The sequence below is a fragment of the Eleutherodactylus coqui genome, chromosome 1 (assembly GCF_035609145.1).
Source record: "Eleutherodactylus coqui strain aEleCoq1 chromosome 1, aEleCoq1.hap1, whole genome shotgun sequence".
Taxonomy (NCBI): domain Eukaryota; kingdom Metazoa; phylum Chordata; class Amphibia; order Anura; family Eleutherodactylidae; genus Eleutherodactylus; species Eleutherodactylus coqui.
The window spans coordinates 357045093-357333450 of NC_089837.1; the positions used below are offsets into that span (position 1 = coordinate 357045093).

The 288358-nt window shown below is 44.0% G+C and overlaps 4 protein-coding genes and 1 long non-coding RNA gene across 13 annotated transcripts; all 5 read right to left on the reverse strand.

Annotated features, from left to right (window-relative positions):
- Positions 1–4661: 4661 nt before the first annotated feature.
- On the reverse strand, positions 4662–54821 carry CCDC138 (coiled-coil domain containing 138). 3 transcript variants are annotated; one of them, XM_066577396.1, is made up of 15 exons: positions 54675–54821; positions 50257–50316; positions 45064–45198; positions 42945–43027; positions 42669–42856; positions 40224–40382; positions 34010–34129; positions 31866–31943; positions 31679–31786; positions 29039–29179; positions 23131–23247; positions 22809–22986; positions 20710–20886; positions 7350–7488; positions 4662–5169 (listed from the first exon to the last, which is right to left on the reverse strand). In XM_066577396.1, the coding sequence occupies exons 3-15, from the start codon at positions 45177–45179 to the stop codon at positions 4998–5000; spliced, it is 1776 nt and encodes a 591-aa protein (XP_066433493.1). In that variant the 5' UTR covers positions 45180–45198; positions 50257–50316; positions 54675–54821; the 3' UTR covers positions 4662–4997. The 3 variants fall into 3 exon arrangements, with proteins under 3 accessions (XP_066433493.1, XP_066433482.1, XP_066433499.1); XM_066577385.1 differs by having other exon boundaries at positions 54656–54821; XM_066577402.1 differs by lacking the exon at positions 54675–54821 and adding an exon at positions 54081–54634.
- On the reverse strand, positions 15915–20268 carry LOC136577481 (uncharacterized). 2 transcript variants are annotated; one of them, XR_010786494.1, is made up of 4 exons: positions 19811–20268; positions 18360–18771; positions 17321–18262; positions 15915–16966 (listed from the first exon to the last, which is right to left on the reverse strand). It is a non-coding gene; the product is annotated as an uncharacterized lncRNA (long non-coding RNA). The 2 variants fall into 2 exon arrangements; XR_010786491.1 differs by having other exon boundaries at positions 15915–18262.
- A 3628-nt stretch (positions 54822–58449) lies between the features above and the next one.
- Positions 58450–125073, reverse strand: LOC136577508 (E3 SUMO-protein ligase RanBP2-like). 2 transcript variants are annotated; one of them, XM_066577420.1, is made up of 28 exons: positions 124919–125073; positions 121427–121494; positions 120382–120493; positions 120117–120269; positions 118074–118301; positions 116055–116194; positions 113120–113312; positions 112957–113038; positions 112382–112591; positions 110273–110454; positions 104162–104331; positions 103954–104077; positions 102840–103001; positions 102385–102522; positions 99972–100118; positions 99516–99689; positions 98962–99045; positions 96422–96557; positions 93729–93823; positions 87018–91548; positions 76817–76987; positions 74989–75075; positions 74401–74525; positions 67801–67948; positions 66769–66861; positions 63460–63605; positions 60048–60321; positions 58450–58847 (listed from the first exon to the last, which is right to left on the reverse strand). In XM_066577420.1, the coding sequence occupies exons 1-28, from the start codon at positions 124988–124990 to the stop codon at positions 58738–58740; spliced, it is 8355 nt and encodes a 2784-aa protein (XP_066433517.1). In that variant the 5' UTR covers positions 124991–125073; the 3' UTR covers positions 58450–58737. The 2 variants fall into 2 exon arrangements, with proteins under 2 accessions (XP_066433517.1, XP_066433509.1); XM_066577412.1 differs by having other exon boundaries at positions 74323–74525.
- Positions 125074–132682: 7609 nt separating this feature from the next.
- Positions 132683–198210, reverse strand: LIMS1 (LIM zinc finger domain containing 1). Of its 5 annotated transcripts, none has more exons than XM_066577495.1 (11): positions 198068–198210; positions 156712–156871; positions 148977–149043; positions 147043–147163; positions 144588–144737; positions 144175–144325; positions 142658–142750; positions 139346–139394; positions 137993–138068; positions 137202–137372; positions 134783–134872 (listed from the first exon to the last, which is right to left on the reverse strand). In XM_066577495.1, exons 1-10 carry the CDS (start codon positions 198094–198096, stop codon positions 137231–137233), a joined length of 1038 nt encoding a protein of 345 aa, XP_066433592.1. In that variant the 5' UTR covers positions 198097–198210; the 3' UTR covers positions 134783–134872; positions 137202–137230. The 5 variants fall into 5 exon arrangements, with proteins under 5 accessions (XP_066433585.1, XP_066433572.1, XP_066433592.1 ...); XM_066577483.1 differs by lacking the exon at positions 198068–198210 and adding an exon at positions 169428–169597; XM_066577467.1 differs by lacking the exon at positions 198068–198210 and adding an exon at positions 158644–158964.
- Positions 198211–211768: 13558 nt separating this feature from the next.
- Positions 211769–281631, reverse strand: GCC2 (GRIP and coiled-coil domain containing 2). The gene is made up of 23 exons (XM_066577505.1): positions 281581–281631; positions 273737–273793; positions 273327–273411; positions 269326–269393; positions 265018–265122; positions 259547–262219; positions 257637–257703; positions 257178–257278; positions 255442–255540; positions 254776–254895; positions 249766–249930; positions 247578–247682; positions 243855–244017; positions 242835–242935; positions 242674–242751; positions 235928–236065; positions 232509–232630; positions 230054–230230; positions 227027–227244; positions 223510–223704; positions 217917–218062; positions 216880–217081; positions 211769–216220 (listed from the first exon to the last, which is right to left on the reverse strand). Exons 1-23 carry the CDS (start codon positions 281584–281586, stop codon positions 216150–216152), a joined length of 5262 nt encoding a protein of 1753 aa, XP_066433602.1. The 5' UTR covers positions 281587–281631; the 3' UTR covers positions 211769–216149.
- Positions 281632–288358: the final 6727 nt, after the last annotated feature.

Sequence of the window (288358 nt, forward strand, 5' to 3'; positions counted from 1 at the left end):
CAGAATGCTAAGCCATTTCATCCAAGATTTTGAGACTCGGCTGCAGATGTGAACAGACCCCAATTAGATAGGGATCATGTGGTTTTGCTAATAATTCTTTTGACACTCAGGACAGCATTTATTTATTGGGCAGAGAACAAAACAGTTTGGAAATATTCCCTTTTTCAGGTTGAATGGTGAATCCTTGTGATAGAAAGAATGCTTTAAAATTGGACCAGATGTGTTCTCACATTATCAATAAAACCAGGAACCTTCCTATTTTTAATATAACCAGCCTTTCAGTACAAAAGATAATAAAAGTAGATTCTGCATGCATCTGCTACATTTAAGGTAACATACAGTATTAAGTATCGTCTTCTCTTTGTGATGTTTAGCTGTGGTTTTCTTTCATCTTTATGTTCAATCAAGTCATCGCATGATACAAGCAGCGAGGACAAAAGCTGGCAACACGATGCTACTCACATTACCCAAGTAATATATTAGGAGGTAGAACATCTACTCAATCTATCTGGAAAATGTAAACTTCTTTCTCCCACACTCTTTGTGGCATTTTTTCTTGCTTGTAAAAAAAACACGCCATGAATGCCAAGTCATGCCAGGATCACTAACAAACAAAAAACAAGCTGTTTGTAGTGTGCTTCATATTTTCCTATTACAGGGGTTGTCACGGTGACCTGACTTTTTCTGACAGCCGCTGTTAAAACAAACACCAGGACCACAGCAAGGCTGAAGAGCCGGATCCTGGCGGTGGAGGAGAGTTAAGTTATGCTCTGTTTGTTATTCTAATATCAAAGGTTCTATTAAGGCTTGTTAACATGAGCATGGTTTTAGCGCAGTATAGGTGCACAAAACAAATCGTGCCTATACTGCATTAAAAATTGCGTGAATGGGCAGCTGCTGCAGGAGGAGAATGAGAAGAGGCACCACAGGGCTTCGGGGTTTCCCCATAGCAGGGAGAGAGCGGGGTTATGGGAATTAACCCATAGCCCCGCTCTGTTTCTCATTGCTAGGAGTTAATCCCCCATAGTCCAACTCTCTCTCCCTGCTATAGGGAATTAACCCATAGCCCCGCTCTCTCTCCCTGCTATGGGGGATTAACCCATAGTCCGCTCTCTCTCCCTGCTATGGGGGATTAACCGATAGCCCTGCTCTCTCCCTCCCTGCTCTGGGGATCCCCAAGGGATATCCCCATAGTGCAGAGAGAATGGGCGGGGCTATAGGGCTTCTCACAGGGATCATTGGTCCTCAAAATCGCTCACTTCACGTGCCTCTAATGTGTGAAAACAGCGTTCGTGTGAACGAGGCCTAAAGGGGAGTTGTCATGTAACAAGACAACCCCTTTAACTTACAGCCAACCTCTAGCCACAGTGTTTTTGCCAGAAAAAAATGTATAAAAATGCCAGTAACCATGTTCTGTGTGAAGCCACTCTAAAGCATCTTGAAATTCAGTCATAGAAGAGATCATAGGGGACCATTTTCAGAGGATGTAACACAGAAAAATATGTCTTAAAATTATGACATTTCTTGTATTATCTAAATTTACTGGAATAAGAGGGATATCCCCTAGAGATCTAACTTACATTATGAATTAAAGAGGCTTTCCGAGATTTAAAAATGTTGCATATAGTCTTAAAAACTGATGAATTATAAAACTGTACGATATACTTATGCTACCAATTCAAATCACCTCCACTGCTTTTAAATCAATAATAAGGTCAGGGAGGGAGTGGAGAGATACAGAAGCAGAGACTAAGCTTGGGCCCACAGCCGGAATCCGCTGTGGGTCTCCCGCATGCGAATCCCAACTTGCTTATGTAAGCCTGGCCGGTGACCCTGTGAATGGCACTAACCTGTTTTGCGCATGGCCGCGGAGGCCTACAGGTGGTCATGCCCAGTACGGGTTTTTTCTTTTGTTTGTACTTCCCGCACTGTCGCTTAGCAATACCATTCATCTCAAATGACGCCGCGTGTACGGAATCCGCAGTAAACTAAAGCATGCTGCGATTTTTCTTCCACTGGCGAAATTAACAATTCGTATCTGCGAGTGTGAAAGAACAATCAAAAGTACATGTCTTTCAATGCCCGCGTTTTACCATGGATCGTCCACGGAATCTGCAATTCAAGTCCGCTTGTGTGAGCCCAGCCTTACACAGACCTGCTGCTACTGATAACTGGCAACTGTTACAGCCACTGAAATCACACCTATACTACTCAACAGTGCTTTATATTGTCATCCATGAAGTCTTTAACTATGAGAGCGTGCTACAGAAAGCTAGAGAGGAAGAGATCCTGTTCTATGTGTGCAGTGTCTAGAGACAGCATTGCAGCTAGGTTCAACCCACCAGCTCAAGGAAAAGTGAGAATTAGAAACAGAAGCTGCAGAGGGGGAAACTAATAAAAAATAATGTAACAGCCAGCTATAGTGTTATTCCTCATGTATACTCACAGATGGGAGCTTATTCTGAAAAGTTATTTGAAATGACACGAGGGCTTTAAATATATGACAGTTTTAAATGCGCCTGCAGAATCATATAGTTAGATGTAGAGGAGACAAACCTTGTTGTAGCTTCTGTGCCTGCGGATCTAGTAAGTACACAAGGCTTCTATGACTGAACTCAATATTTGTAAGTTCTTAACAATGATCAAAGACACTAAAATAAGCAACCACGATTAATCTTTACACCAAAATGTTCTGAAATGGCTCACTTTTGCCCAGACCCAAGTTTCTGTAACTTGTATACGTTTCGGAACACATTAAATAAATGTGAAGAGGTTTAAATATGAATTCAATAGATTTCTCAATGAGATTAACTCTATAACACAAAGGGGGGGATTTATCATTGGGAATAAAGATGCCAGAAAACGTGTATCAAAATTTTTTCTTTCTCCAGTGTACAATGCAAGAAATGTATCAAATGTTGCAGAATGCTGATAAATTTGTGGAGTCACTTTGCACCCCACCCACCTACTGGAGATCCCAATGTTTTAATGTCACAATTCCTATATCGGTCTGAAAACCTCATTGCGCTCAAACCTTGCACCCTTTTCTAGACACATTTCAAAAGTGGAGTGAGAAGCGTAAGATCTGTTCCTTTTGGTGCAAATCAGTATCTGTCTAAATTTACTATATTTGTTGTGGGACTTGCGTGACATTTTTTGACTTTTTTTTTTTACAACAAAAATCTGGAAGCATGGGAGTTAATAAATCTCTACCAATGTTTTTATCTTTTTAACTGACATAAAAGAAAGATGATGCACATTGCTTTATGTTTTTCAACAGTTTTTCTAAAAAAATCATAACTGCATTAAACCTGCAATGTGTAAACCCAACCCTGGAGTTTATATGGTAAAGGGACTAATTGATACATATAGCTGCTCATCCCAAGGGCTTCTGTCATTTATCCAATATGTCATTTATTCATATACCGTCACTTTGTTTGGAAATTCCAAAGCTAGGAAACTGTGCCCCCTAGTGGTTTGAATACTTAGAACTGTATTTATATCAGATGCATTTGATTTTCAAATTATTTGATATGAGATTAAATGATTGAGCCACAAACTAATTTGTGAATGATCCATTGGACATTCCATGACTCCCAGCTCACACCAAGCTTCATCCATCAAGCCTTTTCTAGGGCACTGAACTATATTCCAGTTATTTCCTATTGGGAGATGTCTCTAAAAATTGCCCATACAGGCTATATTTCTCCCATACAGAATGTTTATATGGGAAACATCCCAACCTCAGCTTGCTCCAGATATGGGGAGGGAACATCCGACATGTAGCACTGTCTGTGGAATGGCTTGGTGGTTCAGTCATTTTTAAATCGGATACTAGTCATCACACACATATACACACTACTCCGCGCATACCTCTAGCCCCGGGTTGGGTCTTTTTGGCCACCTGACAGAAACCAATATCCCTAAGCCCAGCCACACAATAAACTGATATTCTGCATTTCCATCATGACGTTTCCCGCAAAACCATCCTGCAAACTTAGATGGGCCTGGACATTCCAATTTTTGGAAAAATTAAAGGGGTTTTCTAGGACTCCAATATTAATGACCTATATAAAACAATGGCAGGACACGGTTTATGGCAGAGGACAAAATCAGACTGATGAATAATCAGAAATAAGACTTGCCGTTGCCACCTTATAAGTGCCCACATGATTTTAATTAGCTTATGAGTAGTGAATAAAAGGCCAAATTTTATTCCCTGTTCCTTGTTCACAATGGCAAAGACAAACTGTCTGAGCAAACCAGCAATGCTATTATCACCAAGTGCAAGCAGTGTAAAGGGTACAAGAATATCTCCAAAGACCTTGGCATCTACTTGGCCACCTCTACAGGAAATGTCTAGCTGGCAGTGGCTTTGTAAAGCTGTTTGCCTGGGGTTCAGGACCTGAAGTTATTAGCTGGATTTGCTCAAATCTTAAAAGGGGTTGTCTGTGTTGAGACAACCCCTTTAATGACAGTGATTCTTCATTGAATGTGGTATTGAATCTACTTGTAATGAACTATGGATGATGCTGAAAAGCTTTTCGTTATTTTTTTTTACATTCTACTCAACCATGATGGCATCCTTTTCTATAACAGACAGCTGAGTCTCTCTGGACAAAAGATCTCATAGGCAAGAAAACGGAAAAACAGGCACATCAACCGATTCAAAATAGTTTATTTTTAAATAGCAATATAAAACCATAAACATGAATAGCAGTACCACTGTACACAACATCGCATACAATACAAAAGGATTACACTGCAATAACTGAACAAAATATGTAACGCTATCGTAAGCTATAACAAACTAAAAACATGCCTAAGTACACAACACTACAGCAAGGGTGACAAAGTACTGCTGTATACAATAAACATTACTGTAAATATACTGCACATAATGTACACTGCAAGCACAGTTATTGACAATATTATGATATGCATCTTCTTCCCGGAAAGGTTCTGCTGAAGGGCAAAAATTTGTACTTCAGCATTGTTCAATGATCAACGCTGGCTGTGGGTGATAGAGCTTTTGTCTTTGCACAACCCAAGTGGAAGAGGATGGAGTTTAAGTTAATGACAAAGAAAGCGTGATCAGGATTCGAAGTCCTTTGCAACTCTTGGATCATCTGAGGAATGCTGAAAATTTCAAACAGCTTCTTATTACTCCTGGGAAAGTAAAGGAAAAAAACAGAGGTGTAACTTGAAGCTTCTGGGCCCCAATGCAAAACCCAAAACAGGGCCCCCAACTATAATGCTTTATTTCATAGTGCTGGGCTCCCAACATGGAGAGGAGAGGCCTTATGGGCCCCCCTAAGGCTCCTGGGCCCGGGTACAACTGCATCCCCTATAGTTACACCCCTCGCATATGTACATGTGTATTCTGGACCCTGCAGTAGTAGGTCTTGCGTGATCTAAACACGTGGAAGATCAATAAATCAGACTGAGCATTATTATATGCTTCCATCACAAGGTCAGTAGACTTGAATCGAGAGGAACACAAAAAGCCACAGGACGTTGAAAAAAAAGAATCTAACGTTTTGAGGATGACTAGGAGAATGTGGTATCAAATCTAGTGTAAGGAGTGCCGCAACCCATAGAAAACAATCAGGTTCCTTCTCATCTTTCAGAGGCCCATTGGGAAATAAAGAAAAGTATCCCTACTGGTTACTATGGCAACTCCCCTTTCCTTTGCATTACTTTTCATAACTCTCTGTCCATGACCTCTAATTACTCCCCGTACAGTCACATTTCACCTAAAATGTTATTCTTTTAAAGGAACCAAAAACAGTCTCTCTCTCAAGTTACATTTGTTCTGAGTTTAAAGGGTAAATGCACTTTTACCCACAATATTTATGACCCCAGTGCATTAGTTCAAGACGAGGCTGTTTTACCCTGATAATGAAAAGACATGTTTTACATTTTTTTTAACTTACCGTATATACTTGAGTATTAGCTGACCCAAGTATAAGCCGAGTCAATAAGTTTCCCCACAAAAAAACGTATTGACTCGAGTATAAGCCGAGCTATACTTAAGTATATACTAGGTGGAAAAAAACCCCGCAATACTCACCTCTCAGCCAGCGTCTGTATCAGCGGCGCAATGCTCTCCCCGGCGGTGCAGCAAGCTGCTTAGTGTTTTCCCCGCTTTCATCTCCCTGGCTTGGTTTTAAAATCCCCCGCTGTCAGCACTGTGTGAGGAAGCGCTGTGTTTGGATCGAGCGCTGGCCAATCACAGCCGGCGCTCGATAAACCAAATAACAGCCATTCGGTGATGTCATTCATCTGTGATTGGTTTATCGAGCGCCGGCTATGATTGGCTGGCGCTCAATCCAATAACAGCGCTTCCTTACACAGCGCTGACGGCGGGGGATTTCAAAAGCAAGCAATGGAGAGGACAGCGGGGAGAAGAGTGAAGCAGCTTGCCGCACCACCAGGGAGAGCATCGCGTCAGGGACACAGACGCCGTTTGAGAGGTGAGTAGTGCAGTTTTGTTTTTTTTTAACCTCACTCGAGTATAAGTGTGCTTTTTCAGCACATTTTTTTGTGCTGAAATACTCGGCTTATACTCGAGTATATATGGTACATATGGGATTGAAAGCTACGTATTTGTTATTCAAATAACTTTTGGGTCCTTTTATCCTGCGATACATGGGGCTTTATTTTTATTCACATTTTTGTCTAAAGGTGTTGGTTGCTTTATGTATAATCCGAACAAATGTGTGGTAACCATGATTACAGTCAACTTACTAACATATACCTTTTTTCAACTTCAGCGACGCTTTCTCTATCTGTGAAGCTGCTTCGCTGAGATAGTTCAACTTTCCACCCATAAAATGGTTGTAGATGAAGAGGCCTGCGATTAGATACATCAGTCAGTCTCCTCCATTGAATCCCACTGCGCACAGAAAACTAGCACATATACAGTGTGTTTCAATTGCGGAGGTTGACTGACGTGTCTCTTTACTTGACTTCTCCCACCAGCGGCCATTGTATGAATGAGATCAGTATGTGGTTGAGGCAGAAGGTGGTACTATCGAGTGGGCGTTTAAAGACATAGTCCCATCTTCTGTTATGGCATGCACCATATCATCATCAGTAGGGGTACAACCCACCCACTGGGCAGAGACTCTCAAGGACAGAGGTCTCTTCAGGATTTCTCTTGCAGAGCTGCGCTCCTGGCCACTCATTGTGCAGGCAACTGCAACACAGCTCCATTCAAGTCAAGTGCAGTGAACCTCTTAACTACTGCTGCAACCTCTTCATTCTCAGGATTGGTACAATAGGCCATCACTTTCTGTGCTGGAAAAAGCCAACAGTAATTAGACAGGCCATTTATGAAGACTTACCTGACTTTGGAAAGCTTCTGCAAAACAATGCTTAATTTTTCAAGAACTTGTACGTCAACTTTCGAATCTTTAAGCAACGCAGCAGAAGTACAAAAAAAAGATTCAGTACTACACGATTCCAGAAATGGCTGCAAAAATCCTGCAATATACAAAGAAAATCCAAAATAATGTACAATTGTAAAGAATGAGAGTGACGTACATGTATCAATAAAAGTGTCTGTTACAGTAAATACACAGATGATCAAATGCATTGGGACAAACCCTACAAACATCACTGATCAGCAGCTCATCTACCCAGTTTATACGGGGAGAGGTGTAGCCAATCACCGATTATTTTTATGGATGCATGAATAACACGAGCAGCCGACAAACACAAATTTTTATGTTCTTTGGCTGATCACTGGCATATTTAAATGGCCCAATGATCTGGCAGGCAAACATTTGTGTCCGACAACTGGGTCTGAAAAGTCCTTAAAAGGGGTTGCCGGAGTTAATTTAAAAGAAAAAATTTGTGCTTCCTATGTCTAAAAATTGTAAGTGATGATCCTCTACTCATCTCTCCCAGCTCCCCGCAGCTCCAGTGCAGAACTGGGAGAGGTAAATATAGGATCTTATTATTTTTATACAAAGGGAGCACAGATTAAAAAAAAAAAAAAAACTAACTTGGACGACCCCTTCAAGTTAAAGCTACATTATTGACCTAGGCCATAACTCAATGTGACTTTCTGGATATAGTAAATCTGTCACTAAATACTGTACATCACTGTCATTAACCTTCACGCTTTTCCAGAAATCATTTAATAAGTGTGCATTCTATAAATGTGTCTAAATCCTGACCAAGTGGTCATTTTTTAGCAACTGAAGCTTATGGGACACAAGCCTCTAAGTTTGGGTGCAAATCATTAATAAATAGGATGCACAACAAACTGGAGTAAAATGTGCTAAAACACACAATAACATTGATAAGCACCGGCCAATGCCAGTAATGGCCAGATGACAGCTGCTCAACTGGATCAGCAATTACACCCATGCCTTCCTTGTTAGTTCTATGAAAAGAATGAACAGCTACTGGAAATTTCTAGTATTGTTTGTCCTGGGTAAAGGAACAAAGGTATACCTAGATAAATCCAACATGACCTACCCAGCCCCAGGGAAAAAACATCAATATGGTTCACCAACACCTACAGACAATAGATGTCGGCTATATCCCAACGAAAACACGGGATAAACTGACAAAAATAACAATAAGCAGCTTAAAGGGATATTCTCATCTTATAACGTGATGACATATCACTAGGATACACCATCACTCTATCCAACCTCTCAGACCCCCATTGATCTTGAGACTGAAGGGACTTTCACTGCCTTACCTGCACAGTGGTACCCCAGCTGCTTGGCTAGGAGTCTCCCTTTGAGTGAAGCTGTGCTGCCCTTCCTAGCGGGTGGAGTGCCGCTGCTATGCAAGGAAAAACTGTGGAGGGGCCACAGTGATGAATCAGCCCTGTGGTCACTTCATTCTCAGGTTTGGACGGACCCCTACGACTTAAAAAGCTATAGCAAATTCTAGCGATATGCCATCACTTTACGAGATAGGAATACCCCTTTAAATGAAGGGAACTGTAGAAGACTGGCAATGCTGTCACACAGTACACTTTAAAGGGCACTAGTAAAAACTGTGCTGCCTGCAAGACACTCAGATTTATGTTAGTCTCCAAAGCAGACATTGTAAAATGGGATTCTGACTGGGTCAGATAATACATCATGTCATTTTGTAAGAGGAAACATTTGTTCCTTGGTCCACCAAGGAAGTGAATTGTCCAGATGTGCGGACAGATCAGGAACAACTGTAGCTGTAAGACGCCAGAGAACAGTGCTGGGAAATGACACAATGACAAGGTAAAAGAAAAGCAGAAGACCCCATACAGTCACTGTCCACGTTTAGGCTCTTTCTATGCCAACAGCCACCAATGAGGTGATCTGTAAAGAAGTCCCATTATGCATAGTGTCCATACGTTTCTTATATATCCATTGCTGTTTCTATTCCACTGGCAGCAGATCACACAAATGACAGGGAAAACTTTAAAAAGTTTTGGAACAAAAAACTAATATGCAATTACAAAAGTCAAGCTGAGCTCAGTTTTCCAGTAATCTTCAGCATAACCATTCATTTTAAGCTGATGAAAGCTATCAAGTAGGAGAGGGGGTATCGAGCATGCTGGCATTACAGCAGACGTCTGCTTCATACACTTCAAAGGAATCTGATGTTTGTCCTTAAACTAGTGAGGATTTCTCTACAACATCAGGACTCGCCGAACACAGCATTTACTGTTCAACTATTTCCATGGACCCAGGAACTGCATTATTTGTTCTTGTATTTTAATATTCTACACAATTGTCGAAAGCTGTTAATTACGGTGAGATAAAGAGATAAACCCATTATGGTATATAAGGGGGTACTGCTAAACGAAATCAGCTTATAGGGAACTAATTCAAGGGTAGATTAATTTGTGTGTTTTTCAATACCAAGGTAAATGTACTACATAGGCTTATAAGCAATGTTAGTCTGGGTGTGTTTTAACACTTATTTGGAGTTTAACCATTTATATATTAGGCTGAGAATGTAAAATACTTCATATCTAGGGATAACAGGATATTAGTTTCTTACAGTAAAATCTATTTCTCATTAAAGGGGTTGTCTCGCGAAAGCAAGTGGGGTTCAGCACTTCTGTATGGCCATATTAATGCACTTTGTAATATACATCGTGCATTAAATATGAGCCATACAGAAGTTATTCACTTACCTGCTCCGTTGCTGGCGTCCCCGTCTCCATGGCTCCGTCTAATTTCGGTGTCTTCTTGCTTTTTTAGACGCGCTTGCGCAGATGGGTCTTCTCCCTTCGGCTCGGCACCATCGGCGTTTTGGCTCCGCCCCTTGTATGCGTCATCGCGTAGCTCCGCCCCCGTCACACGTGCCGACGAGACTGGAATCGGCACACATCATGGGGCGGAGCTACGCGATGACGCGTACAAGGGGCGGAGCCAAAACGCCGATGGTGCCGAGCCGAAGGGAGAAGACCCATCTGCGCAAGCGCGTCTAAAAAAGCAAGAAGACACCGAAATTAGACGGAGCCATGGAGACGGGGACGCCAGCAACGGAGCAGGTAAGTGAATAACTTCTGTATGGCTCATATTTAATGCACGATGCATATTACAAAGTGCATTAATATGGCAATACAGAAGTGCTTACCCCCACTTGCTTTCGCGAGACAACCCCTTTAAGTTCATTGGGGAACATTGCAAGACCTTGGGACAGCTGCTGCCACTAGGAGGCGACTCTAAGCACAAAAAGAGTTAGTCCATGCCACCCGCCAGGGACATAACTATAGGGGATGCGGTTGCACCCAGGCCCAGGAGCCTTAGAGGGGCCCATAAGGCCTCTCTTCTCCATACAGTGAGCCCATAACTAGGGATAAAACATTATATTTTGGGGCCCCGTTACAAATTTTGCATTGGGGCCTAGAAGTTTCAAGTTACGCCTCTGCCACCAGCTATACCCTTCCTGCAGGCACTGAGCTAAATCAGTTTATATACAAGTAGTAGGAGAGAACAAATTAACACATGTAAATCAATGCAGACCATAAAAGGAAACATAGTACCAGGTAAGGCAAGACTGAGGATCCTTCTGGAGCAAAGTACCAGGACAAGTGGGTGGGTGCGGTCCTCCAATGAACGTGACAAGAAATGTATTTTACAGTAAGTAACAAAAATCCTATTTTCTCGTCCGTGTCACTAGGGGACACAGCAAAACCTTTGGACAGTCTCGAGCAGTACCCAAGGGGTGGGAAAACAAATATTAGTGTGATCAGTTTATGTAAGCAAGCCACTGGTCTACCAGAGGGACATATTCTGAAAGACTTGATGAAGACTGGAAGGGGCCATATGGCTAGGAAGGCAGAAGATTTTGCTGAATTGACAAGAAAGTGTCTGCCAATGTAGTGGGATAGTATCGACAAAGAAGGGTGATGCCCTTGCATAGGCCTGCTCTGCTGAAATCACATATGGACAGTGTACGAGATGAGAAGAAGATTAATCTAGTTTAGGGTGGAAGAGAGGAAAGGACAAGTTAACTTGTGTTGGCATATCCTTGAAAATGATCCAGGACTAACTGAGGTCCCAAGAAAGTCAGACTAGCAAGTAGTAGGTACAGTATGAGCCATGCTTCGCTCAGGATAGTAAAGAAGGTGAAGAGTGGTAATGGCAAGAAGGGCCAAAGAAAGAGGGGCTACCTAGCTAAAGGCATCCAGGGCTCTGATATGTGTGCCAAAGGAGCACAGAGGAGGGAAAAATAGAAGTATGGGGGATGAGGGCGATGGTGCCACTTTCACCTAAGCTTGTTTACTCACCTCATCTTCATCCTCTTCGCTACGGCTCTCCTGATGTACCAGCAGGGTCACCTCTTCAGTGATTACGATCACGTAATAGTGAGAGAATGCTGGAAGCAGACGGGAGCCTCAAGGTGACCCCATGGCAGGTGGGAAATAGTTATTGCTGCTCTGTTACACTTTTTGTTCTTGCAGGGGGCTGTAACAGTGTGTCCCATGTATATATGGTAGTGAATGTGATATAATAGAAAAACAATCCATAATACAACCCCCTACCTTTTAATGGTTCATTGTCCAGCACGGAAGCCCTGGTCCCCAGCACTTCAATACTCTCAGTTGCTGTAGCGATCATGTGCTGTCCATTGTACATCTGACCACTCAGTCACTGGCTTTAGTGGTGATACTGCCACGAATGTTATGTGACTACTAAGGTCAGTAACTGGCTGAGTGAACAATGAACAGCACATGACCAGTGAAGCTTCTTTCGGGATTGGACTGGCAAGGACTAAGGCTCCTGCACCGGACCATGAAGGGGATGGGGGTCCATTTAAGGAGGTTAGTATTGATTATTTTTCTATTATATTATAAGTTTATTGTATACATTGGTTATATATTCTATTTGCCACTCTGTGTATATAGGGGTGATTAGATGAGCAAGTCCTCATCAGTTCACTCCTTTTCTGAGAAAACCCCCGTATGTGACAATCAGAGAGCAAATATGCTTTCCGATTGATGGTGGTGATAATATGAATAAAATGCATGTCACCACTCTCCTGGGACAGAAAGATATACCGGAAGAAGATTACAGATCTTCTTTGCTGGGGGCTCATCCCCCTCCCTCTCTCCTTTGCATACACATTGAAAAACAACAGGTGTAAAATTCATTATTCCTGCCCCCATTTCAAATGGCTATTCTGTAAGATCTACCAACATGCTTTTTGTGTCATTTTAAACCCATGAATCTTAGCCCTGATAGAAGCAGAGCCACAGCTGTTTAAAGTAGAACAAGTTCGGTTATCCTAAATTGCAACATACTTTTCCTGCAGAATGAACAGGGCTTGTACAAAACTGCTGGGGGAAGAGAAGGACTTAAAATGCGTTTACTGAGACTAGAAGTGTATGCTCCTTCTGAAACCAGCGCCAGTCCATTATCTGTAGACATAGTTGCAGCTTAGACCCATTTCCTTGAATAAGGCTGAGCCACAATGCCATCCTGAAGGGAATGGTACAGAGACTTTTTTCAGTTTTATCTGATCTCTTTAAAGGGAATGTTTGTTTTTCCAAGTGAAAGCAGAAAGTGACACATTTTCCATTTTCTAATCTGTTTATATCTTTTGATTGTAGATTTTTCATTCTATTCTCTTTACCTTACCATGGTATGCTTCACAGCAGAAATCATGGGCCAGTCACACGATGGACAGGAGCTGATCCACTTACTTCTAGATAAGCTCTGCGACCTGTCCAGTGGTGAATGAATAATGCTCCTTTTATATGGTGCAAGAAATTGTTCGAGCAAGCAATGAGTTGTTTGCTTTGAAACGATGACTGTTTAGACATGTAGATCATCATTTAAATTTCTGGTAATTTTGCTTGTTTAGTTGATCATTGGTCTGTTCGGAGTGGTGTTTATACTGAATGATGAATAGTTCAGGTTGGTGTGGAAATGTATGCACTGAGGTATTGGTGAGCTGGAAATACGTGCATTGGCTGTTGGAAGAACAAAAGGCTGTTTAACATGCCCACAAAGCGCTCTGCTATTGGTTATTTTAAGTGTCAGTGCCAATCTTGAGAACTTTGGGATATTTGTGCTTTTGTTTTTTTGTTTGTTCCCCCTTTTCTGTGACAGTTTAGCTTTTTTGGTTTTCCCATGGGAAGTGCAATTGGGTGCGCTTTGCCCCATTTTATTGTAGACCATGCTGGCTTTGAATACAGCCATGTCTGATTGTTTGCTACAGTGTTTGGTGAATGGAAATATGGGGCTGCTAACTGTAGATACGCCTATGCCCCAATGGTGTAGCTTTTCTGTTCTGTTATGCAGTAGGTGCCCATCTCTTGCTTTTGCAGATGCGCTCTTTTTGGTTTTTTTCGCAAGCGTGTTCCTTTTCCAGCTCCTTCCCATGTGTGCCTACTGTCTACTTCCGTGTTTTGACAGGCGGAGGCTACAGATCTCATTTTGGAGTTGTGCCCTCTCGTTTGCGACCGGAAGTTGCCTCCATGTTCGCGTGCCACAAACACCTGTTCGCCATCCCATTAGAATATTTATAGTGGAAGCATTGTCTAACAGATAGGGTTCCTGTTCCCACACAGGCTGCATGTTATCAGTAAGTACAACGGATGGGAATAGTTATGGTGGCCTCGATTTTTTTTTACCCCCATTTGTTTCTGGTTATTTGACTTGGGGAGCTGTGTCATTGCTGCAATATGTTCTTTAACCCTTTGTGGTAATTATCTCGTTAGGGGAATAATCCTTTGGAATTTAGTCTGGATTTGCCATTCGGTCTTTACTGGATATTTTGACTGGTATTTAAGAGTAATATGAAAGCCCGTTTTTAGTGCATAAATGGGATTCATTGGCATTGAGGTAGAAGCCCTATTTATGTGCTTTCTTTGAAATATGGTTTAAAATATTTTGCTTATTTTTTAGGATTTCTAGGGGCTTACATTTATTCCCCTTTTATGCTATTGCTTGTCCAGGTATTAATAGGGTTCCCTGTTATGCAGCTCTACCTGTAACTTAGTGGGTATCCATTCATTTTTTTCTTTTCTTACCCTCCCTTCGCTTTTCTTATTTATTTTGATTATGTTACCTCTTTTGATCTCTATTGGCCTGATTATGTGTTTTCTGTATCCCACACTTCTTCAACCTCGGCTTATCTTTTCAGGTGGCCTTTGATGCTTTTGTATGCTTTGATGTGCACTCGATTATTCTTTGGTTGTTATGGTCAACATACTGGGATGATATTTTTAATGCTTATATATATTTTCATTCCCGTATAACTCGGCATGTCATATGGTATCATGGCAGAATATAAGCAAAAGCTATGGGAAGGGATTTTATCCGTTATAGTCTGTTTTCTGCCCTGTCCCAATGGTGGGCTCCTGAGTAATATTTTGTATTGTTTATATTTTAATCACGTATATGAATATATTGTGTATACATTGCTTACTGATATTTTTCCTTTATTATAGCTTGATAAAGGACGCTGTTTGAAACGTCGCTGCACTTTTTTTTTTTTAAGAAGCTATGTATCGGATTATATATGGAACCTTTTATATAGTGGATTGAAATAAATTTATTTTTTACGTGCATCTTAAGTCCAGAGGTTTGTGGTGCGATTGTGTTTTGAGACATTGGGCCTACTACATGAAGAGACACATGCGTCTTCATGAATCAGGCGCATCCCAGCACTCCATGCACCTATATTTTAGTAGAATCTTGATGGCCCTCTAATGCATATTATGAATTTCTGATGGTACATGTTGGCAAAAACGGATGAGTATCAAATTTATGGAACGTTTGCAAATGGGCAGACTAGGTCTACTTAGCAATACCAAGACAAAATCAAATTGGTATTTTGTGTCTGTCGAAGATTATGCCCTTCCACTGCACAAACATTTACTAAAACCTTTTGCTCAATGGCTATTCGATCCAGAAAGGAGAATATTTAATTATCAGCTGTCAAGGGCTAGACGTGGTAAAAAATGCTTTTGGCATCATGGCCAACTGATTCAGCATTTTTTACACCACTATCAATCTCCTTCCAGAAAAAAATGGACAAAGTAGTGCTGGCCTGCTGCGTCTTGCACAACTACTTCCTCAGTGCTTGATGATGAAAATGTGGACAGTTTTCAAATGAATTATGGAGAGTGGCGTTGAGGTGTAAAAGGGATCGTACCTCTCGAGCCCCTTCAGGTTTTCTGTGTCTGTGATTAAGCCAATCGCTGTCGTAAACAATATAGAGCATATATTAATGGCATTGGTGCAGTGTCATGGCAGGCAGGAATGATGTCTTACGTGTGGTCCCCTTTAAACCTTTATGTACAATGCTTATATTCTGCATGCTCAGAAACCCCCACAATAAGCCAAGTATTTGAGATAAATATAGTCTGTTTTTAATTTTTTACTGAAAAAAATCTAAAGCAACTTTGAAAAACTATAAAAGTAAAACAGTTTTTAGTGGGATGCCAGGAGACAGTCATTTATGGTCCAACTATTGGGTCTGCAGGATTATGACATCCTAGACGAGTCCTATGAACATCCTAATTCTTGGAAGGAAGCAATCTTCAGCCAAGTTATGCGGTAACTGGAAAGGATGTTTGGCACTGCCTGCTGCAAGGACACACTGCAAAAGAAGTGGAGTAACTGGAAGCTCAAGGACGCGGATCCTCCTCTGCCAGGCGCTGTAGCTCAGCCGGCTCCTGTTGGAAGTCCCTCAGCAGCCTCTGTATACTGCACAAAAGTGTGAAGCACTGTATGGCCTCCAACAGTAAGGCCCTCCTGGCAGGGACAGGTTCATGAACCACTGTGGGAGGAATAATGAGAAGTAGCAGTGAAAAGCAGCCTTCTCACTGCTTCTTCTGTGTACACTAAATAGGTGTCTTTATTTTGTTAATAGTATAAAAATGTATACTTTGACATATACATAGGATTTATTTTTACAAAATTAAAAAAAACGTAATGTTTGGTGTACACACTGACTAAGGCCGGCTTCACATGGGCGTATTTTGCACGCGCGATATGCAGAATATAGAACCCATAGATTTCAATGGGTTCATTCACATTTCTGCATTTTACACGCACATTTCAGTTTGCACACCAAAGGTCCCCATAGAAGACAGCGTGGGCTATGCAAATGCATGTGCAATACACAAGGAGATGCATGAAACACTACGTAATTGCACTGGAAAAGAACCCATCTGTCACTAAATTAGCCATTTCAATCGGTGCGTCTTTGTTTTCCGTTCGCAAATGATCATGTCTTGAGGAGGCAAAAAGTACAGCTCCGATCAAAACTGGCCATGTAGTTCTTGTTGTGACAGCGTTGCCAGAAAAAGCAGGTCAGCAGGCTATGACAGAACAGCGATCGTATGCTGGGCAACAACTTGTTCTGCTGCTCTTATACCTACTGGGGATTTCCTCCATGAGTGGCTCTGGCGGAGGGGCATGAGGTTGTGGTGTTCTCCCCTCTCTGCTTTCCGCCCTTTGCCTGTGGAGTTCCGTCTGCTGCCAAAAAACTAAAAGGAAAAGAACGTTAGGAATAAAAACACCCAAAAAAGGGTGCACAAATTGCTCCAAATTGAGCAAATCAATATCAGTGGGACCAATGCACCCCCCTCTGTTGCAGGCTTAGAATGAACATTCACCGACAGCACGCTTGCGAAAACTAAAATCCCTTCACCACCATGCGGAACCTAAAATGTAACAAATCTGACAAAAGAGCAGCTGCACCCCTCATCCCGCTATACAGTACAATATCGCTCCCTCTGCAAAATACCCCCCATAAAAGCTCTGGAAGCTAACTGGCAAACTACATCTACAATTACAAAAGGCTCCACTATTGCAAGAAACATAAAACCACCATTCCATACCCCCACGTTTAGGTCTGACTTCATGGCGAATAGTACACAGTCACTCAGGTTCCTTTAGTTTCAAGTCGCTTCACTTCTGTCGAAGCTGGTCCTTGCTGAGGGCGGTGCCAAATTTGCGTTCCATGGCCTCCTTCCTTTAATTAGGGTGGTCATAGGACCTGCGCTTCATACCATAACCATGCTGGTTCACTAGCTGGATGAGCAGTGCAGTCTCCTGGAGGTGAAGCTGTGCGCTTTATGGACGCTATTTTTTTAAACTGATATGAAAACACGCAAAACCGCGAGCAAACTCTATAGTGTACATAACAGCGTGTGGCATGCAATGTGCGTCCCCAGACATGCATTACGTTAGATGCAATGCATGTCTGTGGGGAAGTTAGCTTCTGCTACCAAAACTTTCCTTTACAGGCAAACTGGCCAGTATTACTGCCATCTGAAGGCAGCTCAAGGCTCTGTTCATGGCTTGGCATTGCAAAAGGATGTGGACTATAATAAAAGCTCACAATACCTGAGTGTAGCGAATTACAATTAAGGGTTTTTCTCTTACTAATAACATTTATCCCCAATCCAGAGCATGGAGGACAAAAGTCCCATAAAATAAAAGGGGGTTCCCTTATATCAACATCAATCCCAAATCCACAGGATAGAGGCTAAAGATCTACTCCCAGGAGCTCCTACAGATCCCAGTCACCCTCTAGTGAGCGCAGCTCCACTGGTAGGATTTCAAGGTGGTTTTTGATGCAATGTTCTGTCCGATGTATATTTTGTAGAACTGTTTGGCAGCTTGCAGTAACTCATTTTGTCTCTGGCTTGCTTCCCCAGCTCTTTTGCAGGGTCAGGGTGAGGGAATAGAAGGTTGTAACATGGAGGAAGGAATTGGTGTAGCAGTTTATGGGCGTTCTATTTACAAGTGTAGATGTCTTCTCTCTCCATCGCTATACTCTGTAGAATATAATAGAAAAGAAATTAGTTTGGAAAATAAATTATCTATGGAAATAGTAATAGTTGCTTACTGAGGTGTAGATAGTCATGTACTTACGCTGTCCAAGGGTTGCCGGCTTGTTTGTGCTCGGTGCAGTCACTACTGGGTTCCGGTGTGACATCTGCAGACTGTGAAGAACGTGAGACCTCCTGGTCCTGGTGTAAGCCAGGAGGTCCTAGTACCACAGTCTTGGTGTGTAGATGTCATTCACACCAGCTCCAGACCTTTTGCTGCTCTTCACCTTACTGAATTATTTTTTGCATACGGTCCATAGGTTTTTAATTTTTGCCTTGACAAATCTTAAATCAATTTTCTGTGAAGGAAAATGCTTCTGTGCCACCTCTATTAACCTCTGATACACCTCATCTTCTTCAAGTGATTGCTGTACTCTATGCTGGTTACTTTCTTCAAGCAGGGGAAAGATCGGTAGATTTGTAGGAACTCTCCATCATGGCGCTCCATGACTCCTCTATGGAAACGAAAGCAACAAGATTTAACACTCGTGAAACAGCAATGTAGTAATGTATCACAGAGATCTATAAGATATTAGTATGAAATCCTATCCCTGAACACACATACAGACCCCAATTCCCCTTAAAAGGAGTTGTACCAAGATTTCCACAGAATAGATCCTGCGTACCTGTGTACTCGTCACTCTTTTCCGTCAGTCCCATTTGAAATGAATGAATTGCTGACCGCACATGCTCGACCAGTGCTCCATTCATTCGGACGTTACTGTGGAGGGAGGATCAACCCCTGCAATGACAGGCAGAGAGAGACACAGGACCCCCATTCTTGAGATCTGGTACAACCCCTTTAATGTAATCCGAATTCCTAAATATATTCAGACCCCTTATATTACCCCTTTCCAATCCACTGTCTGACGTCTAAAGACATTCTGATTGAAGGCTGTATAGCTCCAATGTCGGAAGACGTCCAGCAGGATGTTCTTACTGTATATTACTGGCCGATCTGTTGTCAGAGGCCTCTCCAGGATGTCCCATACCGCAGTACTGGCTCTAGCTAGCAGACGGCGCCATTGTATAATGGCAGAAAGAGAAAGCCCCCTAGAAAACCCCCAAAAATTGGATTTCAAATGGTTAATATCACTTTCCTGATCAGACTAGCTAAATAAATTCAGACCTCACTGCCCTATTATTTTTATCAGACCCCAGACCAGACTCTTAAATAGAAGACCCCATATACAAAGCCTATTATTCTAGCTACCAGCTCTTGCTCGGCTCTGGCCATATTTTCCGTGGGCCTTGATGCCATTGATATTATTGAATGACAGCATAAAGAGCCTGTGATGCAGTGCCCTGAGCTGAGTAACTGAACCTGAGCCTGGAGGTAGGGTGAAAGTATACTTAGTTCAATTAATCCCGTAGATAATGCCCGATTTCTTGAAAACAATAATACACAGGGTGACTGGGTAAAGGAGGTTAAGTTGGAATCAAGTAAACAGAACCAAGGGGTTTTGACATGAACGTATAAGAGAGCAAGCTCACCTTTCCATTAGAAGAGTTCGTTCCTGTGGATAGTCCCTCAAAAAAATTGGCAGGGCTTCCAGGCAGCCAAGCAAAATGTTTCTCGCTGTGGCAAACAGAAATCTCGAAGTATCCCTCGAAGTAGTGATCAGACGGCAGCACCACTTGGCTCTCTTCAGGCGATTGTAACAGCGAATGATTCCTCGCGGCTTTTACGTAGTTCCTGTGTCATAACGTAATTCCCATCATCCGATGCTTTCCCAGCCAATAGTAGAGCACTTTGTGGGCGGGTTAATACCCTCTTTGTTCTTCCAACAGCTAATTGCACAGCATTTTGTGGTGTATAAAACTAACTCCTGCCAAACAGTCACCCGTCCCATCAACTTAGGAATGACTGAACAATAGCTTTTTACACAGAACGATAGTCAAACGGGGCGAACGATGATTTTTATGCCTGCAGGAATGGAACGATAAGCGAACAAATTCTCACTCATCATTTGGCTGTTAACCAGGTTTACACTGTGTGATTATCTTTCGTTTTTGAATGTTTTTTTCTTTTCTTTTAAATGATAATAACCGTGTGCATAAAGGCGCTATAATGAATGGTGGATCCTGTGTTCTCTATATACAGATGTTAACTTTCATTGTAATCCTGTCTGTGATGAGAGGATTACTGAAAAGTTCTCCCTAAAGAACAGGAAGTGTCACTCTATCCTCAGGCTTATAGTCAGTGTGAAAAGTGCAAGATTTTAGGACTTTTAAAAATGTTATCTTGTGATATCAAGAATTTTCAAAAAGTAACGTAAAAACAAATGACCAAAAATTCTTAGAAAAATATGTGTAACAAAAAACTTGATTTATACAATAGGTAACTCTCTAATGACTCTTTCCCTTTAACGATCATTAAAATATTAACTTACTTGTCTCCATTGAGAGTTGAAGTAGAATATCAAGAATGATGGAAATAAGTCCCCTGTTTGAGACGTGTAAAAGATCTACAACAATGGGCACTGCTTGATACTCCAAGAACATAAATCTTCCTTCATCAATTTTCAAGTCCATACAAAGGGAATCCAATGCCTGAGCAAGGTAGTCCACTAGAAATAGAAATGTGACAAGTAATGTAGATTAAACATATGTAAATAAGAGAGACTCTGACACAACTCACATTGGACAGCACACGGATACCAGTCCGTGTGCTATTCGATATACATGGACACAGCACATTGACATGCAATGGCATGCCCCATTTCTCATTGGTGAAACGAAAAAGGTTTAGTACCGTGTTAGCCATCAGACAAAATGTGATTGTTGTCAGTAAGAGTAACCACGTAATTTTGTGGATATACCACCTTTTAATGGCTAACAAAAATACATGATGTTATAGAGAGCTTTCAAACCTACTCAGGGTTCTTTCTCAGGCTTGAATGAAATAGATATGAAGAGGCATATATATACATATAAAAAGGCACAGACATGGTGTGATTAATTTGCATTGAAAACAATACCAGAACAGGATGAGTAGAGGAGTAAATACTTAATTAGTCCACTGATCTACTTCATTTAAGCCTGAGGAAGAACCCTGAGTAAGTTCAAAAGCTTGCTATAACATCATGTATTTTTGTTAGCCATTAAGAGGTACCATATCTACAAGATTACTTGGTTTCTCTTGCTGAGAACATTATTCACTGAAAAGAAAGCCAATAAAACACCTGATAGACTGCAGGCCAGGCTCAATCGCTGTAGACCCTAGTAGAATGCAGAGAGCTATACTATGATATGGAGGAGCTACTTGTTCAATGCAGAGTAATACTGCAGCCACTCACTCAACCAAACCCAGATTGGGGAGGAGTGACTGCAAACAAACATTGTCTGCACATGTGAACGGATACCAAAGATTACTATTGGCTTCCCTTTCAGTGAATAATGTCTTTGTTTTTTCTCTCACCTGAGTGATTTTATTGTATCTAACAGTGAGATAGTGTAGGTCCTGACAGATGCGTGGTGGCCTTACCATTGGCCGGTCAGCCCATGTGTCTTGACCAAAATGCAGTACTAACAACCGCATTTATCAGTATTTTTTGCGTGCAGTTTGATATACATTTGGGGGAGCCCAAGAGGTCAGCCAGTGTAACCCACTGTGGAGATACAGGGCGATCCACTGCTTTGCCAGTATGGGTCACACTCCTATATAGTGTGGCGCACCTATCTGTGGCTAGCATCTTTCGCATGCGTTCACATGTGCAGACTATGTTTGTTTGCAGTCACTCCTCCCCCAATTTGGGCTGGGTTGAGTGAATGGCTGCACTATTCTGAACAAGTAGCACCTCCATATCATAGTATGGCTCTCTGCATTCTACTAGGGTCTACGGCGATTGAGCCTGGCCTGCAGTCTATCAGGTGTTGTACTATTGGCTTCCTTTTCAGTGAATAATATCCTTGTTTTTCTCTCACCTCAGTGACTTTCTTGCTCTTACTGAGATAAATCTCATTGGTTAAATGGACAGTAATAGAATATGCATGAGTTTTTTCATTCAGACCATGGCCTATAAGCTAGAATGGAGCCGTGTGCTGTCTGTGGAATGACACGGACAGCACACGGTCCCAAAATGTGTTAGTGAGCACGTAGCCTAAGGCTTGCACAGTAAGAAAGCTAGTAAAGTAGATCTGTGTAGAGTAGGGCTTCTCAAATCATTTTATAATGAAACCTCACCAGCAAGAACATGGTAACTGGGCCTCACCGGCACACCAAAATGACAAATATTGCTCAATTTCTGTTTCATTTTTTTTCCCTAAAGTCAATATATCATTAAAAAATACAAAATAAGTTATGTGAGAAATGGGATTCTCCTGCAGTCAGGGAAAGGTCTGAACAGCAAGAATCAGTCATACCAAAACTGTCTCTACAACAACTGGGGCGTCTCGTACTTTAAGAAGTGGTTGTATAGGGCATAAACATCCAATTAGTCCTTTGTGTAGATACTTAAGAAAATTCTGACTCAAGTGCAATGGACCTTACCTTGTGTAACAGTTTTGAGTACGACTAGTGTGGATATAAATCGCAGTGGAAAATTGTTGCTTTTAAAGAAGGCTACAGGTCGTGGCTTATCCCCCATCATACTTTCGTCCTCAGCATGATAAACTACTCCTTTAAATGTCTCCTCACCAAGACGCCTTATGGTTGAGGTCAAAGTAGACTGTGGTTAGAAAAAATAGTAATAAATCAATTGCAATTGATTTCTGCAGTGGTTAAAGAATTTTAAAGTTCTACGGCTCAGTATATAAATCAATCACATCAAAAAGCCATTATGAATAGGGCTTACAAACTATAAATTCCTAACCTGTGTTCGGTTTTCAAGTTGCCTCAACGTCCAATATAAAAACCGCATGAAAGAAAAATGTAGCCTAGTATTGACCAGCGGCATCCACTGAAATTGCTCAACAAGAATAGGCAGAACCTGCAAAAAATGCAAGGCACATATTATAAAGGCTGTACCAAACACTTTTCCAGCATTACTAAAAATGATGGCATATCGCTAATATAGGCCATCACTTACTGAGAAGTTGTGATCCAGCGCAAGGACCCTCCCCAATCCCCAGATTAAAGAAGCACAGCACTTGTTAAAATCACTGCTGTCCCTTCAAGGTGCTACTTGAGGCTACTCACTTAAAAGTATGGCTTTGTTGCTGTTTGATGCACAGCAGGTGTGCAGTAACACTACTATGAGGGAAGCCAAAGGGATTCCAGTATTGCTATCATGATCAGCAGGGGTCCCTGAAGTGAGTTTCCCATTGATAAATATGTATGGGCATATCCTAGTAAAATGCCATAACATTATAAGATGGGAAAACGCGTTAACAGTCAGATTTCAAACAAAATGAAGTCCAGGTTTGCCTGCACCTACAATAACGAGCCTAGTGTGGTGGTCTATGACAGAGTTTGACAATTTCAGTCCTTAAAGGGGTTTTTCCACAACCACTCTGCCCTTCCTTGCTGCTGCTGATCAAAACATGTGACTGCTGCAGCCAATCATTGGCCACAGCAGTGACCTTCTGTAGCCAGTGATTGGCTGCAGCATTCATATGTCCTGGTCAACAGCAACCAGGAAGAACACGGCTTGCGAAGCAATTTTATGTCATAGGAAAACCCCTTTAAGTACACAACTCAGAAACACTGTTCTAGGAAACTTTCTGGAAATCTAAAGTAATTCTTGGCAGATGTTTCACAGTAAAGAGTCGTTATAGATGTCCTCAAGCCTACAGAACTAAACTAATATGAACTTTCAGATCACTGGAGAATTTCTTTCCCTAACTGATGGATCTACAGCCATTAAAATTAATGGGTAAAACACAAAACTTTCTAATATACGGAAACTCTTTCAATGCTTAAAAAAAAAAAAAAAAAAAATTTTATAACCCTTTATAACTTTTTTAAAATACAGGTTCCACTTTTTCCCAGCTACTGGTCTTAGGCAGCTCTTTGCTGTTCCCATCATGTGTGCCAAGATAACACATCCAAGTGGTTGTGTTGAGCACATCTCAAAAAGGTTCAGAGTTGACCTGATAAGTTAAAGGAGATGTCTCGAGGAAGCAGTGAATTTTTTTTTTTGCCCAGTCCCCCTAATTAAGCATACATTACTAAGCCCCCCTGTAAATGACTTTTCTAGCTGGTTTGTACTTACCGTTCCAGCGTTTCAGCAACCTATAAAAGTTTCCCCAAGATGGCCGCCGGCTCTTTTCCCGTCGCTTGCTGTAGCCCGACGTGCGCGCTCCCGAGACGCTGCCAGCTGTGTCTCCATGACAACACGACGCCCCGCAGCCGCCGACCGGACCCCTGGAGTGAACACGGCCGACCAGTCACCCACCGCCAGGCAGCAGGTAACCGGCGCAGCCCCCGGCCCCCCCACGCTAGACCCGGCTCCCCCGCGCTACCGCCCCGGCTCCCCAGCGCTAGACCCTGACAGACGAAGGCCCCCTCGGCCCAGCGCTACAGCCCCGGCTCCCCAGCGCTAGACCCTGACAGACGAAGGCCCCCCTCGGCCCAGCGCTAGGCTCCGGAGCCCAGCGCTAGGCTCCGGAGCCCAGCGCTAGGTTCCGGAGCCCAGGTGAAGGCCCCGGAGCCCAGCGCTAGGTTCCGGAGCCCAGCGCTAGGCTCCGGAGCCCAGCGCTGGGCTCCGGAACCTAGCGCTGGGCTCCGGAACCTAGCGCTGGGCTCCGGAACCTAGCGCTGTGGCCCGGGACCTTCGCCTGTTAGTGAAGATCACCCCCCGACCCATCACTTACCTGGGCGGCTTCTCGGGGCTGCTGGGCTGGGCTGGGCTTCTCCGCTGGGCAGCTCCAGTTTCTGCACCTTCCTCTAACAGAGGATGGTACAGAATGGCCGCTCCAGCGCGCTCCCGAGCAGTGACAGCTCGTCTGCGCATGCGCAGAAGAGCTGTAGCGGGGAGCACACTGAAGCGGCTCGTGCTGAAAGGAGAAGACCGGACTGCGCAAGCGCGTCTAAAAAAGCAAGCTGCCAGCGAATTTAGACGGAACCATGGAGACGAGGACGCTAGCAACGGAGCAGGTAAGTGAATAACTTCTGTATGGCTCATATTTAATGCACGATGTACATTACAAAGTGCATTAATATGGCCATACAGAAGTGTATACCCCCACTTGCTTTCGCGAGACCTCCCCTTTAACCCTTTCAGAACCATAAATGAATCAATCGAATTTGTGGGCATTTGAAAACTATAGGACAAATATGTCCTTTGATTCTCAATGGGTTAAGGTCCCTTAAGGAGTGCTGATCAATAAAGCAGGACAAACTGCACTCGCTCCTGCCGTTCACAGGCGGCAGAGGATCTACGATGGAGACAAACCAGCGTTCATATCATTCGTTTGTCTCTATACCAAAAGCATTAGTTGGCAGCCCATCTCCTTGTTTATATGGAGGCATGTGCGGTTACCTGGCAAGCAATGTTATGCTTGCATAAAAAAACGTGCGTTTGTTCATCAGCTGATATTGTGCACCGTTACATTGGAGTAAGATTGGGGAAACAAGCATTCGGACGAACGTTCATACCCAATCATTGGTCGTATAAGAGATCGCTTACGTCACAAGTTTATTGCCAGTTTGTTGTTTTCAGTTTGGAGTCTGAAGTAATTGAATTTCTAAATCCCTTAATACTTTACTCATTAGCCTCTGGTTTGGTAGGGAAAATCCACCACTACTGACTAACTTTAACCCAATGGAAATTATATCTCCAGTGTTAGAACTTTGCTTGTACCTGTGTATGGGAAAGGTGGTATTTAGGTATAGCGAGTTCTGGGTGAGCTGCAATAAATCTAAAATTTTTGGCTTTGGGTAGGGATGTTTAAGGGTTAAGTCACCTTTAACGCTAAATTTTAAATTCTAATTTTTATGAATTTTAAATTCATGTATAAAACTGCTAAATACAGTGCAATACATGTATTGCACTGATCTATTGTTACAGCATGTATTATAGTTAGAGATGAGCGAGCACCAAAATGCTCGGGTGCTCGTTACTCGAGTCGAACTTTCAGTGATGCTCGAGAGTTCGTTTCAAGTAACGAACCCCATTGAAGTCAATGGGCGACTCGAGCATTTTTGTATATCGCCGATGCTCGCTAAGGTTTTCATTTGTGAAAACCTGGGAAATTCAAGAAAGTGATGGGAACGACACAGAAACGGATAGGGCAGGCGAGGGGCTACATGTTGGGCTGCATCTCAAGTTCCCAGGTCCAACTATTAAGCCACAATAGTGGCAAGAGTGAGACCCCCCCCCCCCCCTCCGCACTGTCAGCATAAAGATCGTTCTCCTCTGCCACAGCTGTAACAGCTGTGGCAGAGAAGAACGATGTTAGCCCATTGAATTCAATGGAGCCGGCAATACAGCTGGCTCCATTGAAAGCAATGGGCTGCCGGCGATCGCGGGATGAATTGTCGGGAAGGGCTTAAATATATAAGCCCTTCCCGGCAATTCATCCAGAAATGTGTAAAAATAAAAAAAATATATATATACACTCACCTGGTCCCGGCAGACGGAGTTCAGCGCGGCCAGCGGCAGTCCTCCTGAACTGCTCTGAACAGCTGTGAGTAGTATTCAGCAGCCGGGGATTTAAAATCCCCGCCTGCTGAATGAGCTGCCTCTAATTGGTCACAGCCTGACCAATCAGAGGCAGATTCCACTCACACACCCATTCATGAATTTATGAATGGGTGAGTGACTGCTGCCTCTCATCTGATTGGTCCCGCTGAGCCAATCAGAGGCAGCAGTCACACACCCATTCATAAATTCATGAATGGGTGTGTGAGTGGAATCTGCCTCTGATTGGTCAGGCTGTGACCAATTAGAGGCAGCTCATTCAGCAGGCGGGGATTTTAAATCCCCGGCTGCTGAATACTACTCACAGCTGTTCAGGAGGACTGCCGCTGGCCGCGCTGAACTCTGTCTGCCGGGACCAGGTGAGTGTGTGTGTGTGTGTGTGTGTGTGTGTGTGTGTGTGTGTGTGTGTGTGTATGTATATATATATTTTTTTTTATTTTTATTTTTTTACACATTTCTGGATGAATTGCAGGGAAGGGCTTATATAATTTAACCCCTTCCCGACAATTCATCCCGCGATCGCCGGCAGCCCATTGCTTTTAATGGAGCCGGCTGTATTGCCGACTCCATTGAATTCAATGGGCTAAGATCATTCTGCCGGGACAAGGTGAGTGTGTGTGTGTGTGTGTGTGTGTGTGTGTGTGTGTGTGTGTGTGTGTGTGTGTGTGTGTGTGTATATATATATAATTTCTTTTTTACACATTTCTGGATGAATTGCAGGGAAGGGCTTATATATTTAAGCCCTTCCCGACAATTCATCCCGCGCTCGCCGGCAGGCCATTGCTTTCAATGGAGCCAGCTGTATTGCCGGCTCCATTGAATTCAATGGTCAGTGCTCGTTTAATCGAGACGAGTACCGCGTGGTGCTCGTCTTGAGTAACGAGCATCTCGAGCACCCTAATACTCGAACGAGCATCAAGCTCAGACGAGTATGCTCGCTCATCTCTAATTATAGTATAATGCAGCATGCACAATTCTGTAGGTTAGAGAGCTGAAGTCTCATATCCAACTAGGATCATGAGATGCAGTACTACGGACCACTACAGTAGACTAAAACAAAAAACCAAGGCTATAATACACAATTAATAACTTCTTACGTCACACATTATAGCTTGTTCTTGGCCAAGAGGGTCATGTAGGTGATGATGCAGAAGTCTAGATGGGCTGATAGGACAGGGTAAGTAGAATGTGTTGTGTCCCAGTGTATTTACCGTGCTTACTTCTACAGCCACATACTATCCAAAAGTTTTGTAAGACGAAAGAAACAGAGATGTTTTTACCAAGTGGAATCTAGGAAAGGTAACCTTATATTTCCTGATACCTAAAACACTAGAAACTGACCATGTGCCTATTTATGCTGCATTTTTGCAAATAAAAATTGGTAACCACAAAACACGCTCACAAAAGAAATAGCTGAAGAGCTAGCTGGTTTTATACAGTCAATGGGCCTCATGTAGCAACCAATCATAGCAACCAATCACAGCTCAACTTTCAATTTACAACAGCAGTTTCAGAACTGAAAGCTGCACTGTGATTAGTTGCAATGGGTGACAAAGAATTTTTGCAGTTTAGCTAATGGAATAAACAGAAACTGCATAGACCTACTTCTGATTGTATTCACGGAGCAGTAGGATGGGAGCATTTTTACCACTTGGATTGCAAATCTAAATGATACTTCAGATAGGCACTTGCATGCATGATTGTATGACCTCAGTACACTTATGACTTGCTCTGTATTTAACAAAGCCACACATTTCCATAAGATGGCAAGATAAAGTAAATGTTAAATTGGGCAAAGTGAATGTTATAAATGTTCAGGGAAATGTGCAAGCTTTAGGCCGCCAACACACAGCAGAGCTGGATTCTACATGCAGGAGCCCGCAGTGGAATCCAAACCTGACCGTGGCCGGCGACCCTGCGTACCTGTATTCTTTCTTCTTTTTCTGTACTGCGGATGCCATGCTCAGTACAGATTTTTTTTTCAAATGTTTATTTTTCCTGCGCCGCCGCTAGGTGATGACACGGAATTGACTTCAATGTAAGCCATCCATGCAGATGGTGTGGAACTCAATTACTTAGCTGGTGCTTTATTGAAGTTCTGACAGAGAAACCATAGAGAATATTGGAACGCACATACCTTGGCACACTTTTCCTGAAAACAGTTTGAGGGTAATTTATCTGTGGATAATGATTTTTCTCGACCTCCATTACCTTCTGATGCAGAAAGCCAATCCATAAGAATGGTTAAAAGCTTGTATACTTGTTTATCATTAGGAACCTATGAGACAGCCAAAATATTATGGCTCGCATCTGCATTCTTTGCACATCAAAAGAGTAAATTAGGCAAATTTATACAGATGACCTTTGTAGCTTTTGCATACAAAGTTAGGAAGAGTTGAAACATGTTCAAATACACCGATTTCAATGTGCAATGTTGCCAAAAGAGCTTTGTGCTGCACAAAGCACGTCATCATAACACATTATCAGCTCTCGGTAAAAAAAGAACAAACATTCTTCATGAAACATTTAGAATGTAGGTATGAAAATAAGGCAACTCAGGGTTTTAAACAGGGTTCAAATTTGGTAAGATGTACAAAGACCCGTCAGCAGTTTTCACATGTCTATTTTATTAAGTACTTACATTTCCCACAAAATGAAGGTTCTAGAACACCTTTTCTCAGAATTCCGCACTGGGAAATTTTTCTGATAATCTCCCCCAAAAATATAAATACTTTGACAACTTGGTGTTCCCATTCTTTTTATTAATAGGATGTGTCCCTCCGCATTGATTCAAAAGTGTAATAGTATGTAAACACAGTCCAATGTCAAAGGGACTGGCCACACACACACTTGTCAATTCATTAAAATATTACCAGGAGGAATTATAGAGTTGAGAGAAAAGAAGATGCTCCAGAAGTGTAGTTTCAGGTAAATACAAGAATTTCCTAAAACAGGTTATCTTTAAATTGCGGTAGTCATGGTGTACAAAAAAGTATTCTAACCTAAAAGTGGCTTTAGTAACCGATACGTTTTTTTATTTTCAATCCTTCGCTAAAAAAAAGAAAGGTGAAAAGCAATTGACTGCTTTGGGAACCTTGAAACTTTTTTGTTAGAATACTTTTAATGCAGTAGGACCGGGGCATTGCAAAGAGCCACTCCAATGAAAAGACATTTTTCCACCCGTCTCCCCCATCTGATTGTCTGTCACACTCTGGAGGTCTCCTCTACGTATAGCAGTCACTTCTATGCAGTGCAGCTCCCTGTCTGATGCTTATCACGCACCATCTTGATGGTGAAAATTTCACTTTCACATCAATCCAATCGCATTAGCGAGTGGGCTATTCCATTTCTGCCTGCAGGGTGGACAGTTTCGGGCTCTTTTCGCTGATTATTAAAATCAAGTGAGCTTGATTTTAGCCATCAGTTTTATCAGTTGTTCTCCATGGGGGGGTGGGGGGGGTGGGGGAGAACAAAGCATCTGAGCACAGATAATAGCCTCGGGCTATTAGCATGCGCTCAGTGAAGGCTTCATTAACATACATAATTGGCATTTAAGTAGCTGAGAAGCTACTTGAATACCAATTATTTTTTAAGCAAAATAATTGCTCAAAGCTGTCGCTCAAACTGTCCTTTGAGTGGTTATCTGGTCAGGCATGCTCAGTGCCTTCAAATTCTGTAATGATGACACAGTTTGTACATTCATGAAAGTGTTAGGGCAAAAATAACATGTTCACTTTATTCCGTGGATCTGCACAATTTCAGTGATAGCAAAATTAAAGGTTTTTTTGTTGTACTACTTTTTTTCTCTGAAAAAAAGAAATTCTTCTCCATCGTTGCATTCGGACCCCCACAACTTGTTTTTATTTTTCTGTGAATTAGGTTTTATAGAGGCTTTTTACGAAACTAATTCTAGTTTATATCGGTACCATTTTTTTACTTTTTGATGATTTTTTTTTATAGAAAAAATTTTCTTGGTGATTGGGTGACCAAAAATTGTGGTGCTGTGTATTTTTTTTTATGTCATGTGCAGTGCGGGACATGTATGTATGCTTCGATTTTTTTATGCTTATACTAGGAAAAGGATTTTTTTTCTTACTTTAAATATTTTTATGATACTTGAACTTTATTAAACTTCTTTTCATCTGTTGTTTTCATCTTTAGCCCTGGTAGGAGACTTGAACTCACGATTGTTAGACTTCAGTATTGCAGTATATTGTAGTTGAACAGGCCCCATGCTGCCATGATGTACGAACTGCCACATGCGATCTTGACATAGATGAGCCATTTGGGTGACAGAGGGAGCTCCCTTTCTCCGGTGGGCCATTTAAATGCCGTTCTTAGAACGGACAATGGCATGTAAAAGGCTGACTGTTCCGGACGTGTATCAACTGTCAAAGTATGATGTGGGCTTAGTTCCCGTGCATATCTGTTGTACATGGGATGTTGCCATGGGGGTTAAAAGTACAGAGTTGTAAACCCGGTAAACAATTAGGGGGATGAAGTGCTTGTTTGAGCTCCAGAAACCCATCGGTCCACTGATCAGCAAGAATGCTCAAAGTTAGACCCCCACTGAGTTTCTAGTTCTGCAGAACTCATTTAACATTTACCCCTTTTTTGTCTTTAAGGCCTTGCTATAATTGATGAACAAGGTCACAATAATCTACCACAAATACACAACAATGTAGGTTTCAAGAACAAACTATACTGTAACTCTTCAAAGAATACAGAGCTATAACCAATAAGCGATAGCAGCCAACTACATGCTTGCTGATCCTACCTTAGGTTTTACAAGGGTCGGTTTCTTCTCAACATTTTGAGGTTTTGGAATATGTACAGTCTGAGAAATATCTCTGCTTTTCTGAACTGTAAGGAAGGAGTGTTTCCTCTAGAAAACAAATGTGCAATCCTTGTTAGCAAATTTCCTTAAATCAGCAATAATAACACTAGGAAAAACAAACACTCACTTGTAGGTTTTCTAGACGAGACTGAACTTTCTTAGCTTGACTTTCCAGTTTCTTATTCTGCTCACTCACTTCATTCAGCTAAAAGAAACAATTAGAAACAAGAATCTACTTAAAAGTAAGAGACATACAGATGGGTCTTTCTTTAACTTGACTTTTAATGATATAGTGGTCATTTATTTACACTTTAAATTCTTTTTACAATGAGTTTCGTTGTGTTAAGATAAGAGAACAATAGCTTCTTAATGTAGCCCATTAGATAATATAACTTTCTGTGCAGTGATATCAAAGTCAAGGCAAAATGTGTAGCATCTGTATTTACTAGGCCTTTGAACTGCATCAGTATGAGACCACAATACCACGCTATTATTATGCAAGTAAAAACATTTAATGATAAGATATGCAATCAATTAGATGGAACCTTAAAAGGCTCTTTTACACGCAATGATTATCGCTCAAAATGTGTTCAAATGAGTGAAAGTGAGCAATAATCGTTACGTGTAGATGTGAAGCCATCGTTTACTATTCGTTCACTTGTTGTTTATCGCAGAGTTTCAGCCTGCATAAAAATAGTTGCTAGTTTGTTCTCTTGTCGTTAGGTTTAAACGGCATTCATTCAGTCTATGAAACAACATGAGGGGAGGGGTGATTGTTTGCCAGCTAATTACCAACTAATTACTAACTGTCAGGACAATGGCTTTTCTTCTCTCTAATTAAAAACCTCCCGCCTAGAGATTATTTGCATATGCACATGCCCACCTGAGCAAACATATACAGTGTTTACATAGCTAATGAGGAAAATGGCGAAGACTTCAAATGATTATCATTACGTGTAAGCATTCAGCATTTGAAAGCAAAAGAGTCGTAAAGTTGTTCATTGAAACGACAATCGTTGCGTGTAAATAGGACTTTAGACTGCTATTACGCAAATGCCATTAATGCTCGAGTAATAGCGCTAATTACCAAGCTACACCTGTGCCTACAGATGCAGCCCGACAACTGTCAGGAAAACACAGCAGCTGCAGTAATTGTGAAGTAGCTGCATGACATAATAAATGCCCAAATAAACTCTCATGCGACCAGATTTGAGGATATCTAATAAGCCCAGAGAGGGGTTGTTAGTGGTGATCAAAGATTCAGAGATGCAGGGCTTTCCTGGTACCCAGTCTTTGCTCTGACTCCTCACCGGTGACAGAATATTACAATCAAATTAAGAAAAGAACGGTCACTTGTCGGCGCTGCTCAGATGGAAGACATATATCCAGATCCAATAATCCATAATCATATATGGCAGAGACCTTTCTTGATTACTTATGTGTTATGAACTTGAAATTACATCTTCTTCAGGCAACTCAATTAATTAGATTGGGGAAGCCACCTAATCCAAGTCAAGGAAAAATGTCCAAACCTCAGCACCACTAATCAAAAATATGTCAGCCTTACAGACAGAAAGAAGCCAATCACTGCACATAAAAGGTCATGAACACAGGCAAAAAGATTACATTGGAATCCCTTATGGCAAATATATGCGTTCTCCGGGACTTAAACACTGATGGCCTATCCTCAGCATTATGTTATCTGATAGGTGGAGCAAAACCCAAGGAGATGCTCCGATAAACTAAATGAAGAACAGGCTGATCTTGGTACGTAATATACCTCTGCGGCCGTGCCTAATTATGCGCCTCACTTCTAGACATGTCAATAGGATTGGATTGCTGTTACAGGCACAGCCACCCATAAACATGCATGCCATGCCTGTGTAACAATCAAGGGGACCTGTCATTGGGATGACCTGCAAGGGATAGTGGACGACCACTGAACACTGATGGCCTAGCATGATAAATGAGGTATACTTTTTGGTCTTCATTTGGTTAATGGGGGATGATAGATATATTTGGTGTATGTACCAGGAACTTTCCAGGCACATCCGCCGAACGTAAGGGGAAAGTGTTATGTAAACATAGCCTTACTGAGACCAGATGCACAAAACAACATTGTGCATGGCAGTCAAATGAAGCCATGTGTATAATTTAACTTAAATAAATGTTCGCATGCAACAGAAATTCAAATCAAGTAATTGTATGGTAATACGGACTCTCATATGAAGTCATATATACTAAGTGTAAAATGAGGACGATCAGACTCGCCTGCTTTTTTAAGGTGTCATTCATTTCCTTTAAGGTATCGAAAGACGACTTCAATCTTTTGTTCTCCTTGATCTTCTCTTTCAGGGCATCTGATATCTGTTTTACCTCTACAACATGCTGCTGCAAAGAAAACAATACATTGTGTCAAACCCAGTATGAGTTACATCAAAGTCATGTGCGCTTAGCAGAAGGATCAGCATAAAAGGACCACACATTTTATTGTGATAGAGCAAAAAGTTGTTTGCCTATCCATTTAATGGTGAACCAATACCAGATTACAATATGAAACACGAATGAAAGAGGGCTGAAGGATATCAAAGAAAAACAATGACTAATATACTACAGAAATGACTAATATCAAAATTATGGCTCAAACAGCTTGCAAGTTTTATGAGTACCATATGAATGTCACATACAACTATTTACCATTTCATATTGGAGAAGGGGATTCTATTTCTTTAGACTCCCTCCATACCCATTCTGCTTCTACAATGACTCTTTCCTTAATGTTGCAGTATCCTGGGATCCTCACAATACGAGTTTGTAATGTTTCACCAGCTAAAGGCCCATTTACACGCAATAATTATAGCTAGAGATGAGCAAGCATACTCGGTTCGGGTGTTTTTGCACTCGAGCCCCGCTTTTTCCAAGTAACTGACTACTCGGACGAAAAGATTCGGGGGACGTCGGGGGTGAGCGGGGGGTTGCAGAGGGGAGGGGGGGGGGGGGGGGGGAGAGAGCTCCCCCCTGTTCCCCACTGCTACCCCCCGCTCCACCACGCCACCCCCCGCATCTTTTCGTCCGAGTAGTCAGTTACTCGGAAAAAGCGGTGCTCGAGTGCAAAAACACCCGAACCGAGAACGCTCGCTCATTTCTAATTATAGCTCAAAATTAGTTCAAATGAACAAAGTTGAGCGATAATCACACGGGCATTGGGCACTTTGCGCTTGAACAATGATTTTAAGGTGAACCTAAAATCCATTGTTTAGCTACTGGAGATAAAGCAGTTTGATTTATCTGTCAGTAGACCGCAGGCTGTTATCTGTGCGGAGAATCAACAGTTAACATTATATTCTGCCATCACCCACGATAAGAACAATGCAGCTGTGAGCACAGCTGGGCATGTGATTAATCACATGCCGGGCTCTGCAAAAAGCTCCTGGAGACCCATTTACATGCAAATGAAGATGATACAGTGTTGATGGCCATCAGTAGCCATCAACACTTTATGCAAAAAGATCTCTAAAACTTTCAATCGTTTGAAAGATTATCTTTGTGTGTAAATGGGCCTTAAAAAAGGTTTTTGTTTACAAGTTGTGTTCACATAAAGGAAACAAAAAGTAAAATGTATAATTTACGCTAAGTTTTTTAATTTAAACTGATTGGTTACAAAGTTCACATGAACAATGGCAGATGGGACATAAGGAAGAAGTAGAGCAGTTGGTATAGTAACAAATGCTGCTTTTATTTTCCAGAGGAGTTCAGAAAAATGAGAGTTAAAATCTGGTTGGTTATTATGACCAACTGCTCCATCTTTGTTTGTAATAGATTTGTTCGATTTGCCATCTATACGGCACAGTGATACTGTGTTTCCCTGATAGTAGGACCTACTCCAATTTTCGAGGGAGGCTTGAAATATAAGCCACCCCCACCCCACCCCGAAAATAAGCCCAAGCTAGGCTACATGTATTAAAAAGCAAAAACACAATACTCACCTACTGCCAGCGTTCCGGTCCTCGCGCTGGTCTCCGTTTCTGCTGCAGGCTATCGCGTCCTCTTTTAAGCCAACAGGGCAGTTCTTCCTGGAAGCTGGGCTGGAATACCCCGCCTCCAGGAAGCTAATGCTCTGATTGGCTGACGTAGCGCTAGATTAACCAATTATAAACATTCAATGATTGGTGGCATCTCCCTGCTCTTGGCTATTCATACTAGCCGGCAGCAGGGAATTTTAAAATCTCCCTGGCCTCTTGGCACTCTGGATGTGCGCCTGGCATAATGATGTCCGATGTGCACGCAAAGATGCCGACGTCAGGTCCTGCAGGACCAGAACGCCGGAGGACATCACGTAGGACGAGGGTAAGTATTCTTAGCTCCCCATACGGATCCAATCTTGGATCCTGGGCTTGAGAAAGGCTTCAGGCGAAGCCGAAACGTCGCCAGTCTCTTTTTAATATGGAGGAATAAAAAGTTTTTCTACTTATTGTTATACATCAGATGCTGCGTGGCTTCACTTTATATATTGGTCTATTTGTTGGGTCTTGATCCGGACCTCGCTGGGCTATTGCACCATTCACTTCTTACTGAAGTCCAACTTAGGTTGGTGAATCCTGCATAGAGTGCTGTGTTATACGTTTATTCCAATCTGTAAGGGGAGCTGAAACTTTTACTTTTTTTTTAACTTACCATTGAGATTAATACGATGACCAGTATCTGGGGGATACTGGAGATCGTAAGACTGGGAGGGGGGGGTCCCGCGGATGACTGCTCCAGGATTTTGGCAAACTCCGGTAACCGACAGCATGGAGCTGTTACATCCACAGCCTGCAGGATTTTAATTCCCAGAGGAAGCATGTTTTTACGTAATCGGGGATTAAAGCCCAGCAGGCTAGCACGTAAAAAGGCAATGGGGCGGTTACTAAGGGTTTAACTAGAACAAAAGCTCATACTGCTGTGTGTTTGCTTCTGGTTTAAAGAAACAGAACCAAAACGGAAGGGTTACTTTCTGTTTTGTTTTTTTTAACACTGTGGTCAATGGGTGGTGGAAACGAACAGAAAGGTGTCCATCTGTTTCCTATTTTCTTTCAGAGGATGCACAGAGGCTAAATAGCTGAATTATAAAAAACTGATTTAAGTTAAAAAAGGAAATCAAATAGAACGAACTGTAGGCAATCTGTTTTATGGTGGATTCATTAAAAATAAAAATCTTTTCTATTCATTTCCGTTTGATTTCCATTTTGTATTCAAGTGATTTTTTTAAAGAAACAGGATCTGTTCAAAGTGCAAAGGAAAACGCTGATATGATCTTGTGCTTAGTGTAAACTAATAGTTTAACTAAAGTGAATCTGCCAAAAACACAGGGTGACAATAACCAATGCCAAACATAGTTCCATAGCTGATCTAGATGTCCTGTACTGCACATATCCCAAGTCTGATGGACCAATGTGGAACTGCTTAAGAGATCCGTACCACCTCATTTATTTTCTAAATAGTTTCAATATGTTTCAACTGGAAAATGACAAACCTTTTTATTTTGGGACATATGGTGTTAGAATGCTGTTTGATGTGCACTGTAGAAGATGTGTTAGTATAGTTGTTAGTCACACTATGAAAACTGTGCCATGTTCAAAGAAATGTAGGAGAAAATTATGAAAATCTATGAACACATAAAAAGAAAGCTAGAAATATGAGAAACATAAGAAGTACGTTTAGACTACCTAACAACGAGGACAAAATGCTTTGATTAATGATTAAGGGCTTATAAGGTTGTCTGTGCATGCGTGTGTGGACAGCCATGTATAGTATAGGTTTCTTTAATAACTATGTATAAAGCATTGTACATTTTAAGAGTCATTGAAAGTATGCCTTGACAAGCTATCTAGCCTATTCGGTAGTAGCTCTGCACACTCAAAAAGGGGAGAATATTGGCCGCAGCGATCCTGGAATCGGGGAACAACTGCTATAGGTAGGGTGCTGGGTTTAGTCAGGTGACAGGCCAGAGTGTCAACTGCCAGAGAAGAGGGCCATTTTTTTCCCCAGAGAGGTCTAAGAATGATTGGATACACAATTCTAGGCGGTTTCACCTTGCAAACATCCAAACGGAAAGTTTCACTCTTTAGAGGGAAGGTCTTCCAATTCAGAGACACAGAAGAAGAAATTGGGTGAGCATCAAGAACAGCGGAAGGAAAAACCCTTTTTGTGAAACAGGCAATACAGCATCGCATGTCGTGCAATGTGTTGTTCCCATTGAAATCAATGGGAAACACTTGCCGATCCTCTGCCGCGCACCGGAGGATCCCAATTTCCCATAAGTGATGTGAGACGTTTTTGCATGAAAAAACACCTCTCATCCGCAGATGAAGTGCACATAGACAAGTGCGATATCAGACCAGGTTTCTCGGCCTGATATCATGCTCGCAAATGTGAACGTAGCCTTAAAGTGTAGAGTCTCCTTAACAGCTATAATCAGGGTGTCTAACATACTGGAAAGCTTAGATAACTGCTTCTCATCCAGGGCTGAGTTTGAGTCATATACCTTAGCTTTACAGTAATACTCTCCTTTGGAATAAAGATCGTAGCGCATCTTTGAGGAAAGCGGTGACATGGATAATGCTGGAGAATCTGGAGGTGGTGGGACCTTGTAGACCTGGCACATTAAAGGGGTCTACGATGCAGCAGGTCTGTGGAAGATAGCTGCTCATAGTCAGAGGGACCATGTGGAGTGCCTAATGACAACTGATGTAGCAGGTCTACAATGGATATGGGTGCTGTGGTTAGGTTTGATACAGCCAATGACAGAGTGTGGCCACTCTGATTTGGTATTCAGTGGGGGCTGAGCAGTGGACATAAGAGATGGTTCACTGACGTACTGTCTGGGTGCCAAACAGATGGAGCAAAAAGGTTTAAGCAGACGACAATGAAATGTATAATTACAGCGGGAGCAGGCAACATGGGTAGCTAGTCTTTGACTGGGTTCTAACTTGGTGGCCACACACAGTTATGCTTTTGCATGGAGAGGGTAGGGGGGCTTGGTGAGCTACTACATAATGAGTTAAATATGGAGGCTAAGAGGACGCAGGAGAGGGGCAATGGAGGGAAAGAAATGCTAATAGAGAGCATAGATGTATAACGAAGAGGAAAAAAAGTTTTTTTAGGAGCAGAATTGCATGCGGTTGTCAGCACTGGAGCTGCTAGGGAAGAAAAGGGGGAGGAGACAAGAAGTCTCTGTGTGTTTAATGAGACCCCGGAAATGGCGCTGTAGAGGGCTCGCAAAATTGTGGTGCAGAGCTGGTGCCAAGTCTTGTCCTCCCAAATTTATTGGGCTGACTCGGAATGCTACTAAATGGATTTCAGCAGCTGGAATACATTTAGGGTTGAAGGAAAGACATGGCCGAAAAAGCACAAGAGGCCAAAAAGAGAACTGATGAGACCCCATTCTTGAATGTGGTAAAGAAGCTCTGAAGTGGAATAGCGGCAGATGGAAGCCATGATTTTGCACCGCCCAAAGAAAGGGAGGAGATTAGTCCTTGAGCTGCAGCTGGTAGAAAGAGCAATATAGGAGGAAGGGGCCTCTTGACAGAGTCAGGAGGAAATGTAACCACTCCCTTCCTTTTCTTCTTTTAAAGTCCTGGGGTATGGTGGGCTAACATCCATCTGGCTTCTAGGAGTCAAGCAGTGTCACCCCTTTGGCTTGCCTCGTCGTGGTGAGGAAGGTAATGCAGGGTGGGAGTTTGCTGTTGCAGTGGATAACCCTATAATTGATGGGTCACAGGGAAGTCATGGGGCCGCTGTGCCTCATTTTATTCTGGAGGCAGGAGAGAAAAAGTTTAAGCCACAGGGTTCTCCTTCCGCATTGTGTGTTATTAGGGAGATCTCATTAACCCTGTATTCCCAACCTTAAAGGGTAAGAAAGTGTAAAGTAAAGAAAAATGAAAGCTGGACATGCCAAAGCAGCTAGGTTTGCCTCCTGCAGACACTGAGCTAAGACTTAAAGCCCATTTACACCAGCCGATGATCACTAAAAAAATTGCTAATCAGCGATCGTTTTAACGATAATCGGTAAGTCTAAATGTGCGCCCATCGTGCACTTTTCAGGCACTGCTAGCTGATCGTTAAATTCAGTCTAACCTAAAAATCGTCATTCAGCCTTATCAGCAGTTCTCCATGGGGAGTGCTGATACCATTGTTTCCCGTGGAGAACAAAGGATCTGAGCACAGATAATAGTCCCTCAGGCTATTAACTACATTCAGGGAAGACTTTATTTGCACACTTAATTGCTCTCAAGTAGCTGAGTAGCTACTTAATAGTTTATGCAAAATGATCGGTCAAAGCTGTCACTCAGACTGTCGTTTGAGTGATCTTTGAGCGATCATCTGCTGGTGTAAATGGGCCTTAAATTAGGTCAATGCTTGTAGCTGGTAGGAGAAGCTAGCATTGCATCTATACCCAACACTATCTTCTGTGTCCCCAATGACATAGACAAGTCAAGTAAACTACCTCTTTCATTATTCGAAATTTTGCATGCACAACCTCTTCCACATCTTTTAGCTTGCTCAGTGTGGCCTGCTGTTTTAGAAGCATCTCCTCCTTTTCTAGTAAGCTTTGCTCTCGTCTTTTCAACTGCAGGGAATATTCTTGCTGTGACATTCTCTCTTGCTATACAGAACACAAACAGGCATTTTACAATCAGCAAACATTTAACAATGCTACAAAAGTGATTTGAACAGTAATTAAAATGATCAACACTACTATATAGTCATTGGACAGTAATAGGCAGCTCCCATCAGGACAAACACTGTCCATATCCCTATTAGAGCATAGTGATTATATTTGGGAAGGGGCGGCTGTCGCACAGGAATGAGCAGGCTGCTACTTATGGCCCATTTACACTGGACAATTACACTGTGCAACAATTTCTTTTAAACTTTTCATAACAGAAAGTAATTGAGATGTTTCTGTAAAATTAAATCATGCCGATTCCACTGGTGACATTGAACACTAGCAGCACGTCTCACTTTCAAGTTACAAATTATTTCCCTTGTTTACGATAACAGTTTGGACGTGCCGTAATATTACTATTCTGTTTTTGGTGGAAATGACGCCTGGATCTTGACTTCCTCCTATAAGAAACATTACTTTCCCTCTGTAAGAACCTGCAAAAGTCGCCCATCATATTCGGATTGTACTTTCCTTTGTAATGGTCTTCAATGACTGAGACGTCTTGTGTGCGTAATTCAAAATAAATAGCACCCACTGATTTCAGTGGTTTTGTTCACGAGTGTATTTTTTTGCACAATGTGCAATCACGTGAAAAACATGACCTTGTTGGGGCGTATTACACACTGCAATAAGCCATTGAAGTGAATGGGCGGGCACAAATACGCAGAAAACCTGTTTATTTGTATACCGGTTCAATGAGCCTGTCCACGTTCTTTTCTGCATGCGTAAATATGCAGTGTATTTGTGCACTTAAAAACACGCCAGATTGAGTGATAAACATGGGCGTAAGAGATTTATGGTCGTGCAAATACATATCGCATTTGTACAACTGAAATGCGCTTACATTCATGGGAGTGAGCCACAATAGCGACCCTTATGGTAGCCTCAGTAGTAATAGTGACCCTCACAGAAGCCCCAGTAGTAATACTGACCCCCACAGTGGCCATAGCAGTAATTGACCTCTATAGTGGCCCCAGTAGTAACAGTGTCCCCTATAGTGGCCCTAGTAGTAACAGTGACCACCATAGTAGTCCTGGGGATGCTGCCCAGCCAGAGGCCAATAGCAACCCTCCCATTGGATCAGAAAGAGGTAATCTGGCGTCATGAGGCACAGGTTTTATTGCAGAAGGTATATATGGATACATAATTCTATTTTTCTGTTTACTGGAAAAACCTTTGGTATTTGTCATGCAGAAATAACAGCCAGTATGGTGGCTCTTTGTTCTTGCCATCCCATTGGAATGGTGAATGGCATTGTACTCTTGCCTTTCAGCCACTGTGTGAGATGAGTGTTACATGACACACAGATGATGTGCGGAGCCACTTCTTTTCTTGGTCACCAAGTTTTATTCCGAATTACTTGTGATAGTCCCACTTTACCAAGGATTTTATTTTCCTCCGCTGTGCCTTTGTTGTGAACTGTCCGCAGACATAGCAGAAATTGTCTGGGTTGTTCAGACATCCGCACCGCTCAGCTATATTGTAAAATTTTGAAAAATAGTCCCAGTCTAACCAATGACCTGTAAAAACACAGTTCATTAATTACAACTTACTGGTGGATGATCCGCAGTGTTTCCACCATGTGGAAACATGCCCTATATGTTACATAAACCTACCCTTATAGTTTTCAGTCAGCATGTGGTGTGCAACAGTGATTGCAAAATAGTTGCACAATCACTTGTGTTCTTTTTATTAAGCAAGTTTAATGGCGATCCTACTGGATTAATTGTATAGGCATATTTCAAAAAGATAAAGTACAACGCCGATTGGATTACATAATATCCCATAACTGGGAAACCTTACATGACAGAAAGAAATGGATCTCATATTTGATTTCAGCGCACTAAAGTTACTACAAGCCGCCTATCTGCTAGAAAAATTGTGTTGCACAGTGTTATCGTTCAGAATTATCCAAATTCCAGCGACTGAATAAGAATTGATCAGTCGTTCAGTTTCTGCATGCAGAAAACAGAATGACGCAGCGTTCAGTGTAAATAGCAGTCATTCACTTCTGAACAACTGTCTGTTTAAAGTGAGTGGAGGTGGGCGAAGGCAGAATGCTCCCCGGCCCGCCAAGCCTCCATGCTGGCAGCGCTTTCAGCAATGCCAGCGATACTCATATAATGAGAGATACAGAACTGTGTTAAAGCATCATATGTGGCATTGTTAGTTTAATGTATTTACTATAGTCCCAATTTTTAGTCATCTTTCAAGATTTCCTACCTGCAGATTTTGATAGATTTCTGATAGCTCTTCATATATATCATGGATCTCAGATGGCAAAATGTTTGGGCTCTTTAATGCAGTGTTTTGTGGCTTCCTCATATTGTGTTTAGATCTAGCAGACCCACTCATTAGAAATGACGGTTCAGTACATGTGTTGGCTATCAAGTGAGACGGCAAAGTAACATCTAGAAGAAAAGAAATCACAGCGTCTACGATAACTGGCATAATAGATATAGGCAATGCTGTCAAATGTGTATTACTAGTCCTTATTACCTGTATCTGTATAGAAGTGGCTATCAGATTCCTGGACTGGGCGCACGTCATCATCAATGTGTTCATCTGTGATCTCTAGTTGGCTTAAATCATAAAGATTATTAAGAACTGAAATATGCCTATTACATCGTCTTCATTCTATATGACCAGTCTGTAAAACACTGTCACAAGCATATGCTTATGTGCCTTTATCCACAATTTCTGTGGAGTGATATAAATACAGATCAACATATAAGCAAATACAATAGCATGCAGGGTTTCCAAGTAAAGGGGCTGCGCATGCTCGCCATTATATATTAATGCCCCCCATAGTATAGGGCTGCTCCAACACTAAGTATTAACACAAAAACACAAGGAATATGAAACGAAAAAAATCAATTTATTAAAGACATATATAACACATAACAAACCACAAGGAGATTATATTAAAACCATGGATCCAATGGGTCAAAAATGGAAGTGCATAGCAGGTCTCGGTATTAATCTACATGACTCAGTACAGGTCCCAGAGAGTCTGATTAGTTAAAGGGGTTGTCCCGCGGCAGCAAGTGGGGTTATACATTTCTGTATGGCCATATTAATGCACTTTGTAATATACATCGTGCATTAAATATGAGCCATACAGAAGTTATACACTTACCCCCTCTGGTGCTGGCGTCCTCGCCTCCATGGCGCCGACTAACGCTGTCTTCTCCTTCCATTAGACGCGCTTGCGCTGTGCGGTCTTCTGCTTTGTTCAATGGAGCCGCTCCGGCGTGCTCGCGCCGCACATGTCTTCTGCGCATGCGCAGACCAGCTCTCCGGCGCGAGCACGCCGGAGAAGCCCCATTCAACAGAGCGGAAGACCGCACGGCGCCATGGAGGCGAGGACGCTAGCACCGGAGGGGGTAAGTGTATAATTTCTGTATGGCTCATATTTAATGCACGATGTATATTACAAAGTGCATTAATATGGCCATACAGAAGTGCTTAACCCCACTTGCTGCCGCGAGACAACCCCTTTAACCACATGCATATATTCAAAGAATAAAGTGTTTGTAAACAATAATAGAGACAACTACATTAAACTAAACAGTATCTAAGTCATAATAGTACCCACCAATAAATACAATTAAAACAGAATAAAAAATGTTAAAAAAATAATATAAAAAGAAAATACCCCCCATGTAAAATGTGCACTTCTTTAAACACTCCAGCACAAATAACGGAATTCTGTCTGCACAAACAGGGGAGGAGCTGCTTACGGTTATTGCTTTTATTACTGAAGTCAATATATAAGATCACATGCAGTAAACTGGTGCGGCAGGCTGACAAAATTGTATCATTTCATTTCAGATCAGAAATTTTTAATCTTTAAAACGGGTAGCCCCATTTCAGCAGAATATATGACATGCCAACATGATGATTGTTTGGGTCTAACCAACAGGACTTCCACCGATCCTGAGACATCACCCGCAATGTGTCCTGAAGTTTTGAGAGCAGTGGCAGCACAAGCACCTCTGCTCCATTCATTTCAATGGGACTGCCTGAGATAGCCGAGTTCAAGTGCTTAACTTTATCTGGCAGGCCTACTTAGGCTCCCTGTCCACGGCAGTTTATTTGCCGGTACCAGTCCACAAGCGGAGAATCATTGCGATTCTCTGCTTGCGGTGGGCAATTCGCAGCATGCTGCGAATTGCCGCGATTCTCCACAGTCAGCCTGTCTATTTATTAGATAGGGCTGACCGGCGGAGATTCGCAGTGGCTCCTGCTCCCGGGCAGCGGCTCCCACAGTGGAGCTTCGCCATGGGATACCGCATTGCCCGTGGACAGCCGGCCTTAGGTGAATGGAGTGGTGTCAAAAACTTCAGGACACACTGGGGGCAATGTCTTGAGAGCTGTGGGGGTCACAGTGCCTGGATTCCCACTGATCATCAAGTTATCCTCGGTCCTGTAGATAAAGGAAAACTTGTTGAGATGGAAATTCCCCTTTGATGGATTAGAAAGGAGGACTGAATGACAGGAGTCAAAGCCTTGTATTCAGTGAGAAAACAGCACTTGAATTACACAGGAGAGAAGCAAAAGTTGTTACCATAAAAAATACGGTAGGACGTAAATGTACATGATTTATAGGGTGTACCTAGTAGAATCCCGAATCCTCCTTAGTAAATCCCGGAGTGCTTTATTATAATGCCTCTTCTCAAGGAGGGTTACAGAAGGTAATGCTGGTTGCAAAGACATCCTGCAGTCTGCCATCTAATCATCCAGATAACCTCTAAAAAAAAGTAAGCATATTTAAAGAAGATGCCAGGCAAAGTTGACCTCCATAAACTTCTGCCTTCCATTGTCACGCCCTGGGTGTGCATTCTCCACATGCTGAGCCTATTGTTATCAGCATGTGGGGAATACACAACCGTACTGCAACACATCTAATCATATCAGCAATACACAAAAAGCCCCATTTGCACGCAAAGATAATATTTCAAACGATTGAAAGATCAAACGTTTAAGTGATCATTTTGCATCAAGTGTTAATGGACAGTAATGTCCATTAACACTTTATTACCTTCCTTTTGCATGTAAAAGGGCATCAAGGAGCTATATGCAGGGCCCAGCATGTGGGCTGGGCTCTGCACACAGCAGCATTGTTTTCTTCTGGGCTACAGGCAGAATGCAATGTAATCTCTGACTTCCATGGAGAACACAGCATGCGGTCTATTGAGAGATACTTTATCTCTCTGTGGCTGAATAAAAGATTTTAAGCTCACCTTAAAATCATCGTTCAGACGAAAAGCCAGTGATATACAATAAGAATGCCCTGCCGGACGTCTTTCGACATCGGAGCTATACAGCCTTCAATCAGAATATCTTCAGACGTTAGACAGTGGATTGCAAAGGGTTAAGGACCAAGCATTTTTCTGTATTGCATTGCAAGTACCATAACTCGTTGCAATAGCCAAATGAGGGCGGGTTGCATACTTTAATGGTACCACTTTGTGGTACATACAATGTGTTGTAGAAACTTTTATTACATTATTAGCTTTTTTTTTCTTTTTTGGGTTGGGGGGGGGGGGGGGGGGGTTGGCATAGTGGAGAAACAACCAGAAATTCCAACATTGTTTTTGGATTTTCTTTTTACAGAGCTCACTGGTAAAAATAACACAATGACTTTCTTATCTGCATCAGCACGATTCCTGCAATACCAAGCTTATATAGATTTTATCTTTTTTTTACTACTTTAGTGCAGTAAAAACACGTTTTTAAAGAACAATTGGATCTGCATCGTCCCATTCTAAGACCCAACGCAGCTATGTGAGGTCTTGTTTTTTGCAGGATGAGTTGTAGTTTTTACTGGCACCAGTTTGATGTACATCTGACTGTTTTTTATTACATTTTTTTGGGAGGCGAACAAAAGAAAAATAGCTATTCCGGCATTACTTTTTTAAGGTTACTTTTATACCGCTCACCATGCGAAATAAATAAAATATTTGCATTGTCTCGGTCTTTGCGAACCTAGTAATATCTTTTTTTTAATTATTGTTTTTTAACCATTTAAAACAGGTTTCTGTGTGGAACAGTGTGTATTTTTAACTGGATTTTTTTTTTAAATTAAACTGTACTGAACATTTTTTATGCTATTTTTTTAGTTCATGAAGGGAACTTGAAGATGTGATCGGTCAATTCTTAAGATAGTACACTGCATTACATCCTACTAAGCCTATGACAGCAGCCTATTCGAGTCTGTGGGAGACCAGTCCTAACAGCCTGAGTTACATGGCAGACATGGAGGCCTTTGTTGGGCTTACAGCTGCCATAGGAACCTAATGGTACCTTGTGATTGCACTGCAGGGTTCTAATGAGTGACAGAAAGAGCCCCTTCCCCCAGTAATCTGCTTACATACTACAGTTGCTGTTGGTTGTGGCATGTATGGGGTCGAACTGCCAGGATCTGAGGTTTCTCCATTCCTGGCTGTTACAGCAGGAGCCTGGCTATCATTAGTCAGCTTAGCCACCACCTTAAGGCCCTTTTACATGCAACAATGTATCGCTCAAAATTCGTTTAAACTGTCAAATTTGAGCAATAATTATTACATGTAAACGCGGGTAGTTGTGCACTTTTCTTTTAATGATGGATTTCAGTCCACACAAAATCCATCTTTGGAGCCGCTGATAGACTGAGCTAATTCCTTTATTTAAATGCATTTCCCTCCATCTTTCAAAAGACGCCAGGATGGATCTATTTACCTTGCATACAGAATGAGTTAACTGATTATGCAAGGCAAACAGATGCCAGGAGAGAACAATAGAATCCTGCTGGAAAGATAATCCCTCGAACTAAACACAGCCCTGCACTGCAACTGAGTTAATAACTAGCCTAGAGGATAACAATAGAATGTGCAGACCAGATGTTTGCTCAGGTGGGCGAAGTGTTTATGCAATAACAATCACACGGCCAGCTGAGCAAACAACTCTTGAAGGAAAACACTTAGCTAATGAAGGAAATTCAGTGATAATCTGTGCATGTAATTTTATGCAAAACCATCGCTAAGGCCTCATGTCCACGGGCAAAAGAAGAATTAAAATCCGCAGCGGATTTTAACTCTTCTCCTGCCCGCGGATCCGTATCCCATAGGGATGCATTGACCACCCGCAGGTAGATAAATACCCGCGAATGGTCAATAAAAGTGATTTTTAAAAAAATGGAGCATGAAAAAATCTGGACCATGCTCCATTTTCGTGCGGGTCTCCCGCGAGGACGGCTCCCGCAGGCTTCTATTGAAGCCTATGGAAGCCGTCCGGATCCGCGGGAGACCTAAAATAAGAATATACTCACCTGCTCCGGATCTTCCCTTCGCCGCGGCTTCATCTTCTCTCTGTCGCGGCTGGATCTTTTTTCTTCGGGCCTGCGCATGCGCGCAACCAACGTGCCATGCACATCCGCCGGGCCGAAGTAAGAAGATCCGGCCGCGACGGAGAGAAGATCCGGAGCGTGCGAGAGGTAAGTTTATTCTTATTTTAAGCGCTCATGTCCGCGGGGCAGGAGGGACCCGCTACGGATTCTCCATGGAGAATCCGTAGCGGGCCTGATTTTCCCCGTGGACATGAGGCCTAAATCTTTCGTCAGTTTGAGTGATTATCTTTGCGTGTAAAAGGGCCTTTAAAAAAATGTATCTGGAGGTTTAAAGCCCATTAGTGATCACAATAAGAAGGCATATTGGTGGTCACTAAAGGGTTAATATGTCCAAGAAGTTATATCCATAGATGACAGTTTACAATGCATTTTCTAAACAAATTCTGTAGATAAGATTCCTAAAGTAACTGAGATACTTCCTTGTTTGCTTTCCCCCCTGACAGGTATTCCCCCCACCCTCCCTCCCATTTTCCTATATATTTGTTATATGGTTATAAAGTATTATATAACGGTTATCTAATCCCATGTGACTTAAAGGGATTTTCCAGGCACAAATACTATTGATGACCTATTCTCAGGATAGGTCATCAATTGTTGATAGACAGGGGTAAGCTGCTCGGGAACCCGACCAATGAGGTGAGTAGACGCATGCTGTCAGTGTCGCAATACACAGGGGTCGGAGCAGAAGCTGATACTCTGACCCCTGTATAGGGATTGTCGCTTGTAACTGCAGGCGCAGTTCTCATTGAAATCAAAGACCAACTATTGTCTATTCCCGAGGATAGAGAATCAATAGTATTTGTGTCTGGAAAACCCTTTTAATGGAACAGCTGTATATGCTTAAGTGTATAGGTGATGATCAATTCGTGTTTCACTTCTATGAATATTTTGATTGTACAAAGTCTAACCATCATGTTTATGGAGACAATCCAATCATAGATGTGCATAGTGGCTCAGTCTTAACCTTTTCTTATATAATGTTCTTTCTATTAGTGCTGTGGATTTTAAAATCCATGCCTAAATTCTGACAGCATCCTGAACATAGCTTATTGTAAGAAGCGCCCATGAATATAAACTAATCATTGCTACCGTGTTTCCCCAAAAATAAGACACTGTCTTATATGAATTTTTGCCTCAAAAGAGCCACAGTGTCTTATTTTCGGGGGGTGTCTTATACTTACCCAGCCACCAGTGTCTGTGTCCCTCGCCGTTGCAGTCTTCAGTGCTGACAGGATTCTCTTATCCTGGTAACGGGGCTTTGAATACCCCACCTCCGGTAAGGGCTGTGATTGATTCATCAAGCACCATCTCTGATTGGCTAGCGCTCGATCCAATCACAGCGCTTACCTCGATCCAATCACAGCGCTAACGGGAGGCGGGGTATTCAAAACCCAGTTATCAGGAGAAAAGAATCCTGTCAGAGCTGAGAACTGCAGCCTGCAGCAGTGTAGAGACCAGCGCGAGGGACACAGACGCTGGCGGTTAGGCAAGTATAAGCAATGAGGTAAAAAAAGAAATACTTACCTAGCCGCCGGAGTCTGTGTTCCTCGTGCTGGTCTCTGGCGCTGCGTCAGGTTGCAGTCCTCCGCACTGACAGGATTCTCTTCTGGTGATGAGGCTTTGAATACTCCGCCTCCGGTAAGAGAGCGCTGTGATTGGATCGAGCACCAGCCAATCAGAGCTGGCGCTTGATGAACCAATCACAGCCAATCGGTAAGGTCATTCACTGAATGGTCGAGCGGCGGCTTTAATTGGCTGGCTTCTTTTATTCATTACAACACTCTTTTTCCGGAACCCGTTCCTGTGTTTTGGACATCTCCTGAAGCTCTACACCCACTTAGACACAACGATTATCGCTCAAAAGCCATCATTTGAGCAATAATCGTTGAATGTAAATGTGCCCATCTTTCCCTTTTCTGCCGAATGATGAATTTCAGTTCAGCATGAAATCCATCATTCAGCAGAACAGCTAATAAGACGGACGCTTAAGGCCCACTTAGACAACGATTATTGCTCAAAAGATGTCTTTTGAGTGATAATCGTTGTGTCATTTACAGTGCAAGGTGATCACTCAAACGTTGAGCGATCACCTTGCGCTCCGAGCGGAGGATGCAGAAGACAAGGGTGGCCCCGCTTGTCTTCTACATCCAGCTGTTCTCTGCTCAGAGCGCCCGGCTGTTATACATATTTGATACTGTGCTGCATAAAAGGTTGGTATATAAAATGAGAATGCTTGGTCTAGGTGAGAATGTGTGTAAGTGGATAAGTAATTGGTCAGTGATAGGAAGCAGATAAGCTAATTACCTTCTCCCATGTCACCACTAAATATGCGCTAGAATTTCTTCATACCAGATCATTATTGGTGCTCTACAATCACTGAGAGAATATAAGAACCAGAAATTACGGCATGACTAGACTCACCTTATATATCCAGGGGATGTTCTAGAGGATCCAGAAATGGTCTTGTTCTAAGGAAAAAAACTGCAAAAACAAAAGAAAAACAATCAATATAAAATTAATAAAATGTTAAAAAATAGGCGGGATGGGCAAGATTGGTTGTTTCCACTTACTGACTGCCAGGGGAACATCAGGCAATTTCCTACAACCTTGCATGATATTAAAGGGATTCGCCGCTTATGTTTATCTTAATTAATGCGTGGGAAACAGCAACATACAAAACTTGCTAATAGAAACTTAGAATAATAGAATGGTAGAGTTGGAAGGGACCTCAAGGGTCATCGGGTCCAACCGCCTGCTCAGTGCAGGATTCACTAAATCATCCCAGACAGATGTCTGTCCAGTCTTTGTTTGAACACTTCCATTGAAGGAGAACTCACCACCTCCTGTGGTAACCTGTCCCACTCATTGATCAGCCTCAGTGTCAGAAAGTTTTTTTGCTAATATCTAATTTGCATCTCCTCCCTTTCAGTTTCATCCCATTGCTTCTAGTCTTTCCTTGTGCAAATGAGAATAGGGCTGATCCCTCTGCACTGTGACAGCCCTTCAGATATTTGTAGACCACTATTAAGTCTCCTCTCAGCCTTCTTTTTTGCAAGCTAAACATTCCCAGATCCTTTAACCGTTCCTCATAGGACATGATTTGCAGACCGCTCACCATCTTGGCAATGCTTCTCTGAACTTGCTCCAGTTTGTCTATGTCTTTCTTAAAGTGGGGTGCCCACAACTGGACACAATATTCCAGATGATGTCTGACTAAGGAAGAGTAGAGGAGGATAATTACCTCACGTGATCTAGAGTCTATGCTTCTCTTAATACATCCCAGAATTGTGTTTGCCTTTTTGGCTGCTGCATCACATTGTTAACTCATGTTCAGTCTATGATCTATTAGTATACCCAAGTCTTTTTCACATGTGCTGCTGCTTAGCCCGATTCCTCCCATTCTGTATGTACTTTTTCATTTTTCTTGCCCAGATGTAGGACTTTGCATTTCTCCTTGTTAAATACCATTCTGTTACTCGCTGCCCACTGTTCAAGCTTTTCTAGATCTTTTTGAATACTCTCTCTTCCCTAGGGTTAGCTAACCCTTGTAGCTTTGTGTTGTCAGCAATTTTGATCAGAAACTTGTGTATTTTTGCAGCAAAACAACGCACCCTTCTGCATATTTTTTGCGCACATAATGACGAAGTGTATTTATGGGCAAAAAACCCGCAGAAAGGGATGGAAAACACACGGTGATGCAATTTGCGGTCGCGTACATAAAGCTGTGTGACAATGGCCACTGATGGGTTGCAAGGGACATTAGTGCATGCGGTTGGTTTTTCAATGGAGGAGGCTGATGCATCCTGGTTATAAGGCCCTCCATCAGCAGTCAATTTTGCATCGGCCGCAGCGCTACGTAGTATGTGGAAATAGCTTTACTGACAAGGGAGTGTGACTTCACATTCATATTAGTAAGCGACATATATTGCTGTGTCCAACACATTAGCGAGAGGGGTTGCACTCATGAGCTATCCACAGAAGTGCTGTACTCCGTTATCTCTAAACGTCCCATAGAGATGAATGGGGTGATAGTTTACATGCATAAAAGCCACGCCATTCATACTTAGTACCAGTGATCATGGGGGTCCCAGAGATCGGACCCCCAGCTATCACTTATCTTGTACAAAACTTGATAGATATGAGCCAATGTCCTAATACCTGTATGCTGTCTCCAAGATGGAGCTGTACTTTATTGTTACCTGTTCTACTTAAATACAAGACCTGATGACCCGATGACCCTGGAGGTCCCTTCCAATTCTACCAGTCTATAAGGTTATAAGAAAGTTAACTATTGATGCTCTAAGTAATATTTCAAATCAGAGAAAAGATTCAAGCATCATAATTGTCAGCAGAAGGGCAGCTGCACACGAGCGTGATTGGCTGCGCATCGCCTGCATGTGACAGTCGCGGGGCTCGCAATGAAATTGTGTACCTGCTGCAGGCTACTGATCGCCATACACTATCTTGGCGTATATGCACCATGATAGACCATGCTGCCATCTTTATTGCCTGCCTATTTCACGCAATGTGTGTGATTGGCAGCATGGGAATCTATGGCAGATTGGTACAGCGTATTCCGCACGCAAAACCCGCACATGGTATACGCTGTAACAACACGTTCGTGTGAAGCAGCCCAAAGAAATAGATGTGTTAGCTTTTATTTTAGATTTAAGGTGGCCATAAAAATGAGATCAAAGTTAACAGAGCCCAATGATTTCCACAGGACCAGTACTGTATACGGGGTGGGGGTGCTGAGTCTACCCCACAGCAGATATGGGGTGGGGTAGCAGGAGCGAGTCAACATGCCGATTCTTTGTTCCCGCTGGAGATAAGCTTCTGTTATAGGGGTCAGGCAGAGGCTTATTCCCTCCTCCCCGTTGTAAACACGTGCGCGGCCTTGGGGATTACCAGGAATAAGCCGTACGGGAAGCTTTACTCATCCTTTAAAAGTTTAAACATCTCTAAATTCTGGATCTGCGAGCAAAGTATATGGGACCTGCTTACATTAATGCCATCACACATGTGCCTGGGCAACTTTAAACAGAGGGTGTAAGATGGGGTGCAAGAGGTAAAGTGAGGTACAGTTAGGCAATTAGGCTGTGAATCCCTCCCCCATATCACGCTCCCCACCATGTGAAATCCCCATGGATACAAGGCGTTTTTATGTGAAAACAGCCTTGCATCATTTCGGAGATGCAGGGAATCCCAGCAGCAGCTGTCACAGCCGTGTCACAGGATCGTGGAGTTTTTGCATTGGTTTCAATGGGGCTGGCACTGCTGCTGCCGGCCCACGGAAAACGATGGGGCTGCGATGCGAGATCACAAGATAGAACATGCTGCAATTTGTTTCCGGCATTGCAGAAAAACAAGAATGGGGTTCATATTTGTGTGAGATTTGTGAAGGCGTTGTTCCAGCAATCACATGGATTACCTATCCACAGGTCATGTGATGAGCAATGATCACCAAACAGGTGCACCAGGGTCTCCGTTCCTCCTGGTCTACACGGGCTTAAGGGTAAACCGCTGTGGGTAGAACCGTAGTGTTTCACACGTATGCTCTGCCGGCAGAGACGGTGTATGGTTGCATATCACACACTCACGGACATGCCAAGTGGGACTTGTTTTTTTTTTAAATTTAACCCTTTGCAATCCAATTTTGGATTCAGGGTTTCCTAGGGGATTTTCTCTTTCTGCCATTATACAATGGCGCCATCTGCTGGCTACAGTCAGTACTGCGGTATGGGACATGCTGGACATGCCAGTAATCTACAGTAAGAATACCCTGCCGGACGTCTTCCGACATCGGAGCTGTACAGCCTTCATTCAGAATGTCTTTAGACGTGGATTGGAAAGGGTTAAATCCCCTCTGTTCACATGGGGCGGAATTGCCATGGAATTTCCGTGCAGACTTTCTGCACGGAAATTCCGCCAGCAATCTTAAACCCGAGATTAAACAGCAAAGTGGAGATTTGCATATGAAAACGCCACCCTAGGGACAATGTATAATACGCAGCCTATACAAGTATAAGGGCTCGCGCTGTGTGACATATAGAGCATGCTGCGATCTATTTCTTGTGTGCATCTACATGCCGGTGTGCATGGATCAATGACAGTCCACTGATGTGCATTGACTTCATTCACGTTGTATTACCCATGGGATATATATGTAATACCTGGTCACAATATGCCTGTGTGAACGCACCCTTAGGGCCAGGGAGCAGCGGTGTCCGCGCTTACCCACTTACCTTTCATCTGTACTGCGGACGGTTCCCACGGCGAGCCGTTGACATGTACAAATCGCGGCATGTTCTATTTCTGTGCGGGTCTCACAGAGCGGACGCGGAAGAAGGTGAGCCGCACTGCTCACTGCGGGGGCACAGGTTGGATCCGACCCGGCCGTCTGCAGGTGGCCAAACATGGAGCATGCTGCGATTTTTCCTCCACGATTGGATTCTGCATGTGTGCAGGAAGAATCAGTTTCCCGTGGCCTGCTATGGGCGCTCCGTGCTGCGGGCACTCGCCACGGATTCCGTAGCAAATCTCCCTCCGTGGGCAGGAGGCCGCTGTGGCCTGCTGCAGAGATGCCAACACCTCCTATCTGTTAGCAGAAGCCTGCCGGGAGGGGGCACCGCGGCCCTGGGAATGGAGGGGTTTTCACTAGAGAGGGGGAGGCTGCTGCACCCGGCGGCACGACAGCCCTCCTCAGTATACAATGACTGCATCCATATGAAGCGGCTGTCACCACGCACTGCACACGACAGGAGGCGGCCGCCACTACGACCGCACACCCTCCGCCGCCTCCCCCAGTACGTTACATTACCGGCTTGCGTCCCGCTCACCAGCTCCGGTACATCACCGTACACCTTGACGTCATCAGCACGAACACGTCACCGGGACAGGAAGTGTTACGTCGCCTCCGCCCCCAACGCCCAGTATCCATGGTAACTAACTGGCCAGTACTGCGGCGCTGCACGAGCGCCTCACTGCGCGGGTAAAAGGGGTGCGGCGCAGCAGGAATAGCGGGGCGGGAGGCGGCCGCGTTTACATGAAACCCTCCTAGTAAAACCCTGCACCATAATGTGTCCGTCCAGAGAACTGGCGACGAGACTGCCGGGGTGACGTGCGGCGTGCGCCATGCTCTCCCATACACCACCACACAACATGGTGGCGGCACAGCATTATAGGAGGCGGTAGGGGGCGCTGCAAGCAGACTGTCGTACAACCAGTGGGAGGTAGAAGCTCCCCACTTCTCACACCTGCTATATTCTAGCTTCTGGTGGGCTGTGGCGCTTCTTACAGTCTCCCTGCAGGTGGAGGTTGTGGGCCGGCACCTGGAGGCACTGCTTCAGTCTTTGGCTAACTTCACACGGGCGAGCCCGATATCGGACTGTGAATTACGGACCAATATCGCGCTTGCCGACGTGGTTTTGCCGCGGACGTGAGGGGCTTTTGTAACAAACCCGCCTTGCATCGCTCCAGTGAAGCAGCGAGCAGCCGCCGCAGCGGATTGCGGCTTTTCTCCCTTTGTTTTCAATAGGGGAACATGGCATCGTACCGCTGCTGCCACCGGGCCCAACTGAGAACAATGGGAGATGCCATGTGAGAGCACACCGCCATTTCTGTATGACCCCCTATTCACAAGAACGGGGTTCATATTCGTGAGTTATGCTTTATTCGTGTGAAGCCGGCCTTTAGGACTCGCTCAGGCGCCATTACGGAACTCGCACCACCCCAAGGTTCTGTAGGGATGGAGGTTTGGATCCGTTAAACCCCGGAAGGTGCAGGTGTTCGGCCATAATACAGATACTGAACCGTGGCCTTAGCCTTACCCCCCTTTCACAGGGCAACAGCGATATCAGCGCTACAATATCGCAGCGGTGTTCCCACAATTTTATAGCGTCCATGATGCGTTTTTCTTGTGAAAAAACGTGCATCGCTTCACTGCTGCTGATTTTATTGCGAGAAGGTTAACCCTAAAATAAGCCCTAGCTGCAATCCTTAAGGGGGTGGGGTGGTGGTGGTAGGGAATACTTGCCTAAAAGGCTCGGTCCGGGTCCTTGTTCGCCCACAGAAGACCGCTTCCCGTTGTTGGGATTCAAACCCCACCTCCAGGAAGCGACAGGTCTTGCTTGGTTCATTCAGCGCAACTGAGCAGATCAATGCAGCACTCTGACCAGTGCAAGAGCTGCGATTGGTTCTTCAAACTTTGCTCAGCCAATCACACTGTAGAAGCGGGATCTATGAATTGTCTGAGCCACAGCATTGATTGACCAATTCATAAATCCCACCTGCACAACGTGTTCGGTCTTTCAGGATAGGTCAGCAGTAGTACTTACCTGTAACACCCCTTAAGGTATAGCTCTAGTTCTAACAGCGCTTGTACTTTGTAGAGAATGTGCAGCAACAGCAACTATACACGCTGCATAGACTTCTCCCCTCCTACCACCTCTGTGGCTGCAGCTGGCTGCTTGTTGACCCCTGCCTACTTAAGTTCGGCCCACTTGCTGCTGATTTATGTCCACATGGGGCCACTTTGGGTTCCCAATCCGTGCCCGGTTGTGGAATCAGTATGAAGCACAGCGATTGTATGTAGCAGTTAGCGTTTAAGGCTTATTCATACAGGCTACAAAATCACGCAGAAGCTAGCTGTGCAAAAAACAAAAGCCCCACAGCTAGCGCTGCAGAAAGTTGCATGAATAGACAATTTCCCACTATCAAGTCCAGAGCTTAATTAGCAGTGAAATTGCTCATTATCACGATTGGGGGCTGCGTGTTGCAGAAAAAAAAAAAAGTCCTGCTGCTTACGGAGGAGAGTGCGCAATGAAGGAAAGCTCCTTCATCTCGGGGCTGGAGGGATCTTCATTTCCCTTTGCTGGCTGCATCACATTGTCTCCCTTAGGAGTCTATGGAAGAGTCTGAGATTTTCTGCCCAAAGATAGGGTTAGACCTATTTTTTCAAGAAAGAGGAATTTCAGCCACTGATGTTTTATCTTTTCTTGCCATTTTTTGACACGGCTACAAAGCGTTCATCTGAAGGTTTCCATAGGAAACCATTGGTTCTATTAGTTACGTCTTTTTGACGCATGTAACTTAGCTGCAGAAAATAGTCTGTGTGAGAGAGACCGTATGCTGCCACACCTGACTGCGGAGATGCAGCCAAGGGGATTATGGGAAATGTAGTCAGTACACAAGAAGTCTCAAGGAGGATGTAAAGTGGATGCCTCAGAAGAGCAGAAAATCAAGAGGAAGAGTAATAGATGATTTACTACAGTAGTCTTTTGCGATGATTTGTGACCATTTTGAAGTTTGGAGCCTAGAAAACTCCAGTAAACATCTATGACGTAGATGTATATCGAAAGGTTGCTGAGTTGGTATGGAGAGGGCTTGGCAGCTGAACCCACCACACACCTAATGGGTGCAGCTGTAATATGGAGTTAGATGGCTTTATTGAGGTACTCCAGAATAGCATCTCTTAAAAACCACTCACACATTTTACCTACAATAGGAGGCTTACCAGCCTATAGTCTCTAGGTTCACAGACTCTTAAATATTGGCACCATGTGTCAATCCCATGAAACAGAACTATCACTATAGAGTTCTTAAAAGGGGTTTCTCAAGAGTTTTCAGTGGGTTTACTCAGGCTAACAGTAATAGATGAAGTTTGCAATATAGATTGTGTTACAAATGAGCCCGCATGTAGTTGGTGGCTACAGTGGGTTCCTGTCTTCACCTCTGAGCTCAGACATAATGGCCATACAATGCACTGCTAAGCAGAAGAAGTACATTAGGTGAGAACCTCCCATGGTAGTAAGGAGAACAAGGGGGGAGCGAGGGGGCTGCTGGGGAAAGAAAGCCACCAGGCAGGGCTTTACCCAGTCAGATGCAGGTCCCACGAGCTGCACTTCCAGCTGGCATGAGGGAGAACACTCTGCATCACAATCCTACCAAGCTGCACAAGTATAAGATTAGTCTAGACTGCAGGGAGGTGGTGGGCAGGAAGAGGGCTCACATGCATATGGAGCTCAGCCCTTCACCTAGCGGTGGGGATAGAGAGGGGAGCTCCTGCTGCTGAGGCTGCTTGGTGCAAGCTTGTGGAGGGGTTGGTGGTGGAAACCACAAGATACAATGGGGAGAGCCCCAATGACCCTGTTGGGCCTGATTTACAGTGCTTCTGTAGGAATCCATTGGGATTAGAGAACATACGGAATACTCCTGTACCTACATCTGGAGGTAGGATAGGCAACACAGGCTAAAGCTGCTCTGTTCTCCCCATTTATGTGAGGTGGGGTGGAGGGGATCTGATACCAACCCTATATTCCTGACCTAAAAGGGAGAATGGACCCCCTGCATCTGGGTTCTTGCTTTTATTATCTTAGTTTATGTCCTATGGACACACTAAGCTTTAACCGGTTAGCTTGGTGCCTGGAGGTGAAGTATAGCTGGTAGGAGGAGCTTACACACTTTGTTTAGTCTTTGCTACGTCCCCCAATGACAGATGAGAAATATTCTAGTCAGTGGTATGACATAATGTAGTAAGCCAACATTTTGATGTCATTGTTGCACATTCACCAATGTAACACACAGCATGAACATTCAGTTAAGAGGAGAACAAGATTTCACTCTGAACTTTATTTACAATACTAACATTTAAAAAATAGGATTGTGTTCTTACAAGTGCACGGAGAAGGTCTTTACACAGATGGAAATCTAGTTATGGTTGCTTATCTTTATTCTGTTAACACACAGAATTAGTGTGCATTTCTGAAGCAGCACAACTTTGATTGCTCTTTAACAGAAATTCAGAGAAGTGACTAACAAGGGCCGAGTCACCGAATCCGAAAATGGATGAACTTGAGAATTCTTTACCAGCGGCATTGCATCAGTGTTTGCCGACAATTCCCATTACGATGTCTCTAGATTACTCTGGCATTCCTCAAATATTTTTTGGAAAGAGTCAGCCAACTCCTGGGTTTTAAATCTGGCTGCAAGTTGTTCAAACCTTCCCTCTCCATCTGTAGAGATAAACCGGTATCATTAATCAGTCATACAGAGATGTTCTACTTGGGGACAACATTCTACTGGACAATGTTGTCACCGATTCAAAAATAATTGTTGCCCCACACCAATACAGGTCACTGAAAGAAGCATGCCTAAAATCTATTAGAACTATTAAAATTGACAATACACATAAAATTGCTTGCAGGCCTAAATCTATATCTGTCGTAATAAAGGCAGCACCATTCAATATCCAAGTCTGTCTGGATGAGTCATAACGAATTATGTTATTAGGGGAAAAAGGGCCAACAAAAAAAATAAGAATAAATGTAACTGACCCCAAATACACCCTTATCCCATCAACCTATGCCTAATGGGGTAATCACCTGAAAAAGGGCAGCCCTGTGTAGGATCCTTTGTCTGTAATCACCCTAATATACCCCAGGCAACAGGAAAACACACTTCAGCAGAGATTTAATAAGGTAGAAGCTCCAGAATTCTATCTCAATGTGTATCAATACATCTAGTAAGAGGCACAGATGCCAGGTTTTTATGTTTTAGACCCTTTGGTGCATTTTAAGTTTACACTATGTATTAGATGTTATATTAGTAAATCAGCCCCAGATCACAATGACTGCTGGATAAATTTGGCACACCTTTAGGCTGTGTAGTCAGAAAAGTGCGCCAACTAATAAGTGGCATACAGTTAGACGGATTTTGACTAATACTTTTGGCAGGAATAGTTGCATTTAGGCCCTCATTAGGAAGTCACACTCCTTTTCCCAACTTAGCCAAAAAGTGTCTAAGGAGATGTTTACACATTACAGAACTGGTAGGGATCTTGACACAGATTCACAGCAGACGTAACCAAGGACAGGTCATCAATACCCCAGAAAACCTCTAACTGAATGGCAGGAATTTCGTGAGGTGTGAGACTGGTTTCACACGGGCGATATTGCCACAAGAAAAATTGCATCTTTGTTCTTTGACTGCAGAAATTGAAATCCATCCATTAGAAAACTGTATGACTTCCTGTTCAATAAACACATAATTTCTCCTTTCAGAACTGATCAATATTTAAATCTTGGCACGGACTATGTTCTGGTTGGTAAGATCCAGAAGTCTTCGTTTACGTGACTGCTACTTGAAGCAGGAGAAAATGGATTAACGTTTACTTAGAAAATAAAAGTATTAGTAATTCCTTAATAAACACTTACCAGAGTAATCATGTGCAGCCCAAACAAGGGCATTGTTAGAGGTGTTTAAGGGCGCCAGTTTCATTTCTTTTGAGATCATGTGGTTGGCACACACTTTCAGTACTTGGTCCCGACGCATCAGAACACGGTAGTGTTTCTTCTCTTGATTGAAAAGTATTTTTAACTCCCCCACTCCTCTCTCCTTCCACTGATTGACTTCTCTGTCCCACCGGTACAGCTTCACCCGCTCTTTAAAAATTATTTCTTCATCCTCTTCTCCCGATTTAACTTCCACCTTAGCAAAAATATATAAAAAAGTACAAGTATTACGGCCTATATAGGTCAAGATCAAGAACTAGATTCAAACGATGTAATAGCTTTCCCCAATCTTAAATGGTCACTATTCGTTGAAACAGTGATAGCTAGCAGGTCATGATAACAATGCAGGCTGCTAGGGGGTGGGGTGTCTCCCTTCTAATTTTTTGTTGATCGATGTCCATTTCTGGTAAGAGAAGACTGAGAACAAAGTAAAGGGTGGTGATAACTCCTGCTGGCCATAGAAATTTGAGATGGGAGGGAGAGAAAACAGGCACACAGATGTGTCTTCGGCAGCTAATGAAGGGTTATTTACTGTGTCACAGCTACTGGAATCACATACACACTGCTCAGTACTGTTGAATAATGTCCTCCCTGATATTTGTGTTTGTGCTACAGAAAGGGAAGAAAAAGTTGCCGCTTTCCCTGTGCAGTATATGGAGCCATCATAGCAGCAGTCAACCCACCAGGTCAGAAAGAACTGAGAATCAAATATATAGCCTGCAGAGGGGAAAACTGGTGATAAATGCAGGATACAAGTATAATGGCCAGAAATAGTGTTATTTCTAATGTATATACGGCAGCTTATTCTGAAGTGTCATCTCAAGGTGTGAGAATGATTTGAGTTCTACTATTTATACATTGTATTTGTACAATTGTAATCATTTGATATTAGACAAATAGTTTTTTCCCCCAAATGTGATACATCACTAGTACATCTCATGAGTCTGACTGACAAATTCCCAAATGATCTTGAAGTTTGGGGGAAATGGCTGTTCAGGCACTCTCCACTAAAACAAATAGGAATTAAAGAATCCTGCTCACAATCAGAGGTCTGTTCTCTGGTATGACAGACTGGTTATAATTTGGTAAAATCATTTAAAAGAGGGGTTGTCCCATAATCTAATATTAAAGGAAATCTGTTCCCACCTTTATGCGGTCCTCTGAGGACAACATAAGGTGATGACAGGCACAGTGATGGTAGCAATAGGTCTGCCTTGTGTGAAGTAGTTTGTTAAAACTTAGATTTTTCAGCAGCAAGACACAGAACTAGCTCCGCCCACACCGCAGCCACTGATTGACAGTAATATCTGTCGATCAGTGGCCAGATGGTGGGGTGGTTGGGGCTAGCCTGCAACTCACTGAAGACTACTTCTTGTAGTCCTGTGTCTGCGCTGCTACTGATAAAATATAAGATTCTGACTACTTCACACATACATAAGAGACATTGAGGGTATCATAAGTTAGACACAGGTATGTTGATTGCAGCAAAGAGGGCAGAAAAAAAGAGGGGACAGATTCCCTTCAAAAGGAGGCTAGTCGTGGCCGCAATGTAAGTACTTTTTGTAACTTCAAGCTGCCTAATACACAAAACAGCCAAGCAGGCAGTCCTATGCAGTTTCCCCAACTCCATAGAAGCGAATGGGAGTTTGGTAAAAAACGTAGTTCGCTGTGTTAGATCTTTCCATAACTCCTATTAAATTTTATGGGAGTTATTGAGATATGTCTTGGCCGTTTCTGTATTACCTGACCACAACATACAGCCAGGACATATTGGTACAGTAGCAGGAGATGGTATTGTAAGCACTGCTCCCAATCACTTCAATAGGGACTGTGCCTGCAATGCCATGCCAGGCCACTGCACATTGTACGGAGTCGTCTTGCTTCCTGCTACATACACTAAAGCATTGGCTTGTGCAGCAGACCCTGATCAGCTATTGATGTCCTATCTTATGGATAGATCATCAGTTATGTTGAGCTGGAAAACCACGTTCGTTTTTTTCAGATCTATAGTGAACACGGTCTCCAAATGTTGATGCCAGCTTTCAAACGGAATTTTTGTTTCTTCAAGACAATGCCGCTCTTCACAGGGCGGGCATTCACACCAGAAATTGGCAGATCTTCACTTTTAAAGTAAAACATCCAGCCTACTCACCTGATCTGCCAATTTCTGGTTTCCTTTCAATTCCTTCTGAAAGCTTGTCTCAACATTTGGAAACTAAAATTTCACTTCAGATCTGGAAAAAAGAAAACATCAATGATCAGGCAACTATGAAATTTAGGGTTCAAACCCATGTGCTAGATTATTCATTTTCACCTGCAGACTTATCAGCATCCCTGGTATAGAAAACAAGATTCTTGAAATGTTACTGTGATGTGTGTAGATGAGTAGATCGCTGTCTAATGAGTCAGAGTAACAGCGCGTTAGGCTGAGAAACAAAATTGCCATCCAGTTCAGTCTATTACCCCATTGTTGATGCAGAGGAAGACAAAAAGCCCCATGAGGTAAAAAACTAATTTTCCTTATTTTAGGGGGAAAAATGCCTTACCGACTCCAATCTGGCAATTAGTATAAATTCCTGGAGCAGCCACCCTTCTGAAGTAATCAGTGACTGACATGTAATATTGTAACGCTCAAGAAAGGCATCAAAGCCTCTCTTGTACTCAAGATTTAAAAGAAGCTTTACTGACAGGCCTAAATATACATCAGTATTGCCAAAGTGATATTCTTTTAAAGAGTTCGCCATCACCACATCCTCAGACAGAGTTCCACGGTCTCACTGCTCTTACAGTAAAGAACCCCCTTCTATGTTGGTATAGAAACCTTCTTTCCTCTAGACGCAGAGGATGCCCCCTTGTTACAGTCGCAGTACTGGGTATAATAGATGGCAGAGATCTCTGTATTGTCTCCTAAAAACTATGTATAACTAGATCAGGTCACTCCTCAGCAATCTTTTAACTAAACTAAATAATCCCAATTTTGATACCCTCCCTGGATATTGTAGTCTATTCTGTTTACTACTTTAGTTGTCCGCCTTTGTACCTGCTCAAGCTCTACTATGAATGGATTATGGAAGAGATCTTCATATTGACCCCTGATATATTTATATATATATTAGGAGAACCCTCAGCTGTCTTTTTTCCGAACTACTTAACCCCAATTTTGATATCCTCTGGGTATTGTAGTCCGCACATTCCATTTATTAACTTAGTTGCTAGTTTTGAACAAGCTCTGACATGTCTGAGTACTAGTGCCCAAAACTCTCCACAATATTCCTTCTGTGAATCAAACATTTGAACATCAGATCTACAAATAGAAGAGTACATTCCGTATTACCTCCGGTAATGAAACAATGGGCTCGAAATGCACGTCATCACAGTGGACCACGTCTTCATCACTTTCACCTCCATTCTCTGACTTTTGGTTCGGTACCATAGAGCTAAATACAACTGCTCCTGTGTCTGCCCACTGAAAGTTTGTATCTGCAGGGGTAGAAAACATGGAACTCAATACATATCTGAAATATTAAAACAAAACATCCTGAGATCTCTCTACTTTTTCCCGCCTCTGCTGTGTTGGTGGCCCATTACCAGTGAGGGCTACCTTGCCCCCTGCCAAGAAAAGGTAAACAAAATTGCAAGAAGAGGATTTTCCAACAAGTCGGAAATTTTCTATTTTTGCTATTTTCCATAATAGAACTTGATAAGGGCCCACACAATGTGCATAGTATCTAACATGGGAAATAACAGTAATTGCACATTATGGAAAAACCTAAAGGGGTCCAATTTTAGCAAATATTAGTCATTGTGTGTTCAAATTTTTTTTGCATTTTCCAATGCATCAATTCCTCACGGTTTTCAGGACCCCTGCTAGCCATTTTATAGGATCCTTGTGTACTTATAGGGAGTAGTAATCTCACCTGATCATGTGATGGACACACAAGTGCAAAGCTCAAGCCATGTCTTGTAGGAAACGGAGCATGACCAGGACAGATTTTTATCCCTTGATGTAAGCAATGGGGGTTTTGAAAAATGATTGATACAGAAAGTATACTGGATGGCATTATTCTACAAAGAATAACCTTTAGTTAAACAGAGCACTAACTGCCACTGGCACTAAGGGGAGTAATTTCTTACCGAAAATTCCTTTTTCCCGAGTCATCCTGACGGCAGACATAAATACGTGCCGTCAGGATGACGCCGGGAAAGGGGAGTAATTTCTTACCGAAAATTCCTTTTTCCCGAGTCATCCTGACGGCACGTATTTATGTCTGCCGTCAGGATGACGCCGGGAAAAAAGGACTTTCTTTTTGATTTTGGTGCAAAGAACGGGTTGGTTGTTATGGGATATATCAAATCTGTCATTAACCCCCTAGTGACGGAGCTTTTTTGCTTTTTTCCATTTTTGTTTTTTCCTACTCCCTTTTAAAAAATCGTAGCTCCTTAATTTATCCATCGACGTCGCTGTATGTGGGCTTGTTTTTTGCGGGATGAGTTGTATTTTTCAATGGCACTATTTATTGTACCATATAATTTACTGAAAAACTTTTAAAAAATTCTTAGCGGAGAGAAATGGAAAAAAACCGACATTCCACCATCTTTCGGTGCGTCCTGTTTCTACAGCACACAAATTGCAACAAAAACGACCTGATATTTTTATTCTATGGGTCAGTACGATTGCAACGATACCAAACTTGTATAGTATTTTTTTTTGTCGTACTTTTATTTTATTTTTTAAGATATTTAATTTTTTTCAATTATTTTCTGCGGTCATTTTGTGCACGCAATACCTTTTTTATTTTTTCGTTGACGTAGTTGAGCAAGGGCTCATTTTTTGCGGGATGTCCTGAAGTTTCCGATAGTATCAATTTGGAATACATACGACTTTTTGATCACTTTTTATTGCGTTTTTTCTGGGAGACAGGGTAACTAAAAAAGTGTATTTCTGGCGTTCTTTATTTTTTTTTTCAGACGACGCTCACCGTGCGGGAAAAATAATGCACTACTTTGATAGTTCGGACTTTTACTGACGCGGCAATATCAAATACATATTTTTATTTTATGATTTTGATTTTTTAATAATGGATATGGCAGAAGGGGTGATTTAAACTTTTATAACTTTTTTTTTTTTAACAAGTAAAAAAAATAATCAAAGTTTTTTTTTAAATTACTTTGAAGTCCCCCTGGGGGACTTTAACATGCGATGCTTTGATCGCTCCTGCAGTATGACGTAATGCTATAGCATTACGTCATACTGCTTTTTTACAGGCAGTCTATGAAGCCACCCTGTGTGGGTGGCTTGATAGGCAGTCTGCTAAGGCAGCCCTGGGGCCATTCATTAGGCCCCCGGCTGCCATGACACATGCACGGCTCCCCCGATCTCACCGCGGGGGGGGCCGTGCGGGACCCCCGAACAGCGTTCGGGGGATTTAAATCCCGCTGTCAGAATTGACAGCGGCATTTAAAGGGTTAATAGCCGCGATCAGCCGAATGGCCGAGTGCGGTTATTGCCCGCGGGTGTCAGCTGTAATAAACAGCTGATGCCCGCGCTGTATGGAGGGAGATAGCGGCGCTACCTCCCTCCATACACGTCCTGCGACAGCAGGACGTAGTTTCCCGATGGGGCGGTCGTTAAGGGGTTAAACAGACCATTTGACAAAACCTCTTTAAAATAAAAACGAACATGACTCATTTAGGACACTCCATTTTAAAGGCTGATTTACACGCAACCATTATTGCTCAACATTTGTTCAAACAATGGCTTTTGAGCGATGATCATGTAGTGTACATGCTCCCATCGTTTGCTTTTCTGCTGAACGATAGATTTCATGCGAGCATGAAATCCATGGTTCGTCATATTTGTTTTCAGCTGCAGTCCAGCTGCAGAACAAAGGGGCTGTATGCAGATAACAGACCACCTGCTGTTATCTGTATTCAGCTCAGGGAGGCTTATTTACATGCAAATGAAGCTAATAAGCTACTAATAGGCAATAGTGCCCATTAGTAGCCTATGCAAAATGATAGCTCAAACTATCTTTTGACCGAATTTTGAGCGATCATCTTTGTGTGTAAATGGGGCCTTATCTACTTACCCAGTACACACTATTTGGAAGGGATTCTCGAATGATAAAGACAAAGAAATATTGAACAGTTTTTTTACTGATGAGGTTCCCTCTAAATTTTTAAAAAATCTCAGAAATACAGGATAACAGAAGGAATGGAAAGAGATCTAATTGCTTCTAAAGGCACTTTTACACGGGACAAGTGTCAGGCAAACGATGCCTGACACTCATCCCGGAGCATACTGACTCCCATACTGTTACACAGGACGGAGCATCGCTGGATCGCTCACAGCGCGGCCAGCAGGGAGGCTGGAGAAAACGTTGCGTTAGAGTGCTAGCCTGCGAGGCCCCATTGAAATCAGTGGAGGCATTGTACAGCAATTAGCACGGTGTTTGCAGCGACCGCTGTGCGAGAGCAGTCTGAAAACTGGCAGTGACAGTCTGAACCACAATCAGTGGGCGCACAACAAAAAACACAAGCAGCACACAAAAATGTATGTAGTATTTACCCTGTGCTTAATAACACAATCTAAACGGTTCATTATATGCAGGAAAAAAAAGTTACATGAATTATAAAAACCTACCCTTAGAGCCGAAAGCAAAGTCCCCATTTTTTGATGCCAGGTCTGCAAATGATATTCCTGATCCGGAGGTTAAGCCAAAGGAGAAGTTGATAGCTGACAAAAAAAAAAGCATGAAAAAGGTTATTTTAGGGAAAAAATACATACCCGAACAATGAAAAGTTAGGCCCAAACGCAAACACCGAGTATGAACAGTCTAAATCCCATCTTTTCCGTTTTTTCAATCTTCTATATGTTCGTTCCTCTTAGACAATGTTTCACACATCTCCATTTCACACCCCTGCATATTACACCCATGTACTTCATACTAAAGAGAAAAATACATTTCTAGAGAAATGCATGCCCTTCATACTGTCACTGTGGGGAAGAAGCAAGCCCTGCAGTGATAGATGGGGACCCTGACGTCCTGTTCTGCAGATCAGCAGTGAGACCCCCACCAATCAGCAAGTTATTCTATGAACAGGGACTAACTTGCATTCTAGATACACAGTCTTTAAAGCCCCCCCCTCCCCTCCCATACACATTACACGTCATCCAAACCCACTTATTTCCGCAACATTTATGGGGGCTCCTAGCTTTACTTTGACAAATGGAGTAAGGATAGGAAACCTGAATTTCCCCAACTGATCTTTTGTCCTCTCCGGGAGCTAAGCCACCACCATAACTATCTAGCTGCAGCTTTCTACATGGTCTCCTTTTAAAAACAAAAACAATTGAACACTTGCCCAAACTAAGCACTCCTGTGTTTGGGGGAGTCAGGGGAGACGGCTGACAGCTATTCACGGAGTATGAGCACCTATACAGAGCGGCTTTCTATTTTGGGTCACAGACAAGGCCCACAAGTGGGGGACCCAACTCTGATGTTCATATGCCCTCATAAAGCTACATAAACAGGATTGGGGAATTTAGCACAAATCACTTTAATAAATGGACAATCATTTTAGTGGAAATTGCCCTTAGTCTCATGTGTATGTGCACTTTAGGTGTTGTATTTGTACTAGTCATCATTGCTCTGTTTAGATAAAGCCTACATACCTGGGGTGGTAGAATCTGGCTTGTCGGCTTCGGTTTTTGTCGATAAGTCCACAGGTTCCGGGGCAGGGGTGTCTGGCATTTCTTGTGTTGTCAATGAAGTGAAGGAGGCTGTTCTAGTCTCAGAACTTGCCTGTGGTTCCCCGGATTCCTACATAAGTAATCATTTTTAGTACATTGTTCCCAGAGTTAAAAATTCCCAATATCCATGTAGAATACAGTTACAAGGATCTTCAGTTCAGCCATAACATTACATTTCTCACAGCATTCAGCTGCCGTATTCTTCTGCAATACAGAAGGTTTAACTGGAAGCAACAAGGGATTTAGGACCATCTCTTTGCAGCACTCTGAGAACAGCATAACAGCGACAGTCACACTGCTATGTATGGCTGCTACTAATAAAATGTAAGTTTCTCCCAGCAGAGGACTAGCCCTTGATATAGTCAAACACCACAGCCTCCAGCTAATGACTGACAGAAGTCAGTGGCTAGAGAACTGTTTGCCTATTGTGCATAAAGGCTGGGGTGGGCGAGGCTTGCTGCAGCTCATGAATATGTAGGACTACTTCCTGTAGTCCTGTGTGTATGTGCTGCTACTGATAAAATGTAAGCTTCTCCCAAACTACTGCACAGATGCAAACATACCACTGTTACACAGTCCTCAGACTGACAGATCACCTCTTAAATTTTGCTCTGCTGGCACTGTGATTATTGCCGTATGTTGACCATTTTGAATTTCTAGCATAATTGGGGATGTACATGTATAGGAATCTCACTAAAATGTAGTTGTAGAGCGCAGCTTTTATAGGTGTATAAAAAAAGAACTTAAGTCAGCGCCTCACACTCATTTTAGCAGATCTTTAAACACAAAGAAACAAATGGGGAAAATCGGGCCCGCCGGGGATTCTTAATGTAGAATCCGTAGCGGGTCCCTCCTGTCCCGCGGACATGAGGCCTAAAAATCAGAATAAAGTCACCTGCTCCGGACGATGCGGTTCTTCCTTCCTTCGCAGCTGGATCTTCTTTCTTCGGCCCGGCGGCGTGCTGCGCGCATGAGCGGGGCACATCCGGCGGGCCGAAGAAAGAAGATCCAGCCGCGAAGAAGGGAAGAACCGCATCGTCCGGAGCAGGTGAGTTTAATTCTGGTACGGGTCTCCCGCGGATCCGGACGGCTTCCATAGGCCTCAATAGAAGCCCGCGGGAGCCGTCCCCGCAGGAGACCTGCACAAAAATGCAGCATTTCCATTTTTTTTTTACCCGCACGCGGATCCGCGCTCGACGGGAAAAATGACATCCGCAGGCATTTAACTACATGCGGGTATCCAATGCATCCCTATGGGGCGCGGTTCCGCGTGCGGGAGAAACGCTGCGGATTTTAAGCCCGTGGACATGAGGCCTTAAGGTAGTCCTCATAATAGGTAAGAGTCTAGGTCTTGGCTTGTGACAGTTCTCTGCACATTCAGAAGAGGACAGGACATCAGCGCTGCTCATGTAAAGTCAATGAACTTCAAACATTTTAAGCTAATGAGTAATAGATTTTTATAACCCCTTGTTAAAATACAAATTCAAGCCCCCTAGACCTTAACAGATACCGGCCAACAATATGGCTGTAGCTTTGAAGCAGAAGTATGCAGAAACATTTTGTGATCTGACAGCTGTAACGCTATAGTGGGATTAAAGTGCTCCGTTACTCGCAATTTTTTACATTTACAATGTAAGAAATCAAACTTTGAATAGATTTTAGGAATTACATAAACTTGCTAAACTAGAGACAAAATCCGTTTACAATAACCAAAATGCCTGAACCCCATGTAATGCCTTTAGAACGGTACGCATTCTGACAGCTGACTGGCCTATCATATAAAACTTGAACAAAAGTGAAGGCAATTGGTCACAGCCCTATTAAAGCCCCATTCTATAGGCTCATTCCCAATACGCCTTATAACGTCTACCAGAGTTTCAAGAAACAGAATCATTAGCTTTTCTAATTGCTGTAGTTTGTATGTTAGATGTTTATTTAGCTGGGTGAAGCTTCTACGGTTGTCTAGGTTTTCTGCTTTTGTTTAGTTGGAGAATATGAAATTAGTTTTCCAATATATATGTGTTTAGAAAATTTGCCGTTTTAAACTATCCTAAATCTGGTGAAGGATGCCACAGCAACAAGGTCTTCACTCTTCGAACAGGCCTATATTTCAGCCTGGCTTACACGGATTTTGCTGATGAGCCTAAACTAGTGGTGGATCCACAGTATAACTGTGTGTACTTTGTCTTTTCACCCCACCCCCCTCCCCCTCCCCAATTCTGTTTGAGGTGCAGTATTGACACAAATGGGTATCGAACCCTTCCCCAGATCTGTGTGTAGATATATCATATGACTGCATGAATAAATCTCTTTATATATCGGATACAATCAGCACAGCCAAAGAGATTAATGCAATGACTGTAAATGTACAGAAACTTCCAAACATTTGATGAACTTCCAACATTTATGAAGGCCGTGCCACAAGTGACAAAGTGTGGCTTTTTAAGTCACATCAAGTTCAACTCATTTAGGTTGCCTTTTTTTTCTATAAAAAAGTATAGTGGTGGTAAAGAAAAGTGGGTGCATGAGGTGTTCTCTAGTAGCCCATATGATATTCCTAGATAGGGACTTGTGAGGGAATATGGGGCATAACCTCCAAATTCTGATTGGTCTACCTTTGACATAACTTCAACTTTTATATAAACTTTGCTGTGTAAAAACACATGTGCACTGCTCAGTGACAATATAATGTAAGTAATAGTGCATTTAAAAGAGCATTCCTAAGTATTATAGTGTGTAGTCAGAATTCATAAAGAAAAATGTATAAAACAAAGATCACAGATTTAAAAAAAAAAGCTTTGCAAAATATAGAACCAGGAAAGAAAGCCAGATCACCCAACCTCAGATTTTATCGTAATCAAACGCATGAGCACAAAGCCGCTGCTAGACACCATAAAACGGGGAAGTTCCAGCCCCCTAGGAATGTAAAAATAACTATTCCACATGCATAGTCCAAGTAAAAACGGTGCATAAGATACAGTATACAGCCCTATACACATCTTATGCACAGTTCTTACTGTATGATTTACACATGTGGAATAAAGTTTAAGTCTTCCTCATTTAATATAAATGTGTTAATATATAATTTACTAGCTTGTTACCCGTGATTTCGGCCACATGGAGCTTGTATATTTATAATCTAATCTGTTTTGCTGTATACTGAAACATAAAAAAAATGAAATAGTGAAAGGAATGTATCTGCAATCTGCTGTCAGTTCTGTACAGCTTTGGTCTTGCCCTCTTTTGCTAGGATATAAAAGTTTTGGGGGCTGTATACACATGAGCCGCCACATACAGCTGCCCAGGGGAAAAACATGTTCTTTCTAAGTGTACACCTGCTACCTTAAGTGTTTGCCCTTGAGCCTTATTTATGGGCATCACAAATGACATTTTTAGAGGGAATTGCAGCCTTTTGAATTAAAAAGGCAAATCCGTCGGTATTAATTGGAATGCGTGGAAGTTAAATACTGCTGAAGTAAAATAAAAGCTGTGCTGTGATTGGTTGCTATGGGCAACACAGATTCTTTAAAATCTCATTCCTGCACTCCAAATTAATCTGTCTTGTCACGCTCCCCAGGGAGCTCTATAAATTTTTGGTATAAAAAGCGCGTGTCCTTCCTCAAGATGCAAGCTATCTCCCTGCCAAATTGCATCAAAAATCGCTTCAGCGGTGTAGCTGTGAAAAGGGAACCGTTACTTTTGCATTTATTAGTATGGATTTATATTTTCGCATAAATGAGGAAAACGTTCCAGCAACCCTAGGAACTGAAAATAACTTTATGCCATGTGCATAACTCAGTAAAAACTGTATAAGATATATAGGGCGGTATACTGTATATCCTACGCAGTTTTTACTCTGATTATGCATGCGGGATAAAGTTACTTTCACATTCCTGGGGTGCTGGAACTTCCCTATTTTTGGTGTTCAAGCACAAACCAGAACGTAACAATAGAGAAAGCTGACAATACAAAAGGGAAATAAATCTTTATTCATAGACATGTAGGGGCGGTGCTATACTTCGACATTGAAACGGAAAAAAAAAATGTATTAAAAAGTAATCCAAGACCAATTTAAGAGAACAATCATCTAAAGAACTGTGTTCGTTCTGGTATATTTGTCAACACCAACACACACACTCTCAACATGCACTTTATTAGAACCCCCCCCCCCCCCCCAGTCTTTAAGATTAACTTCCATACAGGGAAGCTGCAGACAAGTGACCTCGGAGTTCAGCATAACATTAAGTGGCCAAGTTTTCCATGCATCAGCATCAGTGTAAATCTACATTAATGGGAAATTCGAGCAATGTGAGAGACTTAGAATGAGGGTATACAGACAAATGCCCTAAGAAAGGGAAATTTGTGGATGTCAACGACTCGTTGACAGAGGGTCAATGGAAGAGTTCAAGAACAGACTGCACAGTCAAGCACACTGCAGCTAAAATATAATGCTTAAAAAGTAACAAAAAAAATGTGCCATGTGTATGTAGCAAACCAAATATTTAAGAAAAAGGGCATTTCGTTAGTTCAAGGGAGTCTGTTGGCTTAAACACACTGTCCAAACTGCAGAGCTGAGTGGTTAGATGTATAGTTTTAGGAGGAAAGATTCAGTAGAACTTGTATTTTAGTCATTTAAACCTCTGCTCATTCTGGGCTTAGAGGTTCAGTGGGCGGAGCCATCAGTGATTGACAGCCATTTCTGTAAGCAAATGTATGCAAATAAAAAAAGTTACGCTTAGGTGTACACTAGCCGTAACTGGGAATTGTGCCTGAGAAATCCGGGCTATGTGCAAATGACACCGGGCTATGTGCTGCCCGATATACATTGACGTGTTCTATTTCTCATCCAAGAAATAGGACATGCCATGAGCTGCGATTCATGCATGTGTATAGCTCCAAAGGCTATAATGGGGCTGCATGCTGTCAGCGAAATTACACGGGCAGCACATAACCCCAAAATATGGCAATGTGCACCTAGCCCTGTGTTTCCAAAACTCTGATCCTTAACATCTAATGTATATGAACATTGTGCTGTGAACAGATTTCTATTTAAGGCATAGCCTGATGGGGTGTTCAAGCTTGGCTGTCATGCAACCATTAGAAATTTTTTTTTTTTTTTCTTTTTAAATATAAAAATTTAAAATCTTCAAAATAAAAGCCACAATCTAAAACTATACTACACTTACATTAAACACAATCAATTCGGAATATATTCGTCTATTCCTACAAAATCACTTAATTGCATCTTATTGTATTATCTTCAAATAATTGCAGTAATTTTGAGCACCACACAGGAAGGACATGCCAATTACCTGAGAATGGGGAGATGTTAACCATTATCCTGATATCAAGCCACCCAATAATTACAGTTAACCAGGATCAGTGATCACAAGCAGCCCCTGTGTTCAGGTCAACTCTTCAACATTGACCACTTGTGAAAAGAGCTTCCTTCAGCTTACCTCTCAAGCCCTTGGGTTGACTACACTTTGCCTCCCCACCCCATACGCACACATTATATACTTTACTGTATACTTTAAGTGATGTAGCATATTGCTATTTGTTCCATTCCACAGAACAAGTGTATACAGATGCTTACCAACTTTGGGAGGTCACTCTTGGTTTTAGCAGTGTTATAGGGGCTTATGAATACCCTTGACATAGGAGATGGGATCTTTCTAACACATTCAGCAAAGGGATAATGTAAACCGTGTGAAAGTAGATGCACAATTTTTGGGGATAATTGTAACATAGAAAGCCTGTGGCACTACAAGAGGCTAGCAGGATCTCTAGACCACTGGCCAGATTAAATGTACTATAGCAACTGATGCCAAGCAATGTATAATCCCAATCCTAACCAGCCATGCCACGTTTCATTTACAGGGGTCATTTCTAGAATAGCTAGCGTAGACAACGTTTACACATTCACAGAATGCAATATAGCAGCAAAAGCACAACTAGCACTTTAGTGATAAATGTAAACATACGATCCAAAGATGGCGATAGTTGCCTATCCGGGTATAGTGCGTACAATCCGTGGGCCCAACATACATCTTTTTCCGAGGGATATAACAGTTACCGTATGTTAGTCCTCCAAACTGAACCCATAGCATGTAGCACATTTAAAGCAGCAATACGGTCCAACATCTACAGTTGTGCAAGGCAAATATTTCCCGTGGTTATCCCTGTATGCCAATATCTGGTCCATCATCAACGCATTGCACGAAGTCTTTCTATAAAGGATTCAAGCTTTTGCAACAAACTGCTTTACCGTGCAATAAGCGAAGCAAAGCTTGCCTCTATAGGGCAAACCAGCAAGTGTAGTATGTCTCCTGAGAACTCCTTAAGCAAGCTACATAAAGCCAGCACACACCAACGCTTGACACCTGAGCGGAAATGCTCACTGCCCAGCAGCCTACGACAAGTGCCAAGAAGCATTGTGCTTACTTCAGACTCCTTCACTTTCCTTACTGCAGAGTCATAGTCTTCAGAATTCTCTTTATCATCATCTGTGTCACTGCTCACCCCACAGAAAAACGTTGGAGGCAGTTTCAAGTGTTCGGCCTTGGCTTTTTCCTCTGCGGTGGGCGTCTTTTCCCAAACGATCACACACTCCTTCTCAGACTCTGCAGTGGGCTCTTCGGTGTAGTCTGAAGGAAATGGGAGACACAAAATGGTAAGTCACATTAAATACAACTAAACGACCCTTCACTGTTCCGATGGCCACAGGAGGATCACAGAATAATTCTAGAATGATTAGGCTAAAAAGCTTTTGATGACTGATGCCCTTTAATTATAAAAGGTCTCTCTGAGACGTAATGAGCCGCACGCTACGTGTAAATCTTGCGCACGAGCATACAAGTAGGCACTGACTTGTGTACTTGTTGCATGCTGACAACCCCGTACATTATTTTGGAGTGTATACACCACAAGATAGTGCATGCTGAGATTTACCTTTGCACTGTGTGAGGGGCGAACAGTAAAAGAGCATGGAAGACTGGTACTGCGTATTACGCACACAAAAACTGCATGCATAATACGCAGTGACCATACGCTCGTGTGTGAGGCCTAACACCGCCATAATTAAAATACATACCAGATTGCTTGGATTACCTGATGCAGCAGATCGATTTTTGTCTCTCCTATTTTCCTGGTAAAGTTGACCATTAAGTTTCTTGACAGCAGACTCAAAGTCCTCATCTGTTATAGAGACAGCACAGCAGGTCTTATCAAAAACTGTAGAATATTGTACAACTTCACAATAACTTTTCTAGGTATAACACCTGCACTGTAAAGGGTTATTACAGAGACTATCACCAATATTTTTACTAATTAAGGCTTGTGTCACATGGGTGTATTTGTGTGCGAAATACAGAGAAAATAGAACCGAACCCATTGATTTCAATGGAAATGCGAACCAGCTCCTCCGCAGTCACTCCCACACAAGGACTGGCTGGAAACCACAACAGATGCAAAGGAAAAGGGATTGGGTCCAGCATAGGATAAAAACTCTTTATTAAAAAATCCAGACACTAAGAACAAGATGCTTGCCTGAAACATGCAAGACAGCACATGTTCCTTGTTTCTCTGTCTGGATTTTTCAATAGAGAGGGTTTTTATCCTATGCTCGACCTATTCCCGCTTTCTTTGCATTGATTTCAATAGGTTTGTGCACAAATGAGTATTTTTGCTTGCGTAATTGTGTCTCACACAAAAGAAAAAAAATGCATTATGCACAATTTTCCTCTACATTTGTGCAGGAAAAAAAAAAACCTAATCTCAAAATCATTACACCAACTGGCCATTTCAATAGTGGAAGCAGCCTTGCGCCTTTTGCGTGCGCAAATGCGCATACACTCATGTGACACAGGCTTAAAGCCAGTCAGAAAGATCTGCACTGGCGGATTTGTTTTGGATGCTGGAGGGAGGAGATTCTTAATTTAGGCCTGAAACCGCCCCACATGAATGATGCCAGGATAGAATACAGGTCCAAATAATCTGCCTGGGATAGACACTGGAGTGTGTTGTAGGGCACAGAAGGCATTTTGGTAACAACCATTTTAGCAGATTTATCCTTCCTCCTACCAAGAGGGGTATAGAAACTCATAACAGAAGCAGGGAAATTCTCCTCCACACACTGAGCGAGAAGCAGATCCATCTCCAGTGACTCCAGCTTCTGACTGCTGAGCTTAAGAGGGAAAGTACGGGGGGGGGGGGGGGGGGGGGGGGTTGCAAGGCTGTCACTGATAATGGGGTACTGCGGCTGGAAAATTGATAAAAAGTTGATTTTTATACATAAGTGTCTGGACGTAGCAACAAAATATCCATAGAGAATTTTTTTTTTAAACTGCATATCCCTAATTATTGGTAAGTGTTCTGGTGTATCCTGCAGTTAAAAAAAAAATGTATAAAATACATTTGGACATCAAATTAGGTAGGCTGCAAGCAAATTTAAGGGCCTGCCTGCCTTTATCACCTATCCCCTTGATAGGGGAGGTTAGATTGATTTAACGGATTTAACTGCTAGTAACCCCACTTTTCACAAATTTCTCCACCAAAAAAAAATTTCATAACGGTATATAGATGACCCAATACCCTGCAGGATTCTGGTCCAACCTTCCAGGCGTGCGTTCCCAGCATGCTCAAGACCTTCTCTCACCCAGAAGGGGGCAACATACATTGTCAGAAGGCGAGATCTCACTAGTTATCATGGCTGTAAGAGTGCACTGCATTAACAGTCATCATCGGTCAATACCTAATGCCGGCTGCAAGAGCTCATTAGTTCTGACAGTGTATGGTGTGGCGGTTGGTTGCGGGAAGGCGCTGGGCATGCTGGGATTACATAATCCAGAAATTCAGACCAGTCTCCTTTGGGGAGTCACGACATCTACACAGTGCTTCTTTTAGGTCATACTATGCACCAAAGTGCCAAGGTAATTACCGTCCATCTCACTCTCATCACTGACATATCCAGGTTTATTCTTGTAGCAGAAGAACGTTGCAGGAAGGAGCAGCTGTTCTGCCAGCGCTCGTTGCTCTGCGGTGGGAGTTAGCTCGTACACGATTAACACATCCGAAGAGTCGTCACGACCGAGATCACTGCGACTTTTGGCTAGAGGGAGAAAAATAAAATTAGGAAACTGAAGCAAACCAAAGAATGTCCTATTAGTTGAAGGCGCAGGAGAGTGTTACATACAGCAAGTAGTAAACTGTTAAGTGAATTACAGTAGGCAACAAAGATTAGTTGCATCACGCCAGGCCTTGCAGGCTACAGAGGAGAAGCTAAACTGGAGAGTCATGGAATGATGTAGGGAACCAAGCTGAACAAGTACTCCAGTGCAAGAGGTTACACACAATACTCCGATTTCAAAAGCCACCAACACTGTCTCCTCCTGGAAATAAAACTACTTCTTTTGTACTTTAGGCATATAAGCTGAATGTTTGCCAGCATTGTTAGTCTTAATATGCTATGACAAGAGTGCCACAACTCAAACCGAAAAATCTAAAGGATTGCCTTTTTATATTCGTGAAGCGCACAGTTTAATTTATGGGATGAACATGCTGGATATTTAAAGCGATCCTTTCATTCTGGACAAACAACGATAGCCACACGGCTTCTGACTACCCAACATGCACTGTGCATCAGCAGTCCAAGGACCCTTATACATATGAGTGTTGGGCAAACAATGCCCGACACTCATCCGTGATGCTCACTCTGCACAGGAGCGAGTATCGCTGACAGCGCGGCCAGCAAGGAGGAGAGTCCTCTCCTCGCCGTTCTCCAATCACTGTAAGCAGCGGCCGTTCAATCCTGAACAGATGCGGTTTACACCCAATGATGTGTCGTTCGGATGTTAAGCGGCTTAAAAAGACACTACACACTGCCCAGACCGGCCAGTGATGCTTATGTGGGCAGGACTTGTTATAAAAAGACCCTACACGCTGCCCAGACCGGCCAGTGATGCTTATGTGGGCAGGACTTGTTATAAAAAGACACTACACGCTGCCCAGACCGGCCAGTGATGCTTACGTGGGCAGGACTTGCTATCCAAAGACACTACATGCTACCCACGATGCATACTAATCCACTGTATCAATCAGGTAGGCAGAGAAGTGGTGTGGCCATCTTTGTGCAGGACAGGAAGGTCACTAAAAGCCTCTCAGTTTAGTCAGCTCACTAGGAATGCCCACTCCGGCATGCAGCACCCAGGAATGTCCAGAACAAGGGGGAGCTGTAAGTGTAGGGAGTACAAGAGTAGTCTATTTACTGTATGTCACAAAACCACAATGCCTCGTTGGCATTTAATTGATGCTCTAAGATAAAAAGCAAAAACTTCCCTTCTCTTATATACTGGGATCCAATCCTATCTGCTGCACCAAGAAAAAAAAATGAAATGCTGATGTGTCTATAACAAGCACTTTAGTAAATGACCCCTAAACAAACATGTGACTGCAGTTAGTCCCAATATTCAATTTCACACCTGTTTAAAACATGGAAGGAAAAAAAAGGAGACTCTCAGGAGGTAGATTAAGCCGCTCTACAGTGACCAGACCCAGGACACACATCCCCATGCTTCAACTTCTGGGGGATCACTCACATGGCAATGGGAAACCTTGCATGCGTATTAGCTGTGTACTGCATATTTTAAGTGTGTAAAAAGCGTGGGCCACATATGCCCATGTGAGTGAGCCCCTAGGCATGGGGAGGATTAAAGACTAAACCTTTAACCCCTTCATGACACGCCCCCCCCCCCCTTTTCATTTTTTTCCCTCCCCCTTTAAAAAATCATAACTCCTTTCCTTTATTTATCCATCGACATTGCTGCATGAGGGCTTGTTTTTTTGCGGGACAAGTAGAATTTTTTAAAAGTTTAAAAATTGAAAAATATTAAGTGGAGTAAAATAAAAAAAAAAACAACATTCCACCATCTTTCAGTGCGTCTTGTTTCTACAGCGCACAAATTACAACAAAAACGACATAACGGAATATGTTGGCGCTATACAAATGAAATTATTATTATATGGGTCAGTACGATTGCTACGATACCAAACGTGCAGTTTTTTGTTTGTTTTTTTAACTATTGTTTTTCAAAAACATTTTTTTTTCAATTTTCTTCTGAGGTCATCTTGTGTGCGCAATAACTTTTTTTCCGTCGACGTAGTTCAACGATGGCTCATTTTTTGCAGGATGTCCTGTAGTTTCCGTTAGTACTAATTCGGAATATGTGCGACTTTGACTGCTTTTTATTGCATTTCGGAGGCTTTAAAAGCTGCTGTCAGAATTGACAGAGGCATTTAAAGGGTTAATAGCCGCAATCGGACGATCGCGGCTATAGCCTGCGGGTGTCAGCTGTACTAAATAGCTGACGCCCACGCTGTATGCAGAGAGGTCGCCCCTTCTGCCTTTTCCTTCCCCGAGTACACAGCGCTCATTGAGCACTGTGTACTAAAAAGTGAAAGTGGAAGGGTTTCTTCCACTCCGGGAGCGGGGCGGGGGGAGGTCATGTAACCGCCAGGGTTTCCTGCTACAGCAGAGCTGGAGGGTCATACTAGATCCTGGCCAGCTCTGCCAGTGACTAATGTCCTACAGGGGTTGCTTCCCCAGCTACAGTGGGAAAGTGTCAAATAATATAGGACATCATTGGGGGACATAGATAGTAAAAAACATAGTTACATATAGTAAATAAAAACTACAGAATACAATATATACATAAGAAAGAAGATAACCCAAAACAGACACCAACCAAAGCAGTCGCCGTATGCATCTTGTAAACCAAAACGTCCAAAATAGAGGAACCCGCTCCCATACTTAATTTTAGCATAAACATACTAAAAAGTATATATATATATATATATATATAATATATTAAACAAAAAACATTTGTTAGCATTTTACCCCCCCCCCCCCCCCCCCCCCCCCATCCAAAAAAAAAAAGTCAGAAAAATGTCACGGGGGGGGGGGGGGGGGGGGGGAGATGAGACACAGCAGAAACAATTTTGGTAGCTAAATGAAACAAAATAGGGCAGTAAAACCACCACATGGGTAAAATCCCTAAAAAGTGTCTGGTCCTTAAGGGGTTTACGTTAGAAGGCACGTTAACTTTATTCTATGGGTCAGTAAGTCTATGGTGGCACCACATTTATACTGTTTTTGCTACCTTTTAAGAAAAAAAAACAAAAAACTTTTAAAAGAAAAATTGGCTCTAACTTCTAACCACAATTTAATTTTTCCCCCATCGATGAGGTTGTGTGATCTGTAGTTTCTATTGGTACAATTTGAGTACAAACTCTTTTAGGACTAATGCCAATGGACGGATTATTGCTACAGAGTTCACAGCCAGACGCCCGCTGCAATGTCCGTCCATTAACATGCTGTATTAAAAGACTCTCCCCTGCCCACGAACGGAAATCAACTGCAATTTCCTGCTTGTGGGGGAGAATCGCAGCATGTTCTATTGTGTGAGGGGGAAAATAAATAAATAAGTTGCATGTCGGCCTGTCTGTCCCGCGATATTCTGTGCAGTGGGCACTGCGGGAATCCATGTCATAGCCCAGCTCGTCATCTTCTGCACTGGGCATGCGCTCTGGGCGAGACACTCACGGTGTATCGGGACAGGTGAGTCTAGGGTCTCTGGGTCCGATTCTGCTGCGATACTTCGCGGTCGGAATCAGACCCGGCAGTGGGCATGTGGCCTTAGGATTTTTTTTATTTATTAAACAACCACATCCCTGACACTCACTGTGCAGGATAATGCGTTATTTTGATTAATCAGACTTTTACGGTCACAGCAATACCAAATATTTTTAGGTTTACTTTTTTTCTAAACAAAGAGAAGGGGGTTAAACTTTTACATGTTTTATTTTTTGCGAATAAAAATACTTTGACCTTCTAGTCCCCATTGGGGTCTTGTTCTAGCAACCATTTGATTGCTTATGCTATACTTCAAAATTCAAATATTGCAGTATATTGTATAACCGGGTGTGCAGCAGGCTTTCTGGGAGACAGAATGTCCCTCTTCCTTTTCAGGCCATTTTAGATGCCGCTGTCAAAATTGACAACAGCATCTAAATGGTTATTGCCAGAGATTGGAGTTCTCTCTAATTCCAGTCACCGCAGGCATGTGTCAGCTATCAGACAGCCTATACTCAACGTCTATGGATTGGGCTTGGCTTCCAAGCCTGCTCCATATAAATGCCACGCACATGTGTTATGCAAAGCAGGTCAAGTGTTACCAAGGGGTTAATATCAAACATAGCTTTGATCCAATTTTTATATTTTCCTTCTCAGGTTGTGAATAGAACTCAGAAAAAAAAAAATTGTATGCAACTCCCACAAGTTTGTCCATTTCATTCCTTCTAACAAGCATGTGCATCTGTATGGCCAGCCAAGTGGCAGTATTTGTACAGCTTAGATTGCTCTGGATTTTGAACCTTGCAATAGCTTGGTCATATTTTGCAGAATTTGCAAGTCAAAGCTGAAAATTGACAAAGATTGGAACAATTTGCAAATCTTCAATATTTTGGACCCACTACAGGTTTTGGTTTACAGATACTGATCAGGATAATGCTTCAGAGTGACCCAAGACAACTAGCTACAGAAGCTGCCATATCCCACTGCTCTGTCTACAATGGGGAGACAAAAAAATGTTTTTGCAAGTAAATTTTGTTTTTAAGCCAAAATAAAAAAGTGTAGATTCTTACCCGTCCAAGCCTCGCCACTCCAGTGCCGCACCTCCACTCTTGGCCGATGCAGTTAAGCTTCCTGCAGTCTGACAGGTGGACTGGAGAACAGAAGTGCAGCGCTGAAGTTGCGGACTCAGGGACATCCGATTGGTTGTAAACAGTAAACAAAGCATCAGATTGAAAAACTGAACTATGGGTCTGGAGCTGTGAGGCTTGGGAACAGGCGAGATTAGATATTTTAAAAAAAAAAAGTTGTGCCGATCATACCTTAAAATTATTCCGAAAACCCTACTCAGCCAAGATCCACCCCTCATCTATCTGCTAACTAAAAACTGAAGGAATTCTCCAAGCTTCCTTCATGAATCAGAAGTAATGAGTGGCTTGCATATTTACTCAGAGGGGGTATAGAATCATGGTAAACCTCACTTTTCAAAGCTGAGTTAACACTTCCATACAGGCTTGTGGAAAAGGCTTTAGAGCTGACAAATCAATGTAGAAGAACGTAAACATCGCAGAGAAAAATCCACGTACAAAGCGTATTTTGATGTAGAGGACTCTGGAATTGCAACATTGCAATAAATGAATTCTACGGTAACAATCCGCACCACTGGTGTATAAACAGAACATGCCGCGGATTTCAAAATCCACACCCAATGATTGATATGCAGTGAATGTACATTGTGGCAGAACTTTGGCATGAATTCAGCAGCGATTCTGTGCCCTAAAGCATCACTAGCGGCACCAATGCAGCAGTGTACGCAAATGCTGCATCCTCCCATGAACAAAACATTTCACCAGGATTTTTATTAAGTGCAAGCACAACTTTTCTTGTTTCATACAGAGATGCAAGAAAATTATTCAAAATGTTCACCTTAAGAAAAGGTTTCATTTAGTCTTCTGCTTTTGTGGCTATAAGTGGTACAGCAGTGCAATTATAGTTTAATTAAACCAACGTTATAAGTGAAAATAGCAATGTACGACCCTAAAGAGCTTTCATTATAGTGAACCTGTCATGTACTTTGGTGTCCTCAAGAGGGCAGCATACAGTAGTGACAGACACGCTGAAAACTCACATGTCATAGCAAGAAAACTCACATGTCATAGCAACATCAGAAGTTTTGATTGGTGGGGTTATGGGTGCCGAGAGCCCCAATCATCACTGAAACAGGCAGAAGTGTTTATCCGAGTGCAGTGCCTGTTAGTCTGTTACTACAAGCGGTGTATGGGTCCACATTAACAAACAGCCGAATGGGCACAGCGTTCTTCTGCTCGTTCGCTGAATCGATCAATAGGCGTGTCTGAGCACCAGGATATACACCAAATGGGCCTTTAATGACCTATCAGATGTTTTCATTACACACACTCAAAATTCGTTCAAACGATGTCTTGAGCAATAATCGTTGCGTCTAAATGCTACTAAAGTTAGCTATTTGGCTGAATGAGGATTTTTAGTTCAGCATAAAAACTATTGTTCGACCGGCCAGCTGATAGCAGGGACCGCGTGCGGCGATTCTCCACAGGAGCACCGATAACATTTTAGCTGCTGCCCCATGGGAGAACAATGGAGCTGTATGCAGGTAACAGACCACCCACTGTTATCTGTATACAATAAAAAGAGCTTAATTTAAATGCAAATAAAGCTAGTAAGCATTGTGCCCATTAGTAGCCATGCAAAAGGATCGCTGAGAACGGTCACTCAAACTGTCTTTTGAGCGATCATCTTTGCGTGTAAATGGGCTTAACATGTCATACGTTGTAAAAAAAAAAAAAAAAAAAAAAAAAAGTTTAGCTACGCTGATAAAATAACAAATGAATGCAAAACCTATTGTATGTAAAGAACCATTTACTGTAAATATTTAGGTCAACAGCATCAGTAGACCAAAATATCAAGTCATACAGTATTGAATGTGCGCAATAATTTTATTCCCCAAAAAGTTTCCAAGGTGGCCTTTTTTATTTACTATGCACAGCACAGAGGATCAGTGGTCCTGGATTTATTATTAAAGCAGGGGCAATATGTGCATGGAGTTTCCCCCATTTCCTTCGACTGATAGGAAACAAAGTAATCTATGAACCTGTCCGTAAGTGTATGAATGAGTGAAGACTGAGCTCTACTGGGGACTAACGTGAATGTTGTCAACCCGAGTACAGCCCTATGGAATATGTTGGCGCTATAAGCCTAGGACATAAACTAGATTGAACAGTTACATCTTTAGTGGAGCAGAATGTTTGAGGAAACAAGATCCTGCCACAAAATGCAGTCTACAGACCCCAGCAAGCATGCGTGTTAGGAATTTTAAATGTATCCCAAACTGGCTACAACACACTGGTAGGTGGTTTCTGCTCAGCCAATGGCCAACTCAGCACAGTGTTCAAAATACCTTCCACGTCAGGTTTGGAGGGAGTTGTGCAGGTCCAAAAGTCAGCAGGATTAGACTTAAAAAGAGTAAAATTAAATCCTACAAAACAGAAATGGAAAATGCGACAGCTCAATGGGCCTGGAGGATAGGATGAAGGTAGTTTCTTTGGGTAAAAAAGTTTTGGGAGTGGAAATGTCACAAGGAACACATTTCTTCTAGCTGGAGGAATAAAAACCTAAAGTTTGTTACAAATTACCCAACATAACAGCAATAAAATTAAATGTATCAACTCAAAACCAAAAGTGAACTGACATTGCACACAAATTATCAAATCCACAGCAATTCAGTTATCACAGATATATGACCAACAAGCGGTATGCTGTCCTATATACATTTAACAGCTCCCATTAAAATCAGTGACCATAGAGCCCCAGCCTACAAAAAAAACCTCAACTCACTTAACTGTCAAGAATGCATTTCATCTGCCCTTCTGAGTGATACTTTAGTAGCCAAAGATGTATGAAATGCAACTTTTATTTTTCAATTAGCACTCTTTCAGGATGTGTTGGACAGAGCTTTGATTTTTGTTTGGTTTTAAAGCAAAGACACTTCACTTTAAAACAAAACCAGGATCATGGTTGTAGCTGCAATGCAGCCTGAGATTTGAGAGCTTAAAGTGGGAGCTGCATAAACCTCCAAGCTTTCCATCCCAACGCATGTAGAGCTGAGACTGTTTAACACAAGCACATGCTTTCTGGTCTAGGCGAGATCTAGGCTGAGATACAGCAAGTTGAAGTGTGTGCCCCTTCAGTTAGGTTTTACCTTCATTTTAGTGAAGGAGGAAGGGGGACTGTGGGAGACAAAAATCAGATCCTGCTGCCTGATCCACATACAACTGGCTTACCACAGAGAAAGGTAACAAGGAGTTTTAATCATGTTATCGCCCACATCGGAGAGCCTATGTGCTTGACATATAGGAGAGGCCTTTTGTTTCAGAGAAGGAGTGAGAAGTTGAGCATTTGTCCATCATTTGTCGCACCTCTTAACCTAGTCTTGACCGACTCCACCACCCAGATGTTTAGCAGCATCCAGAACGCCACATCAAATGAGTCACAAAAACGCACGCACCACTCACACAACCCAATAAAGATTACACAGCCTCTATCCCATCATGATATCTGCTGACCACTTGTTTCACAATATTAATTTCTGACAGAATGGATTTCTATAAATACTCAAAGTATTTCTTTTTTTGCGTTGGGGGTGGAGGATTGCCCACTGTGGGTCTTTTTCTGCTCATATTAAAGACATTACGCTCAAATCTCCCATAGTTAGTCAGAACCAAAGTTAGGGTGCTGACAAGCCACAGGAGATTTGAAGATTGTGCCCATGTAGTTTTACACCACTCTGAAAGATGCCTTTGTTCACATTACATTAGGATTGTGGGATTTACAGTTAGTTTACATGGGGCGGGGTGGTAGAAGTTATATAGCTATATAAACCCAGTGTAATTTGCATGTAAAAATTGGTTGGCCCATTCCTGCAGTTCTCACTTGTCTTTCACAGAAAGAGCTAAAAACATAGGTGTAGTACGTATGAACTCCTTCCATCTTACAGTTTATGCAGATTACATCTGATTTCCATAAGGGGTCCACTTGAGTATGCATTTTAGTTATAAATTTGGATTTTTACGCAATCTTTGCTGAGAATCACAGATGCAAAGTTGCTTAAAAATTGTTGCGAGTAGAACTTAACCCTCTCCAATCCAATTTCCTATCCTGGTTTTCCCAGGGGGCTTACTCTTTTTCTGCCGTTATACAACGGCGCTATATGCTGGCTAAAGCCGGTACTGCATGAGGTGACACGTTGGATAGGCTCCAACAGCAGAGAGGCTGGCAATATACAGTAAAAGAACCCCGATGGACGTCTTCCAACATCGGAGCTGTACAGCCTTAAATCATAAGGTCTTCGGAGGTCAGACAGTGGATTGGAAAGGGTTAAGCTGCACTTTAAGCATTATGCTATGTATTCACTTCACTGGAACAGCCGCACATTGCTGGCGCATCCCACTGAAGTTCAGGGAGTGGTGGCGTGTACGGCAACCGCTGTCAAAAAATTACAAGAGGTCACCTCTGATGCTTTCTTTGCCACAGGGATCGGATAAGTTGCCGAGATGGAAATACCCCCTTTAATTTGTCCTTGCAGCTACAGTCTGATCATGCTGCAATTATTCAACAATCTAGATTAGTAAATTATCGCATTACGCATACTAACATTTTACATTAAAAAGTGTACAAACCCTTTAACGTCTTACTTTTTTGCCCCACAAAACATAAATTACCAGGATACCCAAAACCCTTTAGAATGTGCAATACTAAATTCTCATGGGTTGTGTATCCAAAACAGTTGGGGTATGGAAAACAAGTGACCGCAGTTGATTGCTTTGTAATAAACGGGTCATAGATGTGGCCATGTGTTCAGACTTAAAAGGCTGTTCCAGTTCTTTAAGCTCGATAGTCTATCCTTCATACAGGCCATCAATGTTAGACTGGTAGAAGTCCAACTCACACCACACCACTCCAAATGTAGTTCCATTGTTTACACGACTCCACACAGCAACATACAATTTGTAGCCGCTACTAGAAGTACTACAGCTCAGCCCCATTTCGAATTGTAATACCAGGCACAACCGCTACTTAAAAAGTAGGGATCTGTGCCTGGTAGTCAACAAGTAATAGACGCAACACTGTGGACATCTGCTCGGCAGTGATGCAAAGTCAACCCCTCTCGATCTAGTATTAATGGCCTATACTCTTTGCATTGGTGAGGGTGAAAGAGGTTTACTTTGGACCCCTGAATAACTTTCACCTCCAGTTCCGGTTGGGTTATTACATGGCCACATTACTCACTTGTTGTTAGAGGATGTTAAGCCAGTACACAGGCGACAATAGTATGTGACCAAGAGCCTAATACAAGAGACCTGAGGTAGAATTTTAAGAAGCAGGTAGGTTACAAAATTGATAAAGAAGTAAATGAAAGTGATGTCATAGTGTAGGAAAAAAAAGAAAATTGACAATTTTTATGCAAGAAAAGCCTCACCTCTAGCTGGAACTTGCTGTTGTGGATGGGCAGACACTGTAGCAGAGGAGGAGACTGTGGGATTTTGCAAGGTGTGTTGAGATGGCTTCTCGAGCGCTACTGCAGAATCTTTGGGACTACTAGGGGGTGTTGAACTAGGTTTCGATAGTTGTTTTTGCTCTTCATTATCAGAAGTCTTTGATGAGTTAAAGCTGAAACCAAACATTGTTCCAGCTCCAGAAGGGCTTCCAAATGTAAAACCCTTCTTCTCTGTACCAAAAATATTTTTCACAGCATCAGATCCAAATACAAACTTAGGAGGGGACACAACAGCTGTAGGCGTCTTTTCAGCTGAGCTCAAAATGTTCCTTTCTGCTTCTGAAGCAGTGGTTGTAACAGCAGATGAAAGATCTGTCCTCTCTCTCATCGTTTCTTCCAATATGGCCACAGCTGCCTTTCCACATGGTGAAGCTTTTGGAGTTGTGACACGAGATGAAAATGGAGCAAGCATACAACCTGTACTTTGGGAAAGTTTGGCTTCCTCAAAAACGTCTTTGAATAGGTCAGCAACTTCCTGAAGCTTAAAGCGTACAGCAAAACACTCTACTCTACCTTCACCTTCAGCAAAGTCATTGGCTGTCCATGCCCACTCTCTCTGAGATCCAGCTTTCATGGGTTCAAGATGTATATCCGGTGTTACACGGTGATTGGCACAGAGTTTTAACACTTGGTCTCTTCTCATTACTACTCGAGCAGATTTATCTTCAAAGTTCTGCAAAATCTTTAAGTCTCCTATTCCCCTCTCTTTCCACTGATTGGTACCCTTATCAAACCTATAAAGCTTTGCTCTGTGGCAAAAGAGAGTCTCTTCATTTTCTTCACCACTGGTGACTTCAACTAAGTCAGGTAATGGAACCACAGGCTCAAAGTACTGACCATCACGCTCCTCCTCCTGTGTTACATCGGACTCCTCATCAGTACCCACAGACACTCTGCTCTGATTTATTTTGGTTGGAGACTTTCCAGGACTTGGGGATGGTTGAAAATTAAAGTTAAAACCGCTGGTCGATTCACCAAATCTGAAGAGATTCCCCTTCTCTGGGCTACTTGCTACAGGTGATGCATATACAGAGTCATCCAGATTACCCTCGAGGGCATCTCCCCTCATGTCATAAGTATCCCACTCATAAGTAGCCTCAGTGCATTCAGGCATTTTCTTAGTCAGATCTACAGAATCAGTCAGATTTGTATCCTCCTCTCCAGGTTTAACTTGGTCAGTCAAAAAAGTTTTCAAATCTTTAAGTCCACTTTTCATTTCTTCTGCCTTCTTTATCAAGTGAGCAGTCCTTCCAGTATCTACAAGTTTATGAGGGGTCTGAAGAGGGATGTCTAACAGCAGGCGCTGGCACTCTTCAAATTTGTGTTTGAAGTCTTCGGCTTGCTCTGGGGTTTTAAACTTTGCAGCCAGTTGTTCCAATTTTGCATCCCCATCAGAGAAGTCACTAGCCATCCACATCCAGGCACGGTCTGAGCCAGACAAGGGTTTTAGGTTCATGGTGGTTGTGATGAGGTGGTTTGCACACACTTTCAGCACTTGTTCCCGTCGCATAAGCATCCTTAGCTTCCCGTTAACCTCGTTCTTAAGAATTTTCATTGTTCCAACACCACGCTCTTTCCATTGGCCAATTTCTGCATCAAAGCGAAATAACTTCACTCGCTGCGAATAAAGCACAGTTTCGTCTTCTTCCCCAGTAACAAGCTCCACTTTTTCGGGAAGCTGCACGATGGGTTCAAAATGGATATCATCACGATCTTCTGTTTTGTACAGCTCATCTAAAACTTCTTGCTCAGGAGCATTTACTTGTTCTCCTCTCTCATTTATGGAAGCAAACAATTTTTCTCCTGCACGAGAAAACCCCTTAAAGTTTGGGTCCGTTTGGCCAAATGCAAAGCCTTCAGAATTTTTTGAAAGATCAGCAAAAGAAAAGGTACTTGCAGTCTGACCAAATACTATCTCACCACCTTTTTGTTTGCCTTCTTCAGGTTTTAATCCAGTATCAGATATAGGAACCCCTTGGCTGTCTCCAGAAGAAACTCTTGCTTCAGTAGACGCTTCCTTACCCTGTTCATCTTTTGTATTTGAATCTGGAAGTCCAAACTTCAGAGATCCAGGATTAAAAGGCATCGTAAAGCTAAACCCTCCAGATTTTGTTTCTTCATTGGTACTTGGTTTGAAACTAAAGGATTGTTTATCATCACTTGTGCCAAACTTTATTTCTTTTCCTGAGAAATTACATGTAAACCCAGTTGGAGGTGGACCAAACGGTTCAGAACTTCCTTTCAGACCAAACGAAAAGGCAGATTTGGTCTCGGATGTTGGCGAGACACTTTTTGCATTTGGATTGCGAGCTTTGCAGGCAACACACTCTATAGCTGAACCATCATTCCTAACAAGACACACAGAACAGTCCCACTGTCCCTCCTTTTTCTGAAACATTGCTTCCAGGCTACCATTCTGAACCTTGCTAAAACTGAAGTTAGATGGCTGAATTGGAACCCCCGTCACATTGTCAGAAGTTGTTGTGTTTGGGGTTTGACAAGATACACACTTTGGAGAATTTGCTTCATTGCGCACCATACATACACTACAATCCCATTGTCCCTCCTTCTTTGCAAAGAGAGACCCAAAGTCTTTTAACGGACCCGTTTCAGTGGTGACAAATTTGAAAGATGAAGCGGACTGCGCCGTTGTTGGAAGACTGCTGGATGGATTTGCAGCCTGGCATGCAACACATTTTACTGCAGAAGGTTCATTCAGTACCAAACACTGACCACAATGCCATTGTCCAGGTTTTTTCAAAAAGGCTGAGCCGAATGAACTAGCTTGTGTGCCCGTGACATTTTTAAAATCGGCAACAGATTTTGGTGTGAATGACAAGCATGTTTTTCCATCGCTCTGATTTAAAGGGTGACAGTTAATGCATTGTTTATTAGCCATGTCATTCTTGGTCGAGCACTTACTACATATCCACTGTTCTCTGCCCTTTGCGAGTGGCTCACTTGAAGTGGACTTGCTATTTAAAGTGTCCTTACTAAAAGAGAAGGCAGACGCCGACATGACTGCAGAACTGGCTCCAGTGTTCAAAGGTTTAGGGTCTTTAGTACCAGAGGTCTCTCTTGAGCTTTTACGGTTTGGATTGGGGGTTTGACAAGAAACACATGTAACTGAGGTATCTTTATTCTTTACAAGGCAGGTATCACACTGCCATTCTCCTGGTTTAAAACCAAATTGCAAGTCAAGGGAAACAGGCTTCGCCTTTACATCGGCTTTGAATGGATCTTTACCCGGTTGAGTTTGGTTATCAGCACTGTCTTCTAAAATCTGCAGCAATTTCTGTGCTTCCTCAAACTTTACTTTAAACCGCGAAGCCTCTTCGGCCGTCTTAAAACGAATTGCAAGCTGCTCCGACTTCGGCATCTCATCAGCATAGTCATAGGCATGCCATACATAAGATTTATCAGATGCAGCAAGTGGTTTTAATTTCATATCAGGATTTATATAATGGTTTGCACAAATCTTTAGAATTTGCTCTCTTCTCATCAGCAGACGTATCTTCCCAGATATCCTATGTCTTAAAATTTTCACATTTCCTAACCCCCTTTCCTTCCATTCTTTCGAGTCTGTGTCAAAGCGGAAAAGTTTTGCCCTGTTGCAGAACATTTCTTCCTCCTCCTCTTCTCCGGTTTTTACTTCTATCTTCTCTGGTAATGGCACTACAGGTTCAAAGTGAGGTCCATCCTCTTCAACCACATATTCACTAGCCGTTTCAGAGTCATGGCTTTGGTTGTGCTCTTCTTTTGAGGACATATCAAAAGCTGGAGGCACAAAGCCTTTCTTTGTAGAGTTTTGGTAGTAAAATACATTATCCCCATGCCCAAACACGGCGCCGCTTTTATCTTGAGCCTGAATTGTGCCATCACCGAAGCTATTAAAGCTTTTCTCACCAAATCGGAACATATTTCTTGAGTCTGCAACACTTTCAAAAGTAGCTGATGGCTTTCCCTGGTCAGGAATAGTCTTATCAGATGTTAGAAGTCTTAAGAGACATTCATTCCCAGCCGTTGGTGGTGTTCCAGCTTGATTAGAGGAAAATGTGAAGTCTCCATCATTGGACTTAAAGTTTGAATTAAACTTGAAGGTAGATGGAGTAGATTGCATTGGTCCAGTAAACTGAGGTGGTTTTGAGCCTTCATTCTGAATCGGCTGAACAAAGCTATTCTTTACAAACTCGATCTTTGCTCCCTCGGATTTGGCTGGCTGGGTTCCAAAGGTAGTTTTTGTGAAATAGCCTGGCTCCGGCAGCGCTGGATTTGCAGTGCTTGGAGGCAAACTGTAGTTATAATAGTCGTCGGTTTGAGGAGACAAAATATTAGTTGCTGGAGATTCGAAACGTAATGCAGGTCCAACCATCGTTGTACTCTGTACTGGTGGAGTATGCATGGCGTACATGTGCTGCTGAGTTGTCATTCTACTGACTGGATACACAGATGTCTGTAAAAGAAAAAATAAATAAATAAGTGATGGCATAGACGAAAAACTAATTATATAATAGTCAACCTTTATGTTACGAACAGATCGAAAGGCACAGTAAAGGCCCATTTACACCAGCCGATGATCGTTTAAAAAAAAACAAACAAAAAAAGCTAATCAGCGATAGTTTTAGCGATAATTAGTGTGTGCAAATGTGCACCCATCGTCCGCTTTTCGGGCAATGCTTGCTGATCGTTAAATTCAGTCCAACATAAAAAGCTCTCACTTTTATCAGTAGTTCTTCACGGGGAGTGCTGATAGCATTGTTTCCCCATGGAGAATAGCCTCAGGCTATTAGCTGTGTTCAGGGAAGGCTTCATTTGCATGCCTAATTGGTTTTTAAGTAGCTGAGTAGCTACTTGAATACTAATTCATTTTTATGCAAAATGATCGCTCAAAGCTGTCACTCAAACGGTCGTTTGAGCGATCGGCTCGTGTAAACCAGCCTTTAGGCCAAACGTATACAGGCGGAAATCCCCCGGCGGATTTACTGCAGAATTTCTGCCCATGCACACTGCCACAGGATTGCATTAGATAATGCAATCCTATGCAGACAGCCACAATTTGCGTGAAACTCGCGCTGTAAACAAATCACGGCATGTCCCATTTCTCTGCGAGCCACAGAGGGCCAGCACAGAAATGTCACTTCTGGCGCCCGGTTTTGGTCTGTGCATGTGTGGCTGTGCGACAGCCGGCGCAGAGTGAGACTCCGGGAGGAGGCGAGCACCAGTTCACTGCAGGGGCACAGCTTGCATCCCGCTGCGAGAATTCTCGCAGCGGGATCCGACCCGGCCATCTGCAGAAGGCCTATGGTGCTTGGCTTATCGACCATAAACAAACCTATTCTGCATTAAAAAGGAATTGTTACCAATCGTAACATGCCTATTTAAGTAAATACCGGTAAATACCTTACTCGAAAAGTACAATTCTGGAGCAGCTTTTTATTATAACTTTGCATCTCGCATTACCTTTGTTTTTTCAAACATTTCCCGTAGGAATAACTAAGTGACAACTGAGCATTGTCATTACCCTTGTCAATAGGGTGTGTTCCTACACAGTCTGATATTGTCAGCACAGACTGGGCACTGCCAGACTGTAAGGACCTCCCCAACTGGTGACAGACACTCAACTTATTCAGTACACAGATTTCTAAGAACTGTGGTTTTATAGGCAATAAAGTTATTTACAAATACATACATGCCAGGAGAGCTGACAGATCCTCTTTGCCTACAAATACATGGCAAAGCTCAAGCAGAATATTCGACTAGTGGACAATCTTTATCAAACCGCTATGCCAATCTGGAAAGAACCAAGTTAAAGGGGTTTCTCCAAGATTGCAAGTTATTTTGCTGATTGGTTGGGGTCTGGCTGCTGTTACCCCCACAGTGAAGAGAAAACAATAACGTGCTGGTTGTGCAAGTACACTAGCTCTACATTCACTTTCAATGGGACCGCAGAGACACCCGAGCAGCAATCGTTTGGGTATTCCTGTCAGCCCCATTGAAATGAAGCACCAGCAGTCCATTCACTCAGACGTCACTACAGGGAAAAAAAGAGCCAATGCATTGACAGGCAGAGTGAGACCCGGGAGTCTTGTTCTGCAGATTGGTGAAGGACCCGGCAGTAAGACCCTTCTCCTCCCAGCCAGCAAGTTATCCCCCAGTCTGTGGATTGGGAGATAACTTGCAAGTGGAGCCAAGCGGCTCACATTGCCTCAGTCAGCTTCCTGGTAGACGAATGGGTGGAAGCATGTGATCACTGCTCATCTTTTGCATTTGAATCTGAAAGTACAAATTTGGAAGAACCAGGATTAAAAAAGGAATTGTAAAGTTAGAGAACCCCCGGCATTATGGCCCTCAGGATATAAATGCTGATGCCAGGAGCACAGACTGATGCTGCGGTCCCAGTCCATAGCGATGACGTGCTTCTTCCTGGCTGTCTATCCAGAATTTGGCACTAGGGCAGTGTAAGCCGCTGAGCTCCTCTTGTGGAGTCCGATTTTATAACAGACCCAGCTGCAGGGAAAGTCTTTATGGTTATGATAAAACCCCCTTTAAGGTTAGCAGCTAAGGAAAACAGACTCTGGCACATAATGCATGAGGGATTTCCTTTATTGATCATTAAAACAGGTTTCATAATACCTTGGTTGGAGTAACATTCGCCACTGGTCTGAGAAGTTGCTGAGGATTATATGCTGGAGACTGAGCATAGTAACCAGGATGTGCAGTTGTAGAAACTGAAAAATAGTAGAAAGAAAAATAAAATTAATCTATATTTTCTTGCGATAAATCTTTCATGCTAAACTTCGTGAGCAGCAGGTTAGTTGCAAAAACTTCTGAAATTGAAAATCAGTACCCCACATTTGAATGAGGTTGTTTCTGCAACACATTTGCCACAAGTGAATCTACAAGTTGAAAGTGTAGATACTCTTTAAAAGGTTAATTTGGACATGTTATAGGAACATGTTACAAGTATTGATCAGTGAAGGCCCTGCTGCAGAGACCCACGCTGATCTCTAGAACAAGGGGGCTGCTATTCAGCTCCTTTCTATAGACCTCTATGCAGGCCTTTTTCAGCTGTGGGAAGGAGACGAAAAGCAGCGGACAACCAAGGGGCTGCAGCGCTCCAGTGAGCACTGAAGCACCCCTTGTTCTAGCGATCAGCGAGGGCCTCGGCAGCGGGACCCACACTAATAAATACTTTTGACATGTTTTATGACATGTATAAAGTGGTTACTCCAAGTAGATCATGAAAAAAATACTGTCCTTTTTACGACAGGTCAGTTGAACGCAACATGTGGACACTTAAAAGGGAACCAGTCACCAGGTTTAGGCAGTATAAAATATGGGCAGCATGAACCTAGGACAGGCATGTACATTGCACCACGTACGTTTTATGCTGAAATGCTGCGTTTCAGAACATACTTTTACCCCTTTGAGGACCAGGCTGTTTTTTTTCTTCAGGGATTTTACCCATGTGGTGGTTTTACTGTCTTAATTCTTTTTCCTTCAGCTACCAAAATTATTTTCACTGCTTTTTTACCCGTGACATATAGGGCAATTTTTAAAAATATTTTCACTGACATCTTCTGTTTTTAACCCCCAATAAAACTAAAAGCTTAAAGAGAGTGAATTTAGCGTAACTATACTAATAAAAAGAGTAACGTACGGGAATCGGTTTCTCATTTTGATATATGTTATGTATGTTTCAGATGACATGGCGCATACAGCAACTGTTCTGGCTGGCTAGCAATATTCCGCCTCAGCCGTGGACAGGCAGCTGGCAGAGCTGATCAGGGTCTGATAGGTCCCTGCATCTCTGCTGTAACAGGGTGGCACCCTGGGGTCACGTGATCGCTGAGTCGCATAGTGGAAGAAACACTTCCACCTTAGTACATTGAGTGCCAAGCACAAGTAGTTCGGGCTGCATGAACCTTGTGACTGGTGCCCTTTAAAATCAATCATGCCAACTGTGTGCAAAAGAAAAAGGTTTTTTCATAAATAATAAAATGAGCATTACTATCAGTGAGCTCTGGTTCATTCTAAGGCAACAAGATGAGATTTACTAAAAGTTGTTCTTTAACCCCTTAAGGACCAGGGTGTTTTGGTCCAAGAGGACTAGACACTTTTTGGGGTTTTAGTCATGTGGTGGTTTATGGCCTTAATTATTTTTCTTTAGCTACTAAACCTAAGTTTGTAAAAATAAACTAAATAAAAATTCAAATATGTTTAAGCTAAAATAAGGTACAAGAATGGGTTCCACATTTTGATATATAATTCATATAGTCTTCGATTACAGGGTGCATATGGCAATGGGTTAGGTTGATGTTGAGTCTTTTTTTTAACGTTTCTTGTATTCTAATTTTTTGTCGTTTTTCTTCTCTAACATCTATGTTCCCCATCATGTCATAAAACCTCTGAGGTCACTCACATTGTGAAATTAAATAAAAACTTTTCCACAGTAGCTGGGCTATCCATAGAGGCCCCAGTTATAGGAAAAACATTCCCCTGTAGTAACAGTAGTCACTAACAAATCTGATCTGGCCTTACTAGGACCCTGCAGTTCTGATGTGCTAGGAGGACCCGGTCAAGTGATCACCGGGTCAAATTGCAAAAGTGACACTTCCGCTTTCATTATTCACTACATAGCACTCATCGAGGACTATATAGTCTGTAAGAGAGAAGTCAGAAGAGGTTAATACCTCCGCTTTCTCCCCCGGATCTATCGTTGTGACTAACAGCCGAGCTGGCATAATTGAATTTGTGGAATCCGCACGTGTCACCCGCACATGCGATCCGCAGTTCAATCAGCCCATAGACAATCACTGGGCATCCGCGGTAAAAATCACAGCATGCTTTATTTTCTGTAGATTCCCGCAGGGATGGCTTCCATAGAAGCAGTCCAATTTGCGGCACAGCCACAGCTGACACTGCAGACGTGCCACGGCTCCACGAGAAAGCAGGAGATTTAAACCCCCCCCCCCCCCCAAAAAAAAAAAACCAAATGCACTGTGCATGCCGCAGCAGCCAGCAAGCTCGATCTGGCCAGGACAGAGAAGACCCGCACTGCATCCGGATAAGTAGGAAAAGGTTCATGGCTGCGGGCACGGGTGGATTCTGCACTTGCAATCTGCTCGTGCCGTGGACATGAGGCCTTAATCCCACACTGTACCATGGACTAAGTGCCATAAATTTGCAGAGCTTGAGCCTTAAGCTCATTAATCTTATGCAAAGTACATCAACGTACTTAGGTAAAATGAACATAACATATTTAAACCATGGAGACTTGCATTTGAGGAGGTTACAGGAGGAAATATACAAGTAGTAAAGCACACCTGTTAGTGGGTCATAATAACTCTGTGCTAAATGGAACCCATCAGTTGCCGTTTCAGCACCAAAGCCTTCAGCTGCCCAACGCTGGGATGACACATTGGTGTTTGAATTATTCATTCTTAGCTCATGAACTTCTTTCTGTAAAAAGGTAAAAAACAAAGTTTTATTTTTTAGCTTGAGACAGTATTGTTAACCAAATATTTAAACTTAATAGGCTAACCCCTTAACAGTCATGCTAAAATTGGAAAAACCTTCCTGAAAATGTCACTTTACTGCAGATTTTGAAGGTTTCATGTAAAAATATGACGCAGAACTTAGTTGCCTTAAGGGCATTTTTAACCCCTTAGTGACGTAACTAATTTTAAACCTTAAGGGCCAGTAAATCGTACTACTTGTGTTCCAATGGTCATAACTTATTTTTTTCCATTAATGTAACTGTATGACATCTTTGCTTTGCAGGACAAGTTCTAGTTTTTATAGGAACCCCCCAATGTGAAATTAGGTGGGGCGTGGAGAGAAAATTTGAGGCTGGGCAGAACAATTGTCAAGGCAACTAGTAAGTAGGAAGATATTACCGATCTGCCAGCAACTTCCCGCCTTTTTTTAAAACTCCTGCACGGTTTTGTTTACAGGTTGCCACGGAGACCATGGGCTTGTCAGAAGCCGGCCAATGGTCCCTGTGGCAGGGAGAGCTGGTGCTCCGCTGTCAGAGGATAGCAGGGCATCAGCCCTTACAGCAGGGAACGGAGAAAGCCTCCTATCTCTGCTGTGTTAACCCTTTATATGCCACAGTCAATGCAACAGCACTATGTAAAGGGCTGTCACCATCAGATCCCCACAATGTGATCTGGCGGTCCTAATGGGTCTCTGTGGCACTCAGAGGCTTGAATATAGCTTCCGGGTCTGGCAGCTGGCTATGACGCTCAGACTCTGAGCGTCATAGCCTATCTAATACCCCGCTATCGTAATTCCTTTATTTATCGACATTGTAGGAAGGCGAGTTGCATTTTTTAATGGTGCCATTTAAAGTACCATATAATGTATTGAAAAACTTAAAATTCTAAGTGGAGCAAAATGAAGAAAAAAAACAACCCACAAAAAGACATTCCACCATCTTTCAGTGCGTTTTGATTCTACGGCGCATAAACTGCAACAGAAATGACATAACTTCTTTCTATGGGTCAGTACGATTACTAGGATACCAAACTTGTAGTTTTTTTTCAGTAGTACTTGTATTTTTATTTATTTATTTATTTTTTTCAAACACATGTAATTGAAAAAAATTATTTTCTGCTGCATCTTCGGCGCGCAATACCTTCTTTTTAAATGTTGTTGAGCAATGGCTCATTTTTTGCGGAATGTCCTGTAGTTTACGTTAGTACCAATTCGGAATACATACGACTTTTTGATCGCTTTTCATTGTTTTTTTTCTGGGAAACAGGGTGACTGAAAAGTGCATTTCTGGTTTTCTTTATTTTTTCCGGACTACGTTCACCGTGTGGGGTAAATAATGCACTACTTTGATAGATCGGACTTTTATGGATGCAGCGACAAATGACAATTACACACACACACAATTTTTTTCACAAAAGTTATGCGATACATTATATATACCCCAAAATGATGCCATCAAAAAGTACAACTTGTCTCGCAAAAAACAAGCCCTCACATGGCCGTGTCAATGGAAAAATGAAAACGTCATGGCTCTTGGAACGAGACTGGAAAATTAGTTGAAATTAAATGATTGGCCCATTTTAAAAACCTGCCCTGGTGGGTCTGACAGGGTGGTAAGAAACCCGCCACTCAAGGGGTTAAATGGGATACTTCCCCCTGCATTTAGCTTTTTTTAAGGGCTTCCGGTGACTAACACTGATGGCTTATACTTTGGCTTGGACATCCACCATTGATCTGTAAGGGTTCAAACTAACAAAAGGTTGGATCAGTTGTATGAAAAAAATTAGTAATAGTGTATAAAAAAATAGTAATGTGTATGGCCAGCTTTAGTGAACAAAGTTAAGTTGGACTTGGCAGATTTACTAATACTGTTTAAAAGTTAGGCAGTGCAAACAGTCTTAAAATACACACAATGGATCATTGCTGAATGATAAATCTGGTGCATCTTTAGACTGTCTAGTCTAATGTTATATCCCCTACTAATTGCTTTAGTTTTACACCATTTTATGCCACAATTTAGGCCAATTTGTTTTGTAGTAATAATAATAATAATAATAATCTTTATTTGTATAGCGCCAACTTATTCCGCAGCGCTTAGTGCGACCATGCATTTAGGCAGCACTCCTTTCCACAATGCCACACTTTTTCCATTTCTGAATTTAAATTTAAAAAAAAGAAAGAAGTTTTATATTGTCCAACACACAAATGTGATGCCAAGCATGCAAGTTTCTGGTGAAATGCCAATCAATCTGCCCCACTGAGCTACACTGTTCAAGGTTGTGTTGCCACTGCAGAACATTTATAGGGGCGAAAAATAAAACTGTCTAAAGACCTTTCCATAAACTGCCACATTTGCACATGCAAGTACCTTCAAAGCTTCAACCTGTTGAACAAGTTTTTCAATAAGCGATTTCTGATCTTCAGCCCAGGGCGGTGGGGTCTTTGATAGAGCCTGTAAAGCAAGCAATAATACATAACCAAAGCAGTACAGTGATCACTTGTTAAAGTCCTTTTACACTACAAGATAAATTGGAAGGAACATGCAACCAGCGGTAGACTAGTGATTGTATAGGTTTGCTTGGCATGCATTTACACTGAATAATTTGGGTAGCTTCAATTTCTCTCTGGAATATAACTAGACCACTAGCAAACTCGTTTGCCACTGCTTTTTATTCAAATACTTAACCCGCCTGTTTATACCAATGATTTTTAGGTCCACAAGAAAACAAATAAAATATAATCCAGTGTATTGCTGATTGTTTGCTGCATGTGTTTACATTTAACAATTATTGCGCAAACTCAATAACAATTTCTAAAACTGTACTGTATAAGAGGGCCTTTATAAAAACTACCTAAATGAAGACTAAACCAAAATTTGGTAATAACCGACTTTATAATCTCCGGTCGTACTAAAATCAATACTTTTTGTGCTTTGCTAGGAGACACTGAAAACTTCGAAGGTGATGGAGTAGAGTGCTTTATCGCTGAGGCAGACATGAAGGACTGTGTGTCTCTGAAGTCTGGGCTGTGAACTTCCCCAAGATTCTTCTTCACTTCATCCAGCATCTCTTCCACAGATTCTACAGGTACCGGGAGCTGAAACAAAAAAAATGTGTGTTGATTTCTTATATATTTGAATAAAACTACAGATCTACTCTAAAAACATTATTCCCTTATCTATTCATACAAGTTAATAACAAGTGAGACTACCTGTTTTTAAAATAAATATGCTAAAATGTCCCATTAACTGTAATTCATCACAGCAACTTTGGCAGCGAATTTAGTCCTTTTTAAACAGGAACTGATGGACCAAGCTCTCTTTATGGTTTGCCAGGATCTTTGGTTAGAAGTTAAAGAGATAGCAGCTAAAGATATTACCTTTCCAGTCAATGTTGGATCTGAGGAAACCTCATCAAGAATCTTGACCAGGTATATTTTACATCGCTGCATGCAGTTCAAGTATTCCTCTTGCTCCTCTGAGGGTGGAATCTCATTCTCCAAATCCTCTCCTTTTCGCTGGAAGACCTGTAATAGTAGCAAAAACACCAAAATGACTACATGAAAAACATCCTACAACTCTCTAATATACTTTACCTCAATTCTTTAAGTGAGGATCCTGAACACAATGATCCATCACCATTAACTAACCTTTCCCTGTTAAAGGGGTTGTCCCGCGCCGAAACGGGGTTTTTTTTTTTTCAACAGCCCCCTCGTTCGGCGCGAGACAAGCCCGATGCAGGGGTTTACACAAAAAACAGGATAGTGCTTACCTGAATCCCCGCGCTCCGGTGACTTCTTACTTACCTGCTGAAGATGGCCGCCGGGATCTTCTCCCTCGGTGGACCGCAGGGCTTCTGTGCGGTCCATTGCTGATTCCAGCCTCCTGATTGGCTGGAATCGGCACGTGACGGGGCGGAGCTACACGGAGCCGCTCTCAGGCACGAGCGGCCCCATTGAGAAAAGACGACCGGACTGCCCAAGCGCGTCTAATCTGGCGATTAGACGCTGAAAATTAGACGGCACCATGGAGACGGGGACGCCAGCAACGGAACAGGTAAGTGAATAACTTCTGATAACTTCTGTATGGCTCATAATTAATGCACAATGTACATTACAAAGTGCATTAATATGGCCATACAGAAGTGTATAGACCCACTTGCTGCCGCGGGACAACCCCTTTAACAGGTAAAATAGGTTATCTAAACTAAATTCCTTTAAAATGAGACAAATGCAACACAAGATCCTCTATTAAACTAAGCAGCCATTATTTTTCCTGCTTTAAGTCGTAGTTTTTTTGTTTTTTTTAATTAAACCTAACAAACCAAGCAGCCATGCCGCTCGGTACTGCATGTTGCCACTTCTGAGCATATACTAAAGGGAGCAGGCTCTCCTCTGTGTGTGCCGTTTATGGGAGACAGCTAGTCTACACCCATGAGCGCAGGGAAAACTAGATCCTACAAAGTGGAAACCTGGTGCCCAATTCCACATACGAGGCCTATAATGGCCAGATACAACACTACTCATGTACTGTAACACAAGGCAGCTTACTCTAAAAGTCTACAGAAATGACGACATGTACACTTTAAGCTAAGCTTAGATAACAGGTTTGTTAAAAGTAATGCTGCAACTGTCGAGCTATTAGTAAAGCACTTGTCCCAACTAGACAAGCTCTTTAAAAGCATACGTGCACTTTAAGGACTTTTCAAGATAAGCTGCCATGCAAGTACATGCTAAATAGCATTATAAATTAGCAGGACTTTTATTATGCATTTAGGCCTCATGTCCATGGGCGGATTGGATTCCGCATGCGGGAGCCTGCTGCAGAGGTCACCGCTTACCCATCCAGAACTTCTGCATGCCTGTCCTGGTCCATTTGCTTCACTGCCGATGTGGGCGGTAGCACTGGCCAGTGCGCCACTGCACATGCGCAGTGGAATTTTTTTTTTTTTTTTTTTAAACCTTCCACGCAGACCCCGGAGCCTTCTGCAATTTAATTGTGGACAGGCCGCGGATCAGACAGCTTCCATTAACCTCAATGGAAGCAGTCTGTGCGGGAACTGCACCGAAATAGAGCATGCTGCGATTTGTTTTCTGGACCAAAAGGTCTGTAAAACCAATCCACATGCTTTAATTCATGCGCGGACACCCATTCTTTCTATGGGCGGCTTGATTTGCGGATATTGCAAGTCAGATCCGCCTATGGACATTGGGCCTTAATCGCCATTTTTCCCAATGCAAGCTGTATATCTAACTTTCTAGGCTAGTAGAAACGGGCATTACTTTGACAGTGGACAGCAAGGGAGACCCCTAGTGGCCAGCACTTAAAATGCTTTTGTGATGAAGTCTTCTGCAAAGGGATTTACAGTTTGCTAGTCATTACATTGGCTACTACATCAGCACAAGAAATTTAAAAAGTCAGTCAGTGACCATTTCAAGCAAAAGGCTGATATGGTCAGCTGGTCACCAGAGTTAAGGCTGCTGAAACCTTTGGCAAACAAATGCTATCTTTGCGAGGAGTTCTGGAAGGTGAAATATCTTTGCTCTTTATATGCAGTCATGTGACTTGGAAAATTGACCCTCTAACAGTTTTTCATTATTATCACTAACTTTTCTAGCCTGTTAACTGTCCTAACTTTTATGAGATGTGTTGCTGCCAAATTCTAAATGTATGTTCTTATAAACACCACCAAACCCGTCAAATGAAGCTTCGCTTGAGAATTGATTCTCTGCCTTGGACGACAAAGACAAGTTCTTGAACAATGAAAAAAAAACTGGATTTGCACATACATACCAAAGCAAGATTCCAGTAGGAATCAACACTCTTAATGGCTTCCAGGGCTAGTATGGCATCATCAACTTTTCCTTCAATAAGATCAATTTTTGCAAATGCAATGCCAGCTTCATCTTCTATATCTCTAACCTCAGACAGCTGTAAAAATAAGAGGAATTAGAATTCAGATATTGAAGAATGATCCCATTTCCAGCTGTCAGACCTCCGCCCGTCTTCTCACACCCCAACTTTTGGTAAAGCTGGCCTCGTGATTGGCACTAAACTTAGAAAAGCTGGACCAGTGGTGTTCAGCTGATATTGCCAGGGATTACTACGTAAGGCCACCTATTTTCCCAGCAGAAACCAGTTAACATTTTTATAGAAGATCTAAGAAGACTATAGGTTTACTCAAAAAGAAACAACGTTACACAAAAATATAACAGATGCAAGTCCAGAATAAAATACAAATCCGACACCTTAATATCTTTACTGTGGAAATGTTTGAACAGAGGATCAACCGGCTCAGGAATGCTCTTCTTCTGCTTAATCAGGTCCAGCAGAGGCAACGCCTTCTTCCAATAGTGAATGCAGCGGAACATGTAGTCCCTTTGGTCATAAAACGAATTCAAATTATTACCCTGCAGAGACACAAATTGGAGGGTAGGGGAGGACACAAAGTAAAACAGCATTGTGTAGCACCTAAGTGGTTAATAGTTTCTTGTGCATACAATAGGATCATTGACAACCATCCACAAGTCAAAAAATAAAACTGGTCACATAAGAAAGTAGGAAATAAGAGGGGCTATTCTATATCAAACGTCTATGGTGCCTGTTAAAACCATACTCTGGACGCAGATATGAAATACTAGTCTTTAGGCTGACACTTGCTCCATGAACGTGTCTGTTCAGCTCTACGAAAGGGCATGCTACTCCTATATAATGTGGGAGGATACATGGCTGACAGACACCTCGTGTCACTTATCTAGAGGAATACAAAGGATTGGACTGAACCAATGGATTATAGTCGAGTGCTAACTTAACTGGTACCGCGTTTCCCCCCAAAAGCAAGCCCTACCCCAATTTTTGGAATATTTTATAAAACAAACCTTAGCTACACTACAAAAAAAAACAAAACAAAACAAAAATAGTCACCTAGCATCTGCCGCCTGGGTCCCTCCAGCATGCTTCTGTGCAGTTGTCAGCGCCAAGAGAACGTCCCTTGTTGGTAATGGTGCTTGAGAGGCAATCTCTTGCTGGAGGTGTGGGGGATTAACCACATTACCAGCAAGAAATGGGTTTTTTCAGCGCCGACAACTTCACGGAAGCCTGCAGGAATCCCGGAGACCAGCGGAAGGAACCTGGACAGCACTTGCTAGGCAAGTATAAGACATCACCCAAAAATAATACCCTGTGCTCTTTTGGGGCAAAAAATATCTTCAGGGAAACCCGGAAGAACTGGTGACGATTTTATAACATCTATTGTCAGCCTCCAGAAAATTACATAGCTATCCCAGAAACCAGTGTGTCAACTTCGCAGGTTGAGAACTGCCCAATGTCAGGGATATTTTCCTCTAAGATTTGCACACTTACTGTACTGCAAAGACTTCTTGCCCAATGTATGAGAAGAGCAGGTTGCAGACCATGTTTTTCCAAGGCTCGCAGAGTGTTAAGTTCATGCTGTATCACAAGACGAAGTTTTGCTGAAGTACCAGGCCTAAAAATAAGTTAACAGCAATGTTTGTTAAAATGACTATTACAATAGAGCGAACATTTAAGTAAATTTACTATTACAACTCACTGAGCCATCTTATGAGTAAGGCCATAGACTGCATCCCACCAAGACCGCTGCTTGTCTGTAAACAACTGCTTGCAGATTGGCAATGGTAGGCAACGAGGTCGATGTCGGTCGTTTGACGAATTACCTTGTAGTTGCAGGTGACTACTGTATACAACTGCCAGTAAAAATACCTTAAAAATAGAAGTGGGAAAAACAGTCGTTAAATTAAAAGCAGTCGTGTGGGAAGTAAACAGGATGTAAGCCATGATGTTATGCATTTATGAACAGCAAGAGTCATGCTTGCAAAATACTAAGTACATTTATCAATGCAGTCGCACCTGTATTCTGGCAGAAGTAATGGGCATTTTTGGATTACATTCACTGGAGGCCATGGCCAAACCTCCGGGTGCCACAGCAACCCATTGGGACCCCTCTCCCTCTGTTAGCCTTTTACATGCTGTGGTCACACTAACCATGGCATGTAAAGGCTTAAAAGCAGTGTGCTCTAAGTGCTCAGTTCCCGGTGTTGGGACGACAGACGGGCACTTGCTCTGACAGCGAAGCACCTACACCAGACTTCTAATGCAGCGCCATCAAAAGAAAGTGTTGCAGACTAGAGCCCCTTAAAGGGGTTGTCCCGCACCGAAACGGGTTTTTTTTCTTTCAATAGCCCCCCCCGTTCGGCGCGAGACAAACCCGATGCAGGGATAAAAAAAAACAAAAACAGATAGTACTTACCCGAATCCCCGCGCTCCGGCGTCTTCATACTTACCTTGTGAAAATGGCCGCCGGGATCTTCACCCTCGGTGGACCGCAGGGCTTCTGTGCGGTCCATTGCCGATTCCAGCCTCCTGATTGGCTGGAATCGGCACACGTGACGGGGCGGAGCTACGAGGAGCCGCTCTCCGGCACGAGCGGCCCCATTCAGCAAAGGAGAAGACCGGACTGCGCAAGCGCGTCTAATCGGGCAATTAGACGCTGAAAATTAGACGGCACCATGGAGACGAGGACGCTAGCAACGGAACAGGTAAGTGAATAACTTCTGTATGGCTCATAATTAATGCACAATGTACATTACAAAGTGCATTAATATGGCCATACAGAAGTGCTTACCCCCACTTTGTTTCGCGGGACAACCCCTTTAACCCCTTAGTGACCAAGCCTGTTTGCGCCTTAATGACCAGGCCAAATTTTGCAAATCTGACATGTGTCACTTTAACATGGAAAAACACCAGAAAGGTTTTGCATATCCAAGCGATTCTGACATTGTTTTTTCGCCACATGTTGTGCTTCATTTAGGCGGAAAAAATAGACCGATAGAAATTGTGTTTATTTATTAAAAGCGCCAAAATTGGGAAAATTTTGAAAAAATCGTCATTTTTTCACATTTCCAACTGCAATATCTTAAATATGTGCAAACATAATATAGAAATTTTTGCTAAGATTTATATTTCCACCCGTTTACTTTATTTTGGGCGCACATTGGAAAAACTTTCGTTTTTTTTTAACTATTTAGGAGACGTACAAATTTAACATTACTTTTTAGCATTTTGAGGAACACTTTGTTTTCCTATACCAAGCCGAGATTGGAAAGGCTCATGAGTGTCAGAATAATAGATACCCCCCCAAATGACCTCATTTTAAAAACTACACCCCTTAATGTATTCACTGAGGGGTGTCATGAGTATTTTGACCCAACAGTTTTTTTTCAGGAATTAATTCAATTTAGAGGAGAAAAAGTAAAATTTCATATTTTTGCAAATCTGTCATTTTAAAGACATATTTTTTTCCTATAGTTTACATGAAAATCAGGATTTACACCCCAAAATGGATACCCCTATTTCTCCCGTGTCCAGAAATATACCCATTGTGGCCCTATTGTTATATCTGAGTCCACAACGGGGCCCAAAATGAAAGGAGTAGTCAGTGTCTTTCAAAACAGAAATTTTGCTTGAAGTCCTTTTAGGCCCCATAGCACACATGTAGAGTTCTTGAGCGCCCAAAACCATAGAAAACCCCCACAAATGACCCCATTTTGAAAACTAGACCCCTTAAGGAATTTATCTAGGGGTGTACTGCATATTTTGACCCCACAGTTTTTGAATGAATTCAAACCAAGCAAAAGGAAAAAATTGTGATTTTCGTTTTTTCGGCAATTCTGTCATTTTAAAAACAGCTTTTTTTGTACAGCACACATATGAAGGAAGACTTGCACCCAAAAATGGATACCCCTGTTTGTCCCGTGTTCAGAGACATACCCATTGTGGCCCTAATCTTATGTCTGGATACACAACGGAGCCCAAAATGAAAGGAGCGACCGGTGGCTTTCGGAACACAAATTTTGCTTGAAGTCCTTTTAGGCCCCATTGCCCACTTGTAGAGTTCTTGAGCGCCCAAAACCATAGAGAACCCCCACAAATGACCCCATTTTGAAAACTAGACTCCTTAACGAATTTATCTAGGGGTGTACTGCGCATTTTGACCCCATAGTTTTTGAATAAATTCAAGCAAAGCAAAAGGAAAAAATTTGGATTTTTGTTTTTTTGGCAATTCTGTCATTTTAAAAACAGCTTTTTTTGTACAGCACACATATGAAGGAAGACTTACACCCCAAAATGGATACCCCTGTTTGTGCTGTTTTCAGAAATATACCCATTGTGGCCCTAATCTTATGTCCGCATGCACAACGGGGCCCAAAATAAAAGGAGTAATTGGTGGCTTTCAGAACATAGATTTTGCTTGAAGTCCTTTTAGGCCCCATTGCCCACTTGTAGAGTTCTTGAGCGCCCAAAACCATATAGAACCCCCACAAATGACCCCATTTTGAAAACTAGACCCCTTAACGAATTTATCTAGGGATGTACTGCATATTTTGACCCCACAGTTTTTGAATAAATTTAAGCAAAGGGAAAAAAATAGGATTTTCATTTTTTGGGCTATTGTGTCAATTTAAAAACAGTTTTTTTTGTACAGCACACATATAAATGAAGGCTTTCACCCCAAAATGGATACCCCTGTTTGTCCCGTGTTCAGAAACATACCCATTGTGGCCCTAATAGACTTAAAGGACCCATGGCTAGGCCTACAATGAAAGGAATACCCGTTGGATTTCAGGGTACCACTGAATAAATTTCAGGCCCCATTGCCCACTTATAGAGCCATTGAGCGGCCAAAACTATAAAGAACCCCCTCAAATGACCCCATTTTGAAAACTAGACCCCTTAACGAATTCATCTAGGGGTGTACTGCATATTTTGACCCCACAGTATTTGAATGAATCTAAGCAAAGCAGAAGGAAAAAGTTACGATTTTCAATTTTTTTGGCAATTTTTTCAATTTAAAAACAGTTTTTTTGTACAGTGCACATAGGAATGAAGACGTTCACCCCAAAATGGATACCCCCGTTTGTCCCGAGTTCAGAAACATACCCATTGTGGCCCTAATCTACTTACAGGACGCATGGCAAGGCCTATAAAGGACGGAACACCTGTTGGATTTTAGGGCACAACTGAATAAATTCCAGGCCCCATTGCTTATTTGTACAGAATAAAGATTGACTCCCTAAAAATTCCCCCCCTCCCCCTCCGCGCCCTTTTTGGCGTTCGCAAATCTTAGATAAAAGTAAAAATGTGAACTGTGTAGTATTTCCGAAGACAGGGGTAATTACGGAGGCTGGTTGGAATGGGCCCATGGGGCAATAAAACCGGGTATCCCCCCCCCCCCCTCCTCTCATGCTTTTTGGGGGTATTTCATGACCTCAGTGGCGGGTATGGGGTGTAAAAAGTGGCGTTCCGTGAGTCTCCGTAAGCTTGATGAGGTGCGGCGGTCTCACACAGAAGGCGCTCAACAAGCTGCTCCTGGAACTGCAGGAAAGCGAGCGTTCCCGGGGCTTCTTGTAAAATACGTATCACAGGTAGCGGTCTGAATAACGCCGGGCTCACGCGGGTGCAGGCGGAATCCGCTTGCGGAGGCCCACAGCGGATCCCATCTGTGAGCCCGGCTGTGACCCTGCGTACGGCTGCGTAATGTACTGCGCATAACTGCGTACTCACACAGGCGGTCATGCACAGTACACGTTTGTTTGTATTTCCCGCACCATCGCTTAGCGATGACGCGGGTACCCGCAGCCCGTATACAATGTAGTTGCGTATGGACTGCGGGTATATCCGCGACCATGGAGCACAATGGGCTCTATGTTGCCGATATCCGCAGTAAAATAGAACCTGCTGCGTTCTCTTTTCTGCGAGTGGATTACGCAATTCTGACCCGCTAATGTGAGCGGAATTGTGTAATCCAATGCGATTGATCTGCGTATTACCACGGATCAGACGCATGCGGAATCCGTCATTCCTATCTGGTCATGTGAGACCGGCCAAAGGTAGATCGCTACCTTTTTATCACGTGACCGGGGACCGCTCAACGAGGCCACCCGTCACTGCTCCAGGCTCTCTGTGACCGTTGGTCGCTGGGAGCAAGGAGATTTTAAATTTCCTGGGCTCCCTGACTCCTGCGCATGTGTCCGGCTTTTTGCCGGCAATCGCATGTGCAGAATCCTGGAAGGTCCACGGAGGAAGATCGCGTCGGGATTCAAATACGCAGGCCTCCGGTAAAAAGTTTCATCTCCTCTCACCGATCGCATCAGTGAGGGGAGATGAAACTTCAAATTTTTTTTTTTACTGTTACGTGATCGCCATTATTGTATAATGGCGAACACGTGACCAGGAACCGCTCACCGCGGACCCCCATTAAATCTCCATGCTCTTGGCTACGTTTTGTAGCCAGGAGCAGGGAGAATTTAAATTATCCTGGCAATCCACAGCTTTTGCGCATGCGCCCGCCATTTTGGCGACGGGCGCGTGTGCAGAAGCTGTGGTAAGGTCCGCGGATAAATCTGGGGGCCTTAGGTACGTACTTTCATCCTCCCTCACGGATATGATCCATGAGGGGAGATGAAACGTACGCTTTTTAAACTTTTAAAAACTTTTTTTTACTTTTTTTTTTTTTTAACTTTTTTCTCACTTTACATGATCACTGTCATCCATTGGATGACAGTGATCATGTCCCCGGTATAATCTCTCTGCTCCTAGCTACACATGGCAGCCAGAAGCAGAGGGATTTTAAATTTTCCGGGGCTCGAGCCCGTCTGTTCACGCGCCCGATGTCAATCATCGGGCGCGCATGCGCAGACGGGGATTCGGGTCCCGGGACATCGGGACACCGCTGAGGACTGGGGGTGAGTATTTTCACCTCCCCTCATGGATCCGATCCATGAGGGGAGGTGAAACTGACTTTTTTAAAACTTTTTTTTAACTTTTTCGCGATCGCCGCTAACCATTGGATAACGGCGATCGCGGTACCGGGGACCGCTCACCGCAGTCCCCGCTGACATCTCCTGCCTCCCGGCTACCTACAGGAGCCGGGAGCCAGGAGATTTTAAATCTCCCGCGCCGCCGGGCCTTCTGCGCATGCGGCTGACGTAATGCCGCCTGGCGCGCATGCGCAGAAGACCGGCTTCGGGCCCCGGAGCGGCAGGAGAGCGGGGAGCAGCGTGCCAGACCTCGGTGAGTAATTTCAGCTGCTCCGATGGATCCGATCCATCAGAGCAGCTGAATCTTTAACTTTTATGTACTTTTATTTACTTTTTTTGCGATCGGCGCTATCCATTGCATAGCGCCGATCGCAATGCCGGGGGGGGGCTCCGAACAGCCCGGGATGACAGCTCCATGCTGTCAGCTACCTGCGGACACCGACAGCATGGAGCTGTCACGTCCACAGCCCGAGGGGCATTATTCTCTGCAGGAAGCATGTTTTTACGTCCTCAGAGAATAGAGCCCACTTCGGGAGGACGTAAAAACACTATGGGCTGGTCGTTAAGGGGTTAACTGCTGCCGTCAACAGACATATGGATGACCTTTATATGGCCCAACAAGGTCACACTACAAGCTAGTGTAACATAGCATAGATCTACACCAGCTCATAGGGGCTGTAGATTTGATCTTCTGGTGCAGAGACATTCAAAAAATGTGCTAGAATTTGGTTACATTTAGTGCATCTTATATCATTGTACTTCAAATACTAGCATATGAAATGTCATTCTTAAAGAAAAAATTGACCGTAAAGTTTTCAAAATACCTCAAGATCTAGAATGCAAACAGATTCTGGATTATTTGATTCAAGCCGTGAAGTTTCTTGAGGTAGTCGAGGAAAAAGTTGCTTAAGCCACTTGTGAAAGGTGGGCAAAGTAGACATGTAGTGCCACTGAAGTCCAAGCCACGTTAAGTGCTGTAAACTACCATTGTGTACGCGAATGGCACCTAAAACAAAATAGACAAGGCACATGATTTGGTAATGCATTCACAGAACTGGAGCCTTCTGCAATTTAGAGAGGGGGAAAAAAAAAAAAATAATAAAAGTTTAAGCCTGCCCAGAGTGGTAAACAAAACAAAACAGACAAAACAAAAGTCTTGCCTCATTCAACCCAACTCCACTCTTGCTCAGCTGCTGCTTGGTCCCTCACTGCCCTTTAGCTGCTGCTACAAGTGACATCAACTGACATGTGACCACTGCAACCAATCAGCAGCTCACTTCATCCTGTGATCAGCTGTAGCAGTCCTAAGTAAATTACTGCTGCAGTATCAGGTAATGGAGAGTAGTAAGGGACCAGGTAGCAGTGGAAAAGGAACAGAGGAGAGTATGACTTATTTAACGTTCCATTTTAATGAACTTTTCAAGAAAAAAAAAAACACCACTTTAAAAACCAAAATGAATCCTGCATGGTCATAGATGTTATATAAACTAAATAAAACCAGTGTAGCGCAGGGAAGGATGCATACATACAGAGTTGAGCATCATTGGTAATAAACTAATGTCCTATAAGGGAAGGGGGTATAAAAGGAAAAAAAAGGATTGGAATTAAAAACACTAAACAAGAGCAAACTAGCTTGACAGGCTAAATTAAGCAGAGTAAAGTTAAATTTCCTGAGTATGTTTAAAGGAAAGAATAGACAGATATTAATCCACAATGTATCATTAATTACACAATTGGAGAGGGCAAATTAAATGAAGTTCATGAAGCAAAGGGTGGCTTTGCCCTGAATAGAATAGTTGTAAGGAGGCCATGAAATCCAATCAAGTTTGAAGAGGCAAATTTGGATTTTTTTAGCATACAGGCGCTCCAAAATTATAGGAATTAATAAACAAAGGTTTCCAGTATGGAAGGAGACTGAGGTATTTTCCACAGCTTAGCTATGATAAAATGAGCAGCAATTATGTGACTCTTCACAATCATTACAAATTGTATCATTCCAAATATAGCAAGGAAACAGCAAGAGCTGGAGTAAGTAGGATGCAGATGCAGGAAAGAATATGAAAAGTCTAAAACCAGAAGGGGTAAATCTTTGGGCAAACATACAGGGCCATCCCTTTAAGAACACAACTTATCCATACGAATCAGAGCAGTTCCCTTCCAATTTAGAAAAATAAGGGGGTGTCTGATACCATTGAGTAGTAGTTTATGGATAACTCCCAGTACTTCATGCCTTTTGAGACTAGTCTAGTCTTAAAACTTTGCGTTCTAAGGCCCCCTGTCAACGGGCGAGGCGGAATATCGCTAGTCCGCCGCTGGAGAGCAGGGGAGAGAACTGACAGTTCTGAGGTGAGCCTATCTGACAGATAGGCTCACCACGGAGAATTGCGGCAAATCACAGCATGACGCGATTTGAGTCCCACAAGCAGAGAATCGCTCCGATTCTCTGATCATGGACAGGGGGCTGCGCTTTCTAGTGCAAAGCATGCACTGCGTTACTCGTGGCTGGATTATCGCCGCAAGTAACGCAATGCAATATTCTCCGTGGACATGAGCCCTAAGTCTACTTCCCACTTTAAGAGGTATGAAGGCCTACCTGCTTGAAAAATCTACTAATGGAATTTTAAAAACCTGAGATGACTCTTGAAGAAAGGGTTATAGCATCTAAAATGCATATTAAGGGAAAGTAGTGTTGGATATATTTAGCTTAGAGAAGGGGGTCTCCGATGCAAAGGAATTTATAGAAATCACTTTTGGGTAGCCCAAACTCATTTCGCTGTTTCAGAAAGAAGTTACGAGTTGCGAGTATGACTTCTTTAATGGTTTTCTACCACCCTGGGCATCTTTAAGAAAAATAAAAATACACAAAGTTTGGACACAAACAGCAGCAGCATTAGGTGATATTTTAACTGACTGTAGATAAGATACAAGCTTACCGTGGTCATATCGTCGCAGATCATTTAAGTCTGGTGACTGAGAGACTACATTTCCAATGTCATCATTGCCTATAAATGAGTTTTCCATTGACAAGTGGCCCTCAAATAGAAATTTCAGCAAAATACCTTGACCAATCTTATTAGCAAACGTTTCAATTATATTTGTGAGGAAGTCATCTTGGCCATGGCTCAAGGTCAGCAGCAGATGCCCTGTTGACAATATGGTACAAGAAATACTTGAATCATTCGACTGCTGAAAAGTTTCCTATAAGTCCCCAAATATGGTAACACACAAATGACACACTTGAGGCATGCAATGGTATTTTATAGAGAAAAGAAAGAAAAAAAACACAGTAAATATCTTCTCAACCACCTGGTGACCTGCGTGTTGAAATAGTATCCCATCAGTATGCCTATTACTAATGACAGTTGTGTACTAAAGGAGGACACATTTTACAGTCAAATATCTTAGGAAATTCAGAGTCTGTAGTCCTTTATATAAAAACTTGATGCATCTTTCCAAGTATAAATACATAGCCAACCCTGAACTATCAAGAACAAAATCTTCAAAATACCTGATTGACTTTGCCGGTCACAGGCTAAACCTTCAAGGTTATATGAGCTTTCATCTCCTTTTATTGGCTTATTCCATGGCACCTGCACAAAAGGAATCAATTCATAAGTGTTCAGTTAGACTGAATAAGAAAAACCTAAAAGGCACAGCATCTATTCACATACCTGGAAAGCAAGAAGATAGCAAAGAGCAGCAGGCTCCAACTGAGCTTTCCACTGGATGTCACTGTGTTGAGCCATTTTTAGTAATTGAGTTCCAGCATGCATGTAGTAATGGCCACGCATTTCAGAAAATGCCATTGAGAGGTCATCTGTTCCATTTACATGAGGTTTTATTGAAAGGAGGGCCTGATCAAAGCTTGGGGAGAAAAAAAAAAATACATGGGTTAACACTTTAAAGTGTTTAATTTTTTATATATATATGACAACACCTGATTCATGAATTTTTTATAACCTGTCAAGAACACTGGAGCAACACTGTCTGTACACGGCCTGCCCCATCCCATCTGTGCAGTGTATGGAACATATGCTGCTGCTGTATCATATACTATCAGTATGTAACAGGGCTGCTTTCACTTTAAAGATCATGAGAATACTACATTTATTTTTTTAGCTCTGCAATATTTTTTTAATTGTAAATTTTTATTATTTTGTAAACTTTTTTATGCAGTCCATTAGGAGACCTACATGATTGTCATTTTACCATGATGGAAAAGTTCTTTAAAGTCTCTCAGCACAATAATCCAATATGGAAATGAATGCCCCAAGAACACAACATTTACATAATTGGAAACAAGAATCACACAATAATATATATATTTTATTTTTTTATTTCACTAATCGCTCTCTCGTGAAAAAGCAAACTAGACAGTTCCCCAAAGAAATCATCCGGACTTCTGCTTTTATTTTCCAAGAAGCCTTGAGGTTGGGGCTACACAGTTTCATTTCTCACTATGAAACACACAAACACTGATTTTGGTGGCTGTAAGAATGCACTGAGTACTTTGAAAACTCCACAATTTGATTCAGTCATACGCGTCACCCTTTAAGTCTCTGTATACTGGTATACTGGACTGATTTTAAAAAGCAGTAGTTTAGATATCCCTCAATTATAAAGATCACTTGGAAGTCTAAAGACCGCTTAAGGTTTGTATTACTCTACAGAGAAGAGGTATGCCAATTGTAGATTGAATGATGCCTACTGGAAGACAGCTACCCTATTATTCAGTGTCCAAAGACAAAGAAAGACGTCCTACAAGATGTCTAGCTGTGGACTGGTGGCTGTGGGCAGCCTCACCACTTTATCTGTGCATATACGGCCCGACTAACGCTGGTGGTTACACACCACTCAAAATGTATTGCACTGGAGGGCAATTAACCAAATAAAAAAGGGAATCTAAGGTAGAACACACTGTCCAAACTGCAGGCATGATGTTATAGAGCAGGAGGAGCCGAGCAGATTGTATATAGTTTTATGGGGAAAGATTCAGTAGAACTTGTATTTTATTCATTTATATCTCTGCACAGTCCAATTGGCGGTCCCCATCAGTGATTGACAGCTGTGTATGAATGTATATACATGGATAGCTGTATATGAATATAGGACAAGTTCTACTGAATCTTTCCCCATAGAACTATATACAATCTGCTCAGCTCCTCCTGCTCTATAACATGATGCAGTTTAGACCGATGCTCAAGCTGGTGGATCCCCTCAATAAATTTTGCACATCTTTTGGCAATCTCTGCACCAGAAAAATCACCTAGGTTTGCACCATAGTTTGACAGATTCTGGCACACAATATGGGTAAATATGTTGAGCCACAAAAGGCCATGTCCCTTACCGACTTACTGCATATCAAACTATCACAAATTTTTGCGCCAATATTTTTTTTTTATTACCCACCGGAAAACTGGCATAAGTGCTGTAATATATTAACCCCCCAGTCTACAGGGTTTGAATTTGCTGTGACATTTTAGGCCTCCTTCCCACGAACGGATTTCCGCCGCGTAATTCGCGGCGAAAATCCGCTGCGTTGCCCGCAGCTATTAGGTTCTATTGAACCTAATAGCACAATGCTCACGATGCGTAATTCCAGCGCGGAATTACGCACCGCGATTTCTCCCGTCCTCACCCGCAGCATGCTCTATTTTCTGCGGGTGAGGACGGGCTGTACGCACTGACGGCTTCCATTGCAGTCAATGGAAGCCGTCCGTTCACGCTATCTCCCGCTGTAACCAGCGGGAGATAGCGTGAAAAAACGCTTTCCCGCCCACCGCCGCGCGTCATCTGACGCCAAATGACGCGGCCGGCCGCGTCACGTGACACGCTCGGTGACGCGGCGGTGGTGGGCGGTGACGCGGCGGTGGTGGGCGGGGAAGCGATTTCACGCTATCTCCCGCAGGTAAGTATAGGGGCTCTGGGGGGCGCCGTGACGGGCTTCACTGCGTAATATTACGCGGCGGACCCCGTCACGCTCGTGGGAAGGAGGCCTTAAACAGTATTTGCTGATGCAAATTGCTAAAAAACAAGATGTGGAGAAGTCTGAGGGAGTTATCCGACTTACTCTATTTTAGTTAAACAAGCTGTCCATGTGAAACAAAGTGTTAATACTCACCTCTGCTGCATTAGTTACAGGCTGCAGCCGCCAGTGTATGGGATATCACGAGCCACTGCAGCCAATGAAAGCTCAGCAATCAAGCTCCGCCATTGGCTGCAGCAGCCTGTGATGTCCCACACAGACTGTTGCAGTCTGGAAACAATATGCCACAGAGGAGATCCTGAGCAGCGGTGTGGTCCACAGCGGGAAGCCGGGAGGAGGGAGCATTTGCTTTTTTATTAATTTTTTACATGCCCGGCCTATTCAAGTAGTTCAAGTTAATTCCACTTTTAGCTAGAATATTTGAAAGCAGCACAACCGTGAGCATTGTCTGTATTACAGCTCTATTAAGATGAAGGGGTCAAGTTGGCAATATCAGGCAACTCAAGAAAGAGCGTACATTTATAGAAACTAAGCAGGAATCAAAGCCGACACTCAAAATTATGGAGGAGCAACATGTGCAAATTAACCCTTTGCAGACGCAAACTGTATTGAGGACTTACTCCTGAAGGGCCAGTCTGCTTTCTGACACATCCCTCGTGGAGAGGGTTAGAAAGACCACGTCTGAATGTGCGAGTAACAGTTCTTTGTTAAATGCTCTCCAGCTGTTCTTGTCAGAGGATGGATACACGGACAGGTACTCCTACAATACAAGAGGAAAATAAAGGCTGGATTTTCTTTTGAGAGAGGTGCTGCAGAGAAACATTGTTCCAAACAAGATGCCAGTATTGGTACAACTTAACGAGGACTATTATACGAGTATTCACCAGTGACCTTACCCAGTTCTCAAGTGGTACCCAAGCATCATGGTTTCCCATCTTTGTATTTAAATACAGACCGTTTACAGTGGCTGTAAGAGGTACATTCACACAGGGCAGACTTCTTGCACACTGACCGGCCCACACAAGGGAATGGGCAGCTTCAGATTCTGTAGACATCATTCAGGTGAGCAGAACAAGTCCATCAGGGACTGCACACAGGCACAACAATGCACCCCTTCAACCACACATGAAAACACTCTTTATTTTTTGAACCATCACGGCAGGTGTAACGAAACACTGCATGACACCCAATAAACGCACAGCGCTTCAAGGTCTCCTGCTGCTAACAGTTGATGCCACAGCAGAATTTTCTACTAAGTCAATTTTTGGGGGAAGCAGCAGTTGCCTAGACAGGAAATATTCTTTAACATTAAAGAAGCTTCAACTTTCTCAAGACATTACAGAATAGCCCAGTTTAAGTTAAGCCCTTAACGACTGCCCATACATCTTGACGGCGAGTACTAAGGGGCAATAATCTGCAGCGCTGTCAAAAAAACAGCACTGCATTAGAAACCCAGCACCAGTTTCCCATGCTTGTGGGAGCAGATGCTTGGTTGTCGTATAGCAAGAACCAAGGAGATCTTTAATTTCCGCCATTTAACCCTTTACACTGGTATCACTGTTTGTAACGACCCAAAGAAGAAAAAAAAAAAAAAGTTAGCCCATTTAACCCACACAGTACGTCAAAAAAGCCAATTGTGCCTATCTCACCTTACAAAAAACAGGACAGAAAGTGATCAAAGCATAGCCATTGACACAAAAAAACAAAAACACTAAATATATATTAGTTTGAAAGCTGCAACAAAAAAAACAAAACAAAAAAAACTTCAAAAATAAAAAAAAAGGATGCGTACAAAGATAGCCCTTTATAAACTTCGGGTCTCCAGAATCATATCAAAAGGAAAAAATAAGTTATGGCTCCTGAAATTAAACGATGGGGAAAAAAAACTGAAAAATGAGTTGGCCACTAAGGCACAGACGGGCTTTGTCACTACGGGGTTAAAGGGTCTCATGTGGACATCCCTTTTTAAAAAAAAGAAGCTGTGACCAGTTTCGAACCCAGTTACTCAGCTACTATCACAAGGAATGTTATGTATGGCTATGTATTTTCTCTGTAGCAATGCACTGAGGGAGCTCAGACAGTTATACACTTACGCCACTCCTACACGTGTTCAGTAATTGACGCTCGAGATCAAGGCATTTTTACCGTGATTGTAAGCGCATGTCACAGTGCTTTTTAAACGCACCTCATCAGTGAGATGGGTGATGAGGTGGGTTATAAAGCGCAAAAGTAGGACAGACAGCACTCAAAAATGGCTGCGTTCGAGTGAATTCAAGGCCCCATTGAAATCAATGGCAGTGTTGTACAGCGGCGCTTGTAACGCTGTGCTAATCGCAGTAAATAGCAGCATGTGCGAGAGTGGCCTTAGTGCAAAACTGATCAGTCACATGTCTGACAGTAAAATGAAGCCAAATCCGGGTCCGGCTCAAAAGAAACCCCAAAACTAATTTTGTAGTATTGAAATCAGTGATGTATACGATTGGAGGACCTAATGTGAAATACTCTGCAAGTGCTGAAAAAACAACTTATTTCCAAAGTTACCAAATTCTGTATTCACGTGTCAAATGGGAACTTTTGTTAAAGTGAGAATTACACCTCAGTCTGCAAATGCTAAAAGTGTATATTCTAAATCAGCTAACCTTTAGGACCTGTACAATACACGAGCACCATTCTAGGTGGCTGCGGAGAGCTCTTCTCTCTGGCTTTAGACAATGGATCACGGCTTCATCTAGTCTCTTATTGGACCGAAATAACTCCACCAGTCTGATATTCACATAGACATCGTCAGGTCGTGCAAACAGCTCAGACTGGATTAAATCGAACAGACGATTCCAACCAGCTTCACCTTGGGAGTTTAGCAGCTGCTCCTAAATAAAACACAGGTAGAAATACTTAAAGGACAATTTCATGATAGAGATGACAATTCGGCTCAGCTCTCAGTGTTGTATCAGTAGCCATTAGTTAGAAATGAATGCTACAACACCCAACAGACTCCATTAACTTGTAAAATGGGACTCAATGGGTTCCACCAAGGTGTCCATTTAAAAAATAAAAAAAATAAAAAAAACTGAACAGCATGTTTTTATCAAGTGTGACAATCTGCGCCGCAGGCTCTGAACGGAGCCTCATACACAGATGAGAACAGAGCCCTAGTATTTTAATCAGGTAGAATAAGCAAAGAGAATCTGTTGGGTACTTTATGAAGCCTTCACTATCAGCCATCTATTACTTATTGGTTAATAGTGCAGCTCCCAGCAGGAGATGTGTCACAACTATTCATGAGGAGCTAGTAGCCCCAGCCATCAACCCCAATTGATAGGTTTTCTCTGTAGACCAGAAAAATGCACATCAACATTGGTAGGCAGAGCTAGTGGTGCCTCAGTGTTACTCACCTCTCACTGGGAGCAAAAACCTGTACCTTTTTCAAACTAACTGCATTTTACCCCATAAGTGACAGACCACTGAAACCATGATGTCCTCACTGAGTGCAGCATAAAGTACATGACAGGCTCCCTTTTAAAGGGGTTGTCCCGCGAAAGCAAGTGGGGTTATACACTTCTGTATGGCCATATTAATGCACTTTGTAATGTACATCGTGCATTAATTATGAGCCATACAGAAGTTATTCACTTACCTGTTCCGTTGCTAGCGTCCTCGTCTCCATGGTGTCGTCTAATTTCAGCGTCTAATCGCCCGATTAGACGCGCTTGCGCAGTCCGGTCTTCTCCCTTCTGAATGGGGCCGCTCGTGCCGGAGAGCTGCTCCTCGTAGCTCCGCCCCGTCACGTGTGCCGATTCCAGCCAATCAGGAGGCTGGAATCGGCAATGGAACGCACAGAGCCCACAGTGCACCTTGGGAGAAGACCTGCGGTCCACCGTGGGTGAAGATCCCGGCGGCCATCTTCGCAAGGTAAGTAAGAAGTCACCGGAGCGCGGGGATTTGGGTAAGTACTATCCGTTTTGGTTTTTTTTTAAACCCCTGCATCGGGTTTGTCTCGCGCCGAACGGGGGGGGGGGGGGGGGGGGGGGGGGGGGGCTATTGAAAAAAAAAACCCGTTTCGGCGCGGGACAACCCTTTTAAGCAACTCTCCGAGCAGAGGTTCACAAAGTGTCAGAAGCTTAGTGCCATCTAAACTCTTTACCAAGATTTCACTAGTAGTTAAAGCGGTTTTGTCATTAGGAGAGGAAGGGAATTATAGACAAAGTAATTCTCCTTCCTGCTGGGCAAGGTACACTGTCACTAGTGATGTAGTGTTCACCCTAGTAGAGAGTGTCGGGCTATCGCAAAGACTACGCATGCGCACTGTCTCTCCACAATAGTATATGGACACACGCAGCGAGACAGCGCAAATGCAGTCTCTGTAATAGTTCAGCATTCCTTCCTAGACAGTAAACGTTACATCACTAGTGACGTAACCTACACTGACCTGCCGGAAGAAGAATGCAGAGAATGGATGCTCCATAACAAGAAGAGGATCCGTCCGGCTTGCGATGAGGTGAAGATTGGCGAGTAGGAGATGCAGTAAGAAGATTGAAGGGGGAGGAACAGGCAAGTATTGATTTTATTTTTTCTAATGACAAAATCCCTTTAAAAGCTTCATTTTATTTAAAATTCAGAGCTTTATTTAGAATTTGTTCTGATTAGGGGGATTTAAGAGCTAACAGAATGGGCAATATACTTACTTTTAGTCTATAAATGACAGGACTTCCTGGAAACAGCTTGGCTGCTCTTTCTACCCAGTACTCCGCTCTGCCATCTGTCACATTGATAGTGCATATTAATTCTGCAATCTTAAGGACAAGATCCTTCTGTGTGGGATTTAATTCCAAAGAACGCTGGAAAGAACAGAAAGTCTTTTTTTCATATCCGTAACTTTTTAGTTTGCAACAAATATACACTTCTAAGAGGCCGTTACACCTGATCAGTACATGTAAGCCATCAAATTACCTTGTAGCAGCCAACTGATTTTTCCACATTCTTCTCCATTTCGTACAGGTGTCCAAGAAAGCGGTGGGCTTTAGGATCCCTCTCCTGGACATTAATGTATGATGAGACACACCTGAAATAGAGATTTCAGTTTAGTCATAAATCTGAAAGCCTGAAAATAAAAGAATAACTGCACAAGGTGTATTGAATCACAGATGCCGGAAATAAAGGTGTACAGTTTTGTCTAAGGTTCCTAAGGCATAATGTTATACTAATGTCTACACAAGAGCGTGAACACAAGATAAAGACTTCTGGGGGCTTTTTCTATAAACAAATCACTGAAAAGGGATCAAATCCACACAAAGGGAGAGGAAAGAAAAAAAAAACCTACTGAAACAGGCCATACTTACAGTACTTATACAGGGATACAAGGGCATGTCCAAACACCAAGATAGACTCACACGCCCAGCATGCACAAGGGGGCTGCTTACTATTATACTTGCACACGGATAAGGCTTAGTATATGGTACTAGTCACACAGTTGTGTAGTCCACCATGCAGGCTTACACCCATAACTGATGCCCATATTATTAGATCAGGTGGGCTGCCCCACACGAAGTTATCCGATGGCCTTTCTATACCAACCCTAGGTACATACACTGTATACAGATATAATGGCATGTGTGAGGCTTCCCTCATAGGTCTACGATAGTAAATACTTCTGGCACATACCTCCACAGATGGATAAAACATCATGTGAACACAGCCTAATGTCCCATTTAGACAGAACCATTGTCTAAAGTGACGGCACAAGTGCTGCCCTCACCGCTACGGGCAGGGTTTGCTGGCTTCCTGCTGAGCATTTAGATTGAGCAAGAATCCCGCGATGTTTTTTATGCTGACCATAAGATAACTAGAAGTGAATGATTTTTTGGCATTCCCACTCATGTATGAATACACTGCTCCGTTCAGTAAGCCATACCTATAGCGATGTGCAAGTCACACAATTACAAAGAAATGATGAAGTCACTATTCCAGATGGATGATGGAATATAAGACTGCTCACCTTTTAGCAAGGTCATATTCTTTAGATTCATAATACAGTTTGGCAACCAGGAAGCCTTTCATCGATTTCTGAAAGATCAATTGGAAAAAGCACCTTATGAGAACGTGTCAGAATGTTTATGGGTTACTCTATACAGTGCTGCGACGTAGCCGGAATTCACCACAATGACAATGCAACCATGACTATTAGGACGGTTTCATACAGATGAGAAAAATCACATGAGATGCACAAATATGAACGAATGAATGGCTGTGACTGAACGCATCCCGCACTGCCTGTGATTGGCTAAGCAGGCTGTCACTCAGGGGTGCTCAGCCAATCACAGCAATCTAGTTGAAGGCAGGGATTTTGAATTCCTGTCACCAGAGAAGAAGTTCCTCTGCCGGCTGACAAGTCCCGAGAGCGCAGCCGGGGACAGCGACATTACCCGCAAGGTATTGATTTTTTTTTACTCGGGCCTGGGCATTTAGCGCTGCCAAAAGCGCGGTACCAAGTTGTGCCGCGTTTTCGGCAGAGCTGAAACAGCTGCCCATTCATTTCAATTGGCAACACACGGATGAAAACGTAAAAAAATAGAAGATGCAACGCTGTCAAAGATCAGCGTTCAAGACCCTGCGTTTTCAGCCCTGTGTGAGCAGCCCCATTGAAACGAATGGGAGTGTTGTACAGCGTTTAGCACAGGGCTGAAAAGGCAGCGTTAAATGTGTGAGGGAGGCCTTATTCTCATAGGAAATTCCAAACAAGGATTTTGGCCATTGACAGGGCTAAAGCCACCTGTGAATCTGCAGCAGCCATCGTGTTCTGCACTTGTTTTTAGAGGTGGAAAAATGCACATTGGATTCGAGTGTGGGAACATACCCTCATTGTATAGCCCACAAGCCTGTAATACAGTAAGGCCTTATGCACACGGCCGTGTGCGGAATACCGCAGCGGAGTCTATCGCGCCCCCCCCCCCCCCAAAAAAAAAAACATACTTACCTCGCATCCGCTGCGCGAAGTCCCACATGACCCGCCGGCCGCATCACATGACACACTCGGCGGTGCGCGTATTCACACTATACTTCCACTGCGCTATAGCGAAATATAGCGTGACGGGCGGCTTACATTGACTACAGTGGAAGCTGTCTGCGCGTATACCCGCGGCAAATAGGACATGCTGCATATAATTTCATGCTGTGGAATTCCACATACATGTACATTAGGCTATTCGGTTCAATAGAACCTAGTAGCTGCAGCGAAACGCTGCGGATTTCCGCAGCGTTTTACACGGTGGAAATCCGGCCGTGGGCATACGGAGTCTAGCAAGTGATTCAGTGAACTGGGACACAGGAAGGGACCACATGGTCAGGTACCAGCCCGATCTGTCACCACAGTAATGAAATCCAGCATATAGTAATAATCTTTATATAGCGCCAACATATTCCGCAGCGATGTATAATACACATCAGCATGGCTACAGCCTTCTCCATATATACTCCCTGCTAACACAAACACTTTACAAATTAATTCTCTTCAGATCAATAAGTTTCATGCAGCAGTGACTGCACACCAAATGGTCACCAACAGCCATCTAGCAGGGGTTGAACCTACTTCGGCCTTCATCTACAGGTATCAGATGGCCCAGGTTGTGCCAAGAAAACATTCCCTATATCAGTACTCCACCTCCACCAGCCTGGAGACCTGACAGGAAGGGGTCACCCATTCATGCTGCTTGAACCAAATTCTGATGCCATCAGCATGGTGCAACGGGAATCTGCATTCATCCGAGCAGATGTTTTCCACTGCCCAATGATCAGTTTGTGTCCTTCTGCGCACTAGATACTAGCCAGTTTCTCTTAGCAGCGGCATTCGAACTGTCTGGCTGCCGATAAATACTAAGGAATGGCAAGTTGTGAATTCAGACAAGACTGCGGGAATACTGGTGTTGTATTTGCTTTCCATCAGAAAGCTCCTTCACATCCTCTGACCTCTCATGGGTTACATCCACAGCAGCCCCTTATTGTTTGAGGATTTCCTCAATCACACCATTCTCTGTACGCTTGACACTGTTGCACAAGAAAATCCTACAGAGTTTGGCAGTTTTTGCAATACTGATCCCAGCCAGTCTCTCACCGATGACCAGGCCTCATTGACACCGCTCCGAGCACTTGACTTTGATTTTTAATATAATAGAATCTGATTGATCGGTCAGGGTCTCACCAATCCCCAAAATGGGGGTCTTATATCCCCCCCCCCCTCACTGTACTCCCTGTAGTGACCAGTGGGCAGCCTATAAGCCTGTCAACATTGACATCAGAGGCTCATTCACCGATTCCAGCAGATCAGAACATCTCGTACCGCCAACTGAGAGTTAACGGACCTCACTGGAAAGTGATTGGACGGATTTGGGACTGTAGGAGCCTATATAGACCGTGTGTGGCTGTTACAGCTGGTCCCATGTGTTCTGTGGCATAGGAAGGGGGGGATTTTTCTGGCAATAATATTTCAAGGATGGATTGTTCATTGACAGAAAAAAAAAATAAAAAAAAAAATGACAAGAACAAATGAGATGAAAGTTTCAAACGCAGCAAACTTCTTTCCAGTTGGTTAGTGATGGCCTGCTCTTAGATCCGGCTGGAGACTGCAGATCCAGCGCCGGTTCCATCTTCTATGCAGAAGACTGCTGGGGCTTGTCCAGCACAGCAGGGGTTAATATGTGAGACCGCCCCTTCTGGTTAGTGGAGTCACACTGGCTACAAGAGTCATCCTCTTCTATCCAGCTCTCCATCTCACATATCACACCTGCCGCTCCACAAGCAATGAAGGACGGAACCAGCGCTGGATTTACAAACCGCCATCACGTACAGCCGGCAGCGGGACCCACACGGGGCCTGTCAGGCCAGAGGATTATCGCTTGAACACGCGAGTGCCGCCATTGTTCGCCCTCACGCAGGCCGTTTGGACACATTGTTGCTTGTGCTAGGATCGCCCACATTGGCCGTGGCTGAGACGGACGGAGCGATCGCGGTTTAAACCAAACGAGCCAATCAGGATTGTATACATGCAGAAAACGGGCAAGTGAGAAGCGAGCGATCCCCATTCATCGTCGGCTCGCGGCTCGTCTGAACCATTACTGGTCGCCTTCACTCGGTCGAACCATAATCGCTCTGTCTAACAGCGCCCTTTCTCCGGGGGTCAGCGCACACCCCCGGCCTCAGAGCCGACTAATGACAACTAGCAGGACTGCCGGCACATGCTGGATCCCAGTGAGGATAACACAAGGCCGGCCCAACTTCTAACTGGTCGGTTCCCACTGCATGCTGCACTACTAACTCAGAGGTTAGTGCTGGACCGCAGGCTCCGGACAGACCCTACAGCACAGATGTGGCCGGCCTGCAGCAGTGTACAGCGCACACAACACGCCCGGGGACAACCGGCTGACGCCGCAGGTTTCTATGAACCCCACATAGATGGCGAGCGCAGCCCGAGGACAGGAGCATGCGGCGGGCTCACCTCCCGGGGAGAGGCGGCGTTGTTCTGGACGCTGTCGATGTACTTCTGGATCTCGGCTTTGCTGCGCCTCATCCTCACGCTGCACGCGGCCCTGCCGAGCCTCACACAACACTGCAAACTTCCCGGATGGCGCTCACGCAGAACTGGCGGCAAACCGGAAGTGACGTCTCCGAACGTCACTTCCTTCTAGCCGGAGAATATAAAACTGGTGAGACGTGCGTGGTGACGTCACCGGCGCTATCACGTGATCCCAACGGCAGAGAAGAGAGTGTGACTGGCTGCCGGTTACTGAGCTGTCATGGCAGTCTATTAGCAACTGCAGAGCGGACGTTCCTCCAACCTGCTCTATACCGCGGGCCACAGAGCCCCAACCAGCGCCCCCACTGCTATGATAGCTCACTAGGTGGACGTGCACGTTGCTATATATTTTAACCCCTTAAGGACTGTTCTCTTTATTTTCCACTTCCGTTATTTCCTCCACCCCTTTTTATGAAACCATAACTTTTATATATCCATCGCTGTCTAGGGATTATTTTTGCGGGACGAGTTTTTTTTACAATGGTCCTATTTACCGTATTATATAATGGACTGAAAAACTTAAAAAAAAAATTTTAGTGTACTAAAATAGAAAAAAACCTAAATTTCACTATAGTTGATTGTGTCTTGTTTCTACTGTGTACACTGCAGTAAAATGACCTGGTAACTTTATTCTATGGGTCACTAGATTACTACCAGACCAAATTTATAGAGTTTTTTTGTTGTTGTACTACTTTTTTTCAGAGACTTAATTTTTTTTTACATTTTTCTGCTGCCATCTTCTTATCGCTGTAACTTTTTTTAATTTGTCCATCAGTATACTTGTGTGAGGGCTCGTTCTGTGCGGTAGGTCCTGTCGTTTCTGTTGGCACCACTCTGAAGTACTCACAACTTTTTGATCGCTTTTTATTACATTTTTTCTTGGAGGCAATTTGATCATTTGCATGTTGGTGTCGGCTCTGATAGTACCCAGCCAGCGCCTTCTTTGGCGGCCGGGTCTTCTGTTGCCGCTGACAGCTACAAGCATTATAGATGTTTCTATATGTCTCACATTCTGAGAGAACTTGTTTCGTAATTTTGTCCGCACACTTTGGTCTGATGTGATCTAGGACTTTTGTTCGTGATCTGGTGGTCAAAAGAATTCGTAGGAGTTTCCTCCAGCGCCAAAGTTCAAGGCATCAATCTTCCTCTGCACTGTTTCTTCAGCATCTAACTTTTACAGCTGATGGATTTCTTAGCCCCTCTTTTGCTCTGCAGCCCTGTGAAGACGGGGCTGAGAAATCCATGTTCAGCTCGCTGTATAACACCAGAGGGCGCTCCATCCAGCTGTGTCCGCATCGGCTGCTGACAGCTGTTCCCATACATTACCAGTTTATTACTACATTTCTTTTGTTTTCTGTGGCCCCCCCCTCATGTGTCCCATCATTGTGGGACACATGAGGGGGGGGGCACAGAAAACAAATCCCGCTCCTGCCGTTGTCCCCGGCCGCACTGTCCTCCCCTAACTACATCACTAAGCTGGTCTACACCTATGTAAGTCATCAAGTGAAAAAGAAAAAACTAGGTAAACGTGCTGCCGATAGGACTAAGGCCGGGCTCACATGACCTATGGGAACTGCGTATTACGCAGGCTTTGTACGCTCGTGTGATATGCGGTAGCTCACAGACAATCATATTACTTACGTAGTTCCGCTCACATTAGCCAATCAGAATTGTGTAATCCACAAGCACAAAATAGAGCGCAGCATGTTCTACTTTGTTGCGTAGACTCGCGAGATAGAGCCGATTATTCTCTATTGTCGCATATATGCCCACAGCCCATACACAATTACATTGCATATGGGCTGCAGGTATATGTGTCAGCGACGGTGCGGGAAATGTTAACAAAAAGAAAAAAGTACAATTTTGTCACCATACGCAGGGTTCACAGTAAAACGATACGGGAGCCCTGCAGCAGTTTACGCTTATGGATGTGTAAGCCCGCCCTAAGAGAAAATAGATTATTAATTTGCATCTAAATTTCTCTGGTGTCTCACAGCAGCAAAATAATGGGAATTTAGCAAGCATTAGCCCCGCAGGTCGGGTCTACCTGCTTAGCCAGATTTAGAATTGACAGTCCAAAGGCTTGGACACATGTTTAGAGTCCACCTATTACGACCGCTGGTTGAGGCCAAAGTCATCCCCTACCCTCATTCCTCGTCCCCTACCATCGCTGTGTCCCTTGTGTTGTCTGCAGCAGATGCCGCATCCCTTGTCTGTTTCCTGGGCCCACTTGTAGCTGGCTCGCCTCTTAAAGGGCCTGCATGCACACCATCTTTTCCATCCATGGCCAATCTGGATAAGCCTTGAACTACTTTAGAAACCCTCTCCCACTTGCTGATTCCTGAGCAATTAGTTCAGTTTGGTATATAAAAATGTGTATTTGTTTTGACTGACCTGTAGCTTTGATCTGTGCTTGTTCTACCTAGCTGTCTTGACCTGTCCTGATTTGGGCTTGTTTTTGGACCATATTATCATTGTCTCCTATCTGCTCTGAGCCTCTACCTGCTATATCATTACGCAAGAACTACAATATCCTTAACTTTAACTCTGTGTTCCATGACTACGTTTCTGTATTGCTCCTCCGGTACTATGATACGGTTATCCTGCTACTATGATCAGCTGCTACAATACTGAGGCTACTTCTTGGGTAATGACTTGGAGGGTTTCTTGGGCTAGATCTAGGATGAACTTGCCGGTTGTGACCTGCCAGCTTTCTTGCATGACCTAATTTCTCTCACTGTATGGATTAATAATGAGATTCAGAAGCATCTGTTAGATAGGTAGAACTAGGGATCCCTCTCCAAAGTTTGTTCCAGTCACAGTGTCCTGTGGTAATGTCCACGTTTCTGAATGGGCATATCGTTATTGGATTTGCAGACAACTTTATATATCATAACCTGCTGTAATATTCCTACATTTTCGCTGAAGCACCCATTATCCATCACATCCATTAATGGTGAACCCCTTCAAGATCTGGTCCAGTGCACTACTGCTCCTTTGACTCTGCAGGTGGGAATTCTGCATGCCAAAAAGATCTCTGTCTTAGCCAGGTTGCTTGACCCATTATTTGTTGGTGTTCCATGACTTCGCTTTCATTCACAGGGATCGATTGGGGCACAGGATAGATTTCTCGTTGGGGTGTGCATTGCCACTTTCACTGTTTACGCTCCTTATGCCACCTATGCTTATATCTTCAGCAAACAAGAGGCAGAAACATTAGCACCATACGGTTCATATAATTGTCCCATCAACGTTCTTCTCAGAATGACTTTCCCTAGAGGTCAAGTATATCCATTATCTCTTCCAAAGACTGAGGCCATGTTGGCCTACATCAAAGAAAGTCTTGAATGAGCTTCACCTGAAAATGTTCACCCTGCTGGAGAAGGATTTCTCTTTGTGAAAAAGGACAGATTCCTGCGATCATGCATTGATTACCATGGTTTGAATTTAGTTTCTGTCAAAAACAAATATCCTCTGCCTTTAATTACGGAGCTATCTGACAGAATTCAAAAAGCTGCAGTTTTCACAAAACTCAACTTGCATGGAGAATACCACCTGATCCATACATGTGAAGGACTGCCTTTAATACCTGTTAAGGAAATTATCAATTTTGGTTATTTGGTAATGCTCTTTGGATTCTGAAAATGTATCGGTAATCTTCCACAAATTTGTAAACAACGTCTTTCGGGATCTGTTATACACCTGTGTTGTTGTCTACTTGAATGATATTTTCTCCTGAGCTGACCCCACACCAGAAAGAGCAGTGCTACATCATCTCTGAGTTAATGACCTGAAAACCGAATTGGAGAAGTATGTTTTTAAGCAAACCCATTGGCCTTTCTTGGGCTATATCATTTCTGAAACTGGTCAGCAAAGTGATGCAAATAAGCTGTCTATGGTTCTTGGCTGACCAAATCCACAGAGTCTGAAGGCAAATCAGAGTTTCCTTGAATTTGTGAACTATTATCTTTATTCCATCCTCCACTCCTCAACTCTCACAGCACCAATCTCAGAGCTCACCATGAAAAGCATGAATGCCAGGAATTGGTCTTCAGAGGTAGTCAGCCTTTCAGCAGCTCAAGGAAGCCTTCTCCACTGCTTCTATTTGCAACCGTTTCATCTAGAAGTCTTCCATTGGAGCTGGAGAATAACCTCAGGGGTAAGAACCTGGCATTTTTACCACATGGAGAAAAACTACTACATTGGGGGCAAAGAACTACTAACAATCACTTCAGGAGTGTAGGAATCTGCTTGGGGGAGCTGCTCACCCGGTGTGAATTTACATCGATCGCAAGAACGTGACTATCTTTAGACTGCTCAACAGCTGTGTTAATGCAAAAAAATCAATATTTGCTATACGATATCCAAATTTTTAGTTAGAGGTAAGCTGAGCCCAGGAGATTAACTTTCACCACAATAACACTTAGCGTGATCAAAGTAATCCATTTATTGATTGACAGACAACAGCTTTAATAGAGGCACATGCTTTGATTACAATAATTCAAATCTATTATAATTCATTTATTACTATTGGTCGATGAGACAAACAATATGGATATGCAAGATAAGGAATTTTACATCTAAATTGCTGAAGGAAAAGCAGTGCAGACGCAGTAGAATCCTACATGATTAACTTCTCTGAAAACAAAAGTACTTTAATTATAAACAATAAGTTGTTTAGGGAGAGACAGGAGAACAGGGTGCAATGACCTGAGATCTTCGGATTTCTTGTTGCCATTGCCAGGTCCTGAGTCCCCGTGGCATTATTACTGTGGACATTTTCACATACCTCCCTTTCTCCTTCAAATGTACAATGATCTGGATTGTTGTAGACAAGTTCTTAAACATGGTGAATTCTGTCCCTCTGCTTGGTTTTATGAGCTGTTTGGCTGGCTGATCTACTTGTAGAGCACATCTATAGTCTTCATAAACTTCCTCTGCACATTGTCTCTGACTGTGGTGTGTAACTCACCTTTCACTTCTGAAGGGTGTTGTGCAGAAGTCCATGAGTCTGCAAGATTCTCACCATTCCTTACTCTCTACAGATATCATCCATGAGTCCTACTATCCATGACCATAGCTTCAGAAGGGCCAGGAACCAATACCACACACCAGGAGTTCATGAAGATTTGGCTGGGTATCAAGAAGTCTTTGTTCCATTTTGCCACTAGAAGAAAGCAAAGTGCAGACAAAAAGCAACGGCTTCCTCCTTGCTTCTCCCTGTTTGGCTATCCTTCAACATCATCTGCATAAAGATGCCTTCATTCAAATTCACACCTAAGTATCCGGATTCAATCCAAGTCCTCAAACAGTTGAATCCAGTTACTTATAAGTGGTCTCCCTTTTTTGTGTATTCCTAAATCATTCCATGTTCCCCTCTTGAAGCCAAGATTCTGCATTGCACAAATAATTGCTAGGTTAATGTATTTGAAAGAAAACAGAATGTTGTCCCTGTGCACCTCAGAACCTTAATCCTTCTAGATGTGGGAGAACGATCATCTCAAACTCTTAACGAGTTCTGAAGAGGCAATTGCAACAGAACACTGACCGGCAGAGGCTGTGTAGGAAATGCTGATACATCATTTCTGGATGAACAGAACCCTGTGTAAACTCCGCTAAGCCAACAGAGGGAGAACACGACCCCTAACATGCCAAACCAACCTCCACTCTGCTGAAATAAATGGTACTAAGGGAAAGAAGAAAAACAAAATCCTGCCCGCAGACATAAAGGATAGAAAAAAACTCGCCTAAGCCTAGGGTTAGCTTAATTATATAGCTGGAGGAGGAGAAGCTAAATCTGCTTTAATTTTATTACTCATTCAAATATTCATGTGTCCTGTGGGTGTATAAGGGTGGAGATGCCGGGAAAAAGCCTGAAACCGATAGTAGCTCTGCTATCAGCACTACAGTTTTTCCCCAAAAATAACACTGTCTTATTTTAATTTTCACCTCAAAATAGGCACTAGGGCTTATTTTTGGGTAAAGTTTTATTTTACTTACCCAACAGGCTCAGTCCAGAGCCCTGACATAGTTCCCACAGTGGATCACTTCCTGGTTACAAGATTAACCCTTTACGATCCAATTTTGGATTCAGAGTTTCCTAGGGGGGGCTTTCTCCTTTTGCCATTTTATAATGGCACCATCTGCTGGGTAGAGCCAGTACTGCAGTATGTGACATGCCGGAGAGGCCCCCGACAACAGAGCGGCCAATAATATGCAGTAAGAATACCCAGTGGGACATCTTCTGACATCAGAGCTGTGCAGGCTTCAATCAGAATGTCTTCAGACGTCACAGTGGATTGGAAAGGGTTAATAAATTCCGCCTCCACAAATTGATGGCTGCGATTGGCTCTTCAAGTGCAGCATTGATTGGATCTTCGAGCGCCGTGGCTCAACCAATCACAACCGTCATGTTGTGCTTGCAGGGTTCATGAACTGGCTGAGCTGCGGCTCAGCTAATTCATAAATCCCACCTCCACAAAGCAATGGCTGTGATTGGTTCTTCAAGCACTGCATTGATTGGCTGAGCCGCAGCGCTCGAAGAACCAGTCACAGCCATTTCTTCGTGGATGTGGGATTTATGAATCCCATAACCAGGAAGTGATACTTTGTAGGCGGCCAAGGACTGCGGGAACCACATCAGGTCTCTGGAAAGCAGTGGGAAGGAACTGGACCGAGCCTGTTAAGGGACTCGGCTGACCTGGAAAAACGCTGTGAAGATGAAGCAATTGCATTTTTATGGCTCTTTTCAGGCACCCAATGCATTCCTATTGACTTCTTTTAAGATGTCACTAGGGCTTATTTTTGGGGTAGTGCTTATATTTTAAGCCTTCCCAAAAATCATGCTAGGGCTTGTGCTCAGGTCCTCGTTATTCGAGTCGAGCTTTTCGTAAAATTCGAGAGCTCAACTCGAGTAACGAACCCCACTGACTACAATGGGAGACTCGAGCATTTTTGTATGTGGGACGCCGGGGCCCGAGCTCCTCTCTCTCAAAAAATTTGCCATTGACGTGTGCGTCGCAGCGGGGAGGGGCCAAAAACTGGGGCGGGGTCGAACGCGGCTTGATGCTCATTCGAGTAACGAGCACCATCGAGTACGCTAATACTCGAACGAGCATCAAGCTCGGCAGAGTATGTTCGCTCAACTCTAATCCTGAACACAAAGATAAAGTTGAACTTGGAACTTTATAGCACCTGCGATCTGCACAGGACCCAATGGCGATGGTTGCTGACCCCAAGGTGAGCCATTGTGAAACAGAATTGTGAAAATAGAGAATACTACAAGCAGTAACTTGCAATCAGTATACAATGAGTAATGACTACATCTACCTATAAACTGCATTATAATTCATAGATGAACACGCTAACTAGAGATCAGCGAACGTACTCGGTAAGGCCGATTTCGCAATCGAGTACCACGATTTTCGAGTACTTCACTACTCGGGTGAAAAGATTCGGGGGTCGCCGGGGGGCGTGGCGTGGTGGAGCGGGGGGTAGCAGCACGGAACAGGGGGGAGCTCTCTCTCTCTCCCTCTCCCCCCCCACTCACCGCCGGCGCCCTCCGAATCTTTTCACCCGAGTAGTGAAGTACTCGAAAATCGCAGTGCTCGATTGCGAAATCAGCCCTACCGAGTACGTTCGCTCATCTCTAACGCTAACACAATTTAAAAGAAACGCTCAACACAATTGTACTTTGTGTACAGATTTTATTAACGGATTTATAAAAATATTCAGCTAATATTTTTGCACTAGAACCAGAGTATTTTTTCAAGGGCAGTATAACAAAACACTTCTATGTGATGTGTCGTATGTAACAGTGTCAATCAGGTCGTTGTTCATCTTTACTTCTATATCTCCTGATGTACTCCAGCTTCAGGAATGCCACATCTTCTAGAAAGGTCTTAGCCATTTCCCTGCAACTGAATAACATCTCGGAGAAGGGTACACATGTGTAAAAAGGTGAAGGAGTCTTACACTAAAGTATAGCTTAGATATTGCATATAAAGTCAGGACTATATAACAAGTATATGTTGATAATTTGCAATAGAAAAATCTTCACATATTCAAGATAAAAGCATGCCGTCAGGGAATGAACAGCACGGTGTTGACTGCATAGTATAAAATCAAAAGCTCAAATAGCCATATAGGTTTCAAATAGTATAGTGGCAACAAATATAATGTTAGGAAGAAATGGAGGTTTAAGGCACAAAAACAATATAAAGCACTGAATGCAAATGACATGCAGACCGCAGAGCACAAGTGAAATTCAAGTAATGCTTAATACTCTGCTAAGGTTACATTCCATGATTCCCTTTTGTGATATTACACTGAGTAGAGATGGGTTTGCTGTCTACCACACATGGGTAAAGGCACTAGTTATGCATTGGTTGTGCAAGGCAAGTCCAAAATGCAGTCAGACATCAAGTCCCCCCCATAGGAGCACGACCGGCAGATGTCTAAAGTATATTTTAATGAATTGTTCCTTATACTCTTGAGATGCTATACATGTCTTAGAGAGTACAGATAGAAGAAATGATACTAAATCAGCTCTAGTGTAGCATATGCTCAACATCAACAAACCATATATTAAAGGGCACCTGTCAAATGTAATATGCAGTGTGATGTGCAGGCAGCATGTTATATAGAGCAGGAGGGGCTGAGAAGATTCATATTAAGTTTTACAGGAAAAGTTGTATGCATTTATTTCCCGGCTCAAGGCTTAGGAGTCCAGTGGGCGGTCCTAGCAGTGACTGACAGCTCTCTATATATGCACACAGCCTGTCAAATCACTGATAGTCCTGCCCACTGGATCTCTATGCTCACAATGAGAAGAGATATAAATAAGTAACAGCTTAGGGAGCATTTACAGTTTTACGCCATGGAATTCTATCTGTGGGTTCAGTCACGGGTGCCAAAAACAGCATTTGTGACGGAACCGCCAAATGGAACCATTCACCGCCATAAGTCAAGCGAACATCCCTTTGTGCCTGTTTGACAAGGGTACCTTCATTTCTGCTAAATTTGGAGTATACAATAATGTAGTCAACTACGCTGTGGTATGCTCAAAATATAGCGGAAACAAACAGAACACTTTTCAGACACAATGTGGTGTCTGTTGGACTAATGGTAGTGAATGGTTCCTTCTGGTTCAATCACAATGCAGTTTTTGTAACCCAGACAGAATCCCACAGCTTGTTAAAAAAAACGCCATGTGAATGATGCCTTATACGGAATCTTTCCCTATAAAACTATTAATCCGCTCAGCTCCTCCTGCCCTGTACCACACCGCCTATGCATTATGCATCGTTTCCAAGCAGACAGCTTCCCTTTAACTATATGCTGTGGCAACACCTGTCCTATCCTGGGGTCACATGATGCTAAGTAGTCTATAGCCAGTTCTCCCTCTATGTACCTACACTAAGTCATCTTACTCTAGAGTGTGAGCTTTTAAGTGAAATATACAGTGTTAAAGTGGAGTAATACTGATTAGCACATGGTGACACCACAAAGCATGAGGCCAGACACAGCAAGACATACACGACACTGGATCATTCTGCTGCAAGGCCAAGAAGGTATTAATGAGGTGAAGGAATAAATAGCCTGTGCATTGTAGTTGAATACAATTATCATGCAGATAAATATTGCCGTGAATGTTAGTGCAGCCTGGGTGAGTAGAACGAGGTCAGGTACAATGTATGATCCATGCTCAACCAGCATGCTGCACGCTGCCGACAGTCTTCTATCCCACAGGAAGGAAAGGATTATTTTCTTGCTAAGGTTTCCGAGAGCTTCTTTAGCCGTTTCTTCAACTCCAGAGGGAACTTCTCATAACATTTCTTACAGACCGGCTTCATGTCAAATTCCACAAACTTGTTCCTTGAAAAATGAAAATAGGTAAATCAATAAAAGGCCATACAAGTCATTCTCCCCTACAATCAAACATCAGGGAAAAATGTTCCATCTCTCAGTCATATCAGGCTCTTGAAATTCATGTGAAATCAATCACACCAGGCAGATGGTGGTCTTATGAGTGGTCACCCAGCTTTCTGGAAACGGATAGAACCAAGAAAAGGCCAACTAGAATTTTAACGCAAACGACTTTTCTAGTGAAAGGGAGTCTGTCGGCTAGAACATGTTGTCCAAACTGCAGGCATGATGTTATAGAGCAGGAGGGGCCGAGCAGATTGTATATAGTTTATGGGGAAAGATTCAGTATAACTTGTATTTTATTCATTTATATCGCTGCTCATTCTGAGCTGAACAGTCCAATGGGCGGTGAAGTGATTAGCAGATATCTGTGCATGACTGTACATACAGGGATATCTATCAAGCACTGATAGAAGCCCATTGGACTGTTTAGATCAGAATCAGCAGGGATATAAATGAATAAAATACAAGTTATACTAAGTCTTTCCCCATAAAACTATATAACAATCTGTTCGGCTCCTCCTGCTATAGAACATCATGCCTGCAGTTTGGACAGCGTGATCCCGCTGACAGGTTCTCTTTAATGGTAAAAGCTCTTCAACTCCTAGGAAAATAGACAGCACCTACATACAGTGATAGGTTATTCAAACCACAACATTTGCAATCAATTAAAGTCATCACAAGATGAAAATGTGAAAACGCATACAAATAAGTGAGCACGCTTCTGAATGTCACAGACCTAAACAATAGAACACTATTTTCTGCTAAGTCCAAAGAGATGTGGACAGTAAGGTCTGTTCACAAGTAAAAGGCAGTTTCTATAAGTTTGGACTCAGCCACATGTTCCTGTGAATAGCTGCCACACGAGCCTCTGGCTACATCCATTGTCCATGTGTATTACCCAATGTATCTTCACTCACAAGAGACAACCACAGAGGAGCTCCTACAGCCGCACTGTGCCGGGATGGTAAGGCAGGAGAAACACAAGCTTCTGCTTTACCAGTACATGCCTTATAGTTACATGACACATTAGCAATATCCACCAATCTCACTAACCTACCACGCTGCAGTACAGGAGTTACCGTATCCATTCTGGTGACCTCTCACCCCTAAGATTCCTACTAAGAAGGCTATGGAAACCACTGGAAGGGTCACTTCTTACCTCACATATTGTTGTAAAGTCACTCAAAAATTGAGAGGAACAGATTTACTATAAAAAAAAAAATTTTAAAAGCCGCGGTTTTCCCCAATTTTTTTTTCATTGTGGTAAAAGTGTTGTAGACAGACTAGCTGTAGTTCAATAGGAAGTTATAAAGCACGCTACTAACAGAGCATTTGCGCTGTTTTTCATTTGTGAAAATGAATTGACAGCAGCATTTAAAGGGTTAACAGCCCAGATCGATTGCCTGCATGGCTTGTCGGGGCTGTTGCCCGAGGGTGTCCGCTGTAAGAAACAGCGGGCACCCGCGATGTATGGAGGGAGGTAGCAGTGCAATCTCCCTCCATACACGTCCTGCAGCTGCAGGACGTAAAAACACTATAGGGCGGTCACTAAGGGGTTAATATTTGTGTACATTTTGGTTATTTACTTATTTATTGTGAAAGACTCTTGTGTAGGAGAGACGTCCCTCTCTTCTAATATATAAAAGCCTACAGGCTTTTTCTTGCCCCACACTTTTTTACCCCTTTGTCTGATGTTTGGTGGCTGATTTTGCCGTCATTTGATTTGTGACGTCCTCACCACCGTCGTAAAATCATAAAATTCGAGTTTGCTACATTGAATGACCTGTCAGGCAAGGTCAAAGTTCCTATGACAAGTCTAGCGGTGCGGTTGTGCTTCAGCCACCAGCACCGTTAGGAAGAGTCAAGCATTGCTAATAGACGTTCATATATAGTGCTTACCAGTTTGACTGTTGCCATGTCCCAAAAATGTGCAAGAACAAGCCGTGGGCGGCGAACAGGTCAAGCAGAATCCTCGGCTCGACAGTTCTTAAAACATTTTATGTTCGAGTAGTGAAACATCGCATCAATCTAGTGTCAATGAAAACACGGATCTACACAAAGTCTATAGAAACAGATCTACTTATTCATCCTGCACTGAATGTATGAAAATATAAACTATTTGATAGTTTGACATTTCGGTCCCTCATCCAACATCTGTAACTCAATGTTGCAATACTGACATTAGCACAAGTAGAAGCAGTATTGAATTCAGCAAGGTGCCAGCCCCATGTGCACTGCAGAGATTAGTACGTTTACACACTGGCAGGCCACTAACCCACGTGACAGGGATAGGAGAAAGAACGATCACAGACAGGATCCTCTTTTCTTTCTGTCTTTATCTTTGGCATCTTTTGACAATTTGGAAAGCCGCCGTTTAAATTCATCCGGGAACTTCTCATAGCACGACTTGCAAGTGGGCTTTAAATCTATTTCTACAAACTTATGCCTTAGTGGATGAAAGGAAAAGAAAGAACAGAAGATGTGATAGAAAAAGAAAGAATAAGGGAACAGCAAAGAGCCCCTTTATTGGAGAATATTATACATGTACAGTTAGAGGATGCAGTCAGTAAGTATTGCTTTGTAGTCCAGCAGGGGGCAGCGCACACCACTAGGCCCATGGGTTTATGAAATTAAAGTGAAACTGCATTGGATAGGTCATAGCGAATGTAATATATAGCCTCTTTGTAAAATTAAACTTTTTATATCATATTATTCCCGAATTGTCAGCTCTGTGCCGTTCCTCTGCTGTACCATGTGACCTGCCTTGATTCTCCTAATTCTACAGCATTTTATTTGTGCACTGGAAGTCAGTCTCTCACTTGCAAGACAGTCTGTCATAGGATTGCATAGAAATGGACTTCCAGTCCATATGTAAGACACTGTAGGATTGGGAGAGGCAAAGTGCGGGTCAGAAGGTACAAACCAGGAACAGCACAGAGCACATCATTTGGGAATAAATCGCTGGTAAGAAGAATTACTTGCACTCTTATTTACTCCATTTACATTACACAAGGACCAAACGAAAACATTTTGTCTGAAAGTACTTCTTTCAGTTCTGTTACTTACTTGAGGGTTAACTTTGTGTTGCAAGTAGAACAAGCAAAACAGTTGACACACCAGGCCTTATTCAGAGCAGACACAACTGAGGGAAGATAAAAGGATATTCGCTTTTGTAGGTTCATATAGACAGGATGACACAAGCTACAGAGGATAAGTCATTCTAAACAGATGAGCTTCTATGCTCCGCATTTAAAGGCAACCAGTCACTAGGTTCACGCACCCCGGAGGGGTATTTACAGCGAATCAGTGTATGTTTTATTTTGAAACATTGTGGCATGAAGTAAGATATGAAAGGGAGCTGGAATGGAGCTTTGAGTTGAAGGGGCGGGCCACACCGGCCTCTCACTGCCCATATCATGCTGATTGACAGCTCTCTCCCTCCTTTGTTTATAGGGACAGAGCTGTCAGTCTGCATGGTGTAGGAGGAGAGAGGCTGGTGAGGCCCAACCACCTTCCTTCAGAGTCATACATCAAAGTCTGTTTAAAACATACATCGATGTCTTGTACATACCCTGTCCTGGGTTCATAGTGACTGGTTCCCTTTAAGGTTATATCTAATTTTGGGCAGACCACTAATTTCCATTTCTGCAAATATACTGGAGAAATAAATGCAAGTGAATGTATTTGTGGTGAAGATTGTACAGCTACTTCCGGCACAGCCTGAGGGGTTCAAAAGAAGCTCCTTGTGACTTCACTTCCCAACATGACAACTGCTGTGCCCCAGCCATGTAAACATTTCCTGGCACTTCCTTGAGAAAGTAATAAAAGAAATGGGGAATTGGAAGGAAAATAAACAGAAAGAAGACAATGAAGTAACACTACTGTGAAAGGGATTTTTCCATTTCATTGCAGACACATAAAGCTGATTGCTTGGAGCTCCAAACTATATAGGGACAATATAATCAAAAGGCAGCAGTCATACAGGACCCGCATAGAACACTAGAAGATAATATGGCAGTTTTGTGCGATCCCAGAAAATTTTTCACCATCAATGATCCAAACAATTAAGATGCACTGTGGACACTGCATTTTCTCCACTAGCCAGGAGGTGGCAGCATTTTTGTTCGAGAACATTCTAGAAAACTATTATAATGATATATGGACTATTTTAGGGTCTACCTGTTCTACATATGGCATCAGGAATTACATTGTAGGTGGGCATTATTACATACAACAATGGGATCATCAGAAATATTCACCTCAGCAGTGTTATCCCATACATGTATGCCCAAACACATCTCACCCATACAGCACTTTTCCACCTGCAGATCACCAGGAGGAGTGTTTGTGCCAAACTACTTTTGGTAGTAAAAACTAATTCAATGCCAGTTATCAAGGTAACTCTTAAGTAACGCTTACCGTCTCCTTCAATGACACGGTTGCAGTGGAAGCAAACGTCTCCAAAAAGCTGAGGAAATAAAGGAACGTTTTAATACACATTTCCCATCGTGATTATTTACAAGGAGACACTAATGAAAACAAGGAGGAGTTATAAAGCGCTACATCTGTTTAATGCGGATAGCATCATAAGGTAGCGGGGGCTTCATGTGGCAGCCCTGAATAGTCACAGTAGAACTACATTTAAAGCTCCATCTATAGTCACACGGGGCGGAATTGCAACAGAATTTCCCACATGGAAATTCCACCTGCAATCTTAAGTCCGAAACCAAGCAGCAAAGTGGACGAGATTTGCAAAAATTTCATCCACACGTTGCGGACAGTCTGCTGAAACTGACATACCGCGTGGAATTCAAAGCTGTGGTACATCAATTGTAACACTGTTTCCGCTGCGGGCTCTCTGTGGGGAGAGATGGCCGCAGCGAAATGAGCCGCTTTCAAAACTCTGTAGGCCTTATGTCCACGGGGAAAATCAGGCCCACTGCGGATTCTTCATGCAGAATCCCGCAGCGGGTCCCTCCTTTCCCGCGGACATGAGGCCTAAAAAGATTAACTTACCTGTCCGGACGCTGCGGATCTTCCCTCCGTCGCGGCCGGATCTTCTTTCTTAGGCCTGGAGGATGTGCTCGGCACGCCGGCAGCATCCCGCGCGCATGCGCCGAGCACTCCATTTTTTCATTTTTAACTCCTGCTCTCCCGCGCCGGAGAGCAGAAATTCAGCTGCGGGTGTGTCGCTGATCCAGACGGCTTCCATAGGCTTCAATAGAAGCCTGCGGGAGCCGTCCCTGCAGGAGACCCGCACTAAAATGGAGCATGCTGCGGGTGTTTTCCCGCACATGCAATCCGCGCCTCAAGGGAAAATTACATCCGCAGGTATTTAATTACCTGCGGGTGTCCAATGCATCACTATGGGGCGCGGATCACGCTGCGGATTTTAAATTACATTTTAGCCGTGGACATGAGGCCATAGGGACTTCAGCTGCGGAAATCTCGTGGAATTTCAGTGCGGTCCTGCTATGGACATTTAATGCTCTATTCACATCTGTATCAGAGGATCAGTTCAGAGCCTCTGGCGCAGACGCTGGACAAAATCTGACAAAAATAACATAGTATGCTGAGGCACTAAAATGCCAGTTGGCATAATGGAAACTGTGTGTATATATATATATATATATATATATATATATATATATATATATATATATATATATATATATACATATATATATATATATATATACATATATATATATATATATATATATATATATACACACACACACACACACACACACACACACACACACACACACACATACATATACACACACACACACACACACACACACACACACTACCGTTCTTCAAAAGTTTGGGGTCACATTGAAATGTCCTTATTTTTGAAGGAAAAGCACTGTACTTTTCAATGAAGATAACTTTAAACTAGTCCTAACTTTAAACAAATGCACTCTATACATTGCTAATGTGGTAAATGACTATTCTAGCTGCAAATGTCTGTTTTTTTGTGCAAAATCTACAAAGGTGAATAGAGGCCCATTTCCAGCAACTATCACTCCAGTGTTCTAATGGTACAATGTGTTTGCTCATTGGCTCAGAAGGCTAATTGATGATTAGAAAACCCTTGTGCAATCATGTTCACACATCTGAAAACAGTCTAGCTCGTTACAGAAGCTACAAAACTGACCTTCCTGTGAGCAGATTGAGTTTCTGGAGCATCACATTTGTGGGGTCAATTAAACGCTCAAAATGGCCAGAAAAAGAGAACTTTCATCTGAAACTCGACAGTCTATTCTTGTTCTTAGAAATGAAGGCTATTCCATGCGAGAAATTGCTAAGAAATTGAAGATTTCCTACAACGGTGTGTACTACTCCCTTCAGAGGACAGCACAAACAGGCTCTAACCAGAGTAGAAAAAGAAGTGGGAGGCCGCGTTGCACAACTAAGCAAGAAGATAAGCACATTAGAGTCTCTAGTTTGAGAAACAGACGCCTCACAGGTACCCAACTGGCATCTTCATTAAATAGTACCCGCAAAACACCAGTGTCAACATCTACAGTGAAGAGGCGGCTGCGGGATTTTGGGCTTCAAGGCAGAGTGGCAAAGAAAAAGCCATATCTGAGACTGGCCAATAAAAGAAAAAGATTATGATGGGCAAAAGAACACAGACATTGGACAGAGGAAGACTGGAAAAAAGTGTTGTGGACGGATGAATCCAAGTTTGAGGTGTTTGGATTACAAAGAAGAACGTTTGTGAGATGCAGAACAAATGAAAAGATGCTGGAAGAATGCCTGACACCATCTGTTAAGCATGGTGGAGGTAATGTGATGGTCTGGGGTTGCTTTGGTGCTGGTAAGGTGGGAGATTTGTACAGGGTAAAAGGGATTCTGAATAAGGAAGGCTATCACTCCATTTTGCAACGCCATGCCATACCCAGTGGACAGCGCTTGATTGGAACCAATTTCATCCTACAACAGGACAATGACCCTAAACACACCTCCAAATTGTGCAAGAACTATTTACAGCAGAAGCAGGCAGCTGGTATTCTATCGGTAATGGAGTGGCCAGCGCAGTCACCAGATCTGAACCCCATTGAGCTGTTGTGGGAGCAGCTTGACCGTATGGTACGCCAGAAGTGCCCATCCAACCAATCCAACTTGTGGGAGATGCTTCTAGAAGCGTGGCGTGCAATTTCACAAGCTTACCTCAACAAATTAACAGCTAGAATGTCAAAGGTGTGCAATGCTGTAATTGCTGCAAAAGGAGGATTCTTTGACGAAAGCAAAGTTTGATGTAAAAACAATGTTATTTCAAATACAAATCATTATTTCTAACCTTGTCAATGTCTTGACTCTATTTTCTATTCATTTCACAACGCATGGTGGTGAATAAGTGTGACCTTTCATGGAAAACACAAAATTGTTTGGGTGACCCCAAACTTTTGAACGGTAGTGTGTGTGTGTGTGTATATGTATGTATGTGTATGTATATATATTATATATATATACACACATACATATACACACACACACACACACACACACACACACACACACACACATATATATATATATATACATACATACACATATACATATATAGTTAATGGGCTTCGTTGGGTGCCATTTGTGTTAGTCATGTGCCGGATCCAGGGCTTCCGTTACTTTTTTTTCTTTAAATCCTATGACCAAGCCACATAACTGAAATACAAAGTGAGTATGTGAACAAAGCTTACAACATGGAATGAAACTGACCTGATTGTAATGAGTCTCACAGTAAGCCAGACCTTTTCTCTCATAGTGACGATGGCCCAGGAATGGTTTTTCACACTTGGCACATACAAAGTGCTGCAGACAAACATAAGAAAGTGGAAATTAAAGCATTAATAAACATCAAGAATAATTGAAACAGTAAATGGATTGTCCAGTTGTAAACTGTTGGTAGCCTATCCTCTGGCTAGGTCATCAATAGCAGATCGGCAAGGATCCTTCATCTAGGACCTAAACCGATTAGCTGCTTTCTATACCAGCATGCTCATTCATGCATAGAGCCGATTCCTGCAAGAAGCGGACAGTTCCATTTCCACTGCAGTGGCCAGGCTTGGTATTGCAGTTATTGAAGTGAATGGGAGCTTTGCATGTAATACCAAGTCTGGCCACTGCAATGGCAATGGAGCCATCTTCTTCCTGCAGAAATCAACTCAGTGCATTATCCCAGAGAATAGCGGACTGGCAGAGGTTCTGTGTGATGGACCCCTGCCGATTTACAATTGATGGCTAATCAATGGGTAGGCCATTGATCGCTAGTTTACAACTATCTTTAAACATATTTTTATGGTTGTCTACAAGCTTAACTTTTTTTTATGATCAATGGTATTTTGGAACTTGATGCCCTGAAGAAAATTTCACCTCTTGGAATACTGCATTCTTACAAGGTAACTATATTATATATTTCTCAATCTACCCCTCCAACCCCAAGCATATGGCTTGTTATTTAGAAGTGCAGAGGACAGCCTTTGATTTAGTAGATTATTTCTCCAAAAACAGAAGATCAATTTCAATATTTTCCAACTGGTGACTAGAACAAGTCAATAAATCTATTTGGCAGGGGGCGAACTTGGGAACCTCAGTGATACCTTTAACTTGGAGATCCAAGACAATCAACAAATGTCCAGATTCCTTTGGCTCGGACATGTTTATTTCCATAGATGTCTATACCGCCTGCGTGTGTGGGTCAGTAGCGACATAAAAACAATGGGTTTAAGGCCCAAACAGATCTACTTCACAAACATATTCTATATAAATGACATTAGAAAAAATATAAAGGAATCAAGAACAAACAATAAAGGGGAGATGCAAAACTAGTACATTCCGAATAGAAGGAATGATGAAAATGGTCAAGTATATCCCCAATTTGATCAGGTTTTCCAAGAAATCACTTATATAGAATATCTAGTGAATATGGCATAGATTGGTGGGGTCCATGTGCTTCTACCCACACTGATCCTGAGAATGAGGTTACCGGGTCCCTGCTACAGAGTTGGAAATAGTTGCTTATGCAAAGTCACTTCCCTTTAAAGTCTGAGGGATACAACCAGTAAAGGACTGAAATATCTGAGACTACAGAAGTTATTTGAGAAGTATAAACATTACTTTTTTTTTGGGGGGGGGGGGGGGGGAGAGAGACTGATTAATGTAAAATGTATAATCAGTGTTCTGCAAAATGAACAATGTATATTAAGCTTTGTCATCCTTTCAATTATCGCCATTACCTCCACATGCCATTGCTTTCCCATAGCGTTCACCACCCGCCCTTCAATTGGTCTTCTGCAGGCTCCACAAATTGGGACTCCCATCTTGTCATGGCAGGGCAGGCAGTAGAGTTCTCCTTTCAGTTCTCTGGCATCGGCTGTGAGCTCCTTGCTGCAGAAACAGTGAAGAGTCTGTTATGTATATGAGTATATGATATGAAGCATATCAGTAGAGAACCACCACCAATGGATGCTTAGATCTACATTCAGGAGAGGAAACAACCGGAGGACCATGCCGCTTATCTTTAGTCATGACATTAGTTTGTCTTATATATTCTTTATACTGACTCCTGAATGCGCCATTGTTCTTTACAAAACCAGAACACAGAATAGCTGCCCCAAAGAGAAACATAACGGTCTAGACTGAACCATACCCGCAGTTGGCACAGTTGAAGTGATCAGGGTGGTACGGATCATTCTTGAATATTAGTGGCTGCTCATCAATTATGGCGTGGCACTTCTGGCAGATGTACTTCCCCAGGCCTCTGGCTTTCTCTCGGTTGTGACAGGGACGACACAGGTGTCTGGAAGAAGAAGAAATCTCATGTTCAGGTACAAGGACTCAAGGTTTTAGGTTTATTTTCTACAGGGCAGGAAACCGCTGCACTGCCCACTTGATGAATTAGGCTTGAGGTCAGACACAAGATGGCACACAGAGCCCCTTCTTCAGCTCTAGGATGGCGAGTAGACCACCAGTGCTCAGGTTCCCTGCTAGTTTACATTGTGCAGCCAAGAAAGGCCAACTTTGGACGAACAAAGAGTTCTAAATGCATTCAAGTGTGTTGTAGCAAAAATGGAACAAGGCTGTATATATTTGGCATCCACAGGGTTAACTTGGATTTATCCTGTAAGCTCTTTAGACCGGCCATGAACTTTTATTGCAGGAAGGAGCTCTGAGGGGCTTTCATCCCTCGGAGAGGAGTGTCACCTCCGTCACCTAAAGTCTGACTGGACAAGTTTCAAAAGGGAAAAGCAGATGAACATCTGTCTATCCAAATCCAGCATCATCTGATAGTGAGATGAGCGAGAACAGGAAGACTGACTGTGGAATATTAATTGCATTTGCCCTTTAGTATTGTATTTCCCCCAAAATAAGACCGTCTTATTTTAATTTTTGCCCTAAAAGAGGCACTAGGTCTCATTTTTGGGGGATGTCTTATTAAACTTACCTGACAGGCTCAGTCCACGTCCCTGAGCCACAGCATTGATTGGCCAATTCATAAATCCCGCCTACACAACGTGATGGCTGTGATTGGTTCTAGAGCGATGCTCAGCCAATCAATGAAGCACTGGATGAACCAATTACAGTCATCGCATTGGTTCATTGAGCGCTGTATTGATTGTTTGAGCACGAATCGGAGCCATCGCTTCCCGGAGGCGGGATTTATGAATCCCGTAACCAGGAAGCGATCTTCTGTGGGTGGCCGAGGACTGCAGGAAGCATGCTGAAGCTCTGGAGAGCAGCGGGAGGGACATGGACTGAGCCTGCTAGGTAATGTATTGCTTTTTTAATGTAATGCAGCTAGGGCTTATTTTCAGGGTAGGGCTTATATTTCAAGTCTCCCCTCAAAAAAACAAAAAGTCAGGGAAGGAATTTGTCACCAAGTTCATGCAGCCCGAACCATGAGAAGTATGAACCTGGGACAAATATGTCCATTTGGCTCATGTAGGTTTTATTCTGAAACGCGCTGTGGCATTTCAGAAAAAACATTTAGAAGTTTGACTCAGAGCTGAGCTGGAACAGAGCTCTGACCGTATGCAGCATGTTAACCGACAGCTTCTCTTCATGCTCGTTTACAGAGAGCGAGTCATCAGTCAATATGCTGCGGGTGGGGATAGTCCAGTGCAGCCTGCCTCTGTCCTGAGAGTTCAGCTCCAAACATTATTTTTTCTGAAATGCACCAGCATTTCAGAATAAAACCTACATGGGCCGCATGGGCATATCTTTACTGGGTTCATACTGCTTGAGGTTTGCGCAGAGTAAACCTGGTGAAAAGTTCCCTTTAGTACTTGCTGTAAGTTTAAGTCTTCTGTATTTTTCTCCATATTAATTTATACACTTTTGCTTGTATTTGCATGTCATTTTGTCTTTTTGTGTTAAAGCTGGAAACATTAATAAGCTTAGTCATTGATGCTCTGAAAGTAATAGTCTTTGCTAGTGTTAATAAAATTAAAAAAAGTACAGGTAATATACCCCCACCATCCCCTCTAATCCAAGGACAGAATTTTGTGCTGTAATTGGAGGGTCACTTTAGTTTACAAGTGGAGTGAAAGGCGAGCAAGATTGAGTGAGGCTCTCATGTGCTTACCTTTCTTCTTGGTACTAGAAATTTGAAAATTAGGTTTGTTCATCTTTTGATTTCCAAATTCAGTGTAATATTAGTCAAACATCACGTTGCCCAGGCCTATTATAATACCACTATGCTTGTCAACACCTCCTTTGTGTCCACTTAGCCTCCAGAGTTCAAATGAAATGAAAGTATGGTAGCTAAACAGGAAGGGATCTGTTCACATCTGCATTATGGCTTCTAGTATAAACACCAACAACAACGTAGTACCAGATCTGTTGGGCACCAACACCGTCCAACAGATCCCACGGACTTATAATGGGGTCTGTTGGGGTTCCATCATGGAAGAATTACCACTGCATGCTGCACTATTCCTTCCGGCAAATATACAAGAAGCTCCTGTTGGAGCTTCCAAAGCAGATATAAAAACAGCCTGACACTATGTAAGAGTGTTCAAACAGAGTATATAAATCCCTGCCCTAAGTTCACTGTACGTGCCATTTAGCGCACACCGTCTGGTCAGCTTGGGACAGTCACTCACCTGCCTGCATTCTTGACAAAGCCAATGTCTGCCAGGACTTGCTGACAAATATCACATCGGAAACACTCGGGGTGCCAGCTGTTATTCATTGCCTTGATAACACGGCCAATGATGAATTCACCTACAGATGGATGAAATGTTAACATAGGTTTATATGGCAAAAAAAAATAAATTAAAAACTGCACACACTGAAAGTATTAATAAAAAACACAAATTAAAAAAGGACGATATAGTGTTAGGCCAGTCTCACTTGACCGGATTTGTATTGCAGATTCCATGATAGGCGTCTGCGTGGACTTTCCACGGCTGAATGCAGGCCTTGAAAGAAATGTAGTTTTGATTTTTCCTTCACACTCGCGGATACGAATTGCATATTCTGTGAGCAGAAGAAAAATCGCAGCATGCTCTACTTTGCCACGGAATCCACGCAGAAGGTCTCTATTGATGTCAATGGAGGCGTCCGACCTGCAGCTGATTCACAATTAACATTGCGTATGGGCTGCGGGTACCCATGTCATTGGTAAGCGACGGTGCGGGAAATACAATTGAAAAAAAACCTGTTCTGCACATGACCGCCTGTGAGCCTCCGCGGTCATCCGCAGTACAGTTAAGGGAGGTATGCAGGGCGACTGGCCGGGCTCACAGCCAGAATCCGCTGTGGACTTCCCGCATGCGGAATCCGATCTATTCCTGTAAGCCCGGCCTTAGGCCACGTTTTGACAAACCCATGTCTGAGAAATCTGTATTTCTAAAGCAGCTTTTGATTTGTAGAGGGCGTGAATCAGCATCAGCCCCATTTCATAGGGAAAAAATTTGCATGCAGATTTCCTAAAGCAGAATCCGTGTTAAAAAGGGACGTCATTTTTTTTCTGTGCATGGATTTTAAATCTGTATGCAAACAACCCAACGACGTATAGCCTACAGTGTGGATTACCACTATAGTAAAATGTACACATACTGAATTGGTGGCAAATGTATGCTGTATGAACACAGCCTTATAATGCGGTAATAGAAACCAAGGTAAATGTAATACAAAAATAAATCAAACGGAACTAAGTTTATGACATGCTGCTTTTATGTCAGCACGATGCAGCAGCATCTATAAACTGGTATATAAACACACGCCACTGCCCAATACAGCGCAGCAAGCAGTACATATAGTATACACACTGCTGTACATGCCCCACATCTGCATATCAGGTGGCCCAAGTAGGAGCTATGGGATTTAAATGCGGCTGTCAGTATTGACAGCGGCATTTAAAGGGTTAACAGCCCCGATTGTCCATTACAGGGTTAACAGCCCACGATGTATGAAGGGAGATAGCCCCGTGATTGCCCTCTATGCACGTTCTGCAGCTGCAGGACGTAAAAACACTATAGGGCCGTCACTAAGGGGTTAATATAGCTCCCGCTGTATACACAAGCCCCGGGTTGCGCCATCTGGCCTTTCATTAGGCCCTTCCAGCATTCCAACACCTCCCCTTGCCACTGACAACAGCAAGGAGAAGCGCCGAAAAATTGTTAGGGCGTAGTGAAAGACTGGACAGCTGGAATCAGGCGGCCGGCCTCCGGGCCGATTTGCATATAGAGTGGGAGTTGTTAAAAACGAGTTTTTACAAAAATACAATATATGCTTGCTATTATAAACATGTGCAAATTTTGCATAATATGACAGGGGGCGCTATGAGGCAAGTGTAAAGTGTATACAGCTGGTGACAGAATCCCTTTAAGCAATTCTGGTTTTCTGAGGAGGGTCCAGAATTGACCGAAATATCAAATGAATCTTGACTGTGGATTGTGCATAAAATAAAAATGTAACTATTTCTCCAACACTACCAAGTGCTGGATTCCTTATACAAGGGTTGGCACCCATCCGAGCACCATAGTGGTGCCATCTTTCCTTTTGTTGTTTGATAGAATACAAATAGACTTACCGCACTGGTGGCAACACGGGGCGAAGAGCATCTGGAAATCATGTTCACAGTACTTCCGCCCCTCAAACTGAAATCCAGAACACAAAATAGTCATAAGTGGCTCATATACATACATATATATATTTACAATGAGGATTTCTCACAATTTGCGCATTATACCGTACGTTCATATGGGCACGGCTACCTGCCATGTTATGAAATGGTTATCAATGCAGTGACAGAAACCTAACTGGACCATTACATAACTAGACTATTGCCAGCCATTCTTTAAAAGGGATGTCCCATTACGGGCATGTGTATAGGTGATAAGTGTCTGATCGCTGGGAACCCCAACAATCACCTTTCACCTCATTGCCTGATTGCAGAGAGGAGCAGTTTGAACGGAGTGATGGCAAACGTGTCCCACTCCACTAAATGTCTATGGGATTGACAGAATCAGCCAAGAGCTGTTACCATCAGCCCCATAGACTTTGAATTGAGCAGCAGAGCACATGTGTGACCACCACTCCAATCAAATACCTCCCTACAGTCGTGCAATCTGGAGGAATGGAGGGGTTGGGACCCTCATCCTTTGTGGTGTGCAGTAGTCGAGCCTTACATAGGTGATGTAGAATAGCAGCCACTAAAGACCAGAGGTTGCACATCTGGATTCAGAGTGTTCCAGTATCAGTAGGATAGCCTATATACCCCGGATTATATATACGATTATGTCAGATTATAAAGAAACAGACAAATTAAAATGCAGACAATGAAGCATTTCAATTAACATTAAATGGGTTATTCCCATTGCAGCATGTTATCCCCTGTCCACAGGATAGGTGATAAATTGCTGATTGATGGGGTTTCAACCGATCCAGAGAAATATAAGCCCCACCCCAAAAATAAGCCTAGCTACACTACATGAAGAAAAAAAACAAACAATACTCAGCAGTTGCCGGTCGGGTTCCTCCCACTGGGCTTCGGCACTCCAGCAGGCTTTCCTGCAGTCCTCAATGCCGACGGAGCATCTCTTGCTGGTGAAGGGGCTTGAATACCCCGCCTCCATCAAACGATTGTTCTGATTGGCTCAGGCGGTGCTCCTGAGCCAATCAGAGTCAGCGCTCGAACTAATCCCAGCACCGGATTTGATTGGTCGAGGAGCACCGCCTCAGCCAATCAGAGTAACCCCTTGCTGGAGGCGAGATATTCAAGCCCCGTCACCAGCAAGAGATACTCCCGTCGGCATTGAGGACTACACAGAAGCCTGCTGGAGCAACTCTTCCCTGTTGGAGGGACCCGAACTGCACCTGCTAGGTGAGTATAAGACACCCCCCGAAAAGAAGACCCTGTGCCTCTTTTGGGGCAAAAACGAATATAAGACAGGGTCTTATTTGCTTGGAAACATGATAGGTGCATTCCGTAGGTTTGACAACAATAACTGTACATGTGTGCCATCACGCCATTCATTTCAATGGGATCGTCTAGAGAGAGCCAAGTTCAAACACTTGGCAATCTCCGGTAATCCCATTCACTTTAATGGAATTGCCGGCAATTGCCAAGCACTTGAATTTGGCTAACTTCAGCGGTACAAATTGAAGTGAATGCCATGGTGGCACATGTACGCGACAATTGCTGTCAATTTTTCTGCATTGGTTGAGGTATCAGCAGTCGAAACCCCACTGTTTAGCCCTATCCTGTGGGGGATAACATGCTGAAATGTTAATACCTCTTTAATGTATAATTGTTTTTCAGAAGCTAGTTTATAAAGTCCAAGGCTCTTTTTTCCAGCACATGACCCTTAGCTTGAATGTGTGCAGGAAACATCTGTGCTAACAGTTGGCACCAAATGTCACCGCTTAGACAACTGAAAGATAATTTTTCAATGTTAGCATGGTTCTTCAAGGGAATGCGTCTGATTAAATGATTCTCGTAGATTGAGGCACAAAGATAGGCAACAATCTGCCACCTTTCTGGTCTGGGAAAAGCTGAGTAAATATAAGCAGATGCCAAGCAGAGCTCATCAACACTGATTCAACTGCCTGTCATACCTATACCAGAGGGGCACTTTGATCCCATTTGCTCCTTTTGGGACCAGCAGGGAAGCCCTTTGTTGGAGTGGCTCCCAGGGAAATATGGCTAAAATGTTAAATTGGGTTTCCATCCAGAAGATCTTAGGATCTACTTAGCCAGCCTTCGCTGAGATCTTAAGGACGACGGTGGTGGCGAGTACCAGAAGGACATTGAAACGAAACGTGGATCTCGGCCCCCCATTTTCAGCCCCAAGAGTTGCATCTAAATGCAGGACTGTCCAACTTTCAATGTGCTCCTCACCCCAAGACTATTTTAAACTTCATAGACTGGTATTCTCTATTTTCATACTGTTCTGTACTTCTAGGCTCCTGACCATTTTACAAATATCTTTTTGTATATTTTCACCTAGGTACGGCTAACTGTTTTAGAATAAAGCTTTACATTTTAGTCAGTTGACGCTTTAAGTAATCCATAACCCCAGAGTGTGTTAATTGTGTGTTGGCTGGTGGAAACAGAGGTGGCTGACCTACATGTCAGAAACGGTCAGTGGTGGACGTAAAGTGTGTTTGGGAGTGCTATGCTGTGCAGGGTGCGATTTGGGCTCCATCTTGCATTAGTACAGGAGCTAGACATAAATCAACCCTGGGTGTCACACGTCACAGGTTGGGGATTGATGGACCCGTAAACCCCGTTACCATGCCAGTGTCATAGTAAAAGGACCTATTATCACATTTTGGCGTTGAACATATTTTTAAGAATTTGTGGTTATTTTCTTTTTAACTTTCGTTCTCGCTGGGTTTTGAGTGATAATCGTCCCATGTAAAAACATGCAGAAACTGAACGACTGAGCGAGAATTGATTTAAGCATGCTTAAAATGCTGAACAATGATTGTTCAGTACTGACTGGCTGCTGATTACAGTGAATGGAGAGGGGCGGGGAAAGAGCGAGGAGAGAGCTCTTCTACAACTGCACCACCTCCCTGCTGGCCGCGCTGTCAGTGAGCCAGCGTTACAGGAGGGAGTATACACAGGGGCGAGTGTCGGGCATCGTTTGCCCAACACTCGTTATATGTAAAAGGGGTTTTAACCCCTTCCCGCTCCATAACGTACCAGTACGTCATGGAGCAGCGGGCTATGTATGAAGAGAGGTTGCGTGGCAACCTCCCTTCATACAGTGCGGGCGTCAGCTGTTTATAACAGCTGACACCCGCGGGCAGTAGCCGCGATCGGCTATTAACTATTTAAATGCCCCGAACGATGTTCCTCGATCCCGCACGGCCACCCCGCGGTGGGATAGGGGGAGCCGTGCAGGTGTCATGGCAGCCGGGGGCCTAATGAAAACCCCAGGCTGCCTTACCAGACTGCCTATCAAGCCATCCCCGTGGGGTGGCTTGATAGAAAGCCTGTCAAAAAGCAGTATGACGTAATGCTATAAGCATTACGTCATACTGCAGGAGCGATCAAAGCATCGCATGTTAAAGTCCCCCAGGGGGACTTCAAAGTAATGTAAAAAAAAAAAAATCAAAGTTTTTTTAATTGTAAAAAAAAAAAAAAAAAGTTGTACAAGTTTAAATCACCCCCCTTTTGCCATATCGATTATTAAAAAATCTAAATCATACAATAAAAATATGTATTTGGTATCGCCACGTCCGTAAAAGTCCAAACTATCAAAGTAGCGCATTATTTTTCCCACACGGTGAACGTCGTCCGAAAAATAAAATAAAGAACACCAGAAATGCACTTTTTTAGTTACCCTGTCTCCCAGAAAAAACGCAATAAAAAGCGATCAAAAAGCTGTATGTATTCCAAATTGGTACTATCAGAAACTACAGAACATCCCGCAAAAAAATGAGCCCTTGGTCAACTACGGCGACGGAAAAATAAAAAAGTTATTGCGCGCACAAAATGACCGCAGAAAATAATTGAAAAAAATGTAATGGCTTTGAAAAAAAAAAAAAAAGGAGTTAAAAAAAAACAAAACTATACAAGTTTGGTATCGTAGTAATCGTACCGACCCATAGAATAAAGTTATCATGTCGCTTTTGTTGCCGTTTGTGCGTTGTAGAAACAAGACGCACTAAAAGATGGTGAAATGTTTGGTTTTTTTTTTCATTTTACTCCACTTAGATTTTTTAAAAAGTTTTTCAGTACATTATATCATACTTTAAATAGCACCATTGAAAAATACAACTCGTCCCGCAAAAAACAAGCCCTCATACAGCGACGTAGATGGATAAATAAAGGAGTTACGATTTTTTTGAAGGGGGGAGGAAAAAAGGAAAATGGAAAAAGAAAAAGGGGCCACGTCATTAAGGGGTTAATGTTGTTAAATGAACTTCAGGAAAGATGGTCGCCACCAAAACCTAACCCCCAGTCATGTACAGACAACAGAATAAAAAAATATATACAAAATCAGAAAAGAAAAAAAAAACACACACATTGGAAAAATTGAAAATATTTGACTATCCACTACTGCAGGCAGCGTGTTATATAGTTTTACGGGGAAAGATTCAGTATAACTTGTATTTTATTCATATAAACCTCTGTTCATTCTGAGCTGAAGAGTCCAATGGGCGGAGCTATGAGTGATTAACAGCAGTCTGTATGACTGTACATAGAGGGATGGCTGTCAATCACTGATAGGACCGCCCAGCTCAGAATGAACAGATGTTTATATGAATAAAATACAAGTTCTACTGAATCTTTTTCCATAAAACTATAAAACGATCTGCTCGCTCCTCCTTCAGTTTGGACAGTGTGTTCCAGCTGACAGACTCCCTTTATTAGGTCTCCTGCACACAGCCTGGTCGGCTCCCGCTGCGAGAATTCTCGCAGTGGGTTGCAACCTGCGCCCGGGTATTGAGCTTATACTCACCCGACCGGCGTCTCCTCTCTCTGCGCCAACTAGCGCACAGGCAAGAGCCGGCACGTCAGCGGTGACGTTTCTGCGTGGGCCTCTGAGGTTCGTATAGAAACAGGACATGCCGCAAGTTTTCAGGCGGTCAAATAGCGTTTATCTGCATAGGATTGCATTATGTAATGCAATCCTATGGCAGCGGGCACGGGCGGAAATTCTGTGGGAAATCCCGCCACGGAATTTCCACCCGTGTGCAGGAGGCCTAAGACCAGATACAGTGTGTTATACCTAGTGAAGGGCAAGTCAGAGGTTGAAAGCACAACAAGGTAGTTTTTGTTTTTTTGCTTTGAAACCTTAAATTTTATTAAATAAAGACAAGTGAGCAAATCTAGAATAAGCAGGAGTAGACGGTACAACAGTAATATGCACATAGCACAAAGGGACATGTACAGGCAATACAAACAATAGATTGTACAATAGAACTCTGCTGCAATTCGTCATGTATCTCCAATAACGCAGGAGACAAGTCTGCAGCTCGGTATGTGATGGCTGAGTCTGTAGAGCAAACACCCAACAAAATAGAAGGGAACCACCAGGGCAGACTGACCTTTATCTACCTAAAAAGGTAGAAAACATAAAACAAAAACTCTGACATGTCCTCCTGAATAATCCATATTAGATTAACCCTTTGCAATCCAATTTTGGAGTCAGAGTTTCCTAGGGGGCTCTCTCTTTCTGCCATTATACAATGGCGCCATCTGTTGGCTAGAGCCAGTACTGCAGTATGTTACATACTGGAGAGGCCCCCCCGACAACAGAGCGGCCAGTAATTTACAGTAAGAATACCCTGCCGGACGTCTACCGATGCTGGAGCAGCACAGCCTTCAATCAGAATGTCTTTAGACGTCAGACAGTGGATTGGAAAGGGTTAATAGGCCACATAGAAAACATGCAAGAGGAAATCCAGAGAAGTCTTAAATAGTGATGCCATTGTATTGGGGGCTGATCTATCTGTAACATTGTGTGTGCAGCGGATTTCCGGTCCTCAATGCTCCAACTAGAGGTACTGCAAGAAGCAGAACTAACGGTCACACGGGCACCACCCAGAATCAGCACCGTCATGTGCTCTGGAAAAGAAGCTCACTAGAGAGGATGTCAGTAGCAGAAGAGGAAGCCTCTATGATCAAACTACTCTCCAGAAACATTTTAACCCCACGCTGACCACTACAGGCGTTTCTTATTAGGACTTGTTCAAACCATCATGCACTTTTGGGAAAAGTATTCAGCTGCTATATTTTATGGACAACCCCTCTACTATGTGTGTAAAGGGCATCTGGAATTATGGGAACACAACTCAGTCTTGTTGTTGGCTCCACAGGCTTGTTTGATCGGAAAAAAAAAAGAATCAGTTCTAAATTTTAAGCAACTTAGTGAGTAAAGGGCAGCTGTTCAATATAGTCTAACCCAAACAAGCCTCCATGAGGAAGGGGGATTCAGAGGTTCTGGTTTAAAAGAGGATTTCTCATCACAGATAGGCACAGAGATTCCAGCAATCCGATAATCTGGCCAGGAAAAATTACGGATGGCTGCTAAATTACAGTCCAGTATTTACTAAAGGGAAAATGTAAATTTTATACAGCCATTCAAATGCAATCATCCTCCAGAGCAGCAATCCCTGCTATCTGTTCATAGATGGGGAAATATGGCAGTGCTTGTCCTGATAAGACAACACCTTTAACTAGTACTTGCACTTTCATTTTGAAGCGCTCCAGCCTCCACGGCCCTTTTCAGCTCCTTCCAACAGATGAAGACGGCCCCATATAGCACTATAAGGCTCATCTTCAGCTGCCAGATGGAGCCAAACAGGGCAGGTACTATTTAAAGTTAACGAGTCACTCTGTGTCTATTCTGCCAGTATCATGTATATAGAGCAGGAGGGGATGAGCAGACTGATATATAGTTTTATGGGGAAAGATTCAGTAGAACTTCTTGACTAAACTCCCATGCTCATTCTGGGCTTAGGAGGCCAGTGAGCGGAGCGACTCAGTGACACTGGACTCCTCAGCCTAAACTTAAAGGGGTGTTATGGAGACCGGGAAAATTTTTCAAAATGTCCCTAATGTTTCCACTTCGTGTCATTAATCCAAACATCCACTGCTGGTTTCCAGCCAGCTTCAGATTTCCACATTATTTAAAATGACTTCCAGGGAGCGTTAAGACTACATCTCCCACGATGCCGCATTGCCAGTTACTGACAAGTGCCCATTCACGACTCTACAAGCTATGTCATCATTACAGAATATGAAGGCACTGAGCGTGCCTGACCAGTAGAACAGAGGAGCCTACAGGACGTAACTATAGGATGCCAATGGAGAACTAAGCAGGGGAGGGATGCAGGTAAAGCAATATCTCTGCAGCGTTGTAAAACAAGCTATAACATTATATTACAAAATTATATGTTATCACCTTATGAAGCAAATAACTTGCCATGAATCACTGGAATACCCCTTTAAATAGAATTCTGTTACACAAAACTATATATGGGTCTGCTCCGCTCCTCTGGACCTATAGCATGGTGTTGGCAGACTCATGGTGAATGGTGGCCTGTCCACCATTAATCATAAGGAATGACTAGAAGTCAGTATTTAACATGCATAGGCAGGCTTACTTTACTTTTTGACACAAATTAAAGGGGTTTTCCCAGAACAAGAAGTTATCCCCCATCCACAGGACTTGCTGATCAGTGGGGTCCCCTGCCGACCCCTTAAGGCATTCATATGCCCAGTACATAACCCCATCCACCAAAACGCTGGGCTACTCTTATAGTTTAAATGACTTCATTTATCCTCTGGTATTTGGGGCCGTTACCTCATAGAAGAGCCCGTCTGGGAACTGCTGGAAGCACTGCGCACACACAAAGCACTGCTCATGGTACAGCTCTCCATTACTGTTGACGATCTTCTCCGCAGGCGCAAAGCCAGACCGGCAGCGCTCACACATCGCATTCGCCAGAGCATTCGCCATGTTGCTGTTAGGAGGGAAAGAAGGAGATATTAGTGATCCTTTGTAAGAACAACAAATCTGCTTTGTCCCCATAGATGCACATTAACCGGCCGTACACAACAGGATCGCGAGGAACAAACACGTTTCTATTGTTCACTCTAATTACTTCCCCTTTTCCAATGGAATGAACATTGAAGACCGTGGAAATTGCTGGTAAACTATTTCATCACATATCTGATACTTCCCTTGAAAACAACCATTTGTAGCATTTCAAATAGTTCATGTACGTTTTTTTTTTAAATGTTCTAGTTCTGCGGTACATGTACCCCAGGGGGTAGCCAACATGTCTTCTGCACTGTGCAACGCCATGTATGACCACAGGCTTGTGGGTACCTAGATGTAACTTATGTGATTAGGGGGCACGTGGCATAGAAGTAGTGAACAACACTGGCGAGAGCAGATATAGCTCCAGGATCTAGGGACCCCTTCACCCCGAACGACAATCTTCAGATTCGCACTGGATCCCGGGAATCTGTGTGATAATCGTTCCGTGTAAATGTCGCAAACAATAAGCCAGTACCCAAGGACAGATCACATAGACATGACCATAAAGCTGGTGCCCGGACACTTCAACAAACCTTAATTCTGGGTACCACTTTTTTCCCCAAATTCTCATCAGATGCCCCCACGGTGGACGCCTTTAAGGCACCATGACGTCACATTTCTGAAAGCTGAAGCCACCCCTGATGTTGAACATAATGAAGCATGACTACAAAACAGACGGCAAGCCAACGGTAGGTATAGGTGGTCCCATCATTGCATGCAAGATCTCTCCTAACCCTATGGTCAGCTTTATGCTCCGTTCTCTGGCGCCTATGTGTAGCTAGTGACTGATCACAGTTTTCTGGAAAGCGACTAAAACTTTGGCTGTTTTTCTGTTCCGTATTTGCGTGACTACATAAAACCAGCAAAGTACAAAAATAACAAACAAAAAGGAAGATGAGGGCAGAAGACAATGCTTATCTGCAAACCCCAGCTTGTCGGTACTGATCACAGGATGGATGAGGTTATATGTTGCCTTGTATAACTATAGATACTGCCAGTGTGTAAGACAAGTTAGTAAGAAGAAAAATCAAGATCATGTCTAGATCAACATATCTCAAGTATACCGTGCGCATTTTACACAAAGGCGTAGTCCATGTCCGAGTCTCCATGTAAGCATTTGACGTCACAGAAGAGATTAGTATCGGATATCCCACCCCCTCCACCACCACCACTCTGGTAGCTCAGTGTAGTTCGAGGGGCGCCGGCCACGTACAGATCAAGCTTCTATAGGAACAAAAAGTTATTCTTCACTGAAGTTGTGGACATTTCCATCAACAGAAGATAAACTTCAAGAAGAATCATCTTGATATATTTCAGATAGACACCGGCTTGGGGACACCCAAAAGTCTTACAAACACATGCATGCCAAGACAATTTTCCTATAATCCATCAGCAATCCTAAAATGTACATTAATAGAAGAGTTTAAAAATGCCCTGAAAATGGAATTCTTCATATCACGGATATTTGGAACTGGAGACAGATTTTGTTTTTGTAAAGCAGGTTGGAGATGAGCTGGAGCCAATGGTAGGGCCCAGTAGATGCCTTCTTAGAGGTCGGATGTGATGACTTTCTCCTGCCGCCGTGACCACCCTTTACCACACCCTTTACTCATGGGAAAACATTACACATTTGTCATATGATCTATTTCCCAATCCGGCCAATAATCCAGGTAAATGCCCAGCTCCACTTACAATCTGGCATAGAAGTCACAGATTTCTTTGTAGACTTTAACATCGCTGCGCCTCCTCTGCAGGTTTGACACCGGCTTTTCATCCTCTCCCCCACCTTCCTGCGGTACAAAGTTACCGGTGACCTCCACAGGGGGCAGCTCCCCGTTCTCAGGAATGTTGGGGTGCATCCTGGAGTGAAGGTCCATCATTTTATCTCCCGATTTTCAAGCGTCAAGAAGGTGTGAAGATCTGGGAGCCGGTGGAGGACGGCAGGAACAAGTGTTCTAGACTGTCCTCCGGCAGTGTCAGGCTGCCTCCTAGGGAGATACATTACAGCGCTGCCCACATTCCAGAACACAGATTCCAACTAAGGCAGTGGAGGAGAAGCACGTCATCGGAGAGGTGGGACCGGCCATCACAGCTGTTGATGTTCTACATTCCAGTGCCTCCAAAAGGGTGGAAGCCGGACAGAATACAAGCTCCAAGCGGTGGATGCTGCTTCTACGGAGGCTGGAGTATACAATCAGCGCACAACAGCACTGCTAAATACACAGAACCGTTCAAATGAGCGAAAGTGAATAATAAATAGTTCACTTTTCGTTCGTCGTTCATTTTACGCGGGCGTAAAGATAATTGTCGGCTCGTTCACTAATTGTTTGGTTTCGACAGCGCTCGTTTAATCCGTCTCAGTGACTTATATAGCAAATGTGAAAGACTGAAGGATTCTTGTTTGAACGAGCCAACAACGTATCTACCAGTCTAAACAGACTGTGCGAGCGAACGATGACGCCACTCACTCAAATGATAAAAACGGCTCATCTAAAAGGACTCTTAGAGAACAATAGGGATCTATTGAGTGTAATACATGATAAAATAGAACATGCTGCTTTCTTTTTTACATGCATATTATACACAATGTATAAACACTAGAAACTCAATGTATCTGAACTACCACGATGTACCACGCATAAAACACAATTCAAATACGCTCATGTATTTCAAAAATGCAAGAATCCTCCCCTTTCTCACCGTGGACACGCTAAAACCACTCACTGTTGCCCTCATCCACTCTCGGCTCAATCACTGCAACTCGCTGCTGATCGGCCTCCCCCACGCCAGACTCTCCCCCCTCCAATCCATCCTGAATGATGCAGCCAGGCTCATCTTCCTGTCCAGCCACTACTCAGTGACTGCACTAGCTGCCCGTCAAATACAGAATACAATTTAAACTCATTACCCTCATCCACAAAGCGCTCCACAGCGCAGTGCCGCCCAACATTGCCTCCCTCATCTCAATCCATCACCCAGCCCATGCCCTCCGCTCCACTAATGAAATGAGACTAAGTGCCCCTTTAACTCGAACCTCTCATTCACGCCTTCTAGACTTCTCCAGAGCAGCACTGGTCCTCTGGAACACGCTACCAAAGGCTATCCGGGTAATCACAGACTCGCAAAACTTCAGGCGTGCCCTAAAAACACATCTCTTTAGGGAGGAATTCCATATCCCCTAAACCAAACCCCTCTGTACTCTGCCTGATAACATGCTCCCTGTCCCACAGACTGCAATCCCTGCTAACCGCCATCAACTGCCCCCTGCAGTCATACTGATTCAGCCACTATTCTGCCCAATTTGACCATTGTCCATGAGTATAGCATCCCTCACTCTCCACCTCGCCATACCGTTCACATCTCCAGCCCCTTTACCTTCTGTATTACCCCATTATTTGTAGCATGTAAACTTAATCAATGGATTACTACATGTAACCGTGTTTTTTGTACCTTTGTTTTCTGTATCTGTTCTCTACCTTTTCTTAAGCACTACAGAATATGTTGGCGCTATATAAATGATTATTATTATTATTATATGCTCCTGGCCTTACTGGTGGTACTCAAATAGAAAGATTAATTTTATTGCTGCGCCTTTCACCCAGGTCGAGGAATTTAGTCCTATGATAAGTCAACATTCCTGCATTTGCTGTCCTCCTCTTATTACTAACTAGCAATCTGTTCTCTCGTCAGCTCTAATCAGCTTTATACAGGGAGATTCAAAAGTCAGGGGCACCTTGAACATCATCTTAGAAAAAAGAAATGGGTGGGGGAAAATGTTTTGGCACTATAGTGGTGCTAGTCTTCCATCTTGGATTCAGCCCAAGAAATGCCAATGAAGAGCGGGTCATGGGATACATGATTGAAGGGTAGAATTTCATCAGAAATGGATACGTGTATTTGTCAGTATCTGCACAATTTTCGAATTGGTGCAGATACTGAAAAATATATGACTGCACCTATCAATTTCTGATGATATTCTACCCTTAAATCATGCATCCCATGACCCACTTTCATTGACAATTCTTGGTCTGAATCCAAGATGGCCGACCGGCATTACCATAGTGTCAAAAAGTTTTTCCTTATTCAAATAAATATTCCATAAAGTTTCCTATTTGTACCACTTTTCATCAGAAGGTATTCTAGGTGGCCCTGATTTTTGAATCACCCTGTATATGGCCAACATATACCATAATGCCTTACAACCGAGGAAGTGACAAGCAAGGCTGGGTTGGCACCAGTGCTGTGGGGTTCCACTGTTCTACTCCATCTTAGGAGCAAAAACAGAAAAAAAACATATGTGACAGACCCGACACATGCTGGACCACAATGGTACCCGGCAGCCCCCATCCACGGTAATAGGGTCCGCCTGGCTTCCAGCATGCTCCACCTCATTTTACCCGACAAAATAGTGTAGCAAGTAGTGCTATATTGTCCAACATTTAGTGCCGAAGGAGGACTGAACGAGTCAACGATGATCTTTATGCCTTCATGAAATTGGCGAGCAAAAAGCGAGCGATTCTCATTCGGCGATGGATTACATTTAGACAGAACGTTATCTTTCACTTTCGCTCGGTTGAACAATTTTCATTAAAACAATCTGTCTAAAAGCCCCTTAAACTTTCACCTTCTGTTATGCTCCTCTGCAGTAACTAAAGCCAGGTCATGTAAGCTGCCAGGGTAACAGACACGGTCAGTAGTAACCGGGTTACTACTATGTGACATGTGGAAGGGAAACAGAAGCAGTCTAATAAAGAGACATCCTCTACTGGAAACCGTCCTGCATGCCGAGACCCTTATAGGGCTGTATTCTCTTTCCCAGCCAGACTCTCTGGCATTGGGTTGCATGGCTTATTATAGAAATGACAGCGGCGCTCCCCTCCCAGCCTGACCTCTACAGAAAATGGGGAATAGGGGGGTGGGTGGAAACCACTATTCTGAGGGGTGTACAAAGAGATCTCCCTGTTGATTAAAAATCAAAATATGCCCATGGATATAACATCCAGACAGCCAGTTGATTTCCATCCAATATACAGATTAAAAAAAAAAAAAAAAATCTTTCCCCTAGAAGTTGTTGAAATTGAATGAAAGTTTCTCTGTGTGATTATAACGCTGATATAAGTAAGTGATCCCCCTTGAAGGGAGGCTCTAGTATCCTGTTGTACTGCCTGAAGCTTTGTTACAAGATGTGATCTGGTTGGGCATGGAAGCTGTGGTACCCTATTGTACCACCTCTAGCTTGGATACAAAATGTGATACGGGCGGGCATGGAGGCTCTAGTACCCTGCTGTACCATCTCTAGCTTGGATACAAAATATGATGCGGGCGGGCATGGAGGCTCTAGTACCCTGTTGTACCATCTCTAGCTTGGATACAAGATGTGATACAGGTGGGCATGGAGGCTCTAGTACCCTGTTGTACCACCTCTAGCTTGGATACAAGATGTGATACGTGGCGCATGGAAACTCTAGTACCCCGCTGTAACGCCTGTAGCTTGGCTACAAGATGTGATACGGACGGTATGAAGGCATACAGGTTCTGTATGGTATCCTGCTGTGGATCAGTCCACATTTGCTTTAACTGAGCCTCCAGATCATGCAAACTCGTAGGCTGTTGAAGTTGACATCCCATACATGTTCTATTGGTGATAAATTTGGTGACCGGGCAGCCACAGAAGTGTGACAATGTTGTGGGGACATTCCTGTGACACTCTTGCTGTGTGCGGCCGAGCATTATCCCTGCTGGAAAATGCCTCTTGGAAGCTGCCATGAGAGGAACACATGTGGCTGCAGGATGTCCTGAACATATCGCTGAGCTGTCATTGTCCCTTGTACCACCACTAGGGGTGACGGCCAGCTGTATGACGAAATATCTTTGATGGCGTCATAGAGGCGTCTAGTGGTCTACAAGCTCTACATAAGCGGTAAAAGAGACCCACTACACACAAGCAGCCTCTGAGGGACTCTTTATAAGCCTAGGGTGGAACCACTTTATGCCTCAGATGGCAAAACTGTTCATCTAATCACACCACAACGCTAATCATTTGCAGATGTAACTGCATGCTGAGTTTTACAGGAAAACAACAACTTCTACGTGTTTTTTTTACTAAGAGCCTAAAACAATTAGTCATATACAGTAAAACTTCTCCAAAAGAGCACCTTTTGAGAAGACCACCCCTTTATCTAGACTAGTGATGGCGAACCTTTTAGAGACCGAGTGCCCAAACTACAACCTAAAACTCACTTCTTTATCGCAAAGTGCCAACATGTCAGGGGGCGGGGCTTATCATGACATGATTTTACCCCGTCGTTCTAAAAAGGACAGGGCCGCTTCAAAATAGACCGGGTGCAGACTTTGCTGCTTTTTGGATGTGGAAATACTGCAGAATGTCCTCAGCGGAAATTTCTGTGGAAAATTCTGCAGCATTTCCGCATCCAAAAAGCAGTCAAAATCTGCACGCTGTCTATTTTGAAATAGCCCTGCCCATTTCTGCCACATGTAAACATACCCCAGCGATAAGTGACCCCCCCCAGCAGCCTAAGCGATAATAGTGACCCCCACCTAGCGGTAATAGTGACCCCCACAGCGGTAATAGTGACCCCCACCCCACAGCGGCCCTAGCGGTAATAGTGACCCCCACCCCACAGCGGCCCTAGCGGTAATAGTGACCCCCACCCTACAGCGGCCCTAGCGGTAATAGTGACCCCCACCCCACAGCGGCCCTAGCGGTAATAGTGACCCCCACCCCACCCCAGCGGCCATAGCGGTAATAGTGACCCCCCCACCCCAGCGGCCCTAGCGATAATAGTGACACCCCCCCAGTATAACAGTGACACCACACAGCGGCCCCCAGTGCATTAGGGGCACCCCACAGCGGCCCCCAGTGCATTAGGGGCACCCCACAGTGCCCCTCCCGAGACCCACATACTTACCCCTTCCTCCTCCTGGAAGCTCAGCTCCTCTTCTGGTCGGCGATGGTCCCGACATGCATATTAACTTTCTTCCCCACTTCTGCCGCAATAGGTAATTCCCAGCAACCTGATTGGTTGTTTGGTAATTCAGCCAACCCAAACAACCAATTAGGTTGCTGGGAATTGCTGATTGCGTTACCGTGTTTCCCCGATAGTAAGACACCCCCGATTGTAAGACGTATCGGGGGTTTCAGGGGGGTCGGCCAATGTAAGCCGTACCCCGAAAGTAAGACATATGTCTTACTTTCGGGGAAACACGGGGGTATTGCCGCCTCCCTCTCATCTAGCTGCGCGCCGCCTCCTGCCCACGTCCGCACCGTCCCCCTCTCCATACGTCGCCGCGTCTGCCACCTCCCTCTGATCTTAATGAGCGCCGCCTCCTGCCCACTTCCGCGCCGCCCCCCCCTCCATACGTCACCGCGTCTGCCGCCTTTGGCCGCCTGCAGACGAGCGGGTCAGATCCGGCAGCGAGAATTCTCGCCGCGCGATCCGACCCGAGAGCCTGCAGAGACGAGCGTGTACTCACCCGCGCCTGGCGGCCCCGGCTCTTTCATGTGCCGGCTGCCGCGCAGCCGGCGCATGCGCAGACCGGAGCCGGCGGCCGGGTGAGTGCGTGCCCCGCAGAAAATTAGGACATGCCGCGGTTTGTTTGAGATTTCGCGCGGCCAAACCGCGGCCGTCTGCATAGGAGTGCGTATTTTAATGCACTCCTATGCAAACTTTCAGCGGCAGAAATCCCGCGGGAAATCCCGCGGCGGGATTTCCGCTCGTGTGCAGGCGGCTTAGTCTGATCCAAACGAGTGCCGCCTCCTGCCCACTTCCGCGCCGCCCCCCTCTCCATACGTCACCGCGCCGTCCCCTGCACTTGTCACTGCCGCCTCCAATATAAGACATACCCCGAAAGTAAGACATAGTGGGGCTTTTGGGGATAAAAAGAAAGTAAGACACTGTCTTACTTTCGGGGAAACACGGTAGAAGTGGGGAAGAAAAAGTTAATATGCTCCTGGCACACACTGTGACGTCAGTGTGCTGCTGGACGCCTCCTCCCCCGGATGCTATTGCGGAACCAAGTAGTAAGAGACGTTGGGGTAGGGGGGAGGAGGATCCCGGCTGCACGCTAAAGTCACAGTGTGTGCCGGGATCAGCGTGGCTAGCAGCTTTGTTTGTGAATGCCGGCAGGGGAGCCGCGGCCCCTGCTGGTACTCATAAGTGGTGAGCAGCCGATGGCGGCGCGTGCCAGTAGGGGGGGCTCTGTGTGCCACCTCTGGCACGCGTGCCATAGGTTCGCCACCACTGATCTAGACTAAACTTTCAGTTCCACAATGTTATACATACTGACCATCTTTGAGAATACCACCTAGCAGACCACCTTTCAATGCAATATGTGTTGTCGCCTCAGCAGTTTCTCTGGGTTATTAAATGAGAAGTTGGAGCAGCTTTCGAAGGTTTCTAAATTTCACAACATATAGAGAAGATCAAAAAAAAGAATTGAGACAAATACTTGTCCAAAAGCACATAATACTGAATCACGAACCATAAACAAACGTGCCAGACAAAAAAATCTCTACAATAGGAAAGTGAAAATGCATAAAGATATCTAGTAGTACAAAAACATCAAACTGAATAAAAAACCAAACACAAATGACTGGGCCACCCACACAGAGTACGGCCGAATGCCCACGGACAGATTATCGCTGCAGAATTTGCGTTCAGACACGTGCTGCGAATTCCGCAGCAATGTCCGTCCATAGACATGATGTGGTAAACGATTCTCCCCTGCCCACGAGCGGAAATCAACTGTGATTTTCAGCTCGTGGGGGAGAATCGCAGCATGTTCTACGCTGAGCAGAAAAATCGCATGGATGGCTTTCATTGCAGTCAATGGAAGGCGTCCGTCCCGGGCTACTTTCACAGTGAGAACTGCAGAAGTATCGCGGGAATACGCTTCACAGCCCAGCGCCGGCTCGTCATGCGCTGCACTGCGCAACAAAACTACAACAACAAATCCTGAGAAATATAAGGCGTCAGCCGTCATATACTGCAGACGGAGAAGGAGTGGCGATAGCAGCGAGTCAGTGGTTGTCATTCTGCCAGCTGCCATCAATAAAAGAGTGAATGAAAGCAGACGCTCGCACCGAACATCACTGCATGTCAAGAATGATTAAGCACAGAATCATGCTCACAGCCTACTCAATATCCGGTTTGCACCCACATTTACGTATTGTACGCCCAAAGGAGGAAAAAAAGGAAATCATACGCAGAGATCAACACCGCTCAAACTGTCTCAGCACAGCTCTGTTCTTACATAGAAGACCGATGGCAGGAAAGGCTGGATTGGCCCACCACCCGCCTGACTTAGAGCTCAGACACGAATCAAAGCTTCACAGTGTTTTAGAATAACATAACCACAGAGGTAACGCGCATAGCTGTCCTGGGCTAATAATGCCCATGGTTCGGGCAGCATGAACACGAGGACAAAATGCCTTTAAGTTCTCTTAAAGGGGTTGTCTCGTGAAATCAAGTGGGGTTATACACTTCTGTATGGCCATATTAATGCACTTTGTAATATACATCGTGCATTAAATATGAGCCATACAGAAGTTATTCACTTACCTGCTCCGTTGCTAGCGTCCCCGTCGCCATGGATCCGTCTAAATTCGCTGTCTTCTGGCGTTTTTAGACGCGCTTGCGCAGTCCGGTCTTCTCCCTGGTGAATGGGGCCGCTCGTGCCGGAGAGCTGGTCCTCGTAGCTCCGCCCCGTCACGTGTGCCGATTCCAGCCAATCAGGAGGCTGGAATCGGCAATGGACCGCACAGAGCCCACGGTGCACCATGGGAGAAGACCCGCGGTGCATCGTGGGTGAAGATCCCGGTGGCCATCTTGGTAAAGGAAGAAAGAAGTCACCGCAGCGCGGGGATTCGGGTAAGCAATAAACTTTTTTTTCTTTTAACCCATCCCTTGGGTTTGTCTTGCGCCGAACGGGGGGCCTATTGAATAAAAAAAAAAAACGTTTCGGCGTGAGACAACCCCTTTAAGTCTTTTCTGATAAGTTTTGTTCTTAAGACCTTCCACCATTTTTGTAGCCAGTCTTTGGACTCCTTCTTTCCATAGACTAGGCTTCCAGAACTGAACACAGTGTTGCAGGTGTGCTCTCATCAGAGCTCTATACAGCGGGATCACAATCTCCCTCTTTCTACTGGTTGTACCTCTAGCTATGCAGCCAAGCATCCTCCTTGCCTTTCCTGCTGCCTGACTGCACTGTGGACTCATTTTGAGACAGAAAATCCAAACCCCTAATTCCTTTTCAAAATCCCATTTCTGTGTCATCAGCAGACAGACCTCACCTGGTAAACCTTCTCCTATGTCATTTCACAACATATTAAAAAGAATAGGACCCAGGACAGACCCTTGTGGTCACCACTTGTAACTCCTCCCTGAATGCACTCATATCAGAATTTTTTTTTTTTTTTTATCTTTTAAGCAACTACAAATCCAGACTGTCAAAGGATTATTCGGGTTCCAACAAGTTATCCCTTAATTCATGGGATAGGGGATAACTAGAGGATCGGTGGGGTCCCCAGTTCATCCCTGAATGAAGGAAGCCCAGATTGGGCAGACGCACTGTGCTCCATTCATATCAATGACAGCGCTGAAGATACCAGAGTCAAGCACTTGGGAATCTTCAGCGCTCGTATGGAAATGAATGGAGCGCAGTGCGCCTGCCCAACCTTTGCTTCATCCCCATTAATATAGATATCACCATTAAGGTTGGTAATTCCACAGTTTCTTATAGTATACCTGAAGAGTTTTATTCTGCCTCTTTAGTGGATTTGGCCGTATCTGCCTCCTTTTGTACTGCCATCATGGATACCATTCTTACAGGATCCACGTCGGATATGACAGAACCATTTTGATCGTTAAAAAAGTTACAAAGCTGGACCTGTGAGTTCATCATGGGCAGCAAAAACACAAAAACCTCCCCACAGAACGATGAGGGCCTAAGGATGGTTTCTCATCTGTGTTGGATCCATGCAGCGTTTTTTGTTCTTTTTCTAAAATCCGGGCAGCGTAACGGAAATCAAACAGACACCATTATAGTCAATGGGGTCCGTTCCGCGATGTTCAGTTCTGTCCTGAGACGGAGCCGTTTAGCCGCGGGGATTCCCCCCCCCCTTCCTGCTCCCCAAATGAAGCAGTAAAACAGTGCAGCATGCATTTAGTGTGTACGATCCTGGGGAATCCATAAACACGGCCAGAGACTCCTGTTGACCCAATAAATATACCCTGGACTTATAACAAAGTGTTTAATAAGCAGTGTACACCATATTATAAACCCTCCACACAGTGACATTACACATGTACATTATAACAAAAGTACGGTAACGTAAAGTTGACTGATAAATATGCATCTTTGCACAGTTCCGCTTTAACTTTACCTTAAGAAGAAAAAAACAACACATGGTTACGTCACGCAAAAGCGGAGAAAAGCCACAAGGACAGCAGTGGACATACAGGCAGTAACAGTGTAAATCTTGACATTCACACATATCAAGTAACAAGGTTTAGATTGCGGTTGATCACACGTGAATGTTGGCAACCATCCACGGACAAAGCCAACGCCGATTATACCGAGTGAACTCTACACATGCTCTAATGTCCTAAGAGAGGTATATGGACATAATAGATGCCCCAACGCTCAGGACTGCCCTCTATAGGCCAGGGCAGAGCTTCTCTATAAATCAATTGCCCCAACAGCTTCCATTTAAAAAGCAGTTGTTGTCCTCCTGGGGACAAGTTTTCACTAAACTGGGTATGATCACTGTGACTCTGAGGCCAGTCATTGCCACGCCATTTGCCTTCCACCTAAACATAGTTGATCTTGTGCATTTACTACTGTGAATGCTCACAACAATACGAATTCATTGCTATACAAAAAAAACCAAAAAAACGGAACATATACAAATAGGTTTATCAGGGGGACTTTCCACCCTGCTCAGCACTGTGCACCCTTGTACCCTCTGATGCATTGACTATATGAGCCGTTAGCATTACACTAGTGCCCCCACTACACACAGCAGGCATGCAGTCATGCAGAAAAGCATCCCAGCCCATGGGAGGTCAGAAGTCGTTCTACAACATTCTTTCCTCTAAAGCCCCTTCAGTCAGCGCTGCCAGCAGATAGGAGTATGAACAGGATCCAACATGCTGCAGGATCTCCGTGCAAAGATAGGCTGGGGCAAGCCGTAGCTCTGCGGTCAGAACCACGCCATATTTTGGGCCTCCAGTGCTGAACATTTCACGTAGACATCCTATTTGACAGAAAACCGCAACAACGGAGCTGCGGTTTAACCCCAAAAGTAAAAACACTCAGACAACACCACATTCCACCCTCCCAGCTCTGCAGATCTCCTAAAGTAACTGCAGCAACATGTTTGGGATTAGCATTCTTCATAGCAAGTGCAGAACATAAGTGATTCTAACGGAAGGTGGTATAACCTGGGATCTCACCTTAGTTTGTCCCCATGGAATCCATTCAGCCCCACGCTGTCAGGACGCTCCTTCCTTCTCCGGTACAGGTCGGACTGTGACAAGGCTTTCAGCTGCAATGCACTCATTTTTTTTTTTTTTTTTTAAAGAGCACAAAAATGTAAAACTCCTAAAAAATGTGTGTGCTTGTAGCCTGCAGAGCTAGCAGTGCGGTGAGCAGCACCTGCAGCTACTGACACCCCTGCCAGCAGCCGCTTCCTGTTTCTCACTAGCACACACCCTTCACCAGCCACTAGCAGAGCTCCCTTATCACCTACACACCTATGGGCCGGCCGCAGGCTACTTGTTGGCTGGATGGAGGCGGCCCCAGGTCCTCCATTGTCCCCTCTACACACAGCGTCATTGTTGTGCTAAGTGGACAGTCACCCACACATCATAATGTCACATTATGCATGAGGGGACAAGAACAAGGAGCGGAGCTGACATAACCCGTCCCTATAGTGATGGGGACATATTACATCACCGCTGGGAAGGAGAAGTCACTGGTACGTACCATTCACCTAACACTCTTAGGCAACATTCACACGGGCGGTGTGAATCGACTTGCATTGCTTCTGTGAAATTGCGATCCGCGTTTCACGTGCCTCAGAGGATGGCAAGCATTTCCCGTTGGTTTCAATGGGAATCATTGCATCGCAATCACATACGCAGTACACAGCATGCAAACACCATGTGAGGTCTTAAGGTCCCATTGAAAACAGTGGGCGAGGCGTTCCGCGGGAACACACAAAGATGGAACATGCTGCGATTCTTATCTTCACAGCATCACCAAAAGGGAAAAAGAAGAAGAAAAAAAAAAAAAAGATTGCTCACGTGAATAAGTCCATTCAAAAGAATGGAGTTCATATTCATGCGTCTCACAAAACACAAAACTCGTGGCCTAAGGTCACTCTATTGTTGTATCTTGTCTCCACCTCAGTAATGGGTGAAGAAAAACAGAACGCCCACAAACAACGCCCACAACTTGATTGGCTGCTCAGGAGAACAGAACAGGGGAAGGGGGGATGACCGTAGCAGTGAGGAGAGTGAAGGCACCGGAGCGGGGGAGAGGGTTGACCGTGCCAGGGAGAAGAGTGAAACCCTGGCCGGCCCCAGGAACAAGCAGAGCGCAGAAGACATTGCAAGCTGAGGTGGGCATCATCAACACAGTAACAAGGTTTATCTGTCAGTGCTCAGGTCTCCACCCATACTTGTGGTGGAGACAAGATACAACAATACCCTCTCACACAAGCAGTCATTTTGTGCACTAAAAGCACAGTAACAACGCAGGCAAATGAAGCCGCTGATGTCACCACTTTCCCTCCCTGTGACATAGAACGCTGCGTTCGAAAATGCGGTAAACCGCTGTACACAGTGTTCTATCGCATTTTTGACAGCGTTGAAAACATTCCCCATTGATTTCAATGGGCACTGTATCGCGTTTAAAAACGCTTAAACGCTGAAAATAGAACAGACGGTGTTAGGAACGCTATGTTTGAACGCTAGTCTAAGAAGTCCCATTGAAATCTATGGAGGCACTTTACAGCAAATAGCGTAAAACTTGAAATACCACGCTAAATGCTGCAAAAAGCGGTCTGGAGAGCAGCCTTAGGCATTCTTTCCCGTATTTAACGCTGCTGTGGTAGAATGCCGTTACTGGGTGTTTGACTGTGTTTTCTTCAGTTCTGGCATTATCAGCTTACTTGGCTACTTTTATAAACTCTGCTGAAAATACAGTCAAATGCTATCAAAAACACAGCCTATTTACAAGCGCTTGCTTGAGAGTGGCCTAAGGCTGCCATCACACAGGCGTTCGGCAAAGCGCCGCAATTTCACTTTCTCTTTTGTCCGCAGCTTCCTGTGGCCCACAACAGAGTTTAGCGTACCTTATCATTGATTAGGTGCGCTAAACGTCCAAAATAAAACGGACTCCACTCCGCCAGCCTGTCTGTCTGTCTGTAAGGCTCCATTGGACATAATGGTAGCGTTATACTGCGGCACTGAAAACGTTCCGTCTCATAAGTTATTCAGGGGAGTTGATCCTTCTACAAATATCTGAGCTGGCGACACCAGAGGAGCCCTACAGGAGATGGCACTTGTGTACATAACATGTAAATGCTGCACAATCATAGGGTGGCTATTTTCACAAGTGTTATGTAAACATCCCTATTATTTATCACCTAATACACACAACCTACTTCCTCCGCCAGCCTCTCCTAAGTTCACATATCAGACCCCTCGTCACAAGGCACAGAATCTTCCCAATAGTCACCAAGTCACAGCTGCATGCCCTGCCATACTCCTATCCGCACACCCCTGCAATGACCCTCTACCAGGAAAATGCTACGTCAGAGCAGACTACTGCCATTGGTTGTATGGTACTTGGCTTTCAGCATCCATCAACGAGGGTCTCACCACACTATGAGAGCTTGTGTGTTCTCCGCATGGCAGGGGCAAATACTGTGTCTGCATGCCCTCGGCACCAACCACCACATACATGATTGACAGGGTGCCATCGCGGCCGGGTTTTACCCAACCCTAATTTCCATTTACTCTAGGTTTTGAAGCTTTGGTTGATTGACCTAATGTAAACGCAACATGTACTTGAGCTGAGCAGACAGATATTTATCTGCAGATCATTGGCAGATGCAGCTTATAGATGGCCACACACATTAGACTAAAGAGGACCAAAATTGACAATTTCATTAACGAATGTTCACCAGGTGGAACAGAACAACAGACATTTGTTATGGCCAGCAGATGACACACCGGCAAGAACCAAGTTGGCCATGTTCGGAATTGTCCATATACACAACAGTTCTGTGAAGGATCTTCACTGCGAAATATTGCTTGTCCGGTGAAGATGGCTTGTCAATTGAACACAAATGGTCAACTTGAACTACAATGGCAGCCAATATGTTCCAAAAGTGTATGGTTGTGTTGGCGCAATGGTCATTCATCAGACAAACATTCGATGCACAGCTGTTCCACCATCACCCAATATCCATCTAGTGTGTATGGCCGCCTCAACCAACAGATTCACCAAATTTAGCTGGATCTACGAAACGTCTGCTGTGTAACGCTAGCCATATACCTGGGATACGCATCTGCAGACCTCCGTTCTGGCTCAGAGAGCGATGTGGCACATGTGATTTGCTCTAATATGCCATAACCCCTAGTGTGTTTATCAGGAGGGCATGGCTTTCTGCACATTGACATTTACCACAATGCCAGAAGCTGGTCGTAATTATAGTACAAACTAATCACCGCTTATAGATTTGCATTTTTGGTGCACGGCCAGGCAACAGAGATGTGCCAGGTTTATATTTAAAGTGGTGCATCCTGCTCCAACGTACTTAGGCTTCAGACTCCCCCATCAACTGTTCCAACCAGTTTGGGATGTTGCCGAGGGGAGGGCAGGGAGGAAGCATGTAACAGCAGGATTCTCCGTAGGGTTATGGAGCTGACAGACACGTAGTGGTGACATCACAGCAGGATATCTATTCAGCTTCAAAAGGCAAAAACAAATAAAATAAAGATAGAAGTTTCAAAAGTTAGGAAAGAACAAAAAAGTTTTCACAGGACATTTTTTTCATGCTATAACTGGAGATGGGCTGAAAAGTAGAACTCTGTTCGCACAAAGCTAGTCGTTGTGCTCTGGTGACAGGAGCTATGACTGGCTTCCTGATACCGAGTTTGGCTTGGTGATCGGTCACCATATGACCAATCCCATTGCTGTAAAGGGTGAGGCTTTTATGTTATACACCCACTTTAATTAGCACATGAGAATTAGCCATCAGTAAGAGTCAGCTACTAAAACCAAGTCTTCTATTCTCAGAAGAAAGAGTGACGCAGCAGTAAATATTCTGTCACCACAATACTGAGATGGCCTGTTATGTACTGATGGGAACCCGGGGTGGGGGTAAGCGGTGCTGGTAGTGTACTGGCACAATGCAGGACATCAATGGAGACGTGTCATAACCTTAAAAAGGGCTTGTACTAGAATTACAAGCTATCCCCTATCTGCATGATAGAGTATGAATTGCTGATTGGTGGAAGTCTGACCACTGTGACGCCTGCTAATCTTGAGAATGGGGTCCTGGGTATCCCTCTAGCTGTCAGTGCAGGGATGCTTCACCCCCTGCAGCCAGTGACCTCACAGTGCCTGAAGCTCTGGCAAAGCTTGTACTGTCGCCACTCCATTCCTTTCAACTAGGCCAAAGCAAACGCTTACTGCTCAGCTATCTCTCCAATGATTGCAGAGCAGGGTTACAGCAGTGTTAGCCTATGTGGAGTGGGGGCGCTTTCGTCAGGGTGATCGCCCCAAAGTTAGGTGTGGCCTATTTGGTTGACTACCGCTGGAAAACCATCTCTATGTATGCAGTTCCAAAGACATCAGGAGTTTGAATCAACAAACCCTGCTGTATAAACCTTGACCCTAAGACCGGCAGCACACGGGGGATTTGCGTTGCAGAATCCAGAGTGGGCGTCCGCAGCAAATACCTTCTGTAGCATGCAACAGCAAAACGCATTTTCCTCTACACAAGCGGAAACCAATTGTAATTTTCTGCTCGCGGAGGTAAATTTGCAGCATTAAAGTCCAAGGCAGCTGTCCGACCCGCAGATTCCGCATCACTGTCTAGCAATGACACAGGAAAAGCCAGTATTTCAACAAAAAAACTGTACAGTGAAGATGGCTCTCCGTGTGGACTGTCCGCAGTACGGCCGGCGAAAGAGAAAGCAGGTATGTGCGGATGCCGGCTGGGCACAGGGTCGGATTCTGCTGCGAGCTCCCGCATGCGGAATCCGACCCGGTTGTGTGCAGCTGGCCTTAGACAATATGCATATTATTGTTTTTTTTGTTATTTTTTGTGTATTGGCGTTAATAAGGTTTTTAAAGAATTCTAAGTAAATATTCTAAAGGGGTATCTTTCTGCATTGACAAGAGCTCTGTGATTGGTCCCCACTACCATATTCGCATTATTGCAGCAATATTGGTTCCCTTGTTCCCTAGAATCCACAGCACGCTTGTCCCTTGGGCACGGCTTTTGTAGACCAGCAGTCAAGAGACTGTCGAAACTTTTTTCCTGTGAATTTTGAGCATCAGCACTGCTTTTTCTTGCAAAAGCATCACTGCCACTTGCGATTTTGTTGCACACTTTTTCACGCAATTTTTTAACGCGAAAGTTAACAGGACTTTCTAATGTTAAACACTAGAGATGAGCGAGCGTATTCGCTAAGACAAATTACTCAAGCGAGTATTGCCATTTTCGAGTACATCCCGCTCGTTTCAAAAGATTCGGCGGCCGGCAGAGGTGAGCAGTGAGTTGCTGAAGTGAGCATGGGGGAGCGAGGGGGGGTAGAGAGGGAGAGAGATCCCTCCCCGCTGCCCCCTGAATCTTTTGAGAAGAGCGGGCACGTACTCGAAAATGGCAATACGCGCTCTAGTAATTTGCCTTAGCGAGTACGCTCGCTCATCTCTATTAAACACGCATCGTATGAAAATCAGAGATTTGTGCTTTGCGATGTGATAAAAAGGAGGCTCCATGAGGAATATGAGATTAAAAAAAGAAAAAACGCAGAAAGATAGAGAATGCAGCAAATGTTTGTATCGCAACATCGCATAAAGGAAAACATCGCAATGTGAAGGAAACCATTGAAAATCATTGGTTTCATAATTCTGCGTCTTTACTTGCTCTCGCATCACGCAAAAATCTGCAATTTTTTTGCCATTCTGGATGAGCCCTTAAAGAGACTGTCACCATCTTTATGCAGCCCTCACTGAGAGCAGCTGAATACCGTTTTCACATTATAAACTCCCATTGACTTTCGTGTGATTTTATCGTATGAGAAAAATCGCGGGTGGCAGTGATGTACAATTTTTCACAAGAAAAAGCAATGCCGCCGCTCAAAAATCACCTGAACAAAGCTGCGAATTTTCTAGCAGCTTTATCACGATTGCCGTGTGAAACTAGCCTGTGTGGATCTGTGCAGTACTTATGAAGAAACTTGCATTTTATTAGCAGCAGCCTGGCAAACTTATGGGCCATTTACACAGGAAGATTATCACTCAAAATTTGTTCAAGCGAACGAAATTAAGCAATAATCATCCAGTGCAAATGCAAAAACTGTGCACTCCGATCCTGGAGAAACAAAGATGGCCACACCAGCTTCTTCTGGATGAACGACTGCCTGTTCGCACAGGACTGTCATGCAGTTTTCTATGTGCAGAAACTGGACGAGGAATGAGAAGCGAAGGAATGAATGCTCATTTGTCGTTCACTTGTGGTATGCATTTACACTGCACATATTTACGGACACATATACGCATTCGCCTGTGTCAACAAGCCCTTAGACTAACAATGTAGTGTGCATAAGGTAGTCAGAGGAGCGCTTTAGCCATCTTTGTTTCTCCAGCAATGTCGCTTTAAGGATCCCTGGTGTGGATCCTTGAACTTCACACCATTGCCCCATAGTCCTGTCACAAGTTGGTACCGCGCAGATCTCACGGCTCTCCTCGAGTTCTCCAGCTCTAGGGCCGCCTACTGCTGCAGTCACCGTCAGCCAAGATATCGAGAAGATTTAGTGAAGATGTCCAAACAGCAGTAAAGCTTCCAGCGGATTGGGCAATTCAGTCCTGCTAATGTGAGCAGAACTGCATAATCTAATGCATTTGATTAATCCGCGTAGTACCGCAGAGTAAACACTCGCGGAATCCGCAATTCCTATCCGTTCGTGTGAGACCGGCCTAAATAGCATGACAATAAAACCTCTACGACAATCTTTGGGATTCCTTGGCTTGTTCCTACATATGAATGGAGAGCAGAAGGGTCCAAGGACCATTTACCCTACTAACAACTCCGTTCGCCATCCACCGCACGGCCCAACGATAAGTCGCACTCCTCTCCTCGTACACGGACCAGAACTTGCTAAAACACAATCTAATTCACTTTCTTGACCCATAAGACACATACCTTGTGCTTACAGCAAGTTACAGGCAGCAGTGATGAGACGGCATCCGTCATGTCCTTACCATGTAAGGCTAGCAGAGGCGCTCTCCAGTGTACATCTACTTACAGCTATTGCCACATCATCTGTTTCCTGGACAGCGCTTCCTCCTGTCAGCTACATACATTTACACCGGGCAGGCCCCCACCAATGTGCGATCATTCAGTATAGGGGAGAGTATCACATAAGTACCATATTTTTCGCTTTATAAAACGCACACCCCCCTCCCCCGTAAAGTGTGGGGGGGTGGGGGGAGAGTCAGTGCGTCGTATAAAAGAAAATTTAAAACTGGTCGCGCAAACACACTCGCCATCACGTGAACAAATGTGCGATCAGTTAGCAGTTTTCTTTCCTCCCCAATGTCGCCTGTACATACCGCTGATTGGTGGTGAGCACTGGCGTGAACTGCTGCTGCTCCCTCACCTCCACCAATCGGCTTCTTCCCTTCCTCCTGCCGCACACAAGCGCTCCTGTGTCACGGAGCTCCGGTGTTTCAGACCTCTGCTGTTCCTTCTGCTCCGTCGCCCGTTACTATCCCCTGCGCTGTCCCTGGGTGAGATCAAAATATCCCTATTTTCCTCCTTACAAAGGAAAAATATGGTATATCCCAGTACAGATACCATCAGAATGCCAGGAGGTGTAGAGCGGACAGACTTCCGAAGGGAACTGGTGGTGGGATGTTTCCTGAGTAACTAATCAGTACGGGACACTGCAGCACTTCTGGACCTTCCAGAGTCCACTGTTGGTCATGTTATTGGGAGAACATGTGGTGTGTGCGGTGCGGCCACGGTCGGGGAGACCTCGTAAACTGACAGAACGTGGACAAGGAAGCCTTGTATGAGCCGTGAAGGCATTACATACATCGTCTGCCATAACACTCACTCAGGAGGTCTCACCGGCCATTGGAACATCCATTAGCACCAGAACCATCCGTAGAGAACTGCATGCGAAGGGTTACCACGGACGAACGGCTGCGCACAAACCCAACATGACAGCAGTGAATGCACAGAGGCGCCTCCGATGGCGCTTGGAGCGTCGTTCTTGGACTGTAAATGAGTGGAAGCAAGTGTTGTGGACAGATTAATCACAGTACACCGTCTTCCAATCAGATGGCCGTCCTCGGATGCAGCGATTGCCTGGAGAGCGGATTCTATGCGACTGCATTGTCCCAACAGTGAGGTTTGGAGGAGGTTCTGTTCTGGTGTGGAGAGATTTCTTCTGGGAAGGACTAGGGCCATCGGTTATAGTGAAGTCCACCCTCAATGCCAATATGCACAGAGACATTCTGGACAATGTGGCATTACCTACCCTGTGCCAATACTTTAATACAGCTGTGTGTCTCTACCAACATGACTGGGCACCATGTCATACAGCATGCGGTACTGTGGCTTGGTCTGAGAAACAGAATGTCTGCAAACTCCATTGGCCAGCCCAAAGTCCGGATCTCAGTCGCATCAAGCATCTTTGGGATGAACTAGAACGCTGTATCCGTGCACACCCAACACACCCATCATCCCCAGGCACTATCTGAAGCTCTCCTTCAAGGAATGGAGGCAAATCCCTCCACACAGCTAGTGAAATCTGATAGAAAGCAGCCTAGGAGGGTCACTGCAGTCATTGAGGCCAAAAGGTGGTCCAACACCGGATTCAAAATTGTGAATGAACTCAAATCACATCACCTTCTATGTGTTTACACACGGTGTATAAAAGGTCATATAAAGAAGATCTTTACCACACAATGCTGACCAGCAAAGAGGAATTGTGAAGTCCTATGTTCTTCAGTAACGGGTATAGCCTACATCCTGTAAGGGGCTTGTCAATGGTCCGTCCTCTTACATTCTCACTGTCAGGGGTTTTAGGACAATTCTCACACCTCTGAGATTATTATACATACATATAAGGTCCCTTCCACACTCACCATTTGCCTCCGTTGAGCCTTTCTGTCTCTCTGTTCTGTTTTGCTTCTGTTTTTTGAAAACCCATTGAAATCAATCGGGTAAAAAAAACAAAAAGATCCATTTATTTTACTTATACTTCCATTTTTCTCTACTCCAAAAACAGAACAGAGACAGAACGGCTCAACGGAGGCAAAGCGTTCGGGTAAAAGGGGCCTAAAAAGATCTATACACATACACACCCATATTTTTTGAGAGTACACACCTGGCAAAGTTTGAGTGCCACCAAGCTATAACACTTCAGACCAACAATGTTTGGCATCTGAATGCCGCCGTACATTTCATTAAGTAAATAGGCATATCGCGTGATAAGGCGCAGGGGTGGTTAGATGTGCAACTGCGCATAATCTCACCCAGTTAGGGCGGGCTCACATGAACGGCTCGGATTCTGCATGTGGATTTTCGCAGTGGAAGACCATGCGAATTCATCGCGGAAAGTAAATGAAAATGATCACAGATATGATTGTTTTTCCGCGCGGATGTACACAATGCACAGCGAATCGTCCGCGCAGAAGAAAGATCTCTCCACCCGGCATTCCTGTCTATTTTCCTATGAAATATTGAGCATTTCTGCCACTCATACGCAATGTTAATTGCGTAGGGGTGACGGAACAATCAGGTCATCTGGGCTAAAATGGAGCAATCTGCAATTCCTACCCACATGTTTGAGCGAACCAACGAAAGTTCATGTCTTTCAATTCCCACATATTACTGCGTATTGTCAGCGCAGGCACTGATAGCAGAATCCACAATTGAAATCCGCCCGCGTGAGCCCAGCCCTAGTAGGAAGAAAACATGAGTGATGGAGAGCAAATATAACCCCACTTTCTAACTAGGGAGGGTAACATTACGGGGGTGTTCCAGGCAGCTACACAGCGGTTTCTGCTCTGACCCGGGGACTCACAGCTGGAGCCGCATGGAAAACCCTTTTAAGAAAAAGTCAAGACCTGTTGGGATTACTGGAAGGTTGTATAAAAGAAGGGATGTCAAAAAATGTGGCCAAACACAAGATGAAAGTCAGCAAAACAGGCCAATTTCGATCATTTCAGCCAATCCTCAGTTCAAAGCTTTAGACAACCATCTGTGATATCAGACTGCTGACTGTTATGTGATCAGTCACGTTGGATTTCTTTGGCTGGTCATAACTGTAAGCTATGTGTATATGACACCATCAGTGTTTAGTAGCGTAATATGCAAATAAGGAGGATGGAACAATACCTCTGCAGCGCCACCTATTGGATGGCAGCATTCCTGTAAATCAATGCTTGACCCATTATACAGGTCTGTAGAGCAATGATTGGAATTTGAAAACCAAGCCAGAATCCATACACAGACAGCTGTTTCGGGGTTTTTGCCCCTCATCAGTGTGCAGTGAGTTTCTTGCTTGGCTAGCGAGAGGCCTATGACGTAGGTCAGGAGGAGTAGCATCTCTCCTTAAGGAGAGCATCTAGAAGTAGCATAATGTGGCACTGTATAGACATACACAGATGGCCTACAGCTCTGTACTATGGGGTTTGCAGGGGCACCAAGTGCCTCTGTACAGGCGCGGCTCACATGGCCCCAGTGCAAAAATGCCACCTATATAAGGTCCTTTCCATCACAAAAATGTCAATAGTGAATATGTGGCCCATTGTATGAAACCCTCCATACTGAGCACTTTTACAGTTGTCTAGTAGTAATAGCTTTCATATGGCAAGGACACAAGGCTTATGACGATATTTAATCATTTTAACTTTTTACTGGTTATTGAAAAGAGGAGCAAAAATGGCATGAAAAATAGTATCCAAATGCTCAGTAAATCCAATATGGAAAACTGGTACTAAGCAAACGCCATATACATATTGGTAGGATATGACAGACCGCCATCAAGTTGTCACACTATACCAATGGTGTACAGTGACAATCATGATCAGGGTCTTATGTCACAGCCCTAATAGCCGAAAGAAGTCATCTTTAGGCTACGTCCACATAAGGCAGATTATCTGTGTGGTCCCTCTGTACGAAAAACCTCCAGCATTTACAGTAGCAGCAAAGTGGACGAGATTTTCGAAATTTGGTTCACATGCTGCGGAAAAAGTCTGCCCAAAACCCCTCAGAAATAGACATGCGGTGCAGAATTTAAACCCTTAACACGCTGACGAATCCACCTCTTCTAATGAGTTAGTGCACTCTGCATCCAAGTCCAGGCCAAGTGGTGCAGTTTTTGGTGCAGATTTTGATGCAGAACAGAGGTCAGGACAAATATATAAGCTAGGGAAGCCATGGCCTACTTATACAGGGCCAGCAGATTCTGCAGCACTTCATGCTTCTAGGAAAATACAGTGCTGGTGCTGCCATCGCTCATTATCCAATAAGGAATAAGGAAATTAGGAAAGTCTCCAAAAGTAATTTAAGAAAGGGCTAGAGGATTTTTTTTTTTTTAAACAGAGAAAAATACTCTAAAATGAAAATCTAAATCCATATACAGTGCGAAAATCTAGAAATATGCTTCAAGCAGATGATTCACTTGAGCACATATGTCCATATTCATGTGATTAGGTCTGCTTTTACTGAGGCAGTGCTGCCCTCTACAGGACGTGGAGCCACGTGTCAGCATACAGTAGGAACAGCTCAGCATGTCAGTATCCTTAAAAGGAAATCTTATAGTCAGCCACTACTGGCAAGGAAGGAAGCGGGGATCTGACACTCCACGGGAATCACTCCATAATATAGAAGCCGCTCGCATAGTGGAATAGATGTATCCAAGTTTTCAGTAAAGCTATCCAGAGACTTCCCCTCACTTCTGGGAGATTTTGCAGATGCCCTGGGGTGGAGACATTACTACAGATATTTGGTAATTAGATACTTTTTCTTGGTGGCCAAGTTCAGAGACATCAATAGGAAACAACGCAAAATGAGTAAAGTGCTCGGTGTGCCGACCACCGGGGATCCATCCTTTTTTGCGGTCACCCACGCCATTTGTATCAGTTTTTTGGAACCGTGAAATAAAATAAATCTTTATCACACCATTTTCACAGTACATAAAGGGTGGACACAGACTTTCCATTCAGGCATTTTTTTTTATCAATCTAGTGCTGATTTCCATCTACTTTGCAGAAAACTACATAGGGACAGAACAGCACAATATGAGGGACAGTGACCTGTTTGATGTCCGTCTCGCATCATTTAGTCCCTCTCAGACTTTTACGGCTTTTACCCACTAGCGATATTTTTCCCTGCGATGCGACAGCGATCATTATGAAACCAATGATTTTCAATGGTTTCATACTCATTCGCAATTTTTCACTCCAGCCTCACATATCGCTCAGTGTTTTTAATGGGACCTGCAGCAGCAGCGCTAGCCCCATTGAAAACATAGGGAGTAAATCGCAGACTTCTGCCACAGCTGTGACAGCTGTGGCAGAAGTCCGACATGCTATCCCATTGCTTTCAATGGGGTCGGTGCTGGCTGATCGATGAATGGCTGTGCGCTCCCTGTGATTGGCTGAGTGCTCAGCTAATCCTTTCAGGAGGCTGCTAAAAGAGCTTCACAGCAGTGCCGAGGAGCCAGCCACAGGACGCACATGAGTGGTGGATAGGTGAGTAAATAAATTTTTTTTTTCACCAGCTAGGGATGATTTTCAGGGAAGAGGTTATATTCCAAGCCCTTCCCCGAAAATCAGCACTGCGGGGGTTGCCTGCAACCCGCTGCTTTCACTGGGGCCGCAGCAGTCTCGACCAGATTTAAAACAATAGGATAGCATCCACAGCTGTGGCAGAAGTCCGCAATATACTCCCTATGCTTTCAATGGGGCTGGCTGTGCTGCTGGCCCCATTGAAAGCATTTTACGATATCGCAACGTACTCTTTGCGCTGCGAGGCGTGTGTTTTCCGCTTGGGGGTAAAAGCCCTTACACTGGATAGAAAAGTGAAGGAGATGATGTTCTTCTATATAGTTTCAAGGGATGACATGAATGGAAGCAGAAATGGCGCTTCAAGTTGAAGGGGCAAGGACATCATTCAATGGCTGTGATTGGTTAACCCTCACGGGCTTTCATTGGCTGACATGGCGCCGAGTTAACCAATCAGAGCTTAGCTTGCTGGAGGCGGGGCATTCAAGCCCCGGATCCAGAAAGCAAAGCTCTGTGTCGACATGGAGGAGGGAGCGACAGCCTGCAGCAGCGCCGCAGATCATCGCAGAACGCCAGCAGTAGGCGAGTATTGATTTAATTTTTTTTTACTTGCAGTTAGTTTTCCCATTGAAACGCATTGGACACATTAATAACGTTTCAATGCATTTCAATGGGGAAAAGTGCTTTGACATACGAGTTTTTTGGCTTACGAGCTTCGTCTTGGAACGGATTAAACTTGTATGTCAAGGCACCACTGTAGTTCTCTTCCTATACACATACTGGGATGAAGCGGTCCATTTACATGCTGCAGGCGGGTAGAAGCCGCGGCCCACTGCTTTGCCTTCAAGCTTTGCTCACCCCCCTTCCAAGTCATACTTCAAGGCATGTTCATTTTGAAACGCTGCAGTGTTTCAGAATAAAAACTTGGAAGATAGAATAATCTATCTGCTGTACCAGCTAGTACTGTTCCAGAGGAGCATGAATGGCCTTATAAAGTCTCCCCAACCTCCTTCTAGGTGTTTTACTTAACGATAGATGATACCCTTCCCGACCCACGTCACAGGCCCCTCACTAGCAAAGCTAGAAGCCTGCTGCACAATGATGAGGGGCAATCACCCCGAAACAGCTGTCTGTGTATGGATTCTGGCTTTGGCTCACAATTTCCAGTCATTATTACAAAGCTTGTTTAAAATGTCTGACAATGACTTGCAGGAATGCTGCATTCCAAAAGGTGGCGCTGTAGAAGCATTGTTTCATCTTCCCATTAGATGAAAAACACACACAGGTGCACTGTACATACCTGTTCGGGCAACATGAACCTGCTGACATGTTACCTTGCGATTTTCTTACAGCAAAAGCCCTGTTGCCCGCGTGATAGAGGCCTAAAAGTTTCCCTTCTGCTGCAGCAGTCCTTGTTGAGAAAGGTCATATGGACCAAAAAGTCTAACGAACACCTTCTTATTGTCTACTAACACTCCTCCTCTGAAGTCCAATGTCTTGGACCATTTGCTCATGTGTCTCAATAAATCAAAAAATTCTAAGCAGTTCCGAATTATGTGGAAGGGATGGAAACAATGGGAGATAAAAGCCAGAGGTCTGCGTCTGACATGGTCCCCTATGTTTTTATACAGCACCCACATTTCAATGTCATTTTTGTACCCCTGACTGCCCCTTTATCACCCAAGACTCTCTTCTACTTACTGAGCCAAGCCGAGCTCACCATAGGACCCTACGTTTGTCCCCCTGAACTAGAGGGGGCTGCAATAATACCCTATAGCCCGGGCCATAGTACGACTGGGACTATGAATACATACATCCGCATGCTGCAAGTTCCCCCAAGACGATTTTTTTTATTATTTTTCGCTTCCTACTGCACCAGACAAACCACTCATTTATGAAGGAGTTCATTATCATCTCTTGACTTCTAAAAAGTACAATAGGCAACTGCAGGGCTACATATCTCCCCGAGGCAGTGGGAATCAAGAAGAATTACCAACTGTTAGAGCCGAGCATTATCCCTGAGCAACCTCCTGCAAGACAACTCTGCCATTATCAAGTCTGCACAAAGGATCCATCTGTTGGTTGGGAGGACGCAACGGATCAAACAGGCCACGTGACGCTGGACCCAAACTAAAACCATCTGTGGCTCTGAAGCCAAGAGGATCCCTACAGCTTCAGAGGAACAGGTACTGCGGCTCTACAAGGTGTACAACCCCCATGTATTAGACTCTATGTAGCCTCATTACAAACCCAACTAATCGGTAGCATTTTTTGTGAAACTTTACATTTAATGTTCACAAATAATTTGGACTCTTGGGGTCAAGAATCTGTTTTTGAAGACCATTTAACATGTTGTACTTTGACCACTAGAGGGCACTCTACCTACGTAAAGTGTGTGCAAGGCCAGTGTCTGTGCAAGTGGGCAGTGAATGGTGCGCTGTACCCGGTACGTCCTATCTTTGGGCGTGCCCTCGCATCGCATCTTCCATTGTTTTCCGGCAAAGCATAGCAGTGAGTGCAACGCAACGTTTCCCATTGAAATCAATGGGAAACACTCCGCAAAAGCCATAGCGGAGGGTAGGTGGCTTTAACACAACACCTTGCATCCGCGGGAACATTTCATGTTGGCAAGCATAATATTGGGTCGAGTTTCATGGCCCAAAGTCGCACTTCCCTGTGTTAAATTAGCCTTATGCTTTTCATTGGATTTCCCAGGCTGGTTTTGGCGTTCACAATCTGCGCCTAAACTGCTCCGTGTGAACAAGGCAGTACAGCAGTCTACAGAACAAGAATAACATCTTTCTGTGAAATTAGGGCCTGATCAGTTCTCTTTTTACAGTAGCCACTGTGCGCTGAGTCGATTTTCTCCGATTTAGATGCCCAATGAAACTTATGGACATCAGCACAATAGAAGAACGTCAGAGGTCCTCTAGTCGCAGCTCTCAGTTCTGACTGATAGGGGGCTCCACTGAGATGACCAACTCCTTATTAGCTTTAGAACACATGAAAAGAGGTTTGGACTAAGCAAAGAACCCTTTTATGGCGCTTCCACACATACGGGAACATTCTGCAACATGCTGCTGGATATTCTGCCATGTCAAAAAATCTCCACTAAAATCCGCCCGTCTAACATGCTGGTCTTGATGCAAATTCGAAAATGGCTAAATTCTATTGTCAAATCTGCATCAAAGTGCACATTCAGGCCAACTTCACACAGGTTTCAACAGGTTCATTCACATTTCCGTATTTTGCGTGCGCACTTTGGTCACATGCAAAAAAAAATAAAAATGAACATTCTATTTTTCTGCATATTTGCACACCAAACGGTCTCCATTAAGGTCAATAGGGGGTGCGCAATATGCAAAGAAATGCGTAGAACACTGTGCAATTGTGCTAGTAAAAGAACACATCTGGAACCAGTTAGCTATTTCAATCAGTACTTTTGTTGCGTGCCTAAGAAATTGTGCCCATTCCGCAAAAAAAACAAGCTTGGGCAAATATGCTTACGCGCATGTGACATGCAAATTTTGGGGTGGAGAGCCAGACTCGGGGGAATCAGCTGATCACCCCACATACTTAAAGGGGTTGTCCATCTTCACACAAGTCCTTTAAAAAGAGCCGAGGATAGAAAAAAAAAAGTTATTTCAACAGTGCTCACTGTGCTGTATTAATAAGCAATTCGGTCCTCTCCCAGTCCCCCGGCACTCTAGGCCAACGCCTGGCTCCTCACTGTTCTCCACCGCCGTCTGCAGCGAGTCACCAATGACATCGCTGACACAAGGGACATTCATCCGCCAAAGCCAATCACTGGCTGCAGCAATCACATGTCCCATTGGGCTGCAAGGGAAGATCAGCAAGGAACCGGGCACCAGCCAATCCGGAGCAAGGAGGAAAGTTTTTTTCCCTTTTAACACACCATTGAGAGCAACTTTAAAACAAAGTGTTTAAGGCTAGAGCTACTCAAACACAAGTCTGCGGAGCTTTTAGTAGCAAGGCGTCTCATACACAGCTTCAGTTGAGCATCTACCGTGTTTCCCAGAAAATAAGACCCTGTCTTGTATTATCTTTTGCCCCAAAAGAGGCACAGGGTCTTATTTTCGTGGGATGCCTTATAATACTTACCTAGCAGGCGCCGTCCGGGTCTCTCCGCAGCTCCGACAGGCTTCTATATAGTTCTCAGCGCCGACAAAAGATCACTTGCTGGTAACGGGGGCTATTCAATGCGATGGCTGTGATTGGCCGAGCTGCGGTGCTCAAAAACCAATCAGAGCAATCTCTTGTTGGAGGTGGGGTTTACAGAGCAGCAGGAGGGACTCGGACTACTCCTTCGTGTAGTGTAGCTAGGGCTTATTTTCAGAGTAGCGCTCATATAAGGGTGGGCCCTATTTTCTGGGAAACGTGGTAGCAGGTTTATTATGTAGGCCACATTATGTAGGTATTCTCCACTAGAAATACACCGAGTGACCGCTGTATTACAGATATCGGCGCTTTCGCAATTTGCATTAAAATTAGACATGTGATTTTGAGGTACAACATAAAATCAGGTAAGCAAATCTTCCGTTGATCAGTTTCAGTGTGGCTACACTTTACAATTAAAGATCTAGTGATCCAAGCGGCTTCAGGCGAGGCCTGGTCATCAATGCTAGACTAGCCGGGGACAGGATTTCACAGTCAGACTTGTGGGGTTTTCTAGTATACCAAGAATGGTGCGATCGATGAAATACATCCAGTGATTGGGGATCCTGTGGACATCAACAGCTCAGCAATGAAAGGGGTCAGAAGAGAACGCCAAGAATCACTATATCAAACAGGCAGTGCACTGGCAAACAAACTGCAGCTGGTGCTCCACATGGCGTGTGAACGCACAACGCGTTGTTCCTGACTATGGATGGGCTATAACAACAGATGGCCGGTATGAGAGCTATTGCTGATCATGTGAGACAGAAAGGCAAGGCTTCAGTGGGCGAAAGAGTGAAAACACCTGCAGCACTGATCAGTGGAAAACCCTCTCCAGATCAGAAGAATCCAAATTCATGTTGCACCATGCTGATAGGAGGGTCAGAATTTAGTGTAAGCAGCATGAATTGGTGAACCCTTCCTGTTAGGTGTGAACAGTTTAGACAGATGGAGTAATGGTTTCTTGGCCTGTGGGTGGCGTCATGACAAAATGCTGCAGTTCTGAAGGTCAATTTGCTACTACAGGGGTGTCTCTACTAAAGTGGCTGTTCAGTGCATGTCTTTTATGGATGCCTCTAGTGCAGCCAGCTGGTGTGCTTACCTCAATCCCACTACAAGACGCTGATCTATAGTCTAGACACAACCACAATGTACAACTGTATAAACTTACAGGCATAGCTACATGCAACAAACAGCCCCTCTAGTTGGTATGTGACGTTCCAGGCTGTAATATCCTTCACAGGCACAGAACAATGTCAGAGGCTGGATGACAAGGCCTCAGAGAGGTAGTACGCATGGTGCCCGTGGGCACTCACTACCAGCCATGCACACTACCTCTCTGTGCTTCAATCATTGTCTTGGCCAACTCTGAACTTGTTCATCAAGCCACTGATGACTTTCTATGCCCAACGAAGGGTATTACAACCCAAAATATCGCATATAAATTAGAGTCTATTCACCAGTGCCATCAACGTGCAGCATTGTTATCCAAGAAGGCTATCCATGCAAGTGCGCAGAAGTGGTAAACTGAAGGCTGCTTGGTCCTCACCCTACGCACTTCCTGCTGCTAGAATAAGCGTAAGAGCTCACGCACACAACCGTGTTTTCACCACGCATGCGTTGCACGGCCGTGGTGAGTGGAGTCAATGAAAGTCAATGGACTGTCATTGTTCCATGCACACCGGCGTCTGGAAACTATGTATTAAGACACAAGAGAAATAAATTGCAGCATGCTTTACTGCTCTGCATATGTACGCAGCATGAGCCCTATACACTTATATGGGCTGTGTAAGATATGTTGTCCATAAACACACACACAAAAAAACAAAAAACACACTGGGCATGACTGAGCGTGTGATTCAGCAATGCGTATGGCTGAAAAAATGTAAACCGCTGCCGGAAGACCTGCAGCCTTTTACGCATATGGCCGTGGGCATGAGCCCTTAGCCGTCCATTTACACATCACCACCTCTGTGCAGAGCTAGAAAGTCACGGCCAGGGGGAGCCTATTAGCTAAGAGAGCGCACAGAAGTGTCCTGCTGCAACTACTACAATGCAAGCCTACTGAGAACGCCCCGTCGTTACTCTATAGTTACATGGATGCATGTCCCTTCATTCAGAAAGGGAAGAGATTCGTCTGTGCCATGACTGGTACCTCATACGAGACAAGAGAGTTTATCAACTGTAGATCATCACATCTGGTCTACGTTGCCATCTGCCCGTGCCCCAAGAACTACGTCGGTAAGACCATACAGGAATTCCGTGGACGTATCTTGGGGCACGTGGGTAACATCAGGAGAGGGGAAAGTACCCCGCTGGCCAACCATATGCACCAGATCCATGCTGATGATATATTTAATATCAAATTTCAGGGCGTCGAATGCATTTGCAGTTTCGGAAGGAGAGGTGACACTAACTGTAAAGTAGTACAAAAGGAATCTCAGTGGATTTTCCGCTTGGACTCTGTGTCCCCAAATGGCCTCAACGAAACCCTTCCGTTTGGCTGTTTTTTGTGACTGCCGTTTTGACCACTAATCCCATTTTGGGATTTAGGTTTTCGTACTCTGGTTTTATCCTATCTCCTATACCTATCCCATTACCCTGGCCATTATCTGTTCATATTCTTGGCAGGTCGGATCTACCAGCTAATATAGGCAATTCAGCTAGGAGCCTACTGGTAATATTGCATTTATCACTAATATAGACAAGGTTAGTGCTGGGATACTTTGCATCCCCCAATATAGGCTCAGCATCATCCAATATCTTTTAGCCTATTTAGCCATATATATGTATCTCTCTGAAATCATCAGGATCTGTTATATGATGCCATCGATCAGAATTGTTCTTTTCACCATTCACTGCATTTACAATAGCTGGTCCGCACGTCCTATCCATTATGGATGCATACCTACCGCCAACTCACATTCTTATCTATCATTTCGGATCACCGTCTGTCTGCACTGTCTGCGCTTTCAGGCGACTGGTCTTGGTGGTAACCTTCCACCTTCTAGGAGTGTCTGATAGGGTGCACGGTCCAAGGGCTCGCTTAGTACTATCATCGGGCCTTGTGGCTTAGTCGCATCCGCCTGACGCCAAGTCACGGCAGCTTCGTTCTTTCATATCAGTTAGGGTTATTGCACCCTTTCCTAGTATAACTTTTCCACGATAGTTGGTTCCTGATGAAGTCAGTCCTCTGACAGAAACGCGTTGAACCGAGAACCAAATACGAATTAATCTATATTCATGTACCAACCTATCCAGTTTCTGCACTGGTCCAAGAGAATTTTGGGATTTGTTATATCTGGGAATTGCACCATCGCAGTTCCGGTCAGTAGCCCCATATTATTGTTGGTTGGCACCAACATATACGACTTTCATGTGTGTGTGCCTTCCTCCTGTTATATGAGCTATTTACTCATATGGGGTCTCTTTCCTAGCATCTTTTACGATTAGCTTAATATTGAGCTGTTCTTATACATGTATGTCTGTCTATGTCACGTCGTGTCAGTGTGGCACCCTGAGTTGTTTTAAATATTATTTAATAAAAGTTACGTTTTAGGAATACATTCAGTGAATAGTTAGATGGTCTAGGTCCGCGCGCATGGTCATTACATCAACCACCATGAGCTTAGCGAACACACTTGTTTTAACCCTTACATATGCAACGTGTCAAAGACGCAGCATGTCAATTCTTTCTCTGTTTCCGGAGCGGCCGCTCTTCTCTCTATGGGGAGAGATGGTCGCTGTGGAATGCAGGCGGTGAAGCCTCTCCAAAATCCGGGGCGAAAGGCCGCAGGTTTTGAAGCTGCATTTCTCCCACGGAAATCTCACGGGATTTCGGTCCCGTGTGAATCCAGCCTTAGGGCGAGAGCATAGTATTATAATAAAGCCTATAACCGCAGCTCTCATACGATATCACAATCTACATACTTCTAGGTTTAGGTAGGGTTTGTCTTAGGATTCGTTCGGATCAAACACACATTAATTTTTACGCTTTTTTTTAGCCTTGTGATTTGACGCAAAGTTGCATGAAGGCAACCATGAGTTTGAAGCATTGGGTGGCATTTCCATGCCATGCCAGCCATCCACTTTCAGACGTGACCCTGGTATAAGGGGATTTTTATATTTAAGAATTGTATTTGTCAAACGTATGAAAACTGGCACAGCGGTTGGCAGCCACAGCGCTGGAGCTTCAGTGCTGCCAACTTCTTGGGTGCCCTGCTTTTTGAAGCATCATAATATGTGAGTGGAAGTGGAACTATGATGTACTTCATGATTCTGGGCTCTCCAATTTACACTGACATACATTTGCATGTCCCGCTTCTCGTCTGTGAGGCGGGCAAGAACAGGACATGCGTGGAGTACATCCTCATAGGCTGTAACGGGGCAGGATTATCATAGGCTGTAACGGGGTAGGGTGAACATAGACAGCACACAGCCCCAAATACACCAGTGAGACGGAGGCCGATACATATAATTAGTGCTTTTAATTGGCAAGCATGTACCAGACATCCCAGTAGAAGTCGTCTAACATTTGCTGAGTGTGCTGCGATACGCTGACAGTGGTTAGTAAGATCAGTACCTGAATTATTACCCTGCCAAGAACGGAACGTGCCGACAGAACAAAAGCTGCAATTTCTGACATTTCTGCTCTTTTCTAATCCTTGGCTGTCCGGGACGGTGTCTGGCCGGATGACTCACGCTGCCAACCACACCGCCAAATATTTTAGCTTAACACAAGCTTTTGTTGGCAGCTGTATGTTGTAGTCAGCAGAAGAGGGGAGATATGTGGCACTGCCACCCAGCCAAGTGCTGCAAGCACCCTAACACATCTCCTGCCATCCCAGGCTATGGTTTTATTCTGTCTCCACTAAAGACAACACAATTAAGGGTGCAGTCACACAAACGATATTCTTGCGCACGTTTTGTGTGATGCACGCACAAATATGAAATCTATTCTTCTGCAAGTACAGTATGGGACGAAGTTCTACATTTTGTGCACCAGAGGACCCCATAGAAGTCTATGGGGGTATGTAAACGTGCATGCAATATACATCGCAAAACCACAGGGAAAACACAAAATCTGGACCTCATTAGGCTAAATAGCCCTTTAAATCATAGTGGGGGTGTCTTGCACCCATGTAAACATGCGCTGAACAAAAAAACTAGACTTAAATTTGCCGATATGCACGTAAAAGCGCTTCATTCACGGCACAAATACATTCCGCTGAGATGAAGCTGTTCTTAAAGAAAAAAAAAAACGTCGATGTCCATAGAAGCCGTGTACTGCGATCCTGAGACGAATGCTTTAGTTTATGCTATCCTATGCTCACAGCTGTGATTTGACCATGTGAAAATCCGCACGGTAAACAAATTGCAGCATGTTCTATTTCTGCGAAGCCCGCACAGAAATGTCACCGCTTACACGCCGGCTCTGCGCAAGCGTGGTTGTGCAACAGCCAGCACATCACAGAGAAGAAGACGCCACACGGGTAATTCCAAAGAAAAAGACACTTGACAATAGTGTGCTGTCAACTTGCTCACTTCATATGTCTCACGATCCACTGCTTGCTCAAACGGGTTCACCTGCCCCCGGTCCTGGGCTTAAACAGCAGAGAATTCCATGCAGGAAAAAGTGTCATCCACGCTTGCTTGCAGAATAAAATGTATAATCTTCCTTTATTTAAACATATTTAAAATTTGCCAGGTATGCACATCTCTGGACCAGACGCGCATCGGCTGCACAGAGCCACCATACCACTGACGAAGGCTCTGTGCAGCCGATGCGCGTCTGGTCCAGAGATGTGCATACCTGGCAAATTTTAAATATGTTTAAATAAAGGAAGATTATACATTTTATTCTGCAAGCAAGCGTGGATGACACTTTTTCCTGCATGGAATTTTCTGCCACACGGGTAAGTATGAGGTCAATGCCAGGACATGGGTCACATCCCGCTGCGTGAATCTCGTAGCAGGAATCCGACCCGGCTGTGGGCATGAGGCCTTAGGGTACGTACGTCCACACTGGGCATATGGAAAACATACAACGTATTACCCTAGCAGTACAGTGGATGAGATAACAAATCTAAGGGTCCTTTAACACACGCAGATAAATTTGCAATTTATCAATTGAAAGTCGGGAGGGGTATTGTCACTCCTAAGGCCTCATGCTTCGTGACGGGCTCCGCAAGCGGAATACCGCAGCGGAGTCTGTCATGGTGCCCCGCCAAAGACCCCATACTCCCCTCCGGATCCGCTGCGTAGCTCCCGCATGACACTGCCGGCGTGCGTAGGAAGCCGTCCGCGCGTAGTCCCACGGCAAATAGGACATGCTGCGGGTAATTTCACGCTGCGGAATTCCACCGCGTATACATTGAGATATTAGGTTCAACAGAACCCAATAACTGCGGTGAAACGCGGCAAAAATCCGGCTGTGGGCATTAGCTCTTAAGGAGACCACCTAAAAGGTGAGTGAGGAGACTTATAAGACCATACATGCTCCTCTGGGAAATATGCAAATAAGTAAGATGGAACAATACCTCTACAGTGCTACCTATTGGATAGCAGCATTCCTGCAAATGAATGTCAAACCCAGCCTTTTCCCCACCTCCCTAATTTTAACTTTCAAATCCGCAGTGCATCCGCAATTGCATTTGCGGATGCACTGTGGTTCGACCGCACCATTAACTTCTACTGAGCCCGCCTGCACGGAATCTGCACTGAAACGGTCCGCAAATCAAATCTGCATGCCTAAATTCAGTTGCGGATGTTAATGCTTCCCTACGGGCACTTTGAATTGCGGATCTTCTGTGCGGGTGACCCGTGCGTATTCCGCAAATCAAATCTGCCCGTGAATATTGGGCCTTACGCTAAGCATTTTCTCTGCAGATGGATTTCTAATACCCCGTCCACGGGGCTTCTACTGGAAATGTTATGGATTTGCCGCTGTATTTCAGACCGTTTGGTACCCTAAATGTTTTGGCAGCCGGCTTCAGCAAACAGTCCAAGCTGTAATCTGGGCGTTAATAACTCAGGTCAAATCCGTATCTTCCATCTTAGACTCAAGAAGAAGATATTGATTCTTATTCCTCCAAACGTCCTTGGAAAAAGAGTGTAAACCAGCAGCGCAGTCATCGGAAACAGCTCTCCCCTCTAATTACCATCATTTACTCCGTACGACGAGGCGGGGAGGTTTCCAGAATACTTTACATTCATTTCCAGCAGTAGAAAAAGTAACAACTTGAACATAAAACTCCAGAATGTGAAGAATGCACTGGCACTACATCTCCTGCCACAAGTGGTCAGCACCACGGCTTCCAGGACGTACACCGGGTCACACCCAGCGCTGGGCACACAGAACCGAATGCGACAGCAGCGTAGAGACAGAAAAACTACTGAATATCACACATGTCAAAAATCGCCTTTTACTAGATGTGCACCAAAAATCCAGGACTGACCCCGGAATGTCTGCAGTAGATGCCACGTATCCGCATGAGGCTCATCCCCACTCCATGGGGCCAATCTGCCGGCGTTTCTGCACGAAATCTGGGAAAGCAGTGGTATTAACCCAATACATCAACATAACTGATCCCAAAAATACAGGTATCGAAGCATGGCTGCATGTATAGTGCAATATATATCATGCAGAGCGTGCAACACACCGTGCCTCCAAGTAGCTTCCACTAGGGCTAACCAGCAGGCCAGACGATCAGCTGATGGTCGGGATCCCAAACAGGGATCAACTACTAATAACCTAACCAGAGGATGCATCATCAGTTGAAACTGCTTGGAATACCCCTTTAAGACCACTTTTACACGGGCGATGAGTTTTTTGGTCCGGTCGAAAAACGCACAAACGAGGGGAGGCTGAAACAAAGTCGTGGCTAAATTTCGTGTTTATTTCCCTCATCCATTCACATGCCTGAGTGCGGTGTATAGACGCCGTAGCCCGGAATTCCTTCTGCCGGCATAAATGCTCAGCATGGCTTCTATTAGTTAAATAGAGCCAGCTGTCGTGTTTTAGCAGCGCTAGCCGCTGCTAAACTCCCTCCCCCCCTCTTTGCCACCAACTGATCGCAGCCAAAAGATAGGGCAAGACCCATCTTTTCCGGCTGCATTAAAACATCGGCCGTCGTATTTGGTCGCAGATGTCCTATTATTGCGTCTGCAATGTTATTACGCAGCTGAAAACTGGCCACCCGAACGAATACACTGGAATCCAATGCTTCAGATGGTCGCACGTTTTTTTAATGCGACTAAATTAGCCATGTAAAAACGGTTGTGTGAAAGAGGCCCAGAGAGGCGCAATCATGTCCTCTGACAAGTGAACGGTTACAGTTGGAGAATTGTCATTTTTCTCCTAGCAAGCGCCGTTCGCCTACAATCGCTCCTGTTCGTTTTAGCGCCCAGTATCAAACGTCACCACCTCCACTGTTACATGAGCACGGCCCTAGCAAAAGCGCCATTGACGACAACTGCGATAGCGATAAAAGTATACGATTATCAGAAACAAAGACACTTCAGTAATGCCGTCTACTCAGGAGATTTACTTCAAATTCTGAGGATTTTGTCAGAATTACAATAAAATATCTTATTTTAATCTTAAAAAGCAAGAAAAGCATCAAAATTGCGGCAAAAATGGCAGATGAGAATAACACCTTAAAAAGTCCTCCTCACCTAAACACGCTGCGCTCCTGGAAAGGCTTCGTCTCTTTTACTGTTTCAAGTCATCTTAGAAGAACCCGGCCAAGTCATTTAATGCTGGAAAGGAGTCAACTAAACACTCCCTGCGAAACATCTGCTGCGCCGGGTAAGACAGCCCAGCTAATGACCGCCTCTGGGAAGAGCCTGCACGCTTCTGCCAGGCTTCACCTCGGGCACTGGCTCTGTGGCATATGCCCATATCATTCTAGAAGTAGTCGCAGCACAGGGAGCCATCCTGTAGACACCCGGCAGACCAAGACAGATCTTATTTAGGGCAGTTTTCTTTCACTGCATTTTTTTAAATAAAAAAAATGACATTTTTTCATATAGATTTGTCTTTTTTTGAATAAAAAACACTGTGGGCCAACTGCTAGCTGGAAGGGACTATGAAAATAGTAAATGCACACAGACATCTTGGAGACCTGTATCTGTGGGTGTCTCTAAATGTACCCCATCTGAAGGACGTACCGCTGGCTGAACATCTTAGCCTTCCACTAGGTGCAATATCAAGGCGCGCCAGTTGGGGCGCAATGTGCAGTATAAGCTAAACTATGGCGCTGTTAGGGGACAAGGAGCCAGTGAGGTATTTTTATGCTTGTAGACTATGGACACTAGATGTAAATCTATCAGTAGGTTTAGAGTATTTTGCATTATGGTCATTTTTGGTCTACACGATATTTTTTTTTTTAGAAATATGTCAAATTATAGTTTAGTGCTTTTATAAATTTTTCCTGTTGGATAAACAGAACCCCCTGCGCCAGTTCAAGCATGCCCGTGCGTCCGTCCTCTGACGAGATTGGTCGGTAAGCTGGTGCTTCTTCCCCTCTTTGTTATACTCCCCCCGCTCTCTGGGTCCTTCCTTTAAACAGTGCGTCATGAGAGTAAAGCCAACTATGGCGCTTCTCTCCCATCCCCCATAATGTAAGTCCGCCTGCTGCACTGACAGTCCATCAGGCAATCAGCTGATTGCTGGGGGTCCCAAGTGACGGGTCCCTAGTGATTAACTATTCATGCCAGTCCTGAAGATAGGTCATCAATAGCTTTTGCCTGGAAAACTCCTTTAAAGGGGTTTCCTGCCAACAGTTGGGGCTACTGCCCACGGACGGATATTTGCTGCAGAATCCACAGCGGGCATCCACAGTGCAGATCCACAGTAAATAGCGCCCATGCTATTGGAAATTGATTCTTCATCAACACTGTGAGAAAAAGCAACGCTGATGCCCAAAAAAAGGGGAAAAAGAAGATGCGCTTTTGTTGCGATTCTCTCACTGTGATATGGCGATTGCCCGTGTGAACCCGGCCACTTTCACTGGCCAAGAAAATCACGCACGAATTGGGCGCTGTCAGACGCACAAATATGAACCCCATTCTTAAGAATGCGATCATACACAGGAGAGATTTCTTCCAGCATCATGAAAAAAAAACCAAAAAAAAACATGGCATCTCTTAGCTTTGGGCGTTCCCTTGGAACACATGGTCCATTACTTTCAATGGGGCCAGCAAAGGTGTCGCACAGCGTTGCAAGGTTTCACACTGAACACAATGGGAACCACTTGCTGCCCCCTAGCATGGCTTTTAGCCGCGCTGGAGAATCGCTACTTCCCAAAGTGACGCGAGCCGTTTTTGACATAAAACCATCTTGCAACCAAGTAAAAAACGCACGTTGGCGAGGGCAAAATCAGGCTGAGTGTTACAGTCTGATACCGCACTCTGCTGTGTGAAACTAGCCTTCGGGTACTTTTACACGAGACCCGACAGGACACGGGAGTGAGGATCAAGTACTGATGGTTGGCACTGGGTATGTAGCGGGGTACAAACCAACGATTGGGCATGTGACCAGGCAGTCGCTCATCTCCACACCGCTGCCTGTTTACTGGGATGGAAGACAGTTTTCCGGTGGAATTTGTACTAGAAAACAGTAAGTTTTGGCTAGTAAACCCGCGCACTGCACTCCGCCAACAGCTGCCCCCCGAGAGGCGCTGCCCTCGCATAACGGAAATAAGTCACTTTCAAGTTTCTACAGTACATTGCCATCTTAATACTTTATTTCTCCCTTGAGATAAGCGTTGCCAACCACCTTGCCAAGCTTATAGGATTGTACTAAGACTGGTGTATGACCCATCTCACCGCTGAGAACCCCACAGATCCCAAAAATTGGGGTCCCATGTCCCCCTCTTCTCGTCACTGTGGGACCACTACCCCCTCATGCTTACATGGCGCGCTCCATTCATCTCATTGGGCCAATGGAGGCAGCCAAATGCCTGTACTTACCCGTCTCCATCAGCCCCACTGAAATGAATGGAGCGTGCGGCTCTTGTGCAGCCACCTGCCCACACAGTCCCCTCCGCCCTGCAGGCGGGTGCAGCGATCCTACAGGGATAAGAAGGGGGCACAGGACATCCCCCATTCTCCGGGCTACTAAGGGCTCAGCAGTGAGATCCCCCCACCCCCAATCCAGCTTCTATCACTTCTCCTCCGATATGGGATAAAGGTCAATCCTGGTAGAACCCCTTTAAGGGAAACCTGTCAGCCTGTCCTTGGCATCCAGCAGCCGCCCAACAAGATGCCAGCCTGTGCGTATGGTACAAGCCGGCTGATGATGGGAAGTACAGGCTGAGATATCTCAGTGGGCAATCACCCTATGCCCATGCCCGCTGCACTGTACAGGGCATCAGCCAGCAGACCACCTCTCCCTGCTGTCACGGGACATCGCCAGGGTGGTAGTGCCCAGGATCAGGGTGCCACATCCCCTGTAAAGTCACCACTTGTGCCCCCCGCACACAGCTCTGGGTCCCTGCCAGGCCGGCTGGGTGTGGTGCCAGGCTCTTACTACAATGTATGAAATCACCTAATGTGATCCCAGCAGGGTCTCCATCCCGGGTGAGCGGGCACAGCTGGCACTGCCCACGGGCACTTGGTTTTGCATCCCATTAATTAGCCCAGATAATGAATGACCAGCAGTTGCCGCCCGCAGACCTGGTGACCGGGAGGTGCCCGCACTGGTGACAGATGCCAACTGTGCCGGAACTTCTGCAGCACATGCCGCTTCCACCGCCCCGCGGCGCACTGCTGCACACCAGCCTCGGGCGGCACTTCTCTGACCCGTCCGGTATAGTCGCCGGCGACTAGTAACAGCGCCGCTAGGACTTCCGCCCCCCAGGCTCTTTACCTGTTCGTCATCCCCACGATGCCCAACATGAGGGCCCCTCGTCGATCCCGTGTAGAATGATGGGCACGGAGAGCCTCACCGAGCGGGATGGGCAGAGTCCCGGGAACGCGCGCTGCCCCTCCCACTGCTCTACGCCCGGCCCTGACTCATCCCCGCCCACCCTGGACTGCCAATCACTCGCGGAGGAGGGGTTGTCATGGTGACAGGAGGAGGAAGGATGTAGGACACGCCCCTCGGTTTACTCCACAGGTTATTGTATCGTATCGCTGTAGTTCCATCCGGGGACTGGCGGCGGCCACCCCCACTAACCCTATGGGCCGGATTCCAGGCCGGACCGGTGATGTCATGTGAGGCATTTCCGCGCCATTAGCTCATATAGGACACCTCACACTCTGCTGTACGAGGCTGCTGCTGCAGGGCGTGAGAGGAGCCTCTGCTGGCTGCGCGGGGTATACGGTGTCATGCGGTGCAGGCTGGGTTTTCCTTAGGACAGAAGTAAATGCAGAAGCCCCAGTGGGAGTCACCTTGTGTTCACTAGCTGCTGTGGACATGCATAGCAGCACGGCGCAGGCGTATGTCACACCGGCGCTGCTTGTCGTACGTTTTGGCGATTTGTTGGTAATCCACGCCCGCGTGACCCCATTCTTTTGAACAGGGTTCATTATTATTCATGCCGGATTTTGACATCCCGCTATGTGCAAATTGCGCACAATTTCCTCAGCCATGTGAAAACCGCCACAGGGCTTCTTCACACGACCGTGGCTTTTACGTGTGGAAGATATTTGCCCGCTAAACCGTGTATAACCCATTAGTGTCAGCGGCTTCATTCTCATTAGCGTGCACGTGCCGCAAAAAGTAGGACTTTTGCTCTATTTTCCTGCATTTTGCGCAGCAAAAGTCCCATAGAAGTCTATGAGAGGTGCGCAAATATGCAAGGGGGAGGGGCGGGACACCGCGATCACATCTGGACCTCATTAGGCTTAAATAGCCATTATATCTACAGAAAGGGTGCGTCGCACGTGTGAACTACCGCTGTGTGCGCAAAAAGTGCAGACCTGCCCAAATGTCCCTCTTTAAACCCCCTTCATGCGTACACACGGTGACTGTTTTTGCACATGGGCTCAAGGGAAGTCGCCCCTAGATGCAGATTTTGATCTAGAAGCGGCACGGATTCCACCATGTATACATCGCTAAGGCTCCTTTCATATCTGCAGCGCTGCTTCCCATTGGCTGCTATGACGAAGCTGAACAAACAGCGCTGAGTGCGGTCCATACCCGCCACAGACCGCGCTCACTACAGCACCACGACTATAATAGGGGCGGGTGGGCGGCACTATTTGGGCCGTATCCACTCCAGAGGCTGCGGATGGAGTTTCCAATGTGAACAGAACCCAAGTACACTCCTACCGCTACTTTCATCGCCTTCTTTCACCAGTTTCGCTGATTCTTCAGCACAGAATTGCGCCTCTACTTACATTTCCTGCTTCTAATTTCGCCGCTGGCCCATGTGACCTCGCTTTTCAAAAATGTGTTTTTTGTTTTTTTTTGGAATGTCTAGAATGAATTATTTGGATTTACATGGTTTCCTATGGAAATAACTGCCTCAAGTTTAGCTGATTGCGTTCGGACAGATTATCAACGAAACTAGGTTTGACTACAGTGTATGTAAAGGCCGGGCTTTTGCTTTGCTTTCTACATCCCCCCCCCCCCCCCCCCCCCAAAAAAATACAAAAAAACTTTCTATCATGAAAAAAAGGCTGCAAAAAGCAAGAGAAATAAAATGGTTACAGCTGACAGACTTGCAAATCTATATATATATAAAATTGAATGTATGCGTGTCTGTCTGTCTGCGTGCGTGTCTGTCTGTCCTTTATGCGTTACTACACCATTCATCCGATCGCCATGAAGCTTTGGGAAGTTGCTGAGTACACTCCTGGGAAGATTACAGGCATAGTACAACTATCCTAGGATAAATGGCGCGCGTGTGAGCATCGTCGACAGTTACGCCCCCCCCCCACGTAGATTGTTTGATTTCCATCACTGCCACTAATTCTCTCACTTCCCGATGTCATAGAAATTGAGCATTGATTATGTCATAAATAGGAAAAGCTAATGGGTCCCAACTCGATTATTCAATTCTAAGCGCCAAAGAATTAGCGTCCAAATTTTACGTACGGAATCTAATTCACTTCCTGATATATATAAATGTATGTCTGTCTGTGTGTCCTTTATGCATTACTACACCATTCATCCAATTGCCATGAGACTTTGGGAAGTTGTTGAGTACACTCCTGGGAAGGTTACTGGCATAGTACAACTATCCTAGGATAAATGGCGCGCGTGTGAGCATCGTCGACAGTTACGCCCCCCCCCCACGTAGATTGTTTGATTTCCATCACTGCCACTAATTCTCTCACTTCCCGATGTCATAGAAATTGAGCATTGATTATGTCATAAATAGGAAAAGCTAATGGGTCCCAACTCGATTATTCAATTCTAAGCGCCAAAGAATTAGCGTCCAAATTTTACGTACGGAATCTAATTCACTTCCTGATATATATAAATGTATGTCTGTCTGTGTGTCCTTTATGCATTACTACACCATTCATCCAATTGCCATGAGACTTTGGGAAGTTGTTGAGTACACTCCTGGGAAGGTTACTGGCATAGTACAACTATCCTACGATAGGTGGCGCGCGTGCGAGCATCGGCGACAGTTATGCCCCCCAGACAAAGATCGTTTGATTTCCATCTCAAGCACGAAAGCAAAAGGCATTACGAGCAACGGGATGAGTGTTCAACCAGAAAATGATGCATCCGCCGAACGTTTCGCAAGACAATTGCTGGATATTGAGAATGCTGAGGTAAAATGAAAGCTGTGCTGTGATTGGTTGCTATATATTATACCGCTGAGGTAAAATGAATGCTGCGCTGTGATTGGTTGCTATTTTTTATATTCCTGAGACAGAATAAAAGTTGCGCTGTGATTGGTTGTTATTTCTCTTACTGCTGAGGTAACATGAAAGCTGTGCTGTGATTGGTTGTTATATTTTATACTGCTGAGGTAACGTGAAAGCTGCGCTGTGATTGGGTGTTATATATTATACCACTGAGGTAACATAAAAAAGCTGCACTGTGATTGGTTGTTATCTAGATATATAAAAACGAATGTATGTCTGTCTGTCTGTCTTCGCAGCAACGCGTGACGGGTAAGCTAGTATATTATAAAGAAGGATACTACACCTTGGGCGTTAACAGGAAAACACCCTGGTTTTGAAATGGTTAATATAGCATCATTTGCTGCCTTTTTTCAGATGTGCTCCACTCCATCCGGGGGCTTTTCATAGAGCAAGGGATTTGATTAGAAAAAAAAAAATGAAATTGGATTTTGATCAAGTTTTGACCCACTTATTATCATCATCATCATCATCCAACATCATCCATCTAGGAATTTGCACATTATTTTAAGATTTTTTTTTTTCCAAATAACTGAAATTCCTCTTCCTGCAATAAATGAATGAGCTATGAATGAATGGAGAGCGTGCTGCCATCCAACATCACCCTTCCCCATTTTCTCCGGTATGACTCAAAGGGACGCGGCGCTCCTCCTATTTCCTCTCTTGTATTGCTTTCTGTTTTGTGATGGAAGCAAGCAATTCCCGGGTAAGGCTCCATTCACATTTGCCCCAGAGCCTCCAGCACAGAAGCACCCCATGGTAGTACATGGGGACCGTCAGGCACTTCCTGTGATGGAGCTGAACAACAGAAAACTTGGCACAAGTATAATTTAGGCTTAGACCGAGTGTGTTGGTCCAACATAAAAAGAAAAATGTGTGAAACTGTGTTAGATCGGGCTCACACGACCGTATGCGTAAACCGCTGCGTCAGTAACACAGGATTGTACCGCTGTGGAGCTGGTCTATCGCAGTGATTTTGTAGTGCGTATGACGGCATATCGCACGTACGCTGAACGCGCAGTCTTTGTTTTTTTTTTAATTCCCCACTCTGTCCTTCGCAATGGCACATATAAATGCCGCCAATACAGAATGTAATTCCGTATAGACCGCGTTGATTATGCGACCGTCGAGAGCAATGGACTTTTGTGCATAATACGCAGCAAAATAGAACATGCTGCGGTCCTTTTTGCACATGCGTAATACTCGATGGATACACAAGTGTGAGTGGCCTGCGAATTACCACATAATAGGCAATCTAGATGTGCGCTAGTGAGCCCGGCCTTAGGTAGAACAAAATGCTATTGCTCTCAGCCAGAGAAACTAAATACTCTTATCAACAGGATGCCTTTTCATGGTTAACAAACAGAAATTATGTTACAGCAAGCTTTCAAAACTACTTTGGTGTCTTCATTAGGGCTCATTCACACGACCGTGGTATCGACACAGTGACAGTAAGTAGGCTTTCATTGATCCGTTCACATTAGCGTAAACACTGTATGTAGATACGCACTAGAAAAAGATGGCAGCATGCTCTATGTCTCCGTATACCACTCAGCATGAGCCGTATAAGTTTGTATCAGCGCGTATGCACATTCTGTCCGGGTGGTGATTCATATGCAACCCCACTATGAAGCAGAGCGGAGAATTAAAGAAAATAAAGTCATGCTGCGCATGACCGCATGAGCGAGGTACACAGTCTATGCCGGCTCTCACAGACCAGTAAAACGCTGCGGGACCCCTATAGCTTTATACAGATATGGTTGTGTAAATGAGCCCTTAGGCTGAAAGAAAAATATATGAAGTAATGATTTATAGAATTTCTACTAGCATTGACATCTACTAAGGCCGGTTTACAGTAAGGCTGTTTTTTTTTTTTAGCCAAAAGTTTGTCTCTAGTAACATTGGTGGCCTCTGATAACACCAGCGTGTGCCCCCGTGACCTTGCTGCTGAACCCACGTGATGATCTGCTCGGTGTCCCCTCCTCCTCTTGCTAATGCAACCCACCCATCTCCATAATCGGCGACGGGTAATACACTAGTACAGTACAATACTGTATAATTACACTCCAATGTAACAGCACAGAGAACACAGTGATAACGCTGAGGACAGATAATGATGCCACCTGCAGTCCTATGTAACACCACAGAGAACACAATGATAATGCTATGGATAGATGATGTACTGTAGTACAGCAGATGTCACCTGCAGTCCAAAGTAACAGCACAGAGAACACAGTGGTAATGCTGTGGTCAGATAATGATGTCACCTGCAGTCCTATGTAACAGCACAGGGAACACAATGATAATGCTATGGATAGATGATGTACTGTAGTACAGCAGATGTCACCTGCAGTCCAAAGTAACAGCACAGAGAACACAGTGGTAATGCTGTGGTCAGATAATGATGTCACCTGCACTCCTATGTAACACCACAGGAAACACAGTGATAACGCTGAGAACAGATGATGTAGATGTGAGCTGCAGCCTATGTAACACCACAGATAACACACAGTGACATGTTCAATAACATGTTAAATGTTCATTTATTCTTTACAGAAATCAAATATATTAATTTATTATTATTATTATTATTGTTTTTGGTATTAAAGACTGTATTTATTCTCAATTAATTGTGGTTTGGTGTGTTTTTTGGAACGTCTAAAACTAATTAATTGGATTTACATTGATTCCCATGGAAATAATTACCTCGAGTAGCAACGGTTTCAGGTAAAGCCGATTGCTTTCGGACAGATTACCAACATTAGTAGAGGTTTTACTGTATAGATAAAAGAGCGGAGACATGGTGTCAGTAATTTGTATTTTAAAAATCAACAGGAGGAGCCATGGGCAGTAAAATGGCACAAAGATATGCCAACCTTCTTCATGGCAAAACTGGAAAGTGACTTCCTGGTGTCTCGCTCTATGAAACCACTGGCCTTCTTACACTACATTGATGACATTGTAATCATCTGGACTGACTCCAAATAAGAGTGAATACAATTTCATGAAAGATTCAATGAATTTCACCCCACCATAGAGCTACTCTGATACAGACATTCACTTGCTGGATGCCAGCATAAAAATTCTAAACTACTCAACACAGACATCCCTGTACAGAATATTGGGGCTACCACACCCCTTCAATTGATTATCAAATTACCAGGATACCCAGAAATTAACTGCTCCAATACACAGAGAAGGAAGAAAACAATCGTGTACCTCCTAGTAGTGGCCTACAATCCACAGCTGGAGGTCCTAAAGAAAACCGCTAAGAAACTCCATCATACCCTACACAAGGATGGCCGTCTGAAAACCATATTCCCGGACCCTCCACTTCTGTGTTACAGGCAACTTCCAAATTTGAGGGACTTTATAATCAGGAGTACATTGCCCTCTGATACACAAAAAGGAAGCATCCCTGTAAGGTAAGGAGCTGCAAGACCTGCTCACATGTACTGACCATGGACAGGATACAAATCCCCAACACACAGCAGGACTATAAGATCCTGGGGACATTCACATGTTCCACGTCTGATGTTGTGTACCTGATCCTGTGTAGGAAATGTCCTGTTGGAGGAACAGGACAGAAACTGAAAGCGAGGATGAGATCTCACCGCCACACAATTAAAGAAAGACTCATTTACCCGCCGTTGTGGGACATTTGTGCAGCCAACGACACAACATCGAACAAATGAGGGGTGTTATACTAAAACATGGCTTCAAATCTCTAAGAGGCAGTAGGGTCCAAGAATACACATTTATTAAAATGTTTTAGTACTTAGTGACTGTATTGGTGTTATGAAGATTATTATAGTCTAGTTATGAAATTGTTAAACAGCCAGAAATATGCAGCCGCTCACCAGAAGATGACTAACTGTCTACCGGCTCTTGGCAGGGAGACTGCTTCTGAGGATGATATCATCCGTGTTATTTGTAATTCAGCATAGATTAGTTTTTGGTTTTTCCTTTGAGTTCACCACAAATAGGGGCTGGAAGTTTCAGAATACAAATACAAAATGTTAATCAGTTTACAGTAGGATAAGACTACACAGATCGAAGAACATCCACACTACGGCAGCTGAAAGCTACATACAATTCAGCTTTCATGCTTGCAATCTTTTTCTCTCTTTTTTTCAAAGTTTACGTTCAAGTGAGATTTCTGCTAAATTAGGCTCATGATGAACATAAATGACCAATTAAATATCTGTATACATGAATAGTAATTTTTCTGTGTCAATCAACTAAAGGCCCATTAAGACTCAACAATTATCGCTCAAGATTCGCTCAAAAGCCGTCTTTTGTGCGATAATCATGTGTAACTGCACTGACATTGTGCAGTTTTCGTTAAGCCTTCGCTCATCATGCTGAAAGACAACAATGAGTCTTATCAGGAATTCACACCGGGATATAGCTGATACTATTGTTTCAGCTGTATCCCAGCTCCGTGAACACAGGCGGGGTATGAAGAACACAGCGGTCCAGCTGTGTTCTGCATCCCCACTCGGAGCGCTCAGCTGTATAACTGCCGGGCGCCCTGAGCAGAGAACAGCTGGATGCAGAAGACAAGTGTCCAGCTTGTCTTCTGCATACCCCGCTTGGAGTGCTCAGCTGTATTACAGCCGCGCGCTCCACACAGAGAACAGCTAGATGCAGAAGACAAGCGTCCCTGCTTGTCTTCTGCATCCCCCGCTCGGAGCACAAAGTGATTGCTCAATGTTTGAGCGATCACCTTGCACTTGAAGGCACACAACGATTGACGCTCAAAAGACACCTATTGAGTGATAATCGTTGTGTCTAAATGGGCCTTTAGCCAGCTCATATAGGTTTTAAATCACATTCCTTGAGGTTTTAAAAACCTGGCTTTACAGGTCCATAGAAAGTGCCTAGGAGAAACTCAAGATAAAACAGCCTGAGTTCAGGAAAGGCTGGGGAACCAATGTTCATTACAGCATGAAAAAAAACCGTTAACAAAAAAGAAGAAAGTCAAAAGTTAACACTAAACATGTTAATCATTTAAAAGTATATACAGTTCTCAAGAATAAGGGTGCATGACCAATTGTTTGTTTTCAGGAGGAACTATTAGAAGCCGTGGTCATGCAATTGAAAAACTTATTTGTTCTTCATTCGGAAAAGAAGCTGACTAGCCGATAATTGCATACTTAAGCCGAATGCTCACGGCTGGGTCAGATTCCGACTGCGAGATCTTGCAGTGGAATCAGACCCTGTACCCCGGCGGTAACCCCCACGTACCTGTGCGATGTCTTCTTCTTTGTACTATGGATGTGCCAGCTGGCGCTCCACTGCAGATGCGCAGTGCAGAGAATGACGTTCCGGCGATAATGCGGATCCTCAGCGATTTCAAAATTGACATTTTGGAATCAAAGCAGGATGGACAGCTTCCATTGACTGCACTGGTAGCCGTCCTTGCGAGGCCCGCACTACGATAGGACATGCTGCAATTTTCCCCACGAAAGCGGAAAATCGCAGTTGGTTTCCACTTGTGGACATGGAACAGCGTTTTGCATAGCATGGCTATGGGCAGTATTTGCTGCGGGATCCAGAGTCGAACGTCCGCTCCGGATCCCGCAGTGCAAATACTCCCGTGTGCATTGGACCTTGTTCAACCTGTAATCTAAAAATACAATGAGAGTAGAAAGACTGGACAAGGAGCCAAGATCAGTAGAAGAAACATCAACTTTGGTGTCTACAAGACAATATCTATAGTGTGAAACAACCCTAACAATCTTGTGCTATCAAGGAAAAGGTGGCTCAAAATGTCTGAACCTTCTGCCAACAAATGTCAGCATGCCTGTCAGTTATCCTATTCCCCTGTTATCTTATGTCCACCTGCATTAGGGCCCATTTACATGCAACGGTTATTGCTCAAAATTAGTTCAAGCGATGGCATATGAGTGATAATCGTTACATGTAAACACTGCCATCATTCACTCTTCAGCTGAACGATGATTTTAGGGTGAGCTTAAAATCCATTGTTCAGCTGGAGAGAGATAACAGGGACCGCATGCTGTATTCTGCTTGGGAGTCGGAGATTACATTGTATTCTGCCGACAGCCCATGTCAGAACAATGGAGCTGTGTGTAGAGCTCAGACCACATGCTGTGCTCTGCAAACTGTCAGGACTCGGGGTCCGTGAAACTGGAAGTCCCTGAAAATACCCGCAACCCCTGCCCCTACCTACTTGCCCCCCTGGGCTAAGCCCCAGGGCGACTACTGGGCGACGGTCCCTACACTCACTAAGGAAGGGGAACACTGGGACTAACAAACGGACAGACACTGGAACAAACAACAGCAAGGAGAGTCAGACTATCCGGGTCGGCAACGAGAGGGTACGCGGTACAAGAGGGTCAGGCAAAGGCAACGTCAGGTCAAAAGCAGAGAGTCAATATCAGGAGTCAAAACACAAAGTATGCTGGTGTAGCAGGGAGACCAAACTAACACTGGCACTGGTCTGCAGACACAAGCAGGTTTAAATGCTGTCAGAGCTCCCGCCCCAGCAGCTGATTGGGGCGGGCAGTCTGACAGCAGCTGAGTGCACCCAGCAGCACTGGGCAACCCACCCTCAGCCCTGCAGGAGACACGGAAGGAGACACATGCTTGGTTGCCATAATACTGAGGACACGACGCGGGGCAACACCCACCGCATCCCTAGCAACCCGGCGGCAAGGAGGAGCTCGGCGGCCAGGGGAGGTGACGAGGACCAGGGCCCCCCTGCGTCGCACATGTGACAGAAGCGGCGGTGCGGGTACGACGGACCTGCGAACCGCCAGTCCTTACAGCAAACAGCTTGCAGAGGCCTTTTTACACGCAAATGAAGCAAATAAAGTTTATGGACATTGGTGTCCATTAACACTTAGTGCAAAGCAATCGCTAAAACTGTCGTTTGAAAGATTGTCTTTGCGTGTAAATGGGCCTTTAGGGTTGACGCAACGAAAGTAGTAGACAACAGCTTTTGCCTACTTGAATCAACTAACATTGATTCAGACTTTCCCATTGCAAAGGATTGTCACTTGTAATGCCTTTTCTATAAAAAGGCAACTGTGAAGAGTTGTAACTTTAACTTAATGACACTAATATCTATCTATCTATCTATCTATCTATATATATACACATACACACACATATCCTGTTTCCCTGAAACTAAGACAGAGTCTAATATAAGTTTTTGCTCCAAAAGATTTTACTTTTTTACTTATCACCTGGACACTATTAACATTGACTTTTTTTTTTTTACTGTAGATAAGGCTTATAGTTCAATCATCCTGAAAATTCATGCTAGAGCTTATTTTCAGGTCTCCTGCTCACCAATATGGCCACAGTGAGGAGTACTTATGGAACATGAAACGAATACTTAAAAGGAACCTGTCAACTGGAACATGCTGTCCAAACTGCAGACATCACATTATAGAGCAGGAGAAGCTGAGTAGATTGTTATACGGTTTTATGTGAAAAGTTTCAGTATAACTGGTATTTTATTCATTTATACCTCTGCCTGAGCTGAACAGTCCAATGGGCAGTCCTAACAGTCATAGACAACTGTGTATGGCTGTACATACAGTTGTAGCTGTCAATCACTGATAGGACCGCCCATTGGACTTTTCAGCTCAGAATGAACATACAAGTTTTACTGAATCGGTTTCCATAAAACTATGTAACAATCAGCTCAGCTTCTCCTGCTCTATAACATGGGGTCTGCAGTTTGGACAGCATTTTCAAACTGACAAGTTCCCTTTAAATGCTGCTCCATATAAATTCCTGCAGGGCTGCCAATGATCAATGGGGAACTTGGGACTCAATTGAGGGGTCCCAACAGCGAGACCTATCCTGTGGCTAAATGATAAATGTTGATTGGGAGCAACTCCTTTACAATACACTCTGCTCACACTCAAACGTTTACTTCCCAGCTTGGCATCACTAACATTTATTGCTCAAAATTGCTGCCAGTGGCATTGTAATACCCAAAGCTTCCATCGCTCCAGCTGTACCAGGTAAAAACAATGCAGTTTCCTAGCACATCCATAACTGGACTAGACCTGGGAAATTGCACCAGCTGTCATTGTGACCAACAGTTTATGCTCCATTAAATAACTTAGAAGCTGATTTATACATGGGAGGCTATTGTAACAACACTGGGATCTCTTCCAAGTAGAATGTTACCTTTGGATTAACAGGGTGCAGGAATCAGACTTTGACCTCAAGAGCTAACAAACTGGTTTGATATGTAGATTGGAATAGATAAAATAGAACTAGCAAAGAAGATATACAAAGTAAATATCAAGGAAATGGACACTTTCAGTATTTTACAGAAAGCAATGTTGTATTGCTATAGCCGAAATACTTACGTTTTTAGTATATGCCTTTAAGTTTGTATGACTACCATAAGCTACAAGTGTTCTGCGTATGAGCCACTTGTTCCTCTGCTACAAGTGGTCTCTCAGAAACTATTCCTTTCACATAAACAACCAGACGGTCATGTGATGCCGACGTCACAAAAAGCTGCAGTTGCAAAAACTTAAATCCCACATTTATGCAACTCTGCATACTGCATGTCTACCTGAGTTTTAGTTCTACATAACATTGAAAGGGTCTCTCTCTTTTATAGTAACCCCGTATACTATTCTTAGCAGAGGTAATATCAAAAATTTGATTGTATGGTCTACAACTGCTTTGCAATGGAGGAGTACAAATTTAAGAAAGTCTACAGAATATGACAATCACAATGTAGTGTCAGCTCCTCAGGAGACGGGAACTACTCCAAGCTGTGGTGGAGTTACTAAAGTTTCCATTGCTAGCTTAAATGTTAATTGTGCCGTGTCACTTTTAGCAAGCATAGTCATCCCTAGTAAAGCAGGTCTCTTCGTTCTCTGGATCAGTCGGTGTCACAGAGGTCAGACCTCCACAGACCATAATCCTATGGCATACTCTATCAATATACAAGTAGCTCTGGAATAGCCAGACGTTTTAGGCCGCCTGCACACTGGCAAATTTGCATTGTGGAATCAGGGGTAGGCCGCCTCCAGATTCCGCAGCAAACACAGCTTATAGCATGCAATGGCAAAACGTGATTTCCTCTACACGAGCGGATTTCGCATGGACTTCAATGGGAACCGTTCGACCCGTGGGCCCTTCCACAATCATCATTGCAGAAAGGTTGCAGGATTCGCGTCATCGCCTAGCGACAGCGCGGCATAATCTGTACTGGCGTGCGCCGGCTGGCACATCTGCAGCACAGATTTAAAAGACTACAGACAGGTACGCAGGGCCACCGGACGCGCACGGGCTTGGATCCTGCATGTGGAATCCGAACTGTCCGTGTCCAGGCGGCCTTAGGCTGGGTTCACATCGGGCGGAAATCTTACGGAATGTCTGCAGCGGGACCGCACGGAAATTCCGCAAGATTTCCGCAGCAGAAAGGCTGCTTCAAAACCCACGCCATTTGATGCGGGGTTTTGAAGTGGCTGTATCCCATAGAGAGAGGAGAGTCCGCACTAGAAACAGCGACACAATTGACATGTCATGGATTTGAATTCCGCGTTGCATGTCAGTTTCCACGTGGCTTGTTCGCAGCGGACTGTTGGCAGTGTGTGAACAAGATTTTTGCAAATCTCATCCACTTTGCTGCTCAGTCTCCGGTTTAAAAATGCATGCGCAATTCCGCCCTGTGTGAACCCAGCCTTAAGGTATGGTTACATAGGGCGGAAAAGTCCACAGCCTTTCCGCAAGACAAAACACAGTCAACATTCGCAACATTGGTGCGGATTTTGACTCGAAATCAGCTGCATACGCACAGCTGATTTCAGAAGATACAGCGATCACCTCTAAACTCTAAAGTCTTCGGCTGTCAGCACACTCATTTCCTCGAAATTGCCATCACCGGACCACAGCAGTGCTGAGCTTACTAGAGGTGAAGGAGTGCACTGACAGCCAAAGTCTTTGGAGGCGAGCGCTGTTTTTTTTAAATTGGCTACGGGTGGTATGCAGCTGACTAGGTGCAGATTTTGACTTTGCTTTAGATGCGGACATTCTGCAGCATTTCCGCCCTGCATAAACATCCACTAAGGGCTAATACCCACGGACAGATTGTTGTGGCTAAATTTGCTGTCAAACGCCCGCTGCAATTTTTGCAGCAATGTCCGTTCATAGGCATGCTGTGTTAAAAGAATCTCCCTGTCCACGAGCGGAAATCAACTGCAATTTTCCGCTCGTGGGGGAGAATTGCAGAATGTTCTATTTTGTGCGGAAAATCGCAGACGGCTTCCATTGCAGTCAATGAAAGCCATCCGCCCCGCGCTATTCTGTGCAGTGGGCACTGCGGAACTATTGCGGGAATCTGCGTTGTGCTGCACTGCGTATGCAGCGGATCGGGATAGGCGAGTATAGGGTCTCTGGCGTCGCCGGGTCTGATTCCGCTGCGAGATTTCGCAGTCGGAATCCGACCTGGCCATGGGCATGAGGCCTTAAAGTAGATCAACTATATTTACATTTTATTTCTGACAATCTTGTCATATTATTGCTGCTTAAACAAACATAGGCAGAAGTACAACTAATAAGCAGATCACACCGGCCAAAGACAGTCTAAGCTCTTCCAACGAGCACCAAAGTCCTAGTAAAATAGGACATCCAGGAAGAGGTTAGAGTTTATAGAGCAGGCAGATTACACTTACATATGATAATCAGAGGCGTACGACCTTGTAAAGCATAAGAAAATAAATGACAACACGCTGAGTAATCACAAATGTCTTTATTAGAAGAGATATTACAGTGTGCAGAAATTGCATGTTTTATTCACAGTTTACATAGCTTTAGGCATTTTACAATCTGTGCATTCTCCAAAAAGAAAACTGGGAATGCCGAGCCTCCCCATATCCCAGGGCTCCAACTAGGGTATGCTCCCACAAGTACAAGCTTTTTTGTGGTTGCAGCTTATTTTTTCACAGCAATGGTAAAACATGGAACCTACCCCTACACTCCAGCCCATCAGCCCTTCGAGGGAACATTTCATTGTGGAGAAAAAGAACTACATACAAGTCTAACTCCAGAACAACCTTCATTGTGAGCCCAGTTATTTACAGAACGAGCTTCCTAAGGGGCATCTGCATGCGACGGGTTTGTGGGTTTTTTTTGTGATAAAATAGTCACAAAACCAGCTTGTGTGAATAAGCTTATCTTTTTACCAATCTGCTTTATCTACAAATACAGACATCAAATGTGCAGATTGACATCAACTTTGAGATCAGCAGATGATGTCATACTTAGAGGGTCTCTCAGAGAGGCACAAACTAAATGGAAATACATTCACACTAATCAGGCAAATAAACAGCGTACAAATTTTAAGTCACCTTCATAATAAAAATGGGCTAAAAAACATATCCTCCTTGGCATGCATACAATAGTTCCATTCTGACAACTTACCGTAGTGTGGAATACATTCTCAATGCCAGTCTATAGAAAAGCTGCTATACATAGCAAGGAGTAATATTAGCGTGCCTGTACAATGTATTTTAGAGTTACAAGTGAAATGACAATGATATAAACCCGGCAGTAAGAAATGTAGCTATTTCTCACAGCAATTAGTCAAGATTAACAAATTAAGTAAATTGTTACACATAGACTGGACTGAATATTTCAAGTAAAAAAAACTTCCAATAAGAACTATTGCCCCTACTTCTAAAGGCCCATTTACACGGAGCCAGGATCGCTCAAGAATTGCTAAAAAGCGATCGTTTGAGCGATCATCGTTGCATCTTAACGCGCGGCCATCATGCACTTTTCGGGCACTGCTAGCTGATCTTTAAATTCAGTCCAACCTAAAAATCGTTGTTCAGCCTTATCAGGAGTTCTCCAAGGGTAGTGCTGATAGCATTGTTTCCCGTAGGAGAACAAAGGATCTGAGCACAGATTAGAGCCCTCAGGCTATTAACTGCATTCCGCTAAATCTTCATTTGCACGCCTAATTGGTACTTAAGTAAATGAGTAGCTACTTAATAGTTCATGCAAAATGATCGCTCAAAACAGTCACTCAAACTGTCGTTTGAGCGATCATGCCTCAGTGTAAATGGGCCTTTACAGATCATCGATTTACATCTGGAATTCTCAGCAAAACTACAGTGCACTTTGCATAGCAGTCAGTCTTCCGCACCATCGAGGATATGGCAGCAAATTCTGGATACATGTTACTAAATGTTATTCCTTAACATGGAGTGTAAACCATACTTCTACTGCAACACTTGCTGTTGTTTAGTTGTAAACTATTGATGGTTTATCCTTAGGATAGGTCATCAATAGTAGATCGGCAGGGGTCCATCATCGGCCAGGCTTGGTATTACAGGCAAAATTCTCATTAATTTCATTTGAGACTTGGTCTGCAATACCAAGTGGGAATGGAGCAGTCTGCACGAGCACACCGACCTAGTGAACAGCTAATTGGTGGGGGTCCCAGGTGACAGACCCCTACAGATCTACCACTGATGACCTGTCCTAAGGATAGGCCATCAATAGTTTAGAACTAAACAACTCCTTTAATGACAAAGAAATTGTGTCAGGCAAGAAGAAATGTAAAATAAAATATTGCAACTTTGCATTAAGTTTAAAAATGCAGAGTCTTCTGATCCCGTAGTCTACAATACAGCCCACTCTCCACACTACTTTAACTGTCATTGCACATTTTTAGCAGCTATATACACTAGATTTCACATTTAAAAAGACAAAAGGAAGTATACTACACTGCACTTTCTGCATGAAGCTACCCAGCCGAGTAGCCGTATACTCTGCTCTTTCAACTTGGAGTGCAGTCTGATTAGTTTTCATAAGATGAAAAGAAAATGTCATAAACAGCATTTCTATTCTACAATGTTTCCCAACCATAGTTCTTAGGAACACTGGACTTTCTCGAGCTCAATCAGGAGTTCCCCAGAACACAGCAACTACACCTGAAGTTTGACAAGGAAGCAGATTTCAGCCTCCCCAAAAGATGCTCTGTTGAGCTGGGTTCACACAGGGCGGATTTGCCACAGAAATTCCGTCCAGAATCTCGCTGCGGCAAATCCGCCTGTGGCCGGGATTTGTCAGCCATGTGGATGAGATTTGTCAAAAATCTCGTCCACACGGAACGGCAAATCTGTCGCGGTAAGCCGGCAGAAGCATTCCCCGGCCGCACCATATCAAATTTATTTATTTATTTTTGTCCATTGCAGCCGTGCTGCTCTCTATAGGAGCGCTGGCTGCAACGGAAAAGCATGCGGCCAAGCCGCTCCAAAAACCGTGGCTAAGTGACGCGGGTTTTGAAGCAGCGGTTTCCCGGCGGAAATCTCGTGGTTTTCGCTGCGGCCAAACCGCGAGATTTCTGGCGGGATTCCAAGGCATGTTTGACTACGCTGTGGGATTCTGTCTGAGGGTTCCATCACAAAGTACAAAAATGGAATTGAGAAGGAACTCCGAAATAAGACATTTCACTTCCACTAGACAAATGGACACACTTTAGTGGCGTCAAGTATACCGTTCGTGTTAATTAGATTTAGAGTAAAATTAGAGTAGTCGACTATGCTCTATGCTTCAAATCTAATGAAAATAATACTTGTCAAATGGATACCAAATTGGTTCTGTTTGGGGGTAAGGTCTCATTTTTGGTATCTTATGGTGTTACCTGATGACAAAATCCCACAGCATAGTCAAAATACTGTGAGAATGCTCCCTAAAAGCAGTAAACATATTTGGGCCAAATTATGGCACCATGCAAGAATTCTAGAATGCTTTGTCTGCCCCTACACCAAGCTTCTTTGGCAGGAATGACGTTAGGTGTCCTCCAGGAGTGGAAACATTTTAAATGCAGCTCACCTGGGGTAATAAGGTTTGGAAACACCAATATATAGTTATTAAGAGAATCACAACAATGCAACTGTTCAGCTAGGCAAATCTCAAAATCCTGGTAGCAGCCACCAATAAATCCTCAGTATATGGTTTGTAAATGTGGCGCAGACTACAGACTGTTGTAATAGAATGGAAAAGATCATCTGCCCTGTTGTGTTTTGTAATGTCTCATTTCCAGCACAAATAATTTAGTTAATATATTAAAGAAATGCTGTTCATACAGTTCCTTAAAATTGTATGTAGAGTACCTAGAAACTGGAGGAACCCTTTAACTCCCAAGAACGCAGCAATTTCCCCAGTGACATGCATACAGGCAAAAGGAAAACTAAATAGTCTATATATGATTCCCAATATTGGTAATAGACCAAGGTGCTTTGTTGTGGCTTTTTAAATAACCACTTAAAGGTCCATTTACATGCAAAGATAATCGCTCAACATTCCTCAGAAACTGACAGTTTTGAGTGATCATTTTGCATAGGTACTAATGGGCTAATTAGCCTATTAGTAGCTAACGAGCTTCATTTCCATGTATTTATAGAACAGCGGGTGGTCTGTTATCTAAATACATCGCTATTGTTCTCCAGTGGGACAACAGCTGAAAGAATGTTATCAGTGTTGCCCATGGAGAACACAGCATGCCGTCCCTCTCAGCAGGGACAACGGATTTTAAGCTGAGCTGAACTCAGCGATGGACGAAGAGTACACGGTAAGTGCACGCAACGGCTTGGACGAATTTTGAGCGATAATCGTTGCTTGTAAATTGGCCTTTATCCTTAGATTTCTTTACAAAGCCACTTTTCTGCTCTATTATGACTTCTATGTATTCTTTGGTTTACATCACTATACAGAGAGTAACATATTATCTTTTAGAATATATAACAAATTCCTTCTTCCTTTAGAGAAATTGTAAAATGTTAAAGAAAAAATCTGCAATGAAAATTATTTTGTACATATTGTTTTTTTGCCATGGAAATAGAACAGAACCAATATCACAGAGAAATCAATAAAACACCATATAAATTAAAGAAGAACGTACAGTAAACAATGGTAAGAAAGTGTGCTGTGCAGATTGACTTCCCCGAAAATACTTTAACATCATAATAGGCACTCCGATTTGTTTTTCCAGTTTGAACAGAGATTCAGTTTCACAATCAAGAACTTTACATAAAAACTTAGACATAAAGAGGAATAAACAGTGCAAATCGAGGACGTTTTTTGTAGAGCCATCAATGGCCTTAGAACTACCGAAGCCCTGACCAGCTGTGGAGATAAGAGGCCCATCCAGCTGGCCGTGCCGCAGACTCTTCTTCCCCTGTAGAACAAAAAGAAACGTGAAAATATTAGTATTAGATTAGGAACTCCATGCTTGTCACTGGTGAAGATAATGAAAGAAGCCTAAAATATATATTGAATAGAGATGAGCGAATATACTCGTTTCGAGTAATTACTCGATCGAGCACCGCAATTTTAGAGTACTTCCGTACTCGGGTGAAAAGATTCGGGGGGCGGCATGGCGGAACGGGGAGGGGTAGCAGCGGGGGACAGGGGGGAGCCCTCTCCCCCCCCCCCCCCCCACTCCCCGCTGCAACCCCCCACTCACCCACGGCGCCCCCGAATCTTTTCACCAGAGTACGGAAGTACTCGAAAATCGCGGCGCTCGGGCGAAAGAGGGGCGCGGCCGAGTAGGTTCGCTCATCTCTAATATTGAACATTGAGTTGCAGAAAATGTGCCAAAGACTAGAATGCACAGCGAATGCATCATAGTTTAGAAAAGTTTTGTGAAACAGGGAAGGGACTAGGATAGAACTTCAAGCATTTGGGATATATGTTGTATCCCTGTACTCCAGAAAATCTGCCATCGTTAGGATGCATACATTTACAGGGAAAAAACTATTGATAAAGCTCCTGCACACTGTATACTTCCCAAATCACTCACGCCATGCACCACTGGTTATCACACTAATGTCCTACCTTGAGCAATGGAAAAGAGTTTTGCTTTTTCTTCAGGACTCAGTTGCAACATAGTATCTATGACTGGAAGGAGTCGTTGCCTTTCACTGCCAGCTTTGAGAAAAATGAATTGCAGCAGGACGTTTTTCAGATATTCTAAATTGGCAACTGACTTTTCTCTTTCCTGGTTTCTTTCTAGTCGCCGGATTTCATTCTTGAGGAGCTATGGCGAGAAAACTCGGTTACACACGATGTAAAATAAAATAGAAAAAAGTAGGCTGACATTGACATAAATGTATTAAAGGACATCAACTGAACAAGCTCCCTTCAGAATACAGCCATCTGGCTGCTGAGATGTTCCTAGAAATCAGCTGATGTAGCTACGGGAAAGTAGCTCTGGCTACTAGAGGGTGCACCAAAAAGTGAACTTCTCACTATAACGACCAAAGTTGGAAAAGTCGCTTCAATTAATGCAATATACCCTCCCCTGAACATGGAATATTAACTCCTAATTTTTTAGAAAAAGTTCTAGACATTTTATTACCGGTATTAGAACACAGTAAGCAGACTTGCTAGTGCAACCAACAGTTTAGCTATGTAGTGTTACTGCACTGCTGTTAAGACAGTACAGATGTATCAATCGGCAGTAATATTTCTGTTGCGCTACACAAAAAGTGTACAAGTGCCACAAAGACTATACTATTTACGTAGTGGCCATTGCCATTCATTCAGAATGTCTAGCATGTTATGCATAGCATAAGCGCACTATTCTATGGTCGTAGTGCATTAGCACGATACTGTTGGTGAATCATCTGTATTTCTGTCAGCTTACAGACACGTTTATGTAGGGCTAACCAGGCTAAAAAAGATACAGTTCCTGACCTTCAGGAAACACAGCTCATCCATTGTTTTATCAAACAAGTGTGGACCACTCTCTGTGTCATCTTGTGTTCAGCTATCTATGCAGACTGCCAATCAGCAAGGGAACACATGCTGTATACAGACTGGGTCCTCAGGGGTGTGCCGTTGCATAAAATGATCATTGAAACAAGACTTACGGTCACTTGCTCCATGAGCATGGCATTGGTTGCCTCCGTCTCATGCAGAAGACCGCTCAGATGGTCAACACTCTTTGATGTTGTGTTAAGCTTCTCGGTTAATTCTTCCTTAGAAAGTTCTGGCTGCCACTGAGAAATGTCTGCGGCTGAAAACGGGCACAAATGGAAAACATAAATAGCATCATCACTTGGGTAACGGAAGAGTTTTCAGCACTTCACCGGTATACTGCAGCAATTGGGGTGTTCCCAACACAAATGGGAGTTTTCAAAAAGCTACGGTAGTTAATGGATTCCTGGAATAATTGTTGTAAATCATCCCTTAGAAAAATAAAGGTCAGCAATATAACAGAGCTCAGAACTAAAATACAAATATTCATTCAATATTCATTGTTTTTAAGGCTAAAAGTGAACAGTATAGAAAATGAGTCTAAAGAATCCGCAAAGAACCTCAAATGTGAATGAATATATTAAAAATAAATTCCATTTTGTGATAGAACCCTTATTGATGCCTACTAGTGCCTATTGGTACTAGAGCCAAAGAGCTGCAGAACCTTAAGGGGACCCGTCTATTTTAGTAAATACCGTATATTCCGGCGTATAAGGCGACTGGGATTATAAGACACAAGAAGAAAAAAGAAACACAGCAGCACTCCAAAGATTCAGCCACACCGCTGGTGCAAGGCACTATGCAATAGCCCAGTTAGGGTCCCGACTCCCTGGGTCCACCGTTGGTCAGCAATGTAGAAAGGAAGAACCAGGCAGCATTCATTAAAATCCTCTTCTTTATTGAATAACCATGAGGAAGCAAGCAGCCACGTATCGACCCTGTGCTCGGGTCTTTATCAAGCTAAATAAAGACCCGAGCACAGGGTCGATACGTGGCTGCTTGCTTCCTCATGGTTATTCAATAAAGAAGAGGATTTTAATGAATGCTGCCTGGGATTATAAGACGACCCCCCAACTGCCTTATACGCCGGGAATACGGTGTCAAAAAAAAAAAAGCAGTACTCACCTCCCCCAGCATTCTGAGGCGCTGCTGCAGGCTGTCATTCCCTCCTCGTCCCCGACAAAGAATTGCTTTCTGGATGCGGGGCTTGAAATCCCCACCTCCAGAAAGCTAATGCTGTGATTGGCTAACTCACGCGGCGTCAGCCAATCGTAGCCATTCAATGACGTCACTGAATGGCTGTGATTGGCTAACTCAGGCGGCGTCAGCCAATCACAGCCATTCAATGACGTCATTGAATGGCTGTGATTGGCTAACTCACGCGGCGTCAGCCAATCACAGCCATTCAATGACGTCATTGAATGGCTGTGATTGGCTGACGCCGCCTGAGTTAGCCAATCACAGCCATTCAATGACGTCATTGAATGGCTGTGATTGGCTGACGCCGCGTGAGTTAGCCAATCACAGCATTAGCTTTCTGGAGGCGGGGATGTCAAGCCCCGCTTCCAGAAAGCAATGCTCTGTTGGGGAAGAGGAGGGAGCGACAGCCTGCAGCAGCACCGCAAAACGCCGGGGTAGGAGAGCACTGGTTTTTGGGGGTTTTTTTTACACCTTTTTTTTTTGTATACGACAACCCCCGACTGCAGAGCAGATTTTTCGGGGTTAAAAGGTCGTCTTATACGCCGGAATATACGGTACTTGTATTCCCCATGAAATAATAATTCTCAAGCATCTTTTCTAAGAACTCTGCATTGTCCTGTTCCTCTGTTAATCACCTAAGAAATTAAAAATGTAGCTAAACTTTTTTTAAAACTTCTAATATGTTATAGTGACATGTCAGAAGTTTTGATCAGTGGGGATCTGGGTGCCAAGACCCCCGCCCATTGCTAGAATGATCTGGCAGAAGTGCTCAGCTGAGTGAAGTGCCCATTCGGCTCTTGCCATCACTGCTCAGAGCGATGTAGTGGCTCCACAGAATGCGTATGGAGTCTGTACACTGCTGCAATGACAGCTGAACTGACACAACACTCAGCTGAACACTTCTGCCAGTTCGTTCTAGCGATCGGTGGGGTGTCTCGGCACCTAACCCACACGGGTTAAAACTTCTGACATGGCACTATGACATGTCAGAAGTTTATGAAAATTCGAGTTACCCTTTAAAAATAAATTGGCAAGTGGATGTTACTAGATGGGCGTGTCTCTACACAGTCTGATGTTGCCCAATCAGAGGTGACAGTGCCAGACTGTGTGGGGGAAAACCCATCTGACAATGTAAATGGTCAAATGCAGTTTCAATTTGTTCATAAATTTCTAGGAGAAATAACAAATCCGAGTTCTATGAAAAGGTGCTCCTTAATTGCTCTTTATGGGAAATACAAGTATAGTAAAAAAAAAGACATGTTAGCAGAAGTCCCAAAAGCTTGTTAATCGCCATTTTAACCCATTAAGGACCAAGCACAGTAAATTTACAGTGCTTGGTTCTGCTGCTTAAACCCAGCCAATAGTAAAAATACGGTGGGGGTTTAACGCCCCTGCTTCTGTAATAAATCAGAAGCATGTTGGGTTGTCAGTTGTTAGTCACAGCTGATAACCTGGTGGAGAAGGCAGGAGGGGGTTTTAACCCTTTCTGCCTTCTCCTTCCCAGAGTACACAGCGCTCAATGAGCACTATGTACTAAAAAGTGAAAGTATAACTCCCACTACACGAGTCGGCAGTCACGTGACCACCGGGATCCCCTGTCACAGCAGAGCTGCAGAGTCCTAGCAGACCCTGATCAGCTCTGCCAGTTACTATTGTCACTACAGGGGATGTTTTCTCCTGTAACTGGGGCTCCTATGGATGCCCCAGCTACAGTGGGAAAGTGTCAAATAAAAACAAAAACATGTGAATGTCCCCCAGAGGTCTTATATGACGTCATGGGAGACATAGATAGTAAAAAAAAATAATTATATAAATAAGTAAAAACAAATTTACAGAATAAAATAAGAATATATACATAAAAAAGAAAATAACCCAAAGCAGACACCAACCAAAACCATTGCTGTACGCGCCCTGTAATCCAAAACCATACATATTATATATCAAAACGTCCGAAACAAAATGAGGAACCCGTTCCTATACTTTATTTCAGCATAAATAAACAAATTAAAAATAAATAAAAACAATAAATGATTTTAAAAAATCATTGTTTTAGCTTTTTACCCCCAATAAAACTAAAAAAGGAAAAAAAGTCAGTGAAAAAGATATTTAAAAAAATCGCCCTATATGTCACGGGGAAAAAAAAACAGCAAAAATAATTTTCATAGGTGAAGTAAAAAAAACTAGGGCACTTAAACCACATGGGTAAAATCTAGAGATGAGCGAACATGTCCGTTACGGACACATCCGCACCCGGACACCGGCTTTGCCGAACACTGCAGTGTTCGCGCGTAAAGGTCCGGGTGCCGCCGGGGGGCGGGGAGATGCGCGGCGGCGCGGGCGGCAGTAGCGGGGAACAGGGGGGAGCCCTCTCTCCCTCTCCCCCCCACTCCCCGCCGCACCCCCCCGCGCTGCCACCGAACTTTTTTCGCCCGAACACTGAAGTGTTCGCAAAGTTCGGTGTTCGGGCGAAAAAGGGGCGGGGCCGAACGTGTTCGCTCATCTCTAGTAAAATCCCTAAAAACTGTCTGGTCCTTAAGGTACAAAACAACCTGGTCCTTAAGGGGTTAAAGCGATGTACTGAGTTTCTAGCATAAAAATGCCATTTGCATCATTCTATGCTTCCATGTGTTCCCCTTGGGGCTGCTGCTAATATGTGCTGCTGTAGGTGGGCTCCAGAGATACTATAGTCCCTTCTTACTTTTCAGACCTAAGAAGTTAAGGAGTCTCCTCAGCTAACCTATCATGTTACTGCAAAGCTCCGCTCCTTCCTTAACAAGCAGAAAGCTACTTGGAAGCATGCTGGCAGTTTTGTGGCAGACAGTTTGACTGCAGAATTATTTGTGCCAAATGTAATAAGAATGAGAAGTGGTAAAGAAATACTAAAAGTATTTTGTTTGCTGAACCAAGAAGCCTTTATCTGAAGACTGGAATCCATGGAACACTATGCTTGTAGTTTGCTTCATACATGTTTGACTTTTAAGCAAGTGCACAAAAAATTAATTCAGCAATTAGCAATTTAGCATGAGTGAAATTAAGAGGCATTGTCTGGTTCTCTGCTTCCTCTGATGGAATCCACTAAAGACCCTTTTACAAACAATGATTATCGCTCAAAATTAGCTCAAAAGCCATGTTTTGAGCGATAATCGTTGTGTGTAAATGTGCACCCATCGTGCACATTTTCATCGATCGCTGAGTTCAGGTCAGCTGAGTTGTCTCAGCTGTCACCCCCGTGGCAGAACAAAGGGAATTTATTCAGAGAACAGCGGGTGGTCTGTTCTCTGAACACAGCTCCTGGCGACTCACACGCTACTACTTGGTACTAATGGGCATTAGTACCAAGTGGTAGTTTATGCAAAATGATCGCTCAAAATCCATCTTTTGAGTGATCATCTTTGTGTGTAAATGGGCTCTTAGAGAACAGACCACCCGCTGTTCTCAAAATACATGCAAAGAGATACTAAAGGGCTAATTAGCCCATTAGTACCTATGCAAAATGATCACTCAAAACTGTCAGTTTCTGACGAATATTGAGCGATCATCTGTGTGTAAATGCACTTTAAGACTTTGCTAAGATAGTGATCCATCATTTATTTACGTTCTTATTTGATATATTGTTTATTTAGACTCAGTAGTCCAATCTCGGCTTAGGGCCCTCTAACATGGCACGATTGTAATCCCAGCGATAATCGCTCTTGTGCTTTTACACAGGAGCAGGGATGACTCAGTGAATGGAGTTGGAGTGGGCTGGAGATCTCTCTGACTGCTCGCCTCCATTGACGGTAAGCATCCAATAGCTTATAGATGAATGACTGCCTGTTTACACGGGCCGATCATTGTTTAATTTTTATGCCTGCACAAAGTGAACGACAAGCAAGCGCATTATCAGTCATCATTCAGTGGCTGCCAGCATTTACACTGAGTGATTGTCATAAGATTCCCGCGGTACAGTGTAAGGCCTCATGTCCACAGGCGGGTCAGATTCCGTGCAGGGAATTCTGCACGTAATCAAGCCCTCTCCACAGCCGGTGAGCCCCATTTACCTGTGTTTCACCAGCAGCGGGATCCCCAGCATCCGTGCGGATCCCTGCACTTCCGGGTTCACTGTACTGTGCATGTTCCTCACGGCTCGCCATCGGACATGTGTAGTACAGTTTTTTTTCCCCAAGTCTCCTACTTCCCCCGCGGGATCCGTTCTGCAGTGTCAGCTGTGGGTGTGCTGTGGATCGGACGGTTGCCACTGACTTCAATGGAAGCCGTCCCTGCAGGATCCGCAGGAAAAAGGAGCATGCTGCGATTTGTTTTCTGGACCAAAAGGTCTGCAAAACAAATCTGCACACTTAAATTGATTTGCGGACACCCCTATGGGCAGATTGATTTGTGGATCTCCCGAGTGGGTTCCGCAAATCATATCCGCCTGTGGACATGAGCCCTGAATCTAAACGATAATCACTTTGTGTAAAAGAACCCTTATTTGTATAGTCTTCTGATCACAAATACAAAGTTTACCAGTTTTTGCTTCGGATGAACTGAGAAGCTGTTCTAGCGTAGCTACATGTGTGCTGGCAGAGGACACCGATTCATTATCCGTGGTTTCCATTCCCTCTCCCTCTTCCCTGGCAATGGAATATAAATCCAGGATATGAAGATCAGCTGGTCTTCTTTCCCGTGAGCTTTTTAGAGGCTGCTGAGAACCTGAAGGACCTAAAAAAAAAAATACAAAAAAATACATGCAGGAATGCATAACTAACAACAGTAAACACAAAAATGTACAGCACGGAAGTGCCTTTTCCTTCCTACACCCCTCCTCTTCATTTCAGATGGAGTGAGAAGAATGACAGCAAGCATGAAAAAAAGAGAACACCACCACACCTACTCCATATTAATTCAGCATTCCAGTCCAGCACAGAATGCAGGGTGATCTGGAATCTAGGAAGAACAGGGCAGACATGTGCAGAAATAAATTATCACACTATAGTTTATTATGGCCATTGGTTAATCCAATCAGTTCTGATTAATGCCGAATAACACATTTAACCCTGGAGCACTAGATGTTCTTTTTGATAAAGCACATGTAAAGCAGCACATGCAATTTATCACATGTAAGTGACATTTCAAAAATATTCTGCACACTCTTGTGAAACTTGCTAATCCGTGTAGCCACAAATATACACTACCGTTCAAAAGTTTGGGGTCACCCAAACAATTTTGTGTTTTCCATGAAAAGTCACACTTATTCACCACCATGCGTTGTGAAATGAATAGAAAATAGAGCCAAGACATTGACAAGGTTAGAAATAATGATTTGTATTTGAAATAACATTGTTTTTACATCAAACTTTGCTTTTGTCAAAGAATCCTCCTTTTGCAGCAATTACAGCATTGCACACCTTTGACATTCTAGCTGTTAATTTGTTGAGGTAAGCTTGAGAAATTGCACCCCACGCTTCTAGAAGCATCTCCCACAAGTTGGATTGGTTGGATGGGCACTTCTGGCGTACCATACGGTCAAGCTGCTCCCACAACAGCTCAATGGGGTTCAGATCTGGTGACTGCGCTGGCCACTCCATTACCGATAGAATACCAGCTGCCTGCTTCTGCTGTAAATAGTTCTTGCACAATTTGGAGGTGTGTTTAGGGTCATTGTCCTGTTGTAGGATGAAATTGGTTCCAATCAAGCGCTGTCCACTGGGTATGGCATGGCGTTGCAAAATGGAGTGATAGCCTTCCTTATTCAGAATCCCTTTTACCCTGTACAAATCTCCCACCTTACCAGCACCAAAGCAACCCCAGACCATCACATTACCTCCACCATGCTTAACAGATGGCGTCAGGCATTCTTCCAGCATCTTTTCATTTGTTCTGCGTCTCACAAACGTTCTTTGTGATCCAAACACCTCAAACTTGGATTCATCCGTCCACAACACTTTTTTCCAGTCTTCCTCTGTCCAATGTCTGTGTTCTTTTGCCCATCTTAATCTTTTTCTTTTATTGGCCAGTCTCAGATATGGCTTTTTCTTTGCCACCCTGCCCTGAAGCCCAAAATCCCGCAGCCGCCTCTTCACTGTAGATGTTGACACTGGTGTTTTGCGGGTACTATTTAATGAAGATGCCAGTTGGGTACCTGTGAGGCGTCTGTTTCTCAAACTAGAGACTCTAATGTGCTTATCTTCTTGCTTAGTTGTGCAACGCGGCCTCCCACTTCTTTTTCTACTCTGGTTAGAGCCTGTTTGTGCTGTCCTCTGAAGGGAGTAGTACACACCGTTGTAGGAAATCTTCAATTTCTTAGCAATTTCTCGCATGGAATAGCCTTCATTTCTAAGAACAAGAATAGACTGTCGAGTTTCAGATGAAAGTTCTCTTTTTCTGGCCATTTTGAGCGTTTAATTGACCCCACAAATGTGATGCTCCAGAAACTCAATCTGCTCACAGGAAGGTCAGTTTTGTAGCTTCTGTAACGAGCTAGACTGTTTTCAGATGTGTGAACATGATTGCACAAGGGTTTTCTAATCATCAATTAGCCTTCTGAGCCAATGAGCAAACACATTGTACCATTAGAACACTGGAGTGATAGTTGCTGGAAATGGGCCTCTATTCACCTTTGTAGATATTGCACAAAAAAACAGGCATTTGCAGCTAGAATAGTCATTTACCACATTAGCAATGTATAGAGTGCATTTGTTTAAAGTTAGGACTAGTTTAAAGTTATCTTCATTGAAAAGTACAGTGCTTTTCCTTCAAAAATAAGGACATTTCAATGTGACCCCAAACTTTTGAACGGTAGTGTATATGTTCTCATTTGCCTCCCACAGAGTTCCAGGCAGAGTACACTTTACTACAAGAATAATCATATTAGGGTGAATGTAGAAGGGCGGAAATTCCGTGGTGAGATTTCCCGCAGAATTTCTGGCCGTGCCCGCTGCCAAAGGATTGCATTGGTTTATGCAATCCTATGCAGACAGACGCAATTTCAGCGTGTGAAAACTTGCGCGGTAAACAAATCGCGGCGTGTCCTATTTCTGTGCGAGCCTTGCAGAGGATCGCACAGAAACGTCACCGTTGACGCACTGGCCCTGCTCTACGCCCGTGCGGCTGTGCGCCAGCCACACATAGCAGAGCAGAGACTAAACGCCGGGAGGAGGTGAGCCATGGGTCACTGCAGGGGCACGGGTCGCATCCCGCTGCGAGAATTCTTGCAGAGAGATCCGACCCGGTCGTCTGCTTTCACCCTTAAACACTTTACTGATTAGGTAAGAATTCCAATTGGTATAATACAGAAAATAAAAGTGATACAGATTTATAAATATATTTACATTGTTTTTTTTTGTCATAACTCCATTTAGAAATATGGTTTTTTACCAGATTCTATATATATGAAGCCACTGTAGTACTTCTTCATACAGATTTCTAAGGCCTCCCTCACGCAGATGTTGTTGTACAGCGTTTAGCGCTGCTTTGTCAGCGCAGCGCTTAACTCTGTACAAAGCTCCCATTCATTTCAATGGGCCTGCTCACACAAGCGTCAAAGCGCAGCATTTCCAACGCTGCGCTTTGACAGTGATGCATGTTCCATCTTTGGCCGTTTTTGGCCCTACATTGCCCACTGAAATGAACGGGCAGCGGTTTTAGCGCTGCCGAAAACGCGGTACAACTTGGTATTGCTTTTTTGGCAGCGCTTTACGCCCAAGCTACACTGCCTGAGAGAAAAAAAAAGACTCAATACTCACCTTGCAGGTGCCATCAGGGGGTCCCCGCCGGTGTGTTCGGACCTTCGGGCTGACTGCCCAGCACTTGTCAAGCCAGCAAAGCATCTATTGTTAGAGACAGGGATCGAATTCCCTGCCTACCAGCAAGAGATTGCTCTGATTGGCTGAGTGACAGCCCTCTCAGCCAATCATAGGCAGCGCTGGATGCACCAATTACAGCCATTCAATGCAGTGTAGTTCCTTTAATCTGTCATAAACAGGGTTTGAAAGATGTAGGATTATCAAATATTCTAGATTATCAGGATTTATGTGAAACTTACTTGTAATAGCAACCTCGCTCTTGACTTGGAAAAGTTGTGCTTCTACTTTAGACAGCTGCTGCTGTAAAGTCTCCACCGTCTTCCTATGATCGTCCTGCAAATGTCTCACTTGGTCCCTGAAACTGTTCCGCTGTACCTCATTTTGGGCACTCAGCTGACTGACCACCTGAGCATGCTCCGTCTTTAGGACCATGTTCTCTGACTGTAGTGTGCACAGCCTACAAAAGAAAAGGCATTTAAGAAAAATGTTATATAGCAAAAAAGGACAAGGTATGATATTACAATGAGGCTGGTTCCACACACGGTTTTGTAGCAGTTTTTCATGCAGTTTTTGAGTGAAAGCCAGAAGTGGATTCAAAATATGTGTTAAATATAAAGGAAATGCTTCTACTTCTTCCTGCCGATTCCATGTTTGGGTTTGACTCAAAAATGTGCCACAAAAACCTGGTGTGAAACGATCAAAGTGCATAAAGTGACCTTAAACTCAAAAAGCGAATCGCATATGAAAATGGCTGTTATAATTTAGATTTGGAAACAGAAAAAAAATTGCTCAAAAAGGACTCAGATGTACCCCTAAGGTCTCCTGCACACGGGGAGAAATTCCACGGGGGATTTCCTGCAGAATTTCCGCCTGTGCATGCTGCCATAGGATTGCATTAGAAAATGCAATCCTATGCAGACGGCTGCGATTTGTCCACGTGAAAAACAAATCACGGCATGTTCTATTTCTGTGCGGGTCTCGCAGAGGCCCGCACAGAAATGTCACTGGTGATGGGCCGGCTCCTCTCTGCGCATGCGCCGGCTGGACGGCAGCCGGCACATAGTGCAGAGAGAAGATGCCGGGAGCGGGTGAGCCGTAGGGCTGTAGGACACCTTTTTTGATACACATGTATGGCAGCTTTTCGTACTTCAGGGAAATATTTCCCGCATACCCACAATACGGCTGCATGCCCACCTTTAAACTGTTTTTGCTTATGTTAGACCTCTTCTAAAACCTTAGTTGCTTTCTTTTTAGAAGGATTTTTAGGGAAATTTATGTTGTCATAGAAATGTTATTTCTATGTAAACCTTGCCTAAAAAAGCCCCTATAACAGTCACAGCAGAAGTAATCCCTTCATGAAAACCATAGTACATAACAGGCAGCCACAAACAAAGCTGTGACTATTTTCACATCACATTATGTAAATACTAGGGATGAGCGAGCGTACTCGGAAAAGCACTACTCGCTCGAGTAATTTGCTTTATCCGAGTATCGCTGTGCTCGGGTCTGAAGATTCGGGTGCCGGCACGGAGCGGGGAGCTGCAGGGGAGAGCGGGGAGGAACGGAGGGGAGATCTTTCTCTCCCTCTCTCCCGCCCGCTCTCCCCTGCTCCCCGCTGCGACTCACCTGTCAGCCGCAGCGGCACCCGAATCTTCAGGGACGAGCACAGCGATACTCGGATAAAGCCAATTACTCGAGCGAGTAGTGCTTTTCCGAGTACGCTCACTCATCTCTAGTAAATACGCTTAGCGTATTGGAAAAGCTGCCTGTACATATGCTGGATGTGTCCATAGGTCCCATTCATCCAACGGAGGCTTTATAAAAAAAACAAAAACTGTACTTTTTGCCTATTTGTATGTATTCTTTGTTCTATTTAACTGTATATTAAGGTGCAGCAGACAGTGGAACTCTAGATCACACAATTGTGGCCAGTGGGCAACATGTGACATTGTACGGCTATACAGTGGTGTACGTCAGAGCCTTCCCATGAATACTTGTGACAGAAGGCTCAGATGTGATGTGATCAGAGCCTTAGAATTGCATCCTCCTCATTCCAGTGTCACTGCAGGAAGTAGCGGTGCAACAGACAAATGATCCCTCACAATCCTTTCCTGTCCAGGTTTCTGATACAGTTTTGCAGTGCAAACGTAGTGACTTAGGGCCCTTTTGCAAGGGCCGATTCTCTAACCATTATAACGAGTGTTACAGAATGTTGGTCAGCGCTCAGTACTGTCGTTCACATACAGCAGATGATGGGAAGTATGGTCAGGATAAACAATCGGTAAGGCGGGTTTCACATCTGCATTGCTATCTCCAGTTGGAGGTTCCATCACAGATTCGGCTCAAAATACGGAAATCAAACCACTGCATGCAACGCTTTATCTTACTTCTAAAAGCCAGGCGGGAAGCAGATGGGGTCCATCCGCTGCTGTTCGGTTCTGTCCTGAAACGGAGCTGTTTGACAGTGCAAATTCCTTATTCCTGCTCCCTCAACACTGCAGGAAACCGGTATTCACAATGTAAGTGTGAAACCACCCTAATAATAATAATCGTTAGTCCCCATAAAAATGGCATTTACTGGCAGTACATTCCTGTTTACATCGGGAGATGTGATGCCTATTGGAGCATTTTTACGAGCAGACAACAAATGAGCATTTACTTGTCCAACAGCTGTTGGCAGACATCTTCACACGGGCTGATGAACATTTGTGCCCAATTATTGGCTTGCGTAAAAGCTCTTTAGATGGACATGTGCCATTACTAATTGGCCAATCCAGCAAAAGAGATCCTTGATTGTGCTGAACACTTACCTGCTCTACCAAAATTTCTGAATCTCTATTCATTTTGGTACAGATTCTGGGCAACTTGCAGAGTTGTCTAAAACTACTAATTTTTTGCATGTTTCACATAATAAAACTCTAATAAAGTACACAAAAACACGTTAAATACTAGGCTCCAAAGTGTCTATGACAATGTACACACTACTACACATCATGGAACTAATGTGAACATATTCATTACAGGGTCAGCACGCTCAATGAAGATCTTCAAGCTGTGAGTCAAAGTAGCTCAGTGTGGGTCCATTTCTCAGATCAAGGAGTGTTCTATAATCTCAGATCAAGGACTGTTATCTTGACATGCCATAAAGACAGCTAAATAGAGTATACACTTTACAGAAGCAAACAGTCTGCTGAACCACCAAAGAAATCCTGAAGCTTAATAGAACAGAATTAAACCCAAGTGACTAAGGTAAAGGAATGACTCACTTTTCCCTCAGCTCTGCCTCCTTCGTTACAGTCTCCTGCAGCATCTTATTATGTCTCTCCAGCAGCATGTCATGTTCCGTCTGCAGGGACTGCAGTTCTGCCGTGTTCATCTGTAACGTGTGCTTTGTTTCTTGGAGCTTGGTTTTCACTTGATCCAGCATTGTCTGCAGATGATCCCTAAAGCCAAGTCAAAAGTTAAAAATGTGCAAACAGTTCTAAACACAGACAGTAAAAACAAATAAAATAAATCTTGTTATTTGTATAGCCAACTTATTCCGCAGCGCTTTCAAGTAACTTATTTATTACCCCCAGCAAGCTGGGTACTCATTTTACCGACCTTGGAAGGCTGAGTTAACCTCGAGTCGGCTACCTGAAACAGATGGGGATTGAACTGGCAACCTTCAGGTCATGAGCAAGAGCTGAGGACTGCCTTTCTCCTGTCCTAACACTCTACGCCAAGCTACAGTTTGGCTTCATGGCAACTTTCAACTTTTTCACTTTCATTTTGCACTAAAAATATAAAATTTCACTTGGTTGGATATATTTTAAATGGCAGCCGGAAGAGTTTTTTCCTATTTGAAGCTCCTGAAAGGCTGAACATGCTCTTTTGGCCCTTGTTAGATCAGGTATATTGTATCTTGACGCCACCAGACACTAGGGGTTTGACAGGGCTTCAATGGAGGAACGCCCCTGTCACACCCTAGCTCTCGATTGGCTCAATAGATGAAGGTCCTAGAAGGTGCTACACTCCAATTCTGCCTCCATGTAAGTGAGCCGCGCTCCGTGCTCTGCTCCAGCACAGTTACAGCAAATAACCGCCTGTGCCCGACGCTGTGGCCTCTATGCTGTCCTACTCCTGCTGTTGCTGCCTATATACTCACGAGTCCCTCGCCACTGTTGCCTCCCTGCTGTCCTAATGCACTGTGCGGAGGACGCATGTAAGGGATTGTCCTGTGCCGCTGCCGACTCCCTGGTGTTGTCCTGTTGTGTGCGGCCGCTGTGAGTGAGTGACTGTCCCTCCGGCGCAGTGTCCTCCCTGCTGCTGTCCGCAATGTAAAACACACATTGGGGGTGGGGCACCTTGTGCCGCGCCGCCGGCAAAGCTGCTTCACGCCAGTGTGGCCTCCTTCAAGCCAACCCCGCCCTGCACTTCAACACAGAGGGGAGTGCCGCATTCTGGGCCGCCAGCGTGGAAGGGCCTTTCATCTGGGCCAATGCATACGTGGAGCAGGGGCCATGAAGGAATGGAGGTGCAGCCCATTTCTGCTTGGTAAATGTGCGCCTGGAGCGTCCGACATGGATGTAAAGGACTGCAGCAGCAGGATTACCTTAGGGCCTGGAGCCGAGCCACCTGTGCAGCCAATCATGTACAGGGACGTCACCCCCTGTCAATCTTGTCTCCACCAGGGCTTCCTGGTGGCGTCAAGATACAACACCTTTAGATTATACTTGAGGAGATCAGGTACACCTAAAAGCCATCTAATGTGCCAGTTTTTTGCACTCCTATACAACGTGCACAGCCACTCTTTTCTCGGTGTAAGAAGGGTTGTTAAACCCTCACAGTCACCTTTTCATTCATCTGGAGCATCTGATATTGGAGTGCATGAATAGGGGGTATACAAACCATTTTTGCTAATTCCACCAATAACAAAAATCTTAGTTTTGGATTAAGGCCCATCTACACGCAGCGATTGTTGTTTCAATGAACAAATGACCTATTTGCTTTTAGAAGATGTATTTACACGTAAAGATAATCATTTGAAATTCTTGCCCTTTCCCTTGTTCCTAGGGTCCTTTGGTAGTGTTTGCTCAGTTGGGCGTGTGTATATGCCTTAGTATTGTGCAAGTATGTGGATTGGCTTTTGAAAGAATCTCTAGGTGGGCGGTTTTTAATTAGTGTGAATAAAAAGCCATTGTCTACTGCAGCAGTATGTGGATGGGCTTTTGGATGAATCATTTTGTTTAGCTAGGCACGAATAACTTATTACAAAGTTACAAAGAAAGAAACTTGTTGAAGTATGTGGACAGTTACTGCAAAAACTGCTTCATCTATAAGCTACAGTGTATAAATAATCACTCGCTATTCCGTAGGCTTTTGCGCGAAAAACAGTAACAAACTTTCCACAAATGCCCGTGAAAACATGAGTATGATCCGGTGAATGGAGTGGGAGGGGTCAGAGAGTATGCTGACAAACAATCACCCCTCCCCTCGAGTTGTTTGAATGACTGCTATTTAAACCTAACGACAACCGAACAAACGAGCGACTATTTTCATGGCAGAAATTCAGTGACTGACAACGAGTCGACGAAAATTGCATGATGGCTTTGCAGTCACACGTAACGATTATCACTCACTTTCGCTTGTTTGAACGACTTTGGGCGGCAATCGTTGCGTGTAAATGGACCATTAATAGGCTCTGTAATGTAAAACAATATTGTAATTTGACTCAGTTACCTTTCGTATTTGAAGGCCTCTTGTTCAGCTTGGGATGCAGATTTGCTCTTCTGTTGCTTTAGTACATTGTGTACACGGACTTTGTAGCTTTCAAATTCAGCAGTAACTGCAGCTTGTTCAGCCTGCAACATAAAGGAGGAGTAAGAATGTGCTTTCTGCATCTTTATTTGTTATTAGAGATGAGTGAGTATACTCTCTGAGGCACATTACTCGAGCGAGTAGTACCTTAGCCGAGTATCTCCCCGCTTGTCCCTAAAGATTAGGGGGCCGGCGGGGGGTGGGGAGCAGCGGGGGAGAGCGGGGAGGAACAGAGGGGAGATCTCACTCTCCCTCCCTTCCCCGCAGCAACTCACCTGTCACCCGCGCCGGCCCCCGAATCTTTAGAGACGAGCGGGGAGATACTCGGCTAAGGCACTACTCGCTCGAGTAATGTGCCTTAGCGAGTATACTCGCTCATCTCTAGTTACCATCTAACCAAACTAAATAAAGGCATGACAGCCCCAATCCTCTATGACCTGCACAAAGCCAGAAATCTACCCCTTTGCATCCAGATACTGTATACTCTGGATCTTTTAGAATTTAACAAGGTTTATTGCTTTTATGTTAAGAAAGTCTCAAATGTTTATCACCTATCCACTGGAAAGGTGATCACTGCCAATATAGACTTCTTTGGGAAAGCGTTCACACAGCTGTATGAAGAGAGTCACATTTTCACACCATGCGCAGACTTCACCAGGGGACATCACAAGAATCATGGAGCGGGTGAGTGTAAAAAGAAAATTACATCCCTTGGCTCCCCGTCACCTCCCCAAACAACACCATAACTTAGTTGTGGTGCTATTCGATGGCGACAGGTTCCTTTTAATGGTGCGTTACGTTTTCAATAAACAAAGCTTATCCATTATGTAATATATTGTATTATATATATAATGAAACATCATGCAATATTCAAATATACTTTCTGCATCACTTTCTCAGTTTTGGACATCTCTACTTGTGATCATTGAATGAGGACATTCCGATGATGAGAGACTTTGTCTTGGTCATGTGCCAAGTTTACGAGTGCAGTCAGTTATTAGTGATGTGTCTGGGGACCAGTCACGCTCTGGTGTGTGCATCAAATGACCAGGACAGATTTTGAGCCTCTGGAAATAAACACTGACAGTTCTATTGAAGCCCATGTGTGCCCAACCTGCAGATTTTGGTGGGATTAGCCAAGCATTTATTGTGTGTGGGGTCTTGTGACTCTTCTCCGAAGGCAGAGTGCTCTAATGTGCATCATCAACCTAAGATCTGCTAAAAGATCCATCAAATAAGACCCTTTATCAGTAGATATAATTATTGCTTTATGGTTCATGTGCAACAGGTTTAAAAAATATATTTTCCCCAACTGTGCTGATCATGAAAAAGTATAAAAACCACACTAAAACGGCAAAAAAATTTCACGAAATTAAAGCCATTAGTGCAAACCTATGTTGCATGCATCTATGGTTTCTCACAGTACAAAGGAGTAAGTGACATGCAATATACAAACTCTGTGTCTTTGTAATGGTTCACATTCTTACGTTGGGGAGTGGAAGACAGGAAGTGTCACTGGTTCAAACAAAGCACAGTACAACAGGAAGCAGAAGGTCAATGGGTAACAGATGTGAGCAGTGGGAAATGGGAGCACAACTTGGCAGGCTGAGAGTCGGCAATAAAGAAGACTTCCAATTTTATATACTGGATCAGAGTACAGAATGGACAGTGTAGTGGAGTCCATGACAGACACAGAACAAGAAGACCTCCAGCCTGAATTAAAATACATCCTTTAAAGGGTTTTCGGGCACAAAACGGAAGTCAAAATGCTTATTTTGTTTGTTTTATCTCCCAAAAAACACAATAAGTGATCAAAAAGCCAAATGCACCCCAAAATAGTACGAATAAAATCTACAGCACGTCGGGCAAAAAACAACCCCACAGAGTCCTGTGCATGGAAAAATAAAAAAGTTACGGAACTTTGAATGCAGTGATGTAAAAATAATTATAATTTTTTTTAAAAAAAAAAGGGTTTTATTGTGCCATTTATGCTGTATGATTGATGCTATAAAAAATAATTAAAAAACAATGACAGAATTAATGTGTTTTTTCTCCCTGCTCTAAAAAAAAAATAAAAAAATAAAAGTTTAATAATACATTATATGCACCCAAAAACTACAGTTCGCAACACAAAAATCATGCCAATATATGGCCAGGTCAACGGAAAAATAAAAAGTTATGGCTTTTGAAAAGTGTCGATGAAAATCCCCTCAAAACTGTTGCGTCTTTATGGCCAAAATAGGCCGTGTCCCTAAGGGGTTATCCAGCCTATAAAAAAGGCTAGGCCATCAATATCTGATCAATGGGGAGCCACATCTTAGAAACCCTGCTAATGAGCTGATTAAAGGGGCAGTGGCGCTTATACGTTTACATCTGAGCACAAACCTGAGGCCATTCTGAGTCCTACAGGTATATCTTCACGCGACAAGCCTGTAGTATCTTCACAGACAAGACTGTCATACTCAGAATGGTCCCAAAAAATAATATGGGATTGTGAGGACAAACAGGATCTTGTTCAGATGTAAACATTAAATCGGCTAGTGCCACTGTCCCTTTAATCAACTGATCAGCAGGGATCACGAGGGGGTGAACACACAATAATCAAATATTGATAGCTTATCCTGAGGAGTATTCCGAGCGTTTTAATATATACACTTTGTATAGTCTGATTACAAGGCGGAAAAGGCGACCAGTTAGGATTGCATTGGGTCGTTTTCTTTTTGTTACAAAATAAGTAAAAAAAATGTAACTTTTTTTTTTAACATCTGTGTCCCCCCCCCATGCCATCATATAAGCCCTCTGGGGGACGTTCACAATGTCATTTTTTTTTTTTTTTTAATTTTAAGCTTTTGCACTGTAACTTGAACTTCCATGGGGGCCCCAGTTACAGTGGAAAACATCCCCCTAAAGTGACAACAGTCGCTCACAGAGCTGATCTGGGTCTGCTAAGACCCTGCAGCTCTGCTGCGCCAGGGGGCACCTGGCGGTCACTTGATTGCCATGTCAAATAGCGGAATTGGCACTTCCTCTTTCTCTATTCACTACATAGCACTCAGAAAGCGCTATGCAGCCTACAAAAGAGAAGGCAGAATCAGTAAAAAAACAGCTTCTGCCTTCTCCTCCGGGTCCTCGGCTGACATCTGAGGACCCAAACCCACTCTTGCAAGATTGCAGGAGCTTTAATCCCGTACTGTATTTTTACAATGGGGCAGGATTAAAGCCCAGAACGAAGCACCGTAACAGGTTAAAGTCTGGATAACCCCTTTAAAGCAGTAAGAATTTATATGTAAAGCGTTCTACGACCACAAAATACACAGTCGGTAACCAAGAAGCCTTCATACCTTGGCAGCAGTGCACTCCTCTTGAAGAGCTAGTAGCTTTTGTTGGTACGTATTCGCTGCTCGTTGGTGCTGCTCGGTCAATGCCCTAAGTTGCTCTTGTACTTTGTGCTTTTCCGATGTCAGCTCTGCTACTTGAATCTAAATAGAAAATGTGAATTGGCTGAAAAACTGAACACAGGACCCTAAATAGTATCACATTTCATATACCGGTACATCTTAATACATTTGGGGCATGTGGTACTGCCTGCAAGTCAATTTGTGCTCAAAATGCTCCATTTACTAGTTTTCAACTTAATTATTATTTGACAGCCCAGTTTCAGCACCTATAGGGATGGGAAGCAGAGGAGGGGGGGGGGGGGGGTAATCCCCAGTGATTATTACCATACCATTATCTTAATATATCTAATTTGTATGAAGACCTGGAAGCTCATAAGTTTCTCTGACTCACTATCATGCCGAGTTATAAATTATGACGGAAGGTCTGTGAATCACAAGCTGCTAATGGTGCTGCACAGTGTACTTCAATATGGGCATACTCCCTAGTTACCCGCATTATACCTCCTAGAGGGCTTTGAGTGGTGGGGGCAGAAAGATATAGGAAGGCCAACACACATTTGGCCGATGGCAAGAATACAAGTATTTACAGTTAAGACATGCTTATCGGTTTGAGTCAACTGCGTCCAGGATAAAAAAAAACCTCAAAAATACTGGTATTGAAATTAGGTATGTTCTAAAAACACAAAAGAAACATTGCTAATCTGTTGTCTGTTCTGGCAACCCAACTCTGGAGCTCTGGCATCCACACGGGTCTCAGTTTACAAGTGGGCCGCAATGACTGCTGCAGCCAATCAATGGCCTTGGCAGTCGGTCACAAGCAATACTCCTGACATCATGGCTCCCACTGGCATTGCTGCCAACATGGCATAAGATTGCTGAGGCTACTGATTGGCTGCAGCAGTCACTTGCTGCCCGCTTGTAAACAAGAATCGGGAGAAACTCTGGAAGGTCAGCGGGGAAAAGAACAGGCGAGTAATCTATTTTGTAACCCTTTTGCTGCTGAGAGTTTTTCAACATTTTGCACCTCCAGTGGCCAGGACAATTTTCATACATTTGGCATGTTAAAATTAAATCTAAATTACAAAATAAAAATGTGTAAGAAAACCCACATATTTTCTGAAAGTAGACCCCCTGCACATTGCCACTCTGCCACTTATGACTTTATATACACAGACACATTCATGCTAATTCAGATCAAAGTATAATTAATAACAAAAAGGCTGAAAAAAATTGACAATAGTGGCTTAAATTGTGACCAAAGCAAAAAAGGAGATACAGAATACCTCATAGATATACCACTTAGGGTGCCTGCACACGAACGGAATTTCCAGCGCGTTATTTTAGGCACATTATCTGCCCCAGACCGCAGCCAATATACTCCTATGAGGATCCGCAGTTGTCCCCAGACGGACGGATTTGTATTGCGGTTTTTCACGCGCGTGAAAAAATCTGCGACCTGTTCTAATTTGGGTCGGATTCTGCGCGTGAAGCCTCCAATACAAGTGAATGGGTGTGTTTTTTCACGCAGTACATACGCAGTGCAGCTGCAGATGGAGTCACTGGTTGCTATGACTACAGGAAGTAGGCATGGTAGGAGGCGTCCCAACACACAGCACAGAGCTTCACAGGCAAATTTGTAGAGGGAGATAGGTAGTATTTCTTGCCAATGCAGGATGTAAGAATGCAAAATCTGTAGTAATGAATTCCTCTTGTGAATTTTTTTTGCAGTGACTGAAATAAAGTCACGCTGGAGAAGCTCCCGAAAAAAGTTACATGGATCAACCATGCCCACAAAGACATCTGCTCACCGGGTGAAAGCATGTTGCCAGAATAATTTAACGGTGCTCGCACAAGCAAGAGGGACAAAACGGAGTCTGGGTGTTGGTTTTTAAGCTGTTTTCCAAGGAATGGGCAGTTCTCTAGGGGTTGGGTTTACAATAAGGGGTGTCTGCTGGTTTTTCTGCGCGTTTTTTTCCGCAACACATCCGCGTATATCCGCGCGTGATTTTTCACGCATCCGCACCTATCCGCAAGCACATTTAGGTACCATACGCGCATGAAACTCCGCTAGCGGAATCCGGAACGCTCGTGTGCAGGCGGCCTTAGGCTTATATCTACATGTATAACATCTTCATAAAATCACCAGAACAACAAAAGGCAAAAATCTGGTTTTGAGCTAAAAATTTAAAGATACAGGAATTACATACCTTAAGTTTTTCCCAAGTGCACTGCAACATACATTTGTGCCTAAAACTAACATGCAAGCCGATTCCAAACTACAACAATCTAAAAACAGATCAAGCTGTGCAAAGTTCATATATACTGCAACCGTGTACATCAGCTGTAGATGGCTTCTCAAAAACTCTGGAACAAAAGGTCATGCAATATTTAACCATCCACAACTGTGTTAACCCTTTTAAGGCCCAAGATTTCTCAGGCTTTATTTTTGTTCTTCCAGGAACCAAAACTTTTAAAAATTATTTTACATCGACGTGTAAGGAGGGATTGCTTACTGCCTGGCAAGCTGTGTTTTTTAACAGTACCTTTTAATGTACCATATAAAGGTAAGTTTCAAGTGGGGTTAAATAAAAAACAAAACACAGATTGTGGAAATTTTTTTACTTTTTTGGGGGGGAGGGGGGTTGGAGGGTGAGGTGGGTTTACTTTTTACAATGCGGTAAAAATGACATGTTCACTATTTTCTGTGGATTAGAATGATTACAGCAATACAAAATTGATATATATATATATATATATATAAATAATAATTATAAATAATTAGTAAAATTTTAATAACCTTATTTTTATTTTTTCTCTGATCCCAAGAGGGAACAACAACTTTTGATGCTTTGATCGCTCCTGCAGTATAATGTAATGCCAAAGCATTACATCATACTGCGATCAGGCAGTCTATCAAGCCACCCCACGGGCTTGATAAGCATTCTGCCATGACAGCCCTAGGGCCTTTCAGAAGGCTCACGGCTGCCATGACACCTGCACACCTCCCTGCAATCTCATCGTGGGGAGCCGTACGAGACCCCTTAAAAATTGACGGGGGATTTAAATGCCGCTGTCAGAATTGACGGCGGCATTTAAAGGGTTAACGGCTCCGATGAGTCACGCAGCTTATCAGACCTGTTGCTGGCGGGCATCAGCTATAAGAAACAGCCGGTGCCCACGTTGTATGGAGGGGGGGGGGGTCGACGAGCGGAGGACGTAACTGTACGTTTTATAGCATTAAGGGGTTAAAACCCGCAATTCTGGCATTTTGCATTTATTAATATATTTTTTAAACTGTTCACCAAACAGAATAAGTAATGCAATATTTTAATAGTTCAATCTTTTACGAGTATGGCCATACAAATTAGCAAAACCTACCTCTCTGTCTTTACCTGTAGGCTTAGTCCCAAGAGAGGAGCATTCTAAGAGGTGGGTGCCCAACTTTCCCAGGTTAAGATTAAATCACCTATTACCATTATGCTGTTTCACAGAAGCAGTAGTCTAATTGTTCAATTGTAAGGCCCTTCACAGTTTAGACTATTTAAAATTTACCTTTTATTAATGATTATTAAAAACATTTACCACAGTCGGGCACACCTGACAATACAACACAAACTCAACTAACGAACGTATGGGTGGAACACTGTAGATTGGCGATCAATATGATGGTATGATATGTATCGATAATATCCGCCAATCATCAATCTCTTGCCTCAAGACGTCATCCCATCATGTCTCAGTGCCCAATATAGTCCCCAGAGAGTCATAGATTTCTCATCAGTGGTGGGTTATTTATTAGTATGCAACACAACTTGGGTTCATGTTGGGAACAAGGGCCAAAGAGATAGACACGGGTCGTTATTGTGTTATTGTGCACACGACTCCCTAAATGTAGATAAGACGGGGTCTTGTACTGTTGACCTATGAGGCAAGAGATTGATGATTGGCGGATATTATTGATATATATCATACCATCATATTGATCGCCAATCTACAGTGTTCCACCCATACGTTTGTTAGTTGTGTTTGTGTTGTATTGTCAGGTGTGCCCGACTGTGGTAAATGTTTTTAATAATCATTAATAAAAGCTAAAATTTAAATAGTCTAAACTGTGAAGGACCTATTAGCATTAGGACCCATCTGAAAGCTTAGTAACCTGGACGTTGGTAGATGGGCCAATATGATTTGATCAAATGATATACCAAGAACCTTGCATTATTTAATGTGGTTAGAGTATTAATTATAGGTATGTATAACTCGGATAGTAAATTTATTATGACTGCTGTTGCCGTTTTTTTCTTTTTGCTTCCATTGTATGTTGCAGCCATGGTTTAACGTGCACCTGTATAGTTCTATTGGGAAGTGCTGACCTATTTTATCCTTTTTTCTGGCCATACAAATTATTCATTCAATTTGCTTACATCTTTTTATGGAAAAATTTTTGCATACTTTTAAAGATTTTATTAAACTTTTTTATGTTGTTTTATTGCGTTTTGTAGATCCAAAAGGGACTTGTGATTATTTGTTTGCTTATAAATAGAGATGAGCGAACATACTCGTTTCGAGTAATTACTCGATCGAGCACCGCGATTTTCGAGTACTTCAGTACTCGGGTGAAAAGATTAGGGGGGGCGACGTGGCGGAGCGGGGGGTAGCAGCGGGGAACAGGGGAGAGCCCTCTCTCTCTCCCCCCCCCCACTCCCCGCTGCAACCCCCCACTCACCCACGGTGCCCCCCGAATCTTTTCGCCCGAGTACAGAAGTACTCGAAAATTGCGGCGCTCGGGCGAAAAAGGGGCGTGGCCGAGTAGGTTCGCTCATCTCTACTTATAAACTATACTACAATACTTTTGTATTGCAGTAAATAATCTGTTACTTTTAAGTTTTGTCTATTAAGTCCTGCCTTAGGCCTCATGTCCAGGTGCACAGGAAGAATGTAATCTTGACTAAGGGCAACAAAGTAAGATCTTCTCTCAATACATGAAGCATACTCTACAGTTACAGTAACGACTAGAGATGAGCGAGTGCACTCGGTAAGGACAGATACTCGAGCGAGGATCGTCCTTACAGAGTACCTGCCTGCTCGCCCGCCAAGATTCGGATGCCGACGTGGGTGAGTGCTGTTGAGTGGGAGAGAGAAAGAGATCTCCCTCCCGTTCCCCCCTGCTCTCCCCCGCTGCTCCCCGCCGGCACCCGAATCTTTGCGGTCGAGCAGGCAGGTACTCGGTAAGGACGATACTCGCTCGAGTATCTGTCCTTACCGAGTACGCACGCTCATCTCTAGTAACGACTAATTATATTAATCAGAGCTGATTCAATACCTCAAAAATGTTAAATCTCCACAAACATTCATAAAATACGCCTTGGAGTATGAAAGGTAGAAATGCGCCACAAGGTTTTTCAGAAGATTACACTCCACTGGGGTTCCACGAGTACCCGATCCGCGTATTTAGCCGGAGAGCTGCAGGACATTAATAAGGGTTCCCTGGTCCAGGGAAACCCTCACAGAGAAATGTATAATACACTAATGTTAGAAAAATATGTCACCGCGCTGCAAGGTACTTAGTGTTATATAAAGAACACTTTTCCTTTAGCAGTGGGCATAAAGGAAAGCGATAACATAAGAAAGACACTTACTGGGGAGGAGGGGGGTGTGTAGGAACAGAAACCCCCTCCTTGAAGTGTAGACTCCAATCACAGAAGATGGTACACGCCGGTGTACTAGATAAATCCAAGGTTCTTTATTGGTAATAAGGCAACGCGTTTCGGTGTCACAATGACACCTTTCTCATGCTATAAAATGCATAAAACATGAAACATGTACTCACATTTATAGTCAAATCGAAAATGAAAGTGTTCATGGCATCTGCGGGTGGCGCATCCTTACAGCAAACCCCGCCCACAAAATGGCGCCACCCGCAGATGCCAGTCTACACTTCAAGGAGGGGGTTTCTGTTCCTACACACCCCCCTCCTCCCCAGTAAATGTCTTTCTTATGTTATCGCTTTCCTGTATGCCCACTGCTAAAGGAAAAGTGTTCTTTATATAACACTAAGTACCTTGCAGCGCGGTGACATATTTTTCTAACATTAGTGTATTATAAAATACGCCTTACAGTTTTGGAATGCTCTTCCTTCCAACAAAAACACAATGGAGCAGATTTATGAAAAAAAATGTCTAAAAGAGAAACTGTCTTTGTTGCCCACAGCGACCAACCACAGAGCAGCTTTCATTTTACCACAGCACTATGAGGCATGAAAGCTGTGCTGTGATTGGCTGCTATGGGCAACAAACACAGTTTATGCTTTAGACAATTTCATGAAACTCCCCCAATTAGTCTATTTGCATTGCAGCTGCCGTAGCTCCAGAGGGCGCCTAACCAGGACTGGTGGATATATGCGTCTTTATTCTAATATGATGGAGACAATATAGCAATGCATTTGATCGGCTTTATAAGGCCAGGATGCAGAGAGTAACAGAATAGGCTTTTATGCACTACAGATAAATGATGCAAAATGACAAGTCAAAGGTTACAGACACTATTAGTGTGTTGCTCATCCCCATACAGTATAGCTTTACACTCTATGAGGATGTAACAACTCCAGAACCCCCATTTACATAAACCACAAGTAGCAGGCCCTAAAGTCAATGTACAGGGCAAACAATTCATGGTCAGGTTAATAACTTTACCTTATAAGCTTCCACATGTTGCTGGCTCGCCTCCAGTTCCCCTTTCAGTGAGGCTTGCAGTATCAAATAATCTGATTCCTGGGACAGATGATAATAGTAAGGTAAATATATGAGAACATACTGGCCCACATATTATTAGACATTGGTATATGTGTACTTACTGCCTGCTTGGAATCAGAGAGCTCCTTTTTAGTCTTAACCAGCAATTGCTTCATCTTTGTACTGCGTTCCTCATGCTGTTCCAAGTTTGTCTGTAGAGATGCTAGTTACAGAAACACGACAAAAGATATTCAAGTTTTATATTTAACTTTTTTTTTTCTTAAGAACAGAAAACCTGCAGCAACTAGTTTACAAACTGGGCATATAACTGCCAGTGTAAGTAAACTTTGTGCCAGTATAGGAATGACAAATGTATTTAGAGGCACAAGCCTGTTATTGCATGTGTCATATCTGGCAGCACCACACTGACACCCACACCGGTTATGAGCTGGAGTAGGTTTCAGTTATAATTTATGCAGGGCATCAATTACAGTATATCTGACAGTCAGCTCATAGCCAAATCTCCTAACGCTGGGACACCATCCTTTATTACTAAAAAGTGGCAAACTCCAGCGTAAAGTTTCAAAAAGTCACAATTTTGGCACAACTTTTATATGCCAGATTTGGCGTACAAAATTTATTAACCCTTTGCAATCCAATTTTTGATTTAGAGTTTGCTATGGGGCTTTCTCCTTCGGCCATTATACAATGTCACTATCTGCTGGCTAGAGCCAGTACTGCGGTATGGGACATGCTGGAGAGGCTCCCAAGAACAGAGCGGCCAGTAATATACAGTAAGAATACCCTGCCGGACATCTTCCGATGTCAGAGCTGTACAGCCTTCAATGAGAATGTCTTCAGCTGTCAGACAGTGGATTGGAAAGGGTTAAATATGCCCCACCGTATAAATGAGCTTTCTGCATTTAGTTCAACGACATTCAAACAACTATCAGCATACAATAAACATTACAAGGAGTATTTTCTGCAGAAATCATTGGTAAAACCATTAGCACAGACAATCCACAATATCTGAAGGTTAAGGGGTAAGGATAAAATGATGTCTAATGTAAACCAAGATGAAATCTGTATTCTATATACTGCCTGCTCATTAGTATATAGAATATGAAGAATCCGCTTCTTACATATTTCTTCCTGTAGCGTTTCCTGTTTCTGCTTCTGCACACGGACCTCCTGCTCCAAGTCTTCCAACTGGCTGCTCTTGTTGGTAATCTTTTGGTTGAGCTCTTTGACCAAGCGTTCATAATCAGCTATTTCCATGCCCATCAGTGTACTCTTCTGTGCGTCCTGAATTAAACCGTAATCATTAGGACAATATATTTTTAGATTATAAGTAACAGTACTGTTATCAGCCTTATAACTATAGTACAACCTTACTGATGAGCCTGGGCTTTACAACTACTCCTCTTCACCTTCTGCACACAATGTCTGCTTTCATTACTTCCAATTTTGTGTCCTTTTATTCTCGTTCATGGTCTTGCATTAGCTTTTGGTTTTAAATCCCAACCCTCATCTTAGGCTACTTTAACATCCCCACCAATAACAACCAAAGACCCCAATCTCCCTTTCAGCTTCTATTGCTTACCTCCTCCCTTGGTCTCTCACAACTCACAGCCTTCCCCACTCACAGAGGTGGCAATACTCTTGATCTGGTCTTCCTCAGTCTCTGCTTCTCACTTTGCTAATTACCCTCTCCCGATCTTGGATCATAACTAGAGATGAGCGAACGTGCTCGGCCACGCCCCTTTTTCGCCCGAATACCGCGATTTCCGAGTACTTCCGTACTCGGGCGAAAAAATTCGGGGGGCGCCGTGGCGGCACGGGGGGTAGCAGTGGGGAGTGGGGGGGAGAGGGAGAGAGAGAGGGCTCCCCCCTGTTCCCCGCTGCTACCCCCCGCACCGCCACGCCTCTCCCCGACCCCCGGCGCCCCCCGAATCTTTTCACCCGAGTACTGAAGTACTCGAAAATGGCGGTACTCGGGTGCGTAAGTACTCGAAACGAGTACGTTCGCTCATCTCTAATCATAACCTTCTCTCTTTCTCTGTCAAGCTCCCTAGCATCTCCCCAGACTATCCCACCTGCCGTACGTTTGGGAACCTTCAGCCATTCACACCCAAAACTTTGCAGAGTCCCACCAGTCTTCTCTGTCCCCTACCTCTCTCCTCTCTTGCCCCAACTTGGCTGCTGCACATTACAACACCGCTCTCAAACATCAAATCCATGCTCAGAACCTACAACCTAGCCCTTCAACACACCAAACAAGTCTACTTCACCTTTTCTCATCTCCTCCCTATCTCACAACCCTAAACGACTCTTTGACACTTTTCATTTCTTCTCAGCCATAAATTGCAGTCCCTAGTGACAGATCTCAGTGCTGAAGAGCTGGTTGCTTACTTCAAAAAGAAAATCAATGACATCCAGCAAGAAATATTCTCCCAATTCCAGACTAGCCCCGACCCTAGTCTCATCAGTACTGCATCTAGCTCCTGCTCACTCTCTGTACTCAAATCAACAGAGGAAGAAATCTCCAGATTGCCGTCCTCAGCTCGCCCCACCACCTGCATTAGTGACCATCTCCCCTCACACCTCCTCCGCTCCCTCTCCCCGATTGTCAGCTCCCACCTCACCACTATATTCAACCTCTCTCTGACCTCTTGCATTTCCCCCTGCTCATTCATACATGCTATCATAACCACACTGCTAAAGAAACAGACTCTTGACTCGACCGATACCGCCAACTACCGACCCATCTCACATCTCCCCTTCATCTCTAAACTATCGGAACACCTGGTCTACTCCCACCTTATAACCTATCTCTCAGAAAACTCTCTTCTTGACCCCCTACAGTCCGGCTTCCACCCTCTGCACTCAACAGAAACTGCCCTTACGAAAGTGCAAACGACCTCCTGATGGCTAAATCGAGGGGTGACTACTCCCTACTGATCCATCTCTACCTCTTTGTGACGTCTAACCCTGTTGGCCACAAACTCCTCATCAATATGCTTTGCTACATGGGACTAATGAACACTGCTCTCTCCTGGTTCTCCTCCTGAGTGGTCATTCAGTGTATCATTTGCTGGCTCTACCTCCTCTCCTCTTCCGCTACCTATTGGGTACCCCCAGGGCTCAGTCCTCGTCCCCCTTCTCTTGTCCACCTACACAGATCCTATTGGACAAACCCTCAGATGTCACGTGACATCACAGCGCCATTCCTTCAGAATCCTACAGACTGACTGTCTGCTGTCTCTAACACTGTGTCCTCTCTCTCCCTAAAACTGAACCTCTCAAAAACAGACCTACTGGTGTTTCGGCCCTCTGCTAACCGACCTCATCCCGACATCTCCATCTCAGTGTGTAGCGCCACCATAACTCCCAGACAGCACGCCTGCTGCCTTGCGGTCATATTCGACTCCAATCTCTCCTTTAACCTCTATATCCTATCTTTTGCCTGAACAGGTCAGTTGCATCCTCAAGAACACTGCAAAAATCCGCTCTTTTGTCACCGTGGACACAATAAAGACGCTCACCGTTGCCCTCATCCCCTCGGCTCGATTATTGCAACTCGCTGCCGATGAGCCTTCCCCATACACCAGTCTCCCCTCTTCAATTCATCCTTAATGCGGCAGCCAGGCTCCTCTTCCTGTCCAGCTGCTACTCGGATTCCTCTGCCCTGTGCCGGTCACTGCACTGGCTGCCCGTCAAATACAGAATTTAATTTATACTCACTACCCTATTCATAAAGCACTCAAGAGCATTGCGCCGCCCTATATTGCTTCCCTTATCTCAATCCACTGCCCAGCCCGCGCCCACCGCTCTGCTAACAAAATCGAATTAGTGCCCCTCTAACTCGAACCTCCCACTCTCGCCTCCAAGACTTCTCCAGAGCAGCACCAGTCCTCTGAAACGCGCTACCCAAAACTATCTGGGCAATCCCTGACACACAAAACTTCAGGCGTGCGCTAAAAACTCACCTCTCCAGGGAGGCATACCACATTCCCTAAACTAAACCCAGATGTATGCCGCCTGATAACACGCTCCCTGTCCTACAGACTGCAATCCCAGCTAGTCACAATCAACCGCCCCCTGCAGTCATACCGATTTGGCCACTAATCAGCTCAATTTGACTGTTGTCTGTGTATAGCATCCCACACTCTCCACCTCGCCATACCTTGCACATTTTCAGCCCAAAACAGGTCCTATTTACAACACTGTATGTTCCATAATGTTGGCTGTCCTGCATTCTGCAGGCTTTTATATGTTCCAAAGCCGCAATCACATTTCCTTAGATTTAAAGACTTGAAATCACCCAGCGTCTATACAGGATTTGGTCTGATGAATGGCATTTGGGAAGTGATGTAGGAAAAGCTCTCTCTCCCACTACAGGTGTTACCCCAATCAACTAACCAAAGTTGAATTTTTCCAGCATATCTTTAAGTAATGGAGGAGGTTAAAGGCGTTTTCTGGGCATTTTTAGTTGATGGACAGTGGTCCACCACTCAGGAACCCCCTTCCCCCCATCCATCCATCAGCTGATCGTCCAGCTCACTGTAGGGGCGCTGTGCTTATGTTCAGTTTCCCACTCCTCGCATAGTCAGGACAGGACGTACTGACCATGCCAGGTGGAGGAAATATAACTGGAGCACAGCGCTCCCACTGATTTAAATGGGAGTGAATTCAGCGTTTCATCTTCCTCCTGTGACCTGTGATGATGATGTCCGGCCCACTGCACTGACAGCGGGCTAGACGATAAGTTGGTGGAAGGGGGTCCTAAGCCTAGAATACCCCTTTTATGGTTTAAGAATAATACCACTACTACTTCCTATTTAGTACGTTTACAAAGGCTTTACCTTTCTGACAAGTTCAAAGTCTTGAGTGACTTTCTGAAGTAGCTTCTTATCTTTCTGAAGCTGCGCTTGAAGGTCCTCCACCTGTTTTACGGCATAGTTATGGTCCTAAAAGTAAAAAGATGAAATTCTTAATCATTGCTTTACATTAAACAGGACCCGTCAGCTCTCCTGTTCAAGTACTGTATATACTCGAGTATTAGTCGACCCAAGTATAAGCCGAGGCACCTCATTTTACCCCAAAAAACTGGGAAAATTAGGTGCGTTGAATATAAGCCTAGCTAGACTAGGTAAAAAAAAAAAAACACAATACTCACCTCACCGCCGGTGTTTGTGTCCTCTGCGCGATGGTCTTCCCGGTGGTGCAGCAAGCTGCACTGTAATTTTCCCCGCTGTCAGGTCTCTCTGCTAAATGGGGCTTTGAATTTCCCCGCCATCAGCAAGTAAGCGCTGCAATTGGATCGAGCGCCAGCCAATCACAGCCTGCATATACATCTTTTTAAGGTGCCGCCTGGCTAGCAACTAAGAAGCAACAATGGAGGCAGCAGTTGTGGTGCAAAAAAAGGTAAGGTTTATTCCTCCCAACACAGAATAAACAACGTTTCGACTCGTTCCAACTGAGTCTTTGACAAAGACTCAGTTGGAACGAGTCGAAACGTTGTTTATTCTGTGTTGGGAGGAATAAACCTTACCTTTTTTGCACCACAACTGCTGCCTCCATTGTTGCTTTTTCATTGGAATCTATTGTTGGATGGTCTGCTCTGGATCCAGACCCAAAAGATGGCGTTTTGCAGGATCCTTGTCCGCCCCAATTAGGGCACAATTCATGTTGCTGATGAAAAGACTTTATTTATTTTGCCTGGCTAGCAACTGACAGCCAGGCTTCTGTTCTAACTACAAGGAATGGAGAAACCGCAGATTCTGCAGTTTAACTCTGCACATGCCACAATCAATAGAAATTGCAGACAATAGGAGGAAGGGGCTCCTTCTGTCACCAGTCAGCACCTCGCGATCGCAAGGTACCAATGGGTTTCCATGGCAGCTCTCTGCCATGTATTCAACCTGTTACACGTTACTGTCACAAGCATAGCACAAAGCACTACATAAGTAAAGCCATGTACTATTCTAGCAATCAAACAATCGCATCTTCAAGTACCATTGAAGCACTAAATAAAGTGTCAGAAGAGTTCAATACATTACATTTTTTCCCCACAAGAAAACCCCTTTTAATTGGATAAAATACCAAAACATTTTTAAGTAATCAACATAACAACCCAAACACTGGTGGGGATAGCTGTAATGCCAGAATTGCTATTTTTTACTTCCTCCTCCAAAAAAATATGATAAAAAGCAATCCAAAAAAAGTATCCCAAAAGAATTCCAATAAACACGACAATTCTGCGCACAAAAAACAAGAACCTACATAGCTCCATTGCCGGAAAGTAAAAATGTTATGGGTCTTAAGAGTTCGGTGATGCAGATTCAATTGTTTTTCTTTAAGAACATGTTTTTATTGTGCAAAAGTATTAAAAAATAAAATAAATGTATATACAGCTTGGCATCGCAGTAAGGCTGGGTTCATACAGGGCAGATTTGCTGCAGAAATTCTGTGTGGGATTCCGCCCTGTGAGAACCCAGACTAATTGTGCTGATCTACAGAAAAAAGGTATGCTATTTTATCTAATAGGATTTAAAACTTAATAAAAATTATATGTTTAATCTCTCTTTTTTAAATTTTCAAAATATTTACCAACATTAGAAAATAGCAATAGGGATAAAAAAAAAGAAAACAGGTCTCGCAGGACCTTCAATTCACATTGTACAACAATTAGCCACATAATGAAGATGATACCACACGTTATATGTACCCAGAGTGGTGTTATTAAAAATACAACTCATCCCAGAAATACAAGCCCTTATACAGCTATTCCAAAGAGTTATGGCACTTGCAGTACAACAATGAAAATCACTTAGTCACAAAGGCACAAATTGGCCTGTCGCTTAAAATCTATGATGAAATCAAAAGTATTTCTGACTAGATAAATTCTAATTAAATTGTTCCAAAAAAATGGGTCTGCATTCCAAATGGCAGATAAAACTATTCATACATTTATGTATGAAGGAGAATTTAGAGTCATTCAGATCTTAGCTTTGAATACATCACCACACGGATATTGTACGGAACATTTACCTTTACTTTCTGTTCTTTGATTAACTTCTCAGCCTCTAAATCTCTCTCTGTTGCAGCTTTATCCTTTTGCGTTTCCAGTATCTGTGCTTCAAGTAACTTGTTGTTGGACTGCAAAGTTTCCCAACGGGACACCAAGTCTTCATGGATGGAGTTCATTTTTTCTTGCTGAAATACAATGACAATTGGATCAATATCCTCCAATTTGACAATCCTATCTACCTTTTTCAGCAGGTTATTTAATTTTTATGTAGTGTATATAGTGCCCACGTTAATACATTTCAGAGGATGTCATGCAGTGTTTGGATATGGCCATTAGGCTGGGCTCACATGGGTGGATTCAAATTGTGAAAACCGCGATCTGCATCTGGGTGGAGGATCCACAAAAAACCTGTATTGCACATGACCAAAAACAGGTCGCGGAGGTCATCCACAATACAGATTATTCAGGTACGCAGGGTCGCCAGCCAGAATCCACTGCAGGCCTCCCGCATGCAGAATATGGTCTGCCTATGTGAGCCCGGCCTTAAATTTGTTTTATTGACAATCATATAAAATATATACTACACAATGGCAAATGGTGAATCAGCACACAAACTAAAGAAAAAGATGGAGAACTCTGGAGAGACTTATGTATTAAAGGGGTTGTCCCGCGCCGAAACGGGGTTTTTTTTTTCAAACCCCCCCCCCCCCCCGTTCGGCGCGAGACAACCCCGATGCAGGGGTTAAAAAAGAACACCGGAGAGTGCTTACCTGAATCCCCGCGCTCCGGTGACTTCTTACTTACCTGCTGAAGATGGCCGCCGGGATCTTCACCCTCGGTGGACCGCAGGGCTTCTGTGCGGTCCATTGCCGATTCCAGCCTCCTGATTGGCTGGAATCGGCACGTGACGGGGCGGAGCTACAAGGAGCCGGCATCCAGCACGAGCGGCCCCATTGAGGAAAGAAGAAGACCCGGACTGCGCAAGCGCGGCTAATTTGGCCATTAGACGGCGAAAATTAGTCGGCTCCATGGAAACGAGGACGCTAGCAACGGAGCAGGTAAGTGAAAAACTTCTTATAACTTCTGTATGGCTCATAATTAATGCACAATGTACATTACAAAGTGCATTAATATGGCCATACAGAAGTGTATAGACCCACTTGCTGCCGCGGGACAACCCCTTTAACAACAATGCCTTAATATATTTTTTTTTAATTAAAAGGAGCTTGAGATACTGAAACTATGTAATATATATTACGGTAACATTTTGTTGCTGAGAGTTATACAGAATGAATGGAAGGAACAGAGAGCTTCTACCGAACTGACTAGAGTTCTATCAATAGTAGAATAGACAATTTGAAATTTTCCTAGTTACCCCAGATTGTTTATGTCTATAATCTGGACTAAAGTGTTTATTGTAAAGACACGTCCATCCCAGTTCAATGTTCAGTTGATCATACAATATTAGAGAGAATACATACTTTCAATCTCAGAAAACTCTGGTAAGGGCTCTTTTACGCAGGCTGATGAATTGTTCAGATTCCCGTATCCAGCAAGAATCTGAATGAGCAATGAATGATCAATGAAAATGCATGGACAGACTGAACGACAAAAGAGAATTCGTTCTTTTATCATTAGTCATTCAGGTTAAGCATGCATATAAACTGAATGATGATGATTAGCCCATGTAAGCAGGCATTCGTTCGTCTGGTGACAATGAATGAAGGCGGGCGAGCTGGAACGATCTATGGCCTGTTTCACCTCCATTCCTGTGTAACAATCATTGCTGGGGCGGTCTATTAGACATCTGCACCCAACAGGTCATCCCATATAAAAGGGCTCTGAAACACATCAACTGTTCCTACACTAAGGAGTAGTGGCCAATCTCAGTGTCTCAGTGCTGACATAATAAGCCTTCTTCTAAATACAGTCAATGTGGGAGCACTTGGAAAACATGTAGCAATGTCTTGTGCATGCGACCGCTTGTGTTTCTGCGCAGTGGTTTAATATACTCTGGTTGCTGCTGAGCAAATGTCTGCGCCAAATAATCATTCACTAGGGAATTAAAAGAAATATATCATTTAATCTTGTTCTGTGGACAAAAAATGTCATTCCTATATATAATCGGGATGCATGAAACACTGCAAAACTCCTCCTTCACTTAGTAATATTCTTCTCACGTATTTGGCTCCTCTTAACCTTTTAATTGTTAGACTACAAGAGGAGTCACTTCTGCTGCGGAATCCAAGTCTCAGACAGACGTATGAAGTGCCAAATCACACAGGATCAGGCTGTTCTGTCCTCAGGTCTGCATGGCTGGATTGCTTCCAGGTTATTGCAGTCTTTTAGCATAGTCAGAAGATGACCACATGGTGAAAAAGAAACCCTCCAAATCTGTTTTCTGATACGCCTAATGCCATTTCCTCTTTAATAGACACATTACTGTGTTGGTTTGTTTTCATCATCTTCATTGTTTTGATGTGATACATTCAAAGTATGTGCCAAGTACAGGTGTTTAAACAAGTATATGCAATATTCTACACTCACTGTCAAAATAAAATCAAGCATCTAGAAGGAGTTGTCCGAATGGAATGACACTTTCTCTGTGTGATTGTAACATTGATATAAGTGATTACAGTATCAGAGCAAAATTTACTGCGGAAAACTGAGCCCTTGTAGGGAGGCTCCAGTACCCTGTTGTACCGCCTCTAGCTTGGATACAAGATGTGATACGGGCGGGCATGAAGGCTCTACTACTCTGTTGTACCACCTCTAGCTTGGATGTAAGATGTAATACGGGTGGGCATGGAGGCTCTGGTACCCTGTTGTACCCGCTCTAGCTTGGATACAAGATGTGATATGTGTGCGGGCATGAAGGCTCTACTACCCAGTTGTACCACCTCTAGCTTGGATGTAAGATGTGATACGGGTGGGCATGGAGGCTCTAGTACCCTGTTGTATCGCCTCTAGCTTGGATACAAGATGTGATACGGGGGGCATGGAGGCTCTAGTACCCTGTTGTATCGCCTCTAGCTTGGATAAAAGATGTGATACGGCTGGGCAGGTTCCGTATGGTATCCTGCAGTAGATCAGTCCACATTTGCTGTAACTGAGCCTCCAGATTGTGCAAACTCATAGGCTGTCAAAGTTGGTGTCCCAGATGGTCGCATACATTTTCTATTGGTGATAAATCTGGTGACCAGGCAGCCATGGAAGTGTGACAATGTTGTGGAGGCTCCTGTGACCCCCTTGCTGTGTGCGGCCGAGCATTATCCCTGCTGGAAAATGCCTCTTGGAAGCCGCCATGACAGGAACACGTGTGGCTGTAGGATGTCCTGAACATATCGCTGAGCTGTCATTGTCCCTCGTACCACTACTAGGGGTGACCGACTGTTGTATGCAATGGCCCCCACAAGACTGTCACACCAGCAGGGGGTCAGTGTGCTGCTTCACAGCAAAGGCAGGATTGAGGCGCTCACCTCTAGGTTCCCAGACACAAACACGGACGTTGTCAATGTAACATAGTAACATAGTGCCAAAACTAAACCTGGATTCATTGCTGAAGACAACCCGGTTCCACTAAATACAATCCAGTTTCATTGTTCAGACGCCACCGCAAACAAAGGGTGGAAATCAAGGGCAGTATACGTAATGGGCAAGACCAAATGTCTTTCAGCCAAGCGCCTGGAAATTGCGCTGGAGCCTATAACGATGGTGCCACCTGTCTCTGGATGGCAGACAATGAAACAGTTGGAGCTGTTCGTGCTGGTCAGACGATTAGACAATCCTTTCTACTGGTGGTCTGTCATAGGGGTCCTGAGCCCGGTTGCCTTGTGTGCATCCCCTCATGCATCCATTCGTCCAAACACCTCCTAATAGTCTGGTCAGAACGGCCGAGGTGGTAGGAATCCAGCTTCTTGCATTCCAATAATCCACCCCCTCTCAAACTCTGCTAACTGCATCGTAGAGGCGTCCAGTGGTCAACAAGCTCTACAAGTGGAAGGAGAGGTCACTACACACAAGGAGCCTCCGAGAGCCTTTTTATAGGACAAGGATGGAACCACTTTTAGGGCCTCAGGTGAAAAGACTGTTCATCTAATCACGCCACAACGCTAATCATTTACATATCTGCCTTAGATGTAACTGCATGCCGAGTTTTACAGCAAAACAACTCCTCCTTCTAGGTGCTGGATTTTTTTGGACAATGCGTATACATTAATGCAAAGATTACAAAGTTACAAGCTAGGTTCCCTTCTCACTAGCGTCACGACTTTTGTTTTAGTAGCGTCACAAAGGTTATGCTGTGCTCATTTTCAAATGGATATCTACAATCCAGAAAAATCCTATAGGCTTTAGAAAGGGTCTGCCTAGGTTTCCTTATTTTCAAAGGCATTGTGGAATTTATGTTGTGGCACATACAACTATGGTTGTCTTTATATCTTACTCCAGTTCTGAAATTGAAACTTTCCCGTTGTCCACATATGGGCTGTGTAAACATTGGAAACTGACAGTCACTATGTCCATGGGCTATACGATGATGGCAGTCATGTGATTTACCCATGTGATGGCTTCCCTGTCTGTTCCTTTAAAAGCGCTAAACTATAGCTTAAAAAACAACCAGAACATGTGCAAATAAAGTTGATCTGCTGCCTGTACCTGTATGTGCTGGATGTATTCAGTTACTGTATCAAACCTCCCTCCACAGAAGCGGACACAGCCAGAAACTGCTGAGGAAGAGGTCACAAGGATAAATCACATGCCAGCCACCATCTTATGTACTGTGGACATGTAGACCACTACTTACTAATATTTATATAGACCATAACTGCTGAGCTGGACTAAGGCATAAAGTTGGTTATAGTTGCCATAACTTAACGATTTAGGGTCTCTTCGGAAATCTGCTCATACAGTGGTCAAACCTTTTAACAGCAGAGTTAGCACCACAGCCTACAGTAAGAAATGTGATGGGAACCCAAAATGCAAGTGTGAATATAGTAGTGTCACAATAGTGATGTTTAACAGGGATTTACCTCCAGAGTGGCAGTTCTCAGCTGACATGAAAGATCTTCCAGCTGGTGCTCCACCGATTTGACTTTCTCCTTTTCCAATTCCAGCAGCTCCACTTGTCTGTCATACTCTGCCAACAGACTCTACAAGAATATAACCCACAATTAACACTTTCAGAGTCGGGATGGAACAATCTGAGTTTAGCTGGCTGTACCTATTAAATGATGATGGAAGAAAGCTGCACATTTCTGAGGGACCAGTTGAGCATCTAATGTGTATGGTGGTGCCCTTTCTCTTCCCCCATCCCAAACAGTAAATGTTGGGAGAAAGGCCTGGTTATATTGTTTTTTACATGCCTGATCCTTTGTTCTCATGAGATAAGGGGTGTCTGACAGAAGCTTACCCCCTTCTTCCTATTAAGAATACATACACATTTGGCAAAGCCAAGCATGCATGTGTATGGAAGGCGGTGGGGTCAGGAGGAATAGTTGTTGGCTGAAGGAACTCTTATGTTTATGGCCACCTTTACATATGCACATGAAAATGTTATTGCACTGTAGAGACCAGATTACTGCATTTGCTAGTTTTTTCTAATATCGTATGAATAATGAAGGAATATGTAGACCAAACTACTTCTTACCACAGATATTCCCTGAATGTGAATAACTAATACATATGATGTGTTATACCTGATAACTTTCTGCACCTTTGACGACATCCTTCATGGAAGACGCAAGTTGCTGCTTTTCGGCTCTTACCCGCTCTAACTCTTCCTTTATTGATTGGACCTTAATGGAAATCAGTATAAAGAATGAAATTAGATTAACATAAGATCCTGGTGGCACATCTATCAGCGTTGCAGAACCTCTATTTCAAGATGTGGACCATCTGTTGAAGAGGGTTACATTGAGTTTTCCACTTTGTATCAGTTGTACAACATTCTTAAAGGGGTAATCTTGGCACAGACTAACATATTTTTAAGAAGAATTTGGGAATAGAAATTTATAACACTTTTGACACGTTCAATGGAGGACTAAATTATTCCCGAGGACTTATGTGTGAATGGCAGGTATAATACGTCACAGCACAAATAAGACTGCTGGCCTGGTGACACCTCCAACAGTAATTCAGGGACCATAAAACTTTCACTCCCTTATCAGTGCCTAGTTAAAAATGTTTCTGTTTCTGTTGCTGTTGCAGTATTCCTTTAAGTGCGAACCAATCACATCCACATCTGTGCCTTGTCATAAGTACGTGTGTCACAAGTTTGTATAAATATTCATGCCTCTTCGGATCGATTTCTTTTAAGCCTGAAGAAGAACCCGAGAGGTTCGCAAGCTCGCTATAACATCATGTATTTTTTTAACCATTAAAAGGTATCATAGCTACAAGAGCATGTGGTTTCTCTTGCTGGAAACAATCTCATTACAATAACACACAGTGTTACAGGAAACAACATTAATCAGATTATACAATACACATAAAGTCAATAGAATCCACCAATTGACTATACATACATAAGTCTACATGGGAGTGAATATGAAAAGATGTGAAAGCACTGCATGTATCTATAGGAGAGGGAAGTTCAAGGCGTTGTTCAGGGGTTACTCGCACCTGGGGTGTCCGAACTGTCATTTAAGGGCTGGTTTCAACACCGTGTCTCAGGGTATGGCTCTTTCTGTGCCCGTCACATCATTGCAGGGGCCTGGCTGTTCCACTCATTTTAATAACCAAGCTAGCCCCTTTGCCTGTCATGGCTGAGATAGAGAAGGGGAAGACAAGCAAGACATCCAGCCCTGTGCAATGCTGTGAGGGGCAGCCTGGTAATAAGGATAAACCAGTAACTGGCTGCAGCATTCACATGATACTATGACATGAAGTGATCACTAGAGCCGAAAGAAGAGTGCAGCTGGGAACCAGGTACCATCAGAACGGCAGCTGTGGGAAGTCGTTCATATTTACATTTTTTTCTCCCTTTCAAGAGTAACTGCCTTTTTTAAAAAAACTTTTGGCATGCCAAAGTGACATGTCAAAAGTTTTGATCAGTGGGATTCTGGGTGCAGAGACCCCCACTGATTGCTGAAATGAATGGCATGCAGTGCTCATTGGAGTGTGGTGCCCTTTCGGCTGCTTTTATTGCCCGTAAGCTCCTCCTAGCAGCTGAAGACGGATGCGTAGATGTCTATAGACGTCTATGCAGCCGTCCAGGCCTACACTGATCAAAGATTTCGACACGTCAAAGATTTTTAAGAAGTGCAGTTACTCTTTAAGAGTAAGTCTAAAAGCAGTGGATTTACAGTAGATTTTGGTGCAGATCTGCAGCAGATTTCACCCCATCAATTTGAATTCAATCGAAAGGGTGAAATCTGCACCAAAATCTGCAGCAGATCAGCTCTGTGTGAATCCACCCTAAATAATTCTTTACCTCCTTTTTATTGGCGTCCAGTTCCTTCTTTGCTTTAACAGCGACTGCTTTAATCTTATTGCACTTCTCTTCTTTTTCCTTAGATTCTCGCTCCAGACTTTCTAGAATAAAGAATAGAAAACTATTTGTTGGGTATGCCAAATAATGGCAACTCCCTTAAAACACAGATCGAGAAATCGACAACCCTAGGCAGGTCTCACACTCGCGGATATCTACTGCGGAATCCGCGGCCGGCATCCGTACGGAGGATCCGCAGCAAATAGCATTCGCTTAAATAGTATGTAAAATCGCTTTTTACTTCACACTCGCGGAAACAAATCGCAATAGCTTTTTTATGCCAGTTCAATTTTATCCATTACCACTACGAACAGACACATAAATGAAGACTTTAACACTTGTATATAGTAAGAGGGGAATTTAACTCAGCATGATTAACTAGAACCAAATGCATTTCTTTACCTATTTTGTTCTGAAGATCTGCTAGAAGAGACTTCTGTTGAAGATCCAATGATTTTGAAAGCAAATCCTAAGAGGAAAATTAGAAAAGAATATTAGGCTTTAAGTGGCTGAGACAGGTGTTGTGAATGTACGTGTAAATTTTGCTACTTTTCAGTGCATAAAACCTGAAGACTTTGCAACATGCAGTAAACATCACATCTCTAGCTTGTAATAGCCGAGACTGCATTAAGTATTCACATTCCGGTAAGCGCTGCGGAATAAGTTGGCGCTATACAAATAAAGATTATTATTACATTATTATATTAAGTGGTAATGAATATATCCTTGTAATAACCCGCAGTGCAACTGATGATGAAAGCCGTAATTGTAGAAACTGCAAATTCCAAATTTAGCAACTTCTCTTGTACATGGCATTAATAAAAGTACAATTTGTGCTAAGCGTCAGAATATCAATTTCCGTCTGCTGTATTTAGTATTCAGAACAAATCAACAAATTAAGAGCTGCTACAGTATCAAGTGCTATTACAAAATATATTTTTAGTGAATTATGCTTCTCTTGCCACTTTTCAAAATAGAGAAAAGTGGGAGGAGCCAGACCTGAAAAACAATGCCCGACACTCATCCCAGTGTATCCTCGCTCCAGTGCTGTTACACAGGAGGGAGTATCACTGAATCCGCTGAGTGTGCGGTCAGCGGGAAGGTGTGGCAGCTGGAGGAGATTTCTCTCCCCGCTCTCCCCCGCCCCTCTCCATTCACTTATTACAGCGGCCGTTCAGTACTGAACGGCTGCTGTTTACACTGAACGATCATCGTTCAGTTTAAGCATGCTTTTACACGGGACGATTATCATTCAAAACCCCATGAGAGCGCGGAGTTTTGAACAATCAGAACGATAATCGGCCTATGTAAAAAGGACCTTAAGAAGTTTACTATAATTTGCACGAGAAACTGGAAAAAATTATGGTACAAGTCTATTCCTGCTTAATAGGCAAACATTAATTGCAGCCCTTGAGTATTGAAAAGGCTGCTACGATGAATGGCCAGCTATGATATCACTGCGGGTGGATCGCTTGGGAGATCTCACTGTCAAGCCATTTAAACGCCACTGTCAAACTGATAGCGGCATCTCCAATCCTGGCAGTTGCGCCTTTTGACTTTAAAATGCCACCAGAAGAACATCAATAGCACTGCTAGGACTGGAGCTACAGACATTACTAGTAGAAAGATCTCAGTTCGTCCAGAACTAATGTCCATTTCCTGCAGAACAAGCTCTGTTCGTGGTAAAGTGTAGGGGCTTATTCAACAAGAATATTCTGCCTTGCCATAAGAAATTTGAAAACTCCACTTTATGGCTTCTCGACCATCAAAATAGTAACACTCCATAAGCCTATTCTCAGTCTAGTCATTATTAGAGTTGAGCGAACATACTCTGCCGAGCTTGATACTCGTTCGAGTATTAGCGTACTCGATGGTGCTCGTTACTCGAACAAACATCAAGCCGTGTTCGACCCTGTCCTAGTTTTTGGCTCCTCCCAGCTGTGACGTGCCTGTTTTGGCTCCTCCCCGCCGCAGCGCGCGTCATTGGCAAATTTTTGGGAGAGAAAGAGAGAGAGAGACAGACAGACAGACAGACCGCCCGCCGAACCCGAGCATTTGGGTGCTCGCTCATCTCTGGTCATTATACCTCCAACTATTTATTACTTCATTAATTATTATTGAGTAATGTAGATGTTGTATTGACAGAGATAGTGTAAGATTCATTCGGGAAGTGTTGAGTACGCCTAAGTAGTGCCAAAAGCATCTGAATGAAACCTCAACATTTTGTTGGTACAAAAACATCAAGAAGGAGCATTTCACATGTAACCTAGAAGTAGTCTGACTACATGGAGGTGTACACTAGAGTGTCTTACCTCAGCACCAGTCACTTCTTGCATAAGAGTACCCTCGGTGTTTTCTACCCTTACATCCTCTTGTTCACTAGATTCTATGCATTTTTCCTTCTGTACAGCATTCAGATCTGCAGTTACAACTTCTATACGAGAAAGCAAGTCTTGATTATCCAGTTTTGATTTTTCAAGTGTATGTTTCATCTCCAGCAAATCTCTCTGGAGTGCCTCTTTGTCTCGAAGCGTTTCCTCCAGTTCTTCTTTCAATAGTCCCTTTTCTTTAGAGTAGTCACTTAATAGAGCGCGCAGCTCTGAGAACTGTATTTCATACTCTTCGTGGAGCCTCTCAATCTGAGCAGATGTCTCTTCTTTCTGGGAGAATACATTTTCCTTTTCCTCCTTTAGTTGGAGAACTGCTTTGTTAATATTTTCAAGCAGTGGAATAAAATCTTGATCTCGGCACTCAATAGCCAGTATGTCCTGAAGAATACAAAGCTGTTCTTGAAACATTTCTATACTTTGCTCTTTACTTACAAGAACCCCCGTTACTTCATCCTTCTCCTCGGTTATCAGTTGTACTTTCTTTCTCAAGTCACCTAGCTCCTCAATTGATACAAAACAATGATTGTGTTCAGAAATAAGTTTATCAAAGTCTCTGGAAAGAACTTCCTTCTGTTCACGGAGTTGTAATACTTCATCTTGCCACCTCCTGGAATCGGTCTCTACATGCTGTTTTTCGAGAAGTAAGGTGTCTACTTGCTGCTGGAGATTTTTAATCTCCTCTAAACTCTGTATGGTAGTGCTTAATTTCTGTGTCAACTTCTCAATGGTTTCCTCCAACTGTGCAATGAGCTTGACATGATTTTCTATTTCCTGCTGGAAGTTCAAAGCCTTCGCCTGTTCACTCTTTAACATCTCCTGAAGTTCAAGAACTTCTGTACTTGCGTTCTGCATTCTAGAAGAGAGCTCAGTGTTTTGCTTGGTTGTCTCCTGCATTTTCAGTTGCAGGTCTTTTAACAGTTTTTCTTTCTCATGTAATGTTGCTGTAACCTCTTCATTTTTTTGTTGCCACGAAGTAATTTGGAGCTGAGGATCTTCAGAGTCATTAAGATGGGACGGCGACAAAGATTCTTGAAGTTTTTCGGTCAGTTCCTCAATAGTTTTCTTTAGTTGGCTATTAAGCGCACCCTGGTTCTCAATTTTTTGTTGCAGTCCCTCCACACTGACTTGCTCGCTCTTGTACATTTCTTGCAGTTTGTGGATCTCTTCATGAAGAGCAGATATCTCAGCACTTTGCTTGGAATTTCCATCAACTTTCAGCTGAAGATCTTCTATAAACTCCTCCTTCTTATGCAGAGATGCTAGATATTCCTCATTATTTTGTTGCAACGTGGTGATCTTAACTTGGAGTTCTTCATATTCACTTTCCTTTGATGAGAACATATCAACTTTACTCTGAAGCTGGTTCACAGCCTCCTGAAGGTCATTCTTTTCCTTGTAAGCAGTTCTCAGTTTCTGTTGAAGTTCATGGACATCAGTGGCCTGCTGATGCTTCATGGTTTCAAACTCCTGGCTGATCTTACCAGCAGAATCCTGAAGTTCTGCTTGGAGGCTAACAAATGTCTCCCGTAAGCTCTCATAGTTGCTTATGGCTTCTTCTTTTTCTTGATGAAGATTTTTACACTGCTCTTTTAAAATCTGCATTTCATGGACAAAAGTAAATTTTTCATCTTCAAACCGTGAGGTTATTGCTTGCGTGCGTTCATACAGTTCCTTCTTGTGCTGATCTCTCAGGCTTTGAATATCTATGGCTTTTTCCTGGGCCAGTTGTTTAGACTCTATTTTTGTAGACTCAAGCTCTGCCTTTAATTTCTCTATTAGACTATTATACTCCTCTATAGCAAGCTGAAGTTCATTTATCTTAAATTCTAATTCCTCTCGTTCATGGAAATACTCATTTTTCAAGTGCTGTACTTCCCGCTCCAGCCTAAACTTTAAATTGTTTGTGTAGGTGAGTTCATCTTTTAAAAGACTTTGTTGAGACTCCAATTCTTTGACATCACATTTTAACTGCTGGACTTTATCACCCTCACTTTGAGATGTGACATTCGGCTCATCAGATACATCACTATTCCTTTGGCTTGATTCGTCATCCTCTTGCAATATTTTTTCTTTTTCATGATACTGATTAATTACGTCTTGCAACGTACTTTTCTCTTTCTCTGATACCTTGGTGGAAGTTTCAAACTCTTGCGTTAGGTTTGAGACTTCCTCTTTGTGCAGAGCTTGTAACTCCAAGATCTTTGCATGCAAATCTTGGATCTCCCTTAAGTTCTGCTCGGAAGCTGCTTCGGCATCTTTGAGTTTGGTCATTCCATCATTCTTCTCTTCTGTAACAGAATCTAAGTCTTTCTGTAAATTAGACAACCTTTCCTCGTAGTCTTGATGCATATGCTGAAGCTCTTGCTCCAGCTTGTTTACATGTGAATCTTGTTCTTGCTGTTGGCTCAGTCTTTCAGTAAACTCTCTCTGCTTCACAAGTGCATCTTGCAATTCTTTCTTCAAAGTAGCTACATCTTCTTTGTGATTGTCTTGGGACTCCGATAGGTCGGTCTTTAATGCCACTATTTCTTCTAACAGCATTCTGTTTGAATGCTCCAGTTGTTGTTGTAACTCTCCAGCTTTTTTGGCAGCAGCCTATAAAACACAATGGATTATATAGTTAATATATCAGATTACATTTCTTTTTTCACTTAAAAAAAAAAAGGTGGAAACTTTATGTAAACTAAGATTACGAACAGAGATATCACAGAACATGTGTAGAATCACAAAACTGGCAAAGAAGTAAATTGGAACATTGAAGAGCTCCATAAGTGGAACTGTAGGCACTGACCCAAGGCTCACTAGTATGTACTAGAAACTGAACCTGGCTATGGCGTAGAAAAACAGCACACCCAGAACTTACAAGTGCATGTTGGATCCGAGTAGAGCTACTTTAACCACAGATTTTATATATTCCCGTACAAACTTATAATGCTGTCTGGCAGTTTTTAGTTTATGTTAAAGGCGTTGTCACGCGAAAGCAAGCGGTGTTAAGCCCTTCTGTATGGCATGCGCAGAAGACCTGTGTGGCGCGAGCACGCCAGAGCGGCCCCATTCAAACGGAACAGAAGAGCAGACTGTGCAAGCGCGTCTAATCGAGGGAGAAGAAGGCTTTGGTCGGCGCCATGGAGATGGGGACGCCAACACTGGAGCAGGTAAGTGTATAATTTCTGTATGGCCAATATTTAATGCACGATGTATATTACAAAGTGCATTAATATGGCCATACAGAAGTGCTTAACACTGCTTGCTTTCGCGGGACAACCCCTTTAACCCCTTGAGTGGCGGGTTTCCTACCACCCTGTCGTGCCCACCAGGGCAGGTTTTTTAAAATGGTCTAATCATTGAATTTCAACTAATTTTGCAGTTGCGTCTCAAAGAGCCATAACTTTTTCATTTTTCCATTGACATGGCCATATAAGGGCTTGTTTTTTACGGGACAAGTTGTGATTTTTTAAACAGGAGGGAGGAAAAAAGAAATGGGGAAAAAAGAAAAAAAGAGGCCATGTCATTAAGGGGTTAAATAATGCATTAACTTCCTTCTCTGGGTCATTACGACGCACGGATACCACATGTGTGATTGTATTTTTGATTTTTTTACAAAGTAATGGGAGACAAGTGTTTTTATTATTTTTTTTATAATTTTTTAACTTTTTTTTTTTTTGTCCCTTTAGGGGACTTCCACAGGGACCCATCAGGACCCCTGATCACATTCCGGGGGTCCGATGGTGACAGCCCTTTACATGCTGCAGTGACAGCCCTTTACATGCTGCAGTCACATAGACTGCAGCATGTAAGGGGTTAACACAGCAGAGATCGGAGGTTTTCTCTGATCTCTGCTGTAAGAGCTGGTACCTAGCTGTCCTCTCACAGCTAACAACCAGCTCTCCCTGCCACAGAGACCATCGCCTTGCTTCTGACAAGCCGATGGTCTCCATGGCAACCTGTAAACAAAGCAGGAGATTGCCGACATATCTACAATATCTTCTGCTGGTTTTTCAAAGCCCTTGCTTTGTTCTCTGTGGGTCTGTGCAGGCAGAGCACACTGTCACAGCTTGTGGCATTGTGCTCTGCAGCTCCCATAGTGATACATAGCCCGGAAATCTTCCGGGCTATGTTGCTATGAGCAGTGGAGCTCGTCCCGGAAATTTTCCGGGCGTGCCACTCAAGGGGTTAAAGGGGCTTGCCAACTGTAATACATAGTCACGTTGGGCTCTGCATTGAGGATGCCGCATTAGCTCTGTTCTACCTTATGCAGTAGGTTCTTAAAAGCTCACTTCCTCCAGAAACAAACTATTTTTAATAGTAATATACAATTGGAAATTAAATACAGCATATAGTACTTCTATAAGTAGACAACATGGATGAGAAAAAGTACAGAATGTAGCACTATGTCTGAAGTTTACGCTGAGAGTTTTCGCCAGTGTATACACCAAATGTAGGCTCCAACTTGATGTGAACATGACCTAACACTGACACGCTCTGCCTACTCCAATCCCTACAAATAGAGGACCATTCTAAAATGCATGTCATCTGCTTGGAGAAGACAAACAGGTCAGCATTAAAGTACAATACCCCAGGTCCTGTCCTACATGAGTGTGGGAAGCCCAGTTTCCAATCAGTCTTTATTGCAGTCTCAGAAAGTATAACTGAGCTGTAACCCAGCTTTGCCATTGCTGGGGTTAATACAGTGAGTTGCTACTGACAATTAAAGAACTTTAATTCAGGCTGCTGGAACCAAGTGTCCGCTGCATACCACAGTTGGCGTGAAAACAACACCTCCTTGGGCATTGCCTCTGAACACCTCGCCAATTGTTTTCAATGGGGCCGAAAAAAATATTCCATGGCCTGAGAGGTGCACAAAATTGCCTTGCATCTGTGGGAAAAAAAAACCAAAACACACGCTTTGGAGCGTGAGCTGAATTTCACGGCCTGATATCACGCTCGCCCCTTTTGTGAAATTTGCTTTAGGCTATCTTCACGAGGGCGAGCGTGATATGGGGCCGTGAATCCCGTCCCCATATCACGCCCCACACAATGTGAATTCCCGAGGATGCGAGGCATTTTTGTGTCAAAACAGCCTCGCATCACTACGGGGGAGAAACAATCCTCCTTTGAATGGGAGACCTTGTGCTGCTACTGCCAGTCTCATTGAAAACAATGTGCGCTGCAATGCAAGAGCACGTGGAAAGATAGGACACGCTGCGATGTGTTCTTGCATAGCATCGCGGTGCCATGCAGGAAAACATAGCTAATATGTATGATCCCATTCAAAAGAATGGGGTTGATATTTATGCATCTCGCAACGCACAAATCTCACGTGATTTTAGCGCCCGTGTGACGGTGACCTTAAAAATAGGCTTTTTTTGCTTCTAAAAAAAATAAAGTATTACCTCAGATTCTTCTTTTGTTTTATTTAATTCTTTCTTCATAGAAACAAACTGTTGATGAGTTTCTGCTTTTTCCAGAAGAACAGCATCCAGTCTTTCAGTAAGAGCCTAAAAGAAGCAAAAAAAAAATACATGACAGACTCTGCATATATACTAAGGATGTTAGGCTATACCTATTGAACGGGTAGGTAGGATGCATAAAGCAAAAAAAAAGTCAGAACTCTTTGATTTAAGTGGGGATGATAAAACAAAAATGGAGAAACAAAAAAGGCCGCGTGCTGAAACAGTTAAAGGAGTTACGGTAGGGGGGGGGGGGCTTTTCTATGGCTCAAAATAGTTCACTATTATAAATATCTAAGTATTATAATCACAGAGACTCTTCTTACAACCTCAATATTTATCCCTTTCTTCCATGCTTAAATTCTCTACCTGGAAACTACTTCTACTTTGAGTGGCAGGCAGAATAAATTTAATTAAAATGATTATCCTCCCTAAATGTTTATATGCCTTGGAGAATGCGGATATACCTGTCCCCTTCTGTATACGTCACTTACTTCCTTCATGCGGCCCTTTATTTGGAGAAATGGTAGGTCTAAGCTTGGATTGTCTATTCTACAGCACCCAAAAGATCCGTCTGGAAACGCCTTACCAGATATGAAGAAAAAAAAGCTATGTATATCCCTATATTATCTGGCTGGACAGCAAGGATACATTAAAGGGGTTCTGACATGAATAATGTTTTTATGCTTTAGCAGCCATTGTTCCCTGGTCTGCCTAATGGACCCAGGGAACCCATGGGTTAATGGCTGCTAAAGCATAAAAATCTTATGCTTACCTGTTCTCCTGTTGTTGTTGACATCGGGGGGTCATCTCCCGGCAGCATATTAGCACTTTCTGCTTAGGTTAAGCAGCCTGACTAGAGCCACCTGATTGGTGCACGCTGTGCAGTCACGTGGTGCCGAAGAGCCAATCAGGTGGCTCTAATCAGCAGCGCTGCTTAACCTAAGCAGAAAGTGCTAGTATGCCTCCCGGCAGGCAGTCTTCTTCCTCCAGCAGCCGCGCCGCTCGCATATTAACACATTCTGCCGCAGTTCTCCAGCGCGGCCGATTCACCCAATCAGCTGGCTGGAATCGGCACATGTGACTACACAGCGTGCACGCGGATTGCCTGCAGCAGCCGTGTGCACTACACAGTACAGTTAAGCAGCCGTGTACTACACACTACACTTAAGCAGCACGGGGTTAGGGTTTAGGGTTAGGTTTAGGGTTAGGTTTACGGTTAGGTTTAGGGTTAGTGTTTTGGGTTAGGGTTAAGCTTTAGGGTTAAGGTTTAGGGTTAGTGTTTAGGGTTAGGTTTAGGGTTGGGGTTAGGTTTAGTTAACCCTAACCCTAAACCTAACCCTAAACCTAACCCCGTGCTGCTTAAGTGGAGTGTGTAGTACACGGCTGCTTAACTGTACTGTGTAGTGCACACGGCTGCTGCAGGCAATCCGCGTGCACGCTGTGTAGTCACATGTGCCGATTCCAGCCAGCTGATTGGGTGAATCGGCCGCGCTGGAGAACTGCGGCAGAATGTGTTAATATGCGTGCCGCTCCGGGATCGCGCGCATGCGCAGTGGAGAGGTGCCCTCTGACAGGAGTCAGGACGGGCCGCGTCTCCACTGCGCATGCTCAGCACTCCGGAGTTCAGCCAGGACGGACGGGCCGCCCACAGCAAGCACTGCTTGTGACGTGCTTGCTGTGGCGGTCCGTCCGTTGACCTCGGAAGTGCCTGACGGACGGACCAGAGCAGGAAGCGGTCTTTTTGACCGCTCCTGCTCTGCTTTAAAGGCACAGAAGAAGATGCCGGCTGGAGGGGACATGCCTGGCGATCGGGCCAGGCCAGGCAAGGTGAGTGCAATTTTTTTTTTTTCATGTCAGAACCCCTTTAAATCATGGATAATGAATACGGAGCTTCCTAATGTTGAGCATCATTTATTGCATATTCTAAATTTACAAACTCTGTGGCCTGTCCTAGGCAGGCTTCACACGGGCGTAACCGCATTTGCACTTCATATTTGCGTGATGGACAATTAAGTTAAATTAGTTTAATATGTACTATGTTTGTGGGCAACATGCTTGAAAATAGAACATGCTGGGTATTTTGTTTGTGCGAACGATGTGCATGCAAAATACACCAATGTGAACGAAATCATTGAAAACAATGTGTGTGCGCAATATGCTGTGCAAATGTGTTCATGTGAGCAAGCCCTTAAAAGAAATCTCAGACACTTCTAAGGCCTACATAAACTTGCCAGATATGTCTGGCAACAAGCTAAGACAATGGCACAATTTAAAGGGGTTACAGCTGAAACTCCACTTTGGAACAACCCTTCGGTACACCAGCTTTTAAATTGGCAGGAGTCCCAATTCTGGGGTGACCACGGGGTATACGGTTTAGAACATTTATGTGATTCAAGTACCAGGAAACCGTTTTCATATACTCGGCAATCCCATGACATTCCTCGAGCCGCCTTTTATACATTTCTGCAACTAAGACATGCTTTAAACTCATCTACTCATCTCTTCATATCCCAGGATAGGAATTTTAAGAAGTCATAGTCCTAGAGGACTTATCTCAATATCGTACAAACACTCGTATGACAATAACACCTGTGGGGATTATTGAGAAGTGGTGACAGATCTCCCCTCAGCTTACTGAAAACGGTTTCTTCTGCTAATAATAAAATGGTTCAATTGTTATCTCACTCCAACTCAATCTTTCGAATTTGTCAGTTGCCATATGCAGGGTGCTATCAGTACTCTGAACAAAGGCCAGACTTTATGCATCTCATATGGTGCTGTCTTGGGATGGCAGCTTTTTGGGAACAAGTGTTGGCGGTGCTCTCGATGGTGCTGGTCATGCAATACCAGGCACTATTTAGGTATGCCTTTTGGGCATCCTTGGAGAAGACATCTGGACACACCACTCACAAATCTTTTAAAGTAGCACTCTTCTTCTCACCCACATGGCGATAGCCCTTAAATAGATGGCACCCAGAGCATCTTCTGTAAAGGATCATTTACAAGCAAAGACAATATTTCAAAGAATTAAAAGACTGACAGTTTTAGTGATCATTTTGCATAAAGTACTAATGAGCACTAACGCCCATTTGCACTTTATCAGCATCATTTACGTGTACATGAGCCTCCACTAGCTGTTTGCAAATCCCAGCATGAGGTCTGGACTTTGCACTCAGCTGCATTAACTTTGCACGGGCTGCCAGATGAATACAATGTAATCAGCTTCTCCCGTGGAGAACACAGCGTGCGGTCCCTGCTATCTCTCTCCGCCTGAATGATGGATTTTATGCTGACCTAAAAATCATAGTTCAGCCAAAGAGCGAAAGATGGAATCGTTTACAGGCAACAATTATTGCTCAAAAGCCATAATTTGAAAGCATTTTTAGCAATAATCATTGAGTGTAAATGGGGCTTTACTCAGTGGAAAAACATGATAAACATTACCCTAATTTATTAAAACATTGTATGCAGAAATTGTCCTGAGAACTTTGGAAAGATAAGGGGGTGGGGGAGGCTTGGTGTGATTCTTATTTGACATCACTATTTACAAGTGGTTTGGGATCTCTGTTATCTGCTACCTGAGTAATTGGGGATGGAGGGGATACTTGCTTTACTACCTGACAAATTACTTGTATGTATTGGACTGTGGGACTTAATTTATATGCTCTGAAACAGGAACAATGTATTTTAACTCTCGTATGATTCTGTACTTGTTGATTTTACTATAATTTGACAAATATTTCGATAAACAAAGTTTAAAAAAAAAAAGAGAAGAAAGGTTATAGGTAACTATAAACCTCACTAATTACTATTCTAGGGCTGACAGCAGAAGTACAAAAGGAGCCCTTCTCAACATGTTGGACTGGCATTTTTACAGCCACTTTCCCATGGATAACTGTACAATCAATATTATATATACACATATATATATATATATATATATATATATATACACAAACACATATATACACACACACACACACACACACACACACACACACACATATAAGCACACACTACGGCAAGAAGGTATGAATAGCAGCAGTCACGTTTTTTTTTCTTTAGACTAGATAAATTAGTCACTATGTCATTCTGCTCAGTAAAATGTTAAAATCTTAAAGAACTGAGGCAGCTGCAAATATGACCAGCAAAAATCTGCTACAATGTAATAAGATACACATATTATACACACTTGTCTGCAATGTTTGTCTGCAATGCTCTACTAACCGTGATATAATTAATCCCTACCTGTACAACATCATCTGCCGCTCCTGTAGTTGGTTTTGATTTCAATTCTTCCACTTCTTTTTCTAAATCTGCAAATTAGAAACGGTAACAAGTGTTGACATCGCAGGACAAAAAAAATTCAGCTTTAATCACCTACAATGTTGGTGGGGAACCTACCAAATTATGGGAAACTTCAGACATGATCATGGAATAAACTTGAAGGCCGTAAATAATTTCTATGACCCCATATTTAGAGGGAAGGGGCCTCATATTGGTGGATTCTCATAATTATAGTTCATAATGGTACTGGTGCATCTTGTCTCCACCAGCAGCTGGGGGCTGACCGGCCTTAGCTGGAGGTAGCAACCTGGTCATGCCCCTAGCTGCTGATTGGTTCCTGGTCTCTGCTGTCCCGTCCCCACTGTTACTTGCCGTCCGCCCACGCATACATCAATCCATTGGAGACCAGCGGGGAGGAGAGTGAGAGCGGAGCCAGGAGCACAGAGAAAAGGCCGTCGGGGAGACTGACCGCGGGCCTGTGACCAGACACATGGCAGGGCACCGGAGACTGTGACAGTGGAGATAGCAGGCCGGCGGGGACGAGAGTCACAGCGGAGCTAGGAGGCTGCCAGCGGGGATAGTCGCAGCACACAGCTGGCGCAGATGGCAGGGCTGGATTTGGAGTGGACGAAGGGTGAGTGATGGAGGCTCTGCTGGAGAGAAACAGACTGCTTCAGCAGCAGTGTCCTGTGCAATGTTGTAGTGCTCTGTGCTGGGACTGCTAAGCATGCAGCTTGCAGCTCTATGGTTTGGTGTGGGCCGCTGTCAGGACGGCAGAGCTGGAGAAGCCGGACAACAAGCAGCATGCTGCTTACCAAAAAGGCCATCCTCACAGCAGGGTGCACTGGCCTCCAGATTGATGGGTGCAGCAGGCTGGAGATTCACAAAGACACTCCTCCCAACCAATCACCACTTGGGGCGTGAAAGGGCCACTAACCCATGTCTCCACCGATTCTTCCAGTGGAGAAAAGATGCACCAGTACCATGCATAATGTAGCATGAAATGTAACTGTACATGTGACATTTCTCCTCAGGAAATTGGAAACAAGGCATTGGTGGAAGTCTCAGCAGTCAGACTTATACTTTCTTTTTTTTTTCAATCAAAGGTGCTTTTGAATTTGGAAAATTACTACTTGTTAGAGGGGTCCCTTGACAATAATTGGTCACAAAGAGTCATCCTTCTAGGGCCACAAGGGATCAGCTGTAAGGCTCACAGACCGATTGTCAGCCCGATGTAATAAACACTGTTTAACAAAGCATGCACTTGTTGCTTATTTAAATTTCTTTTACATAGACAAAGAATAACTTCCATTGTTCTTCTCCATAGGCTATAGTACATGGAGAAATATGTACAGTTAGGCAGCGAGCTAAGAAACAACAAACAGTGAATGCTCATATGTTGGTTGATGGTTGTCCCTCTAACATGGCCCAGGGCAGGGAGGGAGGGGGACATTCATACGCAATATAGGACCATGTAAAAAGGTCCTTAAGTATTCTATTTCCCAGCAGCATTAACACAGGGACTATCATTACAAATATTCCATTCATATCAGTGAATTGTACTGGTAATGCAGAGGCACTCTTTTTAGATGCTTAGTGCTACATTGTCAGGCTTTCTATTAGGTTCTGCCTACGACCGTGTTTCCCCGAAATTAGGATACTGTCTTATATTAATTTTTGCCTCAAAAGAGGCACAGTGTCTTATCTTCGGGGGGTGTCTAATAATACTTACTTAACAGCCGCTGTTAGGGTCCCTCGCGATGGGCTTCGGCGCTGCTGCAGGCCACCGTGTCCTCCGGCACATGGACAGAGCAGTTCTTCCTGGTAGCGGGGCTTGAATATCCCACCCCTACATCACTGCCAATTATTGAATGGCTGTGATTGGTTAATACAGAGCCGGCTTTCATTGGTTGATGTGGCGCTCAATTAACCAATCAGAGCATTAGCTTGCTGGAAGTGGGGTATTCAAGCCCCGCTACCAGGAAGAACTGCTCTTTCGGCATAAAGGAGGACATAGCAGCCTGCAACAGCACTGAAGGCCATCGCAAGGGACCTGAACGCCGGCTGCTAGGTGAGTATTGTTTTTTTTTTTTTACATGTAGCCTAGCTAGGGCTTATTTTCAGGGGAGGGCTTATATTTCAACCCCACCCAGAAAATCAGGGTATGGCTTATTATTGGGGAAACACAGTAGGCAGTGTGTTGAAAAAAGGGCAGACCTAAGGGTCTTGTTTAAGGGCCCGTCTCATAGGATGACCCTTATGTACCCCACAATCATGTTGCTGGGGCACCATTGAGGATGAGAGCCCCTCTACTGAACTCCTTAGATACCGTGGTCACTCTGATGACCAGGCCATCAAAGGAGTCAATCAGCAGGGATCAGAGTGATGTCCGATCCAGGCCGTTACAGCAAACAGTTGTGGCTGATGGCAAGGACTCCGCTCTTTGAGTCCACATCATCCTAGTGCTGTACATGTATGGTGGTTTTCGGGAACAAGTACAGTACAAAGCTGGAAAGAGTTAATGTCATTGCGGGCATTTTGTATAGTTGTTGCAAAATTTAACACAACGGCGATTACTTACTGCAACAAGTTATCTTAATACATCAAAAGCCATTTACAGGTGGTCCCCGACTTGCGAACAGGTTCCGTTCCGGGAGCCCGTTCGCAAGTCCGTTTTGTTCGCAAGTCGAACAAATGGTATGGAGCGGGTGGACCCCGCTCCATACAACGTCGGTTGCCGGCTGTTCTTACAGCGGGCACCCGGCGGCAGCAGTTCCGACGAGCCGCGCCGCTTGTCAGAACTGTTAACACTTTAAATACCGCTCTGACAGCGGTATTTAGAGTGTTAACAGTTCCGCCGAGCGGCGCGGCTCGTCGGAACTGCTGCCGCCGGGTGCCCGCTGCACCCGACGTTCAGGGGGCCCGTACAGCGTCCCACGATGAGATCGCAGGACGCTGTGCGGTTGCTAGGCAGCCGGGGACCTCCTGAAAGGCCCCAGGGCTGTCTATGCAGAGTGCCCATCAAGCGCACGGCTTGATAGGCGCTCTGCATAGACAGCCCTAGGGCCTTTCAGAAGGCCCCCGGCTGCCTAGCAACCGCGATCTGACCGGACAGGCTTCTATCAGGCTTGATAGAAGCCTGCCCGGTCCCTGCACAGTATGATGTAATGCCATAGCATTACATCATACTGTGCAGGACAGATAGTTCGTATCTAGCGAAATTCGTAAGTCGAATGTTCGCAAGTCGGGGACTATCTGTACAAGGGAAAAGTTCTGCGCAACAGTTTATTTAATGTTTTAAGTGTCAATTTAAACTTTGCTAGATCTGTACATCCATCTTCTGGCCTTTCCACAAATATCTCAGGAGGTACCGCTACCAGGAAAAATGGTTAGCATTGCTGAAGGGTAAAGGAAGCATCCACTGGTCTCTCTGCTTTAGGCCCAATGCACACAAGCATATTTGCATTGCAAAATCTAGAGCGGGAGTCCGCCTCCGGATTCCGCCGCAAATGCTGCCTATTAACATGCTATTGAAAATTGCTTTCCCATGTCCACGAGAGGAAATCAATTGCAATTTTCTGCTCGGGGAGGTAAAAAAAAAATCACAGCCTGCTCTATTTCAGTGCGAATTCCGCATGGATGGCTTCCATTAAAGTCAATGGAAGCCGGACGGGCCACGGAATCCGCATCATTGCCTAGCGGCGGCGCAGCATGGTCTGTACTGTGCATGTGTGCCGGCCTGCACATCCGCAATACAGATTATAAAGAATCCGGACAGGTACGCGGGAATCACCGGCCAGGCACAGGGTCAGATTCCGCTGCAGGATCCCGCATGCAGAATCCGACCCAGCTGTGTGCATTCGGCCTTAGCTATAGCAGTTAACTCCATATTCTCAAACAGGATGTAAGTGTAAGTCCAGCATGGGATAAATAGAGTATTCCTTAAAACGCCACAATCATACCTGCACATCTTGATTTGACTTTCTGAATAAGCATTATCTGCTTCTTTGCAAATTTGATAAGATCTTCTTTAGGCAGCGAGTCCAGCTAGAAGACATTTAACATAAAACCACTTTGTAGGCAGAGAACATGTATAAAGTATAACTTACTCTATAACAACAATATGCAGAAAATGAGCACAAAAAAGCTACTATTATCAAACGGTTTCATTATTCTGGCTGTTGAGGCCAATTGTAGATGTAAGATATAGTCCGAAAATCTTACAGGAAGTTAAAAAACCAAACACAAGCAGCCGCTTGTGATTCAGAGATAATGTTAGCAGACATGAAGGCCACACATTCCAGGAATACACTCAGCCAGTCTGGAACTGGGTTAAGAATGTAATAAAAATACATCATCGGAATGTATTTACCTTGGACTTCCCAGCTCCAGGGGTGGTGGGTGAGGAGACAACATCCTGTCCAGTGTCCTAAATAAGACAGAAGATGATATATACACACTGGTACCAGCACAATTAGCATTATATCACACCATGGCTCAGCTAACATTTCAGCAATAGCACAAACTAACTTAAAATAACAAGGAGAGCAGTACTTACCCAATCGCTGCCACGGGGATCCAGCAATGTTGCCCCGCCATCTGTATCGTGATTGTTCTTAAATTTGACATCAGAGTAAGTCGGGTGACCGCTGCCGCGTCATTGCTCGTTCTCCTGGCATCAGCACTCGCATCCTGGGTGCCATGATGCTAGGAGTTCAAAATGGAAACGCTTCAGCAGAAGTCTGGTGACTTCCGCTGAAGTTATCTTTCACAGCAATGATGGGAGGACGGCAGGGTGACCTTGCTGGCTCCCCAGAGCAGAGGTCAGGTAAGTACTGCTCCATTTATTATTTAAGACAGTTCATGCTATTGTTAACTGCACAGCCCCTTTAATCTACCGTTGTGGAATTCCACACCAAACTCTGCAGGTCAAACTGTGGAGTTTGAGGTGGAATTGCAGGTAGATTAAAACCATTTTCAATTCTGCATCAAAACCACCGGTAGCCGAGGGCGAGGCTTGGCTGATGGACTCAATGGCTGCCTAGAGGAGAACTACCGGGGCCCAAAAACGACTTTACAGTGACTAATCACACTAGCCAAGCCAGAAACCTACTGCAGACTGATGAGGGTCAAACCCCCCAAAACAGCTGTCTGTGTATGGATTCTGACTTGGTATTCAATTCCCAATCATTGTTTTAAAGACTTGTTGGACATTATTTGATCCAAACAAGCCCATAAATTTCTTCTTCTCTTGGTCCCCAGTGCGAGACCAAAATGGCATGGTCAGAAGCTCATGGGCACTCTCCAATTCCAGAGCCCACAGGGCAGTGGCGAGAACACAGCCTCAAACCCTCCAACAGTGAGGCTTTCCTTTCCAACCACGCTGTTCTGATCACTACTGCGCCCAACACCGCAGAGAGCAGTCCCACGGACACCAAGCGCAAGTCTTCACAGCAGCTACGTCATCATCATCAATTACTCTTCTGCTAGCCCAGAACAGAGACTGGACTCCCGAAGGAGCGTCTGATACAGAGGTGAGCGATTCATCACTTCTACATCCTCATCCTTAGTAGACATCTTTGATGATATCCCGGTGACTGACACAGATACCCCCTTTAAAACTATGTTGAAGACTCTACAAAATCTAATTTTACTTAGCCAACCTATCAGTGCGGCAGAACCACGTGGAGACAAAGATGGCAGATTTACAACATCACGTAGCTCCCTTATTGATGCACACTATAACCTGGAGTCGGAGCTTGACCAACTTCGAGATAAGGTGGCTGACTTGGAGGATAGGTCATGCCCCAACAACGTGAGGTTCAGGGGGATTCCAGAATCCGTATTGGCCCCTGAGCGATATCTACAGAACCTCGTGCAAGTCTGAGTGCCCAGTACAGGACTTCATAAGTTATAGGGCATCCCTCGCCCCAAACACCCGGAGGATCATGTACTGAGGGATGTTCTGGCCCATATCCACTTCTTCCACATAAAGGAAAACTACTGGAAGCAGCTAGGCAATGTCTCCCTGATACAACATCATCCAAGGACTACAAGGTCCTGCAGAGGTGGAGTTTCCAGTACGAATTTTGATCACCAAGGACAACACAAATTTTGTTGTCAAGTCTTTGGAAGATGGAATTAACCTTCTAAGCAATGGAACTTAAAGGTTTCCTTACTCGCCAAAGACCCTAATCAAATCCAACAAAATCTATCAGGAGTTTGGCGCATCACGAAATCCTGCAAGCACTCAGAGCATTAACTGTTTCGTATGCCCTCTTGGTGTGTTACTATAGACCAAGGGTGTCAAACTCATTTTAGCCGAGGGCCACATCGACTTATGGTGACCTTCAAAGGGCCGATTGTAAGACAGTACAGTAATGGCCTGTTCACACAAGCGTATCTGCGTACATAATATGCAGTGAATAGAAGCCATTGATTTCACTGAGTTTAATCACACGATGTATATTTTCACACAGCATGACCTATTTTGTTGCATACTACGCACCGCAATAGACCATTGGAGTGAATGGGCCGTGCCAATCTGTAGTAAATGCACAGGAAACCTATGTATTCACTGCATATTTGCGCACCATCTCAGTGGGCCCATCTGTGTTTTTTGCGTGCCCAAATATGCAGGCATAAGCGATTTTCGATTTCGCAAATACGCAGCGTATTTGTGCGACCGAAATACGATTACGCCCCCATGTGAACGAGCCCTAATAGTGACCCCTATAGTGGTCGCAGTAGTCATAGTGACTCTCATAGTGGCCCCAGTAACAATATTGACCCCCACAGGGGCCCCATTAGTAATAGCGAGCCCCACAGGGGCCCCATTAGTAATAGCGAGCCTCACAGGGGCCCAAGTAGTAATAGGGTACCCCACAGTGGCTCCAGTAGTAATAGTAACCCCCACAGTAATATATACCAACTCACTAGTAATAACCCCTCAGCAACATCATCCCCAGCAGTAATATTACCCCCCCCCAGCAGCAGTAACATTACCCCCCCCCAGCAGCAGTAACATTACCCCCCCCCCCAGCAGCAGTAACATTACCCCCCCCCCCCAGCAGCAGTAACATTACCCCCCCCCAGCAGCAGTAACATTACCCCCCCCCCCAGCAGCAGTAACATTACCCCCCCCCAGCAGCAGTAACATTACCCCCCCCCCCAGCAGCAGTAACATTACCCCCCCCAGCAGCAGTAACATTACCCCCCCCCCAGCAGCAGTAACATTACCCCCCCCCCAGCAGCAGTAACATTACCCCCCCCCCAGCAGCAGTAACATTACCCCCCCCCAGCAGCAGTAACATTACCCCCCCCCCAGCAGCAGTAACATTACCCCCCCCCCAGCAGCAGTAACATTACCCCCCCCCCCAGCAGCAGTAACATTACCCCCCCCCCAGCAGCAGTAACATTACCCCCCCCCCCCAGCAGCAGTAACATTACCCCCCCCCCCAGCAGCAGTAACATTACCCCCCCCCCAGCAGCAGTAACATTACCCCCCCCAGCAGTAACATTACCCCCCCCAGCAGTAACATTACCCCCCCCCCAGCAGTAACATTACCCCCCCCAGCAGTAACATTACCCCCCCCCCCCAGCAGTAACATTACCCCCCCCCCCAGCAGTAACATTACCCCCCCCCCCCCCCAGCAGTAACATTACCCCCCCCCAGCAGTAACATTACCCCCCCCCAGCAGTAACATTACCCCCCCCCCCCAGCAGTAACATTACCCCCCCCCCAGCAGTAACATTACCCCCCCCCCAGCAGTAACATTACCCCCCCCCCCCAGCAGTAACATTACCCCCCCCCCAGCAGCAGTAACATTACCCCCCCCCAGCAGCAGTAACATTACCCCCCCCCAGCAGCAGTAACATTACCCCCCCCAGCAGCAGTAACATTACCCCCCCCCAGCAGCAGTAACATTACCCCCCCCCCAGCAGTAACATTACCCCCCCCCCCCAGCGGCAGTAACATTACCCCCCCCCCCCAGCGGCAGTAACATTACCCCCCCCCCAGCAGCAGTAACATTACCCCCCCCCCAGCAGCAGTAACATTACCCCCCCCAGCAGCAGTAACATTACCCCCCCCAGCAGCAGTAACATTACCCCCCCCAGCAGCAGTAACATTACCCCCCCCCAGCAGCAGTAACATTACCCCCCCCCCAGCAGCAGTAACATTACCCCCCCCCCAGCAGCAGTAACATTACCCCCCCCCCCAGCAGCAGTAACATTACCCCCCCCCCCAGCAGCAGTAACATTACCCCCCCCCCCAGCAGCAGTAACATTACCCCCCCCCCCAGCAGCAGTAACATTACCCCCCCCCCAGCAGCAGTAACATTACCCCCCCCCCCAGCAGCAGTAACATTACCCCCCCCCCAGCAGCAGTAACATTACCCCCCCCCCAGCAGCAGTAACATTACCCCCCCCCCAGCAGCAATAACATTACCCCCCCCCCAGCAGCAGTAACATTACCCCCCCCCCAGCAGCAGTAACATTACCCCCCCCCCAGCAGCAGTAACATTACCCCCCCCCCAGCAGCAGTAACATTACCCCCCCCCCAGCAGCAGTAACATTACCCCCCCCCCAGCAGCAGTAACATTACCCCCCCCCCCAGCAGCAGTAACATTAACAACCCCCCCCAGCAGCAGTAACATTAACAACCCCCCCCAGCAGCAGTAATATTACCCCCCCAGCAGCAGTAATATTACCCCCCCCAGCAGCAGTAATATTACCCCCCCCAGCAGCAGTAATATTACCCCCCCCAGCAGCAGTAATATTACCCCCCCCCAGCAGCAGTAATATTACCCCCCCCCAGCAGCAGTAATATTACCCCCCCAGCAGCAGTAATATTAACCCCATCCCCCCCCAGCAGTAGTAGTAATATTAACCCCTTCCAGCACCAATATTACCCCCCCTGCGCACGTGCGCAGCAGTAACCCTCCCCCAACCCTTATACTTACCTGCTCCCTGCAGTCAGCGCCGCTCTCCTTCTGCTCGCGCTGATCCCGGCTACACTCTGACTACAGTGTGTGCGCTCGGCATGCTTCCTCCCCAAGTCCTCTCCTGCGGAACTGAAGAGCAGGGGACTCGGGGAGGAGGATCCTGGCTGCACACTGACGTCAGTGTGAGCCGGGAACAGCGGTAATTGCTTCAGTGGTGAGCGGCGTCGGCACGCTGCGGGCCACATAACATGAGGCAGCGGGCCGGATTCGGCCCGCGGGCCTTGTGTTTGACACATGTGCTATAGACCAACGAACCAGGAAACATCCGAGAACTTATACGCTTGTGTTCCTTTCTTCACTCACAGCACCAGTAGAGACTGTCTGATGATAATGATGTATATTATATTATAACATTATATACCAGCTACACATATCGGCTTGTCCAGCATATGGAGACCGCTCCAACGCAGCCAATCTTCCACAGCTTTGGCCATGTAAACTGCCTTTTCTGTTTACGGATACAAATGGCGATTATGGTTGTATCGTTACATGTTAAAGGGCTGAATAACCCTCAGAAAAGGACATACATGTGGGAAAATGTGACGTCGCTGTCTCCAGATGTGCACAGGACGCACGGAGTCCCAAAGGATGCCCTTCACATCAAGCATCCAAACTTCCCAACATATCCCCATCTTGTTACAGCTGTAACACTAGAGGAGTGCTTCCTGCAAGAAGCTGAACTGCTCCAGAAGCTTTATGGAGGAGCTGGACTCACAAGAAGGACCATAATGAACAAGGTCTATATATCCGCTTCCATTTAGGATCCAAACCAAAACCACAGAGGCTTTAGGCCTCCCTCACACATGCATTACGGCAAGCGCTGTGATTTAAAATGTGGCGCCTTGCCTCGATTTTACTTTAGCTTTTGGCTGCGGTTGACAGTTTAGCATACCTCATCATTCACAGTGCAATCAGGTCATGCTTTCACGAGCGTATATAAGCCTACACTCGTCTGCAGGTGCCATAAATATATATATATACATGAAACTGATTCAGACTGGACCTCCACCTGCGTCCGGCCGGAGGTTCCGTTACAGATCCGGCTGAAAACACTGCAAGAACTGCATAACAACACTTTTTCTTCTGTCTAAAAGCTTGGCAGCTGGGCATAAGGCGGGCGGACCCCGTCCAGAGCTGCTCAGTTTCATCCAAAGATGGAGCCGTTCGGCCGCAAGGATTCCCCTTTCCTACTCCACGAATGGAACAGGAAAGGGGATTCCCCAGTACAGGTGTGAGACCACCCTAACAATGACAAATATCATGCTGAGGAGGAGCTATGGTGGGTCCTCACTGAGTATACAGTGCTGCGGAGTTTGACTTGAAATTGGCTGTGTATCCGCACTCCCCTAGCCTTCCCGTTGTCAGCGCTCCGCGGCACCCTACAGTGAGAGCTGCGCTGCCACTTCCACAGAACCTGTCGGGGAGCGCTGACAGCAGGAAGGCTTTGGAGGTGAGAGGAGTGCCAGATCTTCTGGAATCAGCTGTGGATATACAGCAGATATTTCATCACAATTTGTGCAGATTCTGGCTCTGTTTTGGATGGATCTGCTGAGGAATCAGTCAGGGAAATTCTGCGTCTTTTCCACTACGTATGAACATACTGTTACGGTCTATTTACACGGGACAACTGCGGACCGCATAAGCAACTATCCTGGGGTTTTACACAATGTTCTTTGGCCTGCTCCACCTCCCTCGAGGACCTCTTCTGGCCCGGGCCGCCTCCGCTGACGGACCTCTTCTGGCCCGGGCCGCCTCCGCTGACGGGCCTCTTCTGGCCCGGGCCGCCTCCGCTGACGGACCTCTTCTGGCCCGGGCCGCCTCCGCTGACGGACCTCTTCTGGCCCGGGCCGCCTCCGCTGACGGACCTCTTCTGGCCCGGGCCGCCTCCGCTGACGGACCTCTTCTGGCCCGGGCCGTCTCCGCTGACGGACCTCTTCTGGCCCGGGCCGCCTCCGCTTAAAGATTATCCATGTGTACAGAAAAAAATATATCCCTGTTGTCCTATTTTTCCCCTACACGAACTAGAATGGGACATGCAGCGCCCGCAGGCATTGGGCAGCACACTGGTGGGTTGTGCCATGCAAGTCGAACCCAGGATTCCTGGACACAACCGGCATACGGCTGTGGGAGTGACGGCTTAGATACACTTCACTGATGGGGACTTGTGTCCTCAAGTTCCACCACATCAGGGAGGAAAAGATGTTTTACACGGCTGAGAATGTGCTGTTGTGTGGGCCCCTGCAGACAGTATCACAGTGGGGCTTAGATACACCAATGCCACAGTAAGGAACCAGGTACTGTGTGGTTCTCCTTGGACATATAAGCTTAGATACAACAACTACTGCTGCTGCAGAGGGGTTTCTTTAGATAGTTTCACATGAGGAGCTTAGATACAGCAGCTATTACATGGCAGGGGGTGCGGTACTGAGTGGCCCCCGGAGTATCACATGAGGAGCTTAGATACAGCATCTATTACATGGCAGGGGGTGCGGTACTGAGTGGCCCAACGGACAGTATCACATGAGGAGCTTAGATACAGCATCTATTACATGACAGGGGGTGCGATACTGAGTGGCCCCCGGAGTATCACATGAGGAGCTTAGATACAGCATCTATTACATGGCAGGGGGTGCGGTACTGTGTGGCCCTAGCAGACAGTATCACATGAGGAGCTTAGATACAGCAGCTATTACATGGCAGTGTGTGCGGTACTGAGTGGCCCTCGGAGTATCACATGAGGAGCTTAGATATAGCATCTATTACACGGCAGGGGGTGCGGTACTGAGTGGCCCCCGGAGTATCACATGAGGAGCTTAGATACAGCATCTATTACATGGCAGGGGGTGCGGAACTATGTAGCCTCCGCGGACAGTATCACATAAGGAGCTTAGATACAGCAGCTATTACATGGCAGGGGTGCAGTACTGTGTGGCCCCACGGACAGTATCACATGAGGAGCTTAGATACAGCATCTATTACATGGCAGGGGGTGCGGTACTGTGTGGACCTAGCAGACAGTATCACATGAGGAGCTTAGATACAGCATCTATTACATGGCAGGGGGTGCAGTACTGAGTGGCCCCCGGAGTTTCACATGAGGAGTTTAGATACAGCATCTATTACATGGCAGGGGGTGCGGTACTGTGTGGCCCTAGCAGACAGTATCACACAGGTACCCCCCGCACACATACTCCGCGTATACAGATCTCACCTCCATTTCCGCCACTATATCCCAGCACTAGACGCCAGTGGGTGAAGGACCTTCGGTGACGTCACGATCATGTGGCCGCTCACATTTGTGGGCGGAGCCCGCTCTGTGCTCTGTTGGAAGGTGTGAGGTGTCATCACGTGGTGTCCCAGAACAGGCTCTGCAGGCTGGGAACCTGACAGACGGGTAGTGCTGGAGGAGAGCTGTGTGTAATCTCCAGCCAGCGGAGCTGTGGCTCTGTGTATGTGGCGCCCCCAACAGGTCATGTCTTCAGGGTATCCTGTAGTCAGAATGTCTGAGGACTGACAATAATCACCTGCGCAATAATGAGGAAATCCTGCAAACATGACCTGTTGGGGTCCCTGAGGACTGGAGTTGGGAACACTGGTGTGTCTAGGGGTCCGCTTACATGGAGCAATTACCAATGAATGGCTGGTACTGGTGTGCATTACACAGATAGTGTTACCTATTTATCACCACACCACGGTCCGTCTGTCGGGGAGTCCGGGCGGGCCGGAGGATGCTTGGTGAGCGGCTGAACAACACGGCCGGCTTCACACGGGCATATATGTGCGCGCAATATGCAGATAATGCAGCCCATTGCTCTCAATGGGTCCATTCACTTTTCCGTATCTCGCATGTGCATTTCAGGGGTGCAAAATAAAAAAATAGAACACTTTTTTTCTGCATATTTGCAAACCAAAGGTTCCCGTAGAAGTCAATGGGGAGGGGGAGTCAAGTGTAAAAACACAGCACAAATGTGCACATACGTGTCCGTACGCCCATGTGAAGCCAGCCTAAGGGGCATTTACACAGAACATTATTGCTCAAGACTTGTTCAATACCTAGTGGGGCTCCTTTGGCCCTAATGACACTGGATACTCTCTGTGGATACTTTATACTAACATCTGATACACTTTAGCTGGTATTTCCCTCCATTCATCCTACAAACACCCGACAAGTTCTCGCAAAGAAGCTGCATTGGCCCATCTACAATGGTGCAAGGAGGGTCATCATTGGACAGTTGAGCACAGGAAGAACATTCTGGAGTGCTGAATCACGCTACTCCATCTTAAAATCAGATGGACGCACCTGGGTGTGGAAGATGCCAGGGAACGCCTTTCACCTGAGTGAGTTACGCCAACAGTTAAGTACGGCAGAGGTTATGATCTGCAGATATTTTATGTGGCATAGCCCTGGTCCGTTTGTTATAGGGAGAAGAACCATGAACATGGAGGTGTACCTAGACAATACTGTTCTGCGGACAATGTGACAATACTCTGGGAATGGTTAGCCATACTTCCAACAAGACAACGCGCCTTGTCACAGATCCAACGCTGTTTTACGTTGGCTTGATAAGGATCTTCCATGATTGGACTGGCTGCACAGAGTCCCAAGTTGAACGCTACTGAACCTCTTTGGGATGAACAGCATCCAACTTTGAGAGAACTTGGCCAGATGTTTTCAGGATGAATGGAGGGAAATACCAACTTAGGGTGCCTTCAGGGTTGCAATAAAATCACACGGTGTGAGAGTGAGCGACAACGCAGAATTATGAAACCAATGTGGAGTGAAAAAAAATCGCAGCATGTCCTATCTTCCTGCGTTTTGCTTTTTCTTTAGCTCCCATGTTTCCCCATGGAGCCTCCTAGTGGCAGTGATGTTTGCAAGAAAAAGCATCGCGGGGAAAAAAGATGTGATTTTGCAGAGATTTGTCTCGCGGCAAAATTGCGGTTGCCAGTGTGAAGGAGACCTAAAATGTACCAGATGTTAGTAGAAAGTATGCCAAAGAGAATATTCGAACCATAGGAGGCCCCACTACGTATTAACGTGTAAATAAAGTTGATTGGTGCCGAGGTGACCAATCACTTCTGGTAGGATAGTACGTATGATGCTCGGGGAACAAAAACTGATGCCCGAATGCCTTACACTGTCAAACATGAGGAACGGTCCGTAACAGTTTGGGGGGCATATACCTGTTGTCCACCATGCAGTACCTGCAGAAAAAACACTAATTAGCCGGGGATTCATTATGCAGCAAGACAATAACCCACTCTACACCTCAAAGCTTTGGAAGAATTACCCGGTGAAGAAAGAAGAAGAGCGTACCCTGAAAATAAAGCAAATGCCACCACAATCGACTATTCTATGGCCAGTCGAACTTCTGTGGGAAGAACTGGACTGTGAAGTGAGGAATAAGTGTCTAACCTCTCAAGAAAGCCTGTGTAATATATTACAAGCTTCATGGAAGCAATTAAAATCATTTTACAAAATCTAGTCCAAAGGATACCTAGAGTACTCAAGTATCTTAACCCCTTAAAGGGGTTGTCCCGCGAAAGCAAGTGGGGTTCAGCACTTCTGTATGGCCATATTAATGCACTTTGTAATATACATCGTGCATTAAATATGAGCCATACAGAAGTTATTCACTTACCTGTTCCGTTGCTAGCGTCCTCGTCTCCATGGAGCCATCTAATTTCAGCGTCTAATCGCCCGATTAGACGCGCTTGCGCAGTCCGGTCTTCTCCCTTCAGAATGGGGCCGCTCGTGCTGGAGAGCTGCTCCTCATAGCTCCGCCCCGTCACGTGTGCCGATTCCAGCCAATCAGGAGGCTGGAATCGGCAATGGAACGCACAGAGCCCACGGTGCACCATGGGAGAAGACCTGCGGTCCACCGTGGGTGAAGATCCCGGCGGCCATCTTCGCAAGGTAAGTAAGAAGTCACCGGAGTGCGGGGATTCGGGGAAGTACTATCCGTTTTTTTTTTAAACCCCTGCATCGGGTTTCTCTCGCGCCGAACTATTGAAAAAAAAAAAAACACGTTTCGGCGCGGGACAACCCCTTTAAGGACCAAGCACTGTAATTGCATTGAGCACTAAGTACTAAAAAGTGGAAGTATTTCTTCCACTACTTGAGTGGCGGTCACGTGACCACCGGTATTCCCTGGCACACCACAGCTGCAGGGTCCTTGCAGACCCTGATCAGCTCTGCCAGTGACTACAGGGGATGTTTTTCCCTGTAACTATGGATGCTCTAGCTACAGTGGAAATGTGTCTTATATAACATCATGAAAGACATAGATGGTAAAAAAATAATTACATAAGTAAGAAAAAATTGCTGAATGAAATAAAAAAATATACATAAAGAAAATAATCCCAAACTGTCGCCGTATGCGCCCTGTAATCCAAAACCATACATATTATATATTAAAATGTCTGAAACAAAATGAGGAACCCGTTCCCATACTTATTTTAGCATAAATATACTAATTAAAAAAAAAAAAAACTATAAATGTTAAATCATTTTTTTAGCTTTTTACCCACAATAAAACTAAAAAACAGAAAAAAGTCAGTGAAAAAGATATAAAAAAAAAACCCTATATGTCAAGGGAAAAAATGCGGCAAAAATAATTTTGGTAGATGAAGGAAAAAATAGGGCAGTAAAACCACCACATGGGTAAAATCCATAAAAAGTGTCTGGTCCTAAAGGGAGTTAAAGACTAAAGGCCCTTTTACACACAATGATTATCGCTCAAAAGCCATCTTTTGAGCGATGATCGTTGTGTGTAAAGGTGCGCCCATCGTGCACTTTTCGTCCATCGCTGACTTCAGGTCTGCATAAAATCCTTGTCCATCAGGACAATTAGATAAGACGGACCGCACGCTGAGTTCTCCACGGACAGCGCTCTTAACAGCTGATAACCTTCTTTAACAGCTGTTAACAGCCACTGTCCTGCTGGAGAACAATAGCAATGTATTTAGAGAACAGACCGCCTACTGTTCTCTAAATACATGCAATGAAGTACTTAAGGGCTGATTAACCCATTAGTACCTATGCAAAATGATCGCTCAAAACTGTCAGTTTCTGCCAAATTTTGTGCAATCATCTGTGTGTAAATGCACCTTAAAGGGGTTGTCCCGCGCCGAAACGTTTTTTTTTTTTTTCAATAGCCCCCCCCGTTCGGCGCGAGACAAACCCGATGCAGGGGTTTAAAAAAAACAAACGGATAGTACTTACCTGAATCCCCGCGCTCCGGTGACTTCTTACTTACCTTGCGAAGATGGCCGCCGGGATCTTCACCCTCGGTGGACCGCAGGTCTTCTGTGCGGTCCATTGCCGATTCCAGCCTCCTGATTGGCTGGAATCGGCACACGTGACGGGGCGGAGCTACAAGGAGCAGCTCTCTGGCACGAGCGGCCCCATTTAGAAGGGAGAAGACAGGACTGCGCAAGTGCGTCTAATTGGGCGATTAGACGCTGAAAATTAGACGGCACCATGGAGACGAGGACGCTAGCAACGGAACAGGTAAGTGAATAACTTCTGTATGGCTCATAATTAATGCACAATGTACATTACAAAGTGCATTAATATGGCCATACAGAAGTGTATACCCCAACTTTTTTTCGCGGGACAACCCCTTTAAGTGTGGGCTCACACAGCCGTAAGTGCAAGGGTGCTTTCACATTTGCAATCGTGATATTGATGCATTTTTTAACCTGAATGTCAATAGGACTAAGTTTGGGCTTTGCGATTTTAATGCAAGATGTTTTTAACATTAGAAAGTCTTATTGACATTCACGTTAAAAAAACGCAGCGATATCGCGATAACAAGTATGAAGGCACCCTAAGGGTGACTACCCACTACAGTTTGTTTTTCACTGCTAAATTCTCAGCATTTTTTTTTTCTGCAGGAGTCTATGGGACTTGTAATGCCGAAATCGCGATTTTAACATTACAAGTCCCATAGACACCTGCAGAAAAAAAACGCTGCGAATTTCGCTGTGAAAAAAAACTGTAGTGGGTAGGCACCCTAAGGGTGCCCACCCACTGGCGTTTTTTTTCACTGCGAAATTCGCAGGGTTTTTTTTTCTGCAGGGGGTCTATGGGACTTGTAATGTAAAAATCGCGATCGCGCAAAATCGCGATTTACCGCGATATCGGGATTTTGCGCGATCGCGATTTTAGCTTTGCATGTCCCATAGCCCAAAGACCCCTGCAGAAAAAAAAAACGCTGCGAATTTCGCAGTAAAAAAACGTGTTTTTACAGCTGTGGAGCCCACTGTGACCATGTGTACTGCTATGTATGATGGCGAAATTGTACTGCACACTACAGCATACTCCTGCACGCTGTTGTGCACAGTACACGGGGTTTTTTTGTTTACATTTCCTGCGATGGCGCATATACACACCACCCATACGCAATGTAATTTCGAATGGACGTGTGTATATACGCGCCCATACAGAATGGGCTGTATCTCACATATATACACAGCAAAGTAAAACATGCTGCATTCTTTTTTGCACCCGCATATTACACAGTTCCGACGTTCTGATGTGATTGGAACGGCGTAAAGAAATGCCTGCGAATTACCGCGTATCATATGGGCGAACAGCGCCTGCATAATATGCAGTAATCATATGCTCTCACACAGCCTTCTATTTGCTGCAATTAGTACAACACCTCTATTGATTTCAGTGGGTCTTCACAGACCCACGCCGGAACGCTGCATTTCTAAAACAGCATCTTTCGAGCGCTGTCTGCTCTATTTTTGCGTGTTTTAGGACTTTGTAACGCACCTCTTTACCCATCACAATGAACGGGTGTGTTAAAAAACACTGTCTAACACTGTAACATGCATTCGAAAACACAATGTGAAATCACGGTGAAATGCTGTGGTTTCGGACGTGTGAAATGTGTGAGAGTGGCCAAAGGCCGGCTGCACACGAACGGGTCGGATTCCACACTTTTTTTCAAATCTGCGGTTTTCCCCCAATGTCAATGGAAGCTGTCCGCACGGAATCCGCACAAAAAATAGAACATGCTGCGATTTGTTTTTTTTGTTTCCGCGTGCAGAAATCACAATCGTTGTCTGCCCGTGTGAGCGGCATGCAAATGTTCTACTTTTGCTAATGGATGTGGATGATCTGTGCGGGTGACAATCGCAAATTCCGGAATCCAAATCCTTTTGTCTGCAGCCGGCCGGTGGCTTCTTCGATTAAAAAAAAATAGTTTTTTTTAGTTGTAAATGCTTTGAATGATTTTTTTTTTTTGGTTTTGTTTCTTATACTTTATAAATAAATAGAATGTCTTCTTTTGTTTTGATTTAACACTTTTGTAGTCGTCTTGAAGGTTTTGCCCTTAAACCGTAAGTGTTCATGGTGCCCAAAGACGTTTCACGGACAGCGTACTTGTGGATCATATTTTTCCATCTACCTAGAAATAAATACAAGCTATAAAGTTCCACAGCTGATTTGTTCCTGATGAAATTCCGCCACATGTGAATCCTGGAAAACCACTTCCAATCATTTCAAGCAGATGGGACTAAGTCTGCGATACTATTCCGGGCCACAGCATAATGTATGGAGCTGTGCTAGTTTCCATAGACAAACCGTTAATCAGCTGGAGTGCCGGATGTTGGACCTAAGGATGACCTTTCCTAAGGATGTTATATATAAAACAGTCCTAGAATACACCTTCAACTGATAAGTGCAGGACCTGGAAGATGCATGCGAGTCACTAGAGGGCGCTCACATTCAGCTTCCAGAGCCTGCATTACTTTATTAGTGCAGAACTAGCATTAACGGGAGACACTTTGGTTTGCAATAAAGGGACAATTGTGGTACACTGCATTGTGGCTGGCACTATTGTATCGTAAGCAGCTGACAGGAACATTGGGGACAGAACTGATACCCTATTGAACTGCTGGATGTTTTGTGATCTCCGTGTCGCAGTCACAGCTACTTGTGATTTGCAGTGCAATCCGGATTGATTTCCATAGGG

Excerpts from the sequence above, each read along its gene's own strand:
- CCDC138 (XM_066577396.1), bottom strand. The coding sequence starts at position 45,179 with ATGGCAGACTGCAGGATGTCTTTGCAACCAGCATTACCTTCTGTAACC. Across the intron at positions 20,887-22,808 it reads ACTCAAAACTGTTACACAAG|TGGACTACCTTGCTCAGGCA; the intron begins GTAAGGTCCATT and ends TTCTATTTCTAG. Across the intron at positions 5,170-7,349 it reads CAGAAGCTTTCCAAAGTCAG|GAGTAATAAGAAGCTGTTTG; the intron begins GTAAGTCTTCAT and ends TTACTTTCCCAG.
- LOC136577508 (XM_066577412.1), bottom strand. The coding sequence starts at position 124,990 with ATGAGGCGCAGCAAAGCCGAGATCCAGAAGTACATCGACAGCGTCCAG. Across the intron at positions 113,039-113,119 it reads GCTATCTTCTTGCTTTCCAG|GTGCCATGGAATAAGCCAAT; the intron begins GTATGTGAATAG and ends CCTTTTGTGCAG. Across the intron at positions 99,690-99,971 it reads ATCCAACATTGACTGGAAAG|CTCCCGGTACCTGTAGAATC; the intron begins GTAATATCTTTA and ends TTTTTGTTTCAG.
- LIMS1 (XM_066577467.1), bottom strand. The coding sequence starts at position 158,831 with ATGATGGACCTTCACTCCAGGATGCACCCCAACATTCCTGAGAACGGG. Across the intron at positions 156,872-158,643 it reads TGTGACTTCTATGCCAGATT|CAACATGGCGAATGCTCTGG; the intron begins GTAAGTGGAGCT and ends CCCTCCTAACAG. Across the intron at positions 142,751-144,174 it reads GAAAGCAATGGCATGTGGAG|CACTTTGTATGTGCCAAGTG; the intron begins GTAATGGCGATA and ends GTTTGTCTGCAG.
- GCC2 (XM_066577505.1), bottom strand. Across the intron at positions 273,412-273,736 it reads CTGGAGCTGGGAAGTCCAAG|CTGGACTCGCTGCCTAAAGA; the intron begins GTAAATACATTC and ends AATGTCTTCTAG. Across the intron at positions 217,082-217,916 it reads TGCTCATGGAGCAAGTGACC|CTCCTCAAGAATGAAATCCG; the intron begins GTAAGTCTTGTT and ends TTCTCGCCATAG.